Source organism: Polypterus senegalus, chromosome 13 (assembly GCF_016835505.1).
Source record: "Polypterus senegalus isolate Bchr_013 chromosome 13, ASM1683550v1, whole genome shotgun sequence".
NCBI lineage: Eukaryota > Metazoa > Chordata > Cladistia > Polypteriformes > Polypteridae > Polypterus > Polypterus senegalus.
The window spans coordinates 37,171,210-37,381,737 of NC_053166.1; the positions used below are offsets into that span (position 1 = coordinate 37,171,210).

At 39.0% G+C, this 210,528-nt stretch overlaps 2 protein-coding genes and 2 long non-coding RNA genes across 5 annotated transcripts; 3 read left to right on the top strand and 1 right to left on the bottom strand.

The window, feature by feature from the left end:
• Nucleotides 1-25,442: 25,442 nt before the first annotated feature.
• On the top strand, nt 25,443-44,523 carry hspa9 (heat shock protein 9). The gene is made up of 17 exons (XM_039776409.1): nt 25,443-25,758; nt 26,378-26,436; nt 27,038-27,125; nt 27,270-27,451; nt 31,418-31,542; nt 32,535-32,608; nt 33,750-33,856; nt 34,924-35,086; nt 38,013-38,105; nt 38,310-38,519; nt 40,046-40,273; nt 40,752-40,856; nt 40,983-41,100; nt 41,482-41,576; nt 42,979-43,071; nt 43,441-43,581; nt 44,149-44,523. The coding sequence occupies exons 1-17, from the start codon at nt 25,681-25,683 to the stop codon at nt 44,221-44,223; spliced, it is 2,034 nt and encodes a 677-aa protein (XP_039632343.1). The 5' UTR covers nt 25,443-25,680; the 3' UTR covers nt 44,224-44,523.
• A 5,623-nt stretch (nt 44,524-50,146) lies between these two features.
• LOC120542780 lies at nt 50,147-56,102 on the top strand. 2 transcript variants are annotated; one of them, XR_005636235.1, is made up of 5 exons: nt 50,147-50,246; nt 53,451-53,571; nt 54,138-54,214; nt 54,971-55,068; nt 55,354-56,102. It is a non-coding gene; the product is annotated as an uncharacterized LOC120542780 (long non-coding RNA). The 2 variants fall into 2 exon arrangements; XR_005636236.1 differs by having other exon boundaries at nt 50,170-50,192.
• A 3,535-nt stretch (nt 56,103-59,637) lies between these two features.
• On the top strand, nt 59,638-177,862 carry LOC120542850 (fibroblast growth factor receptor-like 1). The gene is made up of 7 exons (XM_039775547.1): nt 59,638-59,956; nt 60,215-60,311; nt 115,759-116,031; nt 170,672-170,761; nt 171,691-171,969; nt 172,116-172,469; nt 175,107-177,862. Exons 2-7 carry the CDS (start codon nt 60,251-60,253, stop codon nt 175,472-175,474), a joined length of 1,425 nt encoding a protein of 474 aa, XP_039631481.1. The 5' UTR covers nt 59,638-59,956; nt 60,215-60,250; the 3' UTR covers nt 175,475-177,862.
• Nucleotides 177,863-179,461: 1,599 nt separating this feature from the next.
• On the bottom strand, nt 179,462-204,274 carry LOC120542227. Its single transcript, XR_005636170.1, has 3 exons — nt 204,179-204,274; nt 203,431-203,531; nt 179,462-180,345 (listed from the first exon to the last, which is right to left on the bottom strand). It is a non-coding gene; the product is annotated as an uncharacterized LOC120542227 (long non-coding RNA).
• Between the last annotated feature and the right edge of the window lie 6,254 nt (nt 204,275-210,528).

A 210,528-nucleotide genomic window follows, 5' to 3' on the forward strand; every position in this document is an offset into this window, starting at 1 on the left:
CCGCCATATTGAATTTTCCAACGTCACCAATTTTCAAACTTCCCGTGTAGGTAGAAGGCTGACCCCATCTTCACGAAATTTGGTAGGTGGCTTCCCTGCGCTAACCAAAACCGATGTACATATTTATTTCGGTGGTATGACGCCATTGTCGGCCGCCATATTGAATTTTCCAAACGTCACTAATTCTCCAACTTCCCGTGTAGGTAGAAGCTTGAAATTTGGCAGGCCCATTCCTTACAGCTTACTTACAAAAGTTAAGCAGGTTTCATTTCGAAATTCTACGCGTAACGGTCATAACGGTCAACAACGTCCGCCATATTGAACTTTCTTATTCATGGCCCTATCTTCACGAAATTTGGTAGGCGGCTTCCCTGCACTAACCGAAACCAATGTACGTACTTATTTCGGTGGTATGATGCCACTGTCGGCTTACGTACGTACATATATACGTCCATAGCCTGCACCTCGGTCACCGTGTGAGGTGGCGTTGGGTCCCCCATCCCAACGCCTCCCATGTTGTTGGCTGGCTGCCTGCCTATATAAGACCGTCCGTCGCTCCGGTCTCTACATTCCCTTCCTTGCTTCACCACGGGATTCATATCTCCCTACTGATAACTGCAGCCTTTTTGTTTAATCCACGGCTTCTCCGCTGTTTTATTGTTTGTTTAATACAATTATAGTTATTGTATAGGTATTTTACACTTACTTTACATTGCTCAGGTACCCATTTCCTTTATCATTCCAACCCCCATTACCATGTCTATCGAGATGATCACTATCGATCAAAGAACTGTCACTTACCGAGTGGTTTCCATGCCCGGAGATACCACCTACCTTTTCCATTCTCTTTGTTACATATTGCACAGCCATATCAGGCTCACTCTTGATATCCGGAGGAACATTCTGTCTTATGTATTGAATGACTGGGACAGGTTTAAGGTGTGGACTGATGACGGTACAGGAGATAATTATACTAAACAGGAGCACTATAAGAGTGAAATGCTTAAGCCCTTCACCTATGGTTCTGCATGTGAGTTGATGGCTGCCGCTGAATTGTTCGGTTGTCGCTTTCAAGTGTACCGAAATGGCCAAATATTTTACACCTTTCTACAACCGCCAATGCCTCTTAAACATCTTAGATTCACAGGTGACGATTTCAGTAGTGGACACTTTGATGTTTCTGAATGTTTAAACTCTCAAAAGCTGGATGTGATTTTATCGATGAAACCGGTTGTGTGCTTACAACGCTTGACAGATCCCAAATGTCACTTCAACACAACAAATCCTGCAAATACTGTCGTAACTGAAACAAACCATGAAACTCAAACCGATTATGACAGCAGCAATCCAAGCTGTGAGATTTGAGACAAGATTACTGTTCACATGGCCAACTGTAAGTTACATGCCCAAGAGTAAGCTCAGCGCACAGCTTGGTCATGTTACAACCGGAGGGCCGAACTGACAACATGGTATACAAAGAGATCCTTAACAAATAATTATTGGCATATTTTCCCACAGTTTAAAAAGGTTTAATTTTCTTCTTAATAAAAATTTGAATGCAGTACTTCACCGCTGTGAAGCGCGGGTATTTTGCTAGTCAGTAATATTTTAGATAAAGCTCTTAAAGCACCAAGGAAGCAATTATCTTTGCATTTCTTTTTCTTCTCCATTCATCTCTTATTGCCATATTAAACTAATCAATTTAGGTATGTTTATAAGCCTTAAGTTTTACTCCGTTGGCCATGCTCTCTCTCTCAGGGGTAGGGGTCGATTTGTTTTTTTTTTTCAATCCTATTTTTTGTAAAAACTGATCTATTTGTATGGAATGATTACAATAAAATTAAAAAAAAATTATCTGGGGCAAACTTGTACTTAAGTAATGTATTTATAAGTGTGATCAGAATTTTTTTGATTATAGAATTTATAAATGTTAATACTTACATTTTATTTATTTACTGAGCTCTGCAAATATTTAAAGCAGTAGCAGGAAATATATCGAACTGTTTGTGAACACCGTAAACCGTTATCACAAATGAAACCTGAAGCACAGTCTGTATTGTGCTTTTTTTCAAGTTGTGATCCAGCTGTCAGGTGGTCTTAGTAAAGATAATGCTAAGAACATGATAAAGAATGCTGAAAAATATGCAGAAGAGGACAGAAGGAGAAAGGTAAGCTCTTCGACATTCAAACAAGAATTGTATACTTTGAAAAATTATCTTTGCAATAAATTAAAATTAAAAGTGGGTTAAGTACAGTACCTTGCAAAAGTGTTTGGTTCTCTAAGCAATGCTCTAATAGTACTGAATAACACAATTTTGCTCTTTGTGCTAATTTTATTTCAAAGTAGTGAAATCAAAAATTGGGTATTCTATTGTTTTATGTTAAGAAAACAATATAAAGGGAAACAAAATATTTTGTTTGCATTAGTAGTTAGTTGAAATACTTGGAATATTTTGTGTAAACACCTTTTGCAGCAGTAACCGCTAAGCACTTTGGTGTAAGCTATCTTTACACACAGAGTGATTTTTGACCCATTCCTCCAACCACATCTAATATGGGTTGTTAAGGTTAGTCAGGTAGTGATTGTACACTGTAGTTTGCAAATCGTACCACAGATTTCTCACTCGGATTAAATCAGGGATTTTGACTACACCATTGTAAGTACATTCACCTTTCAGATGAATGTTTTACAGTGGCCCAGGTCACTTTGGCCTTTACCATCGTGGTTATTCTCTTAGCTCTTAATTTTACATAGAAGAAAATGAGTTTGAAACAGTAAATTGACTTTACAGGAGTGTGTGGAAGCTGTGAATATGGCAGAAGGGATTGTCTATTACAAAGAGTCTAAAAGTTAGGAGTTAAAAGAAGAGCTTCCAGCAGGCGAGGTATACATTATTTACATATTCCTGGGCACAAGTGCATTACTTTATTGTTTGGCTTGTTTCTTCATTAATTTCTTACATATTCCCTGTATATTTCCAACTATAATAATAAGATGTTCGGGTGTCTATGTACTCTTTTATAGTGTACAGCTAATGTTGTATTTTTCATTTAGTTTAGACCTTGTCACACACGCGCGCATGGGAGGCAGCTAAAGGGCTCGAGTGAAGGCAGTTCTGAGCCATGCCGGGATGTGGCAGAGCGCACTAACTCTCTTTCTCACTTCCCTGTAGACCTAACCCGGGAGGTTCCACCTGTCTCTCTGGACGTCACTTCTGGGACCGAGCCAATGGAGACAGACCTTGCCAGCTCCGGCCCCCCTGATGTCACATCCGGGACTAAACCAATGAACGATGAACACGTGCCCGATCCTTATGACCTCACTTCCTGCCTCCCCCTTTAAAAGCCTTCCCTTTTCCCTTCTCTGACAGTCTTGTTTTGGACTCTGTTGTAAGCACTTCAGTGCTGGTATTTGAAAGAAAACGACGTTGCAGCCAGGATACCAAATTACATGGGTGGCTGCCCCAAACCTTTTTCTGTCTTTGTCTCGTTTTGTGACAGTGGCGTAGTCGGCAGGATGGAGAAGTCCCAGAAGAGAAGGGGACAGGACCTGCAAAACACCCAGGTGGGAGCATCGGGCCGAGTATTCAGGCGGGAGGGTGCCCGTGGTTCGGCGAGACCGGTGCGGGCTCCGCCCCAGCACGCAGAACTAGGCCATCTAGAGAGGCCAGGGAGTGTGCGGGTGGGGCTCACCGAATTGGGCTGCCCTGGAGGGGGGAGACGAGAGGGACTCAGTATGCTCTCTTGGGGGAGAGTGCCTGCCCCCCAGTGAAACCACAGCCCCATTTACCACCTAGGGGTGCCCCAGACTGGCAGGTGAGTAAAATAACAAGTGGAGGTTGGACCCTGAGAGGCCGACCAGTAAACAAGCCTGGTCCTTATGGGCAAAAGTATGGCAGTGGCTACGCCCTTGGAAAACAAGCCCTACCAGGTCATTGAGCAGGTAGCTGCTATCTGCTCCTGAAAGCACTTCCCCAGGGCTTCACCCAGCCGGTCTGGGGCGTGCAGTTTACGAACATGTCAGGGCTCATAGAGCTTCTGGAAACACAGAGGGCGGCCTCACACTCTGGGAGAGCAGAACCGTCCTTCTGCCAAACTCAGCCGGGTATGTCCCAAGACCTAGCCCCTCCCTGTATAACCCGGAGCTTGTATCGGCGTCGCGGCGCCGCTGGCACGCAAAACCGCTTGGAGGCGAGGAGGAATGCAGGTGGAGGGGAGGAGGGCTTGGTGTGCTCTGACAAACCGTTGGACGGTCCCGCATACAGACGTGGTGATCGTTAACGGTTTAAAACTTCCGCTCTGCTCGATTCCGCAGCAACATTTCCATTGTTGCCCGCCGCTTTGTGCTACCGACAATGGCTAAAATTCAAGACCAGTATAACCTGTGTCCACGGGAAACCGCTGGTACAGCACCGCCGCTTGTGTCATTAGCTACGGAGGATCAGTCCAGAAAGTAACCGTGGCAATCCTTCCTGATCCTCCACACCCGTGATACTAGGGCGGACTGGTCTGAATTAAAAGCGGTGAGACACATACCACTCCGGGTTAAGTTGGGCCTCGTTATGGACGGAGATGAACCGTCTCAAGCTGCCTCCACGCCGTGTAATCAGCCGGCAGAGAGAGTGAAGCAGCCGCCCTGGCTGACGGGCAACTCCGGCCGCCGCAGGCTGACACGCCATCCACCAACGCCAGCGGAGCGGGAGGAAACCACGCCCATTGAGGTCGGCGCTGACCCTCTCTCCGTGTTGCGGTTTCAATTAAAAAGACGCCGGCTTCTTTCAAAAGGGAGCAATGGAATGACGACTCCCTGAAGTTTGTAAAAAATGCAGTGGTCCTTGTCAATGGCCAGCGCACTAGTCAGTCGATGCCACAGGGCCCCTACTTTGTGCTAGATAATGACCTCCTTTACCGTGTAGCAATGCATGACGGGCAGGAGACGAGGCTGCTGCTAGTGCCGCGTACCTTCCGCGGCAGGTCTGCGAGCTAGCACACGCCCACCTCCTAGGTGGCCACCTGGGCACCGAAAAACTCTGGAGCGGATCAAGCCCGGTTTTACTGGCCAGGAATTAATGAGGAGGTTCGCTTTTGGCGCTTCCTGCCCGGAGTGTCAACTGCGACAGATTCCTAGGAGGGACCGTGCTCCTCTTGTTCCTATTCCCTTGATTGACGCTCCTTCCACAGAATCGGGTCGACCTGGTGGGACCTCTAGAGCCCTCAGCCCGAGGACACAAGTACATTTTAGTCCTCGTGGATTATGCTACACGATACCCCGAAGCTGTTCCGTTGCGCTCAGCTACCTCTAAAGCCATCGCACGGGAATTACTAGGGGTATTCGCGCTGGGGATCCCCAAAGAAGTCTTGACAGACCAGGGGACCCCCTTCACCTCGGAGACGTTCAAGGAGACTGCCAGATTACTGAAAATAAAGCATTTAAAACCTCGTGTATCATCCTCAAACCGACGGATTAGTAGAGAGGTTTAATCAAACTCTCAAGCAAATGCTGCGTAAGGTGGTCAGCGAGGATGGAAGGAACTGGGATCAGCTCCTCCCCTCGTCCTTTTGCCTATCGGAAGTCCCACAAGCCTCCACGGGTTCTCCCCTTTGAACTACTGTATGGGCGACAACCTCGGGCATATTGGATATTTTGAAAGAAGGCTGGGAAGAAGAGGCTCTTCCCACCACTAACATACTGGAGTATATCGCAGTTACGCGATAGATTTGGAAAGATTCGCCTGTCCTTAAAAGTCACATGGAGGAGGCTCAAGCAGCACAGGTTCGCTACTACAACCGCGCACGCCTCTTCGGGAGTTCCACCGGGAGATCGGGTCATGGTCCTAGTGCCTACCTCCCACTCTAAGTTGCTTGCCCACTGGCAGGGCCCCTACGGTTAAGGAGAGGAAGGGACTGGTCGACTATTTGGTGAGTCAACCCAATCGCCGCCAAAGGAGCGGTATATCATGTGAACCTGCTGAAACCGTGGAAGGACAGGGACCCGATCCCTCCTCCGCCAGCCCCGCCACTCTTCGCCACACACACGACCTTAACTTTGGCACAGACTTGAGACCCAGGCAACGGCAGGAGCTGGAAACAGTTATCCGGACCGCTCGAGAGGTAGTCAGTGAACACCCGGAAGGACCTCTCTGATTGAGCACAACATTGTGACAGAGCCCGGGTTGTTGTCCGAGAACGCCTGCACGCCTTCCCGAGGCAAAAAGGCTGAAGTGGAGCTTGAGATCAAGCGCATGCTGGAACTAGGTGTAATTGAGGAAAGTTATAGTCCCTGGTCCAGCCCCATTGTGCTCGTCGGTAAGCCTGACGGAGTTGGAGGTTCTGCAATGACTTCCGCCGGCTTAACCAAGTCTCCCAATTTGATGCCTATCCAATGCCACGCTGGGACGACCTCCTCGAGAGGCTTGGACAGGCTCAATACCTGACCACACTTGACATGACAAAGGGTACTGGCAGGTTCCTTTAACGGACTCAAAGGAAAAACGCGCTTAGTACCCCTAGCGGACACTGGCAGTATCGTGTCCTTCCATTTGGGTTACACGGGCTCCAGCAACCTTTCAGCGCCTGGTGGACAAAGTGCTTCGGCCTCATAACTCATACAGTGCTGCCTACCTAGATGACGTGGTCATCTATTCCAGCACATGGAAGGAACACCTACAGCATGTCCAAGCGGTATTACGGACACTTGGTGAGGCCGGGCTCCGGATTAATCCCAAGAAATGTTTCTTTGGATTAAGCGAGGCCAAATATTTAGGCTACCTGGTGGGTCGGGTACCGTAAGGCCACAGTGCTCCAAAATTGATGCCATTCTGAAATGGCCCCGTCCGCGAACCAAGCGGCAGGTCCAAGCCTTTCTCGGGTTAGCCGGGTACTACCGCCGGTTTGTACCCGGTTTTGAGAAAGCGGCGCCTTGACTGATTTAACAAAGAAGAGGGCCCGAACATTGTGGTATGGACTGCAAAACAGACACTGCATTTGGTGACTTGAAGAAGGCCCTTACGTCCGCACCTATTTTGATGGCACCTAACTTTTCTTTGCCTTTCATCCTCCAGACGGACGCTTCGGACACAGGCCTGGGAGCCGTGCTGAGCCAAAGTGTCGATGGTGTCGAACACCCGTCATGTTCCTGAGCCGGAAACTGTTGGACCGGGAGACCAGGTATGCGGCGGTGGAGAGGGAGGCTCTGGCGATTAAATGGGCGATCACTCAGCTGAGGTACTACCTGTTGGGCGAGTTCACCCTTGTCACGGACCATGCACCTCTACAGTGGATGGCCCTGCACAAGGAGTCGAATCCGCGGGTCACCCGGTGGTTTCTTGACCTGCAGCCGTACAAGTTTTCGCCGTTCATCGCCGGGTGCTCTCCATGCCAACGCTGATGCTCTCTCGGGTTCACGACCTCTCGGTTAAGGTCGCCCGACCCGACGGGTCTGGGCTGAGGGGGGGGCCTTGTCACACACGCGCGCATGGGAGGCAGCTAAAGGGCTCGAGTGAAGGCAGTTCTGAGCCATGCCGGGATGTGGCAGAGCGCACTAACTCTCTTTCTCACTTCCCTGTAGACCTAACCCGGGAGGTTCCACCTGTCTCTCTGGACGTCACTTCTGGGACCGAGCCAATGGAGACAGACCTTGCCAGCTCCGGCCCCCCTGATGTCACATCCGGGACTAAACCAATGAACGATGAACACGTGCCCGATCCTTATGACCTCACTTCCTGCCTCCCCCTTTAAAAGCCTTCCCTTTTCCCTTCTCTGACAGTCTTGTTTTGGACTCTGTTGTAAGCACTTCAGTGCTGGTATTTGAAAGAAAACGACGTTGCAGCCAGGATACCGAATTACATGGGTGGCTGCCCCAAACCTTTTTCTGTCTTTGTCTCGTTTTGTGACAAACTGTATAATCAGCATTTGAAATGTTTAACTGTGTCTCAAGTGGCTCTTACTAGATTTTAATCACAGAGTCGAATACTTTTTCAGACTTTACACACTTCAACTTTTATCAAATTTAAACCAGAGATTACAAAAGGTAGAGATTTCCTTTCAAGGAAGGATACTGAAATTGGTGAAACTGTCCAACAGGCAGCTTTTAAGTGCTATAAAATACAGATTTAGTCTGCGTGAATGCTTTAATAATAATAATATTTTATTTATATAGTTCCTTTCCAATGCTTAAGGCACTTCGCGGACTCTCATAAAGAAACAGCAGGTATATGTAACATTGGATACAGATGTTTCCTGAATAGAAGACAAACCAGAGTAAAATACTAAATTCATTACTAAAAGAAAGCCTAGAAAATAACATAATTTGTTATCTAAAAGGCAAAGAAATTTCACTGAGTACCTATATAGAGAGGGAGACTGGAAGAGGAGGCAGAATGTCAGGTTAAGTTCTAAACCTTCCTGAACAGATGAGTTTTTAATTTTTATTTTTTTTTTAAGAAATGAATGGAGTCAGCTGATCTATTTAATTTAGGGAGGTCATACCATAGTATGGGTGCTATACAGCTACAGACCCTGTCACCTATAGAGTGCAGGTTAGTATGCCGCACAAAAAGATTGCCAGAATCAAGAGTACCTTAGTGGGCAAACAGGAGCACAGTGATGGAGAAGGTCATTGATATAGTCAAGTGCAAGGCCATTTCAAGTTTGGTAGGTTAATAATAGAATTTTATATTTAATTCTGTAAGATAAAGGGAGCCAGTGGAGGCAAAGCAGGATGGGTGTTGTGTGCTCGCTGGTCTGTGTTAGGACTTTTGCAGCAGAGTGCTGAATCATCTGGAGTCGCGATATAAGATTAGATGCAGCACCTGCCAGTAGGGAGTTACAATAATCAATGTGGGATGTAAAAAAAGCATGGAAAAGTTTCTCAGCATTAGAAACGGAAAGGAATGAATGAACATGGGATGTGTTAAGGAGGTGAAAGTAAGCAAGTTTCTTAATGTGGTTTATGTGGGCGGAATAAGAAAGAGAAATCAAAAATGACACCGAGAAGATCTGATGAGATCACAGTCAAGAGTGAATTTTCCTGATCGTGTTGACATTTTTTTATTTGACACATTGCCTATGGTTATACAGCCATTTCCTCTTGGTTAATGACTCTTTTAAGCTCTATAAGTGGTTTTATGCCACCATTTAAACAGTACCAGTTTACAAATAGTTAGCTTAAAACAAGTCACTTCAAACTTTAATGACATTTAGAAATGCATCATGCAGTAAATTTGTGTATAGTTATATTCCTTTTTATTACTGATTTTAGCAAGCAATTTGGCTGCATACAACTGGAAATTGTATTTTTTCACTCCACACCAGTGATTTTACACAGTAATACAGTACTGTACTTAGAAAAAAATCACTGGTTGTTTCTATAGATAATTAATATAAATGTCTACTTTTTCACATGGCATCAGAGAGAATGCAGCAGTGACAGTACCTCTTCTGGACGTGAAAAGAAAAAAGGATAATAACAACTTGTACTGTGCTTCTGGGATAGAGGTGCCTGTTAAAAAAATATGTTGTTTATGCAATGCTTATATACCAATCTAAAATCAGTAAAGGGTTTGAGGCACTTGCACAAATTTCCATTTTGTGCATCTTTAAGCGCCATTATAGTGAAGCATATTCAATGTGCAATTAACAATATTAATACAAATAAATAAAAGATGTTGTTTGATTATTTTATTTATTCTTGCTGAAAGCTGCGGGCCTGGGAGAAGTAACAGGAAAGTAGGTTTCCCCAGAAGGTTTTACAGACCTTGAAAGGTACATACAGTATGAAAGACTGAGCAGTGTCGACTGTAGAGTCCTGCTGGTATCATTCAAGTGCAGTGTTTAATAAAGATTTGTACAGGTTGGACATGTATGTACCACTATACCAAGCTAACAAAGGTAGAAGTTTCCACTGAGCAACCCACTGATGTCAACTACTGTGAAGAAAAAAAACAAGATGCAGGACTGCAGTACAGTTTGCCTCCCATTTAATGCTGACTCACTAAAGGAAGACAGCATTTTTGTGAGAAGGATAAGGAGAATGAGATGCAGTCAAAAACCACACAAAGTTTGTAGCTAAAACATCAAATTGCACTTTCAACAAGCCCAAAACCCAAAATCTTAGTCAAATCCCATAGCAAGAGATTTGAAAACCAGGGAGAATAGAAACATAAATCACAGAACCTAAAAGACTTATGTGTAAGTACCACATGGGTTGAAGAGGGGATGGTTCCTTACCCAGAGGGAAGGCTCCTTATAGGCAGACAACCATCCCCGATCAGGAGAGAGAAAGGTGCCAGAGCTGGAAGAGATGGCCAGAGTGAATGGACAGACAGCGCAGTGAAAGAAGATGTCACACCCTTTATTCTCCCAGGACGCTAGATGGCAGCCACCTTGTATTTTGGTACCCAGCCGTAAACCAGTATGGCATGCTGGGAAATGTAGTCCGGCAGAGAAGTCCTGCCGGGGTCTGTGGGTGGCACTGCAGGGGGATGTGCTTCCTGTTATGTTGGACTTCTGCATGACCCAGAAGTGCTTCCAGGCGGGTTGGAGCTTGGAGGAAGAGAGGCAACACTCAACTGGGGGAGGGGCTTGTTACTTTTGGAGGTATTTGTTAATAAACCATACTTTATTTAAACCAAGGACTGTATTTGTGACGTTGTGTTGGGGGGTTTAGGGCTGGCTGGTGCTTTATCGATAAGCTCGGATGAAAAACGGACACCAGTGGCAACCTTTAAAAAAAACTGTCAACAGTGATGGCCTTGCAGTTGCCCCAAGGAGTTTCAAAGGTTGAAATTAATTATAATTGTGCAGAATATTACACATGGATGGCATACAGTCCACAGATTCCTGCCCCTGTAACATATGAAAAAAATTTTCACCAGGACAAATAACAATGAACCAAGGAAGTAGTATTATTTGTATTAGCCAAGATAAGCATTGAATGAATCTGATCTTTCAGTAACAGACTGGCACTATCGCTTCATATACCAAAAGGAATGCACTGTGTTTAATGTTTCGGAAAACATATTCTATTTAAAAAGAACCTTCTCACAGGGGTTTTAAACAAACAACATTAAACAAGGCAAGCATAACATTTAACAGATAAGGACATTAAAGGTTAACTTGTATATTTAATGTTTGGGCTTCACTCTCTTTAACACTAGAATTACCAGAGCCTACGTGAAAACTCGTAAATCTGGCCCACCTTAAATCCGTTCGCACCCCTCCGCCAGTGTCTTTTGTCCTGTAAATGTGACAAGCAGCCTGCTATTCCATCCCCCACCATCGCAGAATGTTCACTAAATTCTCCAAGCTCATGCCTTGATTGATTATCTGGGAGTGAACTGCAGGAGTTTTAGAGTGGAAATAATAGATTGTTATTTGGAACACATGCATTTCATGTGTGTTCTGTTTCTACAGTAATCTCTGTAAACACTGGTTCAATCCCCACTGCCTCCCATATTTGCCGTTTTCAGCAGTGAGCTGCTCTTATTGTTAATAATAGACAGTACACACATACATTTGGTTTGCGTCTGTAACAGACCATGTACATTTATAGTACTGTACTTGTAAAAGTTACCTTTTTTTTTTTTTTACTTTTTTCTCTCACTCACGATCACAATACATACTACCACCCTAGGGATCTGATGCTGTTAGTTTTTATTTGAAACTGGGAGTAACTGTAGATGTGAGTGGTGTTTTGAGGCAATTGAACTGGACATTCTCTGATCTGGAGGGATAAAAGCTGACACACAAATGCTGGTGAATCTGCCTTCTTCGTATCTCACCGTCACTTTATTTTTTTTTATTCAGTTTTATTGAGTGTTCCTGCTCACGCACAATTAGTAGGCACCTTATGGTGTATGATGTCAAAAAAAACACAGACGTAGGTATATGTGACATTTTGAAGAAATCATTTTATGACCTGAATAGTACCAATCAGAAAACATCATCGCACTAATGCAATATTATTTGAAAACAAACAGCGTCAGATCGGGTGTGAATTTACGCTGGTGCTGTTACTTAGAGTCAGATCAGGAGAGGCGGGGGGGTTATTAGAGCGTGATCGTCATTGAGAGAATAAAACTGAAAAAAGCTAGCATTTTCTACACGTCTCTCAATTTTATCGGCATCACACTGTATATCGTTCAGTGTTTTTCTTCCTGCTCCGTAAATTGAAGCAATACTTGCAGCGCTTTTGCTGTTTCGTAAACTTTTAATAACTTCAATTTTTTGTAACAATTCCAATACCACAAACAGGTTTATCAGCCATAACAATGTATAATAGTTTAATTCTAATAAAACAGAAAAGCTACAAAATGCTATTAAAGCCAAACGTAATAACTGACATTGTGATTTCAAAATACGGCATGACATGTAGTGCTGAGGAAGAACACTACGCAGTAGCAGAAGGGAGAATTGTTCCAATGTGTAGAGCTCGCAGTGTATCTTGAGAATGATATCAAGTATTTACCTTAGCATTGTAAATGTTCAGAGAGCTGGAATATCATAGCGATCGCTGCCTGCACCTCCTCTCAGTGCAAGAGGAAGTCATTTTAAGAAGCACGTACCTATTAACATGGGTCGGGGAACGCTTAATACAAAACATTTAATGTACTACATTACTTATGACGGGATTTGAGAAAAAATAGAAAATTAAAAATTGATTTTAAAATGAAGTTTACAACATGGTAAAGTTAAACCTGAGAGAGAAAAAGGGTTTAAAGTGAAAATTTCGACTTTAATCTCTGTTGAGAATAAAGTTGACATGTCAGCTTTATTTTCTAACAAGTTTTTTTTTTTGTCACTGTGTCCATATTTTTTTCCTTCTCAGTGGCTCAAATACACTTCCATACAGGCACATAGGGGCAAAACAGAAGTTTATTTTTCTTTCCAGAAACAAAAGGGACAAAAGAATAGGGCGCCACACAAATGGCTTCTCCCCTATGCCCCCAACAGTATCCACCGTGCCTCCCTTTCTTTAATAACACAAACACATTACAGTGATCCCTCGCTATATCGCACTTCGACTTTCGTGGCTTCACTCCATCGCAGATTTTAAATGTAAGCATATCTAAGTATATATCACAGATTTTTCACTGGTTCATGGATTTTTGCGGACAATGGGTCTTTTAATTTATGGTACATGCTTCCTCAGTTGGTTTGCCCAGTTGATTTCATACAATGGACGCTATTGGCGGATGGCTGAGAAGCTATCCAATCAAAGCACGTATTACATATTAAATAAAACTCCTCATTGATATACGATATGCTTCCTGTGTGGTGCTTCCCATACTTGAAAGCCTGAACAGCATGTATTGATTTATGATTGTTTGCTTTTCTCTGTCTCTCTCACTCTCTCTGACATTCTCTGCTCCTGACGGAGGGGGTGTGAGCAGAGGGGATGTTCACACAGTGGCCTAGAGGATACGGATGCTCCTCTAAAAATGCTGAAAGACTACCTTCACATTGCTCCCTTCCTTGCAGCTGCTTTGTCCGGCGGTGCTTCGCATACTTAAAAGCCCGAACAGTCCTATTGATTTTTGATTGTTTGCTTTTCTCTCTCTCTGTCTCTCTCTCTCTCTCTGACATTCCTTTGAAGAGGAAGATATGTTTGCATTCTTTTAATTGTGAGACGGAACTGTCATCTCTGTCTTATCATGGAGCACAGTTTAAACTTTTGACTAAAGGGTGTTATTTCATGTCTAGAAGGCTCTAATAATGTTAAAAAATGTATTTAGAAGGTCATAAACAGGTTTTCTATGCTCTAACTGCAAAAATATTTGATTAATAAATAAAGAATCCTACTTCGCAGAAATTCATTTATCGCGGTAGAGTCTGGAACGGATAAACCGTGATAAACGAGGGTTTACTGTACATATAAAATTATTTACATAATGTTGTTCAGATTTTTCAGAGAAAACTATTTTCAATATACATAGCTTTACACAATAAAAACATCCTAACTTTATAATCTTATATTCTTAACAAAAAATAGAGTAGCATATTCCAGGAACGAAAGGGGGAAAAAAGAACAGGGCATCACACAAACGGCTTCTCCGCTATGCCTATTAAACTATAAATCAAATCAATTACAAATTATTGCAAACAAAACTGTTAATACAAAATAGATAAGATGTAGAATAAAAATTAAAACCCAAAATACACATATTGTCAACTTTACACAGCGCCGAATTACATTCACCATGCTAAAAAAATATAACCATTAACTTTTAACTAATTTTCAAAGTAAACCTACAAAAACTACATGTAAAAGCTTGGAAAAGATACACGTAACTGAATATACACTTGAACATTTCCAAATGATATACACGACAAATAATATAAAAAGCTTTGGGAGAGCACAAAATGCCACCTACATCTACCAGCGTCTACCATGCTTCTGGTGGCAAAGCCAAGAAACACGGAGCATGCAGGCTTTGAGGTGTAACACTAATTAACGCCCGTACTATTACATATTGCACGATTGGTATAGTACTAACCATTTACAAGACTAATTGATTTTGGGGAAGTTCATAACTAAAACAAAACAAAATTACAAATGACAGGTTACATTTTGTTACATATATGTAAGCATGCCTGAGGCAACTGGCCTTGAGAATAGCAAGAATTGTACAATATAAAACATCACAAAAAATACTTAGTTCACCTGCAAGTGCATTTTGTATGTCTGTATGCATTTTCTAATGTATATCACACTATTGAATTAAAACATGAATGCTGTCAAAACAAAACAATGCAATTAGAAATACACAGATATTACGTATTCATTTGTCATTTTGTTACATGTCACTGTTTCACTTTATTCACATGTCTAGTTGCATTTGTGTTATGTGTTTTGTAGTTAGTAAGATGACTGGCACTGCATGGAGTCAACAAGAGAGGTGTATGGTGGAGTGTAGCCACTTAGATTCACTCTTATGGAGTAATTTAAATGTTCATCTGTCAGTTTTGTTTTGAACTTTGATTTCATGACATTTATGTCAGAAAAGGCAGACTCACAGAGATATGTAGGCCCAAACAAAGCAGACATTTTCAGAGCTGCTTGGTGAAGATTCTTATAGTTGTCTGGCTCTATTAAGCTCCAGAAATGCTGAGAATGCTGTTGAGACTTTAACTGCATATTATTTTGAAGGTTTACTAATATGTCTATTATATAAAAAAATCTTGGGTCGAATTGGCTCCAGCAGACAGCTGTGACCCTGTAGTTAGTATATAGCGAGTTGGATTATGGATGGATGGATGGATGGATCTTGGGTCGAGACGTGATCATCTCCAGCAAGACTTCTTGCATGTCACGCCCTACTTACAATTTCTTGGAAACATTTTAACGTTAATAATAAAATGCTTTGAAAGTATATTTTTGGAAGACTAGATTTAAATCTTAACTTTTTGGTTTTTCCAGTCACTAGACCTCACTTGCACACAATATGAGATACCCAGTGATTGGTTTTAGTCAGCAGTGGCCTTGACTAAAACACACCAGATTTGAAAGGTTTGATACTTTTAACGGGCAGGGACACATAAAAATGACATGACTTGAGGGTTGATCTTTTTTGGTCAAGTACCATTACTGCAGGTTAGAGTGTATTACATGATGATATTCTGTCAGAAGTGGTAGCTAACATTAATGAGAAAGTGGTTATAAGGTATGTTAGATGAAGGTGTACAAGAACTTTAAAGATTCAACCTCTACATCCCACTACCTGAGCCTATATTGGCATTGCTGTTCCATTCCCTGAATTCTCCATACTCTCAGAAAATGGCTGGCTAAAGATTACCTTTCAGGGCAGTTATATTTGAATGGTAGAAGCCTGGACCACATTGAAAACAGCTCAGAAAAGTTCAGATGCCTGAACCTCCATCCAACTGTAATAACTTGCACTGGGAAAGGCAAAAAGTAATGAAGGTGACCAGGAGGAGAAAAATTAAAACTAGCCAATTAACTAAGAGTCAGTTCTATCTTTTGTAAATACCAAAATGGCAACCCTCAATGATTCAATAAACACAAATTTTAAATCAGGAAAGTGGGAGATCTAAAGAGCATAAACTAAACACAAATGCAAGTTTTCTTATTGATTGTCTGAAAACTCAGATGATGTCCAATTTGTAGTGCCAGTTTTTTAAGCAAGGCAGTGGTGATCTTAAATGTCTGAACTCCTTATCACCGGACTCATCATTAGAGACTTGCATCATGATATTGTATAATAGGATTCTACTCTTCTACTTGATATTTATGTTTTTTTAAGATCATATAGATTTATTTGTTTTTTTGTTACTTATTCTTTAATATTATTTCCTAATCTTATTTGTTTTTCTCTTCTTGCAACTGTCTCTTTCACAATGTGTAAAGCACTTTGAACTGTTGGAAATTGTGCTATATAATAAACTACCTGTCCCCTGCGGTTCCGCCTACATAGTAGTGAAACAGGACAAACTTTAAAAATAAAAAAAATATATAAGTCAAACGTTACTCCTTAACAATCTCAAGATGATAATGTCTGCTGGACAAACAGGTATCGCTAGCTAAGCAGAGGCAGGGTACGCTTGAACATGTGGCAAGACGTACACTGACCCGAACAGAGGCTGGCACATTAGTGCAAGTAGATCCTGATGTCACGCTTCCCCCCACTCAGCCTGCAGCCACTCTCTTGGATTCATGCTAATAAATCGGTGCTGGAACCGAACTATGATACTTAGCACAATGAATGTTCAAGCAAATTATTGAAAAAAAGCCTACCTAAATCCCTTAAGTAGACATACATACAGATGTTGGATTTTTATTTTTCTTTACCTGTGGGGCATGTCTTCCCCATAATCCCCACAGGCACAACAGAATCCCCCATACAAATAATGTACCTAAAACACACTCTTCTACTTCTTCTTCTTCCACCACTCCTCCTCCCAAATCTGGCCATTGAGTAGTGGGTGCTGGGCCCTTTTGTAGTCCACCCGGAAGTGTTCCAAGTGGTTGATTGCCAAGTTCCGGCTGCACTTCCAGGTGTGGCGAATACACTGCCCATACGGGCTCAGAAGTCCCAGCTGCAGCACCCCTTGGCAACACCTGCGGGACCCAACAGGGCTCTACCCAACTCCAGTTCCTATGGAGCCCTGCGGGAAACTGATGCACCACTCCAACCCAGGGGGGCGGCCATCTAGTGTCCAGGGGGAGGTATTGCATAGTCCATGGCTGCTCCCCATGAATATATAGCGAAGGGGCGACCCAGCCGTGCCCGGACCCCGGCCGTCTGCCACAATAAATATACCAGTAATACGTGAACATTCATAGTTTTCATACTCTTTCTCTGTACATTTAGCATTCGTTTGTTCAGAGGTTGTTGCGCTTGCTGCTTTCTGAGCAGCTCTTCTTTTCTCCACCCTAGCGGCCCGCTTCTTCTCTTCTTCCGTCAGCATCTTTTTGCGTTAAAACAGATTAAGTCAGTGTTTGTGTTGCAATTACTTGTACGTTTTTAATTTTTCCCTTAAGCTGGTACTTAAGTCTTCAATCTGCCTCAAGAATGATTTAAGATATGAAGAGGTAGGGGAAGTGACGGACGCTGCCAAGAGTTGATTCTACAGAAAAATAAAATAAAAATTAAAAGAGGAGTAACCTTGGAGGTAAATCGTAACCCTGAAAGCGGATAGTAGAAGTCACGTAGTATTTGTGTACCAAATTTCAGGTCAATAGGTCAAACGGTTTGCGAGGTACAGGTAATTTAGAATCCTGGACAGACAAATGGACAGCCATGATAGCGTATTATATATAAAGATATATGTAAAATCCAGTTTCTGTCTGTATGTATGGCTTTATTAGGCCACATTGAGGAGTTTGACATTTCAAATCTGGCCTCATGGGACTCGTATGCAGAATGATCAAACTTCTTTCAGGAAGCTAACAAAGCAACAGATGCTGACCAGAGGAGTACAGTGCAGCTGAGTGTGATTGGAAGTAAAACGTTTGAAATTGTTAGGTGTGACAGGTCTTATCAGGAAATTTTAACATTGTTTGACCCAGGTTCGCTTCCTGGGTCCTCCCTGTGTGGAGTTTGCATGTTCTCCCCATGTCTGCGTGGGTTTTCTCCGGGTGCTCTGGTTTCCTTCCACAATCCAGAGACATGCAGGTTAGTTGCATTGGTGATTCTAAATTGCCCCTAGTGTGTGCTTGGTGTGTGTGTGTGTGTCTGTGTGTGCGCACCCTGCGGTGGGCTGGCGCCCTGCCCGGGGTTTGTTTCCTGCCTTGTACACTGTGTTGGCTGGGATTGGCTCCAGCAGACCCCGTTACCCTGTAGTTAGGATATAGTGGGTTGGATAATGGATGGATGGATAAAAAAAATCATTCTGCACCCACCCCTTCAGAAATAGTTCAGCAATTTAATTTTAATAAGAGGACTCTAAAGGAGGATGAAAGCATTACAGCTTACACTGGAGAACTTCGAAGGCATTCTGAAAATAGCAATTTTGGTAACAGTTTGAATTTCTAGCTGAGAGTCAGACTCATATGTGGGGTCAGAAATGAATCTCTTATTTGACCTTTGCCTCAGCTCAGAAGGAAGTACTTGCATATAAGGCTGCATCACTACACTCAAAAGAAATACAGGAATCGTCTATCAAACTGTGCATATCAGACACCCATCAGCTGCAAAACAAACAACCAAAAGAAAAATCTTATTCCCTTCAATCTGACACTTTGGACCCCACTCAAGGTTTGCAACAGTTGTGGGGGGAATCACAACGTGACTTTTGTAGTTTCTAAGAAGTTGTGTCATAAGTGTAAGCGCCATGGGCATCTACAGAGAGCATGTCAACAGGGGGCTTATCTAGTGAAAGGCAAGCCAGCAAGTGCATCTCACAATTGCATATTATTTGAGCAGTATGACGAACACAGAGAGAAATTATGCACAAACTGATAAAGAAGCATTGGTTATTGCTGCAGCAGTAAAAGAAATTCATGAGTACCTGTATGGCAGGAATTCCACGATCATCATAGACGACAAACCATTATTGGGGCTGTTTAAAAGAAATGTGCTTACACCACAAATAATTTCACCTTGCATGCTCAGGTGGTCATTACTGTTAAAATATTTATGACTATGAAATTCAGTATAGCTCAGGAAAAGAAATTACTAATGTGAATGCTTTAAGCCATTTACCCCTCAGGGCTCCAGAATTTGAAATTCCTCCAGTATCAGAATTTCTAATACTGGAAACTATCTCCAGACCCCCTTTACTCGGAAACTGTTGGCCCATGTGTTGAACTGGCTGTGGAAGGGGTGGCCAAAGTAAAAATTAGGGGCAGACTTAAAAACATTTGAAAGGCGTCAGCATGAACTGTCTTCATACAGGAGCTGTCTTTTATGAGGAAACAGAGTAATAATTCCACAGAAGGCACAAAGTGCTCGATGCTCTACATGAATGTCACCCTGATATGGTAAATATGAATGCTCTTGCCAGGAACTATGCATTGTGGTCTAAAATAGATGAACAAATAGAACGATGGGTAGCTAGCTGTACCTCATGTCAAATCACATGGCATGCTCCAACCAAAAGTGTTAGTAACCCATGGGAGATAACCAAGAACCCATGGTTATGACTGCACATTGATTTTGCTAGACCTTATCAAGGACAAACTTCTTTCTCATTGTTAATTCCTTTTCCAAGCAGTTGGAGGTCAGTCTTGTTTTGTCTGCAATATCAGCCACTGTCATTCAAATATTGGGTAAGTTGTTTGCCACATATAGACTTCCAGATACAATTGTATCTGATAATCGTGCTCAGTTTACTTTGGAAGCGTTTCAGTCATTCTTGGGGACTAATCTCATTCATCATATTAAGACAGCTCCATTTACACTCATCAACAAATACCCAAACTGAACACATGGTGACAATTACTAAAGACACTCTTAAAAGAATTGTGGTCAAAGACTGGCATCTTAGACTGTCAAAGTTCTTACTGCAACAGTATGTATCTCCTTGTTCCAGTACTGGGTACAGTGCTGCCAAACTGTTGATGAACAGGAAATTTAGAACATACTTAGACCGTTTCCACCTGGATCTAGCATTATATTTGCAAAAAAAGAACGGAGGAGTCTCAGTTTTATAACGTAACACACAGTGTTACACATATATATATATATATATATCTACATATATATATATATATTGGGGTGAGAGTCGATTAAAAAATAATCTAATTAATTAGAGGCTTTGTAATTAAGTAATCTTGATTAATCGCATGTAATTGCACAAGTAAATTTGCCCCAAAGCGCAAAGGTTTTTTTTAATGTAAAAGGGTTTTAGTGGGCGACAGAATCAAATAATAGACATGGACATGAATATTGTAAACCCAAGCTCTTTTAACTTCTGAAAAAAAATGCATTTAAACTGCATTTCAATTCAAAACAGAAACAAAAATATCATCCCTGGCTAAAATTGGACAGACTTGTGGTAAAGTGGTATTCTAAGTACTTTAAGTACATGTTCAGAATGGTATTGTCTTTAAATAATCAGAAAAATTTCAACATAAAATGAAGTTATTCTTCTTAAAAACATAAGGCAGAAACATAAAAGGTAATTTGACCATGTTCACCTTTAAACTCTGAGTAACCTTAGCCAAAATTATTTTGTACATTAGGCTAAAACAGTGTGATTATTGAACATTTTGTAATTAGATGTAAGTAAAATTACTAACGGTTACGGAAGTCCAATGATCCCCAGTAAGAGCCACAAAGTCCAATTTCTGTAATGCATCTAAATTTGCTTGCTTTTCAGTGTCATAAAGCTGTTGAATTTTACTTGAAATAGTCTCTCAGCATGGTAGTCGGAAAGTTGGATCACCTGACGCTAATTGTAGCACATTTTCTAACTCCCTATCTTCCACCACTGCTAGTGCTCTACAGTCCAAAGCAATCCATTTTGCGAGAGAATTTGTATGTTTGACCAATGTTGACTTACTAATTTTGGTCCTGAAGCCAGTCATTTCATCAGGTTTGGGCTGCCGACACCTTTTGTTGGTACTCGAACTCGCACTGCTAGTGCTAACAGCATACACAGTTTATGTGCTTGCTGTAACATGTTTTGCATTTAGATGGAACCGTAAGGTTGAAGTGCTTCAGTGGTCTGCAAACTCCTGTTTGCACAAAACCACGCTTTTATCAAGGCTTCCGTCGAGTAGTCTTTTAAAATGAAATTTGCCTCCGATCAGTCCTAGGTACGCGCTTTCTTCAGACTCTTCCATTTTTGTAGCTCTGATGTGTGCATCAATGTAATCGATGTACCAGGAAATCGAGCATTGACAAAAGTTCCCTTTGCTTGGAATGCAAAGTGTGATTAAATGCGTTATTTTTTTAATGCGTTATGGAGCACATGCATCAAAGCTTCAAGGGGATGCGAGGAATACAAACTCTCTCCCCTGAGCAACTGCCAGTAAAATTAGTTGCCTCAATTAGGTTCTTTTGCAGACACGTGACCTGAAGTCTCGTGCCATTACAAAGTCTTGGTGGCTGTAAGGTTTTCAGTAATATTAGTGATGTCCCAACCCTCAAAATTAGATTATGCTCAGTAGGGCCTGGAGGATTCAGAGTGTGGAGAATCCCTAGAGACAGCGTGTGTATTAATTTGTGGATTTTTCTGTGAGTATTTGGTGGTAGCGTCACAAAGTTGCTTCTGCAAGACCATGTTAGCTGCGGAGCTCAGCTCAGAGCGAAATGAAGTGAATGAAATGAGGTGAATGGGAGGGGAGATGATGACGTCAATCCCCCCCCGACAAACACAGTCTCTCGGAATTTGCATAAGCACAGTCCTTCACCAGCAATTTTAACTTAGTTACAAAGTGATCAAAACTCTTGTTTATACCCTGCGTCCTCTCATTAAACTTGTATCCCGCAAATATTGTATTAGTAGTGGGCATAACAAACGCCAGCGGCAGCCTGTCTATGAACTTAATTTAAGCTTTAGGTTTACACCGTGCTTTGTTTCCGAAGTAGCTGCACTTGTGAATATGCTTGTATGCATCACTGTGCATGACAAACGCCAGCGGCAGCCTGTCTATAAACTTAATTTAAACTTACGGTTTACACCGTGCTTTGTTTCCGCAGTAGCTGCATATGCTTGTATGCGTCACTCGCTCACTTATTGTTTCGCTGCCTTCTCAATTGTATAATGCATGTTTTCTTCAGCTCTTTGGAGCTCCTCGTTTTCACGCACTGCCTTCACAGTCAGTTCACGTGATTACGTGGGAGGCGTGATGACGCAACACACAACTCCGCCTCCCACGGCCATCACGCTGCAGTCTATTACAGTATATGGAGAAAAAATAGGTTCCATTTATGACCACTACGTGTAGAATTTTGAAATGAAACCTGCCCAACTTTTGTAAGTAAGCTGTCAGGAATGAGCCTGCCAAATTTCAGCCTGCCACCTACATGGGAAGTTGGAGAATTAGAGATGAGTGAGTCAATCAGTCAGTGAGTGAGTCAGTGAGGGCTTTGCCTTTTATTAGTATAGATAACAACAAGATTTATTTATATAGCACATTTTCATACAGATAATGTAGCTTAAAGTGCTTTACATGATGAAGAAAAGAGAAAAAAAGACAAAAGTAAGAATTAAAATAAGACAACATTAATTAACATAGAATAAGAGTAAGGTCCAATGGCCAGGGAGGACAGAAAAAACAACAAAAAAACTCCAGACGGCTGGAGAAAAAAATAAAAAATAAAATCTGCAGGGGTTCCAGACCATGAGACCGCCCAGCCCCCTCTGGGCATTCTACCTAACATAAATGAACAGTCCTCTTTGTATTTAGGGTTCTCACGGAAGGACTTGATGATGATGGTCATGAAGGTGGCTTTTAATCCATCAATGTAGGAACATCATGGTGCTTTGATTAGGTGGTGGTAGCGCGGGTTGCCACCGCAGAAAACCGAGAGTAGGGGTTAGTATGAACTTTAGAGCCACCATGAATAGTTATGATAATTAATTGAATATGCAGAGCATCAGGATTAATCTAAAATTAAGTTATGAGAAGGCCATGTTAAGTTTTTTTAAAGTGCTCCACTGTATTAGCCTGGCGAATTCCTATTGGCAGGCAATTCCAGATTTTTGGTGCAAAACAGCAGAAGGCTGCCTCACCACTTCTTTTGAGTTTAGCTCTTGGAATTCTAAGCAGACACTCATTTGAGGATCTAAGGTTATGATTTGGAATATAAAGTGTCAGACATTACGATATATAAGATGGAGCAAAATTATTTAAGGCTTTGTAAACCATGAGCAGTATTTTAAAGTCAATTCTGAATGACACAGGTAACCAGTGTAGTGACATCAAAACTGGAGAAATGTGCTCGGATTTTCTTTTCCTAGTTAGGATTCTAGCAGCTGCATTCTGCACTAGTTGTAAACGATTTATGTCTTTTTTGGGTAGTCCTGAGAGGAGTGTGTTACAGTAAAGTACAACGTTACAATACCTCTTTAATGTCCTGGAGAGGCTGCTGCTTCACCACCTGAAGCCACAGGTCCGCCACACCCTTGACTCTCTGCAGTTTGCATACCAGGAGAAGGTGGGAGCAGAGGATGCCATCATCCATATGCTACACTGATCCCTCTCCCACTTGGACAGAAGCAGTGGTGCTGTAAGAATTATGTTTCTGGACTTTTCTAGCGCCTTCAACACCATCCAACCTCTGCTCTTTAGGGACAAGCTGACAGAGATGGGAGTAGATTCATATCTGGTAGTATGGATCATGAGCTATCTTAAAGACAGACCTCAGTATGTGCGTCTCGGGAACTGCAGTTCTGACATTGTGGTCAGCAACACAGGAGCGCTGCAGAGGACTGTACTTTCTCCGGTCCTGTTCAGCCTACAGTATATACATCGGACTTCCAATACAACTCGGGGTCCTGCCACATGCAAACGTTTGCAGACGACACTGCTATCGTGGGCTGCATCAGGAGTGGGCAGGAGGAGGAGTATAGGAAACTAATCAAAGACTTTGTTAAATGGTGCGACTCAAACCACCTACAACTGAACACGAGCAAAACCATGGAGCTGGTGGTGGATTTTAGGTGGCCCAGGGCCCTCACGGACCCTGTGGTTATCAGAGGCGACTGTGTGCAGAGGGTAAAGACCTATAAATACCTGGGAGTGCAGCTGGATGATAAATTGGACTGGACTGCCAATACTGATGCTCTGTGTAAGAAAGGACAGAGCCGACTATACTTCCTTAGAAGGCTGGCATCCTTCAACATCTGCAATAAGATGCTGCAGATGTTCTATCAGACAGTTGTGGTGAGCGCCCTCTTCTATGCGATGGTGTGCTGGGGAGGCAGCATAAAGCAGGCTCTATTGTAGACACGGTGCAGGAAAGTTTGACAGCTGCAGTAGAGCGACGGGCACTGAGCAGGCTCCTGTCAATAATGGAAAATCCACTGAACAGGATCATCTCCAGACAGAGGAGCAGCTTCAGCGACAGACTGCTGTCACTGTCCTGCTCCACTGATACACTGAGGAGATCGTTCCTCCCCCACACTATCCGACTCTTGAATTCCACCGGGATTAAACGTTAATAGTATACAAAATTATTGTCTGTCTTTTATACCTTCATTGTTATCACTCTTTAATTTAATATTGTTCTTTATCAGTATGCTGCTGCTGAAGTATGAGAGTTTCCTTTCGGGATTAATAAAGTATCTATCTAATCTAGTCGACTGAAAACAAAAGCGTGAACTAATTTCTCAGCATCTTTCAATGACATAAGAGGTCTAACTTTTGCAATGTTTCTTAAGTGAAAAAATGCTGTCCTTGTGATCTGATTAAAATGCGACTAATACTTTGCAACTGTATGGGACGAATTTCATATGTAGAAAAGAAGGCCAGTACATGCCAGATTGGCATAAAGTACTATTCACATTAGTACGTACTATACTTACCATCTAAGAAATTAAACATTAAACAATATACGCAGATTATACGATAAATCGTTTAAAAAAACTAAGTTTGAAACATGCCTGCGGCTCTTAAGAGGCGACTTACAAATACTCTTTATCTACTGTCTTATTGTTGATGCACTCAAATGAAGACATTGCCAAGGTTGGCACCGAAACATCCAGACGACCCACGTGCTTACTGACAGCACCAAGGCCGACAGAAGAGTCCATCGGTGCCCTTTTCCTCTTGCTTCCATGTGACCTTCAGGTTTTGTTTTAGGACCTACGTATTCTGTCTATTGTAAATGCCGGATAGTACTATCTTTAAAGTAACATTACATTTTTCAAAAAATATATTTTTCTATATTAAAGGAAGGTCGATATCATACAAATTATTTTACAAAATGTATTTATCCAACTAATGCAATAGGACTTGGTAAAAATGAAAAATGTATCGTTAGGCGCTTTTACGGCCTCCTATATTTGGGTCCTCTCGTTGCCGTGCTAGTGTCAGCCCATGTGAGTTTGGATCGTTCCAGAAGCGGAGAGTGACTGCAGTAGGAGTTCAAGTTACGGGCGTATTTTTTGCCGTTTATATCAACTCTGTCAGTATATATACACGGCTTTTGTTCATTTTGTACACTGTCCTTTGTCTAGCAAACGGGTTTTAGAAAAAAAAATAGCATTTACACCGTAAACCGGCTTGCGTTATCTCTTCAGACAGTTTTAACAAAAAAGGTCAACATCATGCTTAATGTGGCATCACAGAGACTCCTTCAACTTCGAACAGGTTGTTCCCGTGGCATCAGTTCACTGGTGAAAAAGGTAAGAAGTGAATTGGTTTGATGGGCTTTAGGAATGTGCGCAAGGGTTCAGTTTCGCGCCTGAGGCTGCATTAACCATAGATTTTGTGGATTTTTGTTTCCATTATTTTATTTTAAGTTAAGTTTTACACTTTAAATGTTGAAAGTCAAATTGGTATTGAATACCTGACAAATAGGCATGACCGTTCAAAACTGTTGAAAATCTGGTATTCCCTTACCATGACTTGACACTTTCAAGGCAAATTGTTTTCACCGACATGAAAAGCTGGTGGAGGTGTATTCACATTGACAGTCTGAGCATGGCGCTCGCGTTGTTTTGTCATTTGACGTTACTTTGCATGGATTTTTTGTGTAAAACATTTTTGTGTTCGGGAATGATTGCATCATTGACGATTGTGTAACATCTTGTATATTGTATATCGATTATCCAGTATAGGATGTGTTTCTCAAATGTAGGCTTTGTCTCCCATATAATCATATGCATTATTTTAGACTTTGTACCAGTATCTCCGTATCATGAATTAACAGCCAGTGATTTCATTCAGCAGGTCGAATGTATTTTTGTTTTCACCGAAGCTTAAAATACTCTTGTCCGGTTTTTTTTTTCTTCATTTTTATAGGCTTGTTGGAATGGCCTGAGTCAAGACGCCCTCAGAGTATTATCCAGACGGGATTATGCGTAAGTGGTCCTTAAATTTGTGAATTAAAGCAGTTTCAGACGAATGGAAGATTAGGTCCAAAGAATCGAGGTGCATATTTCACTGTGTACAAAATTAAACCTGTTCAGTAGTTGCAGACATAATGGTAATGTGTGCGTGCGTGAATTTACGCAGTGAAAAAAGTTTTTTTTTACTTTTAGAAAGCGGCAGTGTTTGATTGCACTGAAGTTGCATCATTCAACCTGTGGTTGAGTGTCTTGCCCTTGGTCACATTTACTGGATGTTGTATGTGAATTATAAATAACACCTATCATAAATTTAAAACACTTAATGTTTTGTATTAGGATTTAATTTTATATATTTAGACACATGTTTTTGCATCACTTGTAGATTTCGTTTTCCTTTCAGATTTGTTGTGTGGCTTGTGCTTTTTTTTAGTTTAAAATATATTCTTCAAAGTTATTGTGAGCCTATTCTTTGAGGTTACATAAGAGTTTTGTGTTAATCTTTAAGTGCAATATAGTTAATTTCAGTTTTAAAAAACCTCTTAGCAGTCAAAAATAATGAGTTACAATTAAGTGTCTTAGTAGTGTCTTGAAAATTAATGTCTTTGCTTTCTAGGTCTGAGGCAATTAAAGGAGCAGTTATAGGAATTGATTTAGGAACTACCAACTCTTGTGTGGCTGTAATGGAAGGAAAACAAGCAAAGGTAAGTGGGGCAATTTTATTCTTAATCTACTTTTTTAGCATTACACCAAACCTTACTGTGTTTCCATATTAGTCATTTTAGAGCACTTGAAAATGTATTTTTAACGTTTAATGTTAAAATATTAATAAAGTGTTTTGCTTCCAGGTTCTTGAAAATGCAGAGGGCGCTCGAACAACACCATCTGTCGTCGCTTTTACTGGTGATGGTGAGAGACTGGTTGGGATGCCAGCAAAGCGGCAGGCAGTAACTAATCCCAATAACACTCTTTATGCTACAAAACGTTTGATTGGACGCCGCTTTGATGACCCTGAAGTCCAAAAAGACATGTAGGTTAAAAAGTGTGTGTATGTATATTTTAGGGTTAATGGTGTCAATATTGTCACATTTACAAAATAGGTTGAAATATATACATTCTCAGTTTTCTATGTAGAAGAAAAGTTTTATTTTTAAATAAATTGTTTGTAAGAAGTTGACTTCAAGCAAACAGTTTAACATAGTCCCTAGTATTTTGGTTGCAATTACACTTTCAGGTTTTGGTCATTTTTATAGGTTTTTCTTTGGTTTAATCATTGTCTACAAAAAAAATGTGTTCTGATTGCTACAGTATTTACATATTATACATAGACAATGTGTTGTGTTTTTTAATTTGTGAGTTAATATTAAATTTGCTCTAACAGTGTTTAAAATGCTTAATGTGAGTTTCTTTTTCATATATAATCAAAAACTATTTTCAGATACTTTTTTTAGTGTGTTGAATTGCTTTCAGCACTAATCAGAAAACTTTATTAATCCAGAGGGAAATTATTTCTAAGTACAGTTACTGAAACTTAAAGTAGTTTTATTGTTATTTCTACTACTTTCTTGAGAAATATCTTAATGGCTGCAACTTTTATGTACAACACATACCACTTTTAACAAGCACCAGGAATAATACTGAGCCTGGGTACTGTTTTTCTTTCCGTAATGCTTTGTCAGAAGATTTCCAGAATCATTTGTGAAATTTCTTGTACCATTTGGTTACTGTTGTGTATAACCATGCAATTTTAAGGAATGCCTGTGAGGATGCAGTGATTCTGCATCTTGTGTCAAGCTTGTAATGGATAAACACTTGGAACCTTGCAGTTAATTATACATTGGTGTTAGCAGAACACCTTGTATTTAATGAGAGCAGAATTCCAGTACAGATGCATGAAGAAATACAATATGTATAGACAGTACTTTTTGTCCCAAGTAGGAAATTTAGATTTTTAAAGACATTCAAGGAAGATCATAACAAACAAACAAACCCCTTTTCAATATACACACAATTTCCAGAAATGAAAAAAAAAAAAAGTCTGGCTAGGCTAAAGATGAGATAGCTGTCATAGTGGAGCATTATAAAGGCGTATTTCCATAGTTATGAAAGAGCTCCAGTAGAGTTTCATGGCATAATTACATGCCTGAAAGTACTCCAGAATAGTGTGCCAAGGATCGATCCATCCATTATCCAACCTGCTATATCCAGACTACAGGGTCACGGGGTTTGCTGGAGCCAATCCCAGCCAACACAGGGTGCAAGGCAGGAGACAAACCCCGGGCAGGGCGCCAACCCACTGCAGGGCGCGCACACACTAGGGACAATTTTTAGAATGTGTACCACATTATTTATGACAATCAGTTTTGTCTTCATTCCTTTCTCCACTACTACCCCCACCCGGTTGAGAGTGCATCCCATAATAGAGCCTGCCTTTTTTTTAGTATTCTGGTTGATTTGGTGGACCTCGCTTGAAGTGGTGTTACCAGTCCAGCATAGAAAATCGCACTGCCTATCAGAGTTATAGATCATGTAAACTGCCACACATCAGTTAAGCCTTCCTTCCTTTTTCTAACCTGCTTGTCCAGTCCAGGTTTCCAGATAGGTGACTCTGATCCCAGGAGCTCTGGTTCCATGGCAAGAAACACCAGTGGGCAGTTCACTAGTCCATTGTAGGGCACAGTTGCACACAGGGTTTACTTTCACTCATGGGGAGTCCATGATTAATCAAACATACACTCACCTAAAGGATTATTAGGAACACCATACTAATACGGTGTTTGACCCCTTTCGCCTTCAGAACTGCCTTAATTCTACGTGGCATTGATTCAACAAGGTGCTGAAAGCATTCTTTAGAAATGTTGGCCCATATTGATAGGATAACATCTTGCAGTTGATGGAGATTTGTTGGATGCACATCCAGAGCACGAAGCTCCCGTTCCACCACATCCCAAAGATACTCTATTGGGTTGAGATCTGGTGACTGTGGGGGCCATTTTAGTACAGTGAACTCATTGTCATGTTCAAGAATCCAATTTGAAATGATTCGAGCTTTGTGACATGGTGCATTATCCTGCTGGAAGTAGCCATCAGAGGATGGGTACATGGTGGTCATGAAGGGATGGACATGGTCAGAAACAATGCTCAGGTAGCCCGTGGCTTTTAAACCATGCCCAATTGGCACTAAGGGGCCTAAAGTGTGCCAAGAAAACATCCCCCACACCATTACACCACCACCAGCCTGCACAGTGGTAACAAGGCATGATGGATCCATGTTCTCATTCTGTTTACGCCAAATTCTGACTCTACCATTTGAATGTCTCAACAGAAATCGAGACTCATCAGACCAGGCAACATTTTTCCAGTCTTCAACTGTCCAATTTTTGTGAGCTTGTGCAAATTGTAGCCTCTTTTTCCTATTTGTAGTGGAGATGAGTGGTACCCGTGGGGTCTTCTGCTGTTGTAGCCCATCCGCCTCAAAGTTGTGCGTGTTGTGGCTTCACAAATGCTTTGCTGCATACCTCGGTTGTAACGAGTGGTTATTTCAGTCAAAGTTGCTCTTCTATCAGCTTGAATCAGTCGGCCCATTCTCCTCTGACCTCTAGCATCAACAAGGCATTTTCGCCCACAGGACTGCCGCATACTGGATGTTTTTCCCTTTTCACACCATTCTTTGTAAACCCTAGAAATGGTTGTGCGTGAAAATCCCAGTAACTGAGCAGATTTTGAAATACTCAGACCTGCCCGTCTGGCACCAACAACCATGCCACGCTCAAAATTGCTTAAATCGCCTTTCTTTCCCATTCTGACATTCAGTTTGGAGTTCAGGAGATTGTCTTGTCCAGGACCACACCCCTAAATGCATTGAAGCAACTGCCATGTGATTGGTTGATTAGATAATTGCATTACTGAGAAATTGAACAGGTGTTCCTAATAATCATTTAGGTGAGTGTACATTTCTTTGATGTTTGGGACAGGAAACAAAGTACATAAAAAAAGTATGTGAACCAGGATTCAATAACTGAACCGCTGCCCATCTGTCTTTATCAGTTTGAATTATTTCAGTCAGCCTTGCCAGTTTTTTTTTTTTTCTTCTTTGGTTTCAAATCAAGAGGAGTCAGATGAGGTGGCTCGGGCATTTGATCAGGATGTCTCCTGGACGCCTCCCTGGTGAGGTGTTCCGGGCACGTCCAACTGGGAGGATGCCCCGGGGAAGACCCAGGACACGCTGGAGGGACTATGTCTCCTGGCTGGCCTGGGAATGCCTTGGGATTCCCCCAGAAGAGCTAGAAGAAGTGGCTGGGGACAGGGAAGTCTGGGCATCTCTGCTGAAGCTGCTGCCCCCGCGACCTAATCTTGGATAAGTGGAAGAGGATGGATGGATGGTTTCAAATTGTACACTTGGTTAAAATCTTTAAGATTCCCGACAGATGGTTGTCAGCTGTGGTTTTTAATCCTAATATAAATATACCATTGGGATTTTAGAGATTTGTCTGTGTTAACAGACCTGCAACTTGACTGTGCAAAGGTTATCTGAAGATTTACTGTGTTTCTCAACCCTCATCAATGAGCTTAGTGGTATGACAGGAGTTTATAGGTGAACATGCACATAATTTAACAATAGCAGTGTGCCTGAGCGTTAGTTATTTATTTTTTCATTTTACTAAGAATCCTAGAGCATTATTTGGTTCTTAACAAGGTGATATTTAAACGGTATGCTTGGTCATTTTTTGTAAATCCTGTAACAAGATTTTTATGCATAATTTAATGTTACATCAGGCCAAGTATATCTAGAACCCACAATGTCAAAGACAAGGATGCAAGTTCTTGCAAGCTACCTTTGAAGTTAAAAACAAATGTTACTTTCTCTGGCTTTTTAGAGTATGCTTTATGAAATTGATGGTGGTAATTTAAGTTAAATGTGTTTGTGTTTTAAGTACAAATTAATGCCAGTTCTTTAAACATTAACATTATCTGTTAACCTGTTTTCTGTTTGTAGAAAAAATGTACCTTATAAGATTGCTCGTGCTTCTAATGGAGATGCTTGGGTAGAGGCTCATGGGAAGATGTACTCTCCCAGTCAGGTTGGCGCCTTTGTACTTATGAAAATGAAGGAAACTGCAGGTGGGTTTGTTGTAACTATGGGATACTGAGGGGGACAGGAAATTTATTTCTTAGTATTTATGTATTTTTAAAAAAATAAATAATTGTAGCCACTGTTTGTGTACATGCATCTACTAAAGATGTCAGCTGCATGTGTCTGAATGAAGCAAGTAGGATTCAGACTTCCATATAAGGGTCAAAGCACCTGCAAGCTACAATATTTGTAGATGTCACAAACTTTTAACCGGTAACAAGTTGTTAAAGGGCTGCATTAATGCTTATAAACCAGCAAGGAGATTTTGATACTGTTTGGTGGAAAAAATAAAACTAATGGCCGTTGGTATTCACCCTGTTAAGTGCAAGCCTTATTTTGGGCCTGGCAGACGTTTGACATACCTAGTGCTGCATAATTGAGATTTTACTTGGCAAGTTATTTTTTCTGATAATTGACTAATTAGCCCATGCAATGTAATACCTTGTACAATTGGCTGTGTACCTTTTATATATTTGCCTTGTTTGCAACTGGGAAATTTTTCTTTTAAAAATATTTTCAGGGATATCTCCTCATTAAGTGTATAGTGGTATTTTTTATATTATTCGCTTTGGGTGTGATAACTCTTCTTTAGACCTCAAGAAGTAACATTTTTGGGGTGGGCCAAGCTGAAAATGATTAATAATGTAACATATTCATCCTATCCTGATACTACTTTCAGTCCCCCTGATCTAATTGCAGTAAAACTAGAATACTGGTAATTCAAATCCATTTTAATCTTTCCCCATATTCATGCTTCTGTTGTAGAATATGTTGTCAAAATCAGTTTACCGAGATGAGTGTTTGAGCTCTTAAGCTTTAACTCAAGTTTAAAATGAAGTATTTATCGAACCAATCATTGGATTTTTATTCCCTACTATTTGTTTTTAATTTGTAGATTTTGCTTTAACAAGTTAGCTGTCTTATGTTCAGTTTACAGCACGTAATTACTCTCATGACATGTTCAATTCCTCTACTTCAGAAAGCTACCTGAGTCACAGTGTGAAGAATGCAGTTATTACTGTTCCAGCTTACTTCAACGATTCCCAGCGGCAAGTAAGAAAATGTCTCCTACTTCACAGTATAGAAATTTGACTTTATCTTAAAAAAAATTGTCTGCAATACACATAGATTTAACTTAATGATATAATTGCCATTATTAATGAACAGTTTGTTTTACACTGGTTGAAAAAAAAAACATACTTTATTAAATGGGAAGTTGAATGATTATGCCTCCAAAAGTAGCCTCTTTGACATTTATTTTCATATGAATGGTAAACATTAATTTCTTACATCAGTAACATTATTTTCCCTACTTGACCTTTAGGTTTTGCTTACATCTAGGCTGTGTATTTAAGGTTGTAAAGGGTGATGATAAACATGCTTTTAAATGAAGAGTACCAATCAGTACGACCGTACTAAATACAAATTATTTTATTGTGTAAGCTAACAGGTATTTTACTTTTATGTAGTTTTCCTTATTATTATATTATTTTTTTGCAGTTATCTAAAAAACTAATTTATGTATGCCATTGTTTAGGTCAAGAATGAACAGATACAGCTTTGTCTCAGTTGGGAAATTTGGCTTTTTAGAGAGGCACATTAAAAATGTGACATTGAGATAATGGAGCTTAAGCAAAAAGCTGCTGCCTGCACAGCACTATACTGGTTATAACTGCACATTTAAGATTAGTAATGAGTTTGCATGTTCTTTGAGTGAACTTCCTATTCATTTTATGTCAAATCAACTACATTGCTTGGCTATAAGACATCGCATATAATTTATGTTGGTCCTGTAAGTAAGCTTGTACATCAGTCTCCTGTTACTCGGCAGCAGTATAATTTAATATGTTTGCTGAAGGAGAGACACATCTCCATAAGGATTTGACAGTAGGTATGTGCAGTTACTTTATGCCCCCTTCCACGCACAAACACAAATTAAGTATCTTGTTTTGTTAAAAAAAAAAAAAAAAAGTAAAAATTTCCTTTAACACAAACTCAACAAATTAACTTATTTCCATGGCTATTTTGTGCTATTTGAATGGGTATAGAAATAAGAAAGATTAAGATACAATTTTTAAAATTATAGAGAGCATCACTATTACCAGACAGAACTCTGTGTTTGATTTCTGTAACCATTTATTCTTTGGGGGTAATTCTACCTTTTTTTTTTTTTTTTTCCTCTCCTCACTCCAAGGCAACTAAAGATGCTGGACAGATTGCTGGGCTGAATGTGTTGAGGGTAATTAATGAGCCAACAGCTGCTGCCCTGGCTTATGGACTTGATAAATCCCAGGATAAAATGTAAGTTCACTTCTGTCAGACTTTCACTATTAGATTTGTCTTGTTAAAGCTAATATGATACTGATTTGCTACCTATAAGTTTTGTTTTTTTTTTAAATATATTTTAAACTCTAGTTACGACGCACTGCATGATAACGTGCAGAGAATACACTTGACTTGAGCATTAATTGTTTTCATCCTTTTTCTCTGTACGTTTAGCATTCGTTTGCTCAGAGGTTAATGTGCTTGCTGCTTTACTGAGCAGCTCTTTTCTCCGCCCTAGTGACCAACTTCTCTTCTTTCGTCTGGATCTTTTTGCGTTAAAACTGATTAAGTCAGTGTTTTGTGTTGCAATTACTTAGTATGGTTTCTTTAATTTTTCACTTAGGCTGGCATTTAAGTTTTCAGTCTGCCTCAAGAATGATTTAAGATATGAAAAGGGTAGGGGAAGTGATGGCGAAGGTGGAGGGGATGAGAACGGTGCCTGTACGCATGCGCCGCATGGCTGTCCCGTTGGTGCTGCCGAGAGTTGATTCTACAATAAAATAAAAGTAAAAAGAGGAATTACTTTGGAGGTCAATCATCACCCTGAAAGTGGATAGTAGACATCACGTAGTAGATGTGTACCAAATTTCAGGTCAATAGTTCAAACGGTTTGCGAGCTACAGGTGATTTAAAATCCTGGACAGACAGACACGGCCACAGTAGCGTACTATGTATAAATATACAACAAATCTACACCCTATTTCTTCCTTAAACCCATCCATTTTCTTAACCCACTTATCCAAGATAGGCTCCAGCTGCCCTGCAAGACTATCATTGCAGCCCTTGGAGGACTTTGGGAGAATACCAGAGCACCCAGAGAAACCTGCTTGGAATATGCAAACTCCAAGCAGGGAGCACATGGAACATGAACAGTGGCCTTCATATAGTGAAGTAGCAGTGCTACCACTAGAGCACCTTCCCAACCCTATTATAAAAATGCATTTTACTGTCCAGTCTTTCTTATTGAAAAGAAATTCTCAGTTTAATTGTTCATATAAAAATATATATTTAGGTGTATTTCATAATTCTTATTCTACTTTTAGCATTGCTGTCTATGATCTTGGTGGTGGAACTTTTGATATATCTATCTTGGAAATCCAAAAGGGAGTATTTGAAGTAAAATCCACCAATGGGGACACCTTCCTTGGAGGAGAGGATTTCGATCAGGCACTTTTAAAGCACATCGTTAAAGAATTCAAAAGAGAGGTAATCCACTACCCCCACCCCAAATATAGTATGGTTCATCTCTTTTTAAAGCATTTTTAAATTACTTAGTACTGTATTGGTTTTAGTTTAAAAAAAAATGTGAGTATAGAGAAATTTAATGACTGATAAAGAAAAATCAGACCTGAACTTGTGACTTTCTGGTTTCCAGTTCTATTTGGTTACCATTAAGTAATAATAAAGAAGTATATATGCAAAGTTTCAGTTATCTTCTAATAATTGGATAGATACCAGATGGGCATTTTGTATTATAATGTTAAATACCAGTTTGATATTATTGTAACTTCTTTTATTAGGAAATATTTTTAATTTGCCAAACAATCTCTTAAAACCTATTGGTACTGTTATATGGTAGTAATGTGACTTGCTGCCTAGCCTGCCAGTTGTGTCATGATCAAGGGCAGTAAGTCAGTGTGGTACAACTTAATTTCTAGCATTATGTGACGTTGTGATTTATTCATTTTGAAGCAATTTTTGCAGTAAAACCTGTTGAATTAGTAGTGTTATTTTAATTTCTGTTATAAGCTTTAAGGAATGTATACTTTGAATATAGCTGACTGTCTTACACCATTCTGTTTTTTGATGTCAGCACTTCTGAGTGTTATTCTTTAACTTTTGTTTGATTTGAAGTCTTGTTTACCATTTGCAAGCTTAACTGGAGGTGCACATTGTTTGGTAGCCTGTTATGGATTTTCTATTCATTTTTTAAAAGTTGGACACCAGTGTTTTCCTTCTGTAGGTAATTTGTTCATAAATTAGATGTATATCATACTGTCATTTGACAAAATATTTGGTCACATCACCAGTATTTGTAATTGGCACATCTGTCAACCATTCAGTTTTTTTTCTTCACAGTTTTTATGTATTGCCTTCAGATATGTTTTTAATTGAGCAGGAAGGAAGCAAACATGGACCACTAGGCTGTATAGCTTAAAGTGAAGTATTGTTTTAAAATAATCTGATATCTAAAAACAAAAACTTACCCAGATGTTCAATTTACTCTTTCATCCACTACCAGTCATCTTAACTGCTTGAAAGTAACTAAAAAAAATGTACAGTGGTACCTTGGTGTACGTCCTGTTTGGATGCGAAAAATTTTGCTTGGTATACGACCTTTGTTTGGAATAAGACTTGCGTGCTACCCTTGTTTACCTCTTCCGAGACAAAGCCATGACTGCCCACGAGCATCAGTACGCCAGTTGGTAGCATTCGATGAACAACCCGCAATATAACTCTTTGAGAATTTGCACATGATTTTGTGTGTTTTCGTGTAAATTTGAATTGATTGTTGAAAAGTATGAAGGTGACATGCGTATCCGGGACACGGTATCGACGAATGTGAAAAACAAAGATGTTATTTAAAAGTAAATTGAGGTTAAATTTTCATTTATTTCATCAAATTGCTTTTGTATTTATGTATTTTAGTATTAAGCAGTGTTTAAATTTATTTTATACAACCCCATCATGTATATATTATGCCAATAACAATACAATTTTTTTTTTTCATGGAACGGATTAATCATTTTCCCTTTATTTCTTATGGGAAAAATTAATTTGGTATATACGTCCTGTTTGGTATAAGTCAAAGGATCTGGAATGGATTAAGGATGTATACCGAGGTACCACTGTACTTTGATTGTGTTAACTGTACTTGTCTAATATTGATTTCTGGAATTGCCAACATGTATTTCTGATAACCAAGTGTTGGATTACTTACAGAACTTTACAGTCCTTGTCTTTGAGTTACTACAGAGACACACTCTTTATTTACTTTTAAAGGGTTTTTTTTCTTTCTTTGACAACTTGTTAATACAACATGTAGTTGATGGGGATTGTTCAGAATGCTTCCTGATAGAAAAGTACAAAAGTACTTGAGCAAAAACAAATATATGAAAAGAGTATAAAATAGAAGTAGTTACACAAATTACAAGAGAATATATACATTGACTGACACTCTGACCTTTCTACATGGAAATTTCCTGTCTTCTAAATAGTCTTACCTGTGTACTAAAGTAAACACACTCTTTTTCAAAATTTTTCTCACCTTTGTATTCTCTTATAGCCACCTCACAAGTTCCCTCAGTACCAGTCCAATCATCTCCAAGCTAAATCACTTACTAATCAGAAAGTAACTTGAATCTACAGACAGGTTGGGGGACGGGGATTATGACAGTAATTTCTAGAGAAACAAACTCTAAAACTCCTGGGACCATCCATCATGCATTCCTGTCAGCCTCCTGGTTTCTGTGTAATTCTGGACCACTGTTAACTCTTAAAGGCGTAGGGAACCCCAGGTTAACTTTTACAAGTACTCAAGAGTGGCAAATAGGCCGTATAGGCATTCAGCTGTACATTTCATACTAAGGAAATGCCTGTTCCGTGGTCTCACGACACTGTTTATTCAGAGCTGACTATTCCAACATCAGGGTCATTTAAGCTTCTGCCCTGAATAATGGATGCCCTTTTTACAAGTATTGTAAAAAATAAATAAATAAAAATGAATGCAGTAACAGAACTATATAGATATAGATAGATTCGACTTTGTCATTAAATATATATATATATATAGATATAGATGTATAGATATCTGCAGTATTTAATGACAAAGTCGAATTCAGCCGAAATATGTGGATTATACATACATGATTTTTTTTTTTAGATGTTGCTTAATTTGGTTAAATATTTGTTAGCTGGTAGTGAGCACTTAAGAACAGCATTGGAAGTCTTCTCTAGTGCTGACTTCGTCTTTACCTACTTCTCTCCTTTTTGTTTTTAAGTGGTACACTGTCAACAATTTAAAAAAGAAAAAATTTCCAGAAAGATGATCACCTTTGGATCTTCTGTCCAATTAACATGTCTATGGTTCCTAAATTTGTGGTGTTGTGCCTTTTTTTTTTTTTCCTTTCAGTCCGGTGTTGACCTCACCAAAGACAACATGGCTTTACAGAGGGTACGTGAGGCTGCTGAGAAGGCCAAATGTGAATTATCGTCATCGCTTCAGGTATACCTTACTTGATGGTAGTGTGTTTTCAGAACATTTGCATTTTTAATTTTATTAATGAAACATTTTAGTCAGTATTCCTTAGTTTGGTCTACTTTATTTTGATTAAAATTTCTGCCAATAGGTATTTATAATTGTGCAGTTTCTTGGAAACAAAATTTTCTGCTTCTACTTTTCTATTGTGTTTATGTTTAACATTTATAGACTGATATCAACTTGCCCTACCTGACAATGGATGCCTCTGGCCCAAAACATTTGAACATGAAATTGACAAGGTCACAGTTTGAAGGTATTGTGGCTGACCTGATCCGTAGGACGGTAGCTCCCTGTCAGAAGGCAATGCAGGATGCAGAGGTTGGCAAGAGTGAAATTGGAGAGGTCTTGCTTGTTGGTGGAATGACTCGCATGCCAAAGGTGAGGATAATTTAATTAAACCTTCATCAATATTTTATTTCCCAAAAAAACACAGGAAATACTTTGAATCCATCATATGCCTGAATAAAACACCATGCGTGTAGGTAAATTTTATCTGACCTTGGTCGGTCTTATGTAGTCCCACTCCCAGTAATACTCTAATATGGTATCATATGAAATAAGTCATTCCTACAAATGGGGAAAAAATAAAATATCTTGTTTAAGCCAAAACAAGAATGTAGTTCTAATTGCAAATAAGACTGATTGTATAAATAATTCTATGAAGAAAACAATAGTGTTTCTCCTAGAAAGCTGATGGCTTTAGTTGCTATCCAAGGGGGGTCCGTGGTTTGTTAACTCTCAGAGACATTGCATCATTAAGTAAACAATGCAGAGAATATCTTTTTACATCAACAATGAATCACATTCACAAAAAGGATACCCACCAAAAATGTGAACACATTTTTAATTGAATCTCATTTTCTAATTTTTGTAGGAAGTAGATCACAACACTGTGTACCTTACTATTAATTAAATTTAAATGATTGAAAGAATGACAGTTGCAGGAATGCTTTTGCTTTGGGACAAGGGGGAATCGCATGTTAACCTAAAGGCAGGATCAAATTTCCATTTTGAAACGGTCGCAAGGAGTGTTCTGTAGAAAATGCATTACATTTAAGTACTGCAATTTGTAAAATCTTGCCATTCATCAGTTGCTGAAACTCCGCTGAAAGTAAATCGCAGTGCATAACTAATTACAGGACTTTTTTCAGTGTTTTCACACCGATTCCAAGACATGTGTTTCAGTATGCATCTAACTCAAGGTGAGGGTGATTTTTGGTAGCTTTCCAACGTGAAGAACATTTGATTATGATGATCGTTTGCCACATCTTCCAAAAGTAAACCAGCATAATAGACAGCTTGCTCAAAGTATGACTCCTTCGTATAGTCAGTATTTTTTAGTAAATTAAAGAAATACTCCATCCAAAAGTATATATATGTTTTTGTTACCTGATGCCTGTTGTGGTGATGTCTGAGAAACACTTAATCTCGTATTTCCATGGAGAATGAAGGCAAAAATGTTTAATATAAGATAGTGGTGACCAATGTAATACGACAACAAACTATATGAAAAACAAATTCTTAACATTGCTTATGTTGCACAAAGTACATCTCGGTTATCCTGCTCACATAATGCAAAACACATGCATTTTTTTGCTAAAATATTGTTAGATGCTTGTGAAAAAATCGGTGCACATCATAAATTGCTAATGCATTTACATAATGCTGAGTTTTGGAGTTAGGTGTCCACACTTTCAGTTGACAATCTTTGGAATCTAAACACGTTCTTTATAGTAATAATTAGAAACAATTGCTGTGTGAATGGCACAGTACAGATGAAAAGGTGCTTTTTTTCCCTCTTCTGGTCTTGTTTGCTCAAAAGAAATTTGGCTAACAAGTATTTGCATAAGTAGATGCAAAAAGAGACACATTTATAATGTTAAAACATGTTGTGTTTTCTACAGGTTCAGCAGACAGTGCAAGATCTCTTTGGCCGTGCCCCAAGCAAATCTGTAAATCCTGATGAAGCTGTGGCCATTGGAGCCGCAATTCAGGGTGGGGTGTTGGCTGGTGATGTCACTGATATCCTACTGCTTGATGTCAGTCCATTGTCTCTGGGTATTGAGACCCTGGGAGGAGTCTTTACAAAACTTATAAACCGGAACACCACTATTCCTACCAAGAAGAGTCAGGTAAGACCTTCACTGTAGATTATAAATGCATTATATTGGCTTCACGTTTTAGTGTAAAAGTTTATATATAAAAAGAAAAAAAAAAGGAAATTATGACACAGGTAGCAACTTATTTGGTTCACTAGTAAACATTTTTTAAATTAACACTTTTTTTTGAATAAATTCATGTTTATTTCATATCTGTTACTTTTTTTATGCAATACAATATATTTATATACAATATATATTAAGGAATGAAAGTAGTCATTAAGTCACAGACATTTAAAAGTAGTGTTAAATGCTGATTCAGTAAAGTAAAATTACCTATTCTTTATTTATTTTTTTAAGAACATTGTGAAGTATGCATTGTTCATTTTTGGGTCTGTCAGCAGTTATATATACATATTTTGCATTACTGTTTAGTTTAAATAAATTATTTAAAGCTGTGTTTAAGAATTGGTTTTCTGATTATTATATTTGATTTATGTGCATTTTTTAGGTTTTCTCCACTGCAGCAGATGGACAGACCCAAGTAGAGATTAAGGTGTGCCAAGGAGAGAGAGAGATGGCCGCAGACAATAAGCTCCTCGGACAATTCACTCTGGTATGTGGGCTGTTACAATGCTGGACATGATTTCGATATGACTTAAGGAAAGCAATGTTTGTAAATAATTTGTTCAGATTTAGTTTCAGTTGTATTCATGCTCAGAGTAAATTCTTTTTCATACAGGTTGGGATCCCTCCAGCCCCACGTGGTGTCCCTCAGATAGAAGTTACATTTGATATTGATGCAAATGGAATTGTTCATGTGTCTGCCAAAGATAAAGGCACTGGACGAGAACAGCAGAGTAAGAACTTGAGTTTTTTTCCTTAAGTTTACGTAATTATACATGAAAGCTAATGAAGTGAATGACATATATGTTATTTCTACACAAAACGTAATCACAACATATTAAAGTTTCCATGTAATATTTAGCATTTTTTAAGTAAATTCATTATTTATTCAGCAAAAGAATATTAGTAATGAATTTAGTTTTGTTGATGACCATTTGTACTTACATAATATTCTTATGAATGTGATCATTAGAATTTATAAATGTTAATACTTTTTGTTTATTTACTAAATTCTGCAAGTAGCAGCAGGAAATATTTTGAACTGTGTAGATAAAGTGAACACTGCAAAACATTATCACAAATTAAACCTTTTTTTTTTTTTTTTTTTTTGGAAGTTGTGATTCAGTCATCTGGGGGTCTAAGTAAAGATGACATTGAGAACATGATCAAGAATGCTGAAAGATATGCAGAAGAGGATAGAAGGAGAAAGGTAAGCTCTTCATATTTCATGCAAGAATTGTATACTTTAAAAAGTTTTCTTTGCTAAAAAATAAGTTAAATAGCGTGTTCAGTCCACTGTGCAATGCTCTAGTTTTACTAAATAACACAATTTTGTTTTTTGTGCTTTTATTTCAGTACTGAAACCAAAAGTTAGGTATTCTTTATGTGACAAAGGTTTTATGTTAAGAAAACAATTTAAAAGAAAATACGTTGTATGGATTAGTAGTTAGTTCACATACTTGTATATTTTGTAGAAGTACTTTTTGTTGCAGCAGTAACAACTTTTTAAGCACTTTTATGTACAGTAATCCCTCCTCGATCACGGGGGTTGCGTTCCAGAACCCCCTGCGATAGATGATAATCGGCGAAGTAGAAACCATATGTGTATATGGTTATTTTTATATATTTTAAGCCCTTGTGAACAGTATGGGAGAGTTTATATTATTAGAGCCCCCTAGATATGAAATAACACCCATTAGTCAAAAGTTTAAACTGTGCTCCATGACAAGACAGAGATGACATTTCTTTCTCACAATTAAAAGAATGCAAACATATCTTCCCTCTTCAAAGAAGTAAACGTCAGAGGCAGAGAGCGAGAAAGAACGCGAGAGTAAAGCAAACAATCAAAAAATCAATACGTGTGTTTGTGCTTTTAAGTATGCCGAAGCACAACGATAAAGTGGCATTTTGTAGAGGAGTGTCCATATCCTCTAGGCAAACAGCCCCTCTGCTCACACCCCCTCCGTCAGGCAGAGAGAGTGAGAAAGACTGAAAAAAGCAAATAATTAAGCACCGCGGGAAGCACATCGTACATCATTGAGGAGTTTTATATAATATGTAATACATGCTCTGATTGGGTAGCTTCTAAGCCATCCGGCAATAGCATCCTTTGTATGAAATCAACTGGGCAAACAAACTGAGGAAGCATGTACCATAAATTAAGACACATTGTCCGCAGAAATTCGCGAACCAGCGAAAAATCCATGATATATAATTAGATATGCTTACATTTAAAATCCACGATGGAGTGAAGCCGCGAAAGTCGAAGTGCGATATAGCGAGGGATCACTGTACTGTATAAGCCATCTTCGTACAATTTTTTTGGCCCATTCCTCCAGGCACATCTAAAATGGGTTGTTAACGTTAGTCAGGAAGCGCTTGTACACTGTAGTTTATAAATCGTACCACATTCTCAGTTAGATTAAAATCCAGGCTTTTGACTACGCCATTGTCGTACATTAACTTTTTATCTTTTGAGCTATTCAAAGGATGAAAAAGTTGAATGTCGTACAGTGGCCCAGGTCACTTTGGTTTTTCCCAGTGTGGTTGTTCTCTTAGCTCTTATTTTGCATACAAGAAAATGGTTTTTAAACAGTAATCTGTCTTTACAGGAGCGTGTTGAAGCTGTGAATATGGCCGAAGGGATTGTCCATGACACAGAGTCTAAGATGGAGGAGTTCAAAGACCAGCTTCCAGCAGATGAGGTATGTTATGTAATCCTGTGCACAAGTGCATTACTTTATTTGTTGGTTTGTTTCTTCATTAATTTGTTCACATAATGTATATTGTCATCTAATATAACTGGTGCCTGTGTACTTTTTTGTAGTGTTAAATTAATGTGGTGTACATTTTATTTTTTATCAGATATGTAAGCTTGAAATCTAGCTTCTCTTGTTTGTGGTTACTCCCTACATATATTTTTGCTGAATATAGTCTGGCATCTTGATCTTTTGTCATTATCATTATATTTGTATCATCAGGATGTTTCAGTTCAACCATTATTTGAATTTTTTCATTTTGTCTCAGATGGCAGTTGAATACTTTCTCAAACTTTACACATTTTATCCTTTTAGTGCAACAAACTTAAAGATGAGATCACAAAAGTCAGAGACTTACTTTCAAGGAAAGATTCTGAGACTGGTGACACCATCCGACAGGCAGCTTCTAATCTGCAACAGGCATCTCTGAAACTGTTTGAGATGGCATACAAGAAAGTGAGTATACTTTGGAGTTGGCTTTTCTTAGAGCAGATTAATCCTTCTTCCATGATGCCAGCTGGCATAACTAATGAGCACTTTCCTGTCGAACATTAATTCAGCACATATTAAGAAATGGAATACTTTACATGTATGTTTTTTGAGTTGGGAGGGCTATAAAATACAGGATTAGTCTGCCTAAACACTTTAATGACAAGTAAATTTACCTCTTGTTCAAATTTTTTTTTTTTTTTGACAGTTTGCCTTTTGGTTATACAGCCATTACCTCTTGGTTAATGATTCTTTTAAGCTGTATTAGCTGCTTTATCCTTTTAAACAGTACCATTTTTAAAATATCTTAAAACAAATCACTTCAAACTTTAATGGCATTTACAAATACATGCAGTAAATGTGTGTATGGTTATACTGCTTTTTATCACTGATTTTAGCAAGCATTTTGGCAGCATATAACTGGAAACTTAATTTATTTCACTCTGCTGCAGTGATGTTGGACAGAAGCAGTTGACAAAAACATGTTGTATTACTGATTGTTCCTATGGATAATTTTAAATTCTACTTTTTCAGATGGCATCAGAGAGAGAAGGCAGCAGTGACAGCACCTCTTCTGGAAGTGAAGAGAAGAAAGAAGGACAACAATAAGACAATTGTTTTTGGGATATGTCACCCTTGTTATTGAACTTTGAGCTTGGGACATAACAAATGCCACGTTCCTGAGCAATTTAAAAAGCAAATAAGTCATTATTATATATACTGTGTTTTTTGCAGTATTCTATACATAGTTATTTTCTCCTAATTTTGTAATTTAAAGTTTTGGAAGTTTATCTTCATAACATTTTAAAATTGTTTTTTCATTTTTGATGTAAACACTGTGCAATGTCTAAATTCATAGTGCTTGTATGTCACATTGCTTTATAATAAATATTGCTTTTTCTGTCCACATTTTGCATGCAGTGACTTTTCTATCAGTAAGCTTCAGATACTAGGTTGCTGGATCTTTTGGTGGAAAAAGTAGGCATAGAAATTACTTAACACTCATATTTGCAATTGGGATTGATAATATGCAGGAGAAGGTTACTGAATCTGATAACAGATTTGTTAAATGTTCATTTCCAAACGGGATGTACTTTTTCAGGAAATGGAGGGGTTTTTGTAGTATTGAAGAAGACATTGAAAAATACATCCAGCCATAGTAAACATATCAGACCTTCAAAAAGAAGATAAACAGAGTAGCTGGTTTTTTTTTTTGGGATTGGTATTTTAGCAGTGTTATATACCTCATTAAATTTATTGTCATCTTTCTCACAGAAGCCTTGTATAATAACTTGCTGTGAAAGAAATTCTTCATCCTACTGTTCGTTTCGTTTATTGTCCTTGAATTGTTTTATTTTAATATGACATTTAAACAGTTCATATATACGTATTCAAATGTGTACAAGTCTGGAATTAATTATGGAAATTATTTTATCCAGCTGACTACAATAATCAGTAATTTCATAACGTTGTGATAATGCTGTGGGTTTTTTTTTTTTTTTGTTTTTTACCCCCCTTGATACCTGGTTATTGGAAGTTCATTGTGTTATTTTTTGGGGATCTGGTTATTGATTGTAAGATGTTGTGCAAGTAAAATATTTCTAATACAGAATATTTTATAAATGTAATGCGTTAAATTTCAATGCCACTGTTTAAGGTAATGTAACAATTTGGGGCAGTAGCCTCTTCTATAAAAGCTTTTACATTAAATTTCTACTGGCAACTGTCACATCAATCCTGGTAACTTAATGTAACATATATGTTTAAAGTACAGGTATGTAATATTTTAACCTGCTGTATAATCCAATGCAGTTTGTTTTATCATTGATTTATCAACAGATAATTTTGAAACAGTTGGTGGCAACATGTTGCGTGTGGTCAGGACTACAAAGTGTGATCATAAATTACAGTGACTTGTTGCAGAGCACCATCCAAGAGCAATGCAAAACAATTAAATGCAGGTGGTGGATCTGACCCGGTTCAAGATGAGAAAAGATCAGGACGTCCTTGAACATAAATAACTGAGGAAAATGCTGAAACGGTTTCATTCTTCATCATGACAATGCTCCTTGTCACACATCCCTTCTAGTACAACATTTTCTGTTGGCTAAAAACATTACGCTGTGTCCGCATCCACCTTATTCGCCAGAACTGGCACCGTGTGACTTCTGGCTGTGTTCCCTAAATTGAAAATGACCACGAAAGGCAAACTATATCAATCCATTGAGGACATCTGGATATAGCCACGACAGCCCAACCAAAGACACTCTTGAAAGAAAGCTACCGGAACTGTTTTGCAAAGTGGCAGGAGTGTTGGGATAAGTGTTTTCGAAGTGGAGGAGAGTATTTTGAGGGTGACTAGTAGTTGTAAATCTTTCACTGCAATAAACATTTCTTTTTTTTTCCAAACATTCACCGTATTTTTTTTTTTATTACACCTTGATAACACTTTAATTTCGTAATAGACTTTTGAGTGTCAAGCCTCAATAAGGGCCATTTAACTGTTTGAGAAATGATCCACAAAGTTATTTGAGGATGCGAGTGTGTCTAGCCGATTCTGCACCCCTAACCCAGTTTGCATTACACATGGTACACCGTATTAACGTAGTTGTAAAATTTGAGTTTTATTGAGTGTGTTATTTTATGACCTTGCATCAGCTTGTTTTACTTCAGGGTTGTATTGAGGTCAACATTGTGTTTATTAAAAAATAAAAATTCAAAATTTTACTTAAAAAAACAAAAAAAAAAAAAAAACAGTTTTGATACATATTCAAAAGAGTGTGCCACATATGTTGTAAAATGCTTCAGCTTTATCACAACATGGATTTCAATTATTTTCAAAATGTATCTTAAATATTTCTGTGAAAATGTAGAAGTGTATTTACACACAAGTTATCTATTCTTTACCTTTATCCTTCCATCCGTTTCCTTAAAATGCTTATTCAGAGAAGGGTACTTCATAAATGATTTTGTAGGTCGCTGGTCTGCACTCTCATCTGAAGACTAATACTGCACTGGCAATTATATTACTTTTTACCATCTCCATGTTTTGTATTAACTAGGGGGCTTCACTCATAACCCCCCCCAAGCAGTACTACAGTATGCGCCAGCCAGTTCACGTCTCTGCCACTTGTGTATGTTGATTTCACTTTCACCAAACAACAAATCTTCATTCTCGTGGATACGCCTCTTCGTTAGGAAGAAACATTACTTCTCACTGATGGCAACAAAAATTAGACGACTTAAATTTTAAATCCAAACAATATATTTGATCTCTCTTCAGAAATAATTTCCATTTGTTTCCGCTAATGTGATCTTTACTATCATTTTTTTGAGACTTTTGAGTTTACGTACTTCCATTATCTCTAACCTGCTCTGCATGTGTACTGTGCCAACGTTTTTGAACCTCTTTATGACGTTCTATTTTGTCATCTGCTTGTCTTTTATTTCAAGCCTTGGGCGTGATTAAGACTTTTTCCACCAAAGTCTCGTCTTGCGGGATGTGAAAGTATCTCTGAAAAAGTCTTGTCTCATGCCAGGATTTTTTTTATTATGATAGAGAAAAAACTCTACTCAGCTTGCTCATTTGTATGTTTGAAATGGCATAGTTCTAATGAAAGTTAAGGTATTTACTTGTTTAAATACCAAATTCACTTTCTCGTTCAAATGGGTTGAGTGTAGCATAAAATTAGTAATGGAATTATTATTTCTGGGAAGTACTGGAGAAAATGATCAAGTTAAATCTTGAGAGAACTAATTAGTAATTTGTAACAGATTATTTAAATAATAACCCCAGCTCTGTCCAGAAAGACCTTAGAAGTACTGTTTAATTTTACAGCTGCCTTGTTTCTGGTGTTAGTTTCACTGCCTGTCTGGATTAACTATTCATTTTCCAAATCATCTAAATGATATTTGAATTTTGTATAATTAGTGATAACCCATTCTGGAAATTATGGAGAAGGACACCTGTGTATTTCAGGCTTGGACTTTAGCTAGCCCCACTGCCCCAAATTATTTACTGCAATAATTTGTTAGTTAATGTCATGATCACCTCTAATTTGTCTGTAAACCACCAGGTTCCTGTACTTGGGACCCCATTACCCTACAGGTGTCAAGCTGCTCCTTTCTTGGAGAAAACCGTTACCTCAGATTTGGATATTCCAACTCTGTCACAGAGAGCCAGCTATTTAGATGAAATCTTTATCCCAACATCTTAGCTTAGGCTTTCCCAGGGCAGGTGAAAATAAATCAATAACTGAAACCCACTCTTTTGAACATTTTTTTTCTCAATCTAGAGGGACCTTTCCTGCAACCGTGAAGATATGTTAGCCAAATCACCAAAGTATAAAGAGATTTCCATCTGGATGTTCTGTGCCTTGGTGGCCTTGCCACTGCAGAGATATTTAATCACTGTGAACTCTGCCATACAGTAGACTTAGACCCATCCCAGGTCAAAATGCATTCCACTGTGTATTCACCAGGTTTCTAAGCTCCTCCTTTACAATATTCCACAGTGAGGTCAATGCTTCTCCAACATCACTGAGTACAATCTGGGCAGCATGCCATCTACCATGCTTGATTTATCTAATGGCTTGCTAGAACCTCTGTGAGGCCATCCAATCCTCATGGCTTACTAGACTTGTAAGCCCACACCAACACAGGCCATCATTTAGCCCACTACTTCACCCTCTTCCTTCTTGGCTTGTTGGTATTGCTAGTAAAATCAATAAATCCTCCTGCTATTATTACATGGATAAAATTGACACTTCATCACTACTGGCCTCCATCAATGAATCCTATGATTTTCCCCATAAAAATAATTGATCGCCTTTTGTCCAAAGCTTTTTGCAGCTGTTTTCATACCTAAGGTCTTTGACAGGTTCCTTTTGGACTCTCTGACTTCTCCTAAAATGCAAAAGGTCTTCAGAGGTGTGATTCATCGCAAACACAGGTATCTGCTAACTGATCCCAGTACATCATCACTTGTTGTTTGGATCTTTCACATCTGTCCAGCACTGCTCTTCATCTGAGTATCCAGATTACACATCTACAAGGTCTGTCAAGGTCTTAATGCTCTGACACCAAGCATACTTTTGTTCCAAAATGCTCTTTTTTTTTCTTGATGAGAAGCTCAGAAAAAAAATCCTACATTTCAAAGTGAAAATAGAGCTCTACACACTGGAGTAAACTAATTGCAAACATAAAATACAAAATAAATGATTGTATACAGTAAGCATTCAAGTCCCTTCAAGTCTGTGTTTAGTATACACACCTGTTTTAACATGAAAACTGTCCAAGACTGGCACTATAGTATACTAACCTCCTGGGTCCTTTTTCTTTCTCATAAACAAAGTATAGGGAAAGTATTGGAATTTTCCAAAAATTCCATTTTGAGATTTTTTAGACCTCCCTGAGTCCGTAAATACCATTTTTGGAATTATGTCTGTGTGCCTCTCTCTGTATGTGTATGTAAACATGATAAAACTTGAGTACGCTTTCACTTACAGTAGGTCAACCAAATCTTGTATTTCAGGTATAAAATGTAGATTTCTATCAACGTTTGGGCTATTTCTGTTACCCAGAAGTGGTACTTTACCTTTTATTTTATTTGTGAACATGAAGAAATGCCCTCATATTGAGCCTTGGTCTATTGACCTTGCTTTACATGACCAACCCACAATACTCAACAATGGCTGACTACATGCTGCTGGGTCCACCTCACTCCAGGACCGATAAATCTTCAATTCTCTCTCTGAAATACGAAATATCTTCGGCAGAATCCATTTCATCGGCAGTAGTAAACATTTTTCTAATTAATTCTTGTGCTATCGATTCACCAATCAGTAACTAGAGAGCGTGTTAGAGCCCACCCTCTCCACTTTGACGAGTGAAAGTGACAGTTTTATTTCAAGTCGTATTTCATGACGGTTTGCAGGAATGTTACGGACAAAATGAAATAAATAAATAAGCAACGAAAAACATATTTCGTGACACATTTATTTATTTATGCTCTCATTTCATGACATATTTATTTATTTAGGCTCTCATTTCATGACACATTTATTTATTTATGCTCAAATTTCACAGTACTTTTATTTATTTATGCATTTATTTATTTATTTAATTTTGTCCGAAATATTCCTCCATATATATTAACCTATATAATTTGGGCGAAAGGCGAGAAATATGGCAGGATATTCAACGGACGCGTTTATGAAATCCGTTACGGACAAAATGTAAATAAATAAGCAACGAAAAACATATTTCGTGACACATTTATTTATTTATGCTCACATTTCACAGTACTTTTATTTATTTATGCATTTATTTATTTATTTAATTTTGTCCGAAATATTCCTCCATATATATTAACCTATATAATTTGGGCGAAAGGCGAGAAATATGGCAGGATATTCAACGGACGCGTTTATGAAATCCGTTCAGTTTGTACTAAGTGCCACTCCGTAGTTTACGTCGGCTTTTTCATTAGGAGGCGGAGTTGGCGTACTCGCCTCTGCATGCATCCCAGAAAGCACAGCTTTCTTTGAGAAGTCGATGGTGCTCTTTGAAATATAAAGGTATTGTCATTGAGCAGGCGGGTCTCTTTCTTGGTAACGACGTGAGGGAAGGAGGTTGGTATTCAATATAGTTCTCGGTTGTCTCTGTGTGTGCTTTTTAAAAAATTTTATCTAAAGCATGATGGCGCTGGTCAGGTAAAATTTTGAACCAAGAAGTACATCACGTAGCAATCGCTCTTTTTGTTTTCTAATTTATATTTGAAAGCAAGTGTGTTTTTATACGTTCTGCTCTCCCTTAACATATGCAAGGAGCTTTCGAAACTTCATTTCGAAAGAGGCTGTTATTGTCGATTTTGCGATCGAGGCAGGCCATGACTGATGAAAAGTAAGGTGTATTAAGTTGGCCAACTCTGAAGTCGAATTATCCACGATAATTACAACCTTGATTTCTCTACATCGGATGGCTGGACCCCAGCCCTCCCTTAAACTCGCATTCTGCAAAACGGAAGTATGGAACCAGTTGACCACAATAAATGCGACTTTGTTGTGCTTTGAGTATTTGAAGTGTGAACACTTGTGAGACGGCTCCCATTCCCACGACTTCCGTCTCCTCACGCGAGTTATCGGTTAACGTTTTTTTTTTTTTACACGTGATAATCGTTCAAGCCATTAATCCTCAATAATTAGTATTTGAAGATAAGTACTATTATGCACTCAACGGTGTGTCTTGTCTAGCGAGCTACCAGTGTTTAAAACAGAAGCCTTTCCAAATTGTTCCACGTGTCGGAGAAAACCAGTGTTTTCCCAGTGGTAAATGTTCACATTATCGCAATCGAAATAACATTCCCCTCGCGGGAATTTTTGCTGAGAAGACCGTGTTACCTGAAATAACCAAGTTAAGACGGTTCACTTCTTTTTAAACCATATAAAACGCAGTAATCACTGGGGCAAACAAGATGACCCACAACGATCTCCTTTGTTTGGAGCTGTGCACTAGATTGACTTTTCAGCATTATGTAACATAAAAAATACTATTTACATATATACTGTATTTGGGTGATGTATATAAAAAACACAATCTAGTAGTCTTACTTGCAGTCTACTACCTCAAATAGAAACGACTTTATCTATAGTCTGATAGTCTTTCACTATCCCTTACCTACTACACCTTATTTACATAGGATACATCTCTATCAATCCTTTACAATATTATAAGCCATATTAAGTGTTCTGTCAATAACGTGGTTATTTTCCACTGCATTCAATACAGCGTTCAACATTCTGCATATTCGTGAATATAAGTGTGAGGAGTATTGATTTGGTGGGGATTTGGGCATTTAAAACCCCTTCCAGGAAATTCATTAGACAATGAAGAAGCAGGAATGTGAGAGATCAGATTCTACAGGTTGTGCATGTGTGTGCTCATGAATTTTGTGGAATAGCACGAAATCGCCTTGTCATAAAGAAAGTAGGTTGCATTTTAGTGATCAGGATTGGTGTCCGTCACTGCATGCCTTAGTCGCAGGCGTGTACCAATGCTTATACTAGTGTGGAGTGTGTGATTTCAACTTGTATTGCTACATGTACTGGAGACTGGACACCGGGAGAAATTCTTTTTTTTAAATTAACAGTAGTTACAATTCATTGTTGTACAAAATGACTAGGACCAATAGTGTTTTCAGAAAATGTTGAAATTAAGAAATTGATGGGCTCAATCATCTTGATTAAAAGTATCAAAAGTATTATGTAAAGGCCAGAAATAAGATGATGGGAAGGCTTTAATTAGCTTAAGAGCTTTGTGGCCTTTTCAAGACTACTTGTAGTAGTTAGCAAAGGCTATATTAAAGGATCGTCTAATTTAGATTTATAACTAATGAGAATTTAATAAAATTGGGAAATTGCCCAACTCGGCTTCTCTGCAGTCTATGAAGACTTGGCTTGTGATTGCAGAGACAAAGGACATTAAAGTGGTAACTTTTGGAGATAGATAGATGGATATGGAAGCATTTAAGGTATAGGGTTATTAACTGAGTAAATCCTAATACTTTATATAAAATATGCATACACACACACACTTTGGAAATAGAGCTTAATTCTTCCCCTTGCTTCTGTCTTTAATTGCACCTGTGAACTATACCCCCTTTGAATGAGACAGATTAAATAAGAAATTATATTTTTTGTCCAAAGGTGTAAAAAGAGTGTAAATCTATAGAAAAGGAAATCTTGGAACAAGATTTGGTTTCATAATTCCAACACTGGAATGGAATTTAAAACTCAAAACTTGGAATTTGTCAGTTACATTTCAAGTGATCCCTCAAGATGGGAGCTCCGAGTTGAACTATTCTTTTCTTCTTTTCCACAATTTAAATGTAAAGCATCTTTGGTTAGCTAGAAAGGCCATTGAGAGTGACATAACACAATTTTTTGCTCTGCTCTTTATAGTCATGTAAATTTTAATGCTTTTTGCAGCTTAGGTATCAAATTAGTTAATTCCTGTTTCTCCCCAAAATACAAATGAAAATTATCATGAGTGATGCATAATGAGTACTGTATATTTAGTATGAGAGTAAATTTCTGGATAACAAAGTATTCTAGCATTAATGTGCTGTTAGCAGCTTTTGATTAACAATTTAAAATACAACTGTTATATGTATAATAGTGTTTTTACAATTAAAAATTGTTTAATATGGAAGTTATAGGCTTCATGTAAATGCTGTTGTAGTTAAATTGGATAAATATGCATTGTACAGTAGGCTCCATGTGTTTATTAAATTGTAAATGTATTCATGGTGTTAGAAACACTCAACTTTCTCCAGCAGTTGTCAGCCAGTCGGCATGCCTGTGCCTGGTCTGGTGTTACACTACTGGTATAGTGAGGGACATTCTGGTTTGGACTATTAGAAGTGCTGTTTTAGTATTTTCTAATACCTGACCAAGTTTGCCCAGTGCACCCATACACCAGTGACGTTTTTGTTTACTACAAATGGCATGTGGACTGATGGGTGCTTACAAATCTTTTTTAAGTGCACTTTACACTTTTTTTTTTTTTTTTAAAGGAAATTTGCTTTTTGATTTAACAGTGCAAGTTATTGCATTATAGGTTGGAATTGTAAAAATACCTGAGCAGTTTTCACCATTTCTTCTTGATGCTCATCCTTGATTGACATGCATACCTGGGCAGTTGATGAAACTTGGTTTTCCAGGACTGCAAACATACAGTGATTAGAATATGGAATCAGTTTGATTGCCCAGGTTGTTAAAATATAATGTGGATTTTTTTGTTTTTGTTTTATAAATGGCTTACATTCTTTACTCTAGGAATCAGCTAAAGGTTTGCACCAAACCTGTTTGACCTCCCTTTGCCCTGTGATACAGCGAATATGGATAAATTGGGGAGTACTGGAGGTGGTTCTTTCAAGCCGGATAAATTTGACAAAATGTAAGTCAAATGCACTAGATGTGTTTAACCCAGATACAGAATACCAAACTTGTGTTAAACTTAAATGCATTCTGAGCTTTAATGGCATCTCACATTTTTTTGCAAATTTTTACAGCAAACTTTGTTAAAAATGGGAGATACAGGATGAATGAATGGGTTAAAATGAGCAGAGTTTAATTTGCATGCATCTGAAGTCGTTCGAAATTAAACTTGTATGTTGTTCTCCAGCGGCATTCGACCATCCAGGCAGTGTGCCTGTACTGGTGTTTCTCTGCTGGTAGAGAGAGGCAGCCTACTTGCACCTGGTAGATGGATGCTGTCTTAGTGTCTTGGCACCAGTGTGTGGTGGCTAAGTGTAACCCCTGAGAGTGGGTTGTCTTCACTTGGTTGGTTCAACCCTAGTCTGGTTACATACATAACTTTGCCTGAATGCACATTCTTGGCTTAATATGCATGAGTTCATATTTTTACTGAAATTTAATATCCCTTGTAATCAAATTATTTACCTTTGTTGTGATGTAGCAAGTTGGATTAATCCACTGTTTTATGAAAATCTGTTTCCCCAGGAAAAATCAAGTGAAACCAGGTGAGCTGACATGAGAGCCATGTTTTTGAAATGGAGCTTATTGCATGGCCTGCTCTGGTAAGCATGAAAAAAGCATTATAGTCCAGGTAGAATAAGTAACTTTTAACAGTAGCATAATAGTTCTGTGCATGGCCATGTAGTTGACTGTTCATTACTTGCTTGCTTTACCTAAGGTCACACTGCAGTTTAAACTTGTGCACCGCTTAATCTGACAAGCATTACAAATGTATTCATATTAAATGTGGTTTCTCCTTAAACTCGTTTGTAACAATGTCTGTGGATCGATATGTTTCAAATACAACTGAAACACTGCAAGTTGGTGCACAGGTGTTTGATCTTATGTGTTATTGTTGACATTGGTACCCCCAAGCATGTACGATCATGGCAAGTGCACATTACCTTGTTGTGATAATAGTCTTGGGAATAAAAATACAAGACTTTGGCACGGGTTTCACTGGTTTTCTTCCAATCTGACCTGACTAGAAGACTTGTAACAGATGACACAGAATGTAATGGTTAATTTGGCAATTTAATGTATCCATATGCAAGTTTCTTTTAATTTGGTGGTACTTTTATCAAGTTTGACTAACAGGATCTGATTGCACTATTTTTCTGTATCTGGATAAGATTTGTTGGTCTTTTTGTGCACTACAATAAATTGTTATAGTATGTGTACAGATTAGGAAATTTAATGTGGAATTGGTGGAACTACTGATGATTATTCTGAAATTGTGTAGTTGGTGTTTGCAGTGTCTTGTTTACTGAAATAGAATGTCCATTAACGACCATTGTGTTCATTTCTTTTTGCAACAGGATGGTACACTTGATTGACCTCATGTGGTAGTACGTTTTTTGACTGGAGCAGAAGCCACAACTCCTGCTGCATGGTGCAGTAACTGAAAAGGAACAAGGTAACACTGAGCACTTTCTTTTTTTTTTTTTTTTTTTTTTCTTTTTTTTAGAACACCTTTTTACTCTTAAGTGGCTGTTGTAATGTATACAACTTAATGAAAAGACATTGCTATTAAAAGGAAAGGTCAAAGTCAGTTTTTTTTTTATAAGTTTAAAGTTTCTAGGTTGAAGGATTGATTTGTAGTGATGTCCTATGTTGTATTTAGTGGAGGCAGAATTTGAGATGTAAGAAAATTCATTTGAACTAATCTTAGTTTTTTGTTTTTTTTTTAAACCCTCTTTAGGTCTTGGCAGCTGCAGAAAACATGGAAGTGACATATGTCTGTGTCTAAATTTGGTTTGTAAGATTGTAGCAGTTTGAGTTAGAATGGGTTCTAGTACAGCGGCCCAGTTTATTGAAACTCTGGCACACTTCAGCTTTGTCATTCTTGTAAGGTACAACTCGAAGGTGTTAAATTTGTTCTAAAAGTGAGTGCCTAAATCCCAATGCAAATAACTCACATTTCTGTACGTGGCTTTGGGGTTTCAGATATCAGATATGTAAATTATATTTTGTAAGCCTTGTTTCTATGTAAATAAACTTTAACTGGAAAGTTCTTACTCTTTTGTAGTCGTCTTGTCCCTGAACAAAATTAAATTCATAATTTTAAGGCAACACCATACTTTACTGTATGCAACATGTTTTCATTATAAAAATTGAACATTTCATATAATGTTTAGCTTGGTGTTCTGTTCTTGAAGCTGTATACTCTATAGTTGTAGTGATTCTGTGCTTTGCTCCATAACCTATTGGGCTAAATAAATTTAGGTTCAAGTTCCAGCTCCTGTACTTAAAATTTTGCCAGGTCTGTAAATGGCTTTAGCCATTCTTCATATTTAAGATTTTCTGTCAGTTTCTAGTCTTGTAATTTTAGAAGAACTGATATATGTGTGTCTTGTGATGGTCTTCATTTTGATGCTATAGTGCCCTAAAATTATTTGGGGCATTAGTCTTGGATAAAAAGAAAAAATAAAATACAAGTCTCAAAATCAACTGGCATGGTTGTCTTGGTATATTGAATGTCCATGAAAATTGCAATGGTGGTGAAAGTTTAATGAATGTTCGTTGTGTTCTAATGGGCACACACATGCAGGTATTTTAAAGGTGGGAGGGTATCTCAGATGTTAACACATGGAAAACGTGCAACAAACTTCACAGGATTCAAGGTGCAAACCTAGGAAGCTGGGTACTTGAAGCAGTTTTTAAGTTTATGGTTATTCATCAAAAGGGCAAGAGTTCAAACAAAATCGAACATTACTGTACGTTATCACGCAGGTAGCAACAAAGCCGTTACATTTTTCACTTTTATTGTAAATGTTTATCTGCAACACCGGGTGCACCGAGGTATAATCCTTAGCATATGAACAAAAGCTATTTTAACAGGTAATCGTTAATGTAAGTTGCACGTGTAAAATGGGAGCCAGCTCTGCCCTGGACTTCGCAGTAGGCACATTTCGGATGTGCTGACGTGTCCGTGGATCTTTTCAAGGAACCCACATCTCCATGCCCATTGCTTTTTTTGTGAAAGTGCTTTCCATGTTGCCTATTTAAATTTAGTAAATTCAGAGGCCACCCTCTTGTCGGACCGCTTGGAGTGAGTACACATAAAAACCGTGTAATTCAGACAGGTTTACATCTAACGGTTTATTCTCCCAAATTCATAAATGTGTCGAGTATCTTGGTAATGCAACTTGAAGCAGTAAAGCGCTACGCGCATTTTTGTAAACCGCCTTTTCCACTCGTAGTTGCATACAGAGGCGATAACGTTTCATCACCAATCATATCTGCTTGTTTCAGAACTCCCAGGATCTGACCAATCAGACGTGCTGTTATTGTGGCAGGGACAACCCACCCGCCTTAAAGCTCATAACCGCGAAAGCGGTTCAAGTAGAAACACTGCATTTAACCCAAGAGTAGCACCTCCAGCAAAGAATTTTAAAACCTTTTGTAATTGGCAGAAACCTTGCTAGATCGTTTTGATAGAACTGTAGATTTTGCAGTTGTTTCCAGAACGTTTCCCTTGTCGTAAATGTATATTCCTGCGTTACGTGTGGTGGACAGTGAACTTTTTTTTTTCCCCTCTCTAGAAACACGTTTTAATATGGCTGTGCGTTGTAACGTTGCTTTTGGAAAATGGTTAATAATAACCCAATCGGCCACACGCACATATCGTTTAAGTCGTCCGGTGTTTAGGCAGGCACTGATTTCTGGGGACGGTGCCATCTGGGAAGGTTGACTTTTGCAGAGCACTACACCTGACACATCAAAGTCGGGTGCCCATGAAGCGAGCATGGACAAGGTAGAAGAATCTCAAATCTCGTTGAGTATACTTAGAAAGGCTCACTTGTTGACTTTTTCGGATCGAGTACAGACTGGAAATGGGCATTCCAATCCTTTATGTCCTGTTGGGGGTTTACTCTAATTGTCAGAATAGTTTACTCAATAAATAGCTTGTGTGGGCCAAGCGTTCGTAGCGACTTTTTTTTTGGTTCATCTCGCACCATCTTTTGTGAAGAATTCAGTAAGCAAGTTCGCTCAGTAACGAGACGGGGGTTAAGATTAGACCGTCATGAGACAAAGCTTTTTCCATACTGATGTAATGTCGAGGTAACGAATCTGATAAGTAGAACGGAAGGCTCCGACTTGGACCCAACAACTGCCTTCCACCGCTACGTCCTCCACCTGGAGGCTATGATCACCCGGATTTAATATCTAATGCACAGTAAAATGATTACGTGCTTTTTTACATGAAAGAGTAATGGGAGCCAATCGCAGCCGTATCAATCTAAAATCAAAAACCGGAGGTTAACTAATTTGGGGACACAAACGCATTTAGCGTTGCCGATCAAAGAAATGCTAAAAGAAGGTAAAAAATACAAGGCAAACCCCATCTCACACGGGGAGAATATAATATACATCATACACATACGAGGCCCTGGTAAATACGACATAGCAATACAGAAGAACATATTAAATTGTCTTGTTTCATGTATTTTCTTTCAATAATGCATCCCAAAGACGTATACAATAAGTGAATTCACGGTTATAAATTGGCCAGTAATAACGCTTTTGCCTCTCATTAAGGAGACCAGGGTTCCCGTCCCGGGTTCTCCCGTGGAGTTTGCATGTTCTTTCCATGTTTGAGTGGACTTCCACCCACTGTCCAAAAACACGCATGTTAATTGAATTGGCGATGATAGATTGGCCCGTGCGCGTGTGTGTTCGTTCTGCAATGGATAGGCACCCTGTCAAGAGTTTTGTTCCTGCTTTGCGCCCTATGCTAGCTGGGATAGGCTTCAGCAACCTCGTCGACCCTCGTCTGGATTAAGCGAGTTGGAAAATGACAAAAATTGGCCTGGAGAAAATGGGGTTTGCCGTGTGTACGACGTTACATTGCAATGCACTAGTTAGTGCCCATCCAACTCCCGGTTGCCATACTGCCAGAAATGCATACGGGGTGTTAGACAATGTATGGCTAAATTATATGGTGTAAGATCGCTGTCAAAAACTCCATAGATTTACATGTGTGTTTTGTGTTGGCTCACAATCGTTATATGGCCCAAGCCCCTGGCATTGGGCGCATTTATGACACTAAATAGATTCGAGTTATGTCGTCTGCGCGATTACACTATAGCCACAACTTAAGATCTTGCCATGAGATCGGTATTGTCTCACTCAACCAGATAGTTTAGTAAGAAGCATATGGAATGAATATATAACAGAAAATTTTAAAATATGTAATGTCTGCGACACTTCTATTTGTTGTAGCGTCTTAGGAATAGAACAATTTAGAGGAGAACAGGCCATTCAGTCTAGAAAGGTTTGCCAGTCCTATCCCCTTAAAGTGATGCTTTAAAGATCACTAACGTTCTACTGTCACCCACACCTACTCGGTAACTTATTCCATGTGTCTGTGGTTCTCACTGTGAAGAAAAACGTCCTAATGTTTGTGCGCAATTTACCCATAACAAGTTTCCAACTGTGACCCCGTCTTCTTGTTGAACTCATTTTGTAGTATCTGTCTGAATCCACTATACTAATTCTCTTCATAATTGTAAACACTTCAATCATGTCATCTCTTAATCTCCTTTAACATAAACTGAAAAGGCTCCGCTCTTTTAATTTTTCTCATAACTCATCCATTGCGTTCCCAATCAACGTTTTACTCTGGCGTTACATTCAAACCCAAAGCCGGTAACTATACTAAGAGGAAAAGGTTATTTCTATTTCTGTATTTACTTGACGATGTGGACAAATGCATCATTTGAAAGAACAGCAATGAATATTGATCGTAATTGAAAGGGTGAAATTATCATTACATATCACATTCAAACGCTAAGATCGGCAAGTTTTCTACGTTGTTATATTCATTTAACATTAGGAGGCGCTGGCGCTCCACGAAGCCCACAACCAAATCGGATGGACGTTTCTGTCCGAAGGCGACTCTTGATTGGCTGAGGGTTGACTTCAAGATGAAAAACCTTACAGAGAGGGAAAAAATAAGTTTTGTAGATACAGTGGAGCAAGTGGGGTGGGGGTAAGGGATGTGTATTCTGATTTGGGACGAAGAGATTTAGGAACCTACGCTTAATCACAGATCGATAAACCAATCAGCATAAGCTGCCGAAAGTTAATTGTTACTCCTTGGAGTGAGGAGACGCGCAGTCAAGGTGGCGGTGGAAGTGCCGGGTCAGACTAAACTTATAAATAGTTGACATAGGTGCTGCTACCTCAGGATTCTAAAAACACACTCGACTCTTGTTTGAAGAGGAGAACGTCAGCTAAAGGAGAACAGAAACTTGTGTACATCATACCGCGTACGCTGATGTGGAGGAAGAACTTCTCAGGTGATTTATTATTTATTCTTAAAGCGTGTTGGTTCGTCATTTTCAGCGGTCCCTCTGAATTACGCGGCACGCCTGTAGTTGATGATCAGGTTAAGATGCATTTTGTGTCCTAGCGATGCTGAGTTTTGAGGCTCCGCTCGGTGTCACCGTATGTCCAGTCGGCAGCCTCTGCACGCTTCTCATGCTGACTCTTAAACCCATACAGCTTTCTTTTTGATTATTTTTGTTGAAAGTTTCACATTCAACGTTTTTCTCTAGGTTAAGAATTGCCATTTGAGGAAGCTGAGAAGTAACATGAGCATCGTGCACGTGTCTTTGGCTGCCCTGAGTCTGTTTGTGCTTTGTGATGCGAGAGGTAAGTGCAGCCGTCGTTTGGTTATAGAAAGAATCGGCATCGTCTTAGAATAGTGGCTGTATTAGTGAAGTATGTATTCGGTACTTGTTTTTTGTAATGATCAGTTGCAAAAGTAAAGTTCTTACCCCGAATCCTAATATACGATTAAATGACATTTGTATTGTTTGTTATTTGTGTATACGTTTTCATGTAACACACTTTATGAATAGGTGTGTATATATATTCGTAATATGGTAATAATATCTAAACATAAGCTAAGACAATTTTGGTATATTAGATTTCGTGTAGTAATCACTCACAAGTAAAAAAAAATAAATAAATAGTGCAACAGTCGCCCAAAAGTGTTACAAAAAAGTGCATTCCTGTAGCAGCGATCAAAATAAATGTTCTCCGCGTGAATTTTCTGTCGCTTGCTAAGTTGTACGTCTTCGGGGTGCCGGTCTTGTCATATAACTATAGTTAACACAGAGGTTTGCATAGTAAGTGAGCAGTGATCACTGCAGTACAATGTCCTTAACCCAATTATACAAGTGTCTCCCGTACGTTTTCAAGAGAGTTTTATTCGTCACACACGCAGTTGGACAGGTACAGCGTGCAGTGAAAAAAATACATCTCCCTTTTTTGCTGGGGCTTTGGATTTCAAGTAGAAGTCAAGCGTCTCAGTCCGTCAACTATATTGGGCTCGCGGTGTTTTTTTTTTTTTCATTTAGTAGCCTAAAATGTAAGTGTAGAATGTCTTGGCATATCGGATTGTTTTTTGTGAGGAATGCTTGGTCACTGTCTGCATGTAGCTTGCATGGTCTCCGTATGTGTGCACATTTTCCCCCATGCTTTCGAACTATATTGGAAACAAGTATATGTTCGTCTAAATGACGACAGTAATGGAATATATCTAGAATTCAGCCAGCGTTGGTTGTTTCTTTGCCCAGGATGGGCTGTGTCCAAAATCGTCATTCGGAATAACCATGAATGATGGATAATGAGAAAAGTGCATCCCCAACATACTCCCAATCGGCCTTTTAAACCAACAAACCACAGTCCCCAGTTGTCAGTTCTACGGCTAGTGTCCTTGCCAGTAACACCAGGATCCCAGATAAGCATATCCACTCATCTCGCTTCAAAAGCCCGCTGTAAAGTATTTTCATCATCCATAGACTGACCAGGGCAGAATGGTCTTCGTCGATCTAAACTATACACCTGTGCCACCCTTTGCTTGTTAATTCGAACTGCCACGTCCTATTTTTATATTTGATTTGGTTTTCAAAGCAACTTCTCACACATTTTTTATTTCATAAGTTTATAGCCACCTAAAAAAAGCATAACATTTTGAAACGCCTTGTACTGTATTTCACTTGTGCGCTGTCCGTCTTTTGGCTTGTGGCCATGACTTGGCACTTGTCACTCCGACTGCAGCTCCTAACAGCTGTGACTTTCTCAAGGACTGTGAACGTGGATGTTGATTTAGCAGATTCTGCTTAACTCACTTCCTGAGAACAGAAACCCAGAAACAGTCAGAATCAACTTCATACCATGCTCATTACGTAGCTGTGGAATTTCACACCCGGTTTGGTTATTTAGCTAGTCTTTTGTTCTTGGGTGTTTATATTAATTTAATACGAGTCGTTCTCACCACTACGTCGCCTCTACATCGCCTAAATTGTTATGAGCTGGGGTGAAGAGCCTCGAATAATTATCCATCTATCCATCCATTATCCAACCCGCTATATCCTAACTACAGGGTCACGGGGGTCTGCTGGAGCCAATCCCAGCCAACATAGGGCGCAAGGCAGGAAACAAACCCCGGGCAGGGCACCAACCCACCGCAGTAGAGTAATTATGTCTTAGTTTTAGTAATTCCTTAAAATGAAATGCTTTATTAATATTGTAACGTGGAGCGTAACTCGTTAGTCTCCGGTTCTAACGTTTTTCCACATTTTCCAGTTGTCTATGTGATTTTTATCACTCCCACATTCGAAGCGTCGTCAATATTAACTGCATGACGCTTATGGTGCGGTATCAATGAGTGTGGTGGATTATTCGGACTGGCGTCCCGTCTGGGGATTTTTTTTTTTTACCGATGCAGCAGATAAGGCAGCCAAGACTCACTGAAAGGCAAAAACCTGTTTTCGTAATTAACTGTAATTGAGCTTCGCCTTAGGGTTCGTTAGCACTAGCTCGTCGCAAATGGCATTGAAGCGAATTGTGAAGCCACTGGCACAGGTAATGAAGGACGGGGGTTGTGAGGTGGGGTGGAGGGGCTCCGTAACAGGCTTAGACGTGGAGGGCAAGTACAGTCGCGGCCAAATGTTTTGAGAATGACACAAATATTACTTTTCACAAAGTTTGCTGTTTCAGTGTTTTTACATCTTTTTGTCAACTGTTTCTATGGTATACTGAAGTATAATTACAAGTATTTCACAAGATTCAAAGGCTTTTATTGACAATTACGTTAAATTTTTGCCAGTGCAGTGTCGGCCCTTCTCTTTGAAGACCTCTGGAATTTGCCCTGGCATGCTGGAAATCAACTTCTGGGCCAAATCCTGACTGATGGCAGCAACCCATTCATGTATAATCAATGCTTGCAGTTTGTCAGAATTTGTGTGTTTTTGTTTGTCCACCTGTCTCTTGAGGAAGTTCTCAATGGGATTAAGGTCTGGGCAGTTTCCTAGCCATGGACCCAAAATGTCTATGTTTTGTTCCCTGAGCCACTTAGTTATCACTTTTGCCTTATGGCACAGTGCTCCATCATGCTGGAAAAGGTATTGTTCATCACCAAACTGTTCTTGGATGGTTGGGAGAAGTTGCTCTTGGAGGATGTTTTGGTACCATTCTTTATTGATGGCTGTATTCTTAGGCAAACTTGTAAGTGAGCCCACTCCCTTGGCTGAGAAGCAACCCCACACATGAATAATCTCATGATGCTTTACTGTTGGCATGACACAGGACTGACGGTAGCACTTGCCTTTTCTTCTCTGGACAATCTTTTTTCCGGATGCCCAAAACAATCAGAAAGGGGATTCATCAGCGAAAATGACTTTATCTCAGCAGTCCAATCCCTGTACCTTTTTCAGAATATCAGTCTGTTCCTTGATGCTTTTCTTGGAGAGAAGTGGCTTCTTTGCTGCCCTTCTTGACACCAGGCCATCCTCCAAAAGTATTCACCTCACTGAGCATGCAGATGCACTCACACCTGCCTGCTGCCATTCCTGAGCAAGCTCTGCACTGGTGGTGCCTCGATCCCGAGCCATGAATAAAGAATGGTACCAAAATATCCTCCAAGAGCAACTTCTCCCAACCATCCAAAGAACAGTTTGGTGACCAACAATACCATTTCCAGCATGATGGAACACCGTGGCATAAGGCAAAAGTGATAACTAAGTGGCTCAGGGAACAAAACATCAAAATTTTGGGTCCATAGACAGGAAACTCCCCAGACCTTAATTCTGTTGAGAACTTGTGGTCAATCCTCAAGAGGCGGGTGGAGAAACAAAAACCCACACATTATGACAAACTCCAAGCATTAATTATGCAAGAATGGACTGCCATCAGTCAGGATTTTGCCCAGAAGTTGATTGCCAGCGCGCCAGTGCGAATTGCAGAGGTCTTGATAAAGAAGGGCCAACACTGCAAATATTAACTCTTTGCATAAACTTAATTTTACTGTCGAAAACCGCCTTTGAACCTATGAAATGCTTGTAATTATACTTCAGTGTACCATAGAAACATTTGACTAAAAGATCTAAAAACATTGATGCAGCAATCTTTGAAAATTAATATTTGTGTCATTCTCAAAACTTTTGGCCATGGCTATATACTTAAGGCAGATACGATGAAGGCAATTTTATCCAGTGTATTTTTGTCGTTCATCTTTCAGCATTATATAATGACAGCTGAATTTATCTATCTGTACAGTACATGAGAAAGTAACTGTTATATTGAAAAAAGTCAATTTTGTGCTGACCACGGTTTGCATGACACACTTAACCAGCTGGTGTGGAGGTTGTAAAATGTGGAAAGCGTTGTGAACTTTTTAACCTCGTACATATAATTTGAATTAGAGAAACAAGGCACTAAAACTAAAAATGTTAATAATTGTTTTGTTTCCACCCACATCCATATTTGGTATATAATTTGTTGCCGCTGGGTTATGACAATTGTGTTCAGATACAACCCTGAAAACCATGAGGACTGATTGTGAGGTCATTTATGTTAGGTAGAATGCCTAGAGGGGGCTGGGTGGTCTCGTGGTCTCGGAACCCCTGCAGATTTTATTTTTTTTCTCCGCCTGTCTGGAGATTATTTTGTTTTTTCTGTCCTCCCTGGCCATCATCATCATCAGGTCCTTCCATGAAAACCCTAAATACAAAGAGGACTGTTTGACTTATGTTAGGTAGATTGCCCAGAGGGGACTGGGCGGTCTCGTGGTCTGGAATCCCTACAGATTTTATTTTTTTTCTCCAGCTTTGGAGTTTTTTTTTTGTTTTTTCTGTCTACCCTGGCCATCGGACCTTACTCTTATTCTATGTTAATTAATGTTGACTTATGTTTATTTTTTATTGTGTCTTCTATTTTTCTATTCATTTTGTAAAGCACTTTGAGCTACATTTTTTTGTATGAATATGTGCTATATAAATAAATGTTGATTGATTGATTGATCAGACCTTACTTTTATTCTATGTTAATTAGTGTTCCTTAATTCTATTTTCTTATTTATGTTGTCTTTTTTCTCTTTCTTCATTATGTAAAGCACTTTGAACTACATGATTTGTATGAAAATGTGCTAAAGAAATAAATGTTTTTGTAGATAAGAAACATTTAAGGTATGATATCTGTACTCGCTAATCATTCTGATATATTGCATGTTGATTAGTGCATGCAAGACCTTCACTTTACTTTGTGCACGTGATAGCATTGACCCTAGAAACCCACAAATCATTGCATTTTTCAAGTAACTTTGAATAAATTCAATAGTAATAATAATAATTCTTTGCATTTATATAGCGCTTTTCTCACTACTCAAAGCGCTCAGCAATTGCAGGTTAAGGGCCTTCCTTGCTCAAGGGCCCAACAGAGCAGAGTCCCTTTTGGCATTTCCAGGATTCGATCTGGCAACCTTCAAATTGCCAGTGCAGATCTCTAGCCTCAGAGCCACCACTCTGTCTGTGAGCTACACAGGTACACCAAATGTATGTTGGCTGCTTTATTTCATTTTAAACCTTCTCAAGGTTCATGAAAGACGTATTGAAACTGAAATCTCTTTCTGTGTCAGGGCCCTTTTCAAAATAAACATTGCTGGTGAAAGATTTCCCTTGAAATTTTGCATTTGTTCAACTCGGATAAATCCCACTAGTGCCAGGTTAGCATTTTTACATAAATGAGAGGTGACACATAATACTTCATTATGAGTTTCAATAAAATATGGCTTTGTATTGCATTAGAACCTTTAAAAGTCTGATACTGAATACGTAGAGCAGACATTTTCTTTTCTTTTTTTTCCCCAATTGGAGTAGTGTGGGTTTTTTTTCAAAAATATTCTTTAGATTAAAAATCCGAAGAACCTGCAATTCTCATTTTCCCAAAATGTATGGGTGCCTTATGCTTTTTTATTCGCTCAAATGTTATTCTCTCTTTTCATGTATAATTAAGGGTGGTACAGTTTAAGTTTTACCATTTGGAACAATTTCGTTTTGTGGGGACTGCTCAGTCACTCTCTATGTAGTTTGTATTTTTTCTATTTTTATGGGTTTCTTTCCATGTTTTCCTACCACATTTAGAAGAACTGTGTGTCAGTTAGTTAGTTTAATTGACCACTGGACCCACATTTGGCTTGTTCCACATTCAGTGACTGATTAGTGGCCAAGTCACTCTATCTGTGCGCAGTCTGTATGTTCTTCCTGTATCCACATGAGTTTTATTCATGCACTCCAGTTTTGTCTCACATCCTAATGTGGTGCATAGACAGGCGATTTGGCAACTCGGCAGGAGTCAATGTGACTTTCTATGGATGGGTATCGTTTTCAGGGTGTGTTTCTAAATTTCTTGCCTTGATTGGTGTCTGCAGAAAGTGTAACAGAGAAAGAAGATTCAGAGATAGATGAATAGAGGGAAGAATGGATGTCTAATTAATTTTTGCTCTGTTTTCATTTTCTAAAGTGTCTCTCTAGAATGAAACCTGCTATAGTGCTGCTTTTATTATAAAATAAGCAGGTAAACTTTATGTAAAGTCAAAAATATAGTGAAATACCCATCTTGTTTTTAACAGTGTGGACTGGAAAGCATTGACACGACTCGTTGAGTCAGATAACCAGCACCCACACCAAAGTAATATAACTTGGGTCTAACTGTAAAGTGGCACTGCCAAGGTATGCACAAAGTTCAGCTGCCGCCACTAAAATGCTGCAGAATTGCCTTAATGGTCCAAATGAGGAAAGACTTATGTACCGCTGCGTAATTTGTAAAAGATCGGAGCTCTCCATTTTTTAGATTACTCATCTAATTGCTTAAGTGCACAATGTGACACCCCATTAGAAAATTCAGAACATGCAAGAGATCATCTTGGGCTGTCTGAGCAACCAGCAAGAACAAGCAAGGTCCATGTACAATTCATCTTGGCTGAGATTTGACCCCGTAGGCCAAGGAAGTGCGAGTCCACAAAACTACCTGCTGTGCACCATGCTGTCTGACTTAAATTGCCCTGGGGGGAAACAAAACAGAATTCTAAAGCAAGACTAATTTATACACAAACACACAGGAGTTGAAGTCAAAGGCTTAGTTGTCTTGAGACTCTGAAATGAGCTCCTTGTTTCAATCCACGGAAGGTGTCTTTGGAAGTTGTCAGGGCCCAGTGTAAATATCCTGTTCTCGACTTTGTTTACCGAGGCATCCTTTGTATTTACAGGTCACTAGGATTGTGAAGTCAGTCACTGTGACTTGAGCACATGTGGTCTTTATTGGAGCTGCGGGTGGCTTTATTCATTATGACCATGCCTGGAATGTGCAGCATGCTGCATCCAGAAATCCACTTTTGAAACATCTTCCAAGTGGTGTGCTTCTGTGTCTGTCCTTAGATGCTTTTCTGACCAGTTCATAAAATGTTTTCAGCAGTTGCACAAATATTTCAAGAACATTTATTATCATCTGTATTTTCACAATCTATATAATAACGTACTTTCAAATTTATTTAAACCAGTTTAGGGTCATGGGGACCAGAGCCTATCTCGGCAACATTGGGAGCCTGGCCCCCTTGTGCATACTCACCTACTCTCGTGGAGCATAAACCAAGTACCTGAAAAAAAACCCCACACAGCCACAGGGAAAGAACTTGTAGAAGCAACATATCGAATGATTACAACTGGGCTGAAACCAATAATGTTGGATCTGTGAGGCAGCAATGCTAACTACTGCAAAACACTTTCTGGGTATTATTCTCTATTTTAAAATACTATATAAAATAAACCAAAGTAAGCAATAGTGGTTGCTTTATTCTGGATTTACCTAGCATGGCATTCTCAAATTCAGGGTCACGGGGAGCTGAACTCTTCCCTAGCATCACTGGTCACATCACTGGATAGGATGCAAGTGCATCATAGGATTTAAAAATCAGAAAATTACATAACCTTCACGTGTCTGGTAATATGGGAGGAAAAGTGGACAACCTGAAAAACCACATGCAGACATGGAGAGGATGTCCAGACCCTTCACAGAAAACAGCTGCCCTCACTAGGTGCATTACATAAAATCAAGCTAGGAAGACATTTTCCCCTCGAGGTTACTGCACTTTAGTACAAAGTACTGGGCAGTTGGTTTGATCTCCCACTACTTTGAGGATACAGTATATCCAGTACAAATTTAAAAAATGTAAAATCCTAATCATCCCATTGTAGCAAAAAGGTTCATATGTAGTGTGGCAATAATAACTCATTCTTAATAAACTCACTTGTAGTTTGACTCCTGAACAGGTCAGATCCTTTGCCAATGTCCACTTTCTAAAACTTTATATAAGCAACCTTCTAATGTTGTTCACACTGCTGTACATATTTGATAGGCAATGTAGTATGGTGGCCAAAGCATTTCCTACCACTGACTACTTTAGGCATCTGCATGTCCCCTGTTGGACTGGCACCCTGCCCAGGTTGGCGCCTACTTTAATGTTGAGATAAGCTTTATCACCTATCTAACTTATAGTAAGAGGTAAAAGAAATTAATTTTTGTGGCAGAGTTGTATAAATACCATCTCACAGTACTTGCACTCCAGGTTCTATACCAGACTGGGGTTAGTCTTGTATTGAGATTGGTATTCTCTTACTTTTTGACTTGGTTTTCTCCAGGAGCTCTGTTTTTTTTTTTTTTAAGTTATTAGGGGGCTTTGCCCCCCTGCTATCTTTGCTTGCCAACCCCTTGGTCAGCGCTACGCGCTAGCCTCTATTCAGTTCTGCCGCTTACGTATGGGGATGTGAATGTACAATTTAAACAGATTTTAGTTTTCATGTGAAGTGTTACATTTGCATCCACGTGATGTATTACTGCCCGTGATTGCATTTCGTTTCTTTTTCTCTATTAAATAAAAGGACTTTTTTGAATGTTTGGCTCTATGATTTGTTAATTGTCTTTGCAAAAGATATTCTAGCAGGAAACTGTATAAAACGAATGGCATATCAAGATCTCCTTTGGTGTCTAATGTTATCCGTGGGAGATGTGCTACATTACCGATATTGGATACATCCTTCTTTCTACAGTAATTTGTGTGGACTGGACAGTGTTAACAGTTGTAGATATTCTTCATGATTTGGTAAGGTGTTGTTTTCATCTTCCACATGATCACCACCAACTGTTTCAGCATAGTCTATTGATATGCATTTAACCATTTTGCTGTGTTACTAATCAACATTTTTGGCGTAAATGCGTTTGACTTCCTCGTTTCTAGGTGCTAGGATTACCCGTGTACTCATTTCTTCTGTTGATAACCCTTCGTGATGAAATTCTTCAATAAGATTTGGACATAATACATCTTCTTTAATTGGGAACTTAAAGTGAGGAAAACATAAAAATTTATAAGAGCTGAAAGCACGGCAGCTGTGTCTGTCAAAAGCATTCACACAACTGAGAGGTGAGATGACCGTGGTCTTGTTTGAAAATGGTTGTAAGTAGGGTGTGACCTGAAAGAATCTCATGTTAAAAATCTCCATCTCGCGGGACTTCATTCCAAAAAGTCTCTTCAAAAGATCACATCTTGTCGCAGGATAAAAAGTCTTGTCTCCCAAGATTTTGTATTATAATAGAGAGAAAAGTTTTAGCAAATGAGCGGACTGCTGCCTCAAACTATGGTCAATGTGAGGTACTGTGGAATACTTGAGAATGTACTGTGATGGGACAATTATTCCCAATTCTGATTCTCAACCTGTGCCTACTGCATTCTAGGGAGGGCGTAAAACCCTACAGATTAAGAAGATATTCAATATACAAAGGCACTATATTAAATAAAGTTGAGCAGGCAGTATGTCCTTATGCCATAGGCTTTGTATTATATGACTATTTGTTTAGTTTGCTCCTTTAAATGTCGATTCCTAGACCTTAAGACAAGAAAGCAAAAGTGTGCCAGTCCAGTTCACATTAATGGTGTGCTGTGCAACCAAGAGCATGTCTTTAAACTGGTCCGGTCTCACACTGTGGAAATATGAAATATATTTACATATAATGGTTACACATGTATGATATCTGTAAATTGTTTTGGGTTGGTATTTGTTATAAAAAGGCACTTTATACAGTAAAGTCTGGCAAACCGATTAGTTGCATAATGGCTAAGGGACTTGCTTGTAAAGTACAAAGCTGCTAGTTCAAGCCCCACCACTGACTTAACACTGAAATCTGGAGTGATAGCCTACAACTGTTCACAATAAAATAAAACATAAACTACGGTACTGAATCTTGCAAAAAGCTTAGGATTGTGCTTTTTATAATAATATTTGTCAAGTAGTGTAGCATACTGGTTCAGGCAGTGTATAGTAAGCCTTTAATCTTAACATCACCCTGGCCTTATCACTTGACCAGCCATAAATATGAAAACAAGGACACCATGTAAGAGCTTTTGGCTGATGTTCATCAAGGGTTGATAAGATGTTTCGGTGAATGTGGCAGGCAAGCCAGTTTATTGTGGCCTGTTTTCTGGAGTATAAGTCTCAAGACGCCAGCTCAGTGCCCACTCCGTCTACCAATCTGAGCATGTTACCACAAGTACCGGGATTCCAGTGGTGGAAATATGCTAACAAGTACTGTGTTCAATGTGAAAAGACTCTTTATACAGTCCAGTGTGTAAAGTAATTTGTTCAAGTCAGTAAGGAATTAGACTGTATATTGCAGGGGGGCAGGTTCAGCTCCTAACACTGGCAGCATGTCATTTAACTTGCCCAAGTTATAAAAGTAATTACACTCAGCATTTGTGATCTGAGAGTTGCTTTTTGAATGGAAGATTCAAGTGATAGAATCAATCTATAGTAAGTACAGCATTTGCTGGATACTTTGATTATAAAGCAGGATGCTGGATATGACTGAATGCATCATTTTTGGAGCATGTATAAAGAAAACTGCATATAGTAAAACTAAGTGTTACATGTGTTCTTAACTAGGGTACTACTAAGGTGTAGAGGGGTGAACGGTTGTTTTCTTTCTGCTTTAGTGATTTAAATTTAATTACTGACCTGGAGTCAGGCAATTTGCGTTAACAATGTTTTGGCCTTGGTAAGGATGTATTTGGAAACTTTATAAAACATTCTTTCTAGTTCCCATCAAAGCAAAATATTCAAGGTTGGAGGAACTTGCATGTTGTATAGGGTGGAGAGGCCATTTTAAAAGCAGGAGCCAGAAAGGAAATCTGTTTCCCTGCATGCAGGCTGAGTCCTCAGAGTCAACGGCACGCTCCAGTGATTTGCTGATAAACACAGATAAGTGCCGGAGACTCGAGTTCCACTTTGTTTTGGCTTTTCACCTTTTCATGAGGTGAGATATGTTCTGTACTTCCTGGCGCGAATGATTCTCCTTGTTTTTCTTCTTCTCGGTCAGTGGTTGTCACCTCCATATGTGATTTGTTTTTTCTCTTTAGGGCAGCCCTTCTGTGGTTTCTGCTGCTCTTATACCCGGAGTGCTTCACCGGGTCCATTGTCTCTTATAAATCAAGGACAGACATAGATTGATGTCAGGTAGCCGGCCCCAGATGAGAGGTGCTATAAAGTGAGGGAGAAACTTTGGAAGTTAACCCTGTTTGTGCTGAACTCAGCCATGGCTAAGTGCTTTAGATAAAGTCCTGAAATACAACAAGCAGACCTGTGCTGCTTAAACTTGTCACACAGTCAATTGGCTCTCCACACTTGTTTTCCTTTACTCTACATAGTCCCAAAACATGTGAAATCTTGAAAGAACAAATTTACATTTTTTTTTAGTAATATGAAAGAACTTTATGTGCATTTTTTGCAATTTATTTATTTTTTGCACTGTGTTCCAACAGTGCGTCTTAAATTTAGTGTAGACAAAGCTGTAACACACACTTTGGAGATGCTTGTTGCATTACTTGCCTTTCTTTTCAAATGGTATTTATATTTTCAGACTGCACACAAAGATCAACCAAAAACTGTTTGAGAGGGGCATGGTGGGAAGCTTTACAATTTGAAGTACTTAGACCTTGGCTCAATTGCCCATGAGCTGAGGGTGAGTAAATACTCCTGGCAGCTCTAATATGATTGCTGTTGTACAGTACCCATAAAGTATATTGAGTTGCTCTTCAATATAGAAAAACACCACACCAAACTGGGTTGGCAGTGTGATCAAGTGGATATTGGATTTTAAATTAAAGGAAAAAATAATAATTTTACCCTTAAAGCACCTCAGAATGATGTTCATATACGGAAAGGCACTTTATAACATCATAATGTTACAACTCTGACTCATTATGTGATCAAGTCACTTAACTTATATGCGAAGTATATAAACATTTATAATATACCTATAAAATTCCTGGCATTTCCCTCACTATAGAAAGACATTATATAAATCTGATCAGGCATTGTGGCCTAGTGTAACTATAAATCATAAGATTACTAGTTTGCATCCACCACTGCCTGCCATGTGACCCCATACCTGATGGGTTTATTTTCTTTGTTGTTCTTGTTGCCTTGGCTGGAATTGAAAACTGATGAAAGAATTTATTCTATACTTGTGAATCACCTGGGGCCTCATTTATAAAACTTTGCACAGATCCGAGTTTGAAAATAAGAGCATGCCAAAAAAAACAAGAAAATGTGAATTATAAAGAAAAAAAAATGCGACTTCTATAACCTGCTGTATGCACAATCACTTTGTACTGTAAATATTCATATGTGAATGTGCCTCTGAAACATCCATATATGAACTATGCTAATCTACCTCATAAATCGCAGTCATGATGCTGCAGAACTTCATTGGCCAGTAGCGCAGCCTCCCTCCTGATGCATCAAGACTCCACCGCCTGGCTGTGCTCTGTAACTAAGAGGGCAGGACCAGGTGCTGCATTACAACGTCTGTGCTCTAGGGCAGGGGTCCCCAACTCCGGGCCTGGAGGGCCATTGTGGCTGCAGGTTTTCATTCCAACCCTTTTCTTAATTAGTGACCTGTTTTTGCTGCTAATGAACTTCTTTTGAATTCATTTTAATTGACTTACTCTTGAAGACTCAGAGCCTTTATCCATCCATCCATTTTCTAACCCGCTGAATCCGAATAGGGTCACGGGGTGCTGCCAATCCCAGCCAACACAGGGCACAAGGCAAGGCAGGAACCAATCCTGGGCAGGGTGCCAACCCACCGCAGGACACACACAAACACACCCACACACCAAGCACACACTAGGGCCAATTGAGAATCGCCAATCCTCCTAACCTGCATGTCTTTGGATTGTGGGAGGAAACCTCCGGCCTGGAGGAAACCCACGCTGCACGGGAGAACATGCAAACTCTTTTCAGGGAGGACCGGAAGTGAACCCGGGTCTCTTTTGACTTCAGCAGCGCTGACTGCGCCACCGTGCTGCCTCAGAGCCTTTAATTGTTTCTTTTTCCTTAATTAGCACTCAAGCTATAATGAGACTATAAAATGAGCCAAAACATGACCAACAAACTGTATCCATCATACAATATCTGAAAATAAAGAAAGATGAAGGTCTCAGGAATGCTGATCTGCTCAGGTCCCCAAAACATTTTACCATTGCTCTTAGAAAAGAGAAAATGAACAGTTTCGGAAATGTCTGCAATTGCACAATGAGAGCAGCAACAAGTCATGGAATTAAAGAATGTGTTTAATTAACAACAACAATAGGCACCTCATTAAGCAGCTGGTTGGAATGAAATTGGTTGGAGTTTGAGGCCCTGACTTAGTTGGTCTTCTGTTGGCTCAGTCACGTCTCATTTCATTTCTGTCTGGGTACCATTCAGGGGAAGAAATCTTAAAGACGCAATTCAATTAAAATGAATTCACAAGAAGTTAATTAGCAGCAAAAAACAGGGCACTCGTTAAAAAAAGGGTTAGAATGAAAACCTGCAGCCACGGTGGTCCTCCAGGACCAGACCTGGCAACCCCTGCTCTAGGGGTCCAGGAAATGCATAAGGTGTCAGCATCTGAGCAGGTAGTCACTATCACCTGGAACATGTAATGATGCGTACAATCCATATGACCAGCCAACCATTCACCACATACAGTACTAACACATCTGGCAAAACTATCTTGCCTCAAAATAAATGAATCACAGGTTGTTTTTGAGATGGGGAAACTTAGGTACTGGCATGAAGAAAACCATCTTGACAGAGGTAACAATGACTTGGGTAGAATACCAATCCAGATCGCTGGTCTGTGTGGCAACAGCACTAATGAATATGACGCTGAGCAATCCAAGTACACAAATGGAATATCGAGAGCTGTTCTTTAAACTCCGTACAGTTTCATGGCATAGCAAATATAGATTACATGGGTTACAAGTATACTACACCTAGGATTTATGACAGCAATGAGGCAGATGACATGGCTCCTCAAAGGAATGCAGACAAGGTGACTAGACTTTTATTTCTGTATCCTGTTTTCTTTTCCCTTCATCTCTTTTGTGGGGAAATTTAGTGTTATCCAAAGGTGCATTTTATTTCTGATATTTAATTTTCAGTCACAGTGAATAGCTTGCCACTAGCAGACCTCACTTTGACCCTCTTCTGTAAGCAGCTAAATCTAAAATTAACTGAAAGGATTAGGGTAAAAAGATTGGTCCGAGTTAGTGGAGTCAGGAGAATTGTAAATGCTCAATAACAAAGAAACAAACACATGTCTGTTTATAATCACATTGTACAGTGCCATTATTGAACTCTTTTCACATGCTTGAAATGAATCTTTGTCTGTTCGATTCACTGTACCAAAGATTCACAAATCAATTTAAAAAAAAGTAAAACTTCCAAGTGGCCAGAGCTTTCCACCATAAACCACAGTGTTTTCTTGCTTTCCTCCAACAGACTCTATTGCTATGATATCCTCTTAATATTTTCTTCTGGGAAACCCTCATCAAAAGATGACCGTCTGACTCTAGAAACAGCTTGCTATTTACCAATGTGGGTTCTTTGGAATTTCAATAGCCCCTGCCAGGCTCTTGCTCTGTCCTGTGCTTCTTTGGTTCCTGATAACTCTTATCTAGACAGACAACCCACCACAATGTGTGTGGGGTGCGTGCCATTTTGGAAGATAAGATAACATTGTCAGTCACATAATCCAATTCAGTGTCACTGTGAACTGAAGCCCCTTCTTGCAGTACTGGATGCACGTGAGAACCAGCCCTGGATGAGGTATCATGAATTGGTGGGCCCATGCCATTTTGTGTCTTACTGATATTCAGATTGAAACAAGATACCAATGTAATGTTTGCACTATTCTCAGAGCCTGTTCCCTAAGAACTAGAAAATGTATATAAATAAGCAAATTTATATTAAAATTACAGATGATTAGAAAATATACCATTAGAGTCGCAAATCCATGTAACAGCCTGCCTTCTGACTATGGTGGGCAATGAATTGAAATATAGAGAGCCGCTGTACACAAAAGGTACAACACTAGAAATCTGCCTTTGTGTCCAATTACTTGGAGATTAAAGTATTGTTAGCTGTGCCAGTGTGCTGTGATAACAGATTATCTCTTTTTTTTCTTCTGTTTAGTACATTGCATAGAGAGACTGTCTGTCTAAGTCTCTGTATTAGTGGTCCCCTGGCAGCTAGCACAGCTAGAGGACCACTCCATTACTGAAGTGACAATTTGCAGTTCTATCTGTACAGACTGTGTTTGTAAGAGGAAAATACTGTATACAAGCTGTATAATAGTCACATAACTTTGTAGTACAGTGAATATATTTGTAATTTGTTAAGTCGGAAGCTTTTTTTTTTTTTTTTTAAAGTTGGAGTTGTTTATAAATGTTATTCTAAATAACAAACAAGTTACCTCTCATTTTCTATATGCACGACTCCACACCAAACTACAGGAAAGAGTTTTAAAATGGCATACGGAAACTGTATCCTGAGGGGCTGTCAGAAAAGTTTATATTAAAGTTGCTCTTCTTTGATCTGACCCTGTAAATGGGGCCTCTAAAGTGTGGACTGTGACAGGTGAGAGACAAAAAACAGCCCTCTTCACCAGGGCATAGGTCACGACCTGGCATACAAGGTGAATCTGTCATTCAGGCATGGCATTCTGAAGAAAGAGAATGATAACTGTGTTTGCATAGCCCTGCTGTGGCAATGTGTTTGGCTTTAACCAAATGCCTTTGAATTAAACCAGAATGTGCAGAATTTACTGTATTGTAATAAGCTTAATGACAATAAGGATTAATGTCACAAGTTCTCTATAAAGGAAAAAGTGGCAATTTGTTGTATTTCTTATTGTTCTCCTAGAAATGTTTTGATGCTTCATTCAATATTTGAAAGGTGATTGAGGTGAAATACAATCTTTTGTATTTGATTATGCTGGAGAAGACACTTCTGTATATTTGTAACTTTTGTGAGTCCTGCTATATATAGATAGTATCATCAAATAGTATCCATTAATTTTTATTTATGCATTACTGTTTCCCCCATGGTAAAGAGAAGGAAACCACTTTATTTTTTGAACCCTGCTAGAGTAATTGAAAGATGAGGCTTAAGGCAGGAACCAGCTATGCCTTTCCACAGCATGGGACACTGGTGTATAGATATAGATATAGATAGAGAGAGATAGATATAATATATACGAGGGGGTACCCAAAAATAACCGGAATCTGTACCTGGTGCTCAATCTCAACTTAGTTGTGAATCTCGCCGCTCGGTGTAGCACACTTACAGTATTCTGTGCCAGTCTGCCAAGTGGCATTGCTCCGTAATGTTTGTTTGCCATTCCGTTTCGGTTTTTCTCGGTGCTTATTAAACGTATTTTGCAAATTTTGTGACGGGTGATCATAAAGAACAGCAAGTCTGCGTGAAATTTTGTTTTCTCTTTGGGGGAAAAATGGCTGCTTGAAACTGCTTTTAAAGAGGTTGCTTAAGTAAAGCACAGGTCTACAAGTGGTTTTCACATTTCAAACAAGAGGAAATGTCACTTGAAGACCAACCAAGATCTGGCCAACCTTTCACAATTAGGAACGATGAAAATCTTGAAAAAGTTTGCAATGCAATTTACGAAGATTGTCGTCGGACTATTGAAGAGATTTCTGAATTGACTTGTGTGCCTTGGAGTTCTTGCCACCTTCCCTACTCGCCTGATCTTTGCCTTGCACATCTTATTCCTGTTCCTGCATATGAAAAAAGACCTCCAAGGAAATTGTTTTTGTACCGTAGAGGAAGTCAAAGAAGAATCACTGCAGGACTTGGGCAACGTTCCTCTTCAGCGATTCCAAAAATGTTTCCACCAATGGAGAAAACCGTTGGGACGAGTGCATTTGTTCACATGGAGAGGACTTTGAAGGAGACTCAAGTTTCAGCAAGTAAAAATTATTAAAACATTTTTTTTTTTTTTCTCAATTCCGGTACCGGGGTAATTTTTGAGTACCCCCTCGTGTGTGTATATATATGTATATATATATAATATATATTTCTCCCGCAGCTTTGCCTGCGTAGTAGTGAAACAGGACAGTGAGGAGGACCCCGCCCAGCTCTCTACTCCTGACGTCACTCTAACTTCTCCCCTTGGCCCACAGCCTCTGTCTCGGGTTAGCGCGAATATATCGCTCCTGCAAGTGAACTATGCTTCTTAGCGCAATGAGAGAAGTCGCAAAATCAACCGAATTTTCAAGTAAATTATAGAAAAAAAAGATCTACATCAATTAAGAAGTTCTCTTGTTCGCTAAATAAGCGGAGTTAAGATTACGCCTCGTTGCAGACACGTGAGTGAAGAGGGCCCAGCCCCTCTCCCCCCAGCCTGATAAGTCTCTCTCGGATTCACGCTAATAAATTGGTACCGCAAGGGAACAATGATACTTAGCACAATCAGAAAGTCGCAAAATCAATGGAGTTTTCAAGCAAATTATAGAAAAAAACAGATCTAAATCCAATAAGTAGTTCTCTCATGAAAAGTGGACAGACATACAAACGGGTCTAAAAAACTATAAGAAAGTTCGAGCTTGGATGACCACAAAATTTTTAAAACCGTTTCTTAGTGAGCACCTGTGGGTCAAGGGTAACCTACATTCCAAATTTCAATTCCCAAGTCCTCATGGTTCGGGAGATTTGTGATGAGTGAGTCAGTGGTATTTAGCTTTTTTATATATATATATATATATATATATATATATCCTCTTCAACATGGAAGGAACTGGGAGTACACCGAGAGACCTGCATGAATTCCAGAATTTCACACACAGCAGTGAGAGGTTTGATTGTGAGGCAATGCAACTTTGGAAAACAACAATAATTTACTTTCATCTCACTACAGCTTACTATGTGATAAGAATAAGAACATTATTATTTTTGGGTAGAGGACAGCACCAAGATCAATAATAGCACTGTTATATAATGAAATTGATACCAGCTGTACAACAAGATTCATAGGCACGATCCACATATTACTTGTCAGATTTCATTTGCATGACATAACGTATAACTAACAGTTCTGATTGACCCACTGCACCTAAATAATCCTCAAAAGTATCCAAAATAAGCTACAATGGTGTCCTTCATAGAACACAATGTTTGTTTCTTTCATCAGAGGCAGGACTGTAGGAGGACTTTCATTAAACCCTGAAAGTTCAGGTCATTCATACTATAATGACAGTGTCATCTACTGCATGAAGCCATTCACATACAGTTTTCCAGTCCTCTTGTAGACATGACTGTATCAGGCAAAATGTATTCCAGCATTTTCAGAAAGACTTCAACGGATTTTGACATCTATGAAGTCCCTTGCTTAGGGAGGACAAATCAGGCCTAAGAGAGGAGCTAAACATGACAATGACAATAAACAATATGCCTAGTAAAAATGGGATTTTAGAAAGTTTAGCAAATTTTATTAAAAATAAAAACCTGAAATATCACATTGACACAAGTTTTCAGACACTTGAAAGTTGGCTCCTATCCTATTGATCATCATGGTGATGTTTCTATACCTTGTTTGGTGTCCACTTGTGGTAAATTAATTGCACATTATTAGGAAAGGCACGCACTTTTCTATAGAAGGTCGTACAGTTGACAATGTATATCAAAGGGGTCTGAATACTTTCTGAAGGCATGCTGTATAGAATGTATCGTGATAGGGTCAAATATTTGGGTCAAATGAGGTTGTAACTCATTTGCTTATTTTAGGCATCTGTGAACACAGCTTGACCACTTGCATCTGTGTGTGAAGATGCAAGTCCATAGACCCATTAACTCAAAAGCAAATTCCTCAATCTGAGTGAATATTGGCACACTTATTAGCACTGTAAAATGTTAGAAATCTGTTGAATATGATATGAGCGAGTTGAGAAGGAGAGCAAACATTTTTTCTGCAAGAGATTTGATTCTTCAGCTTCATTCCATGATATTTTACTTCTAAAATCATAGCTTTCCATAGAGGATTTCATGTGATGAACAAATCAGATTTGTGTAATTGATAAATACTCCACTGCTGCCTACCAGTTAAGTTTGTCTTCCAAGTTCTCCCTGCATGGAGATCACTTTGAGTAGTAAAAATACCAGTATATACAGTAAATGTAAAGAATTATTATCTTTTGTGACATACTGTAAGTATGTTTGACTGCTCTTTTTATTGTTTTACTTATTTAAAACAATTTAACAGCAATAATCAATGTATAAAGTGGGGCTGCATAGCAGTTCAGTGATTATCTCTTAAGATTTGCTTGCCTTGCATATCCCATGTTGAGTGTGACGCCTGTGTCTGTTGACCAGGAATGATTCCCAACTTAGAAATTGCATACTTTTAAAGAAAGCATCTAGAAAACACAACAGGGAGCAAAAACCTAAGCCAGAATAGATTTTGTTTATTATTAAATAACTGTGATATAAACCTGCTACCTTCCTGGACTGACAGGAGACATTTTTCTTCTACAGGCAAATACAACAACAGTATGTCCACTTCTCAACTTGTCAAATACACCCTGCCTCTATTGTAGAAACTCTTCTGCCAGAGAAGGAGTGCTGAGCATATAGCTCCTGAAGCTTCCCGATTAGAATATTAGAACAACCTTGACGAGAACAGGCCATTCAGTCCAACAAAGCTTGCCAGTCCTATCCACTTAATTCTTCTAAAAAAACATCAAGTCTAGTTTTAAATGTCCCTAAAGTCTTAAATTGTATTAGTATACTGTATATTATTGTATTAGTGATGGCAGGAGTTTAATTTTTTAATAATTTGCTTACACTTTAAATCAAAAGATGTTAGTCCTATTCACAGAAAATAGTGGCAAATTGCACATTGATACATGATGAAATTCAGGCAAACGGAGAGAATATCAAAATATCTGCAGCTATCCAGAGCCTTTAAAAGTTGACACACCAGTTTCACTTGACATATCTCTATATATATAATATCCAATGTCTGTCTGTCCATCTGTCTGCTTTTCACGAGAGAACTACTTAACAGATTTAGATCGTGTTTTTTTTCCCTAATTTGCTTGAACATTCCGGTTGATTTTGCGACTTCTCTCATTGTGTTAAGTATCATAGTTCACTTGTGGTACTGATTTATTTGCACAAATCCGAGAAAGAAGCAGTAGGATTAGGGCAGGGGGCAGGGCCCTCCTCACTCACGCGCCAGCCTCGGGGTGTGTATTTTATCTCTGCTTAGCTAGCGAGCGAAAGAACTACTTAAAGGATTTAAATCGGGTTTTTTCCTATAATTTGCTTGAACATTCCGGTTGATTTTGCGACTTCTCTCATTGCGCTAAGAACCATAGTTCGCTCTCAGGAGCGATATATTTATGCTAATCTGAGACGGAGGCTGCGGGCCGAGGGGAAGGGGAAGCGTGACATCAGGAGCGGGGAACCGGGCAAGGCCCTCCTCACAGTCCTGTTTCACTACTACATTACTACCTCGGCAGAGGCGAGGGGGACAGCTAGTATAACATATATGTATAAAATACGTTCTCAAATCTGCTAATACAATGTAGGTTAGCTGAAGGAGTGCACAGTGTTTCAAACATTTTCTTATACCTGCCACTCTGCTTTTGTGGTTTGAATAATGTAATAAATGTGACCACTCTACTTTATCGATTAGTTTCTCTTATCGATCTTCAGATAATCAAACAGATTGCCCAATGCTCATTTTACATTGCAAACTTCACAGTTATTACCCTTGCAATGCACATTACCTGAGACATTTTGGTAACTTCCATCGGGTTTTCAGTTCCATGTGAATCTGGTACATTGTGGTTATACATTCATTTTGCTAACATTTGAGCAAAAAAGGTTGTTATGATGAAAGAAAAAAATCACTTTGCTGTCCCAATAGAAGCAAGAGTATTTTTCAGTTTCTTTGGCGCACCTTGCCTGATGAAGGGGCCTTAGCTGCCTCGAAAGCTTGCATTTGTAATCTATTTAGTTAGCCAATAAAAGGTGTCATTTCACCCTACTTTCTACTGTATCATTACCTGAGACACAGAGAATATCCCATTGTCTTATGTACCTGAAATGGCATTAATATGCACCGAGCTGAATGATCAAATATCATTTAGTATATAAGAACTTTCAATTAATTTCACTTATTAATTATTCTTATTCATTCTGAAAGCATTCTTAATGCAGAATATTATATCTGAAAGTTTGTTTACAGAACAGTATAACATTTTGACTTGTATTTGGAAGATAAGATGTTGTTGTAATACATTCTGTACATAATACTCCACTGATTAAAACAGATTGTTTTTGCTCCAGTTATCTCAGCCCATCTGTTTCACAGCCACGGCTGCTTTTCTTAACTTTTTGTGATAACACACGAGAGCTAAATGAAACTAAGTGTTTGCAGAAGGCTGACAAACACAGATATGAAGTTCATTTGCCATGACAGTTTTGGACACAGCAGCAAACAAAAGTCAACATAACCTTCTACTACTATTCCTCCCATCGATCACAGTCACCTGTGCTTGGTAGTTTACATTCTCACTGATCTTGCAGCACACTGCCAGCTGAGGTGTCAAGCCCACTTTGAAGCCACATGCTGCGCCCCTTACAATGACCTAGCCTGCCTGGGCCTCAGGCTTCTGCAAATGCCTAATTAACCTTACTTGCTCTGCCTGTATTTCATCAAAGGTATGTTTAGTTAGTTAACACAAATGCCAGGCCGGCCAATTTCCAGTCCATTAGCTAGGCAACTGGGCTGTGTGCTCAGCTCTCTGCCTTAGATTTATCAGGTACAGAGTATAGATGTATTGTCTGCTCAAATTCCTGACAGGAAAGGGTTTAATTAATGTCTGGGGAAAGATCCAGATTTGACAGCTGTAGATCGTCTCGATGAAAAGGAGTACAATATGCAAGATATTAAGTGACACACTTTCTTTGTTTTATTTCTCGAGATTGTGTAAATGGCTGTTTATTATGTACAGGTGTTAATTAGTCTGAGATGTTAAGACTAGTGGGTGATTGTTGGATTTGATTTCTGGGGGAATCTCTCTGTATTGAGATTGCCTCATGCGTATTGAGAGTAATTACTTTAGGTTTACTGGTTTCTTCCTAAAACACAAAGACAGGTTAAATAGTTACTCTAAATAAGAACATTTTGAGTGAGCGGAGATTTGAATATGACCTCTGCTCTTCGTTTGTCCTACTTATGTGGTTCCATCACTTTGAATTGGACAAGCATATTCAAGAAATAAATACGCTTTGGGCTGCTCTTTGAGTAGGGAAGAAGAGTGTTAACAATTCTCTTGTATCAGTCATCTCTGTGAAAGCCAAGGGAAGAATAAAAAGTATTTCTAAAGCACATGTACCTAGAGTGCTGATAATTGCTAAAAGGGCAAAGCTATGGGGTGTTCATATATAGTGTTTTGGGATGTACAGTATACAGATACAGTCTGGTAAGATGTGATATTTTAAACCTTGTAGCTTGCCTGGTAATTCTAGGGCCACCTCTACGTACCTAGCTTTGTGTCGTAATATACTTTAAAAAAATATTTATAATATCAGTCTATTCATTTTCTATTGTGGGAAGCTGGATCCAATTTTAAACATTAATTTAATGTCTTTGTCAGACAGTGTGGAGAGTAATTCTAAGAATAAGCTTCTCTTAGCTCATCCATCTGTTCGTCCATGTGTTCCATTCATTCACTTTCTAGATCCACCTTTCCCTAGTTAAGATAAAACTGAACTGAATCTATTTATTCTACCCAAAAATCACAAAGCCTTGGCTACTAGTGTAGGGTGTCATGTCCTGAATAAATAATGTTCTTTGGAGCATTTTTGCAAACTTCAAAGTGATCCATCCGTACACGCATGCCCAACCATTTATTCTATTTATTCATATAATGAAAGTGCCCACCTGTTTATTCAATTTATCCATATCGTTTTTTTCCAATTTTATTGAATTCATTAAAATCAAATAACATTCCACAACACAACTCAATTTTTACAAAAAGAAGAAAAAAACAAACTTTTGAAACAAATCACCCCTGAGAAAGAGAGCTAGGCCAGAAGTGTAAAACTTTATGCTAGTAAAGACAAATGAGTAGATAAAATAATAAATGAATAAAGATAAATGGAGTAAAAGAGGGGAGATAACCTGCTTCCTCAATTTAAAAGCTTATTCTAAAATGTTATTGATTAGATCCTGTTAGGTTTTGAAAAAGTTTTGTACAGATCCTCTGAATGAGAATTTGATTTTTTCCAGTTTCAAATAATATATAACATCAGATACCCACTGACTTAGAATAGGAGAGTTGGGACTCTTCCAGTTGAGCAAGACAAATCTACGTGCCAATAGTGCAGTAAAGGCAATTAGATAGATACTTTATTAATCCCAAGGGGAAATTACAATTTGTTTGTCCTTTTCCACTTTAAGCCCATATGGAAGTACCCCCAATTTATCCATATTTTAAATCCTAGTTAGGGCAATAGAGAGCTGATCTGTCTATATGTATCTGTGAGGCACTGCAATTTAGGTCCTTCGGCCACATTGATTCTAAATGAATAATTTTCTAAGACTGCAACCATACATAGGTTTGTGTGTCTGTCGATCTGTTGTCTTTTAATTTTCTGTGCCCACCTCTAGCCATGTTGACAGTCTTGCTTTCCCCTCTGGTTGCTTTAGGATCAGTTGAGATATGATCTTCTAATCGATCTTGTGCCTCAGGCTAGAAAATAATGTGGACACTGCTTTTTAAGCTCATTATGACCTAATATGAAATGCTTTAAATGAGTTGAATTGGAAGAATAAAAAGTACAATTAGTTACACAGAAAGTAGCGGTACAGTCCCAACGCACAGAGCTCTGAGATGCAAGATATGTCTTGCTCTTAAAGCTATTCAGTTACCAGATCGACTTTTTCATGTGCTTGTTTGTTTATTGTATTTCCCATTTTACCTTTCCCTCCTCCAGTGCCAAAGTGTGACACTGATAATTGCTCTTTAATGGTTCTTGTCTGATTTTGGAGCTTTGGTTTTCCCATTGAGGCTCTGAAGACTCTTCATGAGTTGAAGGGATTTCCTAAGAATAACAATTGGAGTGATATCTGCTGCCTTATCCCTTCCTCACTTATTTAGTTTGATTAAGTAGTGCTTCATCTTGCATCTGGTAAAAGTCAGAGACGAGATTAAGTGGGATTCCTGGCAAAACCTGTTGTAGAAAAGCTATTGATTGGCTCCCCTCTGTGTGATATTTTGCAGCTGTTGGTCCCTCATAACTCTAATCCCTCCTCCTAAAAATGTAAAAGGGCTTGTCTTTCCTTTTTAGTTTTATATGATTCAGTTAGTACAATAAAGTCATTTAGAATTCTTGTTCATTTAGGTGACCAAGTGAGAATCGTGGCTCAGTTTAATTTAGAAATTTGAACACCAAATAAAGTTCTAAACATAGGCAAATTGCAAAGGACTTGTCATCCTGTAGTAACTGAGAAAAAAAAAAATACCCTAAATCAAATTATAAAAAAGCATCAAAATAATATCAAGGCAGTGGCACCATCCATATCTTTTATGTAGGCTAGTATTCAAATACTCGGTTCTTATATGTGATGTGATCAATGCAAATGTTCTGTTTCTGGATCCAGGTATTGGTAGAAAAATGAAATTAATTTATTTTAAAATGCATTGTCATACATACAGTGGCACAATGAAATCATATTTGCATACTGCATGCAACTACAACTTTTGTTTTTTTGTATAGCACTTTTCACTGAGTGCAGGTGCAGAGCGCTGCGAACAATTCTCACTTAAAATACGAGTATAGATTATACTAAATACCTCTCACATACAGTTGTGATTTTCAGTGAAGTGAAGGTGAATATAATAATACACAGTACACACACCCCAATGAGGCACATCACGAGCCAGGGTTTGGTTAGGTTTATCTCTCAAGCTATGCAACTCTTAAACTCTGGAAATGTCTTCTTTTACGCTGTTATGCCATCCGCATTTGAGTGGCTTTATGCAATACACCTGTAGAAATTGTTGCATGGACATAAATACATATTGGTCTGTATTTGTCTTTATTTCATTAATAACGATACAGATTATTGATTTAAAGAGAAGTTATGAGCTAATGGCTATGACAACATTTACCAGAGATTTTACTTTTTAAATTTGGTTACGAGTCAAAAGTAAAGTTTAGTTGTGCCAGTCATGTAAATTAAAATGAAACTTTTAAAGGTTTTATCATTGGTGCTATGATAACAGCAGACAAAACTCTTAAAAAGCTAAGATATAGAAAAAGATTGTATTAACTGATGGAGCCGGATTCCTTTACTGTCTGCTGATAGACACGTCTCTGTCCAGCTGTCTGCAGTATCAAATGTTCACAGAGACGCCCCTTTACTCCAGAGCATGGCAAATGACTTGTCTGTCTGCTGCAAAAAGACAAACATGTATTAAGTGTCAAACTTTGTGCTTGCAAAGATTATTTGATAATACAAATTTTTATTTCACTGACATATTTTTAGAAATTGGTTTGTCTTTTATCTTTAAATAACTGTTGTTCAATGCATGGTTATTTGTCTTTCCTCCATCAACCTTGTAATTTGTTAAATGTTGTCAATAAGATGTGCCAGCTGAATATACATCATTACTAATACTGCATGCAAAAGAGGAGAAAGGGTTTCAAGTAAACGAGTACTTCTTGTTTTCTTCTATCAAATTTTGGCATGCATCTTTTTAAAGAGAAAATTAACTTTAGGAAATGTATTGCAGCTTTATAGTTATACAAGATGAAATTATATATACACATATGTATATGTGTGTGTGTGTATGTGTGTATCTATTATAAAAAGTAAGTTGTAAACTTAAAGAACGGAAAGATTAAATTAAAACCCCAGTAAATATGAATGTCGTTTTATATACAGTATACAGTCTTTGCATTTACTAATTTAGCTGGCAGTTTTCTTGAAAGTGATTTATATATGATAGTCATGATAATAATTTTGTTTACATATTGTCTCCAGACTGAAAGTCTAGAGAACAAAGAATGTGTGGAAACCTTTTGGAATCAATTCATTTATAGTTGACAGGAAGGTTAAATCAGTGGTAGAGGGAAGGAAGGCTGGTGGTGTGCATTAATGCCACTTGCTTTATATTAATTTTGTTTTAGTTCTCAAGCAGTCTCTCTCTCTCTCTTTCCCACTGTTGCTCATGAATTTGGTCAAGTGACTGGTACCTCTCCATCATGGGTTATGAAGCCTGACTTTAACAAGCCTTCTAAAAAAGATGGCCAAAACATGTGGCATTTTGAAAAATCAACTCTGCATCATACTGTCAGTCTCTTAGCATTAGTGAAGTAGGAAGGGTTCCCTTTCTCAATTCTGCATGAAACCTTCCATTAACCCCAAACTCATACGTGAAGGGGCTTGCTCATTGCCCAAAACTTTTTGTTTCAGGCTCTACAACATTTTCCCACATGTCTCCAAAATCCATGTTCAGTTTTGAATTGGGGTCTGGCACCTTGAGTGTACATCCATTTGTGGGTCAGAACCCTCCTCTTACAGTCTCTGGGATGCCAGGATAGTTAAGACCACCAGAAGGAGCTTCGTAGGATGGCCCCCAGGTATCCCTGCATCCCTAGACATCTTACCATTCCTTAATAATAATAATAATACATTTTATTTATATAGCGCCTTTCCCATGCTCAAGGCACTTACAGAATATAAGAAAGAACGGCAGGGTATACAGTATATAGCATAGTACAAAGCAAATTAATAAATAAGAAGATTAAGACAGTAAACTCAGAGAAAGCCTAACAGACAACAGAACTGATGGTCTAGCACACACATACAGGTTACATGAGCATCTTGACAAAGAGGTAAACTGAGAGAAGGATAGTGAAGTCAAGTAGAGCTAAAAAGCCTTCCTGAACAGATGAGTTTTAAGTTGTTTTTTAAAAGAATTCATGGAGTCAGCTGACCTGATTAATTTCGGTAGGTCATTCCAGAGTCTGGGCGCTATACAGCTGAAGGCCCTGTCACCCATGGAGTGAAGATTAGTGTGGGGCACAACAAGATTGCCAGAATCAGAGGACCTTAGTGGACGGGCAGGCACATAGTGATGGAGAAGGTCACTGATGTAGTTTGGCGCGAGGTTATTTAAGGCTTTGTAGGTTATTAGTAGGATTTTATATTCGATTCTGTAAGACACAGGGAGCCAGTGAAGACGGAGCAGGATGGGTGTGATGTGCTCGCTGCTGCTGGTTCGAGTAAGGACTCTTGCAGCTGAGTTTTGAATAAGCTGGAGCTGTGATATAATATTAGAAGGGGCACCTGCCAACAGCGAGTTACAATAATCTATGCGGGATGTGATAAAAATCAAAGGTGTGGGAACCCTCTGCTGCCATGTACACTTCAGGGGCGTTTTGCTGTCACCTGACTAGATCTTTGTGACCTCTCTGTCACTTTGATATCTTTTAAGCGACTGCTTGTAAAAGAATTGCTCAAACAAGTAAGTTGTTAAGTCTCTTAATGGTACTTGGATAAGTTCTACAGATAGCAGTGTAAGTAAGACCCTATTTCGAAGTATGGACTCTGCCAGGCCCGTATCCTCTTATGTCAACAATTTGCACATCATAATGTATGTATTGACCCAGAAAGGCGAAATTTGTATGGTACTTGCCTGGTTATTTTTAACAAATCTTGAATGACGTTCTTCTGGATTTCTCCTGTGGCGGGTATACTTGGCACGACATCACAAACAGACATTCCATACAAGGAACAGACTTGGGTGGATGGTGCAGTTGAAGTTATCTCCTCCTCAGCTTAAATAGTTACTTTGATACAGTGGATGGGATTGCAGTCTCGTAGGGCTTAGCTACAGTGTGCTCTGTTGAGTCTGCATGTTCTTATTCCAAAGGCTTGGAGTCACAATGCTACATATTGTTAAAATTGTTGTGTTCCCTGCATGTGTAATCTGTAGAAACTGATGGCTTTTTTTTCTAAGTTTAATTTATTTTTGTTTAGCGCACTTCTATTAACAAAACCAAGGCATGTCACATTTACACATATGATATACCTAAAAACAGACATAATATGCAACAAAACTAACTAAACAAGCAACATACTGACAGAGTATACCATTTAACGTTAACATTATACATATCTGGACCTTTTAATTAGATTTGTATTCCGTTCATTTAATATTAGCCCTGCTTAATCCAGCTCAGGCTCACAGGGCCAACCCAGTAGCTTTGAGCAGGAACCAGTCCTGAAAGTCTATCTAAAAGTGTAGCTGAATAGAAAAAAAACAAATTACATTCTGCACAGAATAAAATCTCACAAATATGGAATAAAATGACAGGCTGATGGACAGATAGAACAAAATTCTAAAGCTGGATCTGATACATCGATGCCAGGGTATTGTTTCAAGCCTGGAGGAAAGATGGTGAACGTGAGATTAAAAAAAAAAACAAAAAAAAAAAAACACATAAATAGTAAGGGAGTGAATTTTAATTGTAGAATATTACATTAAATTGGAGCTTAAACTTACATTGGGCTGTAACTTTCACACTTTTTTGGAATATTGTCTTTTGTCCCCCTGCCCCTAAATACCTCATTAAAATCTAGAAATACAAAATAATTTTCTTTTTGCTTCAAAGTATGGACTTTTTATTGAAGCATTGCTTCTTCTTCTTCTTCCGCTAATTGTCAGGGACGCCTAGAAGATGTCTATGTACCTTCTTATCATCTCAGTGTGGACAGCATGCTAGTTCAGTCATAGCTGTGACTAAGCTCTGTCCAGGGCCTAAAGATTTGCATTCATTCTAATGAACTCCAGGAAATGATGGCGAAGCGTATCAAAAACTGCTCACAGAAAATAATATGGGCAGCAGCAGCAGCCTGATGCTGTTCAATGTAAAGAGGGCTCTGAAAGTTTTATGGGTGTTTTGCAAAGTTTCTCGGTGCCCTTGGGGATATTATAGGAAAGATGTACAACAAAATCTGCAGGGGTTTTAAACGCCTGCTAAAGGCAGGCTTTGAACTCTGCTTAACCAACACTCTTTGCTCCCTCTTTGTGCATGATATGCCAGTTCCTGAAAGGAGTGGGGAGGACAGAAAAAGCATTGAAGGCTCCTGCTTCCCTTTCCTGGAGGCGTTCTTCTAGAGCTTTACATCAAGAGACACATGTACCACACTTTGCCCGCTCTCATGCTTTGAAGGGAGGTGGGCCTCTGCAAGTATGGAAACAATTTGTCAGAAGCTCCCTATTGCAGACTTTACTCCTTGGCACGAACATTTCGGAAAAAACAAGCATACAAAATGTCCACAAATGTAAGAACTCTTTATATATAGAAAATCATCTTCTTTGTGTTGGTCTTCCAGCTTGCCTAGAACAGGCTAACTACCTGCCTTTTTCCTTGTGTTTGCACAGCTTGAATAAAGGCTGTAACAGAAGGAGGGGGAGCTTCTCCACCATTTTCGCTTCATTACTCTAAAGAAACAGGTCCTTAATAAAGAACATTGTGGGTGTCACGGGAAATGTGACCTGGATCTCTAGTTGCTTACTCACATGAGACACTTGGGGGATGTTGTTTCCCAATGCTCTTTGTCTCTTGGTAATGGGAGATTGATGACCCTGAACCAGGAACTATGGCACCTTCCTAAAACCCTTCCCTGCTGAAGATTCGTCCTTCAAATTGCTCAGGCATCTCCAAAGATGCGACCTTTTAACCACAGGAGGCCTCCACCCTATGCCAATATCCTACACCTGGGCAAATGGAGCAAATGGCTCTTGGACTCACTGTGCTTTCTGTAAAATAAATCTCACAGGCCTACACTTTATTGAAAATTGTTTTCTCGGCCTTTACTTAAACGGATAAAGTGTGATAATACATTCTATAGCAATTAGATTGCTTTGGGCATTTTGTTTTTTAACAAAGTAGTGAAAGAAGCAAAATACTACCATGCTCGGAGACGTGCGCTGAAATTCCGAATAGTTTTTAACTCTAATATCAGTTTGTGGAAAATTGCAGCAAGTAGTTGTTTCTTCATCATACCCTTTGTGAATTATATTCTTGTGTAATCCACATGGGTGAAAACTTTCAACATGAAATTATGAAAGAAATCTGTAAATATGTATGTCATATATATAAGCAATGTGTTGTTGTTCCAACACTACAAAATAAAATGGGTTCTCTGTATAACAGTCCATTTAATTTAAGCGTTGTGTTCACTAAATATCTTCTTCAGATGAGTCACAATGAACAGTATATTACCATCTGGTTTAGTTAGTTCAAGATCGATTCATATTTTAATTTCTCTCTATTATTCTGGATGATGCAAATTATAGCCCGCAGTCTTATGGATTCAACATCCCAGGTTTAAGTTGCATGCCCAGTCTCTGCCTGTGAAGCGTTTGCATGTTATTTGTCTCCATGTTGTCATGGGATTTCCTCATACATCTCAAAAGATCTGAATGTTAGGTCGATTGCTGAGTCTAAATTGGCCAGATAGGTGTGTGTGTGTGAATAGGCCCTCCATTGTGATAGAGTGACATTATATCCAGGGATGGTTCCATCACATGCTGCCTGGATAGCCCCAAAGCTCTAAGTTGGACCTATCAGGTTTCTGAATAGTATATTATCTATTATAACATCTTTCAAATCTGTCCCCACATACTGCCTTTCACATCAGTTTTTTGAGGATATAAGACATTTAAAAACAAGCAGATATCTTAGGTTATTTTGTTAGTCAATTTGCTTCAGTATGTCATGCACATATTGTATTTTTAACAATGGCTTTAGCAATTTGATTTAAAAAAAATGCTTCGGTATTTATCATGAATGAATACCTTTTTCTGTCTGCATACAGTTATACTCCATGGATATTTCCTTTGTTTTTAAACCTGCTTTTCTCCGTTATGGAGTTGTAAGAAGCTTTAGCCTCTTTGGGTAGTAAGGACAGGACTGAACAGTAATCACCTGTGGAAGGGATGTGGTCCATTACAGGGGACAATAGCCTACACAGAAACTCCATACTAGGGTTGTTTAATTTCACTAGTTAAGCTTACTCTACATGAGTTTTGGAATGTGATAGAACTGTATAATCTAACTCACAGTATGACAAACCTAAAACCAACCCATGTCCTAAAGCTGTGAGATAGCAGCCCCAACCAATACACCACCTTGTCACCCATTTACAGTATGCATGCAATCAATCTATATGCAATATTCATAATTTCGTTGTCTGTTCTTTGCTAAAATGGATGCTTTCACACACTCTAAAATACTATACTGCATTCTTATATAGGAACTACCCAAACCAAAAAGAACTCTAAAACCTCCATCTTTCTAGAATATGGTGACACTTAATAACCCAGAAGTTGCAATACGGAATATTAAAAATGTCGCTAGAGGGGAAGTCAAATCCCTTTTTGAGTAGAGCCCACTACCCTTATACTTCTGTGTTTTACTCTCTTTCTGAACATGCTCACTTAATGCAGAATTCTGGGTTAACTACTCATACAAGAGATTTCATATCACATCTATTTTAGATAAGTAGATTTTTCAGATGTAGAGTGTAAGGAAAAATTAAAATTGGATTTTTTTTGTTCTGCAACCCACACAATACCAATTTTCACTGGGACTGGTAAAGGGATGACTGTTCAAATCTTTAATTTAAGAAAACAAAATGATAAAGAAATTAAAATATTTGAACCTGAAAAGGCAGGGTTAATTACTCCTTTATATATTGCAATGACTTGATGTCCAGTACATGACTGGGTAAATTGTAGTTGAATTAGACTTTATGCTATCTTATTGTTCTCTTTCTCTCCATTTACATTGTGCCTGTCTTTCTTTTACTTAACATCTCACATTTATCTGTCTTTCTTTAAAATATGTAACAGGTTCCAGGAAAGTAATTTATTAATATAGGCATAATTCTAGATGTGCATAATATATCATTTTCTTAAACAACCTTTGTTCCAGTCCTGGAATCAGTGAATGCAGAGCAAGAGCAAGGAATGTGAGTTGATAGCACTGATGTGTGTGTGTGTGAGCATAATCTGTAGATTACGTGCATTTGGTGACCTGAAAGCATGTTTCTAGATCAAATCTGTTAAAAGGTCCCTTGGGGAAAACCCCATAAACATGGACACAACATAAGAATATGTGTTAGTAGTATATACAGTAGTATTTATAGGCTATAGAAAGGTAGATGTGGCACTGTGAGACGTTTTTTTTGTTGCATAAAATGATCAGTGAGAACTTCCAACTGATGTACTGGTCTGCTCTTCATCAGCCATATACCTACTATAGCAAGGTTAACTGCTTTTCTTATTTCAGCTGACTGATCATTTCTCAATCTGCCTCTGTAGGTCTCTGTCTTTCTTTCGTCATCCTCTGACGTGACTTTCCACAGTTTTTGACCAGGGAAACCCATGATAGTACAGAAGAGTATCTGGAGGGAATGCACTTCAGCGTTCACATCTTTAGTTCCAATCACGATCCACTGTTGTCAGCTTTATAACAGAAAAGTGCTGTGTTGTTTTTCTGCCCTATGGTTAAGAAGACACATAATGTAGTTAATCCTTGCAATCAATCGATCAGTATGAGTAATTTTTCAAAATGGTGACCATTATTTTTTTTTTTTTACTTTTAAATCAACTAGGGGGGTTCACCCTCTGCTTGCATCGCTCGCCAACCAAAGGGCCTGTGCTACGTGCCAGCCACTTTGTGTCTCTGCCGCTCGCGTTGTGAAGAGGTGGGCTGTACGCACTCCAAAGAGATGCGGTCACTCCTCCGACACCCCCTCTTAAATGGTGATACAATAGGAAACGCATACAGTTTTTGTTTTTACCTCCTCTTTGCTTGATCAGCTGCTGGGTTGCTTCTGCCATGCCACGTGATCTCATCTCAATGCAGAATACTTCTGTCATATCACCTATGTCCATATATTCAACCTCTTTTCGCTTTTACCTTTTCGTCAATACTGCATTGAATTTTGATTCTGTGTTTGGAATTACATTGTGACAGCACAACGTATAGCTGCTCGTGAGTGAATATTGTTTCTTTCTCTCTACAAGAAATGTGTCTGATAATATCATTCACACACCTGAGAAATGATTAAACTGTGTGTGTGGTTATGTGGGAAGGACTTCTCAAAATCTCTTTGCATAAACTCTTGTCTTGCGGGGCTTCCGGCCCCGGGTGTGGTTACATACAATACAATACAGTTTATTTTTTTATAGTCTAAAATCACGCAAGAAGTGCCACAATGGGCTTTAACAGGCCCTGCCTCTTGACAGCCCCCCAGCCTTGACTCTCTAAGAAGACAAGGAAAAACTCCCAAAAAACCCTTGTAAGGAAAAAATGGAAGAAAACTTGGGAAAGGCAGTTCAAAGAGAGACCCCTTTCCGGGTTGGTTGGGCGTTCAGTGGGTATCAAAAAGAAGGGCGTCAATACAATACAATACAGTGAACAGAACAAATCCTCAATACAGTATAAAAATAAAAATTTTACAAGTACGGAGCAGAGTTTACCAGTAGATGATATCACATAATATGATTTAGATTTGTTTAGAGTCCTGGAGACCTCAACCATCAAGTTGCCTCACCCATTTGGCCAGTGCTAGGCCAGCCGATGAAAGGACCCCTCTACCCCACGATTCCGGCGATCCTCCATCAGGGATGACTTTATCTTAGGCAGGGAAAGCAACTTGGCAGTTGGGCTGTGGCACCAAGTGCCACATTTGAGTACTGAGAAGACATCTCTTAGCACAAAGACTTGTTTCGCGGGATGTGACAATCGCATCTCATCTCTTTCCAAGATTTTTTTTATAATAGAGATTTATATCTGTTCAGACACTATCAACATTTATATCACAGCAGTGTAGATAGACGACCTGTAAATGTGAATCACACAAGGACAGGTATTGGTATTTGAAACAGATCCGGACACTTTTGCTACCATATCCAATAGTAATATTCACACGTCTGCATTGCAATCAGATCTGTGGGATAAGAGCAGACTAGGTGTCACTAGTATCCTAGTTATATTCTTTTAACTGTGAAATAGTTTTTTATTATTCTAAAAATTTTGTTAACACCTCCAGAGAGAACTGTGTAGTATTTAAAGGCATCTGCCAGAAATGTGTACCACCCATGTCCATCAGCAGCTGCATTTTTAAACTTGACCTGATTATTTGTAGTTACCTCTTTTCATAGCAGCTGAGTATGAACCCGGGGCTGCAGAGGTCAAAGGTTATAATGCTACCCCATGGAGTTGTCCTTAATATATATTTGGAGGAAAATGCAGCTGTGCAGCACTCACAAGGCTGTACAAGAAAACCTAAACTCAGCGCAGTTTGTTTTTCTTTAACTGTGACTCCAGCTGCTTTCTGCAGACACCCCAAGTACAATAACAGGCTGCTGAAACGAATATATTTCCTGTGAACCTGAATTAAGCATGGCTGTCAATGATACTGTTGATGACTGTTCGCATTTGAAGAAAACCAGATCAAGACTAGAAAAGAAAATATGTTTGGTTTGTAAGACAGCATTACATTTTGTTTAGTGAAAAAAAAAAAAAAAGTTTCTCGTTGGAACAGTTAACCATAGTGATTGAATTTAAAAGTGCGTGAAATGGGATGGAGTGAAATTCAGATTCTGTCTACTAACGAATGGAGAGGAAGAGATATGCTCAAGTTGGCTTCAATTGGTTGTTTATATTGTATATATGTAAATGATTTCTTTGGCCACTTGGCAGATGAGGCACGTTTGGCTTTAGAGGGATGGATAAATTCAAATCTTGTCTTATATTTTTATTTAGCACTTTTATGTGAAACACTGCATTCCCTGTCTGTATTTTTCGTTCATTGGTAAAATGCCGTTAGTGTGCTGTTGTTGGCGTCAAGCTCTGACGCCTTTCTGTTCTTAGAAGCACACTTCAAACAGGCCTCTCTTTTTTAATCCCCTGTGCCTGCTGGGTTTCTGTGACAGTATGATGACTGGCGGGTCCTCCTCCTTCCACAGTGAAGAATCCACTAACGTCACACAGACAAATGAAGAGCATGTAACTGGGGGAAATGTAGCTTTTTCTTTCCTCCTTATATTTTTTCCATATAAAAACAAATAGCCCAGTTGGGTGATTGTGGGGATGTTAGGTAAAGATTGCATGGAAGGGGCTTGTGATAGATAGATAGATAGATAGATAGATACTTTATTAATCCCAAGGGGAAATTCACATACTCCAGCAGCAGCATACTGATAAAGAACAATATTAAATTAAAGAGTGATAACAATGAAGGTATAACAGACAGACAATAATTTTGTATAATATTAACGTTTAGACCCCCTGGGGGGATTTGAAGAGTCGCACAGTGTGGGGGAGGAATGATCTCCTCAGTCTGCCAGTGGAGCAGGATGGTGACATTAGTCTGTGCCTGAAGCTGCTCCCCTGTCTGGAGATGATCCTGTTCAGTGGATGCAGTGAATTTTTCATTATTGACAGGAGCCTACTCGGTGCCCATTATTCTGCCACGGATGTCAAACTGTCCAGCTCTGTGCCTACAATAAAAAAATAATAAAATAATAAAGTGTGGATTTGCAAACATAAATAGTAGCATCCATCACCCAGAGAGGAAAGGGAAGAGCATCTGTGAAGTGCTGAAAAAAAGGCAGCTGGACAATTGGGTTATGCGCCTGCTGCAGAAGATTAGGTCTTGACGCCAGCCTCTGTAGTGGTGGATAAACCCAGAGTGTTTCACATTCACCGCCATACCACGCAACAGCTAATCTCTGCAGGAGCCACACTCTTCATGTATGGCCTCTGGACCCTGTTTATTTCCCTCAGTAGTAACTGGCCTTCCTTTCAGCTAAATCTTTGACAGTGAATGCTCTTGTGTGTATTCCAAATGTAATTATGCATTGATTATGTTGTATGATCGATTACTGTATTAATTTATCTAGTCTCAACCAGGTTGGTTGCCAAGATGGGCTTTGGCACCACTAGATTTGAGCTTATTGGGAAGATCTTTAAATAAACACACTCTTTTACTTAGTCATTCTGAAGACGTTTGATTGTGTTGGACCACATTTAGATGTACTGTATTATGGAGTGGTGGTGGGGGAGGGTTTGGGGTGTCATTTGCCATTCTTTATTCATGGGTAATTTAAAAAAATACTCGGTAAAGTAAAACCAAACTTCTATAACAAAGTTGTTAATGGGGTGATCTAAACACCTGATAAAAGACATTGTTCTGGAGGGGCCCAGTAGAAAAACAGACTTCAAAGAATTGTAAATATGTGTTAGGAGTTAAACTTATGTTCACAAACAGCTCCTAGCAAGGATCATGCATAATTTTGCTGGTAAGAAATAGTGAAAAGTCAAGCAAAATGACACCTTTTATTTGCTAACTTAAAGATTACAATATACAAGCTTTCCAGGCAACTCAGACCCCTTCTTCAGGCAAGATATAGTGATGTCACAGAAAGCAAACGTCCAAGCATTTTCATTTATGGGCTTAGGCCTCAGCACTTGGACCTTACTCTCAAGTCTGACTTTAATTTTACACTTTTGCAAATGGAGATTAAGACATCATTGAAGTATTTAGATTTATGAAGGGAATACGTTGGGGGGACTCCAGCTGTTACTTTACAGGAACTTGTTCAACAAGGATGCGGGCTAAAAGATACATGTTTAGAAATGTAAGGAAGCACTTCTTCACTTGGAGGGAGTAGAAAAATGGAACAAGCTTCCTGGAGGCTGAGCTAAAAGGAACACCTTGTGGACATTCAAATCTTAAATTGAATCAAAGCATGCAGAAATTCGCAACCTATATTAAGATGAATGGTCTATTCTTCTTCTCATGCTATTTATTCTTTATAGGCTTTAAAAGGTTAAATTTTAACCTAAATGGGTTTACAGGTGGGCATAAAGGTTCTAGATTAGCATTACTGTGACTTTGTCCTGACAGGCGGAGAGGTATTTGTCCTCGGGTACAAGCCCTCAGGTTAAAGTAATATAGCAATGAGCTATAGAGTTTGGTGACTATATTAACTATGAGCTAAAGGTTAGCCTGTCACTCCACTCCAAAAACGGCACATCTGTCAGGCAGAAACAAACTTGTACATAACTTTATCAGTTTTTTGCAGACTCTTATTAAGGTCATCTGGGCTTAGTTACCAATGTCTTCTTTAAAGAGAAAATAAGCTGATTCAGGGCTTGTGGGTTACAGTAATGACAGGATTTCATGTGGGCTGTTTAGAATTACGGGCTTGGACTTTGTAAACATCTGCTATTTCTTCACGTACAGTAGCCATTTACACAGTAACAAAACTGGGGATTCTTCTCACAATGCCACCCTGTACAGGATGATACATTCAGTTTTAATATCTTGTCTTTTATGCTTCCTTGGCACCTTATTTGAAACTAGTGTTCTCTAATCTAAGTTGCCTGAACAATTAGTCCTCCATGACATATGCCAGTTCCCTCAGTCTCCAAACCTGAATATCAGGTCTGTGTTTCTGCTGCTCTGAAGCTAACCCGGTGATTCCCAACGTGGGCCGCAATTAGATTTTTTTAGGGGGGAAATTCGAGAATTTAGGTACATTAAACAATTTATAAAATAAAAAAAAAACAAATTCACTGTTAAAAATGATAGAAAAAATAATTTTTATTTTTATTTTTTACAGAGAAATTTATATATTTATATAAACATATATGGTGAAGAACCCTTTAATTTATGATTTTTCAACTGGCTTGGGTTTTTCTACTTAGAAATCGTTTTTACCATTTAAATAATATAAATTGTAGCAATGATTATAAAATTTTGCAATATAACAAAAATATAAAATGATCAAAATATTACAGAAAAAGCTGTTATTAAAGTTATTTTATATATATATGAATATCACGTCTCTTATTATGTTTTCAAAACTGTATTTGCTGTATTTTCATATTACTTCATATTTTATATATATATATATTTTTTTTTTTTTACATTTTTTAGTGATTTCTTTGTCTGTACTTCAACTATCCTTTCTCTCTTTTGTTTCCATGTTCTTTAGAAGCTTGTTTAGACCAAATTAATGACTTTATGGGCTTCCTCCACGTGAGTAGGAGTTCACTTTTTGAATAGGTAATAATAAGAATAAGGTATATGTTATAGTGGGGGGCATCATGATTTTAGAGCGGCCTAGGTGGGTCATGGCCAAAAAAAGGTTGGGAACCACTGAGCTAACCCGTTCTTAGTTTTTTACATGCCCACTAACTTCAGGGCAAACAGTTTTTCTTTGACTTTTATTTCAACATTAGTGCCAAATAGTCATAATTACCCTCCAACACACTTTCTGCATAGATCCTTTCACACTAGCTCTGCAATAAAGCATGCCAGTACTACACTCCCACACTGGAAGAGTGTGAACCAGGGCTGGAGTCACCACCACCTTGCAATGTGTATTACCCAGAATACACAATCCAAAACGCACTGCAAATTGGCACAACAGACATCATATAGCATGCAGAAATATGTAGCACAAATATTTAACTCCTGTCCCAGGCCAAGCTTTTCTTTGCAGACAGAGTATAATTGCATTTCTAATTATTAAAAATTACTGGCTGCATACATTAATAGATGTTAAAAATGCTGTGACAACCTAACAAATACAAAGTTCTATGTGTGTTTCTTTAGGAAGCTTGTTCTTAGACATTTTCAGTGTATGTCCTTGTTGCCTCAGTAAAGTGAGCCCAGCTTACTTTCACAAAAAGCAGAGCAGCGGTGCAACAGCAGCTTATCTTGCCTGCATACTTATATATTTACGATAATATTACATGATTTTTCTCTGTTTGTTTCAAAATGTGCTGATGTTGCATACTTTTTCATAGTATAATTTTAAGGATTATATATTGTGCAGGATTCATAAATTTAAGTTTGAATTAAAAAAATTTTTTTATCTCATTTTACTGGCTGGAAAGAAGTATTGATTTTAGTTGATGCCCTTTGGTGCAATGGCTACATCTAGTATCTTCTGTTTTAAAATGCAACAGTAGTCAAGACACCTCATATACTAAACACTATAATACAATTTTATTAGTTATATGTGTCACAGTTCTCCCTCAACCAGAATTTTATCACGTGCATAAATGCTTTTGTGGTCTTTTTAATTATTTAGCTGGCCAAACGTGTGGAACAAATTTGTAGCTATTAAGTGTGAAGGATTTTTGTGAGCCAAAGAATTTGGACATTACGTGAGAGGCAATGATCACAGTTAAAACATTTTAAGGGTCAAAAACACTGGGAAACAAAATAAAACTGAGATACCAGACCTAAAGGGGCAAGACAAGGAATGAAATCGAAGAACAATGAATTCAAAACTAGAATATCGAAACCTGATACTAGGGTCAACCACTAAAAAATGAAAGTGTTTTTATTATCCACAGAGGGATAACCTGAACACCAATATTTATGTGTAAGGACTGTTAGCAAGTACAAGTTACAAGAGCAACAACCAGTACCAAGATGAATATCATGATAGTAAAAAAAGTAACTTTATTAATTTCAATTCAAAATAATTAAGTTCTATACATACAAAACTCTGATAAAATACAAAAATACACACATAATATTGTGTGTATAGTACAGAAGCAGGTTTACAAAGATGAATGGGTAAATAAGTTATTTTTTTTATAACTTTATTTGTTAAGACTCACTTAGTTGTGTTATAAGATTTTTTTATTTTTACTTTTTCCATACAGTATAATAGCTCACAACCACTAGAAGATTTCCTAAAGGACATTGCTAGGTTTGTCTCATTAAATTGTTTTTTTACTGTTGTGTTTCCTTTTGTTAATTTATCATCATGTATAAATTACATCATCAGCCTGTGTTGTAAGCTTCTTTCCTGGGACACCTTGTCATTTCCAGGGGCATCATGTATGGCGCCTTGCGTATAATTCACACTAAACATGGCATATGGACAAAACTAGAAATGTGTGTATGCACAAAAAAATTGAAATACATAAAACAGTGTGTAAGCAAAGTTCTACACACTTTCCCTTTATAAATCCCAATCAACGTGAATTTTAACGCACATGCACGAGCCTATAGCCTCACCCTGACTCCTCCTAGAATTTTACTTGTTTGAATATGCAGATCAATATAAATAGCCCCTTCTGTTCAACGTTTTGTTAAAAGACAATAGCAAAAGTATGTGTAAAAAGAAGAATTTCAGTGAATGTGAAATGGAGACAAGGAAAAACACTACTTGGTGGCTTAAGCAGTGGTATAAGCAGCAGAAGGAAATTGATGCAGTGGCACAGCGTGGAAGAGGCACTCAAAAGTAGAAATTCACAACGTCACACAGTGCATGAAATAAAAAAGAAGATGTCAGATATCAAAGTTGATGTGAACAGGTGAGTCGCAACCCACCATCTGAGTTTCAACACCACTAGAGCAGGTAGCAGAATTTCAGGGCTTACGCCATTTGAGCAGAGAGCTGCTGCAATTATTGGCTAGACACTTATACTGTAACTGGCATTTTAACATTGCTCAGTCAGTAGGTTGGTGAGTAAGGTGAGAAGCCACATCTTCAGTGGGTACCTGGTGTCTCCTAAGTAATCATGTTATATGGTTACATCTTACAGATAATTTACAATTTTGACCAGAGGGATAATATTAAATGTCTTATGTTACTGAGAAGTCAGCCATCACACACAGCACCATTTTCAAGTATGTTTCCAACAGTACTATTTTTTAGAATGAATGAATCAAGAGTTGATCCAGACCATCTTGCCACAACAGTCATGAGGTGCATTTTCGCATCTCAGATAACTTGTACATTAATAGAGTGGAAATGCTTTCTATTTAAATAAGCAAATTCATTATCTGAAGGTGCCTTTATAGCAATGTGCATACAGTTGATCGCTCTGATTACATTTGGAAGACCGGACGTTCCTGCAAATTGCTCTTTGATGTTTGCCTCAACCAAAGTGTAAGGAAAACTTATGTATCTGGATAACAAGTGGATTAATATCATCCCATGAAGCTAGCATGGTACGACTCATAAATGACTGAGAAATACCTGATCAGTTAGCCAGTTCATGTTGAAAAGCTCCGGTGGCTATAAAATGAAGATGGCCAGAACTTGCAAAGGAACAGGTAAAGCACAATTCCTCAGAGTCTGCTTTTGTAAAATGGGCCTCGGTTTAGCACACAGTTCCAAGAAGATTGATAGCCCCTGAAATCTAAATCGACTTAGAAGCCAGTCATCATCATGAGACAAGAAATCAGTGATCTCTAAATATGTGCTCTCTTCTAATTCTTCCATTTGTGATGTCTTCTAACAACACTAAAGCAGCCATGGTAGTTGGAATAGTTTGTCCATTCCATGCACCATTAAATTGTTACAGATTGATTACAATCAAGTACCCTAAATTTGTAAACAATATGCAATTCATTTTGGTGTGTTTGATAAAGCCTGTATCATGGATGCAAATCTAAAAAAAAAAAAAAAGAAAGGGAAACCACACAAACAGTAGCACTGCTATGAAGCTGGGTGCCATCCATTTTTAAAACCGAGCTGAAACGTGCATATGCATGGTCTGAGGCTGCCGTGAAAATGTATGTAGCGTTATGCCAAGTTCAGTTTTTATCTTGATGTGAGTGTGGAAATGGGTGTACCCAACTTTATTGTGCATATGCACTGTTTATACATGAGGCCCCAGGTGTTTGTGAAGGTGTGTGGCGTGATGGCGGCCTTTGTTACGTAAGAGTAATATTCACATTAGTAGTTTATCTGCCCTTTGTTTACTATAAAGGAAAGTAATTTTTCATTAAAATATAATACAAGATGGATAAAATCTTTAAGATAATCTAATATTTTGAGGTTGGAAAAAAATGTAGTGGTTACAAGTTTGCTTGTTCCTAAAATGCTTCTACTTTTCTGTTTGAAGTCTTTGTGTGCTGATCAGTGCTTCTGCCTTACTAGAAATCTGCCAAAAACCTTTAAATAATAATCTTTTCCGCTTACTAAAATCTCCCCATAAAGATCATGTAATTTCATGGACACTGATCTTATAACTGGTGGCACAGTGGTAGCGCTGCTGCCTCGCAGTAAAGAGACCTGGGTTTCCTCCCACAGTCCAAAGACATGCTTGTTAGGTACATTGGCCATGCTAAATTGTCCCTAGTGGGTGGGTATGTGTGTGTGTTTGTGCCCTATGGTGGGCTGGTGCCCTGCCCAGGATTTGTTCCTGCCTTGTGCCCTTTGTTTGGCTGGGATTGGCTTCAGCAGACCCCCATGTCCCTGTAGTTAGGATATAGCGGGTTGGATTATGGATAGATGGATGATCATATAAGTTGCTTTGGATAAAAGTACCAACACAGTATGCAGTAAAAATAATAATTTTGTACAAGCCTAATCAGTAGCATTGAAAACGACCATAGGTTGTGGAACTACCCCATGAATGGCATTTTTTGAAATCTTTACTGCCAAGCTGTGTCTCTCTCTATCCCTTGGTGAATTTCATTCTGCAGTTGCTTGTTGACTTACCACCTCTCTGAACTGGAGCTCATAATACTTATTTAGACTTGGCTACCTCTGTGACCAGTGTGCTGCAGTTTGGTTTAATACATTAGTTTCTTCAAGTAGCCTTTAGATGAAAAGTAACTTGTTACATCAGGTTAGTAAAAAAAGGAAAAAGAAAGAGGGAGGGAAAAATAGAAAGAAAGAGTTCACCTAGACTATCATAGCTCTTTGAGAGTCACAGTCACAAATACTGGAGGTAAAAACTATAAAAAATAATAGCAAAGTGACTTTTCACAACTTCAGCATAAAACGTTAAGTCTTATGTGCTAATTTAGTTGAAAATTGTTTCCACATTTGGAACGATGCTTTGTTTTTTAATATGGTCATAGGATGATTCTGTGTGATCGTTTGTTGAAAACCAGAAGGTCGTCATTCAAAAGGCAAAGTCTGCAGGAGAGCTGATCTTTGTGGAGAGCAGAGCTGCTCAAGAGTCCTCGTTGCATTGTATTTTGTGGCTTGCCTGGCCTGTCGAAAAAACATGTAACCATTTTACAAAAGCTGCATTTTTAAGCTTTTCTACTGTGTGAAATTCTAAGTATGTGTAGGAGGCATTGTTTTAGCAGCTCTTGAATGTGGTGAGAGTGGGGATTACTAAATGTTCTTAGCAGAGCTAAAACTAGATGAAAGAAACATTAAAGGGGCTCGGAGGAAATGAACTCATTAACACAAGGCCCACTGATTAAAAGGAGGAAAAGAAGCACGGAATCATTTTCTGCTCGGTTTATTCTGTTCTGGAGATTACATAGTAAAAATCACCTTCTTCTGCATAGATCTGTTTATTAGTTTTTATTTTACTATAGGATAGTGTACTAATTTCCCTTATTTAGGGAATGTGGAGAAAGAAAACAAAAAAACAGACTTTTTTGCATTGTGATTTTGACTTTATGTAACATAAACATGTCTTTGTCCAATCAGACAGAAGGGCGCTTTGGGACAATATTGTCACTCTGTCCCCAAGTAAAGTACATGGAACTTGAAAGTATTTTGTTGTCATGGATAGAATACATTGAACTTGTGCTGTCTGTTAATTTATTCTGTATCTGCCACTGCTTTTTTCTGGATCTTTGTTAACAATTTCCTCTTCATTATCCACCTTCTCTTGAGTCTACGTAGTCTGATGGTTGGCTTTACCTTGAACTCCACAATAACATCCATCCATCCATCCATCCATTATCCAACCTACTATATCCTAACTACAGGGTCACGGGGGTCTGCCGGAGCCAATCCCAGCCAACACAGGGCGCAAGGCAGGAAGCAAACCAGCCCACAGGGCGCCAGCCCACCGCAGGGAGCACACACACACACCAAGCACAATTTAGAATCACCAATGCACCTAACCTGCATGTCTTTGGACTGTGGGAGGAAACTGGAGAACTTGGAGGAAACACACGCAGACACAGGGTTTACATGCAGACTCAATGCAGGGAGGGAAGCGAATCCGGGTCTCTTTACTGCTTGGCAGCAGCGCTACCCACTGCGCCACTGTGCCGCCCACCCACACTAATATTTACTATATTATCTTCATATGTTTTTTTCAAACCTGCCTTAATTGTAGTTATATTTTTGTCACTATTATTTCAAAGATTTTTGTTTGTTCTTTCGCCTGATTTCATTCCTGCTTCTCTTTGGCTCAGTTTAGCCTTCTTTATGATGATATTGTCATAATCTAGAGGCATTTCAGCACATTTCAATACAGCTTCTGGTGTTTTTGGATTTAATTATTAAACGTATGGTGTGTATAATGTTAAGTATCAATACCAGGGCACACCTTTCCTATGCCATGTGTGTGGACATAATAATAATAATAATAAATTTTATTTGTAATGCACTTTATATTTTAGCAATCTCAAAGTGCTACAGAGTCAAAATAGGAGTCTATAAAAAATACTTTAACAAAGAGTCTTTCTAAAGCGATGAGTTTTTAGGTTTCATTTAAAAACATCAGTTGACTGTGGAGCTCTCAGGTAATCAGGAAGGGCATTCCAAAGCTTCGGTGCCACAGATGAAAAAGCCCTGTCACCCATGCTGCTAAGCTTAGTTCTGGGGACTTGGAGAGTGTTTATGTGTACAGAACGGAGGGCACGTGAGGAGGTATAAGGAGTAAGAAGTTCCTGTAGGTAAAGAGAGGCATGTCCATAAATGCACTGATGGGTGAGAAGGGAGACCTTGTACTCTATTCTGAGCTGGACAGGGAGCCAATGAAGACTTTTCAGGATGGGGGTGATGTGATCGTGCTTTCGTCATGGGCACCATTTCCTATGTAGCAACGATATGACCAAAGCTACCTCATCTGTCCTTTGCTCTTTGGAAACAAGGAAATATTCTGACTCTTTTGTGGAAAATTAAGTCCTTAAAGGGGAGTAAAAGAAAAAAAAATAAAACCCCAAGTTCATGAAAGAAAAATGAACAGTCATTTTTATTTTGAAAGATAGAATTGATTTAGCCATTGAGAAAACCAATGTGAAAGCTAGTGTTTGGAAAAATCAAAAGCAACTTAGTGTAATAAAAGGAAACTTAAACCCTGGTGTTTTTTGAAAACAGTATGGTTACTAATCGTGTTTCCATATTGCACACCATTCATTTATTTATATATTTTTCTTAACGGAGGTCAATTATTATTTTTATAAGGCCCTCTCATTCTGCTTATTTTGGACAATTTACTTGCAAGTGACAAACTTCATTGAAGTAACTGACACATTACTATTGCCTAATAAAAGTGCTGTGCAACGTTATCCTTTATCCAGGCAATCTCCACCAGCAGATCTGCTGACATGGAAATGCTCATGCATTAATCTCTTTAGTGTGCTCTTTTCATTACTTCTTTGCTAGAAAATGGTGATTACTTTTTCAGTTCAGCAAAATGCAATCAAGGAAAGTATATCTAAGTGTGGCAACTCAACAGTAACAGGAATGGACTGAGGTTTCTGCCACTAGTTCTTACCTATTCTTATCTGTTTCTGGACTCTCCCACTTCTGTCTGTTGCTGTGCATTGCTCAAGGCTTAGTACTACAGCAGCAACGTGAGGGAGGAAAAGGAGACATAAGTTATGGGATCTCAGATCCCCTGTTCACCAGCCCATCTGTACGTCCTCCCACTGGGTTAGTGTTTTGTGCTTTCTTTTTCTAGTGTCTCCTATTTTTGCTTCATCTTTGGATTTTTGAATTTTGCCTAGTGGTTTTGATCCTCTTTGGATTTACTGTTTTTTGGCCTTCTCCTTGTTTATTGATTACTGTGTTTTGAGTTTGCTGTTTTTGATCTAGACACTGCTGTTTCGAGGACACTTTAGACAATGCGTTGGATTCATAAGACAAAATTTGTTTTATGTTTCATTTGACCTCTCAACTTGCTTAGTGGGCAGTGTGAACCTGTATTTTAATTTTGGTGCCTGCACTTTGAGAGGGGCATTATGAAGCTGGTGTCTTGCCCACTCTTGCATGCTGAAGAACTGGCATTGGGCGGGGAGTTACACTGAGCTGGCATGCATCTGATAGGAGTAAAGTAGTAGTTAAAAGTCAAGGAAATATGGCTTATTCTGCCAGTGTGATGGCAGTGTTGAGAAGCACCTTTAATGTTTTTTAAAGATATGACATTTATGTCTAGCTGGCTGGCATTTGTTTACACATCAGCTGAAAATGCACTGGATACAATTAAAAAAAACATTAAGATATACTATTTATAATTTAAAAAATGGGAATCATTACTTAAACAGATAGATTAAACTCATCTTCTATAGTGTTTTATGTATAAATATTGATATGCTGGTAGAATTTTAAGATGACAAACCATACAGATAGTGGCAGTCAAATCATTTGTAGAAGCAGCAAGTGCTTTGAATTGGACTCCCGCCTTATCAACACTTTTCCTGAGTGTACATGTTTGAGTAAAAATGTTGTTATTATTAATTAAAAACCTTTATTTGCATACTCTTTTAGTGTTACTTGTGCCTTTTTTTTGTGAAATTACACTGGCTGTGCATTTTGTTTATGTACTTTAACATGTAAAAGCACAGATCAGGTCACGTCAGGTTGGGGAGCATGCACTGGTACAGCGTGTTGCCACACCCATCACATGACAAAACAGCTTGGGATCCTGGTTGGCAACCTCCCAGGCAGACACACAGTCCAGTCCCAATCTCCTGAAATGACCCTCTATCTGCCACAGCCAAGTGTTGTGTGGGCAACCCCTTGGCCTGGTCCAGCCACTTGGGTCCTCAATGATGAGGATCATGCGGTCCGGATCACCCTCGGGAAATCGCATCACAGTGCCGTAGTGCCGTAACTGACGCTCCCTCACAATGCAGGTAATGTGCCTTATTCTGGACTCCATGAGCCAAGGATTCTACGAAGAGACACAGTACCAACAGTGTCTAAAACTCTAAAAATGCAATTTGAAAAAATTAGTCACACTACAAAATACAAGACTAAATTAAATTCCTGCTCCTCACAACTCTGAATTGGATTAAGTAAATTTGAAAATATTTATTTTAAATTGATTTTTCTTCATTCATTTTGTTAGTTCTTACAGCAAGTGTATATATTATATCTACATTATGTTCATTTTGCTGTGGCAGATTGAGTCCTAGGAGGTATTTCATGTGGGAATTAAGGGTGGTAAGCAAGGATCCTGTTACATGGCTCTGAGAGGAACACGGAGATAAAGCCTAGCTGGAATACTCCCATATATTTCTTCAATTATATTTGTTTTACGACTATAAATGCACACATTTTTATTATTTCTACAGGTCATTCATCTGTGTGTTATGTATGGAAAATGGCTTTTTGAAGCTTTGCTTCTTTATAAAAAGGCACAGGAAGCTGTGTAACAAAATGAATTATGCAACAAAATTAAGGTTACAAGAAGGAGGTGCAGTAACCTCCAAATTGAAATAGCTTGCCAAACTAATGTTTCAATCATTCGTTTAATAATCTAAATGACTTGTTTTTTGTACTCCGTGGAAGAGCTGAAAAACACAAGGTTTTGAGGAGCAAGAGACTAACCTGTGGCAGTCATGGTATGAAGCCGTTACATTTATATTCAAGTCAGGCGGCACTTCATTCCATCCAGAGTTAGTCCATATAATCTGCACAACAACAGTGCCACAGTGATAGCAGGCTAATTCTTCATTCCTTTAGCTTGATGTATGGGATACAAGTGTATTACGTGGGTGGTAGCGATGTTAGTATGAAGTAAAAATATTAAAATCTATGGTGAACTCATCAGTCTTCTCTTCTAAGAAAATCCAATTTGTAAAGTGTTGTAACAGAGTCAGAAGATGCAAGCTCAGTGAACTGCTCATATGGCAGAACTGAATGGAAAAGGCCTATATTAAATACAGGAACTCATATTATAGTTCTCTGCTGGCTGTAAAGTCTTGTTCATGTTACTATTAAAGAACATATAATAGTCCTACTGCAGCTATTCTATCAAATGTCTGCCCACATGCCTTCTACGTAAACCTTACCAAGATATGTGGCAGCATGCTTTTATCCCCAGTCCTTCAGCAGGAAGATAAAAGCAATCGTCTTGTCAACTGTGACACTTGCTCTGCTTTGCTTTGATTTTCTGTAGCAAGGCAGGGCCTCTAGAAGGTGCCCCTAATCCCAAGTGCCCTATATGCTCTGCTTCCTCACTAATTGAGCCCACGCGAGGCTGCTGAAAGATCTGCTTGAAAGCTAGCATGCAGCTGTGATGATGGGGGTGCCTTTCACTGTCCCATTCTCCCAGTAACATTTTGTCTGTCATCACTCACAAAGCAGGCAAAAATCCTTTCCTTGCCAGCTTCAAAGCTTTTTACATGAGGGCAGATTCTAAATGAAGCCAGGGTGATTAGTGTCTATTGCTGTTGCACTTTGTTTTCTTTTTTTGTATAAAGAGGAATTTGTGTGCAGTTGTGTGCTTGGAGAAGGCCAGGAGAAGGAATGAGGTAGAGGAACAGTAAACCGAGTTAGGCGTAAGGATAAAGAAACTTTTATGCTGGCTCCTTGTTTGGTCTTCATCTGCCAAGTTGTACCAGTAGTGTTATTTTGAAAAGATGTATTGATTGATATTTTGGTCTGTTAAGGTATGTATGAGAATTGAAATCTGATGTTAAGGGCCATTTGTTTTTAAGGTTACCTCTTGATTAAAGACAAAACACATATGAGCCCCTCTAAAGAAAGACATTTATTGTACTAGTATCATAAGATGAAATACAGCTTCCAAAGAAAATATTAATGGGCATGCTTGTGTTTATTTATTTAATATTCTGGAATTATCCTTGGAGCATTCACTTTTTATTAGTGTGGCAGAAATTTGTATGCTCATATTTAAACAGGGAGGAGCAGACTGTCCTCCTGTCCAAGACAAATGGTGCTGGGATAAGTCCCGACTGCCCTACTACCTCAAACTGCATTAAGTGTGTTTGAGAATGTACTGTATGTGCATATCTCTGTATGTATACAGGTATATCAATACACCAGGAGTGGAGAAATGCTGTATAGTACATAGCTTTGAGCAGAACAGCAGCCCATCACAGGACATACTCACACCCACATTAACTCTAACCAGACTAATTAACATAACACACAATGTGTTTGTGATAAACCCCTGAGTACATGATGAACAAAGGACAAAACTATGAAAAGTCCACACATTCCATGGTTCGATGTTGCGCCTCAGTACCACTGTCACATTATGCTAGAAATAAAGCAGCACATTTTCTTAAGGAACATCCATATTGTTCAACTTGTAGATGATGAATCAGTAAGAAAAAAGCAGACTTTAAAAGTTAACTCCTTCATGTGACACTTGATTTGTAATTTTTATGCTTCAATTAAAATGTACATGTATTACTGATGGAGTAACCTAAAGTTATACACCAGCAATAGGCTAACTCACTCCCAGGGGTCTAAGTGTCTGCACTGTTTCTCTGAAGGTAACCTGATGATCATCAGTGACTTTGAATCCACAAACTAACCCTTTACATTAGTCACCTAACCCTGCATTTAAACAAACCTGCATTCATTCTACAGGGTGGGCCATTTATATGGATAAAATGGGAATGGTTGGTGATATTAACTTCCTGTTTGTGGCACATTAGTATATGTGAGGGGGGAAACTTTTCAAGATGGGTGGTGACCATGGTGGCCATTTGGAAGTCGGCCATTTTGAATTCAACTTTTGTTTTTTCAATAGGAAGAGGGTCATGTGACACATCAAACTTATTGGGAATTTCACAAGAAAAACAATGGTGTGCTTGGTTTTAACGTAACTTTATTCTTTCATGAGTTATTTACAAGTTTCTGACCACTTATAAAATGTGTTCAATGTGCTGCCCATTGTGTTGGATTGTCAATGCAACCCTCTTCTCCCACTCTTCACACACTGATAGCAACACCACAGGAGAAATGCTAGCACAGGCTTCCAGTATCCATAGTTTCAGGTGCTGCACATCTCGTATCTTCACAGCATAGACAATTGCCTTCAGATGACCCCAAAGATAAAAGTCTAAGGGGGTCAGATCGGGAGACCTTGGGGGCCATTCAACTGGCCCACGATGACCAATCCACTTTCCAGGAAACTGTTCATCTAGGAATGCTTGGACCTGACACCCATAATGTGGTGGTGCACCATCTTGCTGGAAAAACTCAGGGAACGTGCCAGCTTCAGTGCATAAAGAGGGAAACACATCATCATGTAGCAATTTCGCATATCCAGTGGCCTTGAGGTTTCCATTGATGAAGAATGGCCCCACTATCTTTGTACCCCATATACCACACCATACCATCAATTTTTTTGTTCCAACAGTCTTGGAGGGATCTATCTAATGTGGGTTAGTGTCAGACCAATAGTGTTGGTTTTGTTTGTTAACTTCACCATTCACATAAAAATTTGCCTCATCACTGAACAAAATCTTCTGCGTAAACTGAGGGTCCTTTTCCAATTTTTGTTTTGCCCATTCTGCAAATTCAGTTCGCCGCTCTGGGTCATCCTCGTTGAGATGCTGCAGTAGCTGGAGTTTGTAAGGGTGCCATTTGTGAGTAGCTAATATCCGCCAAAGGAATGTTCAACTAATGCCACTCACCAGTGACATGTGGCGAGTGCTACGCTGTGGGCTCTTGCTGAATGAAGCTAGGACAGCCACTGATGTTTCTTCATTAGTGACAGTTTTCATGCGTCCACATTTTGGCAAATCCAACACTGAACCAGTTTCACGAAACTTAGCAAGCAGTTTGCTAACTGTAGCATGGGAGATGGGTGGTCTCGTAGGGTGTCTTGCATTGAAATCTGCTGCAATGACCCGGTTACTGCGTTCACCAGACATCAACACAATTTCTATCCGCTCCTCACGTGTTAACCTCTGCAACATGTCAATGGCTGTAAACAAAGAGAAACTTGTAAATAACTCATGAAAGAATAAAGTTACGTTAAAACCAAGCACACCATTGTTTTTCTTGTGAAATTCCCAATAAGTTTGATGTGTCACATGACTCTCTTCCTATTGAAAAAACAAAAGTTGGATCCAAAATGGCCGACTTCCAAATGGCCACCATGGTCACCACCCATCTTGAAAAGTTTCCCCCCTCACATATACTAATGTGCCACAAACAGGAAGTTAATATCACCAACCATTCCCATTTTATTAAGATGTATCCATATAAATGGCCCACCCTGTAGTTCCCATTAAAATATTCAAGCTACCTATTCTGTATTTACTTTAGTTTTGAACCAAGTAGCAACATCCATTATCTCTGCTGCCCCTTACCTACAGCAGACTACATCTCAATCCTGGTCTTCTAACTCTCTGTGTAGACTTTGCATCTTCTTTTCTTTTTTATGCACCCAGAATTTTTCTCCAGGAATATCAATTCCCGTCCATATCCCAAACACAAGCAGATTAAAGTTGATTTGTATCATTGAATTGTCCCAGTATATAGGTGTGTGCCTGAATGTGTCCTTCAGTAGACTGATGCCCATCCAGAGCAGTTTCCTGTCTAGCTGCCCCATGCAGGGCTGTTTCGTTTCTAGGCCCTGTGACCCTTGTATTCAATTAGTTAGGTTTAAGAAATTGTGCATGCATGGGTGAAGTATTATGCTGAATTATTAATTTGCTAAAAGATAAGCAAATGTTGTCATTCAACCCTGGGTGGAGTGAGAAGTCAAGCAAAATGACACCTTTTATTGGCTAACTAAGAATATGCAAGCTTTCAAGGGGCCTGGGTTGCCTCGAAAGCTTGCATATTGTAATCTTTTTAGGTAGCCAATAAAAGGTGTCATTTTGCTTGACTTTTCTCTACATCCATAATAGCTAATACGGTACAACACCCTAGTAACCTAGGGTGGATAATTGGATCTTTTTAATTTTCTATGATATTCATTGGACATTTTTCATTTCACTCATAGAATGGATAAGAAATGTTTCCTTGCACACGGAGAATGAGAGGTGTAAAATAGAGGATGGTGTAAAAATGTAAGCATTTCTTGGAAATGTTATGTCATTTTTAGAAACACATGGAAAAGCATAAAACATTTACAATGTGGAAACATGAATGACCTGGGTGGAACTCATACTGCCCTTGAAAAAGCAGCATCTGATCTTCAGAGATATACAAGTAAACCTCATAGACATGCAGAATATTTGTGTTGGGTTGCATGAATGTAATTGGAAACAATTCTGCAAAAAAAAAAAAATCACATACTCTATATAAAGATGATTTAAAACAAAATCTGTCTTTTGGTCTTTCTTTACAAAACTAGCAGTGTTTACATCCTAAAGTTTTCTTTTAGGTTTAACATATCTTCTCTAAAGGATAGTTCTTCCTTTGTTAAAAGAATCATTGGAAACTTGGATGCTAATAAATAGCAACTATTTTTATGGCTTGCTGTCACAGCTCACTGCACCTCAAAACAGTACATGTGTTTCCACTCTGATATGTAGTGATGTGGAGGCTTAGAAGTGTTGTGAATTTTAAGAAATCACATCCGAACGGATTCACATAAATTAATCATGTATTTTTCTTAGGCTTGTGTGACTGTGCAATGGTATACTCAAGTAATTTAGATTCAAGTCAACATATTGGCTTGACAAAAACCTGCAGCCACTACATCTGCAGAAGCAAACCTGTTTGTTATGTAAGCCATCCAGTGTGGTTCTTCATTATTTAAAGATTAAATTTAACACTTGGTTTAATACTTGGTTTACTCAGAATGTACCACAAAAGGTGCTTCATTATTTCAGTTTTGCAGTTGGACCTGTTAACATTTAATGCAACTAGGGGGCTTTGCCCCCTGCTCGTTTTGCTTGCCAACCCAACCAAGGCCTGCCCTACGCAATGGCCACTTTGCGTCTCTGCTGTTCACGTTGTGAAGAGGGAGGCTGTACGCAACCCAAGGAGATGTGGTTGCTGCTCCGAAACCCCCTCTCAAATGGTGATACAATGGGAAACAAGTAACAGTTTTTTTTACCTCCTCCTTGCTCGATCACCTGCTGTTGCTGTGCCACCAGATCTGCATCTCATGCTGTGGACTTCTGTCATATCACCTATGTCCATATATTCAATCTCTTTTCACTTACCTTTTCATCAATATCACATTGAATTTCAATTCTGTGAACAATTTTGTGACAATGCAATGTATACCTGCCTGTGAGTGAATATCGTTTCTTTCTCTCTACAAGAAATGTGTCTGACAATAGCATTCACACAAATAAGAAACGATTTCTCTCGCAGGATTTCACTTTCACCAAGCACCAAATCTTTTCATTCTCGCTGATACACCTCTTCATTGGGAAGAAACAGTACTTCTTTTTTCCCTGATGGCAATATGAATTAGATGATCTACAAGTCTCCGACTTAAAGTTTAAATCAGAACAATATATTCGATCTTTTTTTGCTGTTCCATTGTTTCAACGAGTAATATTTTCCATTTGTGCTAATGTGATCTTTACTATCCTTTTTTGAGACTTTTGAATTTTCATACTTCCATTATCTCTAACCTGCTCTGCATGTGTATTGCGCCAACATTTTTCAATTCTTTACGACGTTCTACGTTGTCACCTACTCTTTGTCTTTTATTTCCAGCCCCAGGTGTGGTTAAATCTCTTTGCACAAAGACTCATCTCGCAGGATGTGAAAGTGTAAAATATGAGTGATGAAAGGAATTTTTTTTTGTGATGTTTTTTAAATGGAAAACTTGTGTTTTGTGCTACCTACTATCATCATGAAGATGTTGGAAACTGAGTCATTTAAGTTAGTAAGGTTTTTGATAAACTGGAGTTGCACTAAGCTACTTGTCGCTGCTGTGGCATTACATTATGCCACTGGTATAAATTCATCAGACAAATATGTCTGTATATAGAACCAAAAATGAGTAATAATAAAGAAAAGAAAAGAAGTTTTTACTGAAGAATTTGATCTGTGACTAAAGAGTACAAATGAAGTAAAAAAAAAAACAGTTTAACTCCAAGTATACAGTTTAAATGAAATGATGGAACAGGAGAGTTAGAATACTCATAAATAAGAAAATAAATATGCTGTCTCATTTTTAGTTGGCTGCTTGTATCGTCTCTGGCAGGATGTGACCGTATAAAGCATGAATGAAAAGCCTCTTCCAGAGTGCACATTTACTTATCCTGGGCAGTTCAGAATGGCCAAAATCAATAGTAAAATGAACCCAAGGGAGACTTTTTGAATTCCATAAAAAAAAAAAAAAACACAAGAAGTGCATACTCACAAAGATGGTGATGGGGGTGTGTAAGAAAAAAAAAATATATATATATTAAGGAGAACTTAATTTCCACATTTCTTAAAGTTTATGCTGCCTTGCCATGTACCAGTACCAGTTTAGAGGTTCTATAAACAATGCCCCCCTTAATGCTGCCAACATAAATGAGACTTTTTTCTTCTCAGGAATGGAAAACTGAACAGTACATTCTTTTTTCATTCCAGTTAGCCTTTGCTTATGGTAGCACAAAATGTAGCTGTTTGAAATTTTCAGGATGGCTGAACGAAAATAGTTTACCTGCAGATGCTAGTGAAAGACAGAATGTAACATACTGAAAATGCTATAGCCATTTGCTGAACACTAACTTCTGTCAGTGCACATCTTTAAAGTAACATTATAACTAATTGACTTGAAAAACATCTTAAAATTTTTAAACATTTTAAATTTAATACAAAGATTAACACTAGCTACTGACTAACCTATGTATAATGAGAACAGCATGTATAGAAAATGAAGGAAGAAATTAGCAATTAATGAACCGCTATCCTTCATACAGTAATAGCAAATTTTTCCTGTAGTGAATACAAATTGCAAATTGCTTTCTAGTACTGAAATACAGTTTGATTGTTTTACTTATATTTATCTCTCCATCCATCCATTTACTTGGCTCATTCAATTTAAATTGTGGACTAAGGGCAAATATTAATATTGGAGGTGAAGTGGGAACCAACTCTGCTCATCATGGAGCCACCTGGAATGGGTCATCGTAGATTCCGCAGCGTATCTCCATGCACATCTTGGAGATGTGTGGCTTTGTTATTGTATTCAGATTGCTGTCTCATGGAATATCTGGTGTAATATGATGCAGGTTAATAGGTTAGGTAGACAGGTAAGACTTATCTTCATAACTATAGGGTAACAATTATTAAATGCCTCTAATGGAAATGTTTACTTTAGAATTTGGTTGGAAGCATTTACAATAGGCATAAAAACAGTTTTTTAATTATTTTAACAAACTGTGAAGCAAATAATGAACATCTGTATTTCACTAACACCTATATTCAACAGAAAAGAATTGTAAAATTCCTTTTCTTTCTCAGGTCCCCCTCGACTAATGAGGTTGGTGGAAGAAAGGCAGATAGTCCAACTTGGTCAAACAATTCGCCTGTCTTGTCCTGTGGAAGCCGACCCCCCTCCTCTCACCATGTGGACCAAAGATGGACGAACAGTCCATGGTGGCTGGTCCAGGTATCGGGTGCTACAGCAGGGCCTCAAGATTAAGGAGGTGGAAATGGCTGATGCAGGAATCTACATTTGTCGAGCTACAAATGGCTTTGGAAGCATCACTTTGAATTATACCCTGATTGTTATAAGTAAGTGATCAAAAGTTTAATTTTCATATCTTGTTAAGAAGTGTTTGTGTAGCACACTATAAAGAATGACTAAGCCTAGGCAAGGATCTAATAGTGATTTCAAGAGGCAAGGGAGGAGAAACATCTAAATACAACATTTGAAGCTTCTTAATTTTTTTTTTTTTGCTTCCATAGCTTAAAGCTTACAATCAACTAAAGCAACAATCTGTTTAACAGAATCTAGGTTTATCGAGGATTTCCAATTACTCTTCTGCAACTTACAACAGATCTGGGTATCTGTAGCGGTGAACACCATTCTTATGTTATCCACTGTAATTTCCATATACATCCTCTTTGTACTCCTTCTTAGTTTAGTCCTGTCTGATTCCATCATAGAGCAAATCTACTGTCTAAAAGTCTTTACTCTCACCTTCCTTTGCTCGAGGAAACCTGCGCATCTCCACGTGATCATCGATACATTCACCCCTTTAAACTTTACAGTATGTTCCATGATGATTGACATCTCAGTCCGACACAGCATACAGTTCCTGAGTATTTAGTATAAGCGTTTCTCCTCATTGTCAAAGAGGTATATTTTGAAATTTTAAATTATAGAGACAGTACCCAGAACTCTTATGTGCACGTCTCATCCTAGTTACTTACCACTGAGTCAATGCCTTGATTCAATTCCAGCATGCAAAAAAGTGATTTTCCTACCTCCCAAACAACTCCTGTCACAACATCCTGTCATTGTAGGCATTTTGAAATTAATTGTAGATATATTGAACTTTACAGAAAGTTATTTTAAAATATCTCAAAAAAGATTTTTTTTTTTTAGATATTTCAGTTTTTATTTCAGGATATCTGAAAAATATTTGAAGCTCTCTCAGGCAGATTTAATGATGTATACTATAAATGAGGCGCAATTTTTTTACTATGATAAACAACACATAATAGTACCTTGGCACACAAATTATGTTATATACTATTACACAGCTTTTGCAGTTTACCAAAGCCAGTTCCAGCATTGCTACCACCCTAAGTAACCTACCCAATATGCCATCCCAGTGTGTGTCCTATTAAAAATACATTTGTTAAAAAAATTAAATCAAGACTTCAAAATTCCTATATTTTCATTTCATTTTTATATATTTACTTTACTTACTTAAATGAGAAAATCAAATTGTTAAACAATGTAGAATTGTTTATTAAATATCTAAGATGTGTGCAAGAAAAATGCATAACATAACTGTGCAGCATAATACAGTAGGCAACTGCATTAATTTGAATATTATAGTAAATAAAAAGTTTGCTACTTAATAAACTTTTTCGGTGTTGTAAAGATGCCATTTCTCGAGTTCTATGATATCTTAATGACTTAGTATTTAATATGAAATCATATGGTATAGATCTACTGATAACATGCTGCATTTATATTACAGAATGTTTACTTGTTCCAAAATGATGTGTGCGTTAGTGTATATTATCATATATTTCATACAGGAGTTACGATAGTTGACAGACAATTCTTCACATCATGTATACCCCAATAACTTACCCATTTAATAGCTGTATAAATGATCACAATTGCAAATGGAAGAACAGATCCTTGCCTCATAAAGGGATTGTGATATAAGGTACTGTGTCACATCTTATACTTATTTAGTTAAAACTTTTATCTAAAGAAATTTACAAATCATAAGTGATTAGTGCAATTGTTTTCATGTCCCACAATTAGGAAGTGGCAGGTGAAGTAATTCAGTCATGGTCACAGTGAACCACTGATGAGAAATAATCACTTAGACTTTACAATACAATGCTTTAGTCAGTAGGTGATCTTCTTCTTCTTTCGGCTGCTCCCGTTAGAGGAGTTGCCACAGCGGATCATCTTCTTCCATATCTTTCTGTCCTCTACATCTTGCTCTGTCACACCCATAACCTGCATGTCCTCTCTCATCACATCCATAAACCTTCTCTTAGGCCTTCCTCTTTATCTCTTCCCTGGCAGCTCTATCCTTAGCATCCTTCTCCCAATATACCCAGCATCTCTCCTCTGCACATGTCCAAACCAGTGCAATCTCGCCTCTCTGACTTTGTCTCCAAACCGCCCAACCTGACATGACCCTCTAATGTACTCATTTCTAATCCTATCCATCCTAGTCACACCCAATGCAAATCTTAGCATCTTTAACCACCTCCAATCCACCTTGGCTTCTGTTTAATCTCACACAATATATCAACCTTCCTTCTCTCTATCACATCAGCTAACTCTGCCCCCTTACCAGTTATACTGCCAGCCTTCAAAGTTCCTACACTCCGTTCCACGCTCTTCACCTTCCTCCTCTCCTCCTCCCTTTGGACACGTGTCCACCCTCCTCTTCTTCTTCGGTCTTTGTATTATTATATGTGGACAATAATACAGGTGGTACCTTTTGTATAATATCTTTCCATAATGAATACATTACTAATTTGTGTTACAGATTGTGTGTAGGTTTTTTCCAAATTTCTGTAATTGGAAAACAGAGATGAATTGAGTTGTCCAGGGTCAAACAGTGAGTTCATGGCTGATTATTGTTTTAGCAACCATGTAGTTTAACATCTAATGATTCACTAGGTCACACTGTGTGCAAAATAATTAATCCTTATGGAGAAAAATTATTACCAGTTGCAAAAAAAATCCCATAATATCCTAACTTGGGATTTATTCAAATTGTACCAAACCCACTACTCTTTGCATTTCAGTCTCTCTTCAGTCAAGTACAGCTCAGTTGTTGCAGGAATGATTGCTGGATCATCATTCCAACTTTTTCTATCAGCTCAATTCAGTGTTGCTTTCATAATTTCTACAGGAGAAAGTAGGGTGAAATGACCCCTTTTATTGGCTAACTAAATAGATTACAAATGCAAGCTTTCGAGGCAGCTAAGGCCCCTTCATCAGGCAAGGAAAGCCTCATTCTTGAAGGCCTCTTAAAACAAAATCCAACCACACACACTTACAACAGCCGATTTGCAGAACAGCTATGCATTAGAAGCTCAGAGAGGCCACAAAACCATCTAATAAAAATTTGCTACAGCCTCAAAAAGAACATCCAAGAAGAGGTCTACATCTTCATTCTTCTCCTGGAGAACAACTTGCAAGATATGGTTAAAGAGTTTCAGTTATATTACAAAAGACTCCAGAGACTTCTGATCAAAACCAAAAAGAAAAAGATACAAAGACTCCAAGAGAAAGCTGGATGCTTACCTACATCATCAATAAACATGGAGCACCAGACGGTTACACCTTGCCTGATGAAGGGCCCTTAACTTCCTCGAAAGCTTGCATTTTTAATCTATTTAGTTAGCCAATAAAAGGTGTCATTTCACCCTACTTTCTCCTGTATCAATCTATAGCTAACATGGTACAACACTCCACTGCTTCATAATTTCTGCATAATTGAAAGCTCTTGTTCTAGGTTTGCAACGTGTCTGATTGTAGTGCTGCCATCTGAGACAGCTATATTTTTTAGGAAAAAAAAACTCACAAAGGAAGTGGAGCCATTTCTTGCGTGCAGACTTTTGTAAATCAAAACAGCAGTGTCTAAAACCTACAGTTTTAGCAGCAACCACAACATGCTAAATTAAACATGCTGCCACAAAATACTGCTTTCTGTCACTAAATTGGTGCTGTGATCTAATTGCAGCTTAACCTGTGAGGCTGGCATAAATCCTTTACCAGATGCTCTTGAAGTCAACCATTTTTACTTTTTCTAGACATAGTATTGTAGGTATGATAATGAGGTTTAAATTTTTGAGATGTTTTCCTAGGTTGTATGTGTTTTAGCTGCCATTGACCGTAAAGTGATGAGGAAAAAGTTAATTAGCAGTTAACTTGTCACCGATTAGGAAAAGGGTTAGAATGAAAACCTGTAGCCACTGCAGCCCTCCAGGACATGAGTTCGCCACCCCTGCCCTAAAGCAACTAGACAGACAACATCTTTGTTTCCACCTTGATTTCAACAGTTTACAGACTGAACATTATCCCACACTGGACCACACTAGGAGTGTTTAGCTCCTAGTTTTATTATAGGATAGTGTATTGTAATATAAAGAAAAAAAATGAGTCCTCATAGAATTCAGTCACATCTCATTCAAACCAAGGATGAAGTATTTTCACATTTGTGTGTTTTATGTTGCATCAGATTTTTTCATATAATATCTAATTATTCCATAATGTAACAGATTCATAAGTGGAATAAGAATAAATTGAAGTGAATTGAAAATGAACAGAATTAAATTGTGCTTTTTTTCTATGAATATAAAAACAATGACATTCACATGAGGATTGAGGGGACCTAGCCTCTGTTCAGTCATTCATTTCTCTTATTAATAGGAGGACAAATCGTATTTATGTTTCAGAGAATTGTAAAGTAGTTCCTGTGCTTATGAACAAGGCTATAAACATTACTATCATGTGCTACGAAATACAATGCCTCCGTCAAAAATTTAAATATATGAAAGACAGGCATGTTGGTGATTTTAAATGATTACATTTTTCTAATGTCTCTGTTTATTTAACCAAGTCATTTAGATAGGAAATTGTTCACAGTGATGGTCTGTCTCCATTTGATGAGCTATGTGGCTTCGCTCAAAAATCTGAATTCATTCACTTATTTAGAATGAGTTCCCTAGTGGCACCTTATGGAAAAAAAACAGGCTTCTAAAGGGAATGAATGAATGAATAGAGAAGGGGTAACAAGAATCCTATCTTACTCGCGTCAAAATGTCTCTTAGATTTCTTGAGAGAGCATACCAAGCTAGTACAGCACACAGTTTATTACAAACTCATTCTGTAGTGCAAGATCGCTTACATTTTCCTCTCTCCATTCCATGAATATGCAATTGGCTTGTGTTAAAAATAATTCTGTTTTTATTTACTTCATGCTTTTTGTAAAGTAATTGTTTCTCAGTGTTTTTAAAGGAGTTTGATTATTCTGGATTCCTCTTCTATCCATTGTTGAATCCACTGGAATTTCATAGAGGCTGAAGCATCATGTATAAGTGAGGGTCAGCTGTGGATAGGGTGCCAGTCTCTAACAGGGCACTCTCTCATACATATCCACAAGTAGTATTACTGGTATAATTTAGTATTCCTAATTAACCTACAATGCAACTGTTTGCCAGTCTTTAACCTAATTTCACTCTTCCTGGTTCATCTTCCTACTTTCTGAAACACAAATTTAGCTCAGCTGATTATATTTATATCTTTTGAGAATCTGAGCACCACTTGTAAGTCTCTGCTTCTGTAGTCCCAATGCCTTATTAATTTGGTTCCTTCTAAGTGCAATCAATGAGAGAATTTGACCAGATGTATTTTGGAGAGCAAGGTCAATGAAAAAAATAATTTTTGAGTAGCCATATAGTAAAAAAATTATTTGTGCCCTTACTTAGTGTCTGGAGTCTTGTTCAGCTCTCAAGGCAATAATGATGCCAACATTTGATTCATGCCTCTGAAAAACATGAGGCACCAATCATCATTAGTTCCTGGCTACATGCCTCCTCTTTTTCTCCTGTCCCTTTTTAGTCTCCACGTAAACAAAAGCAGTTTCTAATGAACAAACTTGAACTCACAGATGCATTATTTAAAAGTTCAGTTTTTGAAGTATGAAACTTAAATTTGCCGTTAAAACTAGGGAATTATTTATTTTTTTGTTTTTTTTAAGAATCCCCTGCATTACACCCCAGATAAGTACGAGGGTGCTTAATGACGTGTTATAGTACAAGTTTTACTTACCAGATAGTTTTGTGTGGTGAGACAATACAGCATATTAAAAATTTAATAACCTGGACGTGTCCTTTTTATGGAAGGCAAATGTTCTTTTGTATAGTTTGCTCAATATGTTACATGCTGAAGTGTATTTCACAGAAGGGCATGTTTACATACATTCTCGTATAATTTGAATCTCCAGCCCCATTTCTGAATTATGGCTTTACTTCAATGACTGGCTATGCTAATTCCCTTTCTATTTCTGAGCACGTTCACAGCCCTCCTTTAAAGATGGAGCTTGTTAGTCACAAGCCAAAAAAGTGAACGAGGACAAGTGCAGTCTAAATCTCCAAAAATGTTAATTAGTCAATGGCATGTGGAAACACTTCATTGGAATAACAGCAGAGAGCAGTATTCCGTTTTTTGGTTTTTTTTTTAATTTAGCACATGTTACTGATATGCTTAGAATCTTATACTAATCTTATACTAAAGACAAATCAAAGAATTTTACAAAAATTGGAAAATCTACAAAAATGATCACAGGGATCTGACTCACACAGCCAAATGTGTTTTATATGTTTTCTGGTAAAAAAATATCATGATAGCTGGCTGGTCAGAAAAGTGGCTGGAGTGCTATAGGAGGTCCATGTTATGCAAGACCACCCCAAGGCACTTTTCTAAATATTCTCCCTCATGGATTCAGCTGCCTACGTAATAATGCCATGCCCTGTTGATATCTGTGTGGAGACTACATGTACTGGTATGGTGGCACAGTGGGTAGCGCTGCTGCCTCACAGTTAGCAGACCCGGGTTCACTTCCTGGGTCCTCCCTGCATGGAGTTTGCATGTTCTCCCCGTGTCTGCGTGGGTTTCCTCCCACAGTCCAAAGACATGCAGGTTAGGTACATTGGCGATCCTAAATTGTCCCTAGTGTGTGTGTGTGTGTGTGTGTGTGTGTGTGCTCTGCAGTGGGCTGGTGCCCTGGCCGGGGTTTGTTTTCTGCCTTGCGCCCTGTGTTGGCTGGGATTGGCTCCAGCAGAACCCCGTGACCCTCTGTTAGGATATAGCGGGTTGGATACTGACTGACTGGCTGACTACATGTACTCTTGTAGACTTTATTGTGAGTGCTCCAAGTTTCCTCCACATCTTTAAAAACATGAGGGTTAGGCTAATTGGCAATTCTAAATTGGCTCAATGTGCTCATGTGCCCGAGTGGGTCTTGCATTGGTTTTGCTGCAGGGATACTAAGATGAGAAACACATTACTGTAGAAAAGGTTTAGAAACAACTTAGAATTAATACAGACTGAATATTTTAGATGACTAACAAACTGAAATCTCATAAGCTAAGCTAATCAGCAGCTAAAATCAGGAAATTATAATTGAAAGGAGTGGTCTTCAACAAGTGGACAGATCATTCACAGTTTTGGCACTCTGTATTTAAAAGCTCATCATCCTGCCATTGATTTATTAACTATTGGAATATTTTATCAGATGCATATCAATTATAGCGTAGCATAGTGGCATATCAATTACTGATTATATCCAAGTTCATTCTCACATATACAGAAATTTGCACTTGCATGTCTGACCAACATGCAACACGTCCCCATTGTCTAGCATGTTGCACTGCTGTAGACAAAGATCCCACTTGCGACAAAGAAATGAGTAAGAAAGTCATGTAGAGCATAGCCTCTCCAGGCAAGTCTGATGGGATGTCAAAGCCCTTATGCAGCATGCATTGTAAAATCTGGGTAGCACAATTATTAACATTGCTGCCTCACAACTCAGGGGACTTGGGTTAAATTCCAATCCCAGGTATTATCTGTGTGGAGTTTACACCTTCTTCTTATGATGTATTCCAAGCTGCTCCAGTTTTCTTTTGACATCCCAAAAATGTAAAATTGACCTAATCTAATGTAATGTAATCTAATCTAGCCTAATTTGTAAGTACAATTGTCTGTTGTTTTAACCAGGACTGGTCCCTGTCTAATGCCTCCAAGACATAAGCATATGGAAATGTTGATGGATGAACTTTATACCCTGAAAAAGCATTGTATAATTATTAAATCATGTCCATCAACTGTAATGTTCTTAAATTAAAAACTGACTTGATACTAGTGGTCCACAGGAATGTTTCAAGGGCAGTTTCTGTATTGTATGTAACTTAATAAAAAGGTCTGCATCTGTATGGGACTTCCAGTTGATGCTCACCTGTTCACACATATGGACTACATGGAGCGATGCAATCTTGGTGCATTAGATTGCAGCCTTGATTTGGGCTCTGGTTCAAGCTGCACTTTGATGTTTGCCACAGCTCTTTAATTTTAGGTCTTGTTTTTGTTTGTGCACTTAGAGCTGCATGTGTTGTAATTAGACATATACTGTATATATAACCCTAGACCGCTAACTAATCATGCATTTGTTTGATTTTTAACCAGGCAGGCGAGGCTTGATTCAGCAGCTGTATCTCATACGCTAGGGGAGAAGTCTTGGAAGGCTTAAGTTTACCACTTGAGCAAAAAAAAGCAGAACATAATAAATGTGATTATTTTGCAGTTTTGAAATGTTGCATCTCAGTGGAGAAAATAGCATTTTTGTACCTAGTGCAATAGTTTTATAATCCGTGGACAGTTGTTCCTCTGTAGTACACTGGGGGTACTTGGAGAGCCACAGCTTGACATTCTAAAATAAAATCAATTATTCAGGTTTTAAATTGCTTGATAAGATTTTTAAATAAACATATCTCAAAGTGTTCAATTGTTACATTAAAGTAGGTAGTTATAATGCAAATATATATACAGTTTTTTTTTTTTTTTTTTGGAATTGTGCAGACATGTGTAAATCCTCCTTAATAAAGAGATAAGTGTCTGCATATCACAACCTCCATCTGGGTGCTAATGTCTCTGTCATTCCAACATTAAGCATATTACAAACATTTGTAATAATAAAATGCATTGCATTTGTCATTCCAACAGATGGCACATCACAAACATTAACACTACTTTCACGAATCCCATACCAAATAGAATATAACAGAGGCATATGCATTGCATTTGTCATTCCAACAAATGCATTTTATTACTACAAATGTTTGTGATGCACTTTCTGTTGAAAGAAAAACACAGTGCATTTTAATGCTACATGTATAAAAAATATTTCAGTAGATGTTCTAAGACAATAATTAATAACAACAACAAAAAAAACTCCAGACGGCTGAAAAAAAAAAAAAATCTGCAGGGGTTCCAGGCCATGAGACCACCCAGCCCCCTCCAGGTGTTCTACCTAACATAAATGACCTCAATCAGTCCTCATTGTACTCAGGGTTCACATGGAAGAACTTGATGATGATGGTCATGTGGACTTCTGGCCTTTAATCCATCAATGTAGGGACATCACGGTGCTCTGATCAGGTGGTGGTAGTGGTGGCGCAGATCGCAATACTGATGTGACATTGAATATTTAGATTTCAATCCATGTTAGATGGGTGGCACAGCTAGTTACAATATAAAGAAACCGGTAATAGTTGCACAGGTACTAAAAAGAAAATTAAATAGGACATTGGTTGACTGATTAATAATGTAGGTCTACTATTATCCAAAATCATACTGTGTGACTACTGTTAACCATAACTAAAATTCAAGATCATGTTCCAATTTGTAAAACTGAACTTATATTAGTGGGGGGCATAACCATGTGGTATAACAGTTTGGGGATCCTCAGCATAAATATATTTGGGAATGCTTAGCTTAATCAATCCCAAAGTCTATTTGAGTGAAACTTTGAATTTTTAAAGACTGTTGAGCAAACGGTAAAGAAAAACTTTAAAAAAAAAAAAATATATATATATATTAGCAGTGGCTTCAAGTTGAAGCCATACTCCAAAACTAATATCTGTGGAAAGTAACATAAGATCAAACTCAAACTCACTTACTGGTTGTCTAACTTCACAACATCAGAAACAAGACAGGAACCAACCATAGTCCCACAAACACATCCATTATTATTCATACAAGGCAGTTTTAAAATTAACTACGGTAATCTAAACTGTGCATTTTTGGGATATGGCAGACAAATTAGTGAAGCTGAAGGAAAAAAACACGCAGGCATAGGAAGAATTTCCTACCTAAACACAGACACATTTCTATGTGACATAACATTCTCAAACCTTTATAATCTAATTTATGGTTGATGGCTGCATAAGCAGAAGGCAATGATGAACCTTGCATATCAGTCCATAATAGGGAGAACTCACAACCACTCGCACTGGCTGGGACTCAGGAATAATTTGGAATTACAAGTCCACCTAAGATGCATGTCTTTGGGGACATGGGAGTAAAACAAACTCAAATAAACAAAATATGCTAAATCCACACAGACAGCACTGGGCATGAGATTGAAACCCAGGACACAGATCAGTAGGACAGAAGGACTACCCCACTACACTGCTATATCAGCCTAATCAACTGCTGCCTTAAGGGAAAAATCGTGAATTAAAAGTCATTAAATAATTACAGTCCCTGGAGTTAAAGAAAATTGCCATGTTTGATTTCAATTTTGGAGGATGCCTTTGTGCATAAAAGACTAGATGAGTATTAAAAATTACTTTGAAGAAATCTCGGTTCACATTGCTCAATAAAGGTTACAAATGATCACAGCTGCAGTGGCAAAAAAAAAAAGAAAATAAAAATAAACTAAAGGGAAAAGCAACTGCTCACTCTTGTTCCTGGCACAAATGGCATAAACATGACCTCACATGTCTGGGCTGTCATTCATGTGTGCATTGGGGTCATTTCCGACCCCTATGTGTGTAAACACAGGTATTGAATACTGGTTACCTGCAAATCTGAATATAAATTGTCAGACAAAAGATCAAATCTCGGAAGAAAAACTAAAAAAATCTGTTATTCTGCAGCAACATATACAGCAAGTGCCTTTGTGTGAGATGAGCTCTCACATGAACTCTCAAACTGATACTTTTCAGAAAGCTGCTAACACAGAACACAGCCTCCAAACTCAGACTTGGAAACAAGCAGATGACTGAACAGCTTCCAGCTTTGCACATGTCTAAAGTACTGACTAGTAAGGCTATAAATATGAGCCTTTATTGTTTGCAATCTTGAAGTGTTTTATTGGAATGGCACTGCTTGAAGAAATGGGAACATGAAAACCACAGCAGATAACCACCAGTGTAAAGTATTTTAAGCAACAGAGATAAGAAGTTCCTTAATTAATGTGTGTTACAGTGTATTTGACTTTATAGCCTCTATTATGCTAGTTTTATCACTAATGAACTATGGTTTTTAGTCCATACATACTAATGTTTACATTTTATTTCTTATAAATTTGCATGTTTGAAAATGAAAGAATGAAGATGGTGCAAGCCAGTTGTCCTAGGTCTCCAGATCTGTGACTTTATCTGTTATTAGCAGCCATTGACCCCCAGAGTTTTATGTTCTTCAAAATGTTGCTGACTGGAGTCTTTGTTTACTCTTTTCTTCTTTGTTAACCTGCTGTAACTCAATAATAATACTAATGAGCTTTTTATTTTCATGATCTGTATTTGTTAATTAAATGGAAATTGTTCTGTTTTAACTGCATGTTCAACCCTAATTTGTATGTTTGTGCACTATAATGTGAATTTCCCCTTGGGATTAATAAAGTATCTATCTATCTATCTATCTATCTATCTATCTATCTATCTATCTATCTATCTATCTATCTATCTATCTATCTATCTATCTATCTATCTATCTATCTATCTATCTATCTATCTATCTATATGGTTTAACTATTTCTGTTTGTGCATTTTAAGTGTAAGTTATTGCCAGTGGTTTGAGCTAGCAGGTGACAGGAACTCTTTAACATTGTCTTTTTGTTTTCATTTACTTTTTGCCATTTATTTTTATTGTTATTTAAGCTTAGCATTTTATTTTTGTATAGTTGCAATTTTTAAGAAGTATGAGGCCATTTAGTGTGTTATTTTCATAGGTGGTGCCATATTTCTGTCTGCAATATCTGCTGCCAGTCCCATAACCCAATGGCAACCTAATGTGCGATGTCCTCATGCCACCATTATAAAAGATAGAGGTGCACTACAACCAGTATCTGAACTTCGGACTTTTCAAACTAAAACTGATATTTGCTATGTGCTAGAACCCTTCATTAAAAAAAATGAATCTTTAGGTTTTATTTGGTAAAGACTTAGTTTTGCTCTTTGACTTCATCTTTGGATAACATTGGTTGTAGTGAAGTATTTATTAGAATTACATGTAATGACTTTAGCCTACCCCTTCAGTTACTCTTTTGAACTGCTCCTAAAACAAGAAAGAATACAATAAACTCCCACCACCAAAACTCTCACAGTAAGTCTGACCTTGAATGTATCTTTTCTAAATAATTATCACAGTAGAGTGAATAGTGTTTTATTAAAAAAAAAACAACTTAAAAGGAAAGATCACCACAATGTGTGTTCTTTCTATTCTACTGGCACAAGCTTTCAATGGGATCAGAGGAAACACATACTCATTAAGAAGTATACAAAATTGATTATGGCAGTTTTTGTAATCTGTATTTAAAACATCTAGAAATTGTTTTATTTTCAGATACAAGAAGACAAAACAGCTTTCATTATTAAAATCAGATGGGTGAGAAATTATTGAAAGGGATGAGCAAAGGGAGTAAGATGCAAAAAAATGCCATTATTAAGGGGAACAAAATTTTAAAATCCAAGTCACCTACTATCTTGGTAGGATGGATCACCCTAACCTATTTATTTACTAGTGAACCTTCAAATAAAAGTTCTTTTCACCTTCTGCCTCTGGTTCCTCATCGTCGGTGTATCATCCAGAAAGGACAATGAAGTATCACCCCTTCACTAGAGCAAAACTGTAAAAACTCAATTACTGAAAATATTTATTACTGGTAACTTATTTTGACAAAAAGTGTGATAATTGTGTTTTGTGTTTCTCAGTTTTACTACCAAAAGTTTATATTTAGAGTAAAACTGTAGGTGGGACTGTTAGCACTTGATGTTTAGTAGCCAGAAACTACCACCTGATGGTTTTGGTAAAATAGCGTGGCTGTACTTGAGACTGAAAATGTGTGCCAGTGAGACTGGGAGATCTTGCAGTAACGTAACAGGTAGATATAAAAGACCTAGTGCTGATTTCTTGTAGTCTTTGCCTCCATCTGTTTGCGTGAGGGACTTGCTTATACTTCTAGTCAGTTGCCACTAAACTCCCAGGTAAAGAACAGCAAGTAGATGAACAAGCTTCTTCCATTACTTTGGTGAATAGTTTTTTCCTTCTTTGAGTAAAAACACAACACTTAGGCTTGTTACACCCATTAATCAGGTGAACCCAAGGCTTCCTGTAAATGAAAGTAAAGGGGCTAGAAAACAGCGTTGTCTTTTAAAACCACTTTCAAATGGTAGGGCAATATGATAAAATGCTAAATTTAACTAAGGAAAAAAAAAAAACAAAACCATAAATTGCAAGTTGGCTTTGCCACAATGCCAAGGAGACATCTACAATCTAAATCCAGTTATTTGTAGAATGAAATAAAGCTGTTTAACCACAATTTTTTAAAAAAAGTTGGGAATAAATTGAGAAAGTTCAAAGCCCAAACACATATGGGTATAAATTAATCCCTGCTTGACAGTAAGAAAAGAAAGGGATTCATTAATGGAACAAGAGATGAAAGAAACTTTTCTTTGAATGTAATCCGCGATGGTTCCTGTTCAATTAGCCGCCATTGCTAGATATGCAAAACATTTGGGGTGCCTGGCTTCTTGGAGAAATCTGCTTAAGCATGTGTGCAAAATACATCATGGTGGGTGTTAAGGGAGGGAAAAAATCATCTGAGAAATGCCTAAACCTTTCTCATTTTCTGTAAACTGATACATTAATGTAATTGGGATGAATTGCTTTCTATACTTTTCATCTCCTCGTATTAATTAGTGTTTAAAATAAGTGCAAATATCAAACAAGATTTTGCTTTTAATTCATGACACATATATTAAAGGACAGTGCAAATTTTCACTAGTTATAATTTTTTGTTTTATTGATTTTATAGATTCCATTAATGTATAGCATAGATCCTAAAGTGGTTTAGTGCACTCTGTTAATCGAGAACAATGTTGATAAATGCCTGCTGAAGGATTAGTGACTGTTCTTCATAAAATTAATTCTATTTTTTATAATTTTCATTAAACGGGGAACCATTTTCTGTTGTGTTAGGGTACCTGGGTTAGAATTCTTCCAATTGCCTTTCTGGCAGTTTAGTAGTACTAGGATGTTGTACCGTGTTAGCCATTATGAATGTAGAGAAAAGCCAAGCAAAATGGTAACTTGCCTGAAGAAGGTCCCGAGTTGCCTCAAAAGGTTGCATATTGTAATCTTTTTAGTTAGCCAATAAAAGGTGTCATTTTGCTTGGCAGTTTAATGTAAGTCATCACAATAGATCATTCATTAAGTAGTAAGAACTATCAGGTGTTAGAAGATTAGGAATTATTGTGAACCCAACACTGTCTAATAAGTAAGTAAATAAAATAATAATAAAACAAAGACTTTTAAATAAGATACGAGTAGGGGGCATTCCCAAAACACAACCCAGGTCAACAGGAACCTAACAACATTGCTCAAAAATGACAGTCTTGACTCAGACATATATTGAGTTAATAAAAGTCTGTGATCACATTTTGCACAAACTCAAGAAAACAGTTTATTTTTATTTATTTTTTTTTTATTTAGCCCTGGCCTTTTAATCATTGAATCCACCAAGTTTCAGTTGCCAATCTTGTCTCAGATAGCACTCTTGTAAAAGCATTGTAGTCTATTTTCTTACCATGACTAGCAAGTATAACTTTTTACAGCAGATTTTGATGGAATGTTAAGAAAGCTGGCCTGGTTTTCTTTTTGGAAAAATTTGTATACAGGTAAGAAAATAATAAAGATTGTCAGATCTAAAAATCAAACATTTTGCTTTTTGAGTATGCAATAAATGCACACATGGTCAATTCTATATGTTTTTTTTTCAGGAGGGTGATCATGCCACACTTTGCTGGAGATGGTGTGCAGACATTATAGGACATAAATAACAAAAACCTTTATTTTTAACTAAAACACTTTACAAAAACAGAACGTTTGCACCTTTTATTCTTGCTTTGCTTAGTTAATTATTTACTGTATTTTCAGTTAGCGGGTTGGCACTGTATGGTGGTGCAGTGGTAATGCTTGTAGCCCACAGATGCAGCATAGTGAGTATGAATCCTGCACCTGGTCACAGCCTGTGTGGAATTTGCTCATCCTCCCTCTGCCTATATTGGTTTATCTCAGTATTCCAGTTTCCCATAAAATCCCAAAGGAAATGAAGGTTAATTTGATAGGCAATTCTAAATTAATGTGTGCATAAGTGAGCCTTGAACTAGACTGGCATGCTGTGCAGAGTTTTTCCTGCCCTGTCTGGTATCCTGTGACCATGAATTGAATTCAGCAGGTTTGAGAGTGTTATGTAGTCAGCCAATTAATTGAGTTGACGAGAGGTTATAGAGTGGTGGATGATGAAGCAGAAATCCTAATTTACCAGATTATTTATTTTTTTGTGGATATCTTCAAAGTTTTTAGAATTACAGTTGTGCTTGAAAGTTTGCGAGCCCTTTATAATTTTCTTTATTTCTGCATGCATATATCCACTCAAGTCCTAAATGTAGATACAGAGAAAACAGTTAAACAAATGAGACAAAAATATTATACTTGGTCATTTATTTATTAAGGAAGATGGTCGAATATTACATATTTGTGAGTGGCAAAAGTATGTGAACCTTTTCTTTCAGTATCTGGTGTGACCCCCCTTTTGCAGCAATAACTGCAACTAAACGTTTCCGGTAACTTTTGATCATTCCTGCACATTGGCTTGGAGGAATTTTAGCCCATTGCTCCGTACAGAATAGCTTCAACTCACATTAACCTGCTCGCTTCAGGTCCTTCCACAACATTTCGATTGGATTAAGGTCAGGACTTTGACTTGGCCATTTCAAAACATTAACTTTATTCTTCTTTAACCATTCTTTGGTAGAACGACTTGTGTGCTTAGGGTCAATGTATTGCTGCATGACCCACCTTCTCTTGAGATTCAGTTCATGGACAGATGTCCTGACATTTTCCTTTAGAACTCTATGATATAATTCAGAATTCATTGTTCCATCAATGAAGGCAAGCCGTCCTGGCCCAGATGCAGTAAAACAGGTCCAAACCATGATACTACCACCACCATGTTTCACAGATAGGATAAGGTTCTTATGCTGGAATGCAGTGTTTTCCTTTCTCCAAACATAACGCTTTTCATTTAAACCAGAAAGTTCTATTTTGGTCTCATCCGTCAACAAAACATTCTTCCAATAGCCTTCTGGTTTGTCCACGTGATCTTTAGCAAACTGCAGACAAGCAGCAATGTTTTTTTGGAGAGCAGTGACTTTCTCCTTGCAACCCTGCCATGCACACCGTTGTTGTTCAGTGTTCTCCTGATGGTGGACTCATGAACATGAACATTAGCCAATGTGAGAGAGGCCTTCAGTTGCTTAGAAGTTACCCTGGGGTCCTTTGTGACCTCGCCGACTATTACATGCCTTGCTCTTGGGGTGATCTTTGTTGGTCGACCACTCCTGGGTAGGGTAACAATGGTCTTGAATTTCCTCCATTTGTACACAGTCTGTCTGACTGTGGATTGGTGGAGTCCAAACTCTTTAGAGATGGTTTTGTAATCTTTTCCAGCCTGATGAGCATCAACCACTCTTTTTTTGAGGTCCTCAGAAATCTCCTTTGTTCGTGCCATGATGCACTTCCACAAACGTGTTGTGAAGAGCAGACTTTGATAGATCCTGTTCTTTAAATAACACAGGGTGCCAACTCACACCTGATTGTCATCCCATTGATTGAAAACACCTGACCCGAATTTCACCTTCAAACTAACTGCTAATCCAAGAGGTTCACATATTTTTGCCACTCACAAATATGTAATATTCGATCATTTTCCTTAATAAATAAATGACCAAGTATAATATTTTTGTCTCATTTGTTTAACTGGTTTCTCTTTATCTACTTTTAGGACTTGTTTTAGGTCATATTTATGCAGAAAAATAGAAAATTCTAAAGGGTTCACAAACTTTCAAGCACAACTGTAACTGTTATACAACATTAAATAACAGTGGATTCAATGTGGCTTATTTGAAACTGATCAATGGAAGATAACTTTTTAATGTCAAAATGAAAAAAGATCTGTGCAAAGTGGTCTAAATTAATTTCAAATATAAAATACAAAATAATTGGTGTCATTGGCATTCACCTCCTTTTAATATGACACACGTAAATCATTATTGGTCCAGCCAATTGGTTCAGAAATCACATAAAGAGCGCAATGGAGAGCACCTATCTGTAATCAAGGGGTTTCAATTGAGTGTAGTACAATTGCATGTCTCAATGCATGCTCAATAATCCAGGTAAGGAAATTCTAGAAAGTTGATTCTGTTCATCTGGACATAGTGTGTGTGTTTTTTTTTTTTTTTTGTTTCTCTTGATACGTTTCATCAGTCATCCAAGTGACTTCGTCAGTCTCAGTTGACTGCAGGTTTCTCCAACCTTATAAACAGTACCTTGGTCTAATGACCGAACTAGCACCATCGACTAACAATGGGCCGTGTGATCAATGATATGCAAATTGTCCATTGATCAATGGCCATGAGTACCATTCACAGAGAGTTGGGGAATGGCTGCAATCATTGCATTGTAAGATGGTGAAAGATGTACCCTTAGGCCCCTTCCTCGATTTAGAGATGGTCGTTCCTTTTTTCACGTAAATGGCCTCCTTGACTCCTTGCTCAAACCAGCGTTCTTCCCTGTCCAGGATGTGTACATCTTCATCACTGACAGAGTGACCACTGTCCTGTAGATGTAAATAGACTGCGGAGTCCTGGCCTGGCAAGGTACCTCTTCTGTGTTGTGCCATCCGCTTTGCCAGAGGTTGTTTGGTTTCCCCGATGTATAATTCACGGCAATCCTCTTGGCACTTAACTGCGTTAAGAGTCTTTGACTGTTGGTCATTGTCAAAAAATCCAGGTCTACTATGTTTCAATATTGTATAACTGTAAAATATGAACACTTCCAAGCGAGGGGGTTACTGTTTATAGGCACAGTAGGTAGCCCTTATTCCGGTGTTTTGTCAGCGGTGCTTTGTAAGTCTTATTAACACCACATAAAAACATTTTAAGATCTTTCACATTTAAAAACAGTAGCTGAGTAATGGGTGCATCTAGGTACTACTTGTTCTGAAGTGCTTCCAATAAAAGCTTCTATGGAAAACTGCAGTAATAAAACAAATGCAGCACTTGACCACCACTATCCACTCTGCAGATTTTTGCTTAGAATAAGGAAAATACAGTTATGACATCACTGAACCTTTTTCTAAGTTGGTAGAATTCCTTCTCATAAATGGTGCTGTTATGTTAAATATTTTAACCTCGGAAATTAATGATCATCCTGATAGAAGATCAAGTATTGGAATTGATAAACCAGGAGATATTCATGTGTGGTGTATATGTGTTGATTGTACAAAGTCTTCTGTAGAAGTACTCTGGTTTCGTTGCTTTTACTATTTATGCCTAACTCTTGTCATTACCGAGGATTGAATGATCAAATGCACACAAGTATGAAAGCTATAGGTCTGTGCTTGAAATGTTTGATTTTCTCCTGCTCAGCTGAATTTGCCCTCTGTATGATGATGTATATCTATACCCTTCTCCCATTTTGTGCTTTGTTAATGACTGGGTTCAAAGTTTAGAAAAGGATACAGTATTTAGCTACATTATATGTCAAAATTGTTGCCTGATTGCCAACATACACATCATGCACACAAAAATATATATACTGTCTGTGAATGGGAAGCCTGGAGGGCACCTCTCTGTGAGATCAATGTTACTCATCATGAATGCCTTCTTCTCATTTCACAGCACTGTGGAACTCGCCCTGTATCTGACACATTATAATAAGATGTGGAGCGCCAAAGCCCAGAATAAATTGTAGCACTTAGCAGACTTTCCACAACTAAGTAAATACAGCCGCTGTGTAGTCCTATGTTTCATTCCAAGCAGGATAAAGGCAGATTTTTTTAGTTTTTTTTTTTTATATATAGTTAGAACAGCAATCGTTTTTGCTAGGTGGGGGTGGCAGAAATAGCACTGTGGTAAAAAATATGATAGCTTAAAACTCATCCTGGAATGAGGACGTTTCATCTTTAATTGTTTTGTGCCAATCCCTGAAAGGCATAAAAATACAGGAATAAGTAATGAAATATGAATGTGTTAATTTTTAGAATAGTACAATTGTCAGTTTCATTCTTACAGACTACTTTGTAGTAAAACATCCACACTCACTCATGTCATACCAGTTTGCTGTCGCCAAAGTGTTTTTTCTGCATGTCTTAAGGATCTGGGTGAAAACCAATATAACGTGCATAGTCCACTAAAAAGGCATGATGGGCAAAAATCAAATTGGGGTCCAAATTCTTTGTGGCTCCTAACTGTTCTACTGAGTTGCTCAGAATATTTCAACCTTTCATTTTCAGTACATGCTGGTTTCATATCATGCTTGGGAGAAACTGGGTTCTATGCTAGGAAAGTGGAAAAACCACGAAAGAGGTACCATTATATCTTAGGATGTATACAACATTTGGCATGCTGGTTAGAGCCACCAAGTAAACAAAGTTGTATGTGGTGTGGTGTGTTTGATAAATGGAGTACCCAGAGAAAGCCTTTGTCAACATGGGGTGAATATACAAACTTCACATAGACGGTGGTCAGACCAGGATTTGCTGTGAGGCAGCAGTACTAATTATTGCACCATACAGATACTATGTTTCAAGTTTTCAACGTTGTCATTAGTAAACTATCATTAACTAAGTAACTATACAATTTTCGTATATGTTGGCTTTCCTTATATTATCTACAGCAGAGTCCTTTCTGCAGTTACAGCTATTTATAAACACCCCGATTAAGAGACCATCTAAGGGCACATTAGGTAAGCAGGAAGATACCAAAATCATTTGTCCGCATATCTTGTGCATTTCATCCATATTTTAGCTGTTATTTCATTGGAACCTCCTAAAAATACTGAGCTTTGGCTCAGGCTTGTGGCTCTGGAGGAACTCCACTGTGAAGCTGTGCGGCAACCACGAGGTGTTTAATGGGGAGGCAAGCCGATTGCTTGTTATGTGCAGGTGTGATCAGCTCATCTGTTCTCCATTGACACTCTGTGGGGGTCACCTGCACCCACAATAGGTTTTAAAAGAGCCTAGGAGAAGGAAAAGGAGACAAAGAAATGGCGAGAAGTTGAAATAAAATGAAAGGATGGAGAAGTCAGTGAAAGTCAGGAGTGGGACAGAGCTGGTGTGGTAGAGAAAAGGCATGGAGAGTCGGGGAAGAAACCCTGTGTGGATCAGTGGGGCTCCTGTGCTCCGAGGGGTCCCACAGAAATCTCATTGGTAGGAACTGATTGTGGCCTAGACGCAAAGTGTTGGATTACGTGACTACCAATTCAGTCCTCCCCACTTTCTTCAAATGTAGAAATGCGGGATCTTTTTAATTTTTACAGTATATATGGAATATGGAATTTATATAGTATCTATGGAATTTGAAAGTTAAATGTGTAGCACTCCTTTGAGATATATAATACCATTTTGTTGATGTATTAGTGTCCAGGTCTGGATTCCTCATCAAGAGTCATGAAAATCTAGTTCAAGCATGCAGGTTTCTAGTATCCATTAGTCCTTTAAGCTATATCAGCAGCATCATTTGTGTTCATCTTTGAGATCTTCCATTTCAAATCCAAACAATATAACTGTGGACAAGCTCGCTGCAACAGTTTTTGCATCACTAAAATTTGCACTCAATTTGCACTGCCTCGCCATCTTTCAATTATAATTATTGAGCTTACATTACTCACCATGTTTCATCTTGAGGGGTGGTAAAATACAGTGGGGGGCCGCCTTTGTGCCTCAAAGGCTAAGGTTTTAATTAAAGTGGAAGAATGCAAATTACCCATCTTCACTATTTTTCCACAATAAAGATGGCTAAACTTTGTATCTAACTTATTAGAGACTATGCTGAACGACACCAAGAGCTGAGGGTGTTGACTGCCATCAAGTTGATTTTTTAAAAGTACAGTATTTAGAAGTTTAGTGCTTCTTAATTTTCTGTCTTTTTATTTTTTGTAAAGTTTTGAGATATTTAATTTTGACCTCAGCACGCCTACTGCTAGAAGCTATTTATGGGGCTATAAAAGGTATGATAAACTACTAATTAAATATTTCTCTAAAACTGCATTTATGTTTCAGCTCTCTAATTTCCTATGCCAAGACTTCATATAGAGTAGAAACACAGCCAGGGCAAGGGAAATTTTAAAAAATAGATTTCAGATTTTCTTTTCTGGTTGTAAAACTTGTGGTTTAAATTTATATTGATCATAAAACAATTGCTAAATAATCACATACATATATTTACATATTACTGTACATGTGTATGTTTTGTGCAAGTGGGTGTTTGTATGTAAGTGAGGATTTGAGGGAATATTGTTGTAGCTACCCTCTACATGCAGAATAAGGCCAGGGAGGACCAGTCCTATCATAAGTGCTGTATTTAGTAACTAAAATAAATCAAGAAGAGGAACACAAAAGGGAGGACACACAGAGCACCAAGTCGAATCCCTGCCGCCATTGTTAGGTCCACCCACATAGGTCTTAACCGTTAATTCTTAACAGTTTATTCACTTTAAAAATACCCATAAAGCACTTATTTCTTAATCCAGCTCCACTGTCATTTTTGATTACACATGAAACGATTTCCAAGCAGTGAACGTTTGGTCAACTCTCCTTACAATTCTACACTTCGCATTCACTCTGACACAAGTAGTCTTTTAAACTCCCTCCAGAATAAGTTCTGGCTAAGCCCTGAAAATATTTCTGGGGTAGGGGCTTCCCATCCTGTGATACAGATGTCGCGAGGAAAATAAAACAAAGTTTTTTCCTTGTAAAGTTTGGATTTACCTTTTCAAAATCAAACAGAACATGAAAATTTCATCCCGGAAGGTTCTCTGCTATTGAGTGAGCTGGTGGCTTCTGCTATCCAACACAGACGAGTAAGGCAGTTGAGTCGTGAACAGTGCCTGTTCTGTGTGATGCTAGGCAGAAATAAAAGGTGCTGCTGTGGGTTTTGTTTATTGATTGCATGTTTGTGTAAGATACAGTTAGACTAATTGATAGTATTGTAAATAGCTAATTATATATTTCACAGTATCAGAGTAAGATTTCAGTGCTCAGTCCACAATAACAGGACTTGTAAATAAAAGCAGAACTTTGATAATATCTGCTGAAATGTAAGTAGACTAGCCACTCGTCAACCTGATAGTAAGGGAACAACCCATTACATTTGAGCATGATCCGTGTAAAACTTTGTATTACTTATCTGTTCAAGTAGTAGTAAAACTTTATATTACTTTTCTGCTTAAGTAGTAGTAATATTGGCACATAGGTCTTTAATTAATGCTTTAGGAATGTCCTTTTGCTCATCCCTTCCTCTTTATTTTGATACAACTGTATAATCCCTGTAATGCCAGAATGAAAGAAGCAGTTTCAGCTCTGTCTTACAGGTAATTCCAATGTTTTATTATTATTCTAAGAGTGCCAGCACACCCAGGAGCACCATTTCAAATTAGTTTGTGCCTATAGGTGCAGAATGGGCTGTTTATAAGTGAAAAAGAAATGTTTTCTGTCCTCTTCACAAGGGAGTATTGGGAGGGTTTATAAACACGATCCCACTGGTAGATTTAGCCAGCCACACAGCACGTGGCAGCTAGAGCCTTTTTAGGGGCATCTGGATTTGATTTGCTCTGAAAAGGTACTTTCCACCCCAGGTTCCATAAAGCAACACACTGTGGGCAATGTAATCAAAATAATCTCTCCTTTAGGTACCGAGACGTTCCATTTCATTTGGATGGCTTTAAAGATGTCCTGCAAATTGGTGGCAGAAGGCTGGTGAAACAGATATATTGTCATGAAAATATATTGTAGCTAATCAATGTTATACTGTATGTTGAATTCAGCAAGCGTTGATTCATTGATGATGTGAGAAAACCAACTTAGACAACAAGATACCTGTGTTTGGGAAAAACAATGTATTATATATATATATATATATATATATATATATATATAGTCACAAGAACGAGACATGGACAGATAAAGAGTTGGGGCAGCCACCCGTATATTGTGGTATCCTGGCTGCAAAAGTCGTTTTCTTTCTTAAATACAGAGCACTGAAGTGCATACAACCGAGTCCAAAACAAGACTGAGGAAACAAAGGAAAAGGGGCAGGTTTTAAAGGGGAAGACAGGAAGTGAGGTCATATGGATCTGGCACGTGGTCTTCCACCATTGGCTGTAGCGGAGGTGACATCAGAGGGACTGGAGCTGGTGTGGCCGACTTCCATTGGCTCAGTCCCGAAGTGATGTCAGGAGATCCAGGTGAAATCCCCGGGATGGTCTACAGGCAAGGGAGAAAAGAGTCAGTGCACTCTGCCACACCCGGCATGCCTCGAACTGCCTTCACTCAAGCCCTTTAGCTGCCTCCCATGCGCGTGTGTGACAAGGCCCCCTTAGCCCAGACCCGGCGGGTCGGGCGACCCTAACCGAGAGGTCGTGAACCCGAGAAAGGGCATCAGCGTTGGCGTGGAGAGCGCCCCGACGATGAACGAGCAAAAACTTGTACGGCTGCAGGTCAAGAAACCACCAGGGTGACCCGCGGATTCGACTCCTTGTGGAGGGCCATCCACTGTAGAGGTGCATGGTCCGTGACAAGGGTGAATTCCGCCCAACAGGTAGTACCTCAGCTGAGTAATCGCCATTTAATCGCCAGAGCCTCCCTCTCCACCGCAGCATACCTGGTCTCCCGGTCCAACAGTTTCCGCTCAGGAACATGATGGGGTGCTCCACACCATCGACGCTTTGGCTCAGCACGGGCCCAGGCCTGTGTCCGGCGTCCGCCTGGAGGATGAAAGGCAAAGAAAAGTTAGGTGCCATCAAAACAGGTGTGGACGTAAGGGCCTGCTTTAAGTCACCAAATGCAGCGCTGTTTTTCAGTCCATACCACAATGTTCGGGCCCTCTTCTTTGTTAAATCAGTCAAGGCGCCGCTCTCTCCAAAACCGGGTACAAACCGGCGGTAGTACCCGCTAACCCGAAAGGCTTGGACTTGCCGCTTGGTTCGTGGACGGGCCATTTCAGAATGGCATCAATTTTGGAGCACTGTGGCCTTACGGTACCCCGACCCACCAGGTAGCCTAAATATTTGGCTTCGCTTAATCCAAGAAGCATTTCTTGGGATTAATCCGAGCCCGCCTCACCAAGTGTCCGTAATACCGCTTGGACATGCTGTAGGTGTTCCTTCCATGTGCTGGAATAGATGACCACGCCATCCAGGTAGGCAGCACTGTATGAGTTATGAGGCGAAGCACTTTGTCCACCAGACGCTGAAAGGTTGCTGGAGCCCGTGTAACCCAAATGGAAGGACACGATACTGCCAGTGTCCGCTAGGGGTACTAAACGCGGTTTTTTCCTTCGCGGAGTCCGTTAAAGGAACCTGCCAGTACCCTTTCGTCATGTCAAGTGTGGTCAGGTATTGAGCCAGCCTCCAAGCCTCTCGAGGAGGTCGTCCCACGCGTGGCATTGGATAAGCATCAAATTGGGAGACTTGATTGCCGACGGAAGTCATTGCAGAACCTCCAACTCCGCCAGGCTTACCGACGAGCACAATGGGGCTGGACCAGGGACTATAACTTTCCTCAATCACACCTAGCTCCAGCATGCGCTTGATCTCAAGCTCCACTTCAGCCTTTTTTGCCTCGGGAAGACGATACGGGCGTTCTCGGACAACAACCCCGGGCTCTGTCACGATGTTGTGCTCAATCAGAGAGGTCCTTCCGGGTTCTCACTGACTACCTCCCGAGGGTCCGGATAACTGTTTCCAGCTCCTGCCGCTGTCTGGGACTTAAGTCCGTGCGAAGTTAAGGTCGTGTGTGTGAGCGAAGAGTGAGCGGGCTGGCCGGAGGAGGGATCGGGGTCCCTGTCCTTCCACGGTTTCAGCAGGTTCACATGATAAACCGCTCCTTTGGCCGGCGATTGGGTTGACTCACCAAATAGTCGACCAGTCCCTTCCTCTCCTTAACTTCGTAGGGGCCCTGCCAGTGGGCAAGCAATTTAGAGTGGGAGGTAGGCACTAGGACCATGACCCGATCTCCCAGGCGGAACTCCCGAAGAGACGTGCGCGGTTGTAGTACCGGCCTGTGCTGCTTGAGCCTCCTCCATGTGACTTTTAAGGACAGGCGAATCTTTCCAAATCTATCGCAGAACTGCGCGATATACTCCAGTATGTTTGTGGAGGGAAGAGCCTCTTCTTCCCAGCCTTCTTTCAAAATATCTAATATGCCCCGAGGTTGTCGCCCGTACAGTAGTTCAAAGGGGAGAACCCCGTGGAGGCTTGTGGGACTTCCGATAGGCAAAAAGGACGAGGGGGAGGAGCTGATCCCAGTTCCTTCCATCCTCGCTGACCACCTTACGCAGCATTTGCTTGAGAGTTTGATTAAACCTCTCTACTAATCCGTCGGTTTGAGGATGATACACCGAGGTCTTTAAATGCTTTATTTTCAGTAATCTGGCAGTCTCCTTGAACGTTTCCGAGGTGAAGGGGGTCCCCTGGTCTGTCAAGACTTCTTTGGGGATCCCCACGCCAATACCCCTAGTAATTCCCGTGCGATGGCTTTAGAGGTAGCTGAGCGCAACGGAACAGCTTCGGGGTATCGTGTAGCGTAATCCACGAGGACTAAAATGTACTTGTGTCCTCGGGCTGAGGGCTCCAGGGTCCCACCAGGTCGACCCGATTCTGTGGAAGGGAACGCCAATCAGTGGAATAGGAACAAGAGGAGCACGGTCCCTCCTAGGAATTTGTCGCAGTTGACACTCCGGCAGGAAGCGCAAAGCGGCGAACCTCCTCATTAATTCCTGGCCAGTAGAAACGGAGCTTGATCCGCTCCAGAGTTTTTTCGGTGCCCAGGTGGCCACCTAGGAGGTGGGCGTGTGCTAGCTCGCAGACCTGCCGCCGGAAGGTACGCTGCACTAGCAGCAGCCTGTCTCCTGCCCGTCATGCATTGCTACACGGTAAAGGAGGTCATTATCTAGCACAAAGTAGGGGCCCTGTGGCATCGACTGATTAGTGCGCTGGCCATTGACAAGGACCACTGCATTTTTTACAAACTTCAGGGAGTCATCATTCCATTGCTCCCTTCTAAAAGAAGCCGGCGCTTTTTAAATTGGAACCGCAACACGGAGAGAGGTCAGCGCCGACCTCAATGGGCGTGGTTTCCTCCCGCCCGCGCGGCGTTGGTGGATGGCGTGTTAGCCCGCGACGCCCGGAGTTGCCACGCCAGTCAGGGCGACTGCTTCGCCTCTCTGCCGGCTGATTACACGGCGTGGAGGCAGCTTGAGACGGGTTATCTCCGCCCATAACGAGGCCCAAATTAACCCCGGAGTGGTATGTGTCTCACCGCTTTTGATTTTAGACCAGTCCCGCCCTAGTATCACCGGGTGTGGAGGATCAGGTAGGACGCTACGGTGAGTTTACTAACTGACCCTCCGTAACTGATGACACAGCGGCGGACCTGTACCAGCGGATGTCTCCGTGGACACAGGTTATACCGGTCTTAAATTTAGCCACTGTTGCGGTTGCACAAAGCGGCGGGCAACAATGAAATGTTGCTGCCGGAGTCAACAAACCTGTGGTCTTGTGTCCGCTGGCGATCACCACGCCAGTATGTGGGACCGCCAACGGATTAGCCAGAGCACACCAACCCTCCTCGCCTCCACCTGCATTCCTCCTTGCCTCCAAGCGGTTTGCGCCGCCAGCGCTGGACGCCATACGAGCTCCGGATTGTACAGGGTGGGGCTAGGTCTTGGAACGCACCCGCTGAGTTTGACATGAGGACGGTTCTGCTCCCCAGAGTGTGAGGCCGCCCTCTGCGTCTCCATAAGCTCTATGAGCTCAGCCATGTTCTTAAACCGCTTGCCCCAAACCGGCTGGGTGAAGCCATAGGGAAGCGCTTCCAGGAGCAGATAGCAAGCTACCTGCTCTATTATTTGGTAGGGCGTGTTTTCAAATGGCCGTAGCCACTGCCCTACCATTGCCCATAAGGACCAGGCTTGTTTGTTGGTTGGCCGCTCAGGGTCCAACCTCCATTTTTATTTTATTCACCTGCCAGTCTGGGGCACCCCTAGGTGGTAAATGGGGCTTTGGTTTCGAGGGAGGCAGGCACTCTCCCCAAGAGAGCATACTGAGTCCCTTTGCCTCCCCTCCAGGGCAGCCCAATTCTGTGAGCCCCACCCGCACACTCCTGGCCACTCCAGATGGGCTAGTTATGAGTGCCGGGAGCGGAGCCCGCCCCGGGTCACGCCGAACCACGGGGCCCCCTCCCCGCCTGAATACTGGCCCCGCACGCCCCACCTGGGTATATTGCAGGTCCTGTCCCCTTCTCTCGGGACTTCTCCATCCTGCCGACTACGCCACTGTCACAAGAACGAGACATGGACAGATAAAGAGTTGGGGCAGCCACCCGTATATTGTGGTATCCTGGCTGCAAAAGTCGTTTTCTTTAAATACAGAGCACTGAAGTGCATACAACCGAGTCCAAAACAAGACTGAGGAAACAAAGGAAAAGGGGCAGGTTTTAAAGGGGAGACAGGAAGTGAGGTCATATGGATCTGGCACGTGGTCTTCCACCATTGGCTGTAGCGGAGGTGACATCAGAGGGACTGGAGCTGGTGTGGCCGACTTCCATTGGCTCAGTCCCGAAGTGATGTCAGGAGATCCAGGTGAAATCCCCGGGATGGTCTACAGGCAAGGGAGAAAAGAGTCAGTGCACTCTGCCACACCCCGCATGCCTCCAACTGCCTTCACTCAAGCCCTTTAGCTGCCTCCCATGCGCGTGTGTGAATATATATATATATATATATATATATATATATATACACTTGACCTCAAATTATAAAAATAAAGGGAGACAATGAGGACACAAGCAAAATCACCACTGTTGCCTTCATGGGCTTGATTTTATCTTGTATGGTAGTCCTCAGACTGCATAGAAGGCCAGCTTTCTCTCAGTTCTCAACAGAAAAAAGATTTTTCACACTTCTTGCAAATCTCACCTCCAAAAACTACTAAAACATGTTCTCCTCACTTAATCTCTGGTACCTAATGTAATATTGGAAGTTAATAATATTTTAAGGGGGAGAGCCACGAAACAGAAAAGGGTTAAAACCGGGAGATCAAAAAGTGCCAAAACAACAAAGAAAAACAGCAAGTTGAAAATTGAGGTCAGGAGGATAAAACAAAAGTCAGAAACTCAAGAAATGAATTCAGAAAACAAGAAATAATTGTGATAGGTGTAACAAAGGTTTTTTTATCCGCAGCTTGGATAAAGACAGGGCAAAGTGGGCGGCTGTTTAAACTTAGAGCTGCAATTACCAGCGGGTGACGAACACAGACCCCACGCCTCCCGATGATTGCAAAGGCTAACCTGGCAACTGGAACAAGTTGTAGTTTACTCAAGGCACATGAAGCGGCCAGCAGAAGAAATAAAATTCAAAAATATAACACCTGAGAGCTCTTTAAGTCAGCTGGCAAAATGCAAAGTCCCTGATTTATACCAGAAGTTCAAGGTGCATTAAAAACAAGTGTAAGTAAACTGCATGTGTCCAGACATCCTCTTTTTACCTTCCCTCTGCAATCATCATTAAGTTTCTGTCTGTTTTCAGCTGTAAGCATGAAGTTAGCACAATCATGGAGCAACCTCCAAGAAAAAATGAACCTCCAGGGAAAAAATAATTCTCATTAACTTGCTTAAGAGGACTGCTACCAGAAAACAGTAGCTCCTGTTACCCTCATTTAGTGCTCCAGTCTTCAAACTGAGCATTGGACGAGGTACAGGTGGCCTCATAGGTGAGTCTTTAAACATTTATGTAGGCAGGGTCACTGTCAGGATGAGCGAGAAAAGTGACGTGAAGTTGGTGCAATCAAAAGCCAAAGATTATCACTTGAGCTAAAGGAATGTTCTTTTACCTTGACTGATAAGAATCTTTGCTAGGACCAAAGTTTTAATCCTGAAGGTAGCAGAGACTTTAATTAATTAATTATATATAGACTAGGGGGATTCGCCCCCTTCCAGTGGCTGCTTCTCCAAAACCCCTCTTAAATGGTGATACACTGGAAAACAAGTACTGTAACAGGTGTTTTTTTCACCTCCTCTTTGCTTGAGAAGCTGTTGGCTTTCATATATACATACATATATATACACACACACACACACACACATGTTGCATAGTTTACTGTCAAATAATGCAAAGAGTAAGTGACACATGTTTCACCCTTATTTGGGCTCATTAGGTGTATACACTCCACTGCTCCCCTTGCTAAACGCAATTGAAAGAGGGCCCCGTGGCGGATGTTTGCCAAATGGCAGACCAACCACATGCGTTACCTGGTAGGTAACCAGGTAACCACCCACACAATTCAGGTCGGGACTCAGACTATGAATGCAATGAATAATATATACAGTCGACCCTTGACATACGACCGGCCTGACATGCAAACAACTTGATTTAGGACCAAAATTTTTGTTTTGATTTACGGCCAACATCTTGCATTACGACCCGAATGTGGTCACGTGTATCCGCTTGTGCCATTGTAAACAAACAGTTGAGAGCATTCATAAGCGTCAGTCGGAGCCCAGATACATGTGTTTGTGGACGTAATTTCGGTCAGTGCAGTGATCTATATATATAATTCACTAATACCATGGCAAGCAAGACGCATAACTGCTAAGGAAGGAAGAGAAGGTAATGAAGGTAAAGAAAGCGATTGTTAAGGGATGTTAGCTAGCAGGCTGGCACGGCACATGATGATATCATCAGTCTGAGTCAGCACCGGCTTGCTTTGGAGCAGTTCACAACACGCCCAGCTTTGAACTGAGTGCTCGACTACTGTCATTATTAACTTGAGAAACAGAGATCACAATCGAAACGAAGAAGGAAATTGTGCGGAAATATGAGAGTGGTGTTCGTGTGACCGATCTCGTTAATATGTACTGCATGTCGAAATCCATCATCTCGACAATTTTACAAAGAAAAGATTTGCATAAGGAGGCTCCTTCTAAACAATAACCACCTTCCGTTTCATTCTCCTCTTTCTCCCTTCCTGCAGCCCAAAGATGTCAAATTAAATGGTGAGTACAGTATGAAATTGTTGTTTCTGGTAGTCTAGGCACTTTTTATAACTTTCTGGTTAGTACATTAGAAAAATTATTGGTTTTTTGGTAAATTATGCACATTATACACCCCTTTTTTATTATGAAAAGGTTAAGTAAGTGTTGCTGTGGGAGGTTCGGAGTGCATTATGGGTATTTCCATTATTTCTTATGGGAAAAATAGTCTTGACCTACAACCAAGTTGAGTTACAACCAGCCCTCGCGAACAAATTGAGTTTGTAAGTCAAGGGTCCACTGTATAGATATATGTGAATATGTGTGTGTGTGTGTGTGTGTGTGTGTGTGTGTGTGTGTGTATATATACACAGTCAACCCTCGTTTATCGCGGTTAATCCGTTCCAGACTCTGCCGATAAATGAATTTCTGTGAAGTAGGATTCTTTATTTATAAATCGAATATTTTCGCAGTTAGAGCATAGAAAACCTCTTTACATTATTAGAACCCTCTAGACATGAAATAACACCCTTTAGTCAAAAGTTTAAACTGTGCTTCATGACAAGACAGAGATGACAGTTCAGTCTCACAATTAAAAGAATGCAAACATATTTTCCTCTTGAAAGAAGTGCGTGTCAAAATGTCAGAGAGAGAAAGAGAGCAGCGCGAGTGAAAAGCAAACAATCAAAAATCAATAGGGCTGTTTGGGCTTTTAAGTATGCGAAGCACCGCCGGACAAAGTAGCTACAAGGAAGGCAGCAATGTGAAGTAGTCTTTCAGCATTTTTTAGAAGAGCGTCCGTATCCTCTAGGCCAGTGTGCGAACACCCCCTCTGCTCACACCCCCTCCATCAGGAGCAGAGAATGTCAGAGAGAGAGAGACAGACAGAGACAAGCAAACAATCAAAAATCAATACGTGCTGTTTGGGCTTTCAAGTATGCGAAGTACCGCACAGGAAGCATATCGTATATCATTGAGGAGTTTTATTTAATATGTAATACGTGCTCTGATTGCGTAGCTTCTCAGCCATCTTGCAATAGCGTCCCTTGTATGAAATCAACTGGGCAAAGCAACTGAGGAAGCAAGTACCATAAATTAATAGACCTATTGTCCGTGATATATATTTAGATATGCTTACATTTAAAATCCGCGATAGAGTGAAGCCGCGAAAGTCGAAACGCAATATAGCGAGGGATCACTGTATATACAGTATGTATATGTGTACATATATTTATGTGTGTGTGTGTGTGTATATATATATATATATATATATATGTGTGTGTGTGTGTATATATATATATATGTGTGTGTGTGTGTGTGTGTGTGTGTGTGTGTATATATATATAAAAGGTAAAGTCCTCACTCACTCACTCACTTATCACTAATTCTCCAACTTCCCATGTAGGTAGAAGGCTGAAATGTGGCAGGCTTATTCCTTGCAGCTTACTTACAAAAGTTAAGCAGGTTTCATTTCGAAATTCTACACGTAACGGTCATAACAGTCGATAACGGTCGACAACGTCCGCCATTTTGAACTTTCTTATTTATATCCCCATCTTCACGAAATTTGGTAGGCGTCTTCCCTGTGCTAACCGAAACCGATGTACGTACCTATTTCGGTGGTATGACACCACTGTCGGCCGCCATATTGAACTTTCCAACGTCACTAATTCTCCAACTTCCTGTGTAGGTAGAAAGCTGAAATTTGGTACTTATTTCAGTGGTATGATGACACTGTCGGCCGCCATATTGAACTTTTCAACGGTCTTTGTTACTTATGGGCCCATCTTCAAGAAATTTGGTACGCGGGTTCCCAACGCTAACTTATGTACATATATGCATCCATAGCCTGTGCGCTCGGTCACCGCGTGAGGCAGCCTCACCGTTGTTGGCTGCCTGCCTATATAAGGCCGTCTGTCGTTCCAGTCTCTACATTCCCTTCCTTGCTTCACCACGGGATTCACGTCTCCCTGCTGATAACTACAGCCTTTTTATTTAATCCACGGCTTCTCCGCTGTTTTATTGTTCATTTATTACGATTATAGTTATTGTATAGGTATTTTAGACTTACTTTATATTGTCCAGGTACCCATTTCCTTTATCATTCCAACCGTACCCCCATTAACATGTCTATCGAGGTGATCACCATCGATCAAAGAACTGTCACTTACCGAGTGGTTTCCATGCACGGAGATGGCACCTACCTTTTCCATTCTCTTTGTTACATATTGCACGGCCATATAAGGCTCACTTGATATCCGGAGGAACATTGTGTCTTATGTATTAAATGACTGGGACAGGTTCAAGGTGTGGACTGATGACGGTACAGGAGATAATTATTCTACACAGGAGCACTAGAAGAGTGAAATGCTTAAGCCCTTCACCTATGCATCTGCATGTGAGTTGATGGCTGCCGGTGAATTGTTCGTTGTCACTTTCAAGTGTACCGAAATGGCCAAATATTTTACACCTTTTGACAACCGCCAGTGCCTCTTAAACATCTTAGATTGACAGGTGACGATTTCAGTAGTGGACACTTTGATGTTTATGAATGTTTAAACTCTCAAAAGCTGGATGTGAAGTTATCGATGAAACCGGTTGTATACTTACAATGCTTGACAGATGCCGAATGTCTCTTCAACACAAGTCCTACAAATACTGTCGTAATTGAAACAAACCACACAACTCAAACCGATTATGACAGCAGCAATCCAAGCTGTGAGATTTGAAACTAGATTACTGTTCACATGGCCAACTGTACGTTGCATGCTCAAGCGTAAGCTCAGCGCACAGCTTGGTCATATTACAACCGGAGGGCCGAACTGACAATGTGGTATACAAAGAGATCCTTAACAAATAATTATTGGTATATTTTTCCCTCAGTTTAAAAAGGTTTAATTTTCTTCTTAATAAAAATTTTAAGGCAGTACTTCGCCGCTACGAAGCGTGGGTATTTTGCTAGTGTGTGTGTGTGTGTGTGTGTGTATATAATATAATTATATTGTGCTGATGTTCATCTTATCTCAGACAGTTAAAGGTTGACCGGATCAAAATTAGGTAGGTAAATCACAAAAGGTAGAAATCCAAGCTTGGCCCAAGGTACTTCATAAATAAGTGGCTTTTTAAGAGGTGAATGAACATTAAATGACTTGGAACACTATGAAGGGAAATGGGAAGTTTCTTTCATAGACTTGGGACAAGAATGCAGGCCATGTAAAATATGCACCATTGTACAGGAAGGAGCATAAAGGTGAACAGGTGTCAAAATGGCCAAAAAAAAGCCAGACCGGGGCTTCACTGGTCTGCCTAGAGGCAGGCCTCACCCCAGATAGCCTGGCCTCAAACTCAAAAGGCAGGCTTCAAGGCATGCACAGGGCTAAAAAAAAGGGACTCTGGCTTTTAAAATTTAAAAATACTTTAATTGCACAGAAATGCCCTTCAAAGAAGAGGATAAGTGTAAACTTCTGGCTTGAAAAGACAAAGAGAAAATAATGTTCTTAAAATTAAAATTTATTATTCTAATTAAAGGAGAACAAAAAACTGGCAAGAAAAGGAAAAAATGAGGCAAAAAATGGCTTGCCTCAAAAAAAGTGACCCAAGATGAAAAACTCCAATTCACAGTCCAGTAAACACAAATTAAAGACAAAGCAAAATTCCACTTTAACCAGAAATAATTCAAAATGTACTTACAATAATCAAGTCAAGTATCTTTATTCTCCTACCATCCAGACACAGTATTGCAGAATAAAGTGGCACGAAATAACGTTCCCCAGGACTGCAGTACAACATATACATAAACACATAAGTGCAAGGACAGGTAAAGAATTACACTGTACAATAAACTGATAAATAAATAATATGTATTGAATAGATAGTATTAAAAAAATAATTACACAAACTAATAATAAATAAAACCGCAACAAGTGCAACAAATGTACTGCATATAAATAAGCTAACAGGAGCAGCTCTAAGGGCAGTGGGGCAGCACAGGGTTCAGAGTCCAGAAAGCCAAGGGATAGAAGCTGTTGCAAAACCAGGAAGAACTGGATGGTGCAATACCTTGTGCCAGATGGAAGTGGTGCAAAGAGATTGTGGGAGGAGTGGGAGTGGGAGCAGTCTAACATAATAAACTTGACTCTACAAACCACAACTATCAGCAATACTCTGAAGGGCAGTCTTCCTAATCAGAATATAAAAACTGAAGGTGGTCTCTCAGCAGTGATATTACAGTAGCCCTGAATTCTGTGTTTTGTGGCTGAAACCCCAAGGAATATAGTCAGGAGACAAATATGCACAATAAAAACTATGAGATAATATTTAAATAAAACCACAACAGCAAAACATAAATAATAATAAACAACACATGGAAAATAATAATTCAAAATCAACAGAAATCACAATAAAAGGCAACATACATTCACCAGGGAATAAACCTGGGCTGTGTTAGCAGTGCACAGCTTATAGCCCAGCTTCCCCATACATTTAATGAGGGAGAAGAAACAGTGGGATGGTCAAAAAATAGAATGTCATGTGAAAGATGAGAGTTGGACAGCAGATCCTTTATAGGTCAGGTAGACACTGAAAGTAAATGTGTGATTCTAGGGTAGGTTTCAGTTCTCTGTGACCCAATAAACAAGTTGAAAATTGTAGCAGCTATGTTTTATTGTGTAACGTTACAAGAAATTTGCCCACTAATGGACTTCATCTACTGTAGTGGCATTTGCCAGCTCATATCCAATCCTGTCAGGATAAGGTCCAACCATCCTAAATGATTATTGAAAATAGATGTATGGATTTTTTTCTAATGGGACTTTTTCTGAACTTAAAGAAATGTACTTGATGCAGTAATCATTTTGTCCATTTCTAACCTACTTTTCTAGTTTAGGGTCAGGGGAACATAGTGCCTATCTCTACAGGCATTGGATACACTGGGCCAAATAACATCTGAATGTTAACCTAGTATGCATCTCCTTGGGATGTGGGTGGAAAACCCATCTAGCTGTGGTGATCATGCGCAAAGTACATCTAAGTAATGCCCAGGGATTACTGGGTATCCAAGAATTCAAACTCTAATTCGGGATTCTTGAGATGTGAGGCAGCTGCAGTAATCACTGCACCACTGTGCTCTCTTGATGCAGCAAATACAGAGTAAATGAAAACAATATGTTCTGTACTAGAAACAAACATTCTTGTTCTATAGGCAAGTGTTTTGTGGACTCTGTAGACCTGAGAGAGCAGGTCTTTGGTGAGTTATTAAACCCAATGGAGAGGTGAAAAATGCCCCTGTGGCAGGAGCCTAAAGATTCATGGAATGATCCACCTACCTGATCTTTCATCACACCACATGTTAGGCCTGTTTCATGAAGCGGACTATAATTCAAATTGGTCAGTGCCATATGCTTTAGTGCTGCTCAGCCCAGCTTTGTCTCTGTAATCATGGATAAGCTTTAAATGGAGTGCCATTAAAAGCACTTGTCATCCCAGCACAATAGATTGAGAACAGCCTCTACAAGTAAGGATCAGAGAAGCTATTTGAAACAAAAGTAGTTGAGCTGCTCCTCTAGAACCTCACCTTTAACACCAGTGTCGAGTGGCTTCTCAAATAATAGAGCTGTTCACGTTTTCCATCTCCGCATTATTGGAGCCCATTATAGTCGCAAATAAAAAATGAAAGGAGCCCAGTTTGAAGGTATTGTCCTCCATTTTCAATTAGCTGTTTTTCTCATTTTTGTTGAAAAGCTCCCAGAGTTGTTGTTATTTGTTTAATGGGCTGAGGTAAAACGAGAGTGGGGGAAGGAGACGAGGCAATCAATATAGCTTACTGTGAATCTAAACAGTCCATTAAAGCATGATAAAAGCCGAGTTTCTGCTTAATTGAATGGCCTTTGTTTAATACTGGATTAGGCTGTCTTTAAAGTGTGATTGTGTGAGACGAGAAAGCTAGCCTTTCATAATGGCTTTATATTTAACCATGCTCTATTCTTGGATTGCTTGGAGCATTTTTTTCCCTTGCAACTTAAGAATGTGGCATTGTTTAAAATTTATGAAAATGTCAGCCTAAATGACTTGGCCAAGCTAATACATTTAAAGTTAAGGCACACATTGCATTGATTGCTACGGGTCCAAAATGTAGTGATCATGAATAAATTCAAGCAATTACAACAGGGCTCATGTGGATGAAATGGTATGTCGCTCCTTGAAGTTAAAAGCCTGGATAATCAGTGAGATTATTGGAGCTCTTCTTTATGCTCTACACTGAGAGGACTTTAGTTTGACCCAAGTGCAGGCTACAGTGTGAGGGGTTTACTGGCAGAAGAGTTAGTTCAGAGTGGGGGTGTTGCCTCCTCACTTTTGGACAAATGGATTTTTGAACACTTTTACATTCTTGACTGTCCGTCCTGATGTCAGTTCAGTCTTTCTGAAGCACTTCTATGTCCTGTCACAAAAGGGTTAATAAGTGGTCCATCCAAAGACCATGAAGTACTTTGTGTGTGTGTGAGTGAGTGTGAGTGAGTGAGTCCTTCCTTCCTTCATCACATCTCGAGTTCAAATACAGTTGTATCTGTTATGGAAGGTGAATGTTGGAGAAAATTACAGAAACTGTCGTATTATGATATGTTTCTGCAGGTCTTATTAATAATAGCTTAAGAAAATATCAATTAATTTAAAATGTCTGAATTAGCCTAGTTATGGGGTGTTTATAAGAAATGTAATGATTTATTTTATGAGGTAGAAGAAGTACATGATAAACAAAAATAGATTAGTCAAATATTTGAAATATTAAAATGTGTGCTTCAGTTTAAATATTTAAAGTCTAAATGTTCTCGGTTGCAAAAGAAATTCGTTATTTTCCACTCTTTGATAGAGGTCTATAGAGGGCTAGATCCCTATTAAAGGATCAAAAATGACATCATATTCATAATTACTGACCTTGAAATAGTCTGAAATGATATACCACGTGCTTATGTTTGAAATTTTAACCTTCTGGGGAGGACTAGGAAAACCAGACAAGAATCAGTTATCAAAAATATTTGTAATCAGCAATCTCAATATAGACAAAAATGACAGTCTACATGTCTATATTGCCAAAATAAAAGGACACTCTACATGTCTATATTGCCAATCCCCAATTTTTCAAAGTTTTGTGAAGAGAAGTAACTTTGACCCCTTGTGTCCTGTTAGGGGGTAAACCCCTAGTGTCTTTACATGTAGCATAATCTGATGACTGCAACACCTGAGTCGACTGCACCTTCAATTTCATTGTTCCTTTGTAAAAGTGACAATGACAATATCTATTGTGAAGAAGGCCCTATATAGCGCCCTTGAACCCTCAGGGATGACTCCAAACAACGGGTAAAAGTCCAATACTTTTTATTGTGACTCACAGTGCACCAAGCACCTTCCACACTACTCATCTAATACTCGATTCTAATAAACACTCCTCCTCGCCCAGACACTTGCTCCTCTACCTCCCAGCTCAGCTCAGTGTCTGGACTGAGGCACCGTCCTTTTATAGCCCCTGACCCGGAGGTATTCCTGTCCCGACAGTCCATAGTTCCTTACTCCTTCCGGTCAGGGCAATCAGTCCTTTCTTTAACCCGGGAGCACGTTGTTCGTTCCTGTCACGTGACCATGACGTACTCCCGGGTCATAGGGCATAAAAGAGCCCATAAGCCACCCCCCCCACAGCGACTCCTGGTGGCCCCCAAGGTATCCAGCAGGGTTGTGTAAAAATACTACAAGGTCCATAATGCCCTGCTGGACCTCGGGGCATGATCCTGCTGTCGGGAGAGCTCCTCCTGGCGGCCTGGGGTTGCGGACCGGCATGGAAAGCCGGCAATCCTCCACTCTATCTATCTGTCTATCTGTCTATCTGTCTATCAGTTTACTGTTTATCATAAGGGTGTAATTTCCTGCACACAATATGATTCAAAATGGTCTAAGAATGGGGGATTTTAAGGTCTAAAGGGCCAAAAAAAAAATGGGGAACCCTGAAAAAGTTGATATCTTACATAAGCAGACCTCAAGGTGAGCCGAATGGTATATCATATATGGACGTTTTGTCAGGTTTCCTCACTTATTTATTAAATGGGTGCCAGACAAAAATAAACTGATTTCAAAGCATTTATAATTAAGTCTTATGAACAGAATAAATAATCTATCATTCCAAATTTTAGAACCGAGTATTGCACTGTTTATTGAGACCAAAGCTGAGAGTAAAGATTATTTGAATAGTTGCATTGGCTCTGTTTCAGCCTGAAATATCATCTCCCTACAGTTTTTTTCCTGGTGCCAACCCTACCCAAGTATGGATAAGCCCTGAGTGCCAGGGCTGCCAGCCATTAGAATGATGTCTCACTTTTATATAGTGCACTTCCTTTTATAGTTTATTAGCTATGTAAGCCTGTGCTGTAAAAAAAAAAACTCCGAGAAACTATTGAAATTGTCAAAAAAAAAAAAATTTAAATGCTGAGTCTGAAGTTTCGTTTTACAGACACGCTTGCACCCCTTGTGTATCAACGGCTAAGCAAGTTTCTCTGTCTCTCTTCGGAGGTTTCGTTTTGCCGATGTGCTCCCCTCACTTGTGTATTGGTGGCTAAGCGAGTTTGTCTTTCGTCAGCGGTTTCACTTTGGCGATGGAGTCGCTTTCTTTCAGCTTCATGTTGTTGCCTCGTTAACTTGGGGCCGCCTTGCCGGCTCTTTGAGCTTGATGCTGTAGCCTCACACTTCCAGGCTGGACAGACAGACACACACATTTCCACACGTAAACGTTTATATATAAGAATGAACTTAAACATATTTACATATGTCTCCTATGTGAGTATTTGGGAAATTTGTGACTTCCTTAAGGTCCCAGTGTAAGTGGATTCTGAATGCTATATGATTTAATAATGTACTGTTCATACATTTTAGATGCAAATATGTGCAAGGGCCCTAAAACCTGTATTCAGTAGAGAGCATTATAAAAAAAGAAATTGAACCAGCATTCTGATGTCTTACATTCCAGTGGTTAAGCCGTCATGGGTAATATGATACGATGGCCATGTCCTGCTACAGCACTGGTGACTTCAATGACTTGCTCAGAGCAGCAGAGACAGAACTGACATCCCCGTGCTTTACAGTATAATGGTTTAGTTGCTAGGCCACACACTCTTGCATACGTAATTTCATATCGTACCTTGTTATAGTTGATGCATTTCTAAGGAGATTTGGAAAACTAGTACTGTTGTTTTCATATTTATACTGTATGAGTACTGGTAGGTTTAGTGAGTGCAGCGGGTCAGTAAGGAGGACTAAACTGTCATGGATATTAACCAACACTTTAACAATTAGGCACACTGCCTAGTGTAGTGTTGTCATAAGCTAACTGTATAAAACTGAAGTCTGGCTAGTGACTGAAGAGGCCCCACATAGCTGCTCAGAATCCCAATATGAACTAGTTGAATATTTTGACCCCTTAGTGCGACAGAGAAAGCTTATAACAAAAAGTCTATATTTTTTCAACGTGCATCAATTGATGAATCAAAAAAAAAGTACATTTAAATCTGCATATGTATTAGTGAGTGTTACAGCAGCACAGTGATTATTGTCTTACAGTCACAATGCAGTTTGCAGAATCTAAATGTGTGTTTGTGCGTGTGTGTACAATTTTTTTGTTTGTGCCAGGTACTCTCACATCCCGGAAACATTCTTGTTATGCTAACTTGTAAGTGTGAGTGAGTTTGGGTGTACGTCTGAGCATGGCAGGTGATGTATTGTTCACCCGGACGAACATGGTGTCTGCCTTTTATCTGAAGTTGCCAGGATAGCCCCCAAATCCAAAAAAAAAAAAAACACAATTTGGTTTAAAAAATGAATGAATCATCATCTAAAATAAGTGAATTCCATAGGTGACTGGCACATTTTTAAGCAGCTGTTACTGCAGCCAAACATTTGTCATCTTACTAATCTGCCTGTCTGAGCCAAGATCTGCTTTCATGGATTTTTTTTTGCCCATTGTTCATTGCAGAACTTTTCCAACTGCTCCTGATGTGTTGGCTGTCTTGTGTGTACCACCCTCTACCACTCTTGCCTCAGCATTCCTATTAGGTTAATGTGGATGTTGATGTTTCCCTAAACATGAAATTTCATCCATTTCTTTATTGATTTACTGGAATATTTAGGATCGTTGTCATGCTAGACAGTTTGTAGGTCGGAGGAGTTCTGCTACTGGGTATTTTATCTTGAATTAGTACAGTAATGGCTAACCATCCAACTCCATGAGCAAAATAAGCAGCCTCAAACTGTGAAATTCCCACACTATAACCTAATATATGAAGTCCTCCAAGGCCTCTTTGGATTACACTAACTAAGGCCAAACTGAGTAGGTTGCTAATGTTTATGATGTAGAGGACAACTCGGACTTAACTTCATGACTGCCAGGTTTTGTTTACGTAATTTTTTGTACTTAAAAAAATTATATCTTTTTACTGGGCCTGCTTTGTACAGTTTTAGAGGCACAATCACCCTAACTTGTTTATTCAGGCCTGGGTCACAGAGCAGCTCAAGCCTGTCCCAGCAATCATAGAGTACTAGTCTGGAACAGTGTGCTAGCCTATCATAAAATGAACACATATACAGGCACACCTTCAAACGCCAATTTAGCAATGCCAATTCACCTAACCTGCATGTCCTTAGACTGGGAGGTAACTGGAGCACCAGGAGGAAACGCACATGAGCACGGGAGAACATGCAGACATGCAGGGAATACCTGGGATGTGAACCCCGATCTCCTTTATGCATGGCAGTACTGCTCTCTCTGTGCCAACCTCTCAGCAAGATACTGATCTTGAATATAGTAACAATTTTAAGTTAAAAAAATGTGGGAACTAATCTTGATTAAACAATGCTTTCATTTTAAACTTTAATATTTCAAAGCCTACATTAGGTCGTTGCAGTGTTTACAAACAGCACTGCATGTGGTTTAAGAGAACTAAATGAGGTGGTGAAGTGGTGGTGTCAGATACTCCACTTCCCTGATTAATAGTCGCCTCTAATCTGTTCATCCTCCCCTCTATTCATCCATTTCATTACATTTTAATTTTATTGGAAGGTAAAGCCTGTCCTAGATATCCTGACAGCATTATGCCTGAGGCAGGAAGTGAATCTGGATAGGGTACCATACTGGAACACTTTAAGGCTGCCAGTTGGGCTGACTAAATATGATTGGGATGTAGGTAGAACAGAAGTACAAAGAGAAACTGTGTAAAGATCCACAGAGAACAGGCCAGCTGGACACAGACTGTGACTAAGCTAAGAATCAAACTTGCAACCCAAAAGCCGTAAAGCAGCAACACTAACTTCTGCATCAACATGCTTCCTAGCTTCCTTTACAGGGATTGTTTATTGAAGAGCAATACTATCTAGTGTGAATGTAGTATTGCTTTGGAAATTTGCCCCCAAGTTAGGGGAATGAATATAAAGGCACACCTTTGAAGGAAGTGTGACTCTTATGAAAAAACCCTTGCTATGCTTTGATTTCCCATCTCATATTCTTTATAGGTAAAGACCCGTTGCTACATGACAGAAAAGAAAAAGTAGCACTTGCATATATATACAGGAAAAGAATAGTAAACGTGTTTAATAACTGAATTTCAATATCCTTCCGGCTGGTTAGAGCTATCCTAATATGCAGTTATGCTCATGCTGGCTCGATGATTACAGGCAGAATTCAGCACTGCCCCATGTGTTCATATGTGTCATACTTTGATATGTGGTTTGCCCTTCACTTCAAACTGTGCACTCTTCTGTTAATTATTTGTACCCTCAGTGCATCCTTGGGTACTAGAATTGCTTCCTGGAATATTTCACACAATTTAATTCTACTGCCCTCTGTAGCAATGTGCATCCCTGTAAGTCAAGGGTTACAAACTCAGATTCTGAAGAGTTACAGAGGCTACAGGCTTTTGTCTTAGCTACTTTCTCAATTAGCGTCTAATTTCTAGTGCCAGTGTAACATGCTTCTTTTGCCTTAATGTTAACGGAGTTGCTTTTTAAGATTCAGAACACTTATTTCTTTTTTTCTTAACCGACAGCCATTCCATAATGAGATGCAAATTCAAGCCAACTTGGTGGTCTCAAACTCAGTCCTGAAAGGCCATAATTTTTGCTCTAAACAATCTCTTACATAGAAGCCAACTCTTGCTCTTAATCAAACAAGTTTATTCTATAGCATCTTAGGACTCTCTCACTCTGTCACAACTTGCATTTCTAGAACTGTCAGTCATGTCATTCTCATCCAGCCCGCTATATCCTAACACAGGGTCACAGGGGTCTGCTGGAGCCAATCCAAGCCAACACAGGCCGCAAGGCAGGAACAAACCCCGGGCAGGGCGCCAGCCCACCTCAGGGCACACACACACACTAGGGACAATTTAGAATCGCCAGCGCACCTAACCTGCATGTCTTTGGACTGTGGGAGGAAACCGGAGCACCCGGAGGAAACCCAGGCAGACACGGGGACAACATGCAAACTCCATGCACCCAGGTCTCCTTACTGTGAGGCAGCAGCGCTACCACTGCGCCACCGTGCCGCCCCTCATTTCTAGAACTGTTCATGTTCTATTTTTTTTTTCCTGACACACATACCTAGATGCAAATGGGGTCAAGATACTCTGTCATCTGCTGGTTTCCTTTGTATTTCATTATTGTTTGGCTGCTGGTTGAGACAAAAATGAAGGATTTTGTATCTTAGAAAACAAATGAATTAAGATGATGGCAGTATGGCAGTATGTTTCGTTAACACTCATAGCTGGTTACTACTTAAGAAAGTGGATGGAGCAAAAAACCTGCCAGCCACTTTGGCCCTCCAGGTTGTGAACTGGACACCCCTGCTGTAAGCCTAGTCTTAGGGCAATGATGGATGTTTCATTTTCAACTTTTTTTATAGTAAGACAATGTGGCAGAGACAAACATGAGTTCATAGTTTCAAAAATGAAACCTTGATCACAAAGTGACCCAGAGCAACTCTGAAAGGACTATGTAGCACTCACTGTGGCGTTCATAAATAATCTATTTGTTTACATCATCAAGAAGTGTTGTACTCTGTCTAAGGCGTACCAGTCCTGTCAGGGCTTTACCAATCTCTTTGTCTCCATTATTATTTATATTGTACTGCTTTTCCCTATTATGAAGCTTCTTCTTGACCTTCCTCAACCTCTTTCTGCATTAATTTTGACTGCCTATACATTTAGTAACATGTCTCCTCCTGACTCCTTTATTACATGTCCTGCAGGGGACAATTTTCCTTGCAGAAATGGATATCAGTGCAGGCTTTCCTCAGAAACTCTTCATTGCTTTTTGCTGTAAGCAGAACCTGGGCATTCGTCTATAGTACAATAGCACAAAAGCTTTTGTCTGGATTGCTTAAGAGTCCATACCTTACCACTATACCTACTGTAAATGCTAAGTACACCTTAACACTGTAGCTGTTGTAGATTATGGCCGGAAGCTTATTCCAGCAAATAACCCCAAGCCGCCAGGTGGAGCCCTCCTTGCAACGTGGAGATACCCCAAATTCCAGCAGGGCATCATGGACCTTGGAGTTTTCCTTCACAGCCCTGCTGGATACCATGGGGGCCAACAGAGGATGCTGCAGGGAGGCTCAAGGATTTGTATTCTCCGTATAGCCCAGAAGTACTTCCCTGTCACAAGGACGGAAGAAATAAAGTACTTCCAGGCTGAAGAAAAACAGGAGTTTTTACCTGACCTGGAAGTGCTGGGGAATCACATGGACTGGGGGGATCAGAAGCACTTCCAGGTCAAGGACTATAAAGGACTGTGGGAAATCCCAGCATGTTGAGTTGAGTTGGGAGGAAGGGTGACAACGTGTCTGGGAGTGGAGGATTGTGAATTGTATTGATTATTGTTATTGTTAATTGGGTATAGTGGAGGGGCAGGTGCTTTGTGCACTTTATTATTATAATAAATCTATTATTTGGATTTTTATCTAGTGTCTGGAGTCTGGTCTGAGGGTTCAAGGGAACGACAGCACTCCCTATCTGTCACACTGTCTATTCTCAATTTCATATTTAGATCTTCTTTCATAAGTTTGTTTTGCTTCCTAAAAGATTCTTTAGCCATGCCAATTTTGTTTTGATCTTTTGTAATCTAGCTTTCAGTCCTTCTTCTTGTTACAGTTACTGTATGTCATCCCAAAGACACGTCCTCCTTTCTTCTAGTGACTCCTACGATTTTTGTATTTTCAGTTCATATTAATTCAGTTCCATTCCATATTTATTCCTGCTGGCACTATACTTTTTATCCCTTTTATCACTTTTTCATTTTTACCTCCTCCTCCATATCATCTACAGGTCTAATGTTCTTTTTTCTATGACGCCCTATCTTCAGGCTGTTCTGTGTGGTCATTATGCAGGAAGTGGATGTGGAGATGGCCCAATCCTTGTACCCCAAGTACTTGGGGGTCCACGTTAATGACAGGTTGGACTGGTCTTGGAACACAGAGGTACTATATAAGAAAGGGCAGTGCAGGCTCTTCTTACTTAGGAGACTGGGTTCCTTTAATGTTGGAGGGGACATCCTTCACATCTTCTACACCTCTGTGATAGCCAGTGTGATTTTCTGTGCTTGTGATGTGCTGGACTGCTAACATCACTTCAAGAAAGGCCCACTGAATCAATAAGCTAATTAAAATGACAATCTCAGTTATAGGACACGCTCTGAACACCAGGGGGTTAGTAGCAAAGGAGAGAATTAAAACAAAACTGAGTGCCATTATTAACAATGCTGAACATCTTCTCTGACACACTAACAGTGAGGACTTTCAGCAAATGAATTATTCAACAGAAGTGGGTCAAGAAACGTGACTGGCGCTCCTTTATACCAACAGCAATATGCCTGTGTAATGCCTCACTGAGACTGGCACTGCCAAGAAGTTTTGTTTCTTTTTAATTTTGTTCCTATGTAGTCACCCAGCATAGTGTTGCTGTATGTATGTATGTCTGTATTTAAATAGCTTCTGTAAAAAGCCAAATCTCATTCCTCTAAAGACATTCACTGTATAAACTGAAAAGTATGAGTGACAATATTCAGTCTTTGTTGGTGCTTACATGATTACAAAGAAATACGATTCTCTGAGTTTACTTATGATACAAAACCCACACACACCCCTCCTGCAGTGTAGATTTTCTATTTCTTTTTTTACTTTTGGAATACCACCACCATCAATGTATCATGTTTTGTGATGTTAAAACCCTTTATCACTGTGTTATTCATAGACCTGTTTAAATTAAAGTATGGTCGGTTCAAGGGCTTTTCTCATGACAGCAGTGCTTCTGCTTCACTGTTTTCGACTTAGCATTCTGGCGGCTCAATGCTGCCTACTTGTTGGGATTTCTTGTATGGCTTTATGTTACAAAGAGGACAGAGCCCTCTAGTGGAAAAGCTACAAAAGTGGAAGAGCACTTCTCCGACCACACTGAGTGCACATTAGTTAGAATAGTATGACTTTTTCAGCTCCAACCTTGTTTATTGCCATTAATCTACTTAGAATTTTAGCAAAAGTCACTCTTGGATGACCTGAGATAAAGTGGCCCTTTGGGTAAATCAGTTAATAAAAGTGAAAAACAAACACTTTGCACAACAGGACCTCACGTAATGCGTGGACCATTAGCTGAATGTTGCCTTTTGTTCTAGTAGTTTTTTGTGCTGCATTCTTCATCTGTTGTTACTATGTGAATAACACATAATTCAGTCAAGAAAAATATACAGTAGAGTTTCTTTGAACACAGCAAGGGAGAGAGTGATTTGTGGTTACACTCCAAAGGAGACATTTCGACTATTAACCTTCACCTAAGAGTTGTATCCCACAGTTAAGTACAAGGACTTATTGTCATGCAGTTAGAATATAGGGATATACATGAAAGAGAGAAAGATTTACAACATCGTTTCTTAAAAAAAAAAAAAAAAAATTACCAAGATATGTTCATACTGGCTTTATGGATGCAATGATGTATATTGGTATTGGAGAAACTCTGGTCAGCGTTTGCTTCATTGAATTTGTTATTTGTATTAAAACAGAAGTTCATTACATATAAATCGTTTAAAGTGAAACCCCTTCATTTGAACTTGTGCAGATGAGCATTACCAAGCATGTCACACTGAACTATGGCGTGGTCTTATTGCTAAGAATGTATACCACAGTAATGCAAGTTCAGCCATCACACTGCCATATTTTGTGATCCTGAGTGAATCTGCTAACTGGCTAGGACCCCATGGAAGAAATGTTCTCTTCTGTGCCAGCTAATAGCAGCATGAGGGAAGAGTGGTTAGTACTGCTGTCTCCCAGAGTCCTTACTTTCTTTCCTGGCCCACAAACTGTCTGAGTGGCATGTGTATCTTCTCCCTGTGCTTTGGTAGATTTTCTCCGAGCAGTCCATCTTCCTACTTCTTTAAGTCATGCGTGTCAGGTTAATTAGTTATCCTACTTTGAGCATGCATGTGTTAAAGTACCCTGCTGCTGATTGCTATTCCACTAATTCAAGGTTAATGCTGCTAGGATGTAATCCACTCTCTCTTGACTCAACATTGGAAGTTGGTTTAGAAACCAGATGGAGAGATGTACCTGTAAGGAGCAGCGTGATGGCTCTGTGGTGCATGCTGCTCCCTCACACTTCCTGGGCTTTTCTTTGCCCTATCGCTCTGTGGAGTCTGTATGTTCTCCCCTTGTCCAAGTACACTTTCCCTGTATTCCTTAGATTTCTTCCACATCTCATAGAAATTAGTGTAAGATTAATTTAGATTAACATCTCAAAGATATGCATGCTACATTAACTGCTATTGTGTGTGTGTGTTGGCCCTGCTGGAATAAGTTTTGGGCCCCTGAGACCCTGAACTGCACTAAGCAAGTCTGACTTTATGTTTGTGAACTGTCACTCTTTGGGAATTTCTTCCAATCTGAGGTTTCCTCCATTTTGTATTGATAAAAAGCAGGATTTAAAATCAGTATGAATGTACTGATAAATCATTTTGGGATGATCTTCCTATAAAAGTGTTACGGAAAATAAGGTTTGTTGTTGCGAATACTTAATATACACAATTTACTTTAATCCAGTTTAGCCTCTTGTTATGGGACACTACACAAAACGTTTCTGCTTTTATATTAGCATTCGAAGCTTGACAAATCATGCGCTCATGCTTAATACAAGGATGGAGTACGGTCAGATCTTTCCCAGCACCACACGTGTGAGTCATTGGCCATGTGTATATTTTTGGTTAGTGTTAGCAGAGCGTGGTTTTGGAGCTGTTTATGCAGGATTACTTTAAGTAAGTCAGAGTTGTCCACACAAAGGCAGCGATGTCCGTGTCTCAGTGAACCTAATCAGCAGCAGCTCTGTACAAACTGGAAAAAGAGCTTTTTGTGCATTTCTGCGCATGAACGCTTATCCCAACAAAGGCAGTCTCTGAGCTCAGTTCAGGTTAAAAGCAACTAATAGATTTCCTGTTCAGGGTTATGTCAACATGCTGTTTTGTTAGTAATGCTGCAGAAATGGACAAGTAGCTACAATACAAGTACTGTCCTTTTTTTTTTTTTCTTAAAATACTCATTAAAATTACAGAAGGTTCGGTCATGGTTTAATTAAATCCTACAAAATTTTCTTGCTCACAGAATTGAAATTGCCAGAACTCTGCATGATCTACAGTCCCCAAAGCACCTCTCCATCAACACATAAGCCAGACATATGGAGCCAACTCAGTTAGCCACTTGAGGTACATTTTGGATAAGGAAACTACAATTTAAAAAGCTGGTCCTCTGTAACATTTTCTGTTTCTGGTTAAGTAGAAGTCACTGCTCTGTATTTCCAGAAAGCAAACAGAACCACAGTAATAGAGAAATGCCTTAAAAACCTACTAAGCTTTATGCGCTTTTGCTTTTTACTTCAGAATTGCCTTAAACTCAACCACTGAGGTTTTATTTTAGGGCTCAAAGGTATTGCCCTTTTTGCCTTGTGTGGATCTTGCCAGTTATGGAGCAGGGCAGGACATGCATGAAACTCTTCATTAAAAATATTAATTATGCACTTTTCTTAAACGGAAGGGAGTTTACAGTACATTTCAAAAACTGGTTTGTCTAAAACACTTTGCGTTGTGTAGTTTGTGCACCTTAAGTTCAGCCATCACTGCTTCAATTATCGTTTTGAATTTTTTGCCTGCAGAATGGCCCAATGTTGCAGTGGCCAAAGCTGTTTGTTACCTGACAGTTCCAAGTCCTGGTTTACGCATTCCAGAAATTGTTTATATGGAATTTGCACCTTGTCTGCATGAGCTTTCATCCAAGTGCTCCGGAATTTCTCCCACATCTGAAAGACATGCAGGTTAGGTTAATAGACAGCTTTACAACTGAGTGTGGGCCTGTTTGTGTGAGTGTGCCAAGTGAAGAGCAGTTTTCCAACTTGAGCACAGTGCATTTTTTTTTCTTAATAAATGAAAAGATATTACTACATCATCCATCCATTATCCAACCCACTATATCCTAACTGCAGGGTCACGGGGGTCTGCTGGAGCCAATCCCAGCCAATACAGGGCGCAAGGCAGGAAACAAACCCCGGGCAGGGCGCCAGCCCACCGCAGGGTGCGCACAAACACACACACAGACACCAAGCACACACTAGGGAGAATTTAGAATCGCCAATGCACCGAACCTGCATGTCTTTGGACTGTGGGAGGAAACCGACACAGACACGGGGAGAACATGCAAACTCCACAAACCCAGGTCACCTTACTGCGAGGCAGCAGCGCTACCCACTGTGCCGCCCCACTACTACGTTATATAAAAGAATGATTACCTGTACAACATTAACATTACGGATAAATACAGATATGAATTTGCCAATGAAAAATAAACAGATGTTAAAAAGTTTTTACTTCCCAGATTTAAAACTGGGACACTTCTCTTAGCTCTCATTGTGAACATTCTATAAAGTGGAATTCTTGAATATAAACAGGATTCAGAAAATGTTTAGACCCCTTCACTTTCCACCTACTTAATTATGTTCTAGATTTAATTTTAAATGGATTAATTTCTACACTCAATAACCCGTAAGAGCAAAGTGAAAGCACAATTTCAGAAAGGTTTGCAAATGTATTAAAAAATCAAAACTGAGATTGTTCATTCCTGTCAATATTCAGACCCTTTGTTGTGGCACACCACATTGCACTCATGTGCATCCTATTTGCTTTAATACTCCTTCAGATGTGCCAAAAAACATGACTGCCTTTCTAAATGATGTCCAATCAATTCAGTTTGCCACAGGTGGACTCCAAACGCCTGTGTATATGAGGTCCACAATTTACATTGCATGTCAGGACCAAAAGCAAGCCGTGAAGTCCAAGGGACTCTCTGTAGACCTTCATGATCAGATTGTGGTTAGGCAAAGATCAGGGCAAGAGTATAAAACAGTTTCTAAAGCTTGCAATGTTGCCAGGAGCACAGTGCCCTCTGTAATTGTGATATGGAAGTCATGTGGAACCACCAGGACTCTTTCACCAGGATGTTTTCTAGATGGCCAGCTCTTCCTAGAAACTCACTAATTGGGCAAGAAGGGTACTCTCTTACTGAGCTTCAAAAGTCCTTTGCTGAGAAGGGAGAACCTGTTTGAATGACCACCATCTAAATAGCAGTCCATCAATAAGGTGTTTATTGTAGAGTAACTAACTCCCACTTAAAGTTTGCCGAAAAGCAGTTGAAGGTCTGAGAGCATAAGAAAAAAGATTCTCTGGTCTGATAGGAAAAAAACTCTTTGGACAGAACTCCAAGCACTATATCTGGTGAAGACCAGGCAGTCCTCATCACCTACCTAATACAACAACAACAATGTATTTCTTGTACAGCCCAAAGGCACACAAGGAGTGCCACAATGGGCTTTAACAGGGCTTGTTTTTTGACAGCCCCCATCCTTGAGTTCCTAAGAAAACAAACAACAACAAAAAAAAAAAAAACTCTTGAAACATCTTGGGAAGAAATCTTGGGAAAGGCAATACAGAGGAAGAGACCCCTCCCAGGTAGGTTGGGTGTGCAATGGGTGTCAAAACTGGGTAAACACAACACACAAGACAGAACACAATAATCCTCTGCAAAGAGCTAGATGACCAATCTGTCATTCGTAAAATATCCGCACTTGCTCTAACACAATAAAAAATGACTTGCTACTGTATTTGCCGCCTGTACTATAGCCAACATTACCTTCGTACTATAACTCCAAGAATCGGCTTTGGTTTTTCAGCCATGGACTGTGTGTGTTGATTTCTACTGGGAGCTGGATGAGGGCCTTTGTAAACTAAGATCAAATGCCCTTTGAGCAGGTGTCCACATTTCACAAAGTACCAGCATAGCTTGTGCTAAAAGAGTAAGAGTGTTTGAGAATAAAGTTGGATCAGCAGCTCGCTCCCAGCGGAGAATGCTTAAATGTTATTCAGCTGAAGTTATTCAGCGTGGTGACCATCTTTATTCCACCTGTTCTGTTCTGCGTTGTACAAGCAAATGATAACTTATTCGCTTAGCCATGTAAAGTCATCTTAGGGCACTCACAGATGTACCAACTGCCATATAAAGTTTGTCTGTGAATTTTCTGTAACTGTGTTTTCAATGCTAGAGCCTATCCTGGTGAAATCGGGAATAAGATTCAAATCAATGCTGAACAGGACACTGGTACATTGCAGGGCACACTCAGGCATGTACCCACAATTACTCATCCCAGACAAATTTACAATCACCAGTTAGCCTAACATGCACATATTTGGGATGTACTAGAAAACCTCGCAAACTCCACACAGAAAGTGGCAAGGATAGTTAGTAAACCCAGATACATGGAGCTGATAGGCATACAACTTGTATCTCAGCCATTCTGTTTTTTCGGTTTTAGGTTTCTTATTGTTAATGAAGCCTGACAATAAATTTGAAATCATTGTAAACATGCAGTTTTATTTATTTAATGCATTTTGAGGACATAACTTATATTTTTCCAAAAACATATATGTTTCTAAGGGCTTCATGAAATTGTGTAACATAAAAATTGTATAGACTTATCCTAATAGTCTGCAGTTGATACTTATAAATTGAGATTAACTAATGTAGTAGAAATCATCATCTTAATTAAACAAGAAAACATCCTCTAACAGGACAAATCTGATAAAACCTATGAGCCAGCAATCAGACAGGAGAAAAACCTTTCCAGATGCGTCATTTATTGTACCTGCAGCACCAAGCTGTGGAGGGGGCATTCTTACAGCAGTCAGTTACAGCAGGATGAGAATAATCTGAGAAAGCAAGGATAGAGGTTCATTTACATACAGTGTCAATCAATGCGGCATTTTACTCTTGTGTGTTGTTTGGTTTGTTTTATTGTTTACAGGACGGTAGTGAGACCAGCTACTGTATGTTATATGGGTTGAAGACGGTGTCACTGACCAGAAAGCAGGAGACAGAATTGAAGGTAGCAGATTTAAAAGATGCTAAGATTTGCATTGGGTGTGATGAGGACGGATATAATAAGAAATGAGTACATTAGAGGGTCAGCTCAGGTTGGACAGTTGGGAGACAAAGTCAGAGAGGCGAGATTGCATTGGTTTGGACATGTGCAGAGGAGAGATGCTAAGTATATTGGGAGAAGGATGTTAAGGTAGAGCTGCCAGGCAGGAAGAAAAGGGGAAGGCCTAAGACAAGATTTGTGGATGTGGTGAGAAAGGACATGCAGGTGATGGGTGTAACAGATCAAGATGCAGAGGACAGAAAGATATGGAAGATGATGATCCTCTGTGGGGACCCCTAATGAGAGCAGCTGAAAGAAGAAGAAGAAGAAGAAAGATGTTTCATTGGTTTACACCTAAATGACTTATATAAAATAAAATTCTGTTTTTTTATATTTGATCCTTCTTATACCCTTTGGGTTGAGCCACCACCCTTGAAGTTTCTGTGTATGTAGCAACTGTCCATTCTAGTTGTTTACAGGACATCTGCAGATTTCTTAGTCATCTTTGTCTTTGTTGCCCACTTGACCTTTATCTGGGTTCCTGATATACCTGAACAGGTTTCTGACTTGTATTAACCCTTTATGCTATTTCTTTAGGATGAATGCAGTATTTTAATATAAAAAGCATATCAAGACACTTTATCCTAAATGACTGTGTCACTACTAAGTCTAATTTTCCTTCCACGCTGAAATAAAATTTACTTAGCTATTTTCATTTACTTGTATTGTTTCCCTCTGAATTATAGTAGTCTCTTCTGTATGTGTGTATATGAGGCCTTAATATTTCTAATCTTCTAACAGTGCCTGAGAGTCCATCTTTTGTTACTTTACGAGTATTCATTACTTTGCATGCTGCCTCTTTTTTAGTGCCCCTGTCTTGCCTAACCTATCACTCATTACTGCCAGTTGGTGCATTCAGATCATCCCATTTCTTTGAGACCTGATGCCAGGGCTGTTGCCAGTATTTCAGTGTTTACTTCTCATTAAGTGTAATGCATTAACAGGTGTAGTCCCAAGGTACTGGTGTTTGCATTTCTTGCATTTTGTATCCGTCTAGATTCCTCTACCAGATTTAAACCAGAAATCCATCAAAGAAGATGATAATTGAAATTTGGCTGATTAATAAAGTGGATGTCTTTTTCATCAACTTTGTATATTTTGAACCTCAAAGTTTAATGTTGTTTCTCATTAGGCCACTTGCAATTCACGGTATTATGACACATGCTGCTGTATTTATTCCCAGCACTAATAATGTTGTTGTGTTGCCTCTTTTGTTCCTTAAGTTGCATTGGTACCTCTGAATTCCAAAATGATGTGAGCTGCACTTCTGTTTGTGAGTTCATTTGTCCAGCGTTGTGCTGTTTGTCCATCTGCGCATACATTATTTGAAGTCTTCTTCAAAATAGGCTTGTAGATTGATTGACAAACAGAGCTCTGAGCTAAGACCATGCTGTAACAGTGGGCCCAGGATTTTCCCACCTTGTCAGTCTGGGGGGAAATAGGAGTGAGTTGGGTAGCCGGAGAGGTTTTCATGAATGGTCATAATTAGGCGTTATCTATTTATAGAGGCACAGACATTTAAATCTGGCCATCTTGCTGCTATTTTACATATGATCTGATAATTCACCATATACTTGTACTGTTATCATAAAATGAAATGCAATATCAAGTAGTCATAATTTACATTACTAGAAAGCTGAGAATGTTTACTTTTAGGTTCACTTGGATCTAAAGGACTATCATATATTGTATTATAAACACTTCAGCATTTTTATTTCAGCTGTGCTGTTGGATCCAGAGTCTTACAGATATTGGCAGTCAAACTACCGGCTGATGGGATGCACACATGCAAAGAAAGTGTCCTTCAGTCAGTTCATATATTCAATGGACATAACTTATGATTATTAATTCAATTCTTTGTTCACAAAAGCCATTTATTTATTGACAAGAAATTTCAGAAATATTTGGGGAATTATTGAAATAATATCTTGTTTAACCTCCCCCAGAACTCTAAAGTTGGCTTTAGTAGTGAGAGGAGAGACAGATGGGCATCTTCTATATTCAGGCAGTTTTTTTTTTTTTTTTGCAAATGGAAATATGTGAATGAAATTTCATTTTACTTGTTTTGTTTTGATAGATCTAATTTTAAAAATGAGTTTCATTAAATACATACACAGTACACTTGTTAAACTGCATGGATACTTACTGTATGTGTGGATTTTTAGTTTATCTTGCATTAATTACAAAAAGGCCCAGGATATATCAAAGAAATGCACATATTTAACAGGCTATGTGCCGTCCTGCAATAATGCCCTGGGTAAGCATTTAGAAAGGACGACGGGTGGATGGACATTAAAGTAAAAGTGTCATCTCTGTAGTTGCCCATGATCAGGTCTGCCTCCTTGATTTATATTCAAGAGATTCTTATGATAACATTTTCTTTTTTTTCACTTCTGTGCACTGAAAGATAGCAATGCTCTGTTAACATAAACTAATCAAATTAGCAACAGCTGCTGAAACCTTGTTTTCTTTTTCGCAGTTTGAGAAAAACTTTTACTTTATTTACATAAACCAATTGTTTTAGATGGTTACGATACATTTTCAGAAAAGGATTGGCACCTATGAAATACTAGGATCAGAGAAACTACTCCTCCTAGTATGTTTTGTCAGTCAGTCAGTCATTTTCCAACCTGCTATATCCTAACACAGGGTCACGGGGGTCTGCTGGAGTAAATCCCAGCCAACACAGGGCACAAGGCAGGAACAAATCCCAGGCAGGGCACCAGCCCACCGCAAGGCACACACACCAAGCACAATTTAAGATTGCCAATGCCCCTAACATGCATGTCTTTGGACTGTGGGATGAAACCGGAGACACGGGGAGAACATGCAAACTCCATGCAGGGAGGACCCGGGAAGCGAAAACCCAGGTCTCCTTACTGCGAGGCAGCAGCGCTACCACTGTGCCACTGTGCTGCCCTAATATGTTTTGTCTCTTACTTTATATCTGTACAGACAGCGCTTATATAATAGCATGTCATTTTTCAGATGATTCAGTGAGTGGAGGACACAGTCAGACAGCATCTGAAGACACAGACACCAACCAGCAGAGTGACAGCCCCACTGGGATGCCTTGGAGTAAGTATTAATGGGTGTCAAGAGCCACAGTCTTTCTTTTTAACTCCAGATGTGGTACCCGGCAATTTATCAATTTAATGTGGTATGTGTTCTGAGGTATTTGAGTTACATAAATCATTCCACCAATACCTACTGGACTAAGGGTTAGTGTTGAACCTTTTATAATGCTCCTTTGGGGACATCAACTGAAAGAGCAACTTTAAAATAAGTGTCCATTATTATTAAATAAATTAGCATCATGTGGGTTACAACAAAAGGGAAACAGTTAAAAGGGACTAGGTAACACTTCTCAAAGAATATGAAGAAAACATTCAAAAGAAACTCTCTAGTATTTCATACATTACCAAACCTGCTTAATCCCATTCCAGGTTGAAGCAAGGGACCTATCCCCTCAGCACGGGGCACAAGGCAAGAAACGGCCTTGAACAGATCACTACACACCCAGGCTGACACTCGTGCAATTATTTTTTTTCTGAGGTTATTTACCTTTGATTTAATAGTTCAGCCATTTTCCTGCTGATGTAAATACCCTCCAATCAAAACTCGCCTTTCTTAAGGCCATGTCACATTAGTCGCCAGTGATTTTCAGTTGTAACCTTCATTCACATAATCCTAGCGAATCGGAAGGAGTCCGCAGCTCACTACTGGGAAGGTGAGTTATCTACTGTAGTATGACATTCTCAGCAGCTCAATCCAACTCGCCCATGATTCGACCAGAAAAAATTAAAACGGTTCTGGGAACTTTTTATTGTTCCCTTAAAGTTGAAATCCTTCTACACAAACTAGAGTAGGAACATAATTTGAACCACAGCCTCCACGTTTATAAGATTTTGGTTCATAGTGAAATGGCAAATATCCCATACTGAAGTCCAAATGGGTATATCTTATCACACATAACAGAGTTACGTTTGTTGCTTTGTCTTTTTCAGTAAAGCCACGCTTCACTCAGCCCACAAAAATGCGTCAGAGAGTGTTGGCCCGACCTGTTGGAAGTTCAGTGAGGCTTAAATGCTTAGCAAGTGGAAATCCACAGCCTGAGATCTCTTGGTGGAAGAATGAGAGACCTCTCCCTATTCCGAGGAACAAGAACCGGAAACAATGGACACTTATCTTGAAGAATCTCAAGCCAGAGGACACCGGCAAATATACCTGTCATGTTTTCAGTCAAGTTGGACAGATAAATGCCACTTACAAAGTGGATGTAGTAGGTATGACTTTTTAATTGGTGGCTAAATGACAGAATTTGTGATTGCTTAGTACAGTACTACACCTTTCATGGTTTAAAATCACAACCTGTTGAGGTTTGATCAGCTTTTGTGGTGTTGCCCATTCTTCTAATTTTTTTTAACTACAGAACGCACTAAATCGAAGCCCATCCTGACAGGAAGTCATCCAGTCAACACCACTGTAGAATTTGGAGGTACTGCATCATTCCAGTGCAAGGTCCATAGTGACGTCAAGCCTGTCATCCAGTGGCTAAAGCGAGTGGATCAAGGCACTGAAGCACGATACAATTCCACGCTGGAAGTGGGCGGCCAGAGATTTGTGGTGATGCCAACGGGGGATGTTTGGTCACGGCCAGATGGCTCTTACCTCAATAAACTGATGATAGTAAAGGCCAAAGATGAAGATGCTGGAATGTATATCTGCCTTGGAGCCAATACCATGGGCTACAGTTTCCGTAATGCCTACCTTACTGTGCTGCCGGGTAAGTAACTGGGTGGCATACTATAGAAAGATGGCAGGGAAACTGAATTAAAATAAAGGCCTTCACAAGTGCAGTGAAGCATATTGGCAACCAAAGAGTTTTAACCATATCTACACGTGGAAGTGTGTGTGTCTGTCCGGCCCAGAAATGAGAGGTGGCGTTGTGGTAAGGGCTCTGCCTCCGAAGGAAACAGAAAACATGTTTAGCCGCTAATAATACAAGTGGGGGCTGCAGTCAGCAAAACAAAACCTTGGATGAAAGACTTAGTCGCTAACATTGGCAAAATGGTATCACTTTTACTTTTCCTACTGCTGCTAATGCACAAGCGATGTGAGCACGTCAGCAAAACGAATCCTCCTAGGCGAGAGATGGCCAGAGTAGTTCCTTTCAGTTACCTGACATCTCTACATTTCAATTTTTTTCTGATGATTTCAATAGTTTCTAGGACCCCAGGCTTTTTACAGCGTGGGCTTATACAGCTAGTGTTTTATAATTTACAGAAATATTTAAAGGGATTACCTCCTCACATTTGTTGGCTTCATTTACAACTTAAGAAAACAAATAAAAGTTAATGTCAATCATTTGTGAAGATATATATATTTTTTAATTCTGTGCACCCAAGCACACAAAAGTACTGGCACTCAGAGCATTTAGGCTGGACAGCCAGTTCCTTCTTCTAAGCATAAATCCGCTTGATGCATCCTTTTACTGAAATTTTGCTCCATTCTCCAACCTTGAATTTTTGTATTATTCATTTGAGATGGATGCCTTTGTCCCACTGCTGTTTTCAGTTCTTGCCACATGTTTTCTAAGTAATTCAAATCAGAACCCATTTGCTTTATCTTTTTAGACACAATGGTTAATTTTATTTGATTCTATAATTTACACTTTAGAAATGTATACAATAATTTACTAACTGTAAGTCATTAAGCAGTCCTGAATGTTTTTGTGAGAATCCTCCACAATTTAGAATATGCCTACAGGTTAGCTCTGACACTTGTCCGTTGCTAGTTTCCTTTTTAGCAGCATATTACCAGAGATGTTCTCTGCTACCAATAGCAATTATAAGTTAAAATTTTACTAATAAATAATCTAATGCAATGGTTCTTAGCCTGTAAAATGTCCAGTGGAGCTTGCAAGATGACTGAAAATAATAGCAGCAAAATACCTAAATCACTAAAAACCAAGCTACATTAGGGGTTTCAGACTTAAGCCCCACTGGGCTGGATCCAGCCCTATAATCTTTTTAAAGTGGCTCACCTAATCAGTACTCAAAACATGTTACATATGGCCTGCAATGATTGTATAAAATTATATAAAAATGTTTAGGTTTATTACATTTACACCTGGCATTAAAGTGCGTCTACTGCAGGGGTATCAAACTCCAGTCCTAGTGGGCCGCAGTGGCTGCAGGTTTTCATTCTAACCCTTTTCCTAATCAACGAGCAGTCTTCACTGCTAATTAGCTTCTTTTCCCTTCATTTTAATAGCCCTGATTTTAAGGATTCAGTGCTCTGAATTGATTTGTTTCTTCATTAAATGGCAGCCAAACAGAATTGAGATGTGAAACGAGCCAACCGATGACCAGCTAAATTGGAATGTCAAACTCCAGCCAATTTCACTCCAACCAGTTTCTTAATGAGAAGCCAATTCTTGCTGTTAATTAAACTTGTTATTTAATTCCATGGCTCATTGCTGCTCTCATTCTGCCACAGCAGACATTTCCAAAACTGTTGATTTTCTGTTTTTCCTAAGAACACCATCAATATGTTTTGGCAACCTGAGAGATCAACCTTACTGAGAACTTCACCTTTCTTTATTTTCAGATATTGCGTGATGGGCACAGGTGAGCTGGTCATGTGGCAGCTTATTTTGTGTCTCACTATTGTTTGGCTGCTCATTATGGAAAAAGAAACAGCTAAGGGACCTGAGTCAAGTTAATTAAAATTAAGGCAAAAGAAGTTAATTAGCAGCAAAAACTGGTCATTAATTAAGAAGGTGGTCAGAATAAAAACCTGCAGCCACTGGACCTCCAGGACTGGAGTTTGACACCCGCGGTCTACCGTGTCCGCATCAAGTCCGGATAGAGACTGAATGGACTCTCCACATGCACAAAGCAATTTAGGGTTTAGAGGCTGCTCATGTTTATCTGAATTTCTGAAAATCCATTGTGTTAAGTGAGGCTATTGCTGATGGAAACACTCCTGTGTTTAATCCAGAGGATTTTTAACTATGCAATGATCAATAACTTTTTTTTATTTTCAGACATGCTTAATTGTTTAAAGCTTAAAGTAAAATGTAATACTTAAGCTGAGTGAGTAGTGGGCTGTTTGTGGTATCAAAAATATCTGTAATGTCAAAATTAGTATTTTTGCAATTATTGGATATTATTTATCCCTAAAAATGCCTATGATTAAGAAATTCAGGTGTTAGAGAAATAAGGTTTTTTTTTTTAAATGGCTTATTCATTTTTGCATTATGGTTTAAAAACAAACAGGCAGTATAATAGTACTAGTACTCCTAATACATGTAAGCATCTTTGTTAAGACTGCAACAAAAGTCCAACAGGGGAATATCATGTAGGGGGTCTCTACACTGTTCTAATAAATGATCACTAATTCCATATTCTTCTTGCAGATCCCAAAGTGGAGAAGACAATCACCCCTCCACACCTCAGCACAGGCCTGCCATGGCCTGTAATTATTGGGATTCCAGCGGCAGCTCTTCTGATTGTCGGCACCATAGTCCTTTGGCTTTGTCACACCCATCGGCGAGGCAATACCTTACCTCCCCGTCCTCACCGGGACCACCAGTTGCCTGACAAAGAATGCTCCCCCATTGGCACCACTGAATATGCATCACAAAGACTAATTGGCGCGGGGCCACCTCAGCTGGCTTCACAACCAAAAATGTACTCGAAGGTCTACACAGATGTGCACACGCACACCCACTCACATGTAGAAGGAAAAGTCCACCAGCATCAGCATTTCCACTTCCAGTGTTAACTTGATGGGAACAGCCTGTTGCATTGTCAAAAAAAAAACTCTCGCGTATCTGAGCCCATAAACTCCAGTGCCAACACTTCCCGTGTACGGAGACTAACACTTGTGAGCAATGGACTCCTCTTTCTGCCTCAGTTTCGCCTAGGATGCCGTATAAAGTCTCCAGGTCAGCCATAATGTGTGTACGTGCAGTTACTGAATTTCGCTTGGTTAAGAAAACAATCAGTGAGAAACACTGCATCAGGTCTGTTCTGTAAGGAGCAATATGCCGTAATCCAAATAGCCATTTTATTTGTAAAGCTAAAAATGTAAATATTTTTTAAATTATTTAACTTTTTTAAGCAAGAATATAATATAACAAACATATAAGCTCACTTAAGATGGAATCGAACGTTAGACTGTGATAATTTTGCTGATCTAAAGTAGCATTGTTTACAAATCTCTTGTTTAATGTTGGTGTCAAAAACAGGAAAGTAAAGTTTAGGACAGAAGCGGGAATCTCTGAGCCAGGGGCACCAGTGCTGCTCTCCATTCTTAATGCCTAAGCAAGTGCTTTCATTCTAAAAGTAGCGTGATTTGCACTTTGAAATTGGTAACCTCCACATGCCTGGGATCAAAAGCCTAAGAACGGCTAATGGTCCGTTTCATTGGCTTTGCATGGCACATCATCAGGTGTATTTATTCATCTTTTGTGTGACCACCGAATTCAATCAGCCTATCAAAGAATCGGATAAAAACCTGTGCATAATGTGGATGAGCCACAGATAATGACAATTGAACAATGTGTTTGCCACATAACGTTATTTGGGTTCTGATTGTTTTCTCTGCCTGTACGTCCAGACCAAAGCCTTGATTGCCCGGCCTTCATTTCATAGTATTTGGGACTCAGTGTGGGTGTTTTTTTTTTTTTTGTTTTTTGCAGGAAAAGATTTTGTATAGTTTTGTACAGTATAGTTGTGCCCACTCAGGTTATCCTGTGGACTGTTTGAGTGATTCAACTATGCATCCGTCTCCTGTTTTTTGTTTTGGTCCTTCCTAACACAATTCCATCTTTTTATGCCTGACTGGAGTTGCAGTGATACAACAATCAATTCAATTACAACTTCTAGAAGGTAGAAGTGTGCAGTCATTTGCAGCTGAGGACAAGCCAGACGACGTAGTGTGTCACTCAATGGTGATTTGGAGACCACTTGTTTACAGCAGAATTTGGGAGCCAAAGTTTGAGGAGGGCCTCTTATTATTCCTGCTGAGCTCTTTATCATTGAATTTCCATGAGAATGAACAGACTGGGACTGTCCCTCAGCTGAATCAATGGCTAAAATCACTACCTAATTGAGCAGAAGGAAGATCAGGGTGATGGCGAAGTAGACTGCAGGCATACATGAGTGGAGCTGACTGAGTGTTAAGCACAAACCTGAAATTAAGCAAATCTGATAAGGATGCAACCAAAAATCCACATTCTGTTTTTCAAGTGTGGAGTGACATGTTGTAACAAATTGCCTTCTGATGTTGTGTTTGATATATCGGTCTCCTGCAATTCTGCATAGGGTTTAGCATTGGCAAAAAGCCACTTGCCATGAGGCATTCCATGGCATCGCCACCTGCAGCACCACATAAACGAAGCAAGAAAGCTGCTTTTAGTCCTTATAGCTAAGTTGAAGTGGACCCCCACCAATGAATTTAACATGGTGTTGTTTTTTTTAAATCTAGAGAGAAGTGAAAAAGTTATCTTACATAAAATGTATCATGTCTACAGGGATGTGTCTGTGTGTTGTAAGCCAGTGGTAATCAATGTTAGTGCCTGCTGCAGCTTTTCCCTAGCCTGGGCCAAATGGAATTATCACTACACTACAGCAAGCCCACACCAAGATGCCATCTCCGCACAGAGCATCACTTCTTGGTAAAGGGTGTTTTGACTTGTCAAGCCATTGTAAACAGCATTGGGCTCATGTTTCAGAGCTCCTCTCTCATGTAGGATTGAAACCTTCAGTCTTCAGATGAGCAGCTACATCCCTGGTATATTCATTCCAAAGCAGGAGGAGCATGAATATCTGTTTTGTCTGGTGTCAGCATGGTTTATGCATTAATAAAAAAATATCTAAGACAGCTATTTTAATAACTATATTTCTTTATTGGATAAAGTCATTGCCATGTCCCCTTTTTATAGGAAATCTTAACTGAAAAGTGTCCTTGGTATTCAATTCCTGCCTTTGGTTTTAAACAGCATTTGGTATATAACAGAACATGGTGTTCTTCACAAACATGCTGGCTGGCTGGCACATTTCTAATGCACTTCCAGAAACAAAATATTGCATGTTTTATATGTACTTAGAGATGTGTTTGCGGCCCTATGTTTAAAATGTTTTTCCTAATTAAAAATAATTATTTCAACAGTGTGAATTGAGATTTTCTGTCCACTGCAATATCTATCTATCTATCTGTCTATCTATATATAAAATTATTGTGACGGACGGCCAGGATGCCCCTGCTGCATATGTTCCAGGGGAACAGCCATGGGCACCTCAGTACCTCCCCCGGATGCTTGGTGGCAGCCTCCCTAGTTGACGATGGTGCCTCAGGGTTCCATGGGAGATGGACTTCTCCACAACCCTGTGGGATCTGGTGTGGCCGCCAGGGGTTGCTGCATGGATCCCGGAGCCAAAGTGGACACCTCTACAGCCCTGCCCGGAAGTGCAATTAGCAACAGGTGATAAAGCACCTGAAGCACTTCCGGGTGGGCTATAAAAAGAGCCAGAATCGGGAGGAAGAGGACGAGGTTGCCTGGGAGGTGGTGCCGCCAGAGGAATGCTTGGCTTGGATTGTGTTGTGTTGTTGGTTTTAAGTGCTTTGGGACTGTATTGTGGCTGGGGGGTTCACAGGGAAGAAAAATAATAAGTCCTCTTGTGTTGTGCACGTGCCTCAGTCTGAGTCTGTGCTGGGTCGGGCGCTATACAGCGTCCATTTTACTATATATATATATATATATATATATATATATATATATATATATATATATATATATATATATATATATATGAGTGCAACGTGATGCTTTTAATGTCACGTTTTTATCACACTTTAAATCTGGCTTATTTTAAAACCTACACACATATGTTTGGTATCATTCTTTTCAGAATTTATCGAACTTTAATGTGATGTTGTTATTTTTTCAGATTCTTATTCTGTCTTTAAATTATAAACTATAAGCTAAAAATATCAAAGAGCTCGAATATATATATATATATATATATATATATATATATATATATATATATATAAAAGAAATAAATACATATACTGTGTGTGTGTATATACCTGTATAGTATATATATTTATATATATATGTATATGTGTGTGTGTGTGTGTGTATTTTTACATATATATATAAAAAATAGTAGCGACCCTAGAATGGATCCCTGTGGGTCACCACTCCTAACATCATCCAATTCTGATAATGTTCCTCACATGATCGTGCTTTGATTTCTGTGCTTTAGCCAATTTTGTACCCAACTACAGACTATACCCTGAATTCCCACATCTTTTAGTTTGATCACCAACATTTCATGAGGTTCCTTATCGATTTCCTTGTGAAAATCAAGATAAATACACTCATATTGCACCTCTGTTATTGTATACTTTTCTTGCTTCCTCAAAGAATTCCAGCATATTAGTGAAACATGACCTTCTTCGCCTGTACCCGTGTTGAGTATTTGCTAAAACTTCACTCCTAGACGTGTGCAGTTTGATTTTATCCTTGATGATTCCTTCCATTAATTTGCTGGTAATGCATGCTAAGCTTACTGGCCTAAACATGGACGTTTCTTGCATCTGCCCAATAGCTCTTTTTATAAAATAAGATAATAGTTCCTATTTTACAGTCAGTCATTTTCCAACCCACTATATCCTAACACAGGGTCACGGGGGTCCTATTTTACACTTCTTAGGAATATCCCCACTGTGGAGTGACTTTCTAAAAATTTGCATCAAGGGTTTACTGTACATACAGTATGTGCTCACTAGTCTCCTTAAACATTCGAGGATAAATGTTATCTTCAAGTATTTTACCGTAATCTACAAACCTGTTGATAGGAAACGTGATGATTAACCAAGTTTCCAGTGCCATCTTAATCTCAATAGTACACTGATCGCTAATACTTTAGTTTTCTCAGATTATTTGTAGGTGATCCCTCTGAATGTCTTTTCAGGGAAGTGTCTAGGCCAAGGATCTATCAGTAAAGAAGCAATTAGGAAAATGTAGGTAAATTATTTCACTGGCACTTTAAAATGGTGTGTTAATGTGGCTTGTGTTTGTTTCAGACATGTCTCATGTAAAATTGACACCTGAATTGTCAATACAGTATATTGCCAATACTTCATGTTCTACAGTGTTTTTCATGAAATACATCACCAGGCACATTACAGAAGAAAAAAAAAATGTCATCTGTTCGCAGGGTAGTTAATAGAGTTGATGCAGAAAATGTGAGAACACAAAAACAAATGGATATTCTAGAAACAACTTTGTGAAGGATCCTTGTTTTCAAATTCTACACTTTAATCCAAATCTCGCTGTTGCCATGCATGAGTACACACAATAAATCTGCTGCGTTGTTGTCACTGGATCCTGCCTGTGAGGCGATTGCACGTTGAGGGATCAGGAGAACATAAGAGACAGAAAAAGGTTTGGGGTAGCCACCCTGCATACATGGGTCAAGTAAATGAGAGGGAAAAAAAAGTCTTTACAGACTGGGGTCCAGAACTGAACTGAGTGGTCAAATGAATATGGCGGTTATATAGGCGGACTGGAGGAAGTGATGTCCGAATGGTCAGAACCGCAATGATCACTTTAGATTCAGGCGGGATTTCTTTTGGCTGGTCTGCAGAGGAAAGAGAGAAAGGGTTAGAGAACTCTGCCATCCCCTGCTCCGGCATGTAATTACATTTATTTGTGCCCTTTAACTGCCTCACATGCACATGTGTGTGACATTGTGTATCGCTCAAATAGTCTTCCTTTTACAGAATTTTTGGTTTAATTTTTACAGATATTGTCACATAATTGATTTATAGTGTACATTAATACGTTTGATAATTCATTCAATTCCGGGTCCAATGCAGTACGTAGTAAGTGAAGTATCACTTTTTGTAGCTTTATGATAATATTGTTTTCTTACATCAAACCAATAAGGGGTTTAGCTAGGAGTTTGCTGCCTTCCTTTATTAGAAAATGTCAGGGAGGAAAGGACATCATCAGTACTACTTTAATCGGAACCTAAAGCTGGCAACATATTATATGAGCTACTAGTCGTCTGAGATATCAGATTACACAATTAGTAATTGCAGGGGATGACAAAGTACATGAATACTACATTTCCTACAACTCCCAGCAGCCCCGGTAGTATTACAGCATTGGCCAGCTTCAGAGTGGCGCGGGAGTTTCTGGAAAGGAATCAAATTAGGTGCTGTTTCTAAAAAGGACCCAAAAACACACCAAGGGGATCACAATTATGGAGGAATATTTCGGACAAAATTAAATAAATAAATAAATGCGTAAATAAATAAAAGTACTGTGAAATGTGAGCATAAATAAATAAATGTGTCATGAAATGACAGCCTTAATAAATAAATATGTCATGAAATGAGAGCATAAATAAATAAATGTGTCACGAAATATGTTTTTCGTTGCTTATTTATTTATTTCATTTTGTCCGTAACATTCCTGCAAACTGTCATGAAATACGGCTTGAAATAAAACTGTCACTTTCACTCGTCAAAGTTGAGAGGGTGGGCTGTAACACGCCCTCTAGTTACTGATTGGTGAATCGATAGCACAAGAATTAATTAGAAAAATGCTTACTACTGCCGATGAAATGGATTCTGCCGAAGATATTACGTATTTCAGAGAGAGAATTGAAGATTTATCGGAAGAAATTACAATGTTGGCGGCCCTTTTAGACTCCGATATAGATGAAACTGTTTTTGAAATTATCAAAGAACAGGTGGAACAGACTCTACTACACTCCAGTTCTGGTGATGCAGTACCCTGCTCTGGATGTCCATCCTTTGACCTTCCAGCTGAGTCAATAGAACACCTTCTGTTATGCGGTTTAAAAGTACAACAGATTGCAGATCTGTATGATGTATCAGAGAAGATGATCACAAGGCGAATGAGCCAGTTTGATATACGGTAAGCTGCAACGGCTATATTAGTTTAGGTACTTTGACATGGAATGCCTAAAGCAGCTCCACCTAATATTTTGAACTGAACAACTTTACCACTGATCAGAGCTGTACAGTTGTTTGAAAAAGTAGCTGCGAATATGCAACTGACTTTCTACTCGTAAAACAAGGGTCAAATACTCAGTTCTAAAAGGGCCGCCAACATTGTAATTTCTTCCGATAAATCTTCAATTCTCTCTCTGAAATACGTAATATCTTCGGCAGAATCCATTTAATCGGCAGTAGTAAACATTTTTCTAATTAATTCTTGTGCTATCGATTCACCAATCAGTAACTAGAGGGCATGTTAGAGCCCACCCTCTCAACGTTGATGAGTGAAAGTGACAGTTTTATTTCAAGCCGTATTTCATGACGGTTTGCAGGAATGTTACGGACAAAATGAAATAAATAAATAAGCAACGAAAAACATATTTCGTGACACATTTATTTATTTATGCTCACATTTCACAGTACTTTTATTTATTTACGCATTTATTTATTTATTTCATTTTGTCCGAAATATTCCTCCATACACAATCATCCCTGTTTATTGATTTCTACAGTTCACACCCAAACTGTGGAATACAACCACTACTGGACTGCAGTTTGATTCTAGATTTATGTACTTGTCCTCAGAGGCGTAGCTAGGATTTTCAGTGCCCGGAGACAACTGAAGATTTCACGTCCCCTCCTGTTTGCCAAAATGCAATGGGGAAGGGAAAGAAAATTTTTAAAAATGTATTTAAAATAATAGTATTTTAAGAAAGAAAATTTCATTTAAGTCTCCGAAAATGATAACGCTGCCTCGTGTTCTTTAAAATCTAAATCCGTCATATTTTGTGTAAGAAAAAATTCATTTTCCGCATTTAAAAATGATTTTAAAGAAAGTATATAGCAAATTATAAAGCGAAATAATTATATACTTATAAAAACTGCATTACTTACATTTTATTCGTACGAAAATATGATGGGGAAACATCTAGACTTTTGCAGCCATCTACTAGAATACTTCACAACAGCCCAATCAATTTTCTATCAAACACATAAACACAAATCACTTGGCACACAGAAATGGCGTTTGCAACAACTTAGACAATGATACACTAATGCCTCGTGTCAGTCGCGCGACCTGTTTAATAACATCAAAAATGTTTCTGGGTGAGGGTCAAGCACGTTAGAGTAGTGGAGGGGATAAATTATTGTCTGTTGGGTATATAGAACTAATACGTGCTTCGAAATTAGAAAGAGACAAAAAACAGAGGAAAAAGATATCCTCATACTGATGGAGTGATGGACTGAGTATGTGAATGTTTTTTATTTACTTTTTAGTACATTTAAGAATGGGAAACATTTCATTCTAAAATTTCGCAACATCAATTTGGTGCCCCCTGGAGGTTGCACCCAGGGACAGATGTCCCCCCTTGAACCCCCCCTCCCCAGCTACGCCACTGCTTGTCCTATGCCTCTTCTATATACGATTTCGTCTACATTGGTAAACATCTCTGTCCATGGAGCGCTACCCAGTTTTACAGACCCTCACAGAACAAGTGGAACACAGTAAATCAAAACTTTCATAACATTCAGAAAACTTCACTTGGCATCTTCATTTATTCTTACCATTATCTGCAATTGTTGTACTGGATTGTGTTGTAAGTGTTGATTATTTATCTTATAGTGTTTAGTGTTTTGTTCAGTTTTATTTTTTCAGTAAACTATTACTGCAATGGTGAATTTGGTACTGCAATGGTGAATTTGGGAGGGCTTTTGCTGTTGTTTGTGTTTTTATTCTTGATTTATTTAATAGATACTTCATTATCGATTGATTGAGCCTCTTTATAAGTGTCTGTGTGTGAGAGTGTCAAGGGCCAAGGCTGGGTGTGTTCCTGAGGTCCCTGTAATAAACAAATCTCCATCTTTGGACAGTGTGAACCTTAGCATCCTCTTGACCACTACAATGTGATGACAGGTTCACATTGCCAAAGCTTGCCCCTTGCCACAATGTCCAGGCTTAGCTACAATTTGTGATTCCACTCCAGGATGAGAGGGAGACACTGTCACTAACAGCATCATCTCTTCTTTCTGCCACTTCAAAAAGACACCCCATGAGGGCAACTGATCTCGCCCACGGCACCCCGAGAAAGCCTGATCCTTCTGGTTGTAACTCTATAAAACCCGGACCTCTGTAGAAGTAGATGTTTTTTTTGGATCTGACCCTAACAGCGGATGGACCTCCCAACCAGACCTCCTCTTAAGAGCTGATACATTCAAAAGTCAGAGCTAGGCTACTACAGCCACAGAGTGTCTGTTTTTCTGTTGTGCCATGGAGCACTTGCTTATTTTTCATTGTTTATTTATTTTGCTTTGCATTAAATGGGGTGGCCCAGTTGGCACCAAAGCTATCCATTTTGGAGTAACTTGGCATTCACACCCTTTTTTCACATCTTGCCTCACAGAGCCAGTACTGTATGACGGCTTTCTAGCTCAAGCAAGTTCTGCCTCTTGTTTTTTTGTTTTATTTTTTTCCATTCTCTTGTGGTACAACAAACATGAGACATCAGACAGATGAGCCTCTCTTCTGTGCGTCATGTCCACACATCTGTGTTTCTTATTCCACAGCACTGCATGATGTACTTCCGGCTGAGTGCTCATTGGCTGTCATGCTCATAGAGTTCGCCCCCATGATTTAAGACACAATTAAACCAGTTTGATTTTGTTTGGTTGAATCGCAGACAGGTTGGACTGAGGCACAGGGTATGTCAATGTTAATTTTTCCTTTTCTCTATTTTCTTTTCCGGTTCTTCTGCACTACCACCAAGTGATCAAAGTCTTGTGTGCTTGCCTGTGATGTCTGAATGAAAGCAGATACCCCAGCTTGTTACAAGAACCAATAAAGAATTACTTAAGAACATTTATATTAGGCAGAATTCCCAGTGGGGACTGGGTGGTCTTTTGCCCTGGAACCCCTGCAGATTTTGCTTTTTCTCCAGCTAAACTGGAGTTTTTTTTTTCTGTCCACCGTGGCCATCTGACCTTGTCACTGGACTGTCTTTAGGTGCTTAAAAAACTATTCTGTATTTAAAGAGTCTATTTCTCTTAATTGTATATCTGTCTTAAGTAAGTGTGCTTTTATAATACGACTTTATCTTTTTTTTTGTATCAGTATACTGCTGCTGGATTATGTGAATTTCCCCTTGGGATTAATAAAGTATCTATCTATCTATCTATCTATCTATCTATCTATCTATCTATCTATCTATCTATCTATCTATCTATCTATCTATCTATCTATCTATCTATCTATCTATGTATTTTTGTATACTATTTATTCATTATTATCCTTATCTAATTTGAATTTGTTTTTCTTTGCTTGTAACTACTTCTTTAACATCACTTTGAGTTGCATGCTGTGTATAAAAAAGTGCTACAGAAATCTCATCTCATCTCATCGTCCAACCCACTACATCCTACCACAGGGTCACGGGGGTCTGCTGGAGTCAATCCCAGCCAAAACAGGGTGCAAGGCAGGAACAAATCTTGGGCAGGGCACCAGCCCACCACAGGACACACACACCAGGGACAATTTCGAAGCGCCAGTCCACTTAACCTGCATGTCTTTGGACTGTGGGAGGAAACCGATGCAGACACGGGGAGAACATGCAAAGTTAATGCAGGGAAGACCCGGGAAACGAACCCAGGTCTCCTTACTGTGAGGCAGCAGCGCTACCCACTGCGCCACCATGCCGCCCTGCTATAGAAATAAACGTTGATATTATTGTTGTCATCAAACTTCACAACTTTACATCCCAGGAGTATTCTGTCACTTACTCCGAACCTGAAAATCTCTGGATAATTTGCAATGTGACAGAGCCTTTAGAAATATCTTCTCATAGTGTAATAATGAAACCAAAGGCAAGAATGCATAATAAAAATGAAATCAATGTAACCATAATAACAAGCAGAAATGGTACACGAAAAAAACGCATTTCAGAAGCAAGCTGCATGAGTGTAAAGCCTACTGAATACACAGACCACAGTGACACACTGAATACTAATTGAACTTCATGGCCGCCAGCCCACACAGGAACATGTGAAACTCCACCCTGCAAGTCGCCAGGCCAGGATTTGATGGCAGGAGCTGGTGGGCAGCAACACCAACTGCTATTCCACTCTGATGATTATCACGGTTCTCATTAGAACAAACTAAGTGACCATAATTACTTAAACACGGTGTCCAAATTTTAGCAACAGAAGATAAAACCGTCGTCAAAAGATTTAAGGTTTGATAGCAAAGGGCACTCAACTTGCAGTAAAGCTGCTGGCCAAGCTGGGTGTACGTAAACACTATGCCACGTCTGCATGCACAGACCCAAACACGGAGCTTTGAAGAGCAAGGGAAAGGAAACCTGACATGAAGGACATGCACACTGCACTTGGAGAGCACACATGGTCCATCCATCCATTTGCCAACCCGCTGAATCCGAACACAGGGTCACAGGGGTCTGCTGGAGCCAATCCCAGCCAACACAGGGCACAAGGCAGGAACCAATCCCGGGCAGGGTGCCAACCCACCGTAGGACACAGACAAACACACCCACACAACAAGCACACACTAGGGCCAATTTAGAATCGCCAATCCACCTAACCTGCATGTCTTAGGATTGTGGGAGGAAACCCACGCAGACACGGGGAGAACATGCAAACTCCACGCAGGAAGGACCCGAGAAGCGAACCCGCACACATGGTCTCAGGTGCAAAAATTAAAAAAAAACAACAAAATACAGATTAAAAATACACTTATCAAGATTCATCTCTTTAGTAAATCATATTCATCCAAGAGTGTATAGTCCATGAGTGGCAATTATTCATGACAGAATTCATTGCCAGAAAGCTTAATTGCTAACAATTATCCTGCATTACCTTTTAAAATTCTATATAAATTCCGTCATAAGATTTACACAATTAAATCCCTTATAATTAAAATGCTTGCACATAAAGATTTTATTCACACATTTTGTAGTTCATGATAATGAGTTAAATAATCTGACTGAGTCTGATTAATCAAAACATCAATATGAATTTGAGGATGACTGAATATTCAAAATGGGCCACTTATGTGAATTTCCCCTTGGGATTAATAAAGTATCTATCTATCTATCTATCTATCTATCTATCTATCTATCTATCTATCTATCTATCTATCTATCTATCTATCTATCTATCCTTACATTATCTATCTATCTATCTATCTATCTATCTATCTATCTATCTATCTATCTATCTATCTATCTATCTATCTATCTATCTATCATATAGTGCCTTACATTATCTATCTATCTATCTATCTATCTATCTATCTAATGCATGGTAAAATCTTTCATGGCACCCAATTATTAATTTTTTTTTGTTTTTTGCATGTTCTCCTTGTGTCTCTGTTGGTTTTTCTCCAGTTTCCCTTTCAAATTTCAAAGGTGCATTTTGTCGAGTGTGCCCTGTGGGGTGCCAGTGCCCTGTTGAAAGTTTGTTTCTGCCTGCTCTCCTCAGGTCTGAACTATTCAAACAGGTTAGTTCATGGACCGTTGGTGTGCAGCGCCTGCATCTAATTTGCCAAGTAGCCTGTGTGCCACTTTAGCTCACTTTATTGTTTCATTTTGTTTGATTCCAAATTGCTTGCTTCAAGACTTTAAATAGACACAGGAAAGGAAGGTGACTATTACTGTACTAGACTATGCTAAATACTACTGTCCCAGCAGGAAAAATCAAGAAATGAGAAACAGTGTGGTGTGGTTAGCCAAAGTGCAAAGAGGCAGGCGCTTTCATTCATATGGAATCTTTTACTGGTACATCTTTCACAAACATCGTCATCTCTTTTGCAGCTTATTAGACCTGCTCAGTAATCCATAGCTTTCTGGATGTTTATTTACATGATCTCATCAAGCACAATTCCACATGCCAGATGAAGAATTAATTTTGTTCGAAACTGAATTACAACCACTAAAAGTGTCCAAAGTCTATTTATTAATTCCTTCCCAAGTCACATAAATGTGAAGGTATGGTCTAAAATAAACAATAAGCATAAAATTATCTGTCACAATTTCTCTGTCTTGAAAAGTGTTGATGTTAACAATAGTTATTAACAGAAAGGTTTATTAAATCCACCGGGTGGCGCACTACACTGAATATAACATCAATTACTGGGGATATCACTAGAACAGGGGTGGCAAACTCCAGGCCTCAAGTGCTGCAGTGTCTGCAGGTTTTCATTCTTACCATCTTCTTAATTGGTGACCAGTTTTTGCTGCTGATTACTTCTTTTAATTAACTTCACTCAGGCCCCATAGTTGTTTTTTTTTAATTAGCAGCCAAACAATAATGAGACACAAAACAAGCCACCACATGACCAGCTCCCCTGTGCCCATTACACAATATCTGAAATTAAAGAGAGGTGATGGTCTTGGTAAGGTTGATCTCTCAGGTCAACAAAACATTTTGACGGTGCTCTTAGAAAGAACAGAATGACAACAGTTTTTAAAATGTGTGCTGTGGCAGAACGAGAGCAGCAACAAGCCATGGAATTAAATAACGGGTTTAATTAACAGCAATAACTGACTTTTCATTAAGAAAGTGATTGGAGTGAAATTGGTTGGAGTTTGAAGCCCCAGTTTAGCTGGTCATCTGTTAGCTCGTTTCACATCTCATTTCTGCTTGGCTGTCATTTAATGAAGAAAGGAATCAATTCAGAGGGCTGAACTCTTCTAACAGGGCTATTAAAGTGATGGGGAATAAGTGAATTAGCAGTGAAAATTGGTCACTGATTAGGAAAAGGGTTAGAATGAAAACCTGCAGCCACTGCGGCCCTCCAGGACTGGAGTTCCTCTGCACTAGAAGGTATAGCAATAAAGTACTTAATCTACTTATATAAGTAAATTTACCTTAATATTTACTAGGGGGCTCCACCCCCTGCTCGCTTCGCTCACCCACCCCCGTGTTTGGTTTACCGGATAAACAATTTAAAGAGATTGTTAGTTTCATGGGAATGGTTACATATGCATTATTTTCACTTTTCCTTTAAAACTTTTGTAAAAAGAATATTTGTCTTTTATTTCCTGCCCCGGTGTGGTTAAATCTCTTTCTCACAGGACATATAACGCTGCTCGCTTTGTGAAGGGGGTTCTCAACGCACGCTAAAGAGATGCGGTCAGTTCAGCTGATGTCTTGCTGCTGGCGAACTGCGTGTTCTGCTTTCATGCTTTGAGTCAATTATTTAAAAGCCTGTACAGCAGCTGTCCTTTTGCCAATTTGTGTCTCTGCCACTAGCGTTGTAAAGGGTGGGGGCTGAATGCACGCTAAGGAGATGTGCTCAGATCATCTGCTTGCTTGCTGCAGCTGCTTCTGGCTAGCTGCGTGTTCTGCTTCTGATTGTTTTAAGAGCTGGGAATACATGAAGTCTGTCTGCCAAAAGCATTCCAACAACTGCTAGTTTAGATGTCTGTGAACTTGTTTTAAATTGTTTATAAGTAGGGAGTGACGTGCAAAAATCACCGTCTCACGGGTATTGCTTCCTGAGGTTGTAATGTCTAGTCTCACGTGTCGTCAAAGTGTCTCTAGATGAAGTCTCGTTCGCTTCACTCAACACCCCCCACCTCTCCCTGGAGGCACACTATGCTCCTGACACTTCACGTCTCTTCCATTTGCATTGTAAAGGGGGGTAGCTAAATGCACGCAAAGGAGAAACGGACGGATCAGCTACTGGCTCTGTGCTGCTGCTGCCAAGGTGTGTGTTCTGCTTGTCGCGCTGCGCGTCGATCATTTAAAAACCTATACAGCAGCTGTCCTTCTCTCTCAAGGCCTTGTCTCGTGTGACGTTAAAGTGTCTCTCACGGGACGTCAAATTGTCTCATCTCCCTGGTTTCCCTGCCAAGATTTTTTTTTTATAATAGAGATGTATATATGTACATGAGGAAACTACAGCACTATAATTTGAACACAAACAACATGTGTGAAACTCCAGAATAATGGCATATGTTCCACCATACTATGAATCTTGATATTATAGACCTCCCTGAGTCCAAAAATACAGTTTTTTGTACATTATAACTCAAAAACGCAATGAGATAAATGGATGAAATTTGGCCATGTGGTTGTTACACCAAAATTGTACAGGTAGATCTGTATTAACTTTTGGGCCAAATCCATCAACTGGAAGTGGTATGTTACCTGAACACATACTCAATTTTTTTTTTTTATTATTCATTCAGCTGCAGAGTCCGATTTATTCAACTTTACTTTTATAATAATTGTTCAATATACAGATAATATTAATTTTATTTGATTTGTTGTTGATGGTTCTTTAATGTATATAATATAAAAATATAATCATTGTCTTGTGGTTTACTCCTCTGAGTATGCGAGAAAGTCTAGGGGAGACCACTCAAGATTTTAAAAAATAAAATGGCACTGATCGAGAGACTGACTAGGTCATCATGCAAGATCAGCATATTGTTACTGACCAATCACTTTTGCTTTAAAAACATTGCTTAACAACGACACGATACAAACTTTGTAAAATTCCTGAGTTGGCAACGTCTGTACTGAACTACAGGTAGGTAGGTGAAGAGACTCTGCCAAGTGATGAAAAACTAAACATACTAATGTGTTTTTGTATTTATTCTATATTTATTAATCTTTTATAGTTCATATTCACAACTCAAAATACCTGATATTGTAAAAATAATCCAGCAGCAGAATTATATTTTTAAAATATTTATCCCCTTTTTTCAACGTTTCTCTCTCTCTCAAAATAGTTGAAATATCTATTCTTTTTTTTCTTAATATCAACCATGTCGTACTTATTGCATACCAGTGATTCTTCCTTCCTTGCATCCAAACCTGCTGGGGAAGTCTCCAGGTTTCCTGCGATCCTACTCTGGATAAACAGGTTTGGAAAATGCATATATTGTTATTAATCTCAGCTGCTGTCTCTGGTTTTGTGCCCATCCATACACCTATTACATGCCCTTACTCTGCTCATTAAGGGTTCATCATTCTTATACATGGGCTATGCAAGTCTCACTGCCCCTAACCTTCACACTACATGCTTGTTTTTCTTTATTTCCCTCAATACAGCTAGATTGGGTCTGCACACTGACACACTGACATTGGGTCTTCCTAAGCCCCCATGATTTTCATAATCACACATGTCAGAACACAGTAGAATCTGTTTTCTGATTTTTTTTATTTTTTCACGCCTGCAGGTGGCAAAATTCTGTCTATAAATTGTATGTGCCTGAGGTGGAATCAGAGATCAATGTGGCTGATAGAAAATAACAAAGCCAAGTATGGGAGATTTTTGAATGAAATATTGAAGGCATTCATTTTAAGCACATTGTCTTGGAGCAAGATATGTTATGTGCAAGATATGTTTTTCTCAAAAATAAAAATAAGATTAAACAATACTAAATAACAAAGAATAAAGTAAGGTCTAATGGCCAGGAGGACAGAAAAAAACAAAAAATAAAAAAACTCCAGGGGGCTGAAGAAAAAAAAATCTTCAGGGGTTCCAAGGCCATGAGGCCACCCAGCCCCCACTGGGCATTCTACCTAACATAAATGATCTAAATCAGTCCTCATGGTTTTCATGCTTCACATGAAAGAATTAGATGATGATATTCATGTGGAGATCTGGCCTTCAATCCATCAATGCAGGGACTACATGGTGTATTGATCAGGAGGTGGTGGCGCAGATCGCCACCATAGAAAAAAACAGAAAAAGAACAGCAGAGAAAATAGGGAATAGCAAAGGATTGCGGAGCCATGATAAAAATGATAATTCAATGTATATACAGTACAGAATATCAGGGTTACACTAAAATGTAGCTATGAGAAAGCCATGTTAAAATAATGGGGTTTTATCAGTTTTTTAAAGTGCTCCACCGTATTAGCCTGGTGAATTTCTATTGGTAAGCTATTCCAGATTTTAGTTGCATTACAGCAGAAGGCTGCCTCACCACTTGGAATTATAAGCAGACACTCATTTGAAGATCTAAGGTTACGAATTGGAGTGTAAAGTGAAAGGCATTCCAAAACACAGGATGGAGCGAGATTATTTAAGTATTTTAAAGTTAATTCTACATGGCACGAGTAACCAGTGTAGTGACATCAAAACTGGAGAGAAGTGTACGGATTTTCTTTTCCTAATTTCCTGGTTAAGATTCTAGCAGCTGCATTCTGCACTCGTTGCATTACTGATTGATGTCTTTTTTGGGTAGTCCTGAGAGGAGTGCATTACAATAATCTAGTCGACTAAAAACAAAAGCGTGAACTTATGTTTCAGCATCTTGCAATGTTGTAAAAGGTCTAACTTTTGCTATTTTTCTTAAGTGAAAAAATGATGTCCTGGAAATCTGGTTAATATGTGATTTAAAATTTAGGTCTGTCAATAATTACCCCTAAATTCTTTTAAGCCTGATGGATCAAGTTTATGTTTAATACCCTCACTATATCCATTTTTGTCAATTACTAAGATTTCTGTTTCTTCTTATTTAGTTTGAGAAAATTACAACTCATTCCACTCAGAAACACAGACATTGTAGAGCCTAACTTTGAAAACAGGCTGGGAATATTTTTTGATTTTGAATATTTTTTATATGTGAATTTCCCCTTGGGATTAATAAAGTATCTATCTATCTATCTATCTATCTATCTATCTATCTATCTATCTATCTATCTATCTATCTATCTATCTATCTATTTTCTATGCATCTACCAAAAAATAAATAAATATATAAAAACTGGGACAAAAAGTTGCCATTTTTGTTGGTCCTTTGTGTCTTTTCACCTCAGCACCTTCAGGATGCAACATAATGTTGATGTGATTTTACTTCAAAAGAATTAGAAATGATTGTGTAACAAAATGACACTAATTTTAGGTGCATAAACATGTTGGCCACAGTAATTATTGAGAGTTTTTAAATATTTAAGCTTATTGAAAAAGAACATCAACATTTAATGCTCTTTGTCTCTTTAATGGTTGATTGCATCAAAAATCCATTTTCTCTTGTCTGAATGAGCAAATGGTCTATTTGTGATAAGATCTGTCCTTGATGTCCTTGAGCTTGAGTAACAAAAGCTTGAGTATCATCACTTATTTATTTCACAGACACTGCACAAAACATGAAATATGCAATGAAATAAGTCTTCAAAGTTGAGAGGGTGGACTCTAGCGAGTACTGCATTTTGATTGATGAGTTGGTAGAATGTGCGTAACTTTTTTCCGTCAATGATGCAGATTCCTGATGATGAACTCAGGGTTTCTTGAATTAAAGTGCCTGATTCATGTACTCCTTTTGTCTAACATTTCGCCGCACTCTTGTCCGACACTGAGGCGCACAGTCACAGCTCTAAGCAAGCACTTCACTTGCCTTACCAATCCAGTGGCTCATGGGCATATACAAAACTGAGACTGTGAGCGTGCCCCCATCATATAAATGCAAAGAATTATTATTATTATCATTGGTCAATACTGAGAACTGTGCTGTTGAGGAGAGTGACTTGTTGTTTTGATGTCGGGCATAGACTAGTCAACGGGCCCATGCAATTTTTTTTCTTTTTTCCCTCAATCTGAACAAAACTCAGAATTTTATCGGATACAAGAGTAGAGTAGGCTGATGACTTGAAAGAATGGGCGACTGAGTGAAAAAGGCCGGTGGGACCTGAAAGATAGCGAAGGAAAACAACCCTGTATGTCAAATCTACAAAATGCCACAAAATCACAATTCATCAAGTGCAGGTAATCAGATATCCAAAGTCCTGGATGCTCGGGAGTCTCTGGGAAAAAAAAACGGCTTCCGCTGCACTCACGAGGACAATTCCCCATCTTCCGAAAAACCCATTCTTTTTAAATTATTTTAACAACCAGTAACGGCACACTTGAGCATTCATAGTTTTCATTCTCTTTCTTTGTACATTTAGCATTCGTTTGCTGAGAGGCTGATGTGCTTGCTACTTCCTGAGCAGCTCTTCTCTTCTTTCGTTGGCATCTTTTCGTGTTAAAACTTATTAAGTCAGTGTTTGTGTTACAATTACTTAGTATGTTTTTCTTTAATTTTTCACTTAAACTAGCACTTATGTCTTCAATCTTCCTCAAGAATGATTTAAGATTTGAAGAGGTAGGGGAAGTGACGGCGAAGGTGGTAGGGATGAGAACGGTGCCAGTACTCATCTGCCACCCTGCTGGCCACTGCCAAGAGTTGATTCTAGAATAAAATAAAAATAAAAAGAGGACTAACCTTGGAAGTCATCACCCCAAAAGCGGATAGTAGACATCACATAGTATATGTGTACCAAAAATCAAGGCAATAGTTCAAATGGTTTACAAGCTACAGTTGATTTAAAATCCTGGACAGACAAAAGGACAGCCACGGTAGCATATTATATATAAAGATAAAGATACCCCGATACAAAAATAAATACATCTTTAATATTTTCACTGCAAAAGTTCGCTGACGACACTGCTATTGTGGGCTGCATCAGGAGTGGGCAGGAGGAGGAGTATAGGAAACTAATCAAGGACTTTGTTAAACCACTTACACCTGAACACCGGCAAAACCAAGGAGCTGGTGGTGGATTTTAGGAGACCCAGGCACCTCATGGACCCCGTGATCATCAGAGGTGACTGTGTTCAGAGGGTGCAGACCTATAAATATCTGGGAGTGCAGCTGGATGATAAATTGGACTGGACCGCCAATACTGATGCTCTGTGCAAGAGAGGACTGAACCGACTATACTTCCTTAGAAGGCTGGCTTCCTTCAACATCTGCAATAAGATGCTGCAGATGTTCTACCAGACGGTTGTGGAGAGCGCCCTCTTCTATGCGGTGGTGTGCTGGGGAGGCAGCGTAAAGAAGAGGGGTGCCTCACGCCTGGACAAACTGGTGAGGAAGGCAGGCTCTATTGTAGGCATGGAGCTGGACAGTTTGACATCCGTGGCAGAGCGACGGGCGCTAAGCAAACTCCTGTCAATCATGAAGAATCCACTGCATCCACTGAACAGGATCATCTCCAGACAGAGGAGCAGCTTCAGCAACAGACTGCTGTCACCGTCCTGCTCCACTGACAGACTGAGGAGACCCCACACTATACGACTCTTCAGTTCCACCCGAGGGGGGTAAACGTTAACATTATACAAAATTATTGTCTGTCTGTTATACCTTCATTGTTATCACTCTTTAATTTAATATTGTTCTTTATCAGTATGCTGCTGCTGGAGTATGTGAATTTCCCCTTGGGATTAATAAAGTATCTATCTATCTATCTATCTATCTATCTATCTATCTATCTATCTATCTATCTATCTATCTATCTATCTATCTATCTATCTATCTATCTATCTTATTCTTTTCTCTCACAGAGTGTTCTCCTTTGAGGATGACTTTACTTTTTCAGTGGTCATGTACATGTCACGAAATAATGGAAAAGCACTCTAAAAAGAAAAAATACAAAACAAATGTTATGTTAGTGTACACAAAGGTTTACCCTTGCCTTCCACCTGTTAAAAATACCGTTAAAATGATTAACTGTGGTACTCTTTGTAACAGCAATTTTTGTAGAGCGGCCAGTGGTTTAAACAGCTGCAAAAGACATGTTGAAATATATATATATATATATATATATATATATATATATATATATATATATATATATATATATATCTCCATCCATCCATCCATCCATTATCCAACCAGGAAGCAAACCCCGGACAGGGTGCCAGCCCACCGCAGATATATATACAGTATCTCACAAAAGTGAGTAAATGAGCACACTCCTCACATTTTTGTAAATATTTTATTCTGTCTTTTCATGGGACAACACTGAAGATAGGAAACTTTGATACAATGTAAAGTAGTCAGCATACAGCTTGTATAATTGTTTAATTATTTAGGAATGGATAGATAAATTAAGATTTTGTACAAATAATTTTTTCATTTTTCTTCCTCGATGGATTCTGGCACCCCCAGCAACAGCTGCTCGCACCCCAAAGGGTATATATATATATATATATATATATATATATGTGTGTGTATATATGTAGGTATATATGTATATGTATATATGTATATGTGTATGGAGGAATATTTCAGACAAAATGAAATAAATAAATATTTCAGACAAAATGAAATAAATAAATAAATGTGTCACGAAATAGGTTTTTCGTTGCTTATTTATTTATTTCATTTTGTCCGTAACATTCCTGCAAACCGTCATGAAATACGGCTTGAAATAAAACTGTCACTTTCACTCGTCAAAGTTGAGAGGGTGGGCTCTAACACGCCCTCTAGTTACTGATTGGTGAATCGATAGCACAAGAATTCATTAGAAAAATGGTTACTACTACCGATGAAATGGATTCTGGCGAAGATATTACGTATTTCATAGAGAGAATTGAAGATTTATCGGAAGAAATTACAATGTTGGCGGCCCTTTTAGAACTGAGTATTTGACCCTTGTTTTACGAGTATAAAGTCAGTTGCATATTCGCAGGTACTTTTTCAAACAACTGTACAGCTCTGATCAGTGGCAAAGTTGTTCATCCATCCATCCATTTTCTAACCCGCTTGTTCAGTTCAAAATATTAGTTGGAGCTGCTTTGGGCATTCCATGTCAAAGTACCTAAACTAATACAGCCGTTGCAGCTTACTGTATATCAAACTGGCTCATTCGTCTTGTGATCGTCTTCTCTGATACATCATACAGATCTGCAATCTGTTGTACTTTTAAACCGCATAACAGAAGGTGTTCTATTGACTCAGCTAGAATGTCAAAGGTTGGACGTCCAGAGCAGGGAACTGCGTCACCAGAACTGGAGTGTAGTAGAGTCCGTTCCACCTGTTCTTCGATAATTTCAAAAACAGTTTCATCTATATCGGAGTCTAAAAGGGCCGCCAACATTGTAATTTCTTCCGATAAATCTTCAATTCTCTCTCTGAAATACGTAATATCTTCGGCAGAATCCATTTCATCGGCAGTAGTAAGCATTTTTCTAATTAATCCGTGTGCTATCGATTCACCAATCAGTAACTAGAGGGCGTGTTAGAGCCCACCCTCTCAACTTTGACGAGTGAAAGTGACAGTTTTATTTCAAGCCGTATTTCATGACGGTTTGCAGGAATGTTACGGACAAAATGAAATAAATAAATAAGCAACGAAAAACCTATTTCGTGACATATTTATTTATTAAGGCTCTCATTTCATGACACATTTATTTATTTATGCTCACATTTCACAGTACTTTTATTTATTTACGCATTTATTTATTTATTTCATTTTGTCCGAAATATTCCTCCATATATGTGTGTGTGTGTATATATATATATATATATATATATGACAGCAACATTCATAACAGTGCCAAAACAATTACATTGACAATCATGTTACGATATTTTCAAAGTGTTTCCTTTTCTTTTTCATTACTTCTTTAACACACTACTTCCACTGCGAAGCGCGGGTATTTTGCTAGTATCTAATAATTCTAATATATATATATATATATATACATATATGATGTAGTCACATAAAATCGTGTGGATTTCTCAGATTAATTAAACCTTACTTTTTTGCTAAACAAAACTCACAGAAATTGAATAAACAATAATTCAGTCAGTCATTTCCTAAACTACTTTCATCCTGAACAGGATAGCAGGAGATTGCAAGAGCTTATCCCAACTAGCATAGATCGATCACAAGGTGGGAACAAACCCTGGACAGGGCAGCAGTCCACTGCAGGGGGAGTGAGTGAACACACACACACAACCAACAACACATTAGGGCCAATTTAGTATCACCAATCCACCTAACCTGCATGGCTTTGGATAGTGAGAGGAAACCCATACAGACATGGGGAGAACATGCAAACTCCACGCAGGGAGGACCCAGGATGTTAACCCTGTACCCCTGTGCTGTCCCCATAAACAATAATTGTGATATACTATTATATTAGCATGTCACTTTTATCCGTTTTATGTATGGGCATAGCACTGCTATGTATCTGCCCTTCATCTGATTTATTTTTGGGGAATTCCTTTAAAATTTGTTCTATAATGTTCTTATTCATGACATACAAATTAGTTGCTTGTATGGCATTGTAAGCATGTTTTATTTTATTATCTTGTAATCATTTGTAATTTGGAAAGCACCTGTGTTTGAAATGTACTATATAATTCAAATTATTATTTTCGTTACTATAGCTCAAACAGGCCTGTCCATCTGGCAGGATGAATTTTAGCATGGCTGCAATTTTGTGAGATTGAAAAACTTTTTATTATGTGAGGACAGTGGAGGAGCTCTAAGGATCAGATGAAGGTCTTAGGGATCCTGAGGAGCACAAATTGTTGATCTTGCAAAAACTGTGCCTTATGCTGCCATGGCCTCTCATCCCTCTACAACCTGTTGTTGACTGATGCCTTCCCAGCCACTGACTTTGGCTACAAATTTCTGCTGACATCACCTGTGATCACTGAAGCTTGTGAAGAACAGGCCAATGAGCTCTGTCATCCTTTATGCTCCTGACAGTAGAAAGGGTGATTCGCATTGGACCGGACACTGACAGTATCATTGACAAAGCTGCAGACGACAGTGAACACTTGTGCCACCTGGTGGTTTTTCCATGCTATGGTAAAACTGTCCTTCATGTGACAAGGCATTTTATTTTATTTTTTAATGCTACAAAGTGACCTGGGTGGCTATGCGATTCCAGACCTGAATTTTAACCCCAGTCTGGCCCTGCTTGATGTATATTTAACACAAACTGAAAATGTCTTTTACTCTTTTATTTGGAGGAGTCAAATGTAATGACTGCCATTGCTTGATCTTGTTGCGTTTAGACGACTACGAATCGCACACGGCTTATCAGCACAGTTGCAACTTTCTAAAGTGTAAGTGGCACCTCTATTAAGGTTTCCTGATGGTGTGTCGGTTTTGGCGGTACTACCAACGCTTTATTTTATTTGTTCAGTTCTGTCGTTGTATGAAAAACACGAGACAGCAGACAGGAGAGCCAGTCCTCCCCAGTGCTTGTACGATCGAAAACACCCGCGTTTCAGTCCACGTGTACTTCCGGGTGTGCGCTAATTGGGTGTCAGACACACGAACCCGTCCACGCAACTTAAGAGGTTTGATTTTTTTGTAGTCTTGAGTGGCGTGGGGATCAAAGACATAGAATTACTAGACACATCAGCATCGTACGTTAACGTCGCCGCCATATTGCGAGTGGCACTGCTGTGGTGTGAAGTAATGAATAATGTGCTGCTTGGGATTATACAAATCGCTGTACGATCCAAACCAGATCCCGGGGGATTACATTTCATAGGTAAGGCTGAACAATTATTTTGATTATATATTGGCCATTAGAAAATCCTGTTTCATAATCTTAGCACTCAAGGTCACCCTACAATGAAATTAAACAACATTAGTAAAATTAAAAACAAGAGAATGATAAATCAAAAAGCAATAATTAACAAACAAACAAAGATAACTGGCAGTTACAGTGCAAAATTCTCAATCCGTATGTCAGTTTGAAAAGAGAAGTTTTGATGGCAGTTTTAAAATGTGTTATTGAATCGTGCTGACGTAGGCCTATATGAGAGGGACGAGAATTCCCGAATTGAGGAGCACTAATAGAGGATGCTCGAGCTCACATAGGACTGAGTTTGATGTGTGGTACAGAAAGTTGAGCTGCAGATGAGGACCTGAGTGAGCGAGCGAGCGGTAGTGTTAGCCTGGAGGAGATCAGTGAGGTGGGGGAGCTTTAAATGTTAAGAGCAGTGTTTTGCGTTGTATTCTGTAAACAGGGAGCCAGTGACGTTGAGAGAGAATAGGTATAATATGTTCAGTGGATTTTAAACAGGTTATTATCCTGGCAGCAGAATTTTGAAGAAGTTGTAAGTGATGGATACGTTTTTGTAGGATGCCAGATAGAATAGCATTACAGTAGTACGTGAGGTGACTAGGACATTAACCGATACTTCAGTATTGTGTTGCGTAAGAACAGGACGCCTAGAAATGTTTCGGAGATGGAAGAAGGCAGTTCGAGAAATGTTACTTATATGGGAGGAATTATTTAATAATAATAGGGCATAATAATAATTATTATTATTTGATAATAGCCATTATTAGTGTATAAATGGATATAAATATTTGCATGTAAACGATTCGCCAAAATCTGTTGTATGTAAGCGATACTGTTTTAAACGTTATTGTTTTTTCATCAGAAAACCCGGTTTCCACGTCTACCTGTATTAGTTTAAATGGCACTTTTGCTGCTCGCCATAGGGCGGACGCGCTGACGTATCGTATCGACTGGGCAACACAGTAATTGCGACGCTTATCTACGTATAGATGTCTATGGTGGAGATGCCCCGACTTGCTAAGATTATGTGAATGACTACGACTGGAAGTTAACACAACCCATTTGCAAATGACAATTTTATATTTACTCTTTTACTTTAAAATGGTTCGGTACAACTCAAGCCAAGGGGTAAAGGGTTGCAGGCATCAGAGAAATGTTTGGGGCATACCTGAACAACAAGACAGAAGAATTGTAACATGCAATAAGTAAGTAACATTTACTTTTAAATACTGTATATAACTTGCATAAGCGTGTCTTCAGTGGCAATATTAATGTATACGTTTAAGCTAGTTGATAAAGTGTCTATAAAGATTGGCATATTTTTCCGAGTAAAAAAATGAATACGTTTCTGAGTTTAATTAGCAGGAGAGTCCGTACCCATTTAATAATAATTGCTTTCCAGCCAACCTTTCAAACTGCTGAGTGAATTGATTCAATGCGCGCAGTTTTTCCAGCTCCTGTGGAAAGTCGTTTAAAAACAAGTCACTTTCGCCACCTAGTGGCCTTGTTTTAACTGATCTGTGTTCATGCTTACAAATGTTATCTATACTGTCATCTGAATGTACACTTTCATTCGTTAATTTTTCCTGTTATGCTGATTCCAGTAAAAGAAGTCGGGCACAAGGCAGGCACACCCGGCGATCTCATAATACCTTCATGTACTCGCACATCCCAGGCGGTTCTTTAGTCGCCATTTTAACACATGATACACACCTTGAGATGTCCCAAGGACTCAAAATTATAAGGGGAGAACGGCCACAATTCACACTGACACTGGTTGGATATGGAAAATGGGTATTTGGAACCCTACTGCGCGGCGGCAGCGCTACATTCACAGTACCATGGTGCCACCCAGATCACATATTATTACAAGATGCTATCACACAAGTTATTCTTAGCTAGTATTAAATATGTAGATACCTTCATACATGAAATGTCAATTGTTTAGGATCTGTAGTAGGTGTAGAATTCCCAGTTGATTCCCATACTGTATCATAATATAGTATTCTCAATCCTGCATAATCCAATTTGAGGCTGCAGCCTGCCCTGGCAACACTGGGCACAAGGCAGGAAATATTCCAGACTGAGTGCCAGTTACAGAGGCCATTCTCACAAAGACTTGTGGCAAGACAATTTGTGATTGACTGAACCTGCACATCTTCAGAACATAGGAGGGAAATGTTAGTACCCAGATGTTAACCAACAGACAGAAATAGGGAGAATGTGGGGACTCCACATGCATAACATCTAGGCAAGGAAATTTAAAATGGGATGTGTAATCTAATTTTTGTGAGATTTTATTTTTTTAGGTGTGTGTCTTTGATTGGGTTTTGGTTCATTAAATTTCGCTTTAAAAGACTACGTTGCATGAACTTGACCTAAATGTTTGTTTAGAGTCTACATTTGGCCCAGTTCAGTGAAGAAAACAATGGGAGAACAAGCAGTCTCTGTCTACCATTCCTAATTAAAAGATATCCCAAGAGTGCTTTAAGATACAGGCATTAACCAACTGTGTCCCTTGTCTAGTTCTCTTTTGCGTTGTTTCCTTCTGCATGGCAAAATGGATACTATTTTTTACTCCTGTTCCCTACAGTATTGTCTATAAAATATTTATTCATTCACCTTATTCATATGAATCTGTTATATTATAACCCACGTATCCATTTCAGGTTCCATGTACTTCAGTTTAGGATTGACAGTTGCCAGAGCTAATCCCATCAGTATCTTACACGGGACCAGAAATAGGGTGCCAGTTTATTGCACACAATCCATGAACTAGCAGTAAAGGAACAAGAATGTAGGAATGCTAATACTTACAGTTTCAGGTCAGTGCATGACTCAAATAAAAGTTCTTAAGCAATGAATAGTACATTAAAGGTTATATAAGTGGATAGATGCATGGTTAGGTGGAAAAGGACATTTCAAATTAGTTTTGTTTTCTCTATAAAAAAACATTCAATTTCATACTTGTTTTACAGAATTAACAGTAATTTCTGAACTGATAAGGTATGGCAACACATTTATTTATACTATTCCAAAGACCTAGGTTCTTGTTTTTGGTCATGTGGAGTTTTCATGTTCTCTTAGGCCCCATCCTCACTACTATTTTTTTATTTAAAAACACAAACATTAGTCTCTGTTTTCAACTTTCGTCCACACTACACCGGCTTTTTCTGTCCCTGAAAAATTAGACTTTTGAAAATGCTCTCGAAAGCAGTATTATTGAGAACTAGCAGCTTCAACATTGTGGTGTGAACAGGTGACATCTTACCATGCTCTGATTTGTTAGTGGTTATTACGTAGCCCTTTCCTGATTGGATCCTGTTGATTACAACATCTCATTCCCTGATTGGTCACACTTCACTGAAGGAAAACATATTCCAGCATAGTGGACGTAGAAGAGTTAACCTCCACAGTGGTTGTTGTATTGCTTACCTATATGCAACTAAATTATGTTTTATACAGTTTGAGTGCTGTATACATGTACAAAAGACAAATACAATACTGGATAGTGCAGTTTTAAGAAAAATCCTGTGGCTGGCAGCATTAACATACCTTCAAGAATTTTTCTGCTGACGTGAGTATGTCCAGTGCAAGCAAATCTCTATGCCATTTGTTTTTTTAGTTGTTTTGGCATGGATGGAGATGATTTTTGAACAATGTAAAAATGCTAGTGTGGACACAATTTTTAAATTAAAATGTAGTAGTCTGGACATATCCTTGGAGTGTCTACAAGCATTTTTCCAAATACTCTGGTTTCCTCATTGTCTGGTTACGTTGACTGGTAATTAAAAAATTGTCTGGTTATGAGTGAGTTTGCCCTCTGATGAATAAACATTACAGAAGGATAAGGGTTGTCAGTTTCATTGTTTCTTTTCCCTCATTGATTGTGGCAAATGTCAAAGCAAATCAATTTAATATCTAGTGAAACTTTTATGAATGCAAGCACTATGGACTACATCTTCAAAATCATAAAAATAGTGCAAATGATCTTGTTTTTGTTGTCTCAGATATTCCATGTTTTTGTTTTTTGAATGTTGTTCAGCTATGGTGGGCTCGCGCCCTGCCCAGGGTTTGTTCGTGTCCTGTGTTGGCTTGGGATTGGCTCCAGCAGACTCCTGTGACCCTGTGTTAGGATGTAGCGGGTTGGATAATGGATGGATGTTGTTCAGACTCTTGGTCACAGTGATGTATCCAAGTTTCATCCCCAGTTATGAACTGCTATTAATATTTCTTGCAGTCTGAGTAAATCAGCTTTAGATTCTCTTTTCAACTTTTGATGCAGTGAAATGCAGCTTCATTTCATTATCCAACATTCTGGGCACCTACCATACACAGACCTTACCTGTGGCAAGAGCCTTCAGTAGTTGGTTGGTGGCCGAACCAGTTGCATTATTGTTCATTTGGGGCTGCTTATGTGATTATCACAATAAAATGGAGTAAGCACTATTCAAAAGGAGAAAATAAGACAACCACAGTACAAGTTAAAAATAGATCTGCAAAAAAAAAAAACCAAACACTATGACCTGTGACAATTAAACATCAGGCATCTACTGTATTGTGTGCACTCTGTGTCATTGTGATTAATGCTGCATTAGTGGCTTATTTTTTGTTTTGTTTGTTTCTTGTTTTTCTTAAATGTTATAGTCTCAGTCAAAGAATGTTTTATGCAACAGCATAAAATTGGTAAGTTCTGCTTTCATCCTGTTACTTGCTGCATTTTAAAACTTTTTCATGTCTTTGCTTCTGATACACTGATCTTCTCAATATTTGCATCTGTTGTTATTCATGTTGCTTGTAGAAGGTTGCAGTTGTTGAGAATGTTTAAAACTAATCATCTTACACATACGCTTCCTGATTTATTTAAGTATGTAAGTTATTCACAAATATTCCTTGTTTCTTTTCACAGTAATGTGCTTTTATGATCTTTTTTATTAGACGATTCATTTACCTGTACCCCAGACCGATCCGTGTTGCAGCTTCTGGGCTTACCTGAGTTTAATTATGAGAGTTTGCAGTCAACTGGCTCAGGCACCAATGCAAAAATCAGCAATTTACCAAATTAAGTATTTTAAGGACCAGGATTTACTCACTGGGATCTGTTGTTATCAGGAACTGTACTGTGGGAGCATTCAGTCCCACCTTTTTCACCCATGGAAACTTGTTTCTTTGTAGAATATAATGCTGCAGAGTGGCAAACAAAAAAAGATGTATTATACCAGGAACATCTTTAAATAAATACTGAATAGTTTATTTAATGAAAATGGATCAGTCCTTGGTGTAATGATTTGCTATTTTAGTCCCAGAATATTAAGAAATATATTATTGCGATTTTAACATCTAGGTTGAATTAAACATTTTTGTTTTGATAACATCTCCATAAAGAATTACGTTTATTGAGAGTATTAAGTAGTACTAGCCAACCCGCGGCATACCATACGCCGCATAATCAGACCGGTTTTTTAATGATTTTTTAAGCACAGGGAGAAAATTAACATTTGAAAAATCGGTAATGTAATAAATCGGCAAGAAAAGCAACATTGTAACAATGCACGGAACGAACCAACACACAATCGTCCCTGACTGAAAACTGGCGGACCGCCATCGCTCCCTGCCTGCTCATGTGCCCACCTCCAACTCGTCACTTGAGTCATTGTCGTCTTTGCACAGTCCACATGCACCTGTGGCTCACATAGACTTTTCATTGCTCTGTGTGGTTTTGGCTGCTTTTCTATATATAATCCACCAAGACACCCGACCACTATGGAGGAATATTTCGGACAAAATGAAATAAATAAATAAATGCGTAAATAAATAAAAGTACTGTGAAATGTGAGCATAAATAAATAAATGTGTCATGAAATGAGAGCCTTAATAAATAAATATGTCATGAAATGAGAGCATAAATAAATAAATGTGTCACGAAATATGTTTTTCGTTGCTTATTTATTTATTTCATTTTGTCCGTAACATTCCTGCAAACCGTCATGAAATACGGCTTGAAATAAAACTGTCACTTTCACTCGTCAAAGTTGAGAGGGTGGGCTCTAACACGCCCTCTAGTTACTGATTGGTGAATCGATAGCACAAGAGTTAATTAGAAAAATGCTTACTACTGCCGATGAAATGGATTCTGCCGAAGATATTATGTATTTCAGAGAGAGAATTGAAGATTTATCGGAAGAAATTACAATGTTGGCGGCCCTTTTAGAACTGAGTATTTGACCCTTGTTTTACGAGTAGAAAGTCAGTTGCATATTCGCAGCTACTTTTTCAAACAACTGTACAGCTCTGATCAGTGGTAAAGTTGTTCAGTTCAAAATATTAGGTGGAGCTGCTTTAGGCATTCCATGTCAAAGTACCTAAACTAATATAGCCGTTGCAGCTTACCGTATATCAAACTGGCTCATTCGCCTTGTGATCGTCTTCTCCGATACACCATATAGATCTGCAATCTGTTGTACTTTTAAACCGCATAACAGAAGGTGTTCTATTGACTCAGCTGGAATGTCAAAGATTGGACGTCCAGAGCAGCGAACTTTGTCACCTGAACTGGAGTGTAGTAGAGTCCGTTCCACCTGTTCTTTGATAATTTCAAAAACAGTTTCATCTATATCGAGTCTAAAAGGGCCGCCAACATTGTAATTTCTTCCGATAAATCTTCAATTCTCTCTCTGAAATACGTAATATCTTCGGCAGAATCCATTTCATCGGCAGTAGTAAGCATTTTTCTAATTAATTCTTGTGCTATCGATTCACCAATCAGTAACTAAGAGGGCGTGTTAGAGCCCACCCTCTCAACTTTGACGAGTGAAAGTGACAGTTTTATTTCAAGCCGTATTTCATGACGGTTTGCAGGAATGTTACGGACAAAATGAAATAAATAAATAAGCAACGAAAAACATATTTCGTGACACATTTATTTATTTATGCTCTCATTTCATGACATATTTATTTATTAAGGCTCTCATTTCATGACACAATTATTTATTTATGCTCACATTTCACAGTACTTTTATTTATTTACGCATTTATTTATTTATTTCATTTTGTCCGAAATATTCCTCCATAGACCACAGTAGTAGCACGAATTGCTGTATGTAGCGTGTAAAACAGTTTGCTATGGTGCACGCGGTCGTGCGTCGTAACCGAAAACTTTTTCAAGTTTTTAAAGACTGCTTACTTCATTGTGTTTTAACCTCAGTTGTAAAGGATTGTTTTAAGGATCCCATGGGATACCCCTCGCAAACCGTTTTACACGCTGCATATGGCGATTCACCTCCACGAGAAACATGCCTCTATGAACAGTCAACGTGGGTCGGAGTTGCATGTGGCCTCTACAACAGACAAATATAAATGACGCCGTTTTTTTTATGTCATCGCGTCCGAGTTGGTGGGCGTGGCTCTGTGAGTTGTCTTCGTATCCAATGGTCTTGGAGTTGGTGGGCGTGGCTCCTTCCTGCGTGCGCCATAGGTGTCTTACTTGTCGGCTTAGTGAATCCACGCCCCTTCCGGCGTCCTTTCCATGGATGTCTTGCCTTAGTGAATTATATATATAGATTCTGGTAACACTAGGTAAAAGTAAAACTTTCTGAAAGTCATATGTTTTCAGCTTTTATTTTATAAGAGCCATCAGTGAAGGATCACAATGTTAAAACAAAATTAATACCTGTTACACATCCATAACACATATGAATTATAAATGTACACTTCTTTTCCTAAATTATCTAGACCTTTATTTACTACAATTTGCACACACACTACTTATGAGATGGTGTAGGGGTGTATGAGAGATGGTTAGCCAGTTAGAGACAGGGGATGATTAGAGGGCTAGAAATGGAGAAGTATATGATGGGCTATTTAGCCAGGGCATTGGGGTACACCTTCCTCTTGTCGAAAGACAAGGAATCTTTTATGATAATACAGAGTCAAGACCTCAGTTTTTACATGTCATCCAACAATCAACACCATTTTTTCAGCACAGTGTCCATCTCACTGCATTGGGTAAGGGTAATTGCCCCTTGATGGCCATACCAACACCTCTTCCAGCTTCAACCCAAACCTTTCCGATTTTTCTTCCATGAAAGTACTGGCTTTGCCCAAACATGCTTTGCTTCAGGTGGATTACTTATTCTGAAGTGCAGGTGGTATGGCTGCTGGCTTTCTTTTTCTTAGGGCAAACACTGAGGCAGATCGACCATATCACTCTATTATAAAAAAAAAAATCATAGGACAAGACAAGACTTTTTTTCCTGCGACGAGATGTGATCTTTTGAAGATAGACAGAGTGACACTATCACATCACTCTTACAGCCTTTGGAAGATGTCCTGTGAGAATGACTTTTGCAAGTCACGCCCTACTTGCAACCATTTTCAAACAAGACCACAACCTCTTAGTTGTTGGAATGCTTTTGGCAGACACACTTCCTGTGCTCTCAGCACTTAAAAATTGTATACGTTTTAGATGACACTTCAACAACTAAGCGAAGAAGAAAGAGCAGCGCATTGAAAAGAGACCCAAAAGCGCTGGAAAGAAAAGTATGCAAAACAGAACAAAAATAATCTATGTGCAAATTCTTGAAAATAAGGAAAGTAATAATCCGCCAGTCCCGCGAGACTAGACTTTGTGCCAAGAGATTTAACCACGCCCAGGGTCGGAAAAAGGCAAAGTAGAATGTCATGAAAATCAAAAAAATGTGTGAGCGATACACATTCAGAGGAGGTTAGAGATAATAGAAGTAGGAAAATTAGACAGTCTAAAAATAATGATATTAATGATCGCATTAGCGCAAACAAACAGAAAATATTACTCGCTGAAATAATGGAACAGCAAAAAGAGATGGAATAGTGTTTGAGGATGTATGGGGATGAAGAGAGACAAGGCAGTGAGACAAAAGGACAGCTGCTGTACAAGCTTTTAAACGTTCGAAGCACCACACGAGATGCAAATCACACAGCACGGCAGCAGCAGCAATCCAGCAGCTGATCGAGCAAAGAGGAGGTAAAAAAAAAACACTGTATTTGTTTCCCATTTAAGAGAGGTTTTGTAGGAGCAACTGCGTCTCCATGGGGTGCGTTCAGCCCCCCTCTTCACAACGGTACATATTGCTGGCTCGGGGAAGGGGTTGGCAAGAGAAGCGAGAATGGGGCATAGGTATATTTTTTTTATAGATATAACACTGATTCGCCTTTATTGAAAAGTATATTATGATCAGAGAAACACAAAACTCAGTTCCTTACCTCATGTCTAAAATTTCACATCCAATCGAGATCTAATTGACAAAATGGTTTAAAAAAACAGTGTTTCTTATAACAAGTAAACTCAAATCCCTAGCAAGATATGATGCTACAGATCTCTTACATTTAAGTGCTCTGGTAATAATCCAACAAGGAACTGGAACAGGGTCTTAGTGGAGAAGTGGCACAGCAGTGCTAACCACTGTGCCTCTGCATTTTTGGTAAAGTTTTTTCCTGATGCAGGTGCCATATTAAAACAAACTGACCCTGTATGAGTGTATGAGTAAATATGTGCCTAAATGTGCTCTGTGATGTACTGCCGCCTCATCCAAGGTTGTTTCATGCATTGCCCCTATTGCATCTAGAATAGGGTCCAGGCCCCTCTATAAATTGGATTAAGTAAATGGAACGATACCATAGATGGTTTTTATGTAGCTCACAACTGGCAATAAAAAGTATTATAATGACTTGGCAGTTGTTCCTGGAACAACTGGATCAGCAATCTGCATGTGATAGGATCGAGATGAAGAGGGAGAACTTCTGTGCTGAGGGCCAATGTGGGATCTAAGCTACAGCAAAGAGATCCTTCAAAACACAGAGCATAAAGTCAGGATATTGAACATGGTTAGGACAGCTGAAGGCTGATAGAAGTAGATACTGGTGCTGGAGTTACAGAAGCATCTTTGAGTGACTGCCCTAACAAGAGATGACTGAATCCATGACAGGAACCAGAGAGCTGACAACAGCTCAGAGTTAGCGGCAACAGCAGCTAACAAACTAGGGAAATTGGTCATAGTGTTTAGGGCTTCTAGTTGAAGTACACAGGGGCCATTAATACCAGAGTGAATTCAAGTGCCAAACTGCTTTCTCCAGGGTCACAGAATCACATCTATGCACACATACAAGGAATCTGACTACGGTTTTGGTGACTCTCCAAGTATAAGTTACATAATCAACATGCACACAACTGTTAATTAAGAAAATAAGACGAGTATGTAAATATGAGTGTATAGTGTTCTGACTAATTCTGTGTATTATATTTTTATGTTATATGCTTAGTTCTTAGACATACAATATATTATAATAAGTGCAGAGTGCAACTCAATGCAAGAAAATGCTGAAATAAACACTGAAAAAAAAGTATAATAATTATGTATATAGTATTGCAAGATCCTGGGAGGCCTGTTGGGTGCAGTGCCCACCCTGATTAACCATTTGTGAGCTTGATGGCCCGTGGGGAAAAGCTGTTCTTATATCTGCTTATATCGCCTGGCCGATGAAAGAAGTTCAGAAAGTTTGTGCCCTGGATGTCATGATTCTCCCTGCCTGTTTCATGGCCCTAGAATAACACTTGTCCTGTAAGGTAGGCAGACTGGCACCAATGATATTTGCGGCAGATCTGATTATTCATTGTAGCCTGCTTTTGTCATGTTTAGTCAGTGATCTAAACCACATGGTTATGGATGAGCTGAGAACAGACTCAATGACTGCTGTGTAGAACTGAATTGGCAGCTCCTGTGGAAGACTGAACTTCCTACTCAGCTGTCACACTAAAGCTAAGTTGAATGGCATCTTCTGGGACCAGGATACTGAAGAAGTTGATAAGGCAGCAGTGTGCTCTGGAGCCACAGCACCAGAGCTGAAAACATGTCATCTGCCATGACTACAGCAGTGGTAGAATGTGCATAGTTGTCCTTGTAAATACTTTGTGTTGTATACAAATGGCCACAGTGGTTTTGAACTTACTTTTGTGCTTGTGCATGTTCTTTTTCTCTCCATGCATCTGAGGGATCACTGCAGTATTTTGGGGTGAATGTTAACCATTACATTTAGGCTTTTCACTGACATCTTTTTCAGAGTGTATAGTGCTCCGACTAATTCTGTGTATTATATTTTTATGTTATCTGCTCAGTTCTTAGACATACGATATATGTATCTATATATATAAAATTCTTTTCGCGTTTGAAACGGAAATTACGTATGACCACAACAGTCAGGTTACACAGAGAAAGTGAGACAGAAGTAGATCGAGAGAGAAGGCTCGCTAATCAATGTATATGACAATCACAATTGACGGCCTCACAAACACCCGAACAACGTGCTTATGTATGACCACAGGAGTCGGGTTACACAGACAAAGTGAGACAGAAGCAGATTGAGGGACAAGGCTCGCAGGCTCGCTGATCAATGTATATGATAATCACAA

Excerpts from the sequence above, each read along its gene's own strand:
- LOC120542850 (XM_039775547.1), top strand. The coding sequence starts at position 60,251 with ATGAGCATCGTGCACGTGTCTTTGGCTGCCCTGAGTCTGTTTGTGCTT. Across the intron at positions 60,312-115,758 it reads TGTGCTTTGTGATGCGAGAG|GTCCCCCTCGACTAATGAGG; the intron begins GTAAGTGCAGCC and ends TTTCTTTCTCAG. Across the intron at positions 116,032-170,671 it reads TTATACCCTGATTGTTATAA|ATGATTCAGTGAGTGGAGGA; the intron begins GTAAGTGATCAA and ends GTCATTTTTCAG.
- hspa9 (XM_039776409.1), top strand. The coding sequence starts at position 25,681 with ATGCTTAATGTGGCATCACAGAGACTCCTTCAACTTCGAACAGGTTGT. Across the intron at positions 40,274-40,751 it reads TTCCTACCAAGAAGAGTCAG|GTTTTCTCCACTGCAGCAGA; the intron begins GTAAGACCTTCA and ends TGCATTTTTTAG. Across the intron at positions 41,101-41,481 it reads CACTGGACGAGAACAGCAGA|TTGTGATTCAGTCATCTGGG; the intron begins GTAAGAACTTGA and ends TTTTTTTGGAAG.